This window comes from Marmota flaviventris, chromosome 8 (genome assembly GCF_047511675.1).
Source record: "Marmota flaviventris isolate mMarFla1 chromosome 8, mMarFla1.hap1, whole genome shotgun sequence".
NCBI classification, from domain to species: Eukaryota; Metazoa; Chordata; class Mammalia; order Rodentia; family Sciuridae; genus Marmota; species Marmota flaviventris.
In genome coordinates this window covers 73,215,719-73,504,076 of record NC_092505.1, presented here as the reverse complement: position 1 = coordinate 73,504,076, position 288,358 = coordinate 73,215,719, and the positions used below count along the sequence as shown (strand labels likewise).

At 34.0% G+C, this 288,358-nt stretch overlaps 1 protein-coding gene across 2 annotated transcripts; it reads left to right on the top strand.

Annotated features, from left to right (window-relative positions):
• Positions 1-91,300: 91,300 nt before the first annotated feature.
• Alcam (activated leukocyte cell adhesion molecule) lies at positions 91,301-284,241 on the top strand. 2 transcript variants are annotated; one of them, XM_027943259.3, is made up of 16 exons: positions 91,301-91,813; positions 231,656-231,756; positions 234,018-234,237; positions 245,407-245,471; positions 246,615-246,702; positions 247,167-247,349; positions 252,194-252,321; positions 253,878-254,010; positions 257,716-257,828; positions 260,649-260,784; positions 260,889-261,022; positions 263,528-263,660; positions 265,462-265,500; positions 265,783-265,900; positions 280,209-280,321; positions 281,795-284,241. In XM_027943259.3, the coding sequence occupies exons 1-15, from the start codon at positions 91,741-91,743 to the stop codon at positions 280,294-280,296; spliced, it is 1,752 nt and encodes a 583-aa protein (XP_027799060.1). In that variant the 5' UTR covers positions 91,301-91,740; the 3' UTR covers positions 280,297-280,321; positions 281,795-284,241. The 2 variants fall into 2 exon arrangements, with proteins under 2 accessions (XP_027799060.1, XP_027799061.1); XM_027943260.3 differs by lacking the exon at positions 265,462-265,500.
• The last annotated feature ends 4,117 nt before the right edge of the window (positions 284,242-288,358 follow it).

Below are 288,358 nucleotides of genomic sequence, written 5' to 3'. Positions count from 1 at the left end.
GAAACCTGCAGCTCATCCTGCTCATTATCTAAAGTGGAACAAAAACTGCCATTAGTGTTCCAAAGGGGGCTGGGGTGGGAGGGTAGAGAGAAGCTTTATAATGTGGAACATTTAGTTCAGGCTCGAAAACGTCTGAAGTGAAGTTTTTAAAAAGAATTGTAGCAAAAAATAGATTGCATATTTTCATAAAGTAAATTTTGCAGTTAAGATATAGATTCAAAAGAAAGCAGTTCTTGTTATCTTCAGAATGTGCCTTGTATTCTGAATATCCTGTCAGATTCTGCCTATACATGAACCCTTTAAATTCTATGGCCATAAGAAGATTTCTTTTTAAAACAATAGTGAAAGTCATCAATTAGCAATGAAAAAAAAAAAAAAATGAAAGCCATTTCTCATCCAGCAGGGATGCCTTTTAATGCTTTCTTGTCAGACCCCTATGGCTCATGTGCTCTGTCAGTTACTGTAGGTCTCTGACATGGAACGTTTCTTTCAAAAGGTCATCCCTACATGGCATTTTCCCCCATTTATTTTTAGATGTTCTAACCCTAGTAAATTTAACCACCTAGCCACCTGAGAGTCACACATATTTTATGTGCTGCTAAAGCTTGGGTTGAATTAAACCTACACCTTCATGAATGCTTTCCACAGGACATCTCTGCAGCTGCCACTGCCAACTCAAAATTCATCTGCATCCAAGGTGCTTGGTTTGCATGGCATCAGGATAATTAAAGAGTGCACCATTATTTGATTTTAAACTCTTGGTCAAAGCAGAACCTATTATGCATTTTCAACCAATAAAAGGTCAGCACTAACTCTTGATGCACGAGCACAGGAACAACCCCAGAGCACTTCACAGTACAATCTGCACAATTTCCTTCCTACTTTAGTATAACTGCAGTTTCTCTGGGACCTGCACGCCTACCCAAAGTCACCTTGCAAGTCAACTTTTGCCTTTCCCACTAGGGTGAAAGTAAAGCAGACTGTAGCTTTAAGCACATTCTAAGTTTTGGAGGCTTATAAGCACTCAGAACCTGTTTGAGGAGGATGAGGGTCCAGAGGCTTTAGCCTGTGAATCCACTTGGGATCACAGCTGAGGCAAACTGAAGACATCTGCAGTCATTGTGGCCCAACACACGGGAGGAGGGTGACTGGTTTCTGCAATAATTTGAAGCAATATAAATATTTTCTGCACATAGTGATTACATCATCTAGTCTGATTAGGGCCCAAGCTGCACCACCATTAATATGCCCTATTAGTATTTCAGTGTGTGCGTGTGATGTGTATGTCTGTGTGTGTGTGAGGCGGGTATCACTGTGTTTAAGTTAAGAGGTAGATTTGGTCAGGGACTGGGAATTGGTACTCCAACAATTACAAGTGATTAAATTTAATAAATGTTTATATAGCCACATGTACCCCTGTATATCCTATTCAAGATACCATGTTTTATAGTGGAGGCAGTGAGGTACAGTGACATTAATGAGACATTTTAAAGATCTTAAAATGTAAAGGAACAGAAAATAATATTTTTTTTAAATAAGAGAAACGTGAGTGAGGGTTGAAATTTAAATTCCATAGGCACAATAAATATTCAATTCTTGTTTTAGCTGTCTAGGTGTATGAAAGAAAATAAAAAACTAACAAAGAAAAGGAGTGTAGAGAGAAAGAGTGAGACGGTAGAGGGAGAAGAGAAACCTGAGGGATGTACATGGACTGAGGTTGACACAGAAGACAAAATAAGGGGGAAATAATACACAAGAAATTCAGAAGAGAGAAAAGGGCAATGGGAAAGACTAAATTAGAGGCAGACAGAAAGGAGAAAGTGAGACAGGGAAGGAGAGAGATGGAAACTGAGACTGACCAAGATAGAGGCAACAGAGAAAAGCATTTTTTATTCTGAAGCATTAGGCAGAAATAAATTGCCACTGCTCTTTTGCAGGGTGGGTTTAGAAAACATATACAGTCCTCTTTGAAGTCCTGAGTGAGCTCTGGTCATAGTCCAGAGGGTCCCCTGTGAGTTTGTAGCTACACTAGCCCTGTAAAAAGAAACATTTTCTCAGAGTTGCCCAGGTATGACTAGTGGGATTACTCCCTAGAGGGTACTCCATGAAAAGAAAAATAGGTAAGATCTGGATTTGACTGAGAGATTTCCTACAAATGAATCAAGCAAGGTTTTTATAAGACTCTTTGAATGTGCAGATCTCTACTTCATGTTTCTCAACAGCAGCACTGTTGACATTTCAAACAGGATAATTCTTTCTTGTGGCAGGGTTGTCTGTGTATTGTAGGATTTTAGTTAGCTGAATTCCTGGCCTCTGTAGACCAGATGCCAGTAGCACCTGCCTATAGTGCAATCCAAAACCACACCAGACATTGCCAAATGTCCCCAGGGGGTGAGAGGTGGTACAAAATCATTCTGTGGAGCACCACTGTTCCTGTGTATTGGCATCATTGAATTTCTATAGTCAGGCAGCAAAGGGTAGGAAATATTTTCCAGGTAAGGTGCCATACTGCACAGAAATAAAGCTTATTGAAATTATAATTCAGTCCCAATTTCCCCTCACCCACCATCATAATCCCATTATGTCCCACTTCTAGGCCAGCCTGGGACTTCTGGTCTACCTAGAGTTTGGGGCAAGTCACCAGAGCACCCATCTGCAGCCAAGACTGTTATTTGGGTCCTTCCTATCAACTGGGGATTTAGGATATTGGCCACTGCATCAAATAGGCCAACAGGTATACTGAATAACAAATGCTTAAGAGTTGGATTAACTATGGGACAGCAGGGGAGCATGATTTTCTGGCACAGAATCCTCCATTAGAGTACCATTTTCCTCTCAGGCCTTCTATTTGAAAGCCCTCAGGGAACATTAAAACCCTTGCATAGCAGGCGCCTAGCTTTGCCTGAGTTGAATTAGGTTGCACAATTTCTATATTACCCCCCTGGATATTAGCCACAGGCAATCGAGACACAAAGCAAAGCAGGATGCAAGCCAGGTTCTGAGGATATAAGCCGACTCCAAAAAAGGAACACCAACTCCCAAAACACCCCTTGAACTTTACCATAGACAGGTCCTTTAGTTTTGCTGTTTTATTTGAATAGCTCCATGGCGAGGCACAGCCAGCATGACACCATTACATTATCTTTCCATAAGTCACTACCTTGATTAGGACATCAGCTTTGTGTTAGCCTTTACACCGTGGTTTGTGTTCTTTACTTTGTTTCTGTTTTTGTTTTTCTGTTTATAGGTGTCTTTTAAGTACAGCACTTTTTAGTTTGGAGAAGACGAATTTAAGTACCCAGATAACCATATTTATATTTGTTGGGGGGAAAAATATGAGAAACACATACATGATTAGAAAGCTCAAACTTTACCCACACAGTACAAAATGAAAAGCGAACCTCTCTCTCTCCTCACTCTCCCTTCCTTCTCCTCAAAGGCAATGATTCCTTACAGTGTCTAGTGACTCTGTCCAAAAGGATCGCCATAATTGACTGCACTTATATAGTCAATTATGATTTTACATGTAAAGATTTTGTAGTAAACATCCTCTTCTATACTTCTCATAAAATCTGTTAAGAGATTATTCCGTCTGTTCATATTGTGACCTTATTTAGTCTTTTTTGGATCTGTAGGAAACTGTGAGGAGAGGTAACATTAATTTGTTCTTTAATGAAAGCAACTTTACTTTTGCTTTTTGTTGTCATGGTTTATTTTGATATCACACATAGAGTATCCTTAGATATAAACCTCTGTTAACTTTGGCAAGTATATCCACTTAAGCTTATTCTCTAATTATTTTGGAATTATATCATCTCTGGACTCTCTCATAGAATCATTCATTCTGAAAATAGTTCCAAAGAGATTCCTCATTTCTTAGTCAAAAAGTATATGTTGAATATGATTATTTGTATTAATTTGATCCAGTTGAGATCTGTTCTTTGGAAATGTAATATCATTGTGCAGAAATTATATCTTAAATCTTTACTACAATCTGAACATATAGGAGAAATTTTTTCAGACTAATTATAACAACTTTGTGATGTTTTTATTAAAAAAGTAATATACTAATAATTGTCATTCATATCAAAAATAAAAACAAGTTTATGATTTATTATATTTTAGTATAAATTAAATTTCATATTTTAATATATTTTAAAATACTATTAAAATATACTTGATTTCTCATATGTGGCTAATGGAATGTCACCATTGGAATTTAGCAGTTTCTCAGAAAATGTAAACACTGGGTTACATATGACCCAGCAACTCCACCCTTAAGAGTATATCAAATAAAATTAAAAACACATGTCATACTAAAAAATGTACACAAATGTTCATGATAGTATTATTTATAATAGTCAAAAGGTTCAAATAACCCAAATGTCCATCAATTGATAAATGGATAGATATACAAAATTCAATATATGAATATAATAAAATATGATTTAGACACTAAAAAGTAGTAAAATGTCGATACATGATACAACATGGAAGAACCTAAAAAACATCATGCAAATAAAAGAAGCCAGACATAAAAAATACATATTTGTACATTTCTATTTATATGTAAAGTTCTGAATAGATAAATCCAAAGACAAATTAAACAAGAGCATGGATTGAAAGGAGAGATTCATGATAAGTATAAGGCTGCTTTTGGGGGTGATAGAGTCATAAAGTTGTTCAGGAATTAGATAACAGTAATGGTCACATAACTGCAAATGTACTAAAAGCAACTTCATTATTAACGTTGAAAAGAAAAATTTACTATGTATGAATTATACCTCAATTTAGCTATAATTATAATCTGCATATGCTCACATGTAATTTCCACATAAACAAGCAAATATTTTTGCCTATAAATATGACTAAGAACAACTTGGAAATCTTGGCCCAGTTGGGCTTAGACTGACCCTGAGAGACAAGTAGTAATGGCTTTGGGAACAGAAGAAGTCAACCTACATTCCAGGATCCCAGACATTCCTTTAGTATTTGAAGGGCATTTTTAGCAATGTGTTTGTTGTTATTATGCCTTCTGAAGCATACTTGAAAACCTGAATAACTGGTACAAGTACATTTATCATCAGACTTATAGTCAGAATGCTTGAAAGCAGGTTTGTTCTGGGAAGCTGAGAAGTGAGGCTTCAACACATAGAGATATTTCTGAAAGCAAACCTTATGCTACAAGTTAGTAATAAGAAGTTTACTTCAGATCAGTCCTAAATTACTTATTATTTGAAATGTCCCATTGGAAATTATAATTATTTGTTTCATTTACATGTGTCAATTGAGATATAGAATGTTAAATAAAAGCTGTCCAAGCCACAGAATTTACCCAAAGAGGAATATATATGATACATAGATACATGTATGTGTGTGTATGGGTGTGTGTGTGTGTGTGTGTGTGTGTGTGTGTGTGTATACTGTTCTAGAAGGAAAATTAAGAAAGATTCTTTCACTATTACTATGAGAATCATTGTTTGACAATTACCTGATTTACATAAAATCAAATTTGGATACTGAAAGAAAGGGATAATTACATGCAATTACTTTGCAAAGGAATGTGGTTCCTATTACTAAATAGACTTACATTTCTTTTTTCTTCCCCAATTATCACCACCTGAAAAGAAAGGGAAAAAAGTCCTACACATTAAAATTCTTGTGTAGCTACATTTATCATTTGAGGATAAAGGAAGGATTTTCTAACATTCACTCTTAGCTGATGATGGGGATTTAGATATGCTATACATCATTAGGAAATAGACATCATTTCATTTACTATTCCAGGTATATATGCTGATCTGGATCAGCAAGCATCTTTGTTAGACCAAGTAGCTATTTCTACAAATTTTGTGCATTCTGTTTATAGAATGCTGTAAGCATCATGGGTTTTTGCTTTATATACCAACAGTTGTGTCTTATTCCAGACCAAAAAAAAAAATGAATTATCTGAATCAGAGAAAAAACAATATAACATGTACTTTGTAGAGGTTGAAGAACAAAGATGAAAACATCTTGAGAATTACAGCTTCATTCTTATTACAATTAAGAGAAATTTTACAATACATTAAAATTCAAGGTGTGTATTTATACTTATAATTTATAAGATGATCAATAAATATAATTTTAGATTTTTTCTTGCTCATTTGGAGCAGGATCAAAGAGCTTATGTTTGTTTTATTTTTATTCAAATTGATTGCAAATTATAAGAAAAAATATATTCTTCAGAACACTAGATTCACAAATAGAAAATGTATTTTCTATAAATACACACATACACACACACACACACACACACACTCAAACAGTGGTGGGAAGCATACATGAGAGTCAGAGTACTGAGGTAATATTATTCACTGAGGGAAAAAAAAAAGATGCTGAACATGCCCAAGATTCTAGATTAGGCTATTAAAATGTTATCTCACTACTTTTGAGCCACTATAAGTCTCATATCCTACCCTATAATTTCTATAAAAATTAAAATTGCACCTTTCATCTACATTTCAATGGACTGAGTCAATAACATACTCTTTTCTTTTTAAGAAATGAAAAATGATATTTACATGGACTTCTCTAAATTCAAAACACACTATCACCTCTTAGGTTTTGAGCTTTACCAAAATTGCAGTGTTTGAATCAGAAAGAGTGATTAGGAAGTCCATAATAAAGCTAGGAGATCAACAATCATTCAAAATACTTGGGGGAATGTGAAGGTCATCATTATAAAAAATATATGTAAGAAGATTTGAAAAAAATAAAATACTTAATCTATTCCCAGGAAATTTTAGTACTTAAAACTAAAAAAAAAAAAAAAACAGGTTGAACTACATGTTAATTTTCCCATTCATGAGAATGCCACAAGAAATGGTAGAGAAAGTAAGGTACCACAAAACAATGTTCCTCTCATAAAGCTGTTTCTCTTATAGTGTAAAGTCAAAGCATGGCTTCCCTAATTTTGGACATTGTTCACTTCTGTTCAGGAAAGTGGTTTCCAAGGATAACCTTTGCCATGCAGCTAGGTCCAGAGATGGAAGGGGAAGAGAAATGAATCATTCAGGTTTTCCTTTCCAGCCACCTCAACTGTGAAATGAACTTTCTTTTCTAAAAAAAAAAATCTGAAGAATTTCATTCTGCCAGCTATTCTCCAGCTAAAGCAGGATTTCCAATCTTGATGAATTACAGTCACTGCTAAAGTATTTAGAATAGGGAATGTTGCTCTTTTGCACTAACCTCACGTGTGTGTGTGTGTGTGTGTGTATGTATGTGTATATATATGCTCAATATATGTATATATGTATGTGAGCACAAGTGTGTGTGTGTGTGTGTTTGCATGTGTAATCAGTTAAATCAAAGCAGTTAAACTGGAAAATGTGCCAGGAATATCAGAGAGCATCTTTCTGTTTGTTATTACTATCAATATAATTATTAAATTATTTCACTTACATGAGATCTCAGTCCAAATAATGCAATATTGATCCTGACATCTAAGGACAAATCAGCATCCTTGAAATTTACACAAGTCTCTAATTCCAAGGGCTGCACCATTAGAAAATAACATAACAAGATTTTTGTAAATAAGAGAAATATACAAACATTATCTCCTTTCACACTTCTTTACTAGTATATCATTGCTAAGACTCTGGTAAGTAACAGAGCATCTGATGAACACAATTAAATTTCTACAGAAAAAAAAGTATGACTTGAAAGGACAATAATAATGACTAAAATCTGTAAAGTACCTCATTTTGTAAAGCACTTCATCAGTGTTTTTTTGATTATCATATGGGTTACGCTTTTATCCTGAAACCATAGATAAGGAAATGGTAAGATAATATAATTTTTCTGAGGTCACACAGCTATCTTGCTGGTTCTATTCATGATTCCATTCCAGTAATTTTCATTCCAAAGAACAGATTACTTTCATTTCCTTTAATGAAATCAGTATCTCAAGGAGATATCTCTTCATCCATGTTCACTGCAGCATTGTTCACATAATTGAGATGTGCAAACCACCTAATGTCTGTTGACAAATAAATGGGAAGGAAAATGTGAAACACACAGTAGAATATAATTTAGCCATAAAAGAAGAGGTAAACCTTGCCACTTGTGACAACATAGATGAACCTGGAGGACATTAAGCTAAGTGAAATAAACCAGACACAGAAAACAAATACAACACAATCTCAATTGTACGTTTTATCTGAAAGAACTGTAATCCTAGAAGCAGAGAGTAAAATTGAGGTTGCCAAAGGGTTCAGGGTGGTGGCAAAAGACTTGGGGAAATATAGGTCAAAGGGTCCAAACTTTCAGTTATCAGATGAATAATTTCTGAGGAACTGAACACAGTATAGTGACTATGGTATAGTATTTTCTTGAAATTTGATGAGAACAGTTATAAGTCTTCTCACCACACACACACACAGACACACACAAAATATGCAATGGTAACTATGGGTGGTGATGGATGTTTTAATTAATTTGATTTTGGTAATTATTACATGCATAATGTCTGTATGTACCAAATCATCAGGTTGTGCACTGCGAATATAAAATTTTATCAATTAAATATTTTTGTAGAAAAAAAAGTAGAATTCAGCTAACAGCATGAGAAAATTATATCTTGTTTTAAAATTTAGTTTTTATAAGAAATATTTATGAATATAACAATACATCAATCATTTTATACAAGAGACAGCCCAGTTATTTAGAAAAGGTCATCAAGTTCATTATTTGAACTGAGTTTTAAATTTTGTCCCAAATTGGAAATTTCTCTATATTTATGGCGACAGCCTGAATCACCACTCCCAGATTTCCAGTAAATGTAATGGGATTGTCATGTTGAACTTAAACAAAAGAAGTTGTTTTTTTCTTTTTATTTGGTTAAATTAGTTTTGTTAAAACTGCAGAAAATTCAAATCGCAAATAAACTTTAAGCTACACACTATACTTGCATGGATAGAAAAGATAGAAAATTTGGAGTTATCTAAGACCCAAGGATAAGTCTATATGGTCATGCCAACTGGTCTATTAAGTTCATTTGTTTGGAACTCTGGGTTTCATTTTACCATGGGACCATTTCCCCCAAGGTGAAAAACAAGCATCTCATATCCACTTAACAACTGGGAGCATTATGAATAATAAATGAGAAGTAAGGCACTTAACTGAGTGCTATGTAAGTAATATTTTTAAGAGGAAGAAAAACATTCTTAAGGGAAATGAATATGATTCCTTTTAACACCATGTGGTGGTTCTGTGTGAGTGAAAAGAACAGTCTGACTTTTTTTAATGGGATAGTTTTTGATTCAGGTCAAGACAGACTCATGCTACAGTGTTAACTGTAGTGTATGTTAGTCAAAAATAATTAAATCACAAAATAATTAAAATCACAAAGCTGCTATATCATTACTAGTATATATATATATATATATATATATAATATATATATATATATATATATATATATATATATATATATATATTCAAGTTCATAAGGTTAAAAAAAGGAAAATTGTAACAATATCAGGATTGAGATGTGGCAAGATATGTCTCCAAGGTAATGAAATTATTTTTATTAAAACACAAAAGGGAGAAATTGTGACTTTCAAAATATATACCAGGAAGTTCTTGGCTAGAAAGGAAAAAAATCATAATTATGATCAATACATAAAACATTGAAACAAAGAATGAGCTCAGGGAATTGATTCCTTAGTTCAAGGCACTTTCCAGTTAACAATGTATAATAAATTCAAAAGCATTAAATTTTAGAAATAAAGACTTTTTTAAGGAGTATCTAATCTTTTATGAGTCACAGACCAAATTAAGGATATATCGATGGAATGCTAATGTATATAATTATTAACTTGTATGTATTGTTTTGAGGTGTTCATGATACCTAGTGGAGTCTGTTGGAAGACCCCCCCAGAAATCCAGATCTTCATATGAATGCTTGAGTTTTTCAGTTCTTTTCTCCAACCTTTCTCTTAACACATAATTAGTGAAGAATATCTCAAAAAAGGCCTGGATGAGGGAGGCAATGTAAAGGCATAAAGATTAATAAAACATAAAATGTTACCAGCACATGGGAATTTAAAATATTAAATAATTAAATAGTAACATTACAAGATACTGTTGCCTGGGAGAGGTTTAATGGTGTGACACAATGCCCAGGTACTAGGCAAATGGAAAAATGCTTTCCTCTTATACTTATTACTACCAAAGTGAATCATAACCCTTTCTCTTTACAATATACACATATATACACAAATCAGTATTTAGCAGAAACTTTCCAATTCTGGAAAGTAAATGAAGTCCTCCCAAAGCATTTAAATAAAAAACACTCAGATTTAAGTGACAGAGCTCTAATGTCAATTAATGTTACTGAAGATAACAATTAAAGATTAAAAATACTGGTTTCAGCAATAATGTTTCTACAGCTGATAGAAAATTTTATAATAGGCAAGATATCATGAGAAAAGAATCAGCCTGAAGAAAATATAGACAAGACCAACACAGTTACTGTCCTATAACCACGCTTTTAAAAAAATAATCCTTTCTCTGAATAAGACACTGATATCCTTAAGAACACATTAGATATGATATTTCATGATATTTGTTATATACACATCGTACACTTTATATAGTTCCCATTAAAGAATAGTTTCACTAATTTCAGCAAATATTTTTGTCATCGTCATTTAAATCAAGTTAAAAATTCCTTCAGATTTTCTATAGTTAGATATGTCCCCTTACATCTAGCTTATATGCCATTGTCCTAAATAATTTAATTAAAGTCAGTTTATTTAGATAATTCTTTACATGCACACCTTTATTCTCAAATCACTTAAAATTAAATCCATGCTGTCATAGGTTGATAGCATTAACATAGACTATCTTTACAATAATTATCTAGAAAAATCAGAGGGAACATAAAAGGGTAATTTACAACTCACATATTGTTACCCTCTACTTTTAAAAGTGCAGCTTACATTTTCTACCAAATGATTCTTTCCAAATATAACAGGACAAATAATATTTACAGGAAGAAAAAAAGAGTGAGAAATAACAGAAATGGGAGATAAATTGAGGAATATAAAAGAGTCGGAAAAACGTAAAGCATCACTATATCATTACATTTTATCAAGTACACTAATGTTATATCTCTCTATTCATGAGTTTTTGAAAAGGTAACATTAGTATTTTGATCTGATCCCTTTGAAACTTAGGAACATCTGTATTATATTATTCAGAAATTTTTAAATTCTTTCCATAACCTATAAGTAAAATAAGATGTTAGTGATTTCTCAGAAAATTTATGATAGTTTAGGGTAAAAATTAAATGTTAAATTTAATTTGTAAAGTTCGTATTCTAGTGCTAGAAGCCTTATGGATTTTGTTGTTGCCTTCATTATTTTTCACAGCTCGATTGAGATGGAGAGTGGTTGCTTTCTTTTCATAAAAATTGCTTACTATAACTTAAATAATAAATGTCTCCCAACTTCTTTCTTAGGGAAATGCAGTTCATATATTTTTAAAGAAAGTTGATGTTTCAATCTTTTTTTTTCTGATGTGATTAAAAGACATGATACGAACAATTTTAGGAGTAAAGTTTACTTAGGGCTCATGGTTTCAGAGGTCTCAATCCAGAGACAGCTGGCTCCATTCCTCAGGGCTTGAGGTGAGGCAGAACATCATGGTGGAAGACTGTGGCGGAGGAAAGCAGGTCAAGACATGGTCACCAAGAAGCAAAGAGAGAGCCTAATCTCAGCTAACCAAATATATACCCCAAAGGCACACTCCCAATAAATACCTCCTCAAGCCATACCCTACCAGTTTTCAGTTACCACTGAGTTAATCCATGTCAGAAGATTAATTCACTGATTGGGTTAAGGCTCATAACCAAACATTTCATCTCTAAACTTCCTTGCATTGTCTCACACATGAGCTTTAGGGGGACACCTAATATCTAAACCATAACAGTTATCTTTGTCCACATACCCATCTCTGAAATATGATGGTGTCATGAGTTTATTTGGAACATTTCATCTCCCTTGATCAGATATTTCAAGGATTGGTGTATGCACTCAGCTAATCACCTCAGGATTGCTGAACCAAACCTATTGATGGAGATGCTCTTTTGCTTAAGCTATTTTGAGTTTAGTTTCTATTTCCTTTAATTCAAAGTCTTGATTAATACTTCAGTGCAGTATGCCCTTTACATAAAATGAATTCTTTGCATTGTGTAGGCTGAATTGAGAAGAAGAGATTATATATAAAACCTGGTGTAGTCCCTTTTATCTTCCAAGAGGTGGCACATATTTATAAGATAGATCATGAGGGATTAGAGCACAGTCTATGTTTATATATTTGTTGGTTTATTCTGTTAGATTCAGCACTGAGTCATCACAGACAAATAAAAGGAGTAGAAAAGCTTTACTTGCATGTCTGAGAAAATGAGACATACATGAGTAGTGATGGATGGTTGCAACATTGGTGTTTTAAAGTGAGAAAGTGAATCATCATAACTTTCTATCTTTGCTGCAAGCCCTATGAAAACCATAACACTGTTTATCTGTTTGCTTCATTAAAAAAAATAAAGCTTCAAAATTAGAATAGGCTAAAATTGTGACTGGAAATACCTATCATTTATAACAAAACAATAGAAACAAACAAAATATACTTCTCTAAATTCAACAAGTTAATATGTATAAAGAAATTCATGAACATTTGTGGTCAAGAATTCCAAAAGTAAAGGATTTTTCAATTTTCAGGTAATTAATAACAAGAACTATATATTGGCTTGAATTTCTATCCAAAATGCAGCTCATTCTTTATTGACAGATTCTAAAGCATTTTTCATTTTTCATTTTGGAAGAAGTAGTCAAATGCTGCCAACTCAGGCAACTGAATGGATGAGCTTCCTCAGAAAGGAATTATGGAAAGCTGCCACCTTCTCAGAATTGATGCTAGAGAAATCAGTGAGCAGAAGTCAACTTGATTAAAAATTCGTTCTGATCACAAAATATTCCTCTGTGACCTAATGGCATTTTTAAACATGTAGTAGAGATTTTCAGATTTAAAAGGAGAAAAAAGAAACATTGAGTCTTTAAAACCAAATGTAGAACTAGATTTTGGAATTTCTCCATTTTAATCACACAAGATAAATGGTTAATTGACAAAGCAGAAGAGGGTAAAATTGTCAAATTCAAAGTCTTCAAAAAGTTCAGAAAGCATAATATTTAAAATTTCGTTCAATCTATATACGTGAGGAAACTTCTGCACAAGTGTGAACACCATTTCACCCAAAGAGAGAACAAGTGCTGTCTGTGTTGACCCAAATTCCTCTAGTGTTCTGAAAGAGGTAAAGATTGGGCAAAAAGTGTGTATGTAACTAAAAGTAAGATTATTTCTTCCTCAGAATTCAGTGAACACCGCAATAGTTTCACCACATAACCTTCTTTACAGAATGTTACTCAGAAAAACATGGCTTCTAAAACAAAATAATTTATATAAAGAAATTTAAATGGAGCAGATACTTATTCTGTTCTACTAGTATTCAAAAAGTATCATCAGTCTTGGCTTCCCAATACCTTACTCCGTGATTCTCAACCCAGCTGTATATTAGAATCACCTAGAGAACTTTATGAGGTTAGATTCCCAAACTTTACCACCACTGCACTCGTCCTGAGATTCTCCCATAACAGATGTAGGTCCAAAGCATTTGTAAAGTTTTAAAGGAACCAAATAATTTTAATGAGTAGACAGGATTAGACAGACACACAATAAGAGGTACTCAAAAGTTTTGAGTGAATGAACAAGTAAACCAATCAATCAAAACAGAAATATTTAATCTTTGCTCAGAGCCATTCTCTTTCCAGCTCCTTTGCTCCTAAAGATAAGTATCAGCACACTACTCTATTTAGATTTTTCCTTATTGCTCCTGGTAGTCCACAATTCCACAGCATCATTTTAGGTCAAAAGACAGCATATATTTAAATGATTCTTCTACCTACCTTGATTGTGATCAGACAGTGTGTTCTAGTGTTGTACTCTTGAAATGATAAGAGCATGCATACAATCTCTGTTTCACACCAGGCACTGGAAAAAATATTGAAATTACTGCCCTCTAAATATTTGAGGGGAAAAATACCTTCATCTAAAGATATTGGATTTTTTGGTAACTTTAGGGAAAAAATCATATTTGGGGAAGGGAGAAAGAGTTGTTTCAAAGGAATGACAATTATTTTCCCTTTTAAATTATTAAACCCTTGAATATAATGACTATGTTTTATTTGCACATACTGGACAGACTTCAATAAATATTATTTAAAATTATGAAATAAAGGAATCACATTTTTCAAAGGAAAACTCCCAGATATAATACAAATTTGAAAAAAATGCATGTATTGTGATGAAAATATGCAAAATTTATCCCCGTTTAAAAGTATAGTGTGTATGTAAATGGAATATCTCATTTGCAAAAAAAAAATACGTAATATTTTAAAAGAAAAAAATAATGTTAAAAAGAAACAAGACCAGCAAGAAATTTAATCATTAAGGTACAATTTTGCTTTGGTGCTTTTAATTTTTTTAGCTCTTAGATATATGACAAGACATTTTACTTTATTTCTTGTTCACCAAACATGATCTCAGAGCTTATGTTGTCTTATACATTGCAAGTCACCAGAATGTGCCCTGATCATCAACTCCATCCATCTTACCTTTCCTCTAGAAACTTGGGATAATTTTTTGTCTTTCTTGTCAACTGAATGTACAATAGATGCCCAATATTATGAAACATGTTCACCCCCTCAGGACTGCAGCAGTTTCAAAAATGATAAAAGATCACACAATATATCTAGCTGCAAATCAAATGTCAAGCTACTGTGTTTCTATAGTTACTAAACTTTCATTAAAAAATGCATGCATGAAAAAAAAGAAATGCATGCATGTGCATAAATTATGAGTGTGTAGCTAGAACACACATCAGTTTCATTTAAGAATTCTGAGAGTCAAAAGAATTATACAATAAAACAATGATTATTAGTGATTAAACAATTACAGGAACTTGAGATGCAATTAAGTGACATATTTGGGGATTATTTCTTTACCTTCATTTGTAAACTCTCCATGGTTATCAAAGAAATCCTTCAGTTACAATGAGGGAGAAAAAAGTAAGATTTTGTGTTCCCAAAATAAAACTTGAAATCTTCTTATGATTCTCAAGGTATAAAAATATCTTCACTGATACCTGATGTGCAAATCCCTGTAGTATATCTTTTTTTGTATGAAAATAATGTCAGTTATATCACAAAGGGTTTGTTTAAACTCTTCACATAACACATGAAAACGAATTTGTCCTTCATTAGAATATGTTTGAAGATATATGTATACACGTGGGTGTGTATTCAAAGCATTGTTAAACTAATCTAGGAAATTTTAAATAGGACTCCTTGTTCTAATAAGATTGATGGAATCTTCACCATTTTTCTTCTCATTTGCTTTTATTTATCCCAAGAAATTTTTAATGAAAACCCCTCTTAAAGCTTCTTGTATTTTGCTTTTCCTAGGTTAAAGAATAAAAAAGCCAACCACCAACCTCCTTGGCTATCATATCTTTAATGACTTGTGAATTTTAAATAAAAGTAATGAAATTTTTTTCAATTGTTAAAGGAATAGCAGTTCTCAATAAGCTAATGAGAAATGTTATTAGAGAACAAAAATCTATAGACCACTATGAGATATGAATACTACAGGATCATGAGCCCAGACAGAATCCTGATTGATTTTATTGAGCAAGAATTCTAATCTATGGCCCATGGACCATCCAGTTGTATAAGAATCAATCTTAGGCCATCAGAGAACATCCCAAAGGTGGAACTTCCAGTATGTTTGTGTATAAGTATATCCAAAAATGTCAGATGCAGTCTAGACAAAGGATCCATAGACACCTTTCATATGTAAATCTTACTACCATATTTTCATACACACACACACACACACATAACATTTGTATCAGACTTTTTTTAACTTAATCATATATAATGCTATTTTAAAACTGATTTTGTTTTATTTGCATTTATTTCCTAATAGACATACAGCAAAATTTACTTTTTTAGTGTACAGTGAGATCTGAAAATGTATAACATTGTATAGCAACAATCATATTATAAAACAGACCCCTACCTCCCCACACACAAAAATGCTCTTATGTCATGCCTTTTAATCACACTTCTCCCATGCCTAATTCTTCATTAAAATTTATCCATGTCCCTAGCCTGTCATTTTTCACACTATCAAAAAATGGAATAAGCCTAGCATGTAACTTCTGACATCTTTTTTACTTAGCATAATGTATTTGAGATTCAATAGTTTTATTCCTTTTTAGTAGCATGTAGTATTCCATTGTGTGAAGGTACTCAGTTTGTTTACCCATTCACCCTCTGAAGGCCATTTCAATTTTCCAGGCTTAAGAAATAATGGGCATTACATTACTTCTATAAACATTCATATGCTGGATTTTGTTTGCATACATGGCACTTCTTTGGGTAAATATCCAAGAATGAGATTGTTAGGTCATAGGGTAAATGGAGGTCTTATTTTTTTCAAGAAATTGACAAATCATTTTTCATACCAACTGCTTTTCAATCCCATAGACAATGATGTAATGTCCCATTTCTCTCAACCTCCTCCTCAGGACTTAGTATGCTCAGGTTTTGTATCATCAAACTGGTTAGTTTGATGATTATGTAATGTTCCCATTGTGCTTTGAATTTACATATCTCTAATGATTAATGTTCTTGACTCTCTTTCATGAACTTATTTGTCCAGCCTTTGATGAAGTATCTCTTCATATCTTTTGCCCATTTAGTAGTATTTTTCCTATTGTGAGGTTTTTAGGTTCTCTTTAAACATTTTAGATAAAAGTATTTTTCATATCTGTTATTTATAAATATGTTCTCCAGTCTTCTTAACCTTCTCAATCCCTTAACAAAGAAAAAAGGTATCAGTTTTGATAAAGATGAATTTATCCCTTTCTCTCTTGTGTATCTCTTATCTTTGGAACATTCAAAGACACATTGGCTAACCAAATGTCAAATATGTTTTCTACATTTTATTGTTAAAGCTTTATAGTTCTACGTTTTACATTTATGCATAGCATTCATTTTTGTTAATTTTGCATAAGATAATAGATATTATTGCAATTTATTTTTAGTTTATGGATTTTCAAATGTATTGGCACCATCTTTCAAAATATCAAGTTTTCTTTTCTGAATTAACTTTGTAGATTTGTCAGAAAAAGTAGTAAATCTTATTTGTGTAAGTCTATTTTTTTCTGTTCTATCCCATTGATATGTGTCCATTCTTTTATCAATACCCTATTGTTTTGGGTGCTGTAGATATACATTAAGTCTTAAAATCATATAATCTAGACCACCAACTTTGTTATTTTTCAAAATAGTTTTGGTCCTTCTGATTTCTTTTCCTACAACTAAATGTTATATCAGATTTTCAAGATCTATAAAATACCCACTGGCATTTTGATTGGACTGCTTTCAACTTATAGGTCAATGTGGATAAAATTAAATCTAATTTGGGAATTGAATCTTTCAAACTACAATCATTGTGTTTCTATTTATTTATTTGATAGCATATGATAAGGAATGTGAATTGGTATGAAAGACCTGGTTTTCAGTCCACAGCTGAAAACCAGCAGGGAAGTGGTAACCTCAGACTAAAATTTATAGGAAATATAGTTTACTGACATCATGAATGAGCTTGAAACTAGATTCTTCTTCCAGATAAAGATTAACCCAGACTATGCCTTGATTTTGGCCTTCTAAGAATCTAAGCAGAGTAACAGAATGTCAGAATTCTGACCAATAATTTGGTGAGTGAATAAGTCTGTGTTGCTTCAAGGTAACGTGTGTTGCTTTTGCTAAGTTATGATGGAAAATCTGTAACCCACAGTTCTATTGTGTAAGTTGGACATACTGACTTGCTTCCAACAAGTAGAAAACAGTAAAAATGACAAGATATCCATGATTAGGTTGCAAAAATCTCTGACTTCCATCTTCTGGGGCTTGAATGGGGCTTGCCTGAGGTGGGTTCAGCAAGTTTGAAAAGGAAAATCTCTGACTTCCAATGACAGGCATTGTCTCAGTGTTGCATGTATTAAAGAATCAAGCTGCCATGATATTGAGGCCCATGGATTGAGGATCTGAGGGCAGCTTCTGGTTACCAGTCAGTGAATAATTAAGGCCTTCAGACTAATAGCCCATGAGTAAGAGTAACTAAATGCTGCCAATAACTGTGTGAGCTTCCCCAAATGAACATTTTCATGAGACCCCCAACTTGGTAAACACCTTGACTGTGAGATACTACATGTGTGTTGTCCTAAGTCACTGAATTCAAAGGTCATTTGTTATAAAGCAATAGACAGCTGATACATATTTCATTTTAATTCATCTATCAGGATTTAGTACATTTTTGTATGTATGTGTACAACAAAATAAGGTATTGCCCGTCTACAACTAATAAATAAATAAATAAATACATACATAAGCAAGCAAAGCTGTATTTAAAAAAAATCACATGTAAGAACTTAAATCCAAATGTAATGATACTAAAATATGGTGTTATTGGAAAGTGAATAGACCATGGTGCACCACTCTCATGAATGGAATCAATGCCATAATGAAAGTGGCTACTGAGAGCTGCCTGGCTGGGATGTGCATTTTTTTAACCACATAAAAACACAGCATTGTCCACTCTGGAGGATGCAGAAGTAAGGGGCCATATTGGAAGCAAAGAGCAAACCCTTACTAGATGCCAATATACCAGCAATATAATCTTGGACATTGAGCTTCCAAGAAATAAACTGAAAGAAATAAATTTTCACTATTTATAAAATACCCATTCAAAGATATTTAGTTATAGCAGCCCAAAAGAACTAAGACAAAGACCTTAATCTTCTCCTGGATTATCTGGATGTACTCAAGTCTAATTACATGAATCATTAAAAGTGGAGAACTTTTCCTCGCTGCTATTAGAACATGATGGAAGAAGAAATGGAGAGATTAGAAATATAAAATGGATATGACTCACTGTTTTTAGCTTTTAAGGTGAAAGAAAGTGGCTCTGGTTCAAAGAATGAGGGCATCAACATTTATATATCAACATTTATAGGCACACATGTGAATAAATACACACACACATACATACACATATTCTTATCTACACACACACACACACACACACACACAAAATATGGATGAAAAGAATAAAAGTAAATGGGGATTCCCTTCGTGTCTTCATGTTCTGTGGGTCACATATATCTGTTCTCCACATTCTTCTGGTGAGAGAGAAGGATTTTGTCGCAGGGTTTTATGCACTTGCACAGCTGCTACTCTGCTGCCACAATCACTGTCAACACAGGAGTGTAGCCTCAGGAATGGGGCTTGCCTGGGGTGGGTCCAGCAAGTTTGAAAAGGAAACCATATTGGAATTTCCCCTCACACGCCAATTTCCATTCCACAGATCCCCATTTCCTGGTCCTCCAGCTCTAAAGAAGAATTTTTCCTATAGCTTTTTCTGTGAACGTACATTGTGTAATTTCGTAATTTAGGCTGCTTGGAATCTAACAAGGAGATATGGAAAAGAAAGGAAAACCAAAACAAGAAAATTGACCACTGCTTTGGTCACTTTTTCTATTTCAATTTCTTAGATCTGCTGACTATTAATTGCTTTTCAGAGGTATCATATAGTTGCTCTGTGTATCCTATCCAAGAATTTCAGTTGTTATGAGCAGGATAAATATGGCAAAGTGGGTTTATTTTATTTTTTTTAGCTCAATCTAAAAATTGTTATTTTAAGAGGACATTCACATGACCTGCATTTTTTCTCTTCTTACATTTCACCAAGTTTTGAAATTATCAGTTACTTGCTTCGTGGCTCATTTAATTACTATTGAATGGTATTTTATCACCTGACTCCCTCACATACATCACACTATTATTTCTATCTTTAATGAAGAATATCTCTTAAAAAGAAGCAATCCATCAATTTCACAAACCATTTTGGGGAAAACTAGCAAAATAAAACAATTTATTTTCTATAGAATTTCTCAGGAACTTTAACATGTTAATCTTCATTTTTAATTTCCAGGTCAATACAGTACATTGAATTTCCAAAATATTGTTTATTTCTAAATTTTCCCCACAAAACTAAAATCATTCAAGATACAACTAACAAATTATTATAATCATTATCATTAACATTTCATATTTTTATTATTCATGTTATTCACCCCAACTTTTCTTTCTTCTATCTTATTAGATTCAATTCTGGGACCTCTGTAGGGTGTACCCTTTGTAGCTTTAAAGAGCTATTCCAGACCTTTACTAAAATAACTGCTTTTAACAACGTTAAACATATGCTGTCACCTAATGTTCCCAAGTATTCTGAAGAAAATTTCTGAAACAAATGTATAGAATGGCTTAATTAAAGATAATCTATGAATTCTGTAGCTAATTTAGATAGAAATATGCACATTTAATAAGCTTTACAAAAAATAGTTTTGAAATTAAAAGCGCAAAGATTGGAACACAATTGCATTGTTTTGGGGTTTTTGAATAATATTGTAATGAAAACATTAGGTGACTGGTGATTACCAGTGTAATACATGAAAAAGGAATTTAAAACCAAGGACAAGTAGGTAGTAAGGAGCTCTGTATATGGCATATTATGCAAAATGCTTATAAGTAAAACTCTGTGGTTTCTCCTTTACTATCCATTCTCCTTTGCCTGAGAATTCCTGATATAGGCTTTGGAATTTCTGTAATTCCAAGGATTGGATAAATATATCAAGGCAATCCAATGATTACATTCTCTATCACTGGACACTAATAGTATTTTAGAGGTGGCCATGGAGTTTAAGATAGTTCAATCATAATGAATGTCAAGATTCCTGGTGGGAATAGTTGACCTCTTTGCTTTTTTAAATATCTTTATTTTATTTTTATGTGGTGCTAAGGATCTAACCCAGAGCCTCGCACATGCTTGGTGAGCACTCTACTGCTGAGCTACAATCCCAGTCCACCTCTTTGCTTTTAACTATAAAATATGTATGTGAAACCATGGAACAAATGTAACTATTTTTCTTTTATGACTGTATAAATCCAATATGCAAAGAAAGCTGAAGTTGGTTTTCAAAATCACAGAAAATCACAACCAATCCTTGATCAAATCATTCTTAAACTTACAACATCTTCTCCTTTTTCTTTAGTGGACCAAATTGTATTCATTAGATATTGTTAACTACCCAACTGTCCTAAAATTTATTCACTTAAAATGGTGATAAGCATTTATTATCTCTTAGTTTTTGTTTTTTAAATATTTATTTTTTGGTTGTTGATGGACCTTTATTTTATTTGTTTGATTATATGAGATGTGAAAATCAAATCCAGTGTGTCGCACATGCTAGTCAAGTGCTCCACCACTAAGCCACAAACCCAGACTACATCTCCTAGGTTATCTAATAGGTCAAAAAGTCAGAGAGCATACTGTGTTGAATGCCTTACCTTTGCTTCATACTTGAAACTAAAATACTTTCTATGAGATGGAGTCACTTGAAGTTCATTCACACATGCATTTGGAGACTAATGCTGGTTGTCAGTGGGGAACAAATTGAGGCTTTTGGCTAAGACACCTACAAATGGCTTCTCCATGTAAGATAAGCTTTCTCCCAACATGATAACTAGGTTCCAAAACATGTCATGCAGAGAGAAAGAGCAATAGAAATAGATGAAAGATAGATAGGTAAATAGAGTGTCTTTTATGATCTAACCAAATTCACACAGATTGCCTCTGCTTCTTTTGATTGGTTGAGATTCTTAAAGAGGTTTGCCTACTTTGACTTCTTTAAGGAAAGGTAACATAAACTTTCACCTCTGTATAAAGTATATCACTATCACATCATAGTGGAATATTATATTAGTGATCTTTGATGGAACAAATCTACAACAGAAAGCATTAATATATATTTATTATCTAAGCAATTCACATTAGATTATTTGTTGCTTGCAATTAAAATGCACTTACATCACACACACACACACACACACACACACACACACACATATATATATATATATATATATATATATATATAAAATTTCATTTTAATATGTACACTAAAAGAATATACTTTTAGTACATGTATCAGGGTTCCCCCAAGAAATCAAATTATTTAAATAATAAGATGATAGATAGATAGATAGATAGATAGATAGATAGATAGATTTTAAGAAATTGGCTCATACAATTGTGGCAGTTGGCAAGTACAAAATCCATAGATTAGGAAAACAGACTGGAAACTCAGACAAGAGTGATATTTCAGTAAGCTGGATACTCAGAAAGAATTTCTATGTTACAGCAATAAGGCAGAATTCCTTCCTTTCTTGGAAACTTTAGTTTTTTTTAAGGATGAGATTCATTTACAATATCAACAGTAATCTGTTTTATTGTAAATATTAGTCATATCTGAAACTGTCTTCATGATATAATATAGACTAGTATTTTACCAAACAGCTAGGCACCACAGACTAATCAAGCCAACAAAAGCAAACCTAGTATCTGCTTGGCACCCATGTACATGACCAAAACCACACTTTATCTTAAAATAAAGACAACAACAAAATCATACTTCCAGCTAACATGAAGGAATTATTCTGCATACAACTAAAAACACCCACTCTATAAAGTGAATGCAAACTCTTTAGCTGTTATTTATTCTTCTCCTTGACACCTTATAATTTAAATACTATAATAAAATGTTTAAAAATATTTAAATACTATGATATAAAGTTGATACATACTATGTGATAAGGGGGTAAGTGAAGGAAGGAAACAAATACAGTTACTTCAAGCATACAAACATATCCATAACAAAATAAAATGCTCATAAAAATCAGTTTCCATTTTTACAGTCAGTCACATGGTCTTAAGCATTATTTATAACTACCTTCTTCTAATTCTTGTTTCATTTTTCCTTAATCCCCAAGCAAGCACATCAGCTGATCATAGTGCTTTACCTATTGGTATATCCCAAATCTTTATTCCTGGAGAGTGTGGGACTTTAGTAGCCATTTCTAAATTGGGTCATGTAGTTTCCCATTAACTTTAATCACAAAGCATGGTACTACTAAGAGAAACCCTGAGGGATTTCCTGTGTTCCACATGTACTCATACTTAACCACATGGAGTAGCAGCAGTCCAATTTTCCCTTGGTAATGAGGACCAATTACCCCAGCCAGGAGAGCAATTCTTCTTCACCCTTTGATTCAGAGGCATGAGGAGTCCAAACTTGCCAGATGGCAGCTTAACTGCCACTTTAAGGGATCATTTTGTGCATCCCAGTGGAAGCAGTATTCTCTTTAAAACTAAGACCTCTAGACATACAGAGCCAAGGTGGCAAGAAGAGAAAGCAAATATATTGCCAATGGGCCACTATAGCTGGGTGGTGCCACAGTTCCACCCTTGATTCCTGGACCAGTGAATCCCTGGGAGGAAAAACGTGAATACTTATTACTGAGTGCAGATAGTACGCATTTTAAGATTTGGAAAATGATGTTTAAGAACTTTGCCCAGGGTTACTCAATTAATAGGAGGGAGGAAAAAAAAAGAGATGAAGTCAAGTTCTCTGACATGAAGATTGTTCCAAAGGATCTCAGTGTAGTTTATTGAGCTTGAAAATTTTAAGACTGCTTTCAGCAATTGTGGCGGATTTTGGCGTTGACGTTTCTTATTCTGTGGAATACTTGGCAATTTGGGAACATTTTCAATTTGTATTTTCAGATCCACTCTCCACCCTTCTCTACCCAACTATATCCTGCATTCTGGAAACTGCCTTATAAACTACAGCAAAGAGGCTCCCTTGTCCTCTTCTTTCTGGTTGAAAATGGCCAGAAGAAGATGCAAAGGTAAGAGAAAAGGTGGCTGGAGTACTTATTCTTCAGCTTTTTCACTGATGTTCTGAAATGTATGAATAGTTATTGAATGATTATTTTTCCTTGAAAGCATCTGTGGACGTACAAAGCATCTTCTTCTTCACCATCAGATTCCACACAATATTGCTGCTGACAAACAAAGCTAATTAAAAAACTGTGACAATGGGCTCACATCCATGTTTCCATGTGCCTTGCTAGAAACATGTGGCTTTTAAGAACAGTGAACGATTGTCATAGTCTCACTGGCTGTTTGTTTGGAACACTATCCTGTGAGGCCTCTGAGGTTTATACTTCTTTAAGACATGGCATGAATATTTAATCTGTAGCCTGTTTAGGGAGTTCTCATAATCGTAGTCCAAATTAGTAGAACCTAAACTAAAAGATGGAGATGTAGTGATCATTTATCATAATTATATCAAGTAATTCCCTTAAGGAATGTATGCTTCTTGTCCCAGAAACACAGATCTTGATCAATTTGATGATTCTGTACTAAAGAGAGACATGGTTCCACTAGTAATTGAATTAAATAGATGCTGAGACTAAAAAATAGCCATCTTGTACTCATCCTTGAACCAATAGGAAGAGAAAGAGATCAGCATACCTAAGGAGTGATCAATCTTAATTACCAAGTGGAAATTAGTCTGTTGTCTTCTTGCTCTCATTGTGGGACAACAAATAAATTTGCATTTGGTAAGTGAGATCAATCATTCATTCAGTAGAACTATGTTTGAAAACTGGGAAATCACCAGAGCACCTCTTAATGTTCCTTTGCCAGAGTTCTGGTGAATAGAAAACAATCTAATGAAGATAGAACCACTAAAAAAATCATATTGTTGGCTGGGTTTATCACTAAGTAGTAAAGCACTTGTCTAGCATGTATGAGATACTGGTTCAATCTCAGCGCCGCCCCCCCGCCCCCACAGACACATACTCACATTGTAGAGCTTATGTCACACATTGTGGTAGAAACCTCAGGCAAGGTATTGCTAGATAGTAGAGGGATCATGTTACTTTCTCTGAATCACTAGCAATGGTTAATAGTTTATTCATATTTTTATTCTTCTGGGATGAATGTGACTGAACTGATAATCATTCCATAATGAGATAGTAGCTGATTAAAATTTCTCTGTATTCCCTACAGAAGGGGCACAGCTTTCCATTCAGAAGAAATAGCAAGAATGGGTGCTGTGGGAAAAAAAGGGGTCGGTTTTTGATGGTCATCTGCCTATTGGATCCACTGTATTATTTTTCACTTCTCTTTGCTCTGAGGAACTCTTTGTTCTTGGCTTCTGTTGGAGTTCGGTTGATAAGAGGATTTGCAGGGAGATCAGAAGGTGGAAGAAAGGCATCCACAGAGTTCCTGTATCACAAGTCACAGATGGTGTCACAGGGTCCCCTCTCAGTTCTGATAACCACTCCCTCCTTCATCCTTGGGCTCAAGAGTGGTAATTTCTTCCTGCTGTTGCTAGCCTAGAATTCTTCACTATCCTTCTTATTTTCCTTAACCCTGCCCAGGAATGTAAATAATGCTTTCATTAACCTCTCTTCAGTCACCATTTTGAGGATGCCATCTGTTTCTGAGGAGGTATCTCATTCCAAGAGGTGACCTACTGCATTCTAAGAAGGCTTAGCTTCTTAAACTACCACCTAATATTCCCTATGCCCACATTTGCAGTTGCTGTAGTTACATGAACATAGTTAATTCCTGACTTAATATTTTGAAGTCTGACTAGTTTTGCAAAGATGGAAAGTGAACACCGGTAGTATTATTACCATGTCAGGGCTTAAAGAGCTCTCTACCCCTCTCAAATTAGCTATGATTTAAAGACCAGAAAGAAAAGCCAAAAGTATGGCAATTAAAAATGAAAGATGTTCAAGTGAAAGGGGATCCTAGATTGATAGTAATAAATTAAAATGATGAAAAGTTTGAATATGTAATTTAGAAGCAGCCACATATTCAAAATGTACATATTATAATCTAAAATAAAACAAAAAAGTTATAAAATAAGTAGCAACTTAAGTTGATAGCATATGACCAGAGAAAGTTTTTAAATTGCTAAGAATTTAAGGCTAATTAAAAAATCCTTGCAGAGAAAATTAATTCCAGGACGGCAGTCTATTCTAAGAAAACTGCCAGGTGGACTATCCACGCTGTGATGCAGTGCACCAAGTGGGACCTCCCGTGCCACCACTTGCCCTGCAATGGCTGGCAGACAGCTGTCAGCACAAAGGACACCAGGAAACCAAATAAGGTGGTCTCTCTAGAAATGTGCTAAATATTTTAAATTATACATCTTCTTTCTAAATGCAGGACTGTCTTGATCTTAGTGAGTGCCCAACTTGCCCTTCCTACCATCCAAAACTAAAACAGCAGGAAGAACATGAGGATTTTCATTATCTGCTTGAAATCAGAGATTTTTGTGCATTCAAACCTACAGAAGCATGCACTAAGTATTGCCATGTCAAGGCATTTCTGACACAAATCAAGGAATAAACAGCAAGAATAAATATTCATCTTTCAGATAATCAGATGGAAAACAGAATTTATGATTAATTTAATCTTACTTTTCAAGGCTCAAACAGAGTCTAGCAGAAGCCAAAACTTACAGATAACATATCTCTTAAGATGTGGCAATATGGAAATCCCTCTATATGAGGTCTTTTTTAAAGTGTCAAGAGTAGATGAGGCATGGAACAAACTATGTGCACAACGGATGGAATAAATTTCAATTTAAATTGATTATTTTTAAAACAACCATGTTATCAATATGGAATTCTATTTGAAGAAAAAATATCCAGGAGAAAAATACACTTTACTTTCTCTAGTTTATGCCATATTGAATTCTTAAGTGTTATAAGAAACAGGTTACCAGAGTAAAAGTGTAAGAGTTCCACCTTACTAATTTCCACTGTTCCTGTTTACAGTAGACATGTATGCATGACATGGAGCATAATGTGTACCGAAACTTCTGGTCTCGGCCACTCTCCTCCCTATCTATCTGTCTATCTATCTATCTATTCTGTCCTCCATTTTTTATTGGCACATTATAATTATTTACACTAGTGGGATTCATTCTACCATATTCATACATGCATATCACATAATTGATCAATCTCATCCCCCAGTTTTTCCCTTTCCCTCCTCTCCTTCATTCCTTTTCTTTCTCCTCTCTCCTCCCATGGGCTTGCTTTGCTTTCATTTTATTCTTAGCAAAGTATATATAAGAGAGCCATCAACGACAGCCTAAAAAGAAGAAGAAGAAAAAAAACTTCACACAAAAATTCAAAGGTTGGAATTTCAGAATGAGAATTTAATAGTCCTACCCAACACACCTGAGGTAGAAATGAAAATGGGCTTTACTGATACATGCTGTAATTGTGGAAAGCATACATGAGTTTCAAGATCATGTCGAGTTATCTCTTGCTATTATATGCTAATTTTATCATAACTTTGTTCTCTATTCTGACTTTTTAATAAAAGGAAGGAAAAACTCATGAGATGTATAAGAGAATTTCTGTGACTGCATGCCTACTAGCAATATGTATATTTTACACAAATATTCTAGCAATTTCTGTTAGATTTGTTGCATGGAAATAAATTTTCTAGAATTAAGATGTAATTATTGATTCACTTTGGTAATTTTTATGGAATAGATTTTTTCCACTATTTTCTAGGTATTTTTTTTCATATCCAACCATGTACTAATATGATGAGATATAATTTTAATGTATTCGATTTTTTGTTGTTGTAAATACTGAAAATTAGTGACTAAGGTCCCTGAGATGAGTGATTCTCTAGTGAGAATGGATGATATATAGTGTATTTGGGGAGAAAATGTGTTAGTATTCCTTCTTAACTCTTTCTAAATAAACAGAAGAAATTCCAAGAAATGAATATAATGAGCAGAAAAATACTGAAACTATTTGAGAAGTTTAAGATATCTTGACTTCATGGCATACTCTCTTTAGTTTCTCAACTATTTCAGTACAGAAAATAAGAAGCATATGAAAGGGTTGAGAATAAGTCCAATGACTGATTTTAAATAAGCAATGACATTGGCTGAGACTCCCCAAAACAATCATCAATGATGTGATGCATACTATGCCCTTTCAGTTTCCAAGGAGATGGTGGAAAATAGAAAGTAATTGAGGAAATGTCTGCATAATGTCAAATACAATATAATCTTTTTAAAAAAAATTGGTCCTTAGATGCTTTGAAATAGCAAAAAAAAAAAAAAAAAAAAAAAAAAAATGACCAGTATAAAGATGGAAACAAAAATTCTAAAAATTTCCTTAATTTCACTAAATTATAAAATTTGAAAACAACATCATATTCCACTCTTGTATTGGAAAGAGCCTTATATGAACACAACACTGAACACCTTCAAAAAGAAATAGCATGACAGCAGTGCTATAAGATTGGTAACAGAGCTAGATTTGGCTTTACCTAGTCAAACTCCTTAGTTAATTGCTGTCTCTACCATGTCCATGGGATACAACAATGATTACTCAGAAAAGGATATTTTGAAGATATTCAGGACAGACAGTAGTATCTTCTAGGCATTCTTATCCATACCTAGAAATTTAAGAGGATAAGTAATTTGCATAAAGCCAGTTAAAATTTTACTTCCAGTCTTTATTGCTGCTGTTTAAGTGTAGACAGTTTCTTAATAATTTATCAAGATCCAAATATCACATAGTTGTCAGTGAATATAAAAATTACACAAGATTAATTGAAGATCACTACTTTTATAATCTCTGAAGATAACTACAGATAGATAGTTCCAATGTAGATATCTATCTACAAGATAGATAACAGCAAATACAGCCTGCATGTTTTGTATGGCCCAGTGGTTTAATTTTAAAAAGAGAAACTTTTAAGTATTTTGAAGACAAGTTTTATCTTAATGAGTTGAAGGGATGTGCACACAAAAGTATCAAGATATGAGGGGAAAAAAACTGGAGTGTAATTGAAATGTTTCCTCATTTTTCCCCATGTTACTTCACACCTGCATCACAATGGGGTAAGTGTTTTAACTGAATACTTTAAACTCAATAAATAGTTTGATTTTGGGATTAAATTGCATGAATGCATATCATAGAAATTCCACAGATTCTATGTAATTCCTTAAGTATACAATAGATACCTTCTATGTACCAGGTTTTCTGCTAGTTACTGGCGTATTGGACAATATTTAAGCTATGATGGCGCTGCTGTATATTTGATCTGCTCTGAACTACTTTAAATGAATTTATCAGAATTCTGTGGCAAGAAAATGAAAAAAACAAATCACAGCTGACAGTAGTAAACCATGCCTGAGCTTTGATTGATTGGACTCACAGTCATACACTGGAGAGGCTTTCCTTCAATGCTCACTATGAAGGCATTAATAAAAAACATAACACAGAAATGGTCAGCTCTAGGCTGCTGCCAAACTATAAAGAAAACATAGGTAATTCTTCTACAGGTTTTGCCAACAACCATTAGTCATCTTTTTTTCCAGGGCAAGAATTACATTTATGTCCTCTTCTTGATATTTGGTAATATTCTTTGTAGCTTATATATGTTTTTCAAAAGGCCAGAATTCATGTTTAGTGAAACAAATCTCACAGGTACTGCATAGGTCCAGTGGTTTAGATTTCCTATTTCCCTTTCTCCTATACTACATCCTTTCATGTTCTGTGTAAAAGCCTCTAGCACAGTACTTATGAATCCTTAGAAAACTTTTTAAAAACAAAATTAAAAAAAAAAAAAACTGTTGGGCTTATCCCAACAGTTACTAGGTGAAAGATGAGGATCAAGAATGTGCATTCACCACTGGTGATACTGACATTTTCAGTGCATCAACCACTCCTCAAGTAGCTTGTTCCAAAAGTGTGCTCTGCAGACTGCAACAAAACTATCAGTTCACGCTTTGTTATAAATGCAGAATCTTGGGTCCCACCTACATTTACAGAGTCCTTCATCAAGCAACATCAAGCAACAAAGTGAAATTATACACCCATGGAGTATAATCTGTCATTATTAGAGGGCACATAACACAGACCCAGGAAGCCTCCATGATCTATGCTTAGTTTAATAGCCTTTGTGTTAGGCCTTTGTCATCAAGTACAGCTAGTTCTTGGGTGCTTGTAATAGTTTGCGAAATTAGTTACTATACTTGTAGTACATACTATGAAGGGGTGTGATCTATCCTCACTTCTAGATTCTGAGCTAGGCAGGTGATACATTTTGAATCATAGGTTGCACTGGCATTAGCACTGGGATAATTACAAATCAAAGCCTCAAGAAGCCTAGCAACAACTTTTCTTGATGCTCTATGAACTTCTAGCACCATTTGAAGTTCAGACAAGGCTGCAGGAATGACAAGTGACATGTGGCCCACTGTTGCCCTGGTCAATAACCAGACAACTATCAGAAACAGAGTACTTAGTTAACTGACAACTGAGTAAATGGAGGTAAGAACATCACAACTGCCTGGCTAAGTTCTAACTGTAATAGTGAAACCATAAAATTATGGGCTCATAAAAAAATAAATAAATAAATGGCTGTGGGTTTTAAGATTTAAGGTGGTTTACACATGGAAATAAGCACTGATGCTTTTTTTTTCTTTTGTGAGATAGGGTTTTGCTAATGTTTCCCAGCTTTAGCCCAAACTTCAGATCCTTCTTCCTCAGACTTCTGAGTGTCTGGGATTTCAAGGACATGCCATCCTACCTGGATAAGTACTCATATGTGTTTCTTGTGGATAATTTTCTTTGAAATCTATTGTCTTACTCAGCTTTGTGTTACTATTACCAAAATAACTGATAAGAATAACTTTGAGGAAGAAAAGTTAACATGGACTCAACAGTTCTAAAGGTGCAGTCCATAGTCAGACCGCTTCAATGTTTTGGGTATGAGACAAAACATCATGGTGGAAGGAACTGGAGGAGGAGAGTTGCTCACCTCAAAGCATCCATGAAGCAGAAAGGGCAAGTGAGGCAAGGGGGACTAAATATAAACCCCAAAGGAATAGTCACAGTGATTTACAGCCTCCAGCCACACCTTACCTGCATATAGTTATCATCCAGTGTAGAAGTGTTTTCAAACTATTCATCCTTCAAGTGGATTTGTCTACTGGTTAAGTTACAGCTCTCATAATCTAAACATTTTACCTCTGATCATTACCACATTGGATTCTATGTTTTTGGGACACCCCTCACATTTAAGCCATAACACCAATGAAGACTAATAATAGTATTATGATAGAACAGTCTCAGATATCTTCTATTTTTAACTGCTTGGCTCTTTTTTTTTTCTCCTCATTAAGCCAGAAGTAATTGTTGACAACAGATTAAAGACAAAATTGTAAATATTCCATCACATAAAAGAAAGAACAACAACAAAAAAAATTAAAAAAAAACACTCCTTACTTTTATGAAGCACATAAAGGAAAAATATTGATTGTTGAATGTGTTCCTGGAGTCAATGATCAAGAAAAAGCTCCAGGGATGGCTGACATACAAGTATTCACAGTCCTCTGTTTCCTTGGGTCTTTACAGTACCAAGGGCCTGGAAGCTCTCTCTGATACATTCAGATTGATTTATGAAAGTTAAGCCTCAAGGAATACACATGCTCTTCTTATAAGATAGTGCTAGTATGAAAAGATACAAACTTTTCTCAAATAATTCCCTTGTATTAGCAAATTTTGTACTAATATTCTATGGCTTATTTTCATTGGAAAAGCTAATATTTGAGTGTATTTAGTAATATAAGCAGGATTAAAGAATAAAGAAAAACTTTTCTAAACAATAGTAACAGTTTTACAAAAACTCAAAACTACTAAAATTAAATCAGTGAAAATTGAATGATAAAGGATACATCATAAATCAGTAAGTCCCATCACATAGTAAAAAGTTATGAAGCTAAACAAGTCAATATAAAGATTGATGCTCATAGGCAGAGAGAACAACAGAAAATATAGTTCAAAACAAGACTAGTATTTATTAAATAAAGGTGGCACACCACATATGTAGAAAACCATGCATTTGTCATGTCCAAGCAATGTTTGTACAACTGGATAAATTGGTGAAAAAAAATATATATTAGCTATACTCCAGCATGCATTACATATAACACACTCGGATGATCAAAGTTAATTAGTAATAAAAAGCTATATGTATTAGGGAAATCTGAAAGAAATGTTTTATTATTTGATTGGAAAAAATAAAATAATATATGACAATAAAATCGGAAGTCATTAAAGAAAAAAATGAAATAAACTACATTATTGAACAAAAATTCTGCTTGACATACAGCATAAATAATGTTAAAAGAAAAAACAACTATATAGAAAATAAAATTCCCATGGGGGGGAATTGTTCTTAAATATATCTAATGTTGATAAAATCTCATTCATAAAATTTTAAAAACCACTCCTTACTTTTATGAAGCACATAAAGGAAAAATACTGATTGCTGAATGTGTTCCTGGAGTCAATGATCAAGAAAATCTCCAGGGATGACTGACATACAAGCATTCACAGGCCTCTGTTTCCTCTTTCCCTAAGAATCTCAAATTAAGGGAAAAGAAAAGAAGATATTAATTTTGTTCTGTCAGATAAAGCAATGAATATAAGAGAAAGTAGAAAAGTAAATGGTATAGGCTCACAACAGGGTATTTGAAAGTATCTATCAAAATTACCTTTTCCATATACCATTTCTTATACCTATCCATATATCTTTTCACTCAGCATTTCAACATCTGGGAATTATTTCTACAGCTATCACTGCACAAGAGTTAAGTAACACATTTAGAAAGTTACTCATGAAAGAATTATTTGTAATGATAAAAATATAAATAAAATACATGCTCATCAATAAAGGATGGGCCAGTATGAAGCAGGAATAATAAAACATGCAGATCAACTCATTCTGATATAGAATGATTGCAAAGATATAGATTTTTAAGTGAAAAATTTCACATCCATAACAGCTTTTATAGTAATATTAGCTTTTACTTAGCTCAGTGGTAGAACTCTTGTCTAGCATGCATAAGTTCCTGTATTTGATCCCTAGCATTGCAGAAAAAAAAAAATTGTAAAAGAATATATGCAATGCATAAATTCTATTTAATTCCATGAGAAGATGCAAATGAAAATGGTAATAATGCTTGCTTGTGCAAAGAAAGACTTGAAAATTGAAGAAAATGAAAAGTTAAATGACTTTTCAACATATATTCAATTAATTCTTTTAATTTTAAGATGTGTGTCAATATTACCTGTTTGTAAATATTATTATCATTACTACTAATAATATAAAAGAAATACATGAGAAGTTATTTAGCTATGGTCCTACAGCAATTTAGCTATTTGCAAAAATATCTTTTAGAGCCTTAATTCATACCTAATCAAAATGAGTGCCAAATGGACTGATTAATTAATGGGAAGACAACTAAATAATTTCAAATATTTGGAAGAAGAATATTTGTACAAATTTATGTAATCTATAAAACTTGCTAATATTAAAAATCATTGAAAATTATTTGAAATTATTGTTAGATTTGACAACAGTGAAAAGTAAATATTTTAAAAATAATAGTTAAGTGAAGAACAAATATAAAACTTGGCAGAAAATACATCAACTGTTTAATATCAGTAATTAAAATAAAGCTTATACAAGTTTCTGAGAAAAAAATCATTATACAAATTAATTAATAGAAAATGAATATGAATGGGCAGTTTTTTAAAAAAGAAAATCCAATTAGTAAATAATATATGAAAAATTACTAGAATAATATTTGCAAAATAAAAATTAGACATAGAATCATTAATACTACCACATCAGCAAAATCTATTTAAATATGAATAACCAATTCTAGTGGATTTGAAATCAAATAAACGCTACAAAACTGTTGATGTATATATATATGTATACATATGTGATCAGGAAATATATAATAAGTTTTGATAAAATTCTCTTTATCAATCTCTTTTTATGAAATAGTGGCTTTAAAAGGATTTATGCACACAGTTATTTGCAGTAATTTTATTTATATTATCAAACAACTGGAAACAACCTATTAAATATTAAATAAATTGCTGTGTATTTTCAGGTAATTAAAGAGTTGGGATTTGAGTTTGGTGAGGAAAGAATTAACTCAATCATTTTCAAATTTCTTTGTTGCCAAAAGCAGAGGATATAAAAACTGGAAAGAAAAATCCATGGTCCAAACTACTCTGAAACAGTTAAATATTTTGACATATATGAAGATCTTTTTACATATGCTTTGCTGCTTTCAGATATCATTGCTCTCATCTGTAAAGGACAACTAGAGAATATCAACTTTTTCTCAAAACTCACATTCTGATTTGTATTGTCTCAATAATGAATTACTAATTTATCAACAGCATTTTTTGCCAATAAGGACTGTTCATCAATTTTTAAAATGTTTTTATTAGTGCATTATAGTTATACACAATATTGGATTCCTTTTGATGCAATCACACATGAATGAAATATAATTTGCCCCATTTCACTCTCCAGTACTTCCTCTTTCCTTCCCCTCCTCCCTCGCACTGTTCCCCTTCCTCTATTCTACTGGTCTTCATTCTGTTTATTTATTATTGTGTTTTAAATGTGCTTTATAGTATAGTATTTAGTATTAAGATGAAGTTCATGTGCTATCTTCATATATGTACATTAACATAATTTGGTCAACTTCATTCTGTGGTTCCTCCCTTTTCCCATCCCTCCTCCTACCCTTCAATCCTCTTTTTTTTTTTTTTAAACTCCATTTATCTTCCTTGATCACTCTTCTATTTTCATGGGATATCCTTTCATTTTTTTCCCCCTGTTTTGGTCTAGTTTCCACACATGAGAGCAAATATTTGACCCTTGACTTTCGGAGTCTGTCTTATTTCACTTTTCCATCCATTTATAAGCAAATGCCATAATTTCATTCTTTATGGCTGAGTAAAACTCCATTGTGTATACAGACCACATTTTCATCATCTATTCGTCTGTTGATGGGCACTTGGGCTGGTTCCATAACTTAGTTATTGTGAATTGTGCTGCTATAAACATTAAGGTGCCTATATCATGATCGTATACTGATTTTAGTTCTGGATATGCACCAAGGAGTGGAATAACTGGGTCATATGGTGTTTTTATTCCTATTCTTTTGAGGAATCTCTATATTGCTTTAAAAAGTGTTTCTTCTAATTTTAAGTCCCAACAGTCTAGGAATCTTTTTTCTGCATATAAGCATTTATTGTTATTTGTAATCTTGATTATTGTTTTTCTAACAGGATTGAAATGAAACTTTAGTACAGTTTTGACTTGCATTTCCATGATTGCTGGGAATATTGAAAATTTTTTACATACATTTGTTGGCCATTTGTATTCCTCTTTTGAGAGATGGTTGTTGAGTTTTTTGCACATTTATTGATTGTTTTATTTGTTTCTTTGGTGTTAAGTTTTTTGTATATCCATGATATTAATCCCTTGTTTGTCAAAGATTTTGTCCCTTTCTATAGGTTGTTCATCACTTTCTTACCCAGCCAGGAGTTAAACAGTTAGGAATCAAATTCCCAATTATAAGATGAATATAAAATGAAATATTGTGCAGACATTATACATTATGTCAGCAAAAGCTTTTTAATAATATGAGAAAATGTAGTTGTGGGGGGAGGGAGTAGGACATGTGGCATCAATAAAGGCAATTTATAAAGAAAGAAAATCACCATAAACAGTTATCAGTGGCTATCTATTCATGGCAGGGATCATAATTTACTATATAAGTAACTTTAAGAAAGGTGCACCACATTTATACAAAATAATATATATTTTCTTTTCAAGTTTTACTGTGACATTTTTGAATAAGAACAAAGAATTGGCCAATTAGAAAAACTTTGGGAAGACTATGAAAGAAGTAATGAAAAATGATGCCCATAGTCCTATAGTATAATCCTAGCCCCTCCTCTTAATTTGCCATTTTTCCAGTGATTTAACCTTCCTATCTGCTTTATCTTCTCCCGCTCTTTGTCTTGCATATCTGTCATTTTATAAACCTCTGCCATTTCCAATTACTTTCCATTGTTGATAGGTTAATTCTGTGGTTTCAGTTTTCTTTGTTTTTTCCAAGTCATAACCAGCTGTCAGTTGTCTGATTCTGATGTCAGATTTAATATTACATTCATTTTTCATTTTTCTAGAATATTCTTTAGGCAATAATTTTATAGACAGAAATTTGATTATCAATGAGGAATATTCTTCTGCTTACAAAAAAAAATGTGTTCTGTTCTATATCATCTCTGCTCTCTGACTTTGGATTTCTTACAATAAAGTTATTGGCCCTATGGAGTCATCCTCAATACCATCTCATCCCACTCTCATTTTTTTTTTTTCCATCTCTGGCATTTTCACCTATGTGACAGGAAATTGCTTTAATTTTAACTTTCATATGACCTGTTTGGTCTTAAGACCTACCCAGACCATTATTGTATCTATCCATTAATTTCATTAATTTCAGATACCCATAATGACAGAGATGAAACTGGATTCTTTCAAAAACACAAATTTAGGGTCTGAAATTATAAAATTCATGAAGGAAATTTAAGGAGAAAGATTCTTGGTATTGGCTTTGTCAGTGACATTTTGTCTATCATTACAAAATGTCAGGCATGAAAAACAAAAATTAAGTGAGACTACATCAAACTGTACAGCTCCTTAGTGCATTGTAGTAATCCATAATAGTGGTGTTCACTTTGACATCATCATACACGCATGAAATGCAATTGGCTCCACTTCAGTCTCCAGCACTTCTCCCTCCCCTTTCCTCCTCCTTTGCTGTGTTCTATCCTCTATTCTACTGGTCTTCCTTCTATTTATAGTTTTACATTAGTGCTTTATAAATATCACATAAAGGTGAAATTTACTGGTATATTCATATATGTACATAGCATAATTGGGTCAATTTCATTCTGAAGTTCCTCCTTTTTACCATCCTTCCTCCTGCCCCTCTATCCTTTTCCTCTGCCCCACTGATCTTTCTTCTATTTTCATGGAAAACTTACACACATACTTTTATTTTCTTATTATTGTAGTCTAATTTCAGCATATAAAGGAAACATTCAACCCTTGACTTTGTGAGTCTGACTTATTTAATTTATCATGATGTTCCCCAGTTTCGTTCATTTACCAGAAAATGTCATCATTTGATTCTTCTTTATGGCTGAAAAAAAATTCCAGAGTGTATACATACTATATTTTTTTTATTAATTCATCTGTTTATAGGCATGTGGGCTGGTTCTATAGTTTTGTTATTGTGAATTACGCTGCTATAAACATTGATACATTGCTATAAATGTTGTAGGAATCGATATATCACTACAGTATGCTAGTTTCAGTTCTTTTGGATAAATACCAAGGAGTGGAAAAAAACATTTTTTTTTAATTTTTAAAAATAAAAGATAAAGTTTAACTTGGCGTTTTGATCTACAGGTCGCTATGACTGAAAGTATTTTAGCTTGAAAAGAAACTTAAATCACTAGACAATTTTTCTTCCTTGCATTCCTTTTCTGCCTTTTATTTTTTTAACTTCTTTTTCTTTAGGAAAACCAATGGAAAAAATGTTAATAGGTTTTAGATGTTGATGGTCCTTTATTTTATTTACTTACTTATATACAGTGCTAAAAATCAAACCCAGTGCTTCACACATAAGAGGCAAGCGCTCTACCACTGAGCTACAAATTCAGCCACAAACCAATGGAAATTTATCTCAGCAAATTGTAAAGCAAATTTTTTAGTTACTTACATCTCAAATTTGACTAATTGCATGGCCTTTATCCTTCACACATGTAATAAGTTTATCATGTTTCTTTTATTTAGATTAGGACTTTGGTACAATATGACATTTAGTAATAGGACGCTTTTGAATAACATCCTAGTTTTAAACAAATTGAAGTAAAGAAAATTTTATTCTTAAATACACTTAATAATTCGTGTCCAGATTTTAACTGTCATAAGTAAAGTGATATATTTTCTAAAAAGAAAAGAAAGAAAGAAAAAGAAAAGATCATATTGGTTTGGCACAGCAAACTAAGCCATCAACTAAATGGTAAGGCAGACTACACATAGATCATATTAATATATCTGATAAATGGTTACTATCCCAAATATATAAAGAAATCTTATAACTCCAAAGCAAAACAGAAAACAGATAATCTAAATAAAAATTGGACAAAAGACCTGAATAGATTTTTTCCAAAGAAACCATAAAAATTGCCAACATGTGTATGGAAAGAAGTTCAACATCACTAAGAATTAAGGAAATGCACATCCAAACCACAGTGAGATATCACCTCACACTGGTCAAAATAACTACATCAAAGAGAGAAGAGACAGCAAGTGTTAAGGATATAATAAAGCCAACATTTATAAATTGTTAGTGGGAATGTAACTTGATACAATCGTTAATGAAAATGGTATGGAGATTCTTCAGAGAACTTATTCAAAACAAAAAATATAGAACTACCAAATGATCCATTGATCCCACTTTGGGGCAATTATCCACAAGAATTGAAATATAATCCAGTATTGGCACTCTCATATTCTTTGCAGTATCATTCATGATAGTCAAGATGCAAAAACAAAGTAAGTGTCCATCAACAGATAAACAAATTCACACACACACACACACACACACAACACACATATGACATTTAGTAATAGTAAGCTTTTGAATAACATCCTAGTTAAACAAATTGAAGAAAAGAAAATTTTATTCTTAAATACACTTAATAATTTGTATCCAGATTTTAACTGACACAAATAAAATGGTATATTTTCTTAAAAAAAAAAAAAAAAACACAAAAACCATATAGGTTTAGCACAGCAAAGCAAACCATCAACACACACACACACACACACACACACATTAGAATATCATTCAATGTATAAAAGAAGAGACTGCTATTTTATCAACCTGGCAGAATCTGGAAGATATTATGTGAAATAAGCCAGATACAGAAAGAAAACAATACTATTAATATCACTTATAGGTAAAATCTTTTAAAAGTAAAATGTGGAGAGTAGAATGGTGGTTATCAGGATTAAGGAAAGGGATAAATAAAGAGAAAGAAATCAAAGAGTACAAACTTGCAGTTAAGTAGGCTGGATAAATATACAGAGCTAATATACAGCATCTGGACTGTAGTTAAATTGTACTCCAAAAATTTGCCAAGTGAATATGGTTTTTGTCCCTCCTCCCACACACACACACACACAGTAAATATGAAGAATAGGGTGATCTTCTTGACTTGTAATCATTTCACTAAGTATTTGTATATCAAAACATCATGTTGTACAAAAACTTTAATAATACAATAAAATAACTTTTGTTCAGAATTTATGAAAATCTTTCACTAGAAGAAAAATTATAGTTAAGAATGGATAGAGCGTTTGAACAAATTTTTTTCAAAGAATACATACAGAGATGGCAAATAAATGCATATAAAAATGTTCAAAATCCTTAGTTTTACAGAAATGAAAATTAAAACTAAGTGATGCTGTACTACCCATGTATTTTAAGATTGAGCAAATCTTAAAAAACTAAAAGAATAAGCCCTGGTGAAGACAGAAAGCAACTGGTCTCTCAGATATTGGTAGAAAATGCAAAACGGTCTAGTGTCTTTGGATAAGATTTCATCAGTTTCTTAAGAAATAACAAGTAGACTTACCACACAAACCAGCATTTCATTCCCAGGTTTTCATGAAAAGAAATACAAATATATGCCCACCGAAAGATCTATATTAGGATATTTGCATTGTCTATTCATAATATTGGACATGTAGAAACAACCCAACTACTGACTATATAAACAAATTGTGATATATATGAAAAATGACATGATACCCAACAACAAAAAGGAGTAAACTACTAACACATGCAAAAACATGAGTGAATAAAAAACTTCATTCTAAGTGAAATAAGACAAACTTAGAAGGCATTCCATTAATGCCTGGAGAAGGCAAAACTATAGAGAGACGTATCAGATCAGTGGTAACTAGGGACTAAGAACAAATACGCAGAAGAGATTTGGGGGAAGGATAACAAAATATCCTAGACCACAACTATTATGTTCATCTACTAGGATTTCCATAATACCCTCATTGTTATACAAAATTACATATAAGAGGTTGTGAGGGGAATAGGAAAATAAACAAGGAGAGATATGAATTACAGTGGATGGGGTAGAGAGAGAAGATGGGAGGGGAGGTAGGGGGGATGGTAGAGGATAGGAAAGGTAGCAGAATACAACAGTTACTAATAGGGCATTATGTAAAAATGTGGATGTGTAACCGATGTGATTCTGCAATCTGTATTTGGGGTAAAATTGGGAGTTCATAACCAACTTGAATCTAATGTATGAAATATGATATGTCAAGAGCTTTATAATGTTTTTAACAACCAATAAAAAAAAATTAAAAAAAAAATTGTGGTATATATGTGTAACAAGAATTGTAATGCCAAAAAAAACCCACAAAGTGCATGTATAAAGACATGAATTGGTGTGAACATACTTTATATACAAAGATATGAAAAATTGTGCTCTATATGTGTAATAAGAATTGCAATGCATTCCACTGTCATATATTTAAAAAAATAAAATCAATTAAAAAAAAAAAAAGAATGTAAAATCCAGACCAAGATGAGGTGCTGGCAGAGCTGGTTTTCTCTGAGGCAGCTCTCCTAGTACTGCAGATGGCTCTACCTTGCTGCCTCTTCCTGAGGTCTTCTGTGAAGGCTCATCCCTGGTATTCAGTCTTTGTACTCTTCACTTTTTTTTTTTTTTTTTTTTGACATTTAAGAATATTTATTAAAATATTTTCCATTATTTTTTTTCTGGAAGATTGTAGAAACAATTTTTTTTTCTAAAGAAAAGTCACATATTTCAGTAGGCATTTCCAGTCTTTTCCTTCTCATCTGAATGTAACCAAACCCCCACATTTTTAACTGTTAATATGTGACTGTGTATGTCCACCGTCTGGATCCAAATCAGGTTTTCTCAGGATCAACCCACAAAACCTCATTCAACTTCACCTCTTTGAAAACTTTTATCTCCAATCACAGTCATGTTCCCAAGAACCAAAGAACTGAGATTAGAACTTCCAACATGAACTTTGGAAGGACACAATTTACCATGTAACCACTGTAGTGGTAGTTACATAACTATATATTTTGTTACAACTCATCAAATTTTACTCCTACAAAGGTAGTTTTATTGTATACAAATATAATACAAATAACTAATAACTCAGTAATCCATATTTTAAAAATAAAAATTGATATTTATTATACTTCTTTTACTTTTGTAATAATATAAAATTTTTAACTTCACATTGATGCAAATTTCTAATGAAATCATAAAATATACTATCATCATTTAGAATTTTTCCATAGAAAATATTATTGAGGAGGAGTTTGGTAACTTTTGTAAAATTAATGACATTAGCCCAAGTTCATGGTGTTTTGTTAAAAGAAAATGGGAAATAAATTTTAACCTGCTGCCACGTATTTGCATTATCTTTAAGCTACTACATATATGTATCCATTGTAAAACCATTGTACTCCTCTACAACTACATTATATATCCTGAAGCCCACCCGTTCATCTGAATGATCATTGCTTAATTTGAAAGATGCCAAGGTCATTAACTGATATCATGCTGAAATTGTTCAAAGGTTTAATGGTTATGTCGTTGCAGAAGGGACTATATTGAAAGTATAAAAGAAGGCTTATACTAAAAGTCTAGGAAATATCTCAAAGCCTCTCTTATTCTTCCATTTTTATTTGGGCTAGTTTTGGCAAATAGCAGCTAGGGACATCTGGAAGGACACAAAAGATGATATAGGTTTCCAAAAACAAACTAGACCAGCTGGCTTGTCAAATACCAGCATATGGGTATAGGAATGACTGTTACTTTTGATTATGGATGTCAGAATATGTAGAATTAGCAGGGAATATCTCTATCATTGAACATCACTGCAATATTCACATACATACATATATACACATGTACATACATACATTAATAAAGAATACCACTGTATGATGAAATTTAAATTCATTCTCATAGTATACAAACAGCACAATACTGCAGATAAATCATGTAAATCCCCCATGTGGAAACTACTGCACCAAACTGGGATTGTCATTAAAATATAAAATAAAAAATACCAGGCCTAAATACCAGTCATAGTGATTATGCCAGTCTATTTTACTTTAGAATCTAGAAATCAAGTGATACTGCTGAAAACTTCTTTAGGATGTTTTTGATCACAGCAATTTATGAAGATAAAAACACTTTTATCCATTTGACAGGTTGTTGGTGTTGTTACCATCAGACAAGAGCTTTTACTAAGTAAATATACATGTCAAGATTGAACACTATGCTGACAGAGGATATTTCCAAGACTCCATAGTCTCACAGTACACTTCTTGGGGAAATACATTTAATTCTGATCTATAAAGGGAATAGAAAAAAAAAATCTCTAAGATACCCAGCTGTTTACCACTTTGTGGTGCATAGCTGGACAGCAGCCTATGTTCAGCAAACTAATTTGTGAGCCAGCTCAATACAAGCATACGACCTCATAATGATTAGACAAGAAATATGTTCTCAAAACATATTATATGTGTAGCAGAATCAGGAAAATACTCACCAAATACTTTAAAAGATAAAATAAAGACAACAGGTGCAAGGAAAACTTTTCCATTGTTGAAAATGCACATAAGAGGTTCTCATTCTTTTTGACTACTTCAGTAATAAATGCTTTTTCCCCATCAAGTATTGACACAAAAAGAGAAATGTCATTGCTTCCTGCAGGACCACCACATGTCCTGGCTGTTCCTAGAAAAGAGAAGTCATATGTCAAGCAAAATATACTGTCACCCTGATGACTGAAATATTGTAAAAATGATTCAAAAAAAAGTGTGCTGCATATGGTCTGGAAAATTCCCACACATTGCACATTATTTCAAGAAATTCCAAGCCTTGCCTATTTTCATAGATCATTTGAATTCAATAAAAGAAAATAAATCCCTAAGTATATTTTTAAAGGACTTCTTCTCAAACTTTACTGTACTTATGGATCACATGGAAATTTTTTTTTAATTTGGATGCTAATTCATTAAGTGTAGGGTGGACCCCAAGCTTTCATTTCTAACAAATTCTTGGGTGATGTTGATACTGCTGGTCTGCGAACACAGTTTGAATAACAAGGCTTTAGAATATTATACACTGACAGCTGAAAACTGTCAGGTCTATGATCTGTTGGAGCAGTTGTATTCTTTTTAGTGTTGGTGAGGTTTTTATTTACTAAAATTAAAAATGTCTCTGTACAGCAAAGGAAAACATCAAGAGAGAAGGAACAACCTTCACAATGGGAGAAAATATTTTCTAACTATACATATGGGTATTAATTCTCAGAATATATAAGGACTCAAAAAAGAAAAAGGAAAGAAAGAGAAGGAAAGAAAAAATTAAGACCACATAACCCAATTAAATATTGATCAATAAATCTAAATGGGCATTTCTCAAAAAGTATACGCCAGTAGATATGTGAAGAAATGCTCAACATCACTCATCACCAAGGAAATGCAAATCAAAAACATAATGAGAATATCATCTCACCCCAATAAGAATGGCTATTCTCAAAAAGAATAAAGGTAACTAGGGCTGACAAGAATATGGAGAAAGTAAGACCTTATTTACCATTGGTGAGAAAGCAAATTAGTACATCTGTTATGGAAAACAGTAATGGAGTCCCCTCAAAGTAAATAAAATACCTGCCATATGAGCCCACTACTCGGTAAATATTTGAAGGAAAGGAAATCAGTGTCTCAAAGAGAACTTCACTCCCAGGTTTATCCCAGCACTATTACAAATAACCGAGAAATGAAAACAACTAGAACAACTAGACTGTCCATCAACTAATGAAGAGATGAACAAAATATGGCATATATATATATATATGCATATATATATATATATATATATATATATAGTCATAAAAAGAATGAAATTCTGCCACTTGCAACAGTGTGGATGGAACTAGAGATTATTCTTAATTGAAATAAGCCAGGAACAGAAAGACTAGTACTGCATGATCTCACTGATATGTGCATTCTATGTTGATCTCATTGAAGTTAGTAGAATGGTGGTTCCCAGATTCGGGAGGTGGGGGGGTGGGGAAGGGGAAGGGAGGGATATACAAAAGTTGATCAATGGGTACTAAGTTAGAGTTAGATAGGGGAAGAATTTCTGGTTTTGCTATTGCTATCTACCAGTATTGTAAAGATAGATAATAATAATGTACTATATATTTCAAAGAACTAGAAGAAAGAATTTTGAATATTCTCACCAAAAGAAATTATAAATGTGGGTGTAAAAAAGTTTACTCTGATTTAAGTATATAAAGATTTAAGTATACATCCGTCACTGCTACACATTTGCAATAAAAATGTCAGTTTCACTTTAGAATGTCCTTAATGCTTCAGTAAAGATTATTAAATTAATTTGATCCCAATCTTCAGTGTGTGATTGTTTAAGACAAATAATTGTTGTTATAGTTAGCAAAACACAGCACATATGAAGGTTGTTATAAGAAAAACTTCTTGTGCAATTGTTTGAGTTGCAAGCTGAACTAGCTGCTTTGTTTATGGAGCATTAAGTTTACTTGAAAGAACTATGGACACATAAATGATTGTTATTTGGACTTGAGCATTTGGTAGACATTTTCTCAAAAATGAATATAGTGAACCTGACACTTTAAGGAAACAAGTGACAGTATTTGTTGGCAAGGATAAAATCTGAGCTGTCAACTGGAAGCCAGGAGTTTGGGAAACTTTTATCTGTCACAAGTTTGACAGCTCCTCAAGACAGACTTTTCTAATGAGATTAACAAATGTTACTACTTAATAATGTATAATAAAATATTTTAACATTTGAAAAAGCTGCCTAATTCAGTAAACCAACATTTTCCAAATGACAAATGTATGATAGCATGGTATAATATGCAAGTATGGAGTTGAAAAGTTCATTGATTATGGTTTCAGCTTTCTCATTGCAACTAACCTTTAAGAAATGGAAACTTATAGATTTTTGGTGTAGTGTGAAAAAGAATACCTAAAACTGCTTCAAAGAGCTATTAAAATACTTCTTTCTCCATCTACATATACTTGTAACATTGAAATTAATTTATTTACTTTGATCAAAACAACACATCACAACAGACTGCAGAAGTAGAGGTGTGAATTCACCTTTCTTCTATTACACTAGACATTATAGAAATTTCAAAACATGTAAAATAATGTCAATTGGCTCATTTTGGTTTTTTGCTTTGAAAAATATAGGTTTTTAAATAAAAATATTTATGTATTAAAAGGATTAACTGTTGCTGTTTCAAATGAGTTAATATTTAATTTTTCAGTGTTAATTTCTAACATGTCAAGGACTATATCCCATACAAAAAAACTCTTTGCTATCTTCAATAATTTTTAAGTAAATGGGTCATGAGACCAAAAAGTCTGAAACCCATTGTTCCAGGTAATACATACTCTTTTATTTTGTCTGGAGATTCTGCACAAATCCCTTTGTGATAATCCATCCTTATAATGCCAGGTAGACCAAGCATAAACTTCAGAGTCCCTTTTATCTTTCTTCCTCAAAAAGCAAAATAGAACTTGGCCTTTCCTTTCCCCCAGGATTAACTAAAACTTGTTTTTACATAGGTGGCAAGAGGCTAAAAGAAAAAACAAACTAATCTATTTGTCTTATTTCTAGAATTAGAAAATGAGAAGTTTTATCACTTTTTACACTTCTCCCTGAATACATAGTTCAGAATCATTGCCAGGCAAACATCATTCTTCCTACCTGGGCCTATTTAGGCTCTGAGGGCAGGTGTTTCTTCAGCAGAAAACTAAAGATGTAGCACCATGGTATCAGTCAAGAAGATTGTATAGTTGAGACAGTTGTCCTCATCTAGGATTAACAACTCTGATATCATCATCTTTGTTAACATAATCACTACCATCATCCCCATCATCATCATCACTTCCTACCACACTCATATATGCAATAGGATTAGCTACTGGGACTTAAGCCTTTCACACTAGGTACTGTGCTATTTTACAAGAATTATCTCACATAATCTTCACCACAATACTAGAATTCATGAATATTGTCATTTCCAACTAACAGATAGGAAACTGAAGTAATTTATCCCTAATAATTGGGGTGATTTGGGATTTACATAAACCTAGATAGTATTCTTCCAGAGTGTATTAGCTTTTGCACCATGATTAAAATACCTGACAAGAACAACTTGGAGAAGGAAAAGTCTCTTTTGGCCGGAAGTATCAGAGATTCAGTCCATAAATGGCTCACTCCATTTCTATGGGCCAGAGATGAGGCAGAATATCATGGCATATGGGTATGGTGGATGAACTCTGCTCCATTCGTAGGGCCAGGAAACAGAGGGAAAAGGACCACAAGGAAGATGAACCCAGGGCACACCACTAGTGACCCATCTCCTCTACCCCTGCCAATCTACATACAGTTATCACCCAGTCAGTCAGTTCAAACTAGGATAGACTGATCCAGTTATAGCTCTCATAGTCTGATCATTTCACCTTTAAACATTGCTGCATTAACATTGGAGCTTTTGGGGGACACGTCAAATCCAAACCATTACAAGAGTCTTAACACTCAACAGAAATCCTTCACTGTTTTCCATCAAGTTTGTGTAAAGTAGATTAATGAGCATAATTCTGAAAGGCCACACTTGACATTTTGTTTTGTTTTTGTTTTGTTTGGGGATATCGGAGATTGAACTCAAGGGCACTCAACCACTGAACCACATCCCCAGTCCTATTTTGTATTTTTTTCTTTTATTAGTTGCTCAAGACAATACAATGATCTTGACATATCATACATTTGATTCAAATAGCGTATGAATTCTCATTTTTCCACATTTACAGATTGCAGGATCACATTGGTTATACATCCATGTGTATACATACAGCAATCCTAGTGTCAGCTGTATTCTGCTGCCCTCCCTATGCCCCCCTCCTCTCCCCTCCCCTCCCATCACTATTCTCTATCCATTCTACTGTGACATCTCTCTCTCTCTCTCTCTCTCTCTCTCTCTCTCTCTCTCTCTCTCTCTCTCTCTTTTTCCCTTCCCTTCCCCCTCACACCATCGTATATATATTTTGTGAACCCATGAGGGTCTCCTTCCATCTTCCATGCATTTCCCCTTCTCCCACCCTTTCCCCACTCCTCTTTTCCTTGTTTCGTGGCAATCTTCTTCTCATGCTCTTCCTTCTTACTCTGTTTTGGATCACCTCCCTTATATCAGAGAAGACATTCAGCATTTGTTTTTTAGGGATTGGCTAACTTCGCTTTGCATAATTTGCTCTAGTGTTATCCATTTCCCTGCAAATGCCATGATTTTGTTATTTTTTAATGCTGAGTAATATTCCATTGTGTATAAATGCCACATTCAACAAATGGTGCTGGGAAAATTGAAAATCCATATGCAACAAAATGAAATTGAATCCCTTTCTCTCACCATGCACAAAAGTTAACTCAAAATGGATCAAGGAGCTAGGAATCAAACCAGAGACTCTGCATCTAATAGAAGAAAAAGTTGGCCCTAATCTCCATCTCGTGGGGTCAGGCTCCAAATTCCTTAATAGGACACCTATAGCACAAGAGTTAAAATCAAGAACCAACAAATGGGACATATTCAAACTAAAAAGTTTTTTCTCAGCAAGAGAAATAATAAGTGAGGTAAATAGGGAGCCTACATCCTGGGAACAAATTTTTACCCCTCACACTTCAGATAGAGTGCTAATCTCCAGAGTATACAAAGAACTCAAAAAGTTAAACAACAAAAAAACAAATAACCCAATCAACAAATGGGCCAAAGATCTAAGCAGACACTTCACAGCAGAGGATATACAACCAATCAACAAGTACACAAAAAAATGCTCACCATCTCTAGCTATCAGAGAAATGCAAATTAAAACCACTCTAAGATACCATCTCACTCCAGTAAGAAAGGCAGTAATTATGAAGTCAAACAATAACAAGTGCTGGTGAGGATGTGGGGGAAAAGGTACACTTGTACATTGCTGGTGGGACTGCAAACTGGGTGCAGCCAATTTGGAGGGCAGTATGGAGATTCCTTGGAAAGCTGGGAATGGAACCACCATTTGACCCAGCTATTCCCCTTCTGGGACTATACCCAAAAGACCTAAAAAGAGCATACTACAGGGACACAGCTACATCAATGTTCATAGCAGCACAATTCACAATAGCTAGACTGTGGAACCAACCCAGATGCCCTTCAACAGGTGAATGGATTAAAAAAATATGGCACCTATTTTGTATTTTATTTAGAGATAGGGTCTCACTGAGTTGCTTAGCACCACACCATTGACTGGTTTTGATCCTCCTGCCTCAGCTTCCAGAGTTGCTGGGATTACAGGTGTGGGTCATAGACTCCTACATCATTTTGTTTTCATCAGTGTTCTATTTTCCTTAAGAATGGGGTAGGAAAGGGCTTGAATTTTATATTTACAACTTTGCAAAGTTTTCTGGTAAATTTCTTGTTAAGCTATAACAGAGGAGTTTTATTTGAACTATTTCATAAGACTTTGTTTAATTTGTTATGTTTGCTTAATTGTATATTTTCATTATAAATTAAACCATTGATCTTATAAACAAAATCTTACAAGTTTGCATAGCAAAACACATATTTTCCCCAACATAAAATTTATTTATTTTTTTATCATGCCAGTTTTATATAAAAGATTCTAAGATACATAATGGACAATGTCTTCAACTACTATTTTTCAAGTAATAAAGAAATGTTTTCAGGTAGACATTTCTTTGTTGACCCTCGTAAATTAAAACTCAGAAGATAATATTAAACCATATAGCTGTGAAAGTATTTCTGAAAGAAACTAAACTATTATCCCTCAGTTATTTTGACTGACCTAACTTGATACAGAAGCTCAGCTTAGAGAACCTAGAGAAATAAAGAGTTAATATATTCTTAGCATCCATTACTGGTATATCAACAGAGCTGATGGAAAGTGTTGGCTTGCAGTCAACTCTTGATTAGACTTCCTGACATTGCCTGAAGAAGTGATATTATGCTTTGTTTATTAGAAAGAAATCCTAATGCTTTAGATGCCAAACATTCAGGCAGCTGGCAAATCTGTTTTAAGAATTTAGAAGACTGTCATATTCTTGGCAAAAGACACATTCTAAAGTATATCTAGGTGAGTCTCAGGCATGCCTGTGGTTTAATCTCACTTTTTTTTTTCAGTTCATGGGAACAGACTTGAATCTTTCTACAGGTCCCCATGGACAAGTGTGAGTCCTTAGGGACTAAGTTCTGGGGCCTAAGGCTTGGATTGGGTGAGAATGATCCTGAATGTGTAGATTGTAGAAATAAAGATGGCTTGATAGACAGAGCTGAGAAGTAAAATGCAACAAAAAACTATTGAAGTGTTCATCAGTATTCTAAGAAGCAAGTAAAACAAAACTAAAAATCATTACCAGAGTGAATAAGAGGTTTCCTTACACTATATAGGAGGTGGTAAAGCCAAGAGTTCATTTTCAAATGCTCCCAGGACTGTGTAGTTGAAGAAAGTAACTGACAAGCCTACTACAACTAAAGCTGATCAACCCAAAAAACTTCACCAGGAAATTTCTAGAATTCATAAGTGAATTGAGCAAAGTATCAGTATAAAAATTAACACCCATAAATTAATTGTGTTCTATATGCCAACGATGAATCAGTAAAAGATGAATTTAGGAAAGCCATCCCATTCACAATAGCTTTTAAAAAATACTTGGAAATCAATCTAACAAAAAAGGTGAAAGACCTCTACAATGAAAACTACAGGACACAAAAGAAAGAAATTAAAGAAGTCCTTAGAAGATGGAATGATCTTTCAAGTACTTGGATAGGCAGGATTAATATTGTCAAAATGGCCATACCACCAAAAACACTCTACTGACTTAATGGAATTTTTATTAAAATTCCACTGGTGTTCCTCGTAGAAATAAAAAAAAATAGTCAGGAAATTCATCTAGAAAAATGAGAGGTCCAGAATAGCCAAAGCAATCCTCAGAGAGAAAAGTAAAGCAGGAGGCATCACAATACCAGACCTTAAATTATACTACAGATCATAGTAACAAAAACAGCATAGTATTAGCACCAAAACAGGCATGAAAAACAATGGAATATAATAGAAGACACAGAGACAAGCACACATAAATATACTCTTTTCATACTAGACAAAGGTGGCAAAAATATACATTGAGAAAAGATGGCCTCTTCAACAAATGGTGCTGGGAAAATTGGAAATCCATATGTAGCAGAATGAAATTAAGCCAATATCTCTCACCCTGAAAAAGAAAAATCTGAATTTAAAGTGAATCAAGTATAAGACCAGAAACCCTGCACATACTAGAAAAAAAAATACAGGCCCAAAACTCCAGCATGTTTGCTTACCAACTTCCTCAACAAGATTCCTAAAGCACAAGAAATAAAATAAAAAATCAACAACTGGAATGGTATCAAATGAAAAAGTTTCATCACAACAAAGGATATAATCAAAAACATAAAGAGAGATTCTACAGAATTGGAGAAAATCTTTGCCACCCACACCTCAGATAAGGTGTTAATTCCCAGGATATACAAAAAATTCAAAAAGCATAACACCAAAAAAACAAATAACCCAATCAATAAATTGGCAAAGGAATTGAACAGACCCTTTTCAAAAGAAGAAATATGAATGGTCAACAAATATATGAAAAAAAATGTTCAACATCTCTAGCAATGAGATAAATGCAAATTAAAAGTACAAAGAGATTTCAGAGCCAAATGGCAACAATCAAGAATACAAGTAACAATAATGTTGCAAGGATGTGAGGAAAGTGTACATTCATACGTTTTTGGTGGAACTGCAAATTGGTACAACCACAATGGAAAGCAGTATGATAATTCCTTGAAAAACTAGGAATGGAACCACCAGTTGACCCAGTAATCCCACTTCTTGGTATCTATCCAAAGGAGTTAAAAATCAGCATATGACAGTGATGCAGCCACATCAATGTTTACAGCAGCACAAATCACAATAGCTAAGCTATGGAACCAAACTAGATGCCCATCAACATATGAATGAATAAAGGAAATGTGATATATTTACATAATTAAATATTACTCAATCATAAATAAGAATGATTTTATGACATTCACGTAAATGGATGGATGTGGAGACTATCATGCTAAGAAAAATAAGCCAATCCCAAAAAACAAAGGTCAAATGTTCTTTCTAATATGTGGATTCTAATCCAGAACAAGGGAGAGTCAGGGAAGAATAGAAATTCAATAGATTAGACAAAGGGAAATCAAGTGAAGGGAGGGGAATAGGACTAAGAAACTCAGTGGAATTAATCTGACATAACTTTCCTGTGATCATATATGAACACACCATAGTGAATCTCAACATCTTGTACATCCTCAAGACTGGAATTCTAATTAGAATAAGATATATTCCATGCTTGCATTAATATATCAAAATATATTCTACTCTCATATATAACTAAAAAGAACATTTTTTTTAAGTTGATCAAGTCCTGAAAGAAATATTCAGTTGAGACTACAACCACCACCATCACTATCACCTTTTTCATGTTTTTTTAGTTTTTGCAAGGAAATGTGAAAAAGAAAGTTCTGTAATATCTTATAGGAGTGGTTCAGTTAAGGATTTCAAGCTTCCAACACTTTTATTTGAACTCAGTTAAAATTAAAATGACACCATAAATAAAGCCAATAGAAATAAATGTGGAGAGATTCAAGAGTTTTTGACAATGCATTTGCTTTATTTATTTATTATTTATTTATTTATATATGACAGCTGAATGCATTAAATTTCTTATTACCCATATAGAGCACAAATTTTTCATATCTATGGTTGTATACAAAGTATATTCACACCAATTCATGTCTTCATACATGTACTTTGGATAATAATGATCATCACATTCCACATCATTTATAACCCCATGCCCCTTCCCTTCCCCTCCAACCCCTCTGCCCTTTCTAGAGAAAGATAAGATTTCTTCTTTATTATTTTAAAATAAAGTTTTCAATATAATAGGAAAGCTCTTTTCCTTTTAGCAAACAATTATGTTCAAATTTATTTTAAGAATATACAAACTATATATAGACTAAAGTTAAATGTTATACTTAACACCTATCAAGATTATAAACATTAATCAAAAGTATAGACTATTTTTTTTTGGAGGGGGTGGATCTGGGTTTGAACTTAGGGATACTCGACCATTGAGCCACATCCCCAGCCTTATTTTGTATTCTATTTAGAGACAAGGTCTCACTGAGATCCTCAGCACCATGCCATTGTTGAGGCTAACTTTGAACTCGAGATTCTCCTGTCTCAGCCTCCAGACACCCTGCGATTACAGGCGTGTTCCAATGTGCCCTGCTCCATACAAAATACTCTAAACTGCTTTTTCATTTCATCCAGAGAAATAGTTGTCTGAAATTTTAACTGCAATTATGTAGGTATGGTATAATCACTCAGTGTTGAGACTGAGATATTTTGTTGAAAAAAAAATACGGTCCTTTCTAGCTTTAAATTTTTTAGACAAAAAGGTTGCTTGACCAAGCTAGCAGAGGATCCTGGAAGTGAGAAAATGCGAATGAATATGTCATAAAACTATACAACATGGTAGATTCTATGCTTGGTCATCATGAGAAGATTTTAATAAATCATTCATATTAATAGGTAATTCCATGAGAAACAGTATTCCACACCCTAACTATATCATTGTTTATACCTTAAGGCTTAGCCAGTCCTCTCACTGGTTAAATTTAATTTTTTAAAGAATAAATTACTTTACTTACGTATAAGAGGATTTTAAACTAATACATTTATGTGTAACCTCATCTGAATTCCAATTGAAGTGTTGTCTCTCCAACTTTGCCAATTATCTTAATTATATTTTATTTTATTTGTTTTTTTTTTAACTTCCTGGAAGTTATGATCAAGAAATGGGTTTGGGAAGCATGGTTTATCACAGAGCAGTCAAAATTAATTTAAGCCTTCCTATCAACAGTTATTTCTAAAATAACTGAAAGGATCAGACATAATTCCTTGGACTCAGAACAGCACTTGTCAAACAAAAGCAACTGTTTCTCCATTTTAATCTTCTTCTGTTCTTTGGTCAGACTCAGGGACAATCAGAAAGATAAGATTGAGTATGGTATATGGGATTTTGGTTGTTTTCAACTTTGACCAAAATATCCACTTGTAGAATTGGTCCAAACAACAGCAAAGAATTATTATTATGGAAAGATAATGTAAGGCTTTTAGTTGGAGGTAACCCTTTATATGCATTCCATTGGCCCTGTGTACAGAAGACACAGTTTCCCTGTGCATGCCAACCCTTACTCTTCCCAGGGCAGGGCTCTGAAGTTTCTTTAGCAGAAAGATAAAAGATGTTGTTGAACTCAGTTGACAAACTGATTTCACAGCATAGTACAAAGGAAAAATAAACCCTTCTTAAATACAAAATAATGGCAAATTTTTGCTGAGGAAAATTTCTTGATGAACCACTGTTGATCATTCACATGAGGAACATGCATATATTTAGGCAGCTACAGTTGTACTTCTTCTGCACATAATAAGACAGGGACAATGCAAGGGAAGTACAAAGTGAGGAGAGAAAAGAGAGAGAGAGAATGGAGAAACTTGATATTCAATCTTAGTGGGGATGGCGGTACTAGGGATTGAAACCACTGATTGTTATACCACTGAGTTACATCCCCAGTCCTATTTTTCAATTTTGAGATGGTCTCTCTATTTTGCTGAACTGTCCTTGAACCTGTGAGCTTCTTCACTCACTCTCCCAAATTCCTGGGATTACAAGTGTGCACCACTATGCTCCATTGCAATCTTTTTCTTAATATCAAACCTCTCCAAACAACACTCACTGAGTCTAGAAGAAGCATTTGGAGGCTTAGAGTAGATATCACTTCTCTTTATATATAGTGATTTGAGTAAAAACAAAAGAAAAAGAAAGAACAACAACCAGAGTGTCTATTACTAAACCCAAAATAGAATATCAATGACTAAAATATAAACATTTGTAAATAGAGAACCTTTATCCCCAGGGTATCCACACAGGTTTCATCCAGCATTCAGGATCAAACCTGTGAGGATATCATGAAATTCAGCAATAACAACATGGGTTAAAGAAATAAAAGGAAGATAACCATAGAATATCTAAGAAATTCCAGAGCAGAACATAAACACTGCAAAATTCACTGTATGAATGAGAAGTAATTTTGTGCAGAAAAATCATATGACTTGAGCATGGGGCTTGCTGCAAAGGGGTCTGGGTTTAAAATGTGACTCAGATAAATCAGTGGCATGATCCTCAGCAAAGTGCTTCCCCCCCTTAAGTCTCAGTTCCTCTCTTTATAAAAAATAAAATTCATAAGGGCCTGAAGAATAATGGATTCATTTCATCATTAAATTTTGGGATTAATAGCCAGATACCTTCAGATACTGGTTTATAAAACATCTATCATTTGTACCATATATTTGTTTATACTAACTCCTATTTTATATGATTGTATTTATTGATTAATTCATTTGTTATCAATAAAAACCCTGGGATAGAGAACAACTTCAGCTCTTGCTTAATAACAACCCAAAAAAAGGCATTCAATTGTATTTGACAAAATTAGCAACTCTGTACCCAGTGCCCCAATTGAGCAGGCACATCCCTTACATTGTATTTCACCACAATTTTCTGAAATGGAAAGGTGAAGTTTTTGCACAAATGGAATCCTGAAGCATTTGTTTGTCCCTGACCTACAATAAAGCTTAATAAATTATGTCATCCTTATGCCACCAAAGACCCCTGAACAACATTTGCATTGAAATTGACCACAACATAAAGTCAAAATATCAGAACAGGTTTTCACCGTGTGCCTCTTTTGTAGCTTTCACTGGCAACAATTATCTGAAAACAAGCTTTGGCATACTCTTTACCATGTACACTTGTGCAATGAATGGGTAGAACATTAACTGCAGAGTTAGAATTGAAATAAACTTGTTCTATGCCAGAATATTTCAAATAAAATGCTTCCAGTTATGTGCATATTTCTCAATCTACCCTGCCTTCCCATATCCTCCACAAGGTCCCAACCCTGCCTGCCAATATTAAGTTTATTAGATTTGACTGAATGAAACCCTTTGATTTGCATTAAACAGTTTTTGTTTGTTTCTTTTGGCTTGAGATTCTGTGATCATTGAAAAATGCTAATGTCATGTAGACCAGCCAAATGCTTTTGCTCATAAATATTGGATGTGCTAGTATTTTGCATGTTTTATACTTCTTTTGAATTTTAACATTCAACTGAACACAATATTATTTACTTTCATTACTCACTGAACTAGAAATAGAAATGCAAAAGTGATGCTATAATGGCTGTGATCTTGTTAATGTTAAATAACCGTGTTATGTGATAGCATAAAAAGAAAAAATACACTTCTCATCATGACAGAATTAAGGAAAGAAATTTCTTGAAAACAAAACAAATTACCTGCTGACATTTAATTTGCCAATAATTCCAACAAGTTATTTTGCTAAGGATACTATCTCATACTTGATAAGTAGTCTATTGTTATCTTAAGTGGTTTTTGGTATTTTTTATTTTTGGTATTTGGAAAACCTCTACTTCTGATTAAACACTTGACCTCATTTGTTCCCTTCAATGTCCCTGACCCAATAATAGAGTAGCACACTTCATATTAGAGGCTTCGTGACGTTTTTAAGTAGTTGTTATGTGAAGCTCCGTATATTCCAAGTAATTTTCAATATTTTATGTTTTCTCTCAGCATCCCAATCTACTGCTCACACTTTAAAACAAAGGCCAACTGAAGATTATATTCTTTTCAACAGAATAATAAGTGGCAATAACTTAGGTCAGTAAAAACTCACAAATGCAGCTTGTGTTTACAGTTCAACTCAAATAAATATGATAAAAGTATATAAGTACGTAAAAGGCACTCATTTCATCCATTTATCCTATTTTCCCAAAGTGTTCTTACTCTGATTTTGGATGTTTATATTTCCTGTGACTTTCAACTCACACTGGAATCAAAGCTGTGCAGAACACAAATGACTTCAGCTTCTTCCCAGAAGCAAAAGGAGAAAGGTCTAAATATCCACTCGGAAGAACAGGCTTGGAATATGAGATCTTCAGCACCAACTGGAATCCATCACTAGGAGCAAGATGACCGTCCCAGCAAGAGTCAGCTGACTGGTGGAAAAGCATGCATCCAAACTCATTTTCACATGACTTTTGACATTCCGTTCTTTCCAGTCCCAGGAGGGCTTACAAGGGTATATGAATTTAATAACCATATATTTCTTGTGAAGCTTCATGGTGAAGTGAACAAGAAAAAGAAGTGAATGCAGCTGTGTCTGATCATTTGTTCTGACCCTTACTGTGTGCCCATTGGAAGCTTATTTTACTTTTCTGATCCTCTGTTTCTTCATCTATAATTTGAAAAACATTACTGTGTAAGAATAGCTTTCTGATTATTAAAGTTTAAAAAATAGATGTATATTTAATTGATAGTAAAAGTTCAAGAACTGCTAGCAATTACAGTGTTTACAATTATAATACCATTAGACATAGGTGCTTTAGTATAGGTCATGAAGGCTGAATTTCAAGTTGCTCATCATCCATTTGGGATCATTAGATTTAAAATCTTAAAACATTCAAACACTCGTTTATTGCATTCACATTTTGGTACTGTCAATTGAGCATTTTATTAAGTACATATATAATGTTACAAGGTGAAATACTTAAACACAGCATAGTAGAAATTTTTACTTTTAAAGTCGAAGTTTGAATTTTGATCTGTCCCTTATGCTATGATTGGGGAAATTATTTAAACATTCTAAGCTTTAATTTTCTATACTTTGGAATAACACTAATGGAGATATTTTGAGAATTAAATGTATTTGTTTAGTATATGGCAAATACTAAACTAATATAAAATAGAAGATAAAAAGGAAAGAGTGAGATTACTCTCCCACTGAAAACAATACAAACAAACTTCAATTTCATGGGGAAGTTGGAAGAAAAAATCCTCAGGAAAAATGCAAGAACAAAATAAGAGAGGAGGAAGATAGAGGGGGAAATGTTTAAGAAAATATGGAATTTAAGAAAATCAAAACACCATATAAGCTAGAATTAATGGAGTAATTATCTCCAGAAAGGTAATATCATAACTGGCCTTTAAAAGCAAGAATAGAATTTGATACAAGCAAATATGTGTCCAAGCTTTATAGCCAAAGGACAATCTGATTAGATGGTACACACTCTTGAATGGCCCAATGAGGAAAATGGATTCCAAGAGAAATGATTGAATTACACAGCAACTAGGAATAACATAATACATAGTTATTCAGTACACTTATTGGGTGCTCAGTTTTTCACATTAGGTGTTTTACAAATTATATGTGTGAAGGGATCCTATAATGTATGTAAATTGGTTGGAGAAAGTTAGGAAATAATATTGGGAAGAACAATTAGGAAGCTATAGCAATTGGTAGTGTACTAAGAAAAGAAGATTAGACAAAGGTGATAGCAGTGAGATTTGAGAAAATCTTTGAAGGATTAACCCAGTGTGCTAGTTTATTTTCTTGTTTTGCAAAATAATGAACATTGAAGTCCAATAGAAAAGTTTTCAAGATCTGAGTGAGAATCTATTTGGACACAGGTAACAATAACAAAAGAGTATTATAAATCCATAATGTTAATAATGTTAGTATTAAGTATGTTTATATGGATGTAATGCTGAGACCTGCAACTGGAACTGGCCAATAGGATAAGAAGATAGAGCTAGTGGTACAGGGCTGTGTTATGGTTTAGTTATTCGATGTCTCCCCCAAGCTCATGTGTAAGATGATGCAAGAAAGCTTAGAGGTGAAATGATTGGATTATGAAAGTCTTAACTTAATTAGTGTATTAATCCACCGATAGGGATTAACTTGATGGTAACTGTCAGCAGGTGAGGTGCAGCTGGAGGAGGAAAGCTTTGGGAGTTTATATTTTGTCCTTGTTTAGCACAGTTTTCTCTCTGCTTCTGGGTGCTATGCTCCCAGCTGCTTTCCTCCACACAGTCTTCTGCCATGATATTCTGCCTTACCTTATGGTCCCAAAGAATGGGGTCAGTAAAAAGAGCATACTACAGAGACACTGCTACATCGATGTTCATAGCAGCACAATTCACAATAGCTAGACTGTGGAACCAACCTAAATGTCCTTCAATAAATGAATGGATAAAAAAAAAAAATGTGGCATTTATGCCCAATGGAGTATTACTCTGCATTAAAAAATGACAAAATCATGGCATTTGCAGGGAAATGGATGGCATTAGAGCAGATTATGCTAAGTGAAGCTAGCCAATTCCTAAAAAACAAATGCCAAATGTCTTCTTTGATATAAGGAGAGCAACTAAGAACAGAGCAGGGAGGAAGAGCAGGAGAAGAAGATTAACATTAAACAGGGATGAGAGGTGGGAGGGAAAGGGAGAGAGAAGGATAATTGCATGGAAATGGAAGGAGACCCTCATTGTTATACAAAATTACATACAAGAGGAAGTGAGGGGAAAGGGAAAAAAAAACAAGGAGGAGAAATGAATTACAGTAGATGGGGTAGAGAGAGAAGATGGGAGGGGAGGAGAGGGGAGGGGGGATGGTAGAAGATAGGAAAGGCAGCAGAATACAACAGATGCTAGTATGGCAATATGTAAAACAGTGGATGTGTAGCTGATGTGATTCTGCAATCTGTATACGGGGTAAAAATGGGAGTTCATAACCCACTTGAATCAAATGTGTGAAATATGATATGTCAAGAACTATGTAATGTTTTGAACAACCAACAATAAAAATTTAAAAAAAAAGAATGGGGTCAGCCATCTGTGGTCTAAGACCTGTGGAACTGTGAGCCCCAAAATAAAATTTTCCTCCTCTAAAATTGTTCTTGTGAAGTCTTTGGTTACAGCAGTGAAAAAGCCGATTAAACAGATTGGAAATACATAAACATGTATGAGCTTCAGTCAGTCCTTTAAGGGCATTAACTTAAAGAAAACTACTCTCCCAGTGAAAACAATACAGACAAAAAACTTCACATTCACAGGGAGGTAGAAATGGAGAAAGTTTGAGGGAAAATGAAAGAGAAAAAAAAGGAAATGGAAAGGAAAATTGCAAACTTCTCAGAAATAGAAAAGAGGAAGAAAACTAGTGTCTAAAAATAGAACTTTGTTCTTACCTTTAACTAAAGGAGAAGGAAAAGGGACTATGAAAAGACTATAGAATTGATTCAAACACAGCTGTAGAAATAAATCAAGAAAACACAAGTGATATTAAAGAAAGTAGAGTTTCCATAAGAAAAAAAAAAGGTCTTTAAAGACTTCATAGAGGAAAACACAGGGAAATATTTTTAGATTTAAAGTAAGGGAACCCATAACACATTTGCAGTAGATTGGTTAAGACCAAACTCTAATTTAAGAAAGTTAAGATGAGAACAGATAATGAGGAGTTGTTTCTGAGAGAAGTGGCCTTCATAAATGAGCTCTTTCACAAATCTCTCATAAAAGTTCAAAATTAAAATTTAGACATACTACTCAGTCTATATTCTGTGCATGGATAATTAATATACTACCTTCTACCAAAAGCCCTATGCTTATTTTGTGCATCAGTGTTTAGAATATGTCAACAAATGAATGATACCAATTACTGCTTTCCCTAGGTTGCAAATGGTGGACAAGATATTAACTGAAGTTTATTTACTCAGATTGACCATTCACAGGTTACTAATCAGCTGCTTTCAAGCCTCTTGCTCTGAGCTCTTTTTAACCCCACTAAGTGATGCAGCCTCTAATCCCCCCAGGGTAAAGAGGCAGATGACAATATTTCTTTTCAGATGAAAACACTCTTCCAAATGTTCAGCATAGCAAAATTTGATGGGAAATAATATTTGAAAAAAATAAGGATGAAGAAGAAAAATTATTCTATCAACAATCACATCTTTAAATTTTAGTTGCTTTCAGAGATTTTGTTCATCTTTGGAATAACAACTTTTAATTTTTCACTTTTCCTCTATGCTTTCCTTTGGGGAATCACTTTTTCTCTACCTTTATGGTACAGATTAATTAAGTGGTAGCCCCAGACCAACCAATTAGAGTATCTATTCACCTTAATATAATGACTGGTGCATCAGGAAGAACATGAGACTAAGGCCACTAAAATAGACAGATTATATGGGAGACAGATGAGAATGTTGTGTTCAAGAGAGAAAGGATGGTCCTTTTTCTTTTTAATTTGAACAAACCATGAGAATCATATCAGTCTTCTCACCAAGAGAAAAGAGGAATTTTGGTATACATTCTGAGGGGAAAATTTTTTTAGATGAAGTGGTGGTAGGTTTTGTAACAATCATTTTGAATCTCTATATCAACAGCCATGTTCTAGTCTACCTTGAGACTGAGGGAATTTCACATACATGAAACTGGAGATATGGCATGTTTTTCCTGTTTCCTGTAATACTTAGTGCAATATTCTGCTTTTTAGAGGCAGCAGGTTCTTTAACTGCACTGGTCATTCCAAATTCCAACATGTGCTGCTTCAGTGAACTATGTGATATAGGTTTTCACTTCCAATCCCAATTCAAGCAGAATGATGTGATCTTATATCCTCAGTGTGTGATCTTTTTCCCCTTTTTTTGAACTTATAAACTAGAAAAAGGATTCCAAAACAATGTCCAAGATATTATTTCTCATGTTATGACTATTGAACAACCACAAAGCTGCTTCTGAGATTACTCCCCTGAGATAGCCCATTAATTTCTTCTTCTATAAATTGCTTAATGGTTTAGTGTTAATGGTTTCTCAAAAATTGATCTTTTAAAAAGGAGTCTTTTGAAGCAGGGGTAAGACAATTGGGATTTAAATGGAATAATTGTGAAGTATTTTCTTCATTCTAAAAGAGGTTTTCAGAATCCTGACCATCATTGCACTGATGCTGAGAAGCAAGGATGGCATTTCATACACAAGATGTCACTAATCTTCTTGGTGAGCAGTATTGTAGCATATACATCCGAGGAACAACTTTGTCAGTGGCGTGATGTGCTATCTTTAAAGTGTTTTACTGTAACTGATAATATGGGGAAGATGGAAATAAATCATAGCAATAAAAGAAAAAACGTTCTCCTTAAATTGTTGTTAAAATGAAAGTAAAGGAATAATCATATTTAATTAATGTTATTTTCTAAACATTTTAAGTCACAAAAAGTTATGACAATCATGGAATATTCAGTCACAATATAATACATTCCAAATATTTTCCTTAATGATGTTTGTACATTGTAACTGGTACAAATTTATTGCTAATGAAGTAATATATGCTTGTATTCATTATTTACTACATTATGAGTACCATCTCTGCCTCTGTTTTATAATACTGTAGTCATTAATGAATTGAAAAAATCAAAATTCTCAAGAAATATAGAACTTTACTAAATGGTACAGTCTTCAATAAAATATCTAAAATAGGACATAAAACAATATGTTTCTGTAGAAAACTTATAAATCTTCATCAAATAATTTGACTAGAGTCCTATTTAAAAAAAAACAAGCTAATTGAACCTTATTTAAAAGCTTAGCTTATATCCTGATTCCTTTAAATATGAATATGAAAACAGAGGATGTTATATGTGTACAAATTTAACTTCACTAATTTATGCTGATTAATCAGAGCTGATTATCACCAATGTACAAAGAATTTTAATCACACAAGAAAATATATGGGTGAAAAGCATGCATTGTTTTGTTAGAATAAATAGTAATTTATAACACAAAATAACTCATCAAAAGAAAATTAGGAAACATGAAACACAGCCAAGAGATATAGGTTGTAAACAACATTTCTTGCACATTTTTATTCTCAATTTCCTTGTGCTATGCTGTCTATAAGAGAGCAAACACTGTTACTGCTAACTTTTCTGTCGCAGATCATAATCTATTTTCTGATTTAGTTTGTCAGGTTCTAAAGCTTTAGACTCAATCTCTTATTTTAATATCTTAATTTTTTCTCCTTCATAATGCCAAAGAAGGCCAATTTGATGTGGATTTTTTTGCTGCCATCCACTCTAGGAACTCAACTTTTGGTTTATTGTCTTAAAAATATAGAGAAAGAGTTGTTTTCTGGATCTTGCTACATAATCAATTACTGCAACTTTGCAGGTTTATTCATTCACTGTTCTTCAGAAATATATGAGCCAGAGGCCTCAACTAGCATAAAGGGAACCAGCTTGCTGTTGTAGGTATCTTTATTTATATCATCACAATATTCTATTCATATCTTCTTTGTCATAAAAATCCAGTGATTTCTTTCAGTTCCATTCCACTCATTGAAGAAAATTCCCAGTGACATCTTGCTAATCTTACGGAATTTCTTCTTAACATATGTTCTTCTCATTCAAATCTGCATATGATCATTAGTTTACCACATCCTCAATACCAACTCAAAAGCAATTGTGATTTAGAGTTAAACAATTATATGTGGCAGTAATGAATCCACTTTTTCATCAACTAATTTTTTCCCTTAGAATTACATCACAGTACTTACTACATTTGGAAGTGAGATCTTAAGAGTGTTTTAACCTGGTTAGTTTATCAGGGAAATTGAAGGACAATTATGATTCTTTGGGCTTTATGCTATTGTATAATCTCTCTTTGAAATATATATATATATATATTTTCCCCTGTATGTATGTTGCTACAGCTTATGAAAAGTTAGTTCTTTGTCATGTAAAATGTGCAGTGACAAAGAATAACTGAAATATCCAAATTGTGACAGTCTGAATGTGTCCCCACAAATTTTTATTTTAAAATATATTTGTCACTGTGTTGAGTATCTAGAAGTGGAGCTTTAGGAGGTACTTAGGTCACAAAGGCTTACCATCATGAATAGGACAAAAACCTTTATAAAAGAAACTTCACTCAGGGTTCATCCCTCTTCATCCTCTCACCATGAGAGGACACAGTGTTCAGGTCAGGACTCCATCTTGAAGCAGAGACCACGCCCTCCTCAGACATTGAAACTGCTGTGCACTGATTATACTCCCCAGTCTCTATATGATGAGCAGTAAAGGTAGACTATTTATAAACTAACCAATCTAATGTATTTTTATAGATACCAGCAGAAATAGACAAAGACTCAAACAAAAACAATATAAATTTTCATAAATGCATGTATCGTATATAAAGAAAAAATTAGAAAAGTAGCACAAAAGATTGTATAACAGCACCTAAACTGAAATATGGGGTTGCTATGAACCGAAAAAAAAACAATTTTTAATTGAAAAACTTTTGAGTTAGGTTTAGAAGTATGACATTTATATAGATGTCACATTAGATTTCCTAATGTGACAAATGGCACATTAGATTTCCTTCAAGTTTTGCAGTTATTTTAGATAGATGATAGATAGATAGATAGATATGATAGATATTTTGGGTTATATAAGGCAAACAGACCAGTTATGAACCAATAAAAATTTTCAGAAGAAATAATTAAAAGATATTACAATTGAAATTACACTTTTTTGCATAATAGTTTTGTCCTATGATATTTGCAGATGTCTGCTAAAACATTTATTAGTACACAGAACCTTAAAGCATATTTGTTGAATAAATGAATGTGTGAATAATGAAAAATGCTTTGGAGTGACTCTGGCTTTCTCCAGATTCTGGTGATATTTGAGGTCATGCATTTGGTGGTATGCAAATTGTCTACTTTAAACTAATGTTGTGTTGAGCAAAAGAAATCTGAGGGAACATAGGCAGGTATAGGAGGATTGGAACTAAGGTAATGCAAGTGAGCTACTACTTTAGGTATGAAATTTCAAGGACAGCAAATACTCAGTAATTGATACAAAATATTTTAGAGAATTTTTTTTTAAATCCAAATTATATACCCCAAATTTGAATTAATGCAAAAAATTCCATATTGAACAGAAGAGATCAAAATGTTAGAATGAGGCCTTCTTTTACTACTTTGTGTATGTGTCAGGGTGGGGGAGGGGTGCCAGAGGATCCAGTAGAGGTAACACCCAAAGAATCGAACTTCAAACAGTAAAAGACAGGAGACTGGAAGAAAGAAAATATTGATCTTCCAAGGTATAGTGCTTTTATTTCACCTCTCTGGAAGATTTTCCATGTGGCAATCATGTGAAGCTGTAACCAGCTCAGAAAAATAACCTTATATATATATATTTTTTTCTTTCTTCTCTGCCCTACTTCCTTTTCATGCACTCCTTCTGCCGTGAAATTGCATCTTTTCATATTGTAGGAAACCCTAGCTAAGACCAAAGGTGAGTAAGACAAGCAGTCAACAGCCCAGTGAGAGCTGTGAGAACTGTGGTTTCAGTCTAGGGTACAAGTGCTCTCCCTGGGAGGACTCCATAAGGAGAACCAGGGCCCAGCGAGAACAAAGAGTTTTAAAGGATGAAAACAAGGTCACGAAGACCCAGCTGGTTAAGTATACTTTAAAGAGACGAATAATGAGAATAAACAAAAACATAGAGGCGTTTTCAGGAAACAACCCCTAGAACTTGATCACACTCTCACACAGGTAAGAGCTTGACTGAAAAATTTTTCCAGTGAATTCATTCTAATTAACTCTAAAATGGGGATTGTTATAATGTCTACCACATAACATCATCTGTTATATTAAATTAAGAAATCATGAAAAAGTACTTAGAAAAATGCCTGACAAATGATAAGACTTTCCTACTAACTTCCTATGTACCTGATACACTGTGAAAATCCTCTTTTCACAGAAGCACTCTGAGATTGCTATTCCACTCAGTCTTCATCATCTTTGGACAAATTGTATTGCATGTTAATAATCTGAACTATTTTAATATGCATTTCCATTTAAAACTGACTACTAAACATCTGTTGAACCACCTAGGAAATGGATTTTTGAAAATGAACTAGTGGCTTAATTTAATAACATGCAGAAATTCATATAGGTATCAAGCCTCAAACTTGACACAAATAATTTTTTTGACATTTGTGGTTTTCTACTTTTACTTTTTCATTAAAAGGATCTTTTTAAAAAAAAAATTAGTTGTAGATGGACACAATACTTTTGTTTTATTTATTTGTTTCCATGTGGATCGAACCCAGTGCCTCACATGTGCTAGGCAAGCACTCTGCCACTGAGCCACAACCCCTCCCCATAATTGTTCTTTATGGAATACTGACCAAAAATTACCAATGCAACAGTTCTTGGCTGTCTTCTTTTATTATAATTTTTCTGAAATTATTTTTGCCCTACATGCTTTTTGTTTGCTTTGTAATGTATGAGGCAAAAGTGCCAAAAAAAGTATTAGTTTTTACCCTAGAATTTTTACTTTTAGAAATATCTTTCTTAAATTAATGTATACACCTATTCTTTTCTAACACACTAAAATGCATATCATCAACAAGAGTGGTGAAGAGGCTTTATGTTGTCTGACCAATTTTGTGTGTTTTTTACTTCATTCAGCAAATATTTTGAAGCTTAGCAGGAAGTATTTTTTACAAGTATACATACCCCTTTCTCAATTTATTTCCCATGATTTGAAGGATGATAACCTTATTTAGGGAATTTAAATGAAAAGCAATTCTATACAAATTGGTGCCTCAAATTATCACACTTTAAGAATGTAGAGTAAGATACAATTATGAACCAAGTGAAAAGAGATGACATACAAAATATGAGCAGCAGAAATGCAGTTGAAAAGAAGTTCACCCTGTAAACTAGGAGTACATTTAACCTATCAAATGACTTTTATCTAAAGAGGAAAAGGGTCCTCTAGACCATTAATTAATACAATCTAATAGTGTATTTTTTATATGTCCATGGTTGAATGTAAAACACTCTGGGTATATGTGCTACAGATGAACTGGTACTAGCATTAAATTCATTCCTGTAGGGGCTGGAGTTTTGGCTCAGTGGTAGAGTGCTCACCTAGCATATGCGAGGTCCTGGGTTTGATCCTCAGCACCACATAATAATAAGTAAAAAAAATAGAAAAGGTATAAAAAAATCATTCCTGTAAGATAAATATTAGAATATTCTACATCTGTATATATTGTACTAGATTCCAAAATTATAGGAAACAACTAACAGGAACTTAAGAGTAGAGTTAGTTGCAAAGAAATTAATTTTATAAAATGTATCTTGTGGTTTTGAATTTATCTTTCTTCTCCTTCCCTCCTCCTGAATATTTTTTCATCATATTAACATGAGGAACACAAGAATAATAAATAACCTATGATAACATTAATTCATAGATCTTTAAGGCAAATTCTAAGTAATCTGTATTTAGTTCTCCATGCATAAAGAAACAGCAATAAATCTTACTGATGTTTTTTTTCTAATATTCCTATCTCTACCTGTAATTACAAGCAGTATCTCAAAAACCCAGTTGCTGTGTTTACTTCCATGTTATAATAGCAGGTTTCTGTAATCATAGCTTAGAAAGTTAGAAATGAATATAAATAGGATTTTAATTTCAATGAAAATTAAGTTCTGAATATTCCACCATTAACTGTACTTGACTGATCTTTATTTATATATTTAGTTGTTTCTTCTATTTTCCCTTTTTGTTGTTTTTTTGAAACATAAAATCAACATACCATTTGTAGATTATCTAGAGATGAACCATTTCTTCATTATACAAGGTTTTTAATTATCTCTCTTTCCAACCACCAAGTAGTTCAGGATTTTAAAAGGCTAACATAATTAATGAAATCATATGTAGAAATTCTGAATGAAGCTGGCCTACTATATTATCTTACTTGCTGTGTGATCCCAAAATCTTAAACCTCTCAGGTCTGATTCTTCATCAATAAAATGGGGAAACTTGGATCTTCTCAGAGTTACTATGCAGATTTGAGATTAAACACACAAAGTAGAGGAGTGCCTACCACAGAGCACATTTGATACATTTTGATCATTTTTCCCAAATATTACTTATGCCAAAAATCTCTTTTATTATAGTAGACATTTAAAATTCAGTACAGCTCAAACAGAAAAAGTAAATTGTCTTCTATAAAATGCTATTAAAAAACAGCAAAGTAGTATTAATTTAAATAATTTCTTAGTTCATTAGTACTTGATACATTTTTAAGATTACTGTTGTCATTTCTTTAACTATTACCCAAACCCCAGCTCCCTGGGAGCTGAGTAAAATAAGTTACATTAGAGAAAACACACGGGATATTATTGGAAGATGAGCATGAACATTCATGAATATGAACACATTAATTTTGGATGTACAGAAGATTCCCAACTTACAATAGTTCAACTTACAATTTTGAAAAAGGTGATACACATTCAGTAGAAGACATACTTTGAATTTTGAATTTTGATCTTTCCCCAGCCTAGCAATATAATGCACTCTGGAAATGCTAGGTGGCAGCAACAGCAAGACACAGCTCCAGTCAGCTATGCCACCATGGGTGTGAAGGACTGGTGCTCTACAGTGTACTGTGTTGATGAGTTATGATGTTCAGTAGATGCATCAAATGCATTTTCAACTTACAGTGTCTTCAAATTGCAATGGGTTTATTGGAACACACCCCATTGTAAATAGAGGAGCATTTGTATTTATAGATCAAATGCAAGTAAACAGGATAATTTGTCTTTCAAATAATGTTGAAGGTGTTGGCAATGCTTTAGGGTTTCAAAAAATAGTAGTCACTTAGGAATCCTCTTTATACTCCACTACCAATATATGTAATCAAAAGCTAAAACTCCAAGTTTAGATAAACATGCTCCTCTCCTCTTTGAACTCAACTAGATTCTAAAGATCATTTCAGACACTCACATAAGTATAAGCCCTCTAACTGTACCCCATTTTCTATAATATTTAATTAGTTGAAGGTCAGAAATACTCCCATCTCTGGTTTGACTGTGTTGCATTAAATGGAACTAATGATTGCCAGTAAATTGAACTCCTAATTCGATCACCTATGTATTGTACAACCCAATATAAGTTAATCACTATCAGTCTCCATTTTTTCACCTGAGAATGAGATCAATAATTTATCTCACAGTTTTGTGGTAGGAATTAAATGAGATCATTTTAATAGATAAATAATTAATCAAATATCTTGGGAACATAGACAACTGAAAGCAAAGTACAAACGTAGTCCAGCCCTCGAACACAGTGTATTCACTGAAAATTTTAGCACTGTGGCAGCCAACATTCAAGGTGATGTCCAAATTATAATCTCTTCCTGGTATGCCCACCCTCATGTAGTAATCTCCGCTGGTGATTAAGGCTGAATTGTTTAGCAATGGAATATTAAAGAAGTGTTTTTGTGATTTCTGAGGCTTTTATAAAAGATGTTGCTGCTAACCAAGTCATATCATTGGGATCACTCAATCTGAGGAAATCCAGCAGCCATGTCATGAGGTATTCAAGAAGCACAGAGGACTGGCCAACATAAGGAAAGAATGAGGCCACCTGCCAACAACCAGCAGCAATTTGCCAGCCAAGTGGGGGAGCCATCTTTGAAGCAAATCCTCCAGGCCCAGCCAAGCCTTCGATTTCCTGCAGCCACAGACAACAGCTTGACTGCCTCACTACAGACTATGAGCCAGAATTGCTCAACTGAACTACTTGCAAACTATGACCCACAAAAACAGGGATAACAAACACATGGTTTCGTTTTAAGGCATACTAAGCTATTAGGGTAAATTGTTATGCAGTGGTAGATAACTTATCTCATTCCACCTGGATTTTTTTCCAAGTAAAGAAATCATAACCAACTGTTAGAATAAGCATTAAATTTGTATCTTCAGAGAAGAGGTGGATGAAGTTATATAATGCTGCATAAGACATTGCCAACCTAACTTACAAATGGAGAGTGATTCACCAAAGAGTGAATTTATTCAGGAATGAAACTTGCAAAGAGAAAATCTGCAGGTGTACCCAGGGAGGCAAAGGAAGACAAGAGTTTTTAAAATAAAATCAAAAAGGCTACAAAAGTTCTAGGAAAGAAATTATCCACTATGATCAGTAACAACCATGGTATGAATGCAAGGTTGGGCAGGCAGTTGCAGGGCAGATGTCCCAGCATGAGTATTTTTTGTGTAAGGTTGTAGTGGCCTTTGTTCAAGTTTGTGCTTCTGGCAGAGTCTTTTGTGATAACTCTTGTTATCAGACATAGGTACATGAGATCCTGTCTTTCATAACCTCCCAGCTTTAATTCTTTGAGTGTGACATTGGTGATCCCATTGTAATTCTGAAAACTTTCATTGTAGTGATATTCAAAGTAATTAGTAATGCTCTAGTGTTAAGGCTATGTTCTCTCTATCACAGAGTAACAAAGAACATAAGTCATACAAGGTATCCGTTAGTGCCTTTTTGGTAATATATATAAAACCAACTTTTTGTTTCCATTTCCTTTTCTTTATTTTGTTTTGTTCTGTTGTTTTTTGTTTGGTTTGGTTTGGGTTTTTTGTCTACCCAGCCATGTCAACAGTAGCATTGGGGGAAAATGTATTAGTCTGGACTTGGGCATCTCTACCATGTTTTACTCTATACTTTTAAAAGAGGCTACTTTTCTCAAAATAAAGAAACTTTTAACAAAAGAGGCCAGAAACCTCCTGAGTATTATTTTACTATCCAGTCTAAGTTAAAAAGTAAATAGGGGAAGGCTGGAAACCTTGACTACTCCAAACTCCACTCTTGAAATGGCTGCCACAAGGCCTATGGTCACACTTCCCAAATTTTTAAAGAATATGTCTTCCTCATACACATGATTTCTGTTCCCCACCCACTAACTAACCACTGAAGCCTTTGATGCTCCGTGCTCTGTGTTAGGTTTTGGACACTCTGAAAATTTTAAAGTTCTTTGATTCTATTTTCCTTTCTTGAAAAATGCAAGATATATACTTCCAAATATATATAAAGGAACATATCAAGAAAAAAGTTATAACATTCTTGTTTATAACAGAGTGTTCACTATACAGCATCGTTGGGATTAGTGCTGGTAAAGTACTGTTGCAATCTGAATGCACGTTCACATGATGCCAATAGCAGGCAATCACAATTAATGCTAAATGAAACTCTAATAGAAAATCGTCAAGAAGGTAGGGGCTTTATGACAAAAGTGAAACAATCACCATTTTGTGACTAATAAAAATATCAATGAAGTGAGTACAATGGGGAAGAACTGAAAATTGTGAAAGTAAATGGACCAGAAATGCTTAAATGGACTTCCCAAGATATTTTTCCTACTACATCTCTATATTTGATTGACATTTCCTATCTGCCTTAAGAACATCTCAGAATTTATCCTTATTTTTTTCTACCTAGGAATCCCATGTAATTTTCATTGGCAGAATTAATATGCCAATAATTCATATATATAAGGGATTTAAAATTAGAAATCTTCAGGTTTCTTTCCTGTCAATCCTGCAAACAATGAGAAAGCATTTATTTATTAATAGAAAAAAATATCTAAAGTCTTAAATCTGTTGCATGTAAAACCTGATTAAACAAAGAAAATTTTAGAGTGATCAATTACCCCAAAGAAGAACTGCAAATAATATGCTCTAGTTATCTCAGAAAGATACTGCTGTTGATGTTGTACAAGCTACCCAAGTAGTTAGCATTCAAATGAGCATTTGTAGGATCATGAAATTGATAGTCAGACAGTATGACAGATTGTAGTGATATTCAAAGTAATTAGTAAACTGTATGGCATTGGCACCAACCAATCAGAATTAATACTAGCCAAAGTGCCAAAGCAAGTTTGGAGACTCCTGGCTTTACCCTGGACTAACCAAGCAAAGGGGCTGAGGTATTTGGGCAATTCAATAAACTGTATTTAACTTAGGGCAGAGGTTATTATTAATATATATCACATATTTAAATATTTTAGTAACATATGGCTATACCACACATGATCAATGTCAATATGACTTTATGGGATAAGAAGGCATCTTAAAATTATTTCAGAAATATTCTCACTGCCTAAGCCATGTATGGAATTCCTTTTTGGAATTGCTTTCAGAAGTATTTTATAAGCCATAACAAAAAAAAGTCTCATTAATTTCTCCACAATTCATTTTTTACCAAAAATGGTATAATACAACTTGGTCACTAACATTATTTAGCACTCTTGGCTCCAAGGGGCTTTTAGCTATTTCCAAAAATCAGACTCAAACTATAAAGACAAAGATAAATTAAGAATATATTTTACAATGTTTTGTGAACCATCTAAAGCAACTCCAAATGAGGAAAAGAAAACTGCCCTAATCCTTATAATATACCATTACAGTACTAGAAGCTTACGTATACTTATCCCACTTAATTTTAAATTATTTTATTTTATATCATTGACCACTTGGGAGTCTGAATTCCAGACATAGCAAAATTTCCAGGGCAAAATTCACAGCACTGAAAAGAGATTGATTTTCTCTGGTAGGATATTCTACCTCCTAATTATAACTTCTGACACTAATTACTAGACTCATGGAAAATAACATATTGAAGGAAATAGGACAATACCTTAAAATAAAAAGAAGCTAAGATTTATTGAGTGTCCATTACATGTCAGGGCTACCACATGTTAGAACTAGCTTCTGCACATATGTAGCAAGTTTTAGAAGACTATATTTAGCCAGGCAGTGTGTTACATTTCTACGTATCTTTGTATTAATCAACTGTTAAATGAAAGAAAAAGGTTTCTATTTATTGTTCTTTTAACTTAACATTTTAAGCCCCTACTGTGAAACAGGCCTGTATGAAATTTTTATGCATACTTTTATTTAATCCCCATACTAACCCTTTCAAGTAGGTGCTATTTAAATTCCCATTTTAAGGATGAAGACATGGAGCTATACTGACATTAAGAAGTTTGTCTATGATGACAGGGAAGAGTCAGCATGTTAATCTAGACACACTGATTCTACAATCATGTTCTTATCACTGTGCAACACTGAAGGAATTGACAAAGACATATGTCATAGTTCAAGTGGCTGTAACAAAGTACCATAGACCTGGTGGCTTAAAAAAGTCAGAAATTTTATTTGCTAAAGTCTGGTCCCAGAATGTCTGCAATTCTCTAAATCAATCCATCCTATAGGAAAAGCAATGATTTTGCTGATTTAATACTGTTATGTTTTGGATGTGAGGTGTCAACCAAAAGTGCCTTTGTTAATGCAGGAATATTCAGAGGTGAAATAATTAGTATGAATGCTACAACCTAATCAGTCCATCCTAGTTTATATGGACTGGCTGCCTTGTAACTGCAGGTATATAGGGCATGGCTGGAGAAAGTCAGTCACTAGAGGCATGCCCTGGAAGGATGCATCTTTCCTGTAGTCCCTTCCTCTTTCTCTCTGCTTCCTTTGTTCCAGGAGGGGAGTAACTTCCCTCCACACTCTTCTGCCATGATGTTCTGCTTCACTTTGGGCCTAGAGCAATTGAATCAGCTGTCTATGGACTGAGACCTCTGAAACTGTGAGTCCCAAATAAACTTTTCCTCCTTTAAGTCGCTCTTGTCAAATTTTGGTTGCAACAATGCAAAAATTGATTAAAGAGAAATATGTATTGCAAACTAGACGTCACAAAAAAATAGTTACCTTCATACTGAAAGTATAGAATTTTAAAAAATATTTAATTTTAATTTGCTTTTAGAAAAGGGTTTGTTGTCCAACACGTATACACAGAAAATTATAGCAAACATATAATTTTTATATGTAGCAAATATATAGATTTCTGTTTAAACAACAGAGGAATTCTCCTGCAATTGTGACTTAGTTAAGCTGGGGATATAGCTCAGTTGGTAGAGTGGTAGAGTGCTTGCCTTGCATGCACAAGGCCCTAGTTTCAATCCCCAGCACCACACACACTCACATACACACACACACACACTCACACACATACACACACACACCAAAAAAAAAAAAAAAATAGAAAAACTAGTGCTGTTGAATGCCTTTCCCTATCTCATTCCCTTCCTTCTACACAAGACTCTTTATAATGAATTTTGTGGTTTCATTTTAATGTTTTTCTTCAGTCTACTACTCAGTTAGTATTCCTAAACATTATGTTTTTAAATGTTGCCCTTTTTTACTTTATGCAAATGAAATTATTTTGAGTATATTCTGTAATTTGCTTTTTTTAAAAGAACATATGTGACATTCATTTATGCAATGTATAGCCTTAGTTTATTTTCTTGGCTTTATAGCATTCCATTATAAACTCCAATACATTTATTTAGTCAATTTTTGCTGAATAAATAACTGAATTATGTCCAGGTTTTTGGTTTTCTTTGTTAATGTTACTAAAACAATGCAACAAATATTATTATACTGAATCTCCTGGTTCACATTTAGTATCAAGTCCTAGGGTTGATGCTTAAGAGTAAAACTGCTGTGTTACAGGCTATGGTGGACATTGTTCATTATTATTCAATCTTCTCTTTTTCCGTAAAAATAGAGGGCTGGAGAAGACATTTCCCAGACTTGACAGCCATTTCTGGCCATGTGACTACATCTCACTAATGGTATATAAATGAAAAGGAAGTCAGACACTTCCTTGTCTAGGCCTTAAACAATTGGGTTGGTTCTCTCTCTGTACTTTTTTCTCTTTTCACACTCTGGAACACTGATGTGCCTGCCATTTGACTTGCAGATCGTGTAGAACTGGGAAATGGCCTAAAATTGGAGAATGGTCAAGAAATGAGATAGAAAATCACTGGGCTTCAAATGACTTTGTGGAAAAAGCTACAATCAAAACTGGATGATTCATTTGGGATTATAATATGAAAGCTAAATATCAAATACCACCAGGGTTTTCCTTTACAGCATCTTAGTCTCTGTTTTGTCATAGAATATACATGTGTTTAATTCGAGTAGATAATGCCAAAATGTACAGCAAAGTGATTACATTAATTGGAACTCTCACCAACAGAGTCGGAGAGTTCTCGTTACTGCAACTTCTCTCTTACATTTGATATTGCTATTCATTTTACTTTTTTAAAACTCTAGTGCCAAATGCTCTCCTTGATCTTTAAGCTACATTTTCCTGATTGCTTTTTTCATGTGCTTTTTCTTCAAAGTTCTTCTATGAAATACATGTTTAAATCTTTTGCCCATTTCTCTATTTGATTGTATTTCTTAATAATTTGTTAGTATATGTATAATTCAGGTAGATAGTCTTATCCATTATACATGTTGTAAATAATAATATTTTCATTATATTTTGGTGTCAAGGTGATGTTTTGTCTTAATTAAGACAAAAACAGGGGCTGGGGATGTGGCTCAAGAGGTAGCACGCTCGCCTGGCATGCGTGCGGCCCGGGTTCGATCCTCACCACCACATACAAACAAAGATGTTGTGTCTGCCGAAAACTAAAAAATAAAATAAATAAATAAATAAATTCTTAAAAAAAAAAAGACAAAAAACAGATTCTTTATTCTTTCTGTAGTTTTTCTTTTCTTTTTTTTTTTTTTTGCCATTGTGAAAAAAAAAAAATTCTTCCCTAATTGTCCTGAAGATACTCAGTGAGGCTCATCTAACAGCTTCTCTCTATTGTTGCTTGCATTATGTCTTTGATTGGATGACTCCATTTCAGATATGCTTTTTTCGCAGATGAGTAAAGGGTGGCGTTACATATGGTAGATGGATGTGAGAAATAATCATGGGTGTGCCACCCTGCATTTGTATTTCATATAAACCACCATTAATGCATATCGGGAGGAGGAAATAAAGGTCGGGAACAACAAGTTGAAGGCATTGCCTCCAGAAGTTGCCTTAGTAAATTTTAATAGAAATAAATGTTAAACACTGCTGTTAAACATGTTCTTATTTACTCATGCATGGAACAAGCTGGACCTGCTTTCTAAGTGTTTCATGTAAAAAAGACATGGAGTTCTGACTTGTGGTTGACAAGCTAGACATGCCCCCAACTGTGTAACAAGGTTGCGAAGAAATCTAATGAGGTCTTAGCTTACATTAAGAATAGAATGTGCAGATCATTGGAGATAATATCTCCCCTGTAGCTTGTACTCATTAGAGAACAATTAGGTCATTTCAACTTATTCTGGTGCTACCATGGAAGAGGCTCATGGGAGAGCAGTCAGGTTGATGACAAGGAGGAAAACCATAATAAACAACAATTGAAGGAACTGGGAAATCTTAGGTTGAAATGGAGCAGATATAGATGATTGATAATAGTAGTGTTTAAAATTTTAAATTTGGACCTGTAATGTTGTGTATGTATGATATATGCGTATATACATATATACACATTCTCTTTGACAGGACAAAAAATATATAAAATATATTTTATATATAATTTTATATATAATATATATTTCATATATAATATATATTTTATATATATATAATACATATACATTATGTATTATATATATATAAAATCTGTTTTATTCTAAGTAAACATCAGGGACCAATGGATGGAGGTTATAATAAAGTAGGCCCTAACCAATTATGAAAGACCTGATAGCTATTGGACAATGTGTCTTCAAAACAACCCCATTGACCAGAGAATGCTGTATTTCTTTCCCCAGTACTGATGGCATTGAAATGGAATCTGAAAGATCATTCATCAGGGATGTTACTAGTAATAGCTAATATCTATTAGTACTTACTACTGGCAAGGAATTATTCAGAGTGCTTTGTCTGCATTTTCCCACCTAATCCTCACAGTGGCCCTAGAAGATGGGATTGATGTTGTCATCATTCTCTAATGAAGGATCTGAGGCTTAGAGAGGTTTGCCCAGAGTCACGCAATTTGTAAAAAGCAGAATGTACATCTGTCTTGTGTCCAGAGACTGGATTCTCACCCACGCCGCTTCTCACTTGTCAATGCTGCAGAAAGGTTTGCTGCACTGGGAGGGGAGCTGTACAATATGGCTTTCCAATTCTAAAACTACTTGATTCTAACAAGTTAAAAATATATTTCCTTGGAAGCATAAAACAGTATGGAAAACAAACACCAGAGGGAATGGGAAAGGGGTAAGTAAAATTTAATGAGGAGGAAAAAATCTGGAAAGATCTTAAGTGCAAGGCATTGGTCCAGGAAAAATACATTCCTGACAGGTTGTAGGCAAAGGACATTTCCTGAAGGTTATGCACATATAAGAGAGTGATGAGGGAGAAGGAAGTACCAAAGACATAAGACATGCAAAAAATTTCCCTTCTTTAGCCAAGACATCACTTGATGACCCAAAAGGAGTTTCCAAACATTGTTTTGCTATTTGTCACAAAGAACTAAGGGAAACAAGGCAAGAATATCATCTCCCCATCAAGTTCAAGGACCCTGAAAAGAACATACTTTGATTATTTTTCTTGCAAATAATTAAACAACACTCCTCCTTTACAAAAAGCAGCAGCCAGAAAGATGGTAATGAGATTCAAATGGATAACTTTTAAGCATTCACTCATACATATATTCATTTAACTAGTATTTACTGTGAGCCTACTATTTGCTAGACACTTTTCTAAGGACTGGGAACAGAGTTAAAAAAAAAAAAAAAGTATTCCCTCACCCCTCTCCAAAAAAAATTAGTTTTTTACTTTCATTGACTATTCTCTGGGACAGAAAAGTACAAAGAAAACAAGATGAATATGTAAAATTTTTAAGGCATCTCAAATGGTAAAGAGATAGGAGAAACATAATAAAAGACAAAATAGAAGGTGAGTGTATATGGAGAATTGTGACTTTATATGATTTTAGCTAAATATTCACACTAAAAAGAAGAGAGGGAAATTGTCAAGAAATGAGGATGTGTTCAGGCCCATGTGGGTTTAGGTCATGCTTATGAATCACAAATACTGTGAGACGTCTTATGCTAATGTGAAAGGGCAGTGGGAAAGTCACTTCCCTTCTCCTGTCTTCATTTCCTCATCTTTAAAACGGAAATCCTAATATTAGGCTTATAATAAAAATATTCTGACAAGGAAGAAGCATGTCTTTAGTAGAAACTCAAGAGGGTCTATGGGCATTCCCAGGAACCTCTAAACAGATTTGGGTCAGCACACTCTTTAACCATTCAGCTGCAAGGGTTACCCAAGATGTTGCAAAGTTCTTTCAAACATCTCCCCAAATGCTGGTTTCCTTCCTCCATCCAAAAGACTGAACAAAATGGAACTTGTCAACTGTGCTTATGGTAATAAATCTCCTTTCCAGAAATTTTCCTGACATTCTAATGCCTTCCTGAACATAATAAAAAGGTCACTTTCCACCTGAATTCATCTTCTCCAAGCTGCCTTGTATTTCTGCAAATCCAAGTTTCAACAAGTTCGATTTCATTCCTTCTACAGTATTTTATTTGCTTTAACCAAGCTAAAAATCCCAACTGCCACCCAAAGCTCTACTCTAATAGCTTGAATGGGGATTATATTTTATTGGCTGACTGTGTAATGTGGATACATTCTGAAAGCTGAGCTGCTCCTTTTTTCTTGAGTGACAGAGAATTAAATGCTCTCTTTCAGATATTGCCCAAGGATTTCTTATGATTTTGTTTCCCACATCAACTCAATAATTTTCTATGTATCAATTATGCCAAGACCAACATTCTCACCTCAATATAAAACAATCCCCAAGAAGCCTTGAGATGAACAGGTGTTTCACTTTGCCAATCAACTCAGCAGCACTGTCATGTTTTTCACAATCCTGTGTCTGGTTTCCAGAAGAGCCACGCAAATAGTAACCTTCAAGGTTGCTGAGGAATTCCTTCCAATAAAAGTAGTAGCATTTGATTTTAATAGATTGAGGTGTTGATTTAAATGGAAACATCACTTCCTGAAAACATTACCCGGAATAAAATGTCATGAAAAGCTGGGGGCAGGAGTCGTGGGCGATACCAGGAGTGTTCCCAGGCACAAATCTGAGAAAACCTTGGACTTCTTTCAGTGATAATGGTCAGACACAGGCACATACTTGCTTATTTCAACATATCTGTGACAGTCCTCTATGTAGATCAGTTCTTCCACTTCCCCAAAATGATGAGTCAAGGGCTTATGATCAACAAAGCAATCTCCTGCCCTTCTCCTTGAGGAACAGAATCCCAGCACTAGTGACTGCACTGATTAAGGTCCTTTCTACAAAAGGCACGAGCCACCAGTGGCTCCCCAGCCTCTCAAAAAGTTTGAGAGAATCAGCTTACATGCCACCCACCAGGAGCCAAGCATAGCAAGCTCTGTGTGCTCTGCAGGTGGCAGTCAAACTCAGACAGAGATTCTTGAAGAGCAGGGCCAGGTAACCTTTGAGACTCTGCAGTTCCCCAGAAATATGGCCTGACCTCCTGTGGATTGGTAGGGTGTCCAAGAGCACAGGTGATTGGGGAAGAGAGGAGTAGGGACCTATGGGTAGTCCAGGGAAATAAACAGAGAGAAGTGGGTCAGCTTGCTAGCCTGGTTGTCACCGGACCAAAGGCAATGCTGACCTGGAGAATGCAAGTGATTGCAAGCAGCTTTGGACACTAAAGGACCTGAAGAATGCAAGCCTTTGGGCAGCAAGGGAAAAAAGAAATGTGCCTTTGCTCGCAGGCTGGGGGCAGAAGGGACACCTTGGAAAAGGGAAAAGGAAAAGCATAGGAGGGAAGCAATTCTCTTTCCCTGTTTTGCTTTTGCTTTGCTTTTCCTCTGCTAAGCTCAAAAGCGAATCAGCCAGGACTCTGGCCTGGCCTGGGGAGCATCAATTGTTTACTTTAAAACAATAGTTCTTCTTTTTCTTCTTCATCTTCTTCCCCCCCCCCCCCCCCCGTTTTTGAAAAAAAAATCAGCAGCACTTTCCTCCACTTGTTGTTCTTTTGAGTACACCATTCCCATCACATCCCTAGCTTAATTCTCCATTGGTCTTTGCTTCAACTGAAAGAATTTTTCTCAATTTTTACATCCTGTGTGTCAGATTTTCATCTGCCTAAATGCCTTTGGAGTACACTATTTCACCAATATGGAATTTTTCACCCTTTCTAATACTGGACTTTCCTTAATAGGTGAAGTCTGACCTCCCTCCCTGCTCCCTGCCCTCCTTAACAAGAACACACATTTTCACTCTGTGTCACTTGCATTCCGACCCCTTGCTGAGTTGCTGTTTTGCCTGCAGGCTTGCAGAGGACTTCAAAGAAGTTTTGCTTTGACTGCCCTTAGACCCTAAGCTAGTGCTACAGTGGGGCCACTCTCAAGGCCTGGAATCAGCACATCTTCACTCCTTTTTTAAGCTTGTTTCAATTCCTGGTAATAAAAACAACCAAAATGCTCCAAGTTGTGAAGGAGGATAATTTGACTTATGCTCTCAATTCACAGCACAGTTTTACCTCTCCTTCCCCCTCCCTCTTTTTTCTCATCTGCTTTCTCCTCCTCAGCAGTAATTTAATTTCTGGCATCCAAAAGTTAATCCAACAACATTGATTTAGATATAGAAAAGGGAGCTGTCATTAGTCATTTGGACTTTGTTGTTAGTTCACATGGATATCACTGACCATTCCTTCAACAACATGCACAGAGCACTTACTAGGTACCAGGCACTGAGAAGACATTCTGGGACTAAAAATATAAACAAAGTTTCGTCTTTCTCCTCCTTCTCCAACTATCTCCTTAGTCATTGTCTTCATTGTCATCACATCATCTTCATCATCATCATCATCATCTTTACTTAATTCCATGAGCCCTTAATATATGCAAAATATTGAGAGCTATGCATGCATTTTGCTATCTAATTATTAAAAGGATCCTATGAGATATAGTATGTTAGCTCAATTTTATAGGTGAGAAAACTGGAGATAAAAGAAGTTGTGAAGCTTCTTCAAACTCATACATTTAATGTGTGTTGGTACAGGTGTTTGTAAACCAGACAGTCTGACTCCAGACATCCTTTCTAAGGAGTCACTGTCTTACTGGAGTCAGACTTGTAAACAGATAAATATATCAAAGAGGTAAGAGCTAGAGCTATAGAAATACAGAGGCAGCAGTGACTAACACTGCCTCAGGGAATCAGGAAAGGCTTAAGAGACAAATTGACATATATATATAGTGGGTCTCCAAATATGAGTAGGAGTATCCCAAGAAAACACAAGGGATGAGAATGGGAGGTACATTTAGACTGAGGGAACCATATATGTGCTGGCACAGTAGAGAAAGGCTGCCATGATATGTTTAAGAAATAGTGAAGAAGCACAGAGTTCACAAGAGAATGTTGTAATGTGCCAAAGACGGCAAATGTAAAACTAATGCAAGAATGTGAAGGACTTCAGAGATCTTGCTAGTAAGTATAGCTTTCTTGTGAAAGTAAAATGACTTTAGCAGAGAATTTAAATGTGTGTGTGTATGTGTGTGTGTGTGTGTGTGTGTGTGTGTGTTTTAACATGACCAGAAGTCTAGGGAATGGAGAGAAGAGCCCAATGGTAGGGACACTGGTCATACATAAACTTGATTTACGTAGCAGGGAAATTAAGAGTGCCTGGGCTAGAACGAATGAGATGGGAAGTTGGGACTTTTTTTCTCTAAAAACTATTGGCATTAGGATGTCTAACCCTGTCTAGAATAAAAGGCTAAAGGCCCAAAGAATTCTATTGGAAATAAGAAGTCTTCTTAGGACAGTACAAACCAGCCCTCTTACTTTATAGGCATAGTTAAAATCTATGGAGCTTAGGAAGATTAAAGCCATGCAATTAATAGTGGAAGAATAATAGTAGTCACCTTTTATCCAGAAGCTCCTAACCACACACTAAGCATACTTTAATACATTTCACGCTCATAACTTTTCAGGGTAAATACAAAGCTGCTCTTAACTACATTCAACAGATGAGGAAGCTGAAGTCAGTAACTTGGTGAAGTATGCACAGGTAATTAGTGACAGAACTAGAATTCAAAACTATGGTTATCTGATCCCCAGAGCTCATGAGTTTTTACATGCTATGTGCAGAGACTGAAACCTTGATATTCTTACTTTCAATCCAGTGCTCTTTTCACTAGTCATTGATGCCTTTATCCTCTGTTAAATATATTTCAAGCCTCAGTGGGCAGACAATCCCATTTGATTATCTACTGTACTAAAATCCCTTAAAGTAGTATATATTGTGGATTCATTGTCTACCAAATAATCTAAGCAAGATATGATGGTCTTTTTTTCTTTTAAGCTGGCCATGTTATGGTAAAAGAAAGTACAAAAACACAAATGATATTCAGAACACAGATAATATATAACCAGAAACACAGAAAATCAAAACTTTGTATGATATACATATGGAGAAAGGGCCAATGTTATCCATCACTTTCCTATGCCAGAGACTTTAAATGTATTATTTCACTGGAGAAAACTGACTTTGCATAGGTGAAATTACTTGCTCAGTGTCACACAAATCCTAAATGGATGAGTCAGAAATTAAGCGCCACTTTCTCTGACACCAAACTCAGGCTGATAATAACTATGTATTACTGGTTAGTAAAGATTTAAGTCAGTTCCATGGAATCAGCTCTCAAACAAACAAACAAAACCCTGTGATTTGTAGTGTTTGCCAATTTCCAATTTCTATAGGGCATAAATAGTGGCACAATGGTGGATTTCAGGCTGCCAGCATGACATCACTAGAGGCAGGGTTGAGAAGAGATGTGTGCTCTGCTCTGGAGAGCCTCCAGCATACAACTGTATCTGGATGAAGATACATTCAAGCAATATTTCAGAGGCAAAGTGGCAGAGAATTGGGGTACTTTTGGGAGAAGTAAGGCAATGGATTGATAACTAGAGTATAGATTAGTTTAGTTATATTCAAAGAAGGCAGACAGATTGAGCTAAGTGGTTAGATCAAGTGGAAAGATTGATTTAGGATTTATTGGGAAGCTACTTCCTTAAAATAACCATTCTTGAGCACTGGCAATTTTCTTAAAAAGGACATAAGTACTGACTTATTTTATCTGAAACTTTTGTCAGGCACTTGTTTTAGCAACCACTAAAACTGAAAAAAAAAAATACTTAAATGACTGGAATCAAGCCTAATGAATCAAAAAGATGATCCCAATATAAATTTATAATTTTTTGTGTTTTTCTCATTCTTTATGGCAAGGATAACAGTGGACCTGTGATATATTGATGGAAAATGAGCCATAAGAAAAATGGAGCAATATTTACTTAGGGATTACCTTCAAAACCCACTTGTTCTTTCAGACTGTCTGAGTGTACTTATATTGACCTTATATCCAGAGGAAATAACATATTTGCAAACATCTTGAAATGTTTCTTTTGACAATTTAATTCACAAATTTTTATGTATGAAACAATAGCAAGGCTTCCTTTATTCCCCACATAGGAGAGGGAGGAGAAAAAAGTTAGCTGGGACCTGCAAAAAATGATTGCTTTTCCTCTGAGCCAAAATCTAGTCCTTTAAAAGATGAAAGGATGGAAATAAAATTAGAATCCCCAGTTGCAAAGTATTTCTGTTTCTTTTTCCCTATGCTAAACAAAAGGTTCTGTTTTGTGCACTCTGGATAGAAATGCATATGAATAAGATAATATGTAAAAATCAATAAAAATAATATAAGGAAAATGGATTTGATATCTGTTGATTTTATCTACTCCATGGTAAATGGCTCCCTGCCCCTGTGATTCTGAGATACTATTAAACAGAATGCTCACCTGGTTCCTTGCACCAGAGGTGGACATATGACTGCCTGGCCAGTCATGGGCTCTGGATCCTTTTGCTCATGGTAAATTGCTTGAGAAATGAGCAGAGTCAGTCAAATTATATTCATGAATGAGAGAATCTTTCTTTCTTAAGGATTTCAATTTCTGTGGATATCAGCTCAGGTTGGCTGGTAACAATCTTTTCAGTATGGAGGAAGTTGAGCTCTAGCAGAGGAAGGTGAAAACACAGTCAAAGATGAGCAGAGTCTTGTAGAGCTAAGATACAGAAAACACAACAAAACAAAAGATCTTTGACAACTTTGCTCAAATGTCTGGTCCTGTTAGGACTAAAATGTATTTTTGGAATTCCCTGTCTTTGAAACCAAGAAGTCAGTCATCTCTCTTCTTCTTCCCTTTTGGTTAAGATTGCTAGAATTGGGTATCTGTTACTTTCAGCTGAAAGCATTATGACCATTACCAAAACCATAGTGAAAACATCCTTACTTGATGGTAGATTGCTGCTGGCTGACTGAGATTATATAAACAATGTTTCCCTGTCTCCATAATTAAAGAAAACAAACAAACAAACAAAAAACCCTTAAGGCAGAGTTCAAGGGATGGCAAAATCCTGAGAACAGAACTCCTTTCTTGGCCTATGTTCTAACATATGCTAATTTATTCTATTTTGCTCTATTTTCTTTCTCTGTTCTATGATTGATCACTCTTTGGATGTCTCTTTTGTTCATCCGTGCACAGACCACAATACACTTATTCCTTGAGCCTTCATTCAAAAATTATCAGGGCCTATTTTTTAACAGAACAGGCTAAGTCTTTACCAACAGGAAAAGGCAAGGTATTAAGTTGGAAGAAAAAGAAAAGAGGAAAAAAAAAAAAAACGTTGATTATTTCATACTGGAAGGACAAAGCAGCCCAAGAAAATACTCTGTCTTAAATTTCATAGCAGGAATTGGTATGGATGGGAAGAGCCACCTCAAGATGGAGTAACTGGGGATTGTTTTTATAGTCTTTCTGGGAATATCCCAGAACTTGGAGGTAGTCAAAGGGAAGAAATGAGAATGATGACTTAACTTTGAGTGGGGAAAATATCTGAGTAAGGTCGACTTTCCCAGTCAGACTAAATGGTATGAGCCCACTCTGTACAGCCTGCCTCTTGGTATTACTTTGCCTTTACAGGCTAAATTTAGTATTTGTTTCATCCTAGTCTCAATATTTTTCTCAGCCCTGAAAAACCCAAGGAATAACCCTGGAACAGACCATTTCTTGAAATGTCCTTGAGTCTAGGAAAATTAATTGATAGTGATACTCTTTGGAGATTCTCTTCTAACTGATTATATTAACTACTCTTGGACAGAACGTTTTACTTTATTACTTGGATTCCATTCTATGTATCAGGACAAATCATTCTCCTTAACATGTATATCAATTAACTACTTTTAACAAAATTTTAAGACCAGAAGCACTGGTAAAAAAAATCATTTACTCTACCTCTCTGCCAGCTAGAACACATCATAGGTTTTGTTAATTTCAATAAAAGCACATACATGTTTATAAATCTTTGTGTTGGCTTATATGACTTTTTAAATATGTATTATATTTTCTCACAAGCTTTTCACCTTGAGGTGAAATTATTAAGTGAATTTCTTGCCCTTACAAAGAAAAGTAAACATATTAAACACGTCTACGTAATGTTAAAATGCTGGACATTAAATTAAATTCAATATTTGTCCTATAGCACTGTTAGCTGAATAGGTTATGAATCATCTATGTTTGTGGAATACATTGCTTTAGAATTATAATTTTGCCAAATTCACCCAGTAAAGAACAAAGTATAAAGAACATTGAGGCTTAAAATCTTTAATACTGAACTAAGTCTGTAGACTTTGCAATATTGGTACTGCATCAGTAATCTTGCCTTAGTGAAATGTTATACAGAACATTATTCAGAAATGTTTGCTCTGAAAAGAGTTTGGATAAATGCACTATATTTGAAGTTGATTAATGCTGTCTGATATGCATCCAGATATTTTATTATCCTTAGAATTTGACTTAAAAATTACAGGGTGTCTTGTATATTTGCTCTACTTGAAAGAGGTACATTTGCATTTAAACAAGAATGATACCCAAAGCTGTCTGAAGTTTGGTGAAGTCTTGGCTCCTGGGACCTTGTGACCTCATCTGTCCTATGAGGTGGTTAGTCTGCCTCGATGGTTCATCTAACCATGCTGGGAAGCCTTACAGTCTCCACAGAAGGAAGGGAAACTTTAGGCTGCTTACCAAAACTCAGCCCAAATGGTTCCACTTCTATTAGATTGTTAATTACTTTGCTCAATTTATATATTCATTCATGTATTTGTGAATTCATGAATCAAATAGCATTATGTGCCTACAATGTGTTGTCTATTCTAGACATATGATAGAAACTAAAACAGGCATAAATCTTGGCCTTCATTTAGCTTCCATCCTAATAAAGAGATATGCAATAATGAAAATATGTATATATATATATATATATCCATTCTATGGAGGAAAATAATCAAGAAAGGGAGATAAGAAATATTAGGACTAGGGGCTGGCTGAAATTTCAAATAGTGTTCCTGAAAGGCTTAAAACAGAAGGTAACCTTTGAGCAAATCTCTCAAAAGTAGTGATGGGGTGGTCTACACTAATAATGCAGGGGGAGAGTTCCAAAGAGTGGAAAAAAGCAAATGCAAAGGCCCCAAGGCAGGAGTTTGCCAGGTATATTTAGGAACTGTGAGGAGACTACAATGATTTAAATGGATGGAATAAGGGCAAAATAAGAAACTAAACATCAAAGCAAGCCTATATTAGAAGGTAAAGGGTTACTTTTAAATACTGAAAACTGTTCTTTAAATTACTTGCAAGGCTCTGAAAAGCTTACAATTCTGAGGTACTTGTTTACATTATGTGACCCACAAGTCTTGACTCAGTGTTACCAATCATTTCTCATAGTTAATGATGAGTCTATACTCTTTAGGAGCTACATGTTTATCTAAGAATTTGTTCTTAATACTTTCCTATAAACCTGACTATATTACTTATTTTAGAGGAAAACAGGGCCTAGTACTAAATATGACTTTTTAGAAGTCCATTATATCCATGGTGTTTTATTTACTTTAGAAAATCAAATATACATTGCTTTTATATTTTTACAGCCATTATTTTCCACCAAATATTCATTAATGTAACTATTGGAGCTACAAATGCTAGTATGACATGAAAAAGCAAATAAAGATAAGTTTAGGGAACTTCTTGAACTTAAATTAAAATTCCTTTAAGGCATCAAATTTTGAATAACCATACTCTGAGTCATTTTTCTCTACTTTCTCAAAACTACTAGATCTACTTATTTTAGTTGAAAGTACATACTGACCTTTGAAGAGAAATTTTCTCCTTGTTGGGGTAATCCCCGACTGTTATACTTTTTGATTAAATTTTATGCACTTACTGAAGGCACTAATGAATTATGAGTTTTTAACACACTAAGAGTTTTTGACATCCATTTATATGTAAGTTTCAAAGTCAAATATCTCAACTAGATTCTTTCTCCATTCCTCATGTCTGATACAGGAAGGAAAGTGACTAAGTGGATTTTTAGTTTGACTGAAATAGGCATGTTCTTTTGTACCCAGTCAGTGAACAGTCTGTAGTCTGAAATAAGAACCTGATATTTACCATAGACTTTGAAAGTTTATGTCCTTCTGAATGCCAGTGATATAACTTTATTGGCTAGCATTATTGAGGATGTTAGTTGACAATATTACCATTAAAAATTGAAACTAATCAGTAAAATTCAATGGACTGTTTCTTAGAAATAGAAAAATCCATGTGCCCCTCAGTCCATATCTGGAGTTGTTTTAGAAATAATTTACCTTAAAAAACCTTGAGATACAGAAAAAGAGTTTTACCTATGAAATCTTTGTGTCTCTTTAAAATAATTATATTTTCCTAGGCTTAATATTAATCCTACTTAGCCCTCCATCTTGATCTTTGTTATCAGTACATCTTTATCACAGGCCCTTGCCTGTCATTTAGAATCCTTACTAATTCAGCTTCTTTTCCCTTCATTGGCCTTTTGTTTTCATTTTTATTGATAGCAATAGTTTTTGCCACTCTTTTCTTCCTGCAAAGTGTTTCTTCTCCTTAAGCTGATTGCGTATCTCTTATCCAAAATGCTTGAGACCCAGAAATGCTTTGGATTTTGGATATTTTTAGAAAGATTTGCATATATATATGAGCTATCTTGAGGATGAGACCCAAGGATAAACATGAAATTCATTTATGCTTTATATATAAGTAATATATATAAAATACATATATTTCTGTGTGTATATATATGTGTGTATATATATATATTATATATATATTATATATATATTATATATATATTATATATATATATATATATATATTATATATATATACACACACACACACACACACATGTATATGTATAGAGAGAAATAGATAGATAGATTGAAAAATATCACACAGACTGAGGTAAGTTTATAAAATATTTCTACTACATCTCTGTTTTGACTTTGACTCATCTCCTAAGGTCAAATGTAGAATTTTCTACTTATGGTGTCCTGTCAGCAATCAAAAAGTTTCACATGTAGGGCATTTAGATTTAGGGATTTTCAGATTTAGTATACTCAACCTGAATTTCAAAATTCTCATTATGGTGTCAAGTACTTGATTCATTTATCTTTTTCTAAGCTTTAGTCTGTCCAGTTAAATCACTGAAGACTCAATGGAAACCCCTTTCATCTTCTTATATTACTACCCCGTAGGAATTTAAGTTTATTTGAGGCTGTACATTCTATTAAGAACACTTTCTCAATACTTACCATTTATTCACAGATATTTATGGAGTGTCCAATCCATTTACAAATGTGCTGAATGCTCTTAATTAATTTAATAAAGACCAAAGGGTCCTGGCTTGAGTCTTGGGAGCAGAATCCTGAATTCTGATCTTGACAGGCCCTATGAAAGAATCTTGTCTTTTTTACCACGTCACTGCTTTGAGCATACTGTGCAGACTGATGATGAATTATTTTATACTTAAAATGCAAAGCTCTTCTCATGTTCCAGGTAACATGAACCATTTTTTTCCTCTGGCTAAGCATTATTCATTTTACCTCCTGCAGTAAGAAGTACCCATCAGGATGCTCTGATGCATGACTAAACTGTCTGATAAATATCACTGGAATACTATGTATTCTCAATTGTAACAAAAGTGATAAAGATGCAGATGCATTTGGAAAGTCTTTTCCTCTTAAGAACTGGGTAAGGTGGATCCCACCCTCCTACACTAGATTTTGAAAGTGGAACTCTCTACTACATTACTTTGTGGAATTTACATTCTCCTTTTAAATTCTGACTCTGAGCTCTTACTGATTCTAGCTTTTTGTTATTGTTTTGTTTGTTTGTTTTCTGTCTAGAAATTCTCTCATCATCTCATATTTATTGTACCAGGCCTATGAAGATAGTGATGAATATAGTGGGTAGGAATTCAGTTCTACAGTCAGAGTGCCTGGGGTAGAATCCTGGCATTAACATTGCTATGAATCATGGTGTAACATTGAGATAGTAGTTTCAGGTCTCTAGGTTTCAGTTTAAATAAAATTAAGTTGATAATGGTACCTTTCTAATAGAATATTTTGAGTGTTAGTATTATATCCATATTCATAAAAGTTGCTTAGAATTATTTAACATATAGTATTTAGTGAAAGTTGCTCACTAACTCATTAAAATATATATAAAGACCTTTGACCATTTTCAAACTCATGCTTGCCTGCTTTGACTCTTGTCCCTTGTGCTGTGGTTAGCATCCTGCCACATTTCCCTGCCAAATTCCTATTTTAATTTTTATTATTTCACTTAATTTAGTTCCACCATTATTTCTGTATGACCAACAGACTTCGGAGTTATTGTTCCAACTGACTTATTGACGCATTTTCTTAAACTAGGACATATTCCTTTTTAAAAAGGAATTCTGGAAACAACTGTGTATAAACAATGGGGCATGTATAATACATATATGTACATATAGTCAGTTGCTTCTAGAATTCTGTGTTTATGTATCATATCAATAATTTATTTAACATTCTGATCCAATTTAAATGCACACCTTTGAAAGTGATATGCTAATATGCCATCACACTTTATGACTGACATTTATTCAAGGTCACTCACTGAATAAATGCTGATCAGGGATCCAGACAAGGCTCTGTTTATTCCCCATGCCCAAGCTCCTTCTACCATGTTTGGTTAGTTAAATGTGTGATCTCACTTAATACAAAAATACAGTGAGACAATTGTTCTCACTTTTTACAAGTGAGGAAACCCAGGCTTCAAGAAGTTAAATGAGTTCACCATGATCATACAGTTACTGTCAGAACCTAAATCAGACAGCTCTTCCCAAAAATCAGACAGACCTTTTTTAACATGTATGGAGTAATAAGTCCCACCCAAGATAAAAGAGGTTCACTAGAGAGTCAGAAGGATCCAGGTTAAAGATAACAATTGGGATGATCTGTTCTAATACACACAGTTAAAGAAATGCACTACAGTTAAAGAAAAACAATTCTATAAAGGAATCTATAGATCTCATGACCATGTTAAGCAGTTCAGCCAAGCTTAGCTCATGGAATACAGTTAAAGGGCTTTTGTCATGTCCTAGCCTTGCTGTTGATTCATAAGATGCAAATGAAATGTTAATGTTAAAACCAAGTGGGAGAAACTACTTATTTTGAGAGAGAAAAAAATGAGTTCTCCTTTAGAATACTGCTAATATAAGAGAACTAGGAAAAGACAAGCAAGCTTTTGAAAAAAAAATCACAGGTAAAAATAGACCTTTATCATCTACAAAGTGAAAAGATAAAGAATTTGTGTGTGTGTGTGTGTGTGTGTGTGTGTGCGCGCGCGCGCGCGCGCGCGTGCGCCCACATTCTTGTTTCCATAAGCTTCTTCTATTTGAACTCCCTCCCCCATAAGGCTGGTGACTAGCAGCCTTTTGAAAAAATAGCACGATATGATGATTACTAGTTAGCATTCTCTACTGGAGACTAGCCTCATACAGGGGTGACCCTGTGATGCACGAAGGCTATTTAATGCCCCCGTGAAGTGGTTCAGGGACCACAATTTTTTTATGCTTCGAGGATAAGAGTTGTGATCCCACATTCCTGATTTAGACCCACTTAGGGCTCCAACAGCTCCACCCCGGTGTTCTAGAGGAAAATATTCCTTCATGCTCTCTGCCTGATCTGAAAGCGACACAGCTTCCCTATGTTAAGACTGGGAGGTGGCTCAATCTTAAGAAATTGCCTGAGAACCCTGCCCATCTGCTGGGATGCCCTGTTTTCTGGAAAGGACCAGGAGGAGTTTGACTTTTAATCTGAATAACTTGAGGATTTTCTGTTTTATGCCTTAAAAAAAATCGCCGCTTAATTCAAAATAAAAGTGACACACACTCCGGTTATTGTAGACATTGGGAAAATCCTATGACGAAGTGTGGTCTAGAAATTCTTAATTTCCCTTGGAGAAAAAAAAAATATATCTTCTTTCCATTTGGTACTGGGCAGTCGACTCACGTGGTCAACCTAAAAGGTGAGCGCGAAACGGAGGGGAGGTAAGGGGGGATGAAAAAAGTAAGGGAGGAATCAGTACAATGCGTGAACTGTCCCCAAGCAAACAGTAGCGTTTCGTCTCAACTCCCAGAAGGAAAGTTTCCACCTTGTCCTCCTCCCCTGGCCCCTTGCTCCCCACTTGGTTCCCGCCCTTAGACCCCAGGTGCTCTCCCCACCCCCACTGCCCGTCCTATTTTATAGAACTGGGAGGCTGCTACACTTCAGCGGAGAAAAATCCCAGAGGAATGAGCCAGTGAGACGGGCGTCTGTGGGCAAGAAGAGAGCAATCTAGTTTTTTGAACTGGGGGCGAGGCTGGTGGACGGTAGAGAGCTAGAGGCCATCTCACCAGGGTGCCGGTAACGCACGGGAAGTGTCAGTCCGGTAGACCCTCCCGGCGGCGCGCAGCAACCGAATCTGCTCCTCATTGGCGGGCATGCCCTTGGGGGTGGAGTCCTGATGAAGCCCCGCCCATCCGGGAGCCCGGGATGAAGCCTGTGAAATTCCTTCCACCAGAGTCCCAGCGCTAAGCTCTATCTCCCACTCGGTCCTGCAGCGCCTCTAGGCTGCAGCTAGGCGCTCCAACCACCTGCTAGGCTTTGCGTCTAGGGAAGCGGGGAGGGGAGAGGAGGGAGAGAAGAGGCGGGAGGGAGGAGGAGAGAGGCAGTTACACACGCCTTCCAGTCTCTCCACTCAGAGCAGCTCAGAGACCGCTGCCACCGCCGCTGCTACTGCTGCCGCCGCTTTCGCTGCTGCCACTGCTGCCACCTGAGGAGACCCGCCGCCCCCCCCCCCCCGTCGCCGCCCCGGGCGATTCCTTCATAGCACCGAGCTTTTTATGCCTACTACAACTATCAACATTATTATTTCAAGAGAAGAAAACTAACAGAAGATACCAGCCTAAAAGAACCACGTACACCTTTCCGTGTCACTCAAGTGTCTCCGGGAAAGCCAGGTCGCTGGTCCTGGGAGGAGTAGCCGAAGGGACCGTGGGCGGGTGCTGACGGGGAGGGCGGAGGAGTTGCGGGTATTGCGTGGTGGAAAGTTGCGAGTGGCAGAGACCTGAAGGTGCAACGCCACCACAGCCCAGGGGACAGTGTGTTTGGGAAAAACCGCTGCGCTCTGCATCGGGACCCACCAGCGTGCGGGCACCGTGGGGCCCGGGACGTCGCCACCTCCTGCGGCGTGGACTCTGTCAGTGGCTCTCGAGAAGGAGGAGGAATATGGCATCCAAGTCGTCCCCTTCCAGCCGTCTGGTTTTCTGCCTCTTGATCTCCGCTGCGATCCTCAGGCCAGGTGAGTAAGGGCCTCGGAGAGGCCACGGACTGACCTGGGCCAGGGGCAGTTTTCTAGTTTTCCGGCCCTGGCTTCGCGTCCTGTGGCTGTGCGCGCGGGCGAGTGGTGGGGGAGGTCAGGGAAGGCCGTCTAGGCACAGACCTGGCCCTGGGCTCAGTCACCTGTGTCGCTCTTCTGGGCTTGACTGATTGGCTCAAGTTTGGGCAGAGAGCTGGGTGAAGCTCCAAGAACTTTGGGTGAGGCCAGGGTTGGAGCTGCAGGAACCCATGGTCAAGATTTTTAGACTCTCTCGCCTGATTCCGGCGGTTCCTGGCTAAGAGGCAGGCTCTTGCCCTCTGACAATCCCAGTCTTTGGGTATCAAAGTCCACGTCACTGCGCCTGGGGCAGTTTTTCTTTCGCTTAGCTTTCGACTAAAATAACTGTTCGCACTTGTTCGTGATAAATCCCCTAGAACTTCCCCTTGTTATGAAGTGAAGAAGGGATAAGGGGGGTGGTAGAGAAGAAAGGAAGGACTTTAATCATCCCCTTAAAAAATACACAAACACACACACACGAAAAACCTAACCCTTAAATCGTAGTTCCATTGTCTTGGTGGGTGGTGAGTGTAGGGGTGATGGCAGGCAAATAACGCTGGGTGAGCTGGAATTAACAGCCAGACTGGGGAGATTTTAGGCTCGTGGAGTGGATTTTCCGGACCTGTGACAGATCTCACTTCTATATGGAACCTTAAAGGAAAGCGGCGATGGGGGGGGGGGCGGGCTGCAAAATTCTCATTAACTAAAATATCTCTTGGGGAATTCCTTTCCTCACCCTCAGAGCGTCCCCTAGCCCTGGCATCCTGAGGCCCACCGGCTGACTGACATGTGTTAGTCCCAACCCGGCATTCTGAGCGCTCACAGTCACTTGACAGAGCATCAGGTTCATTTCCTCGCTGGACTTGAGGATTTTACCTTTGAAGTTTTGATTTACGTCCCTTCGCAGACAGTTGCCAGTTCAACCACGTCCTGCTTTTGACTTGTTTGTTCTTTCTCTTTTCTTTAGTTTTTGGCAAAGAAAAAAACTCTCTCTTCCTTTATTGCTGCACATCCTTTCAGTTGTTGGCAAGCTTAGACCTTAGGGAGCTTTCGAAAGCCTCTGACTTTCCCCCCAAGGAAAGAGAGAAAAGTAGGGTTGGGGACTAGAGCTAGAGGGAAAGATCACAAGTGTTTGTGAGGTGCTAATGCTGTGTGTGTTGGTGTTGGGGAGGGTGCCCTCTCCAGCTTTCTTTATTAAAGTTACATTCCTAGGTGAGGTAATGATCTCACCTGCTGTTTCTGAGGCTGAGAAAGGCCTCTGTGACAAATCTCAGGCTCTGGGGCGGGGACTGTGAAAGCAGAGTTAAACCGTTTTAAAGCAGGTGGGGCAGGGGAAAACATGGGGGAGATGGGAAGGGGAGACCCTCTAGGGTCTGACACGGTGTGGATTTCACTTTTTCCTGAACCCAGTGTCAGATGGGGGGAAGGAAAGACACTCTGAAGCCAAGAGGAGGAGATTCAAGAAGGGAGTACAAGAGTGATGTAGCTTGTAAAATGTAAAGATCCACACGCCCGTAGTTGGTGTTCATTTTAACCCTCTCCCGACTTTGAGAGTGCAGATCATCTACTTCCCCTCCCCCGACCACACGCACACGCCCAGTTTCCTTTCTCGTGCGGTCGCGCTGGAATTTATTTCAGTTGGCCGAGTCAAAGGACAGGTTTTTCCTCACCACTTAGCTGCCAAACGGGGGAGAGGTTCCTCTTTCAGACCTTTTTCGTAGCACTTCTTTCCGTGCCGCAGGCTCTCCTGTCCAGTGGGCACAGAGCAGCGCGCTTTGCGCGAGCAGGGAGCGCTCTCTCAGCGCTGCCAACCGCTGCGGATGTGGGCTTGGGATGCCACAGACCCTCAGACTCTCGGCTTTCACTAATAACCTGGCTGGCATTGGCGAACTTCTCGGTGCAGTGTCAATGTGTTTTAAAAGGAAGGATTGTGACACTAAGGCGCTGTGTCTGCACTCAGGTTCTGGACGTCAAGCGCGTCTCCTTCAGAGCTCTGCATAACAGAGCCAGTTGCGGGTGCAGTGCCCATGGCTGCCTTCATTCACCCCACTGACTTCCCTGGCTGTCTCCCTTCATTTCCGGAACAGTATTAATAATGTGTGTCCAGTATTGGAGGACAAACTCGAGTTTATGAAACTGCTCTTGTAGGTCTTTTGACATGTACTTGGTACAGTAGTCGTCAGTGTATTTTAGGCATTCCATGTTACTTGTTTTTAAGGACAGGGGAAGATATGTATCAAGCCACCCAAACTGAATTAAAGATGAAGGCAATGAAATGGTGTGTACCCAGCATCCGAGGTAGCAAAAAATCTCATTATTCTTGTAAAAGAGCGTCAGCCTGTGGTGACATTTTGTATTGCTGAGAGAGAGAGAGAGAGAGAGAGAGAGAGAGAGAGAGAGAGAGAGAGAGAGAGGCTTTCCTTGATTATTTACAAAGAGGTGGGGTTTTCCAGTTAACTGTTTCTTTGCTTGGGTCAACTGCATACACCCATCTCTGAGATTTTTCATAAGTATTCATTGATACAGGTTCATTTCAAGACAAGGCTGTTTTCAGTAGAATATTATGTTTGGAACATATCAGTTTATCTCAACAGGCCTTGGAAAAAGCATCAACTCAGATAATGTCTTTTCAGACTACTAATATGGGACTATTAAAATTTATTAATTTAAAAACTACAAACTACTAGCCAATATATATGTTGTTTTCTCCTGATTTATTTAATCCAATAGCAATTTAAAATTTAATGGAGTACTATTTGCAATAAATTGCTTTCTGAGGCTTGGCTCAGGACCATCTTCCTTCAGGCACTTGAGCAAGTCATTTAACAGTTTTGGGCTTCAACTTTCTCATGTGTAAAATAAAAGGGTGGACTTAAGAATATACACACTGAGATTTCTTCCAGCTCAAACACACTTTGTTCCTAATGTCATAAGATTAAAACAATAAAAATAAAACAAAACCTATTTGGGCATGCAGAGTCATTTTTCCAATAGTGTTTTTCTGTTTATCTCATTCTAGACAAAATTTATATAAATTGTATTAATTAGAAAAATGTCAATGGACCCCAACTGCTAATTTTATTTCTGTTTTTCTACTTTTTAAAATTATTGTGTTTTGTGCTTCCTCTCCCAGAACTTAATAGGGCTATTTAAAAAAATAAATAAAGTGATGGAGAGGAACTAGTACTCCAATCTTTTGGGAAAAGAGACTTCAAAAGTAGGAATTGCTTTTAGGTGTCAGAAAACCCTGTGAGCCTTCCCTGTGACCCATTTCTTCTGCAAGCCTACCTATGTTACAATTGCACATATAAATCCTGAAATCAGATATAAAAAATGATTGATGGCAAAATGTTCATGTGACAAAGCCTCCTATGAACAACCTGATGTTGCTTCCATAATATAGAAGAAAATAAAAATCTTTATTGTTGTTCTAAAACCTATAGAAATTAAAAATATTTGTATTACTAGATTTCAAACTTTTTCTAACTTTTTAGAAAATTCAAGCTACCTTATCCTGGTAATAGAACTTCAGATGAGAATGAATGCCTACTGGTAATTTACTAAGAAATACAAAATCAATAAAAGCCCACTTTAGAAATCTTAAATATTATTAGAATACTCTTTGTATTGGAGTTGGGATGCAAGTATTCAGTTTTTAGCTTTTCCATATAAGACTGTAGAAATTTTGGGAGAGTTATTTTTCTGATGCTTTTTAAATTTATCATCTATAAAATTTTCTGTCTGTGTAATGCATGGTTCTGATTTAGAAAGATTAGCAATCCCCTTGATCAGCATTTTGAAAATTTTAGCAGTAAAATATGCTATATTCTTTCATTATATTTTAATAGAATAACACCCTTTAATTTATTCCACTTAATTATCACTTTGACCATTTTATAAGCAAGCAAAAATGTTTCTTTTTTTATTTCTTTTTCTTTTTCTCCCTAAAATTTCCATGTCAGTAACACTGGCCTTTATAAAACTGGGTACTGTCTGAGTGTCAGCATGTGTTTGTATATAATGGCAGCATTTTTTTCAGATAGTATTTTTAATGCTTTATGTTCATCATGTCTTATATCCCTGACACACCTCTTTCTGTTCTGGCCATTTATTAAGCATAAAATCTATCAAAGAGTGCTACCTCCCTAAACTGTTAACTCAAGTCTACACATGCAATTTATATCCCAAATATGCAGTAGAGCCACATAGGTACAGCTATAATAGAAGATCCTCTGTGTATATATATAGAAACTTAAACTCAATTCCTCTCAGAGTGTTAATTTTATTCTTCATTGTTTTCACAAAGACCTATCTCATCTCTGACACACAAATGCATGTAATACACAAAGAATGAATTTACTTACTGAAATATTAAAGAATGTTTTCTTGGGAATAGTGGATGATAATATTTATTTAATTATTACTTTAGAATATCAGGTCCTTTTATTTTCAATAATAAATGGAAAAGATCATAAAATATCCATTTGTACTTTTTATTACTTTCGTAATAGAGCAGAATTTTCCTTCCTGTGAAGAATAAAGTCAAAATTTAAATATATTTTATATTTAAGACAATGATTTTTTTTTGCTATTTGATAAGGCCATATCCTACAGTTATTGTGCTATGTGTACAGTATACAAAGCATTATCATATTTTTGGAGCTACAGATATTTTTGTTCGGCTAAATTCTGTTTAAATAACAAAATTCACATTATGTTTTCCCTTTTATTATTGAGTGGAATGTCTTATAGATTTCAGATAGGACTTAGTTCCAAATGTGCTGTGGTATTCAAATTGTTTTATGGTAACCCATTATCATAGCCCATTTTTGTAGTGTATGTTCCAGGAATGAAATTAGCTGTTAATGCTTCCTCTTATTTATCTAGTCAGTTCTCAATTACCCATTCCATTGAAGGAGAAATCAGAGTTGTGCACAATCCAAAACAACTCCTAATCAAAGGATTACCTAATTTGACTTTGAGTTGAAGTACTTAACAAACATGTATGCCTGTATTTGGTCTACTAAGAATTCATAATATTTCAGTGTAATGATACTAAGCTTTGAGGTAACACATGCATTAGAGATTAGCTAACTTCTCTGACTTGCTTCTGTTTCTCTCATTCATTCTTTCATTCTCTCTCAGCTCTCTCCTATGTCACTCTATGAAGTGATGCAAAATCCTGGCCAAAATAAGCCTAACTGTATCTATGAGATGAAATTAAGTTTTTGCAATCCTTGAAAATGGTAGAAATATCATGGACTCCGATGTTCACAAGGAAAACATCCTATAATCATGGCAATTGGTACAGTTTTCTGACTTTGTCCAACCCCACTTAAATCAAGAATCATTTAAATGTTTATCTTTGTAAGGTCACAATTTCAATGTTTAATAAAAATTTATTCTCACTTTTTGACCATTTTCTTAAACAAATTTATGTCATATCTTTATGAGTGTCTATGAATTAACAGATAAGGAAGTGATACTTCTTTCTTCGTTCTTAATGAGTTGGCTTGGCAGCTAGGTGGATTGACTCTCCAGAGGCTATACCTACTTTTAGAAAAAGAAATTGCTACTTTCCATGGTTTATGAGGTCATTGTAAACAGTGGAAAACAGTAACATCAAATCCATAAATGTCAAGGAAGATCAAAGATTGAATTCAAAGGACTTCCTTTCTAATTGCCTTATTATGATGATGTCAACAGAGAAGTTAACTAAATTTATTGATTAGTTTATCAACCAGCTTTCCAATTCATCATTTTCTTGGGATAAATCCCCCAAACATTCCCTCAGGTTCAGTTTCTTTTCCCCTTGCATACAACAAGCACTCTACCACTGAACTACAACCTCAGCCTGATGTGAATAGATTTTTGTCCTTTTTATCTATAGTGTATGGTTTTAGAAATTCTAGGTTGTCTTATCTGAACTGTGAATGAAAACAAAATAACTTTCTTATTCTTTCTACCTTTAATGTAAAACCAGGATTGTAATTTTGATAATTACTAAAGTGTGTCCTGACTTTCCCCTGTACTTGTCTTTGCTGTAGTTTTGCCACATTGTATGCTATTGGCTACTTTCTTTCTCAGATGACCATGAACTTTTGCAATATCATTTTGTGTAGCAGGGGTAGTGGGGATTGAACCCAAAGTTTCATGCTTGCTCTTATCACTGAGTTGTATCTGCAGCCCATTTTATTTTTTTTATTTTGAGATAGGGTCTCAATAAGTTGCCTAGGCTGGCTTCAAAATTGTGATCTTCCTGCCTCAGCCTCCCATGTAGAAGGGATTACAGGTGTGTGCTACTGCATTCAGCTTGCAATGTCAAATCTCATCTACATCTGTGTATTCTTTAGTCTGATAAAAGGCTCAACACCATGAAGATGCTTCACTGTGTGTGTGTGTGTGTGTGTGTGTGTGTGTTTCTTTGCATATATAGAAAACTAAGCTTTTTTACATGGCAGCACCTGCCATTCATGGGCTAACCAATGTTTTTTGCTGTAGAACATGGGAATGAAGAATATTAATACTGCTTCCTGAGAATTAAACTGGAAAATAAATCCATCATGAAAAGAATATGTATATGCAAAATTGTCTGAGTAGAAAGAAGGATTCATAAGCCATCAAGACATGATGACATTTTGATAGTGTATTACTGGAAAAAAAAAAAAAAAAAGAAACGAAGTCATGCCTATTAGCAAGGGACTTTTGTTCAATGATAGAAAAGGCTTTGATCAGTAGAGCTAACAGGAAGAGTGATTGACCAAAGGTAGTTTTTGGAGATATTTATGCATCCAAACCATTTTCTTCTATGGTGAAAATGGCCCCTCCAGCTAGAAGACATAACTTTTCCCAGAGCAGCTTAGCAGGTGCAGCTTTTTTATAGAGATAGATAGAACCTATTATAAAGGTTTAATGCTCTAAATATTCAAATAATAAAATGAATTTTCCCATGCTGTGATTTCATGGTCACTAAGAAATCCTCTAATTATAACATGAATTCTTATATAGCTAATTTACAGGAGAAGATGCACTAGCTGGAGAATTGTGAGCATTGTATTCCCTTGGTAATAATTGCTCTAATGTAAACCAGTAAGCTGGTTTATGAATTTTGTTAGCCAGTTCATCCTTGAAAGATGGGAAAAGTTTTAGTAAGCATATAAAATCAGTTTCTAAGCTTTTAGGACTAAAGTCTGCATTTTGAACAATTGAAAATTCATCTGGTGAACCTTTTTGAGGTGCAATCAGCTAGCCATTTCCCAAGTAATACATGTTGTATCACCTGTTATCACCCTTTGTGTTACCTGTTGTAGACATTTATTTTTATTTATTCATTGTCTTTTGGTGCTATCTGGCTTAATAGTACATTATTAGTAGGATGATCACACATCTTGGTATATTCAGGAAAGACGGTCCCAATGTATGCTTGATATCCAGGTACAATTATTAACAGCACCCTTTTCTGTCTTCAAAATTCACTTTGGATGATAAATTAGATGGCAACAATATATTATAGTTTGGATGCTGAATATACTCAGAGAACTATGTGTTAAGATTTGGCTTTTAGGATGGCACTTTCGGAAGTTGCTGGAATGCTTAAGAGGTGCACCTTATTGAGAGAACCTTAGGTTGTTGAAAGCATGAACCCAAAAGAGTTGTGGCACCCCAACCCCTTCTGCTTGCTCATTGCTCCTTCTCACATGTGCTCACACCATGATATGCTGCCTCATCACAGGCCCCAAATAATGGCACCAATGAACCTGAAAATGAGCCAATGAGCCTGAAACCTCCAAAACTGTGAGACAAGATAAAACTTTTATTTTTATAAATTAATTACCTGATGTGTTTTATTATAGTGATGGACAACTGAATAGCACACCATAATTATTAGTAACTTACTGACTATATGTTGGTCTTGGATTACTTAGCCCTAGAAATGTATTCCTCATCCTGACAAAGTGTGCATTTCTAACTTTCTAAAATTTAAATGTCAGCTATAGTGAAATGTCACTAAGGTGTCATGTGCCTGTTTCATATCAAGACTAAGAGAGATAAGGTTATAATATGGAGCCTCAGAATGTTTTAGTGGGTTTTCCCTCATTTTCTAGATCCTTGACCAAAATCTGTGACCTACCAGAGAGGAAACCATGTGAGTCTCTCTGGTGGGTTATATTCCTACTATTAATAATCAATCTCCAATGGAAAGAAATTCTGGGAAGTTCTCTATGTTTGTGTGCATGTGTGTATGTGTGGGGGTAGGGAAAGAAAGGCCCCATAGTCTGGCATGAAAACTGAATTTGCCTGAGTTGCCAAGGGAATAGAAGTGTTTGAAATTCACCTTGGAGCTACACTTAGCTATGGAGTTATTTGTAGAAGTCGTATTTCAGTCTGAGCCTAAAATCCTTTCACAGCAAATTGTGCAAACCCATTGTGTTGTTCTGTAAGGTTTCTCAGTAGCACCACTATCAATCTGAATCTAAAAAGGAAAATAAATTATCATGGATGTCTTTAAAGTTGAGGGAAACTCCCAGTCTTTCTGTACATGTAAGCAACCATTAGTAGCTACTATCTGACAGTTGTATCAGTCAGAAATGGTGACATGACTTGGGACAGAAAACAGTATGGTGAAAACAGTTGATACTAAAATTTATGATTTCCACCAAATTAGGTGTCCACATGTAATATTAGGTATCCATGTGTAATATTAGGTTTAGTGTTTTGAATATTCAGAAAACCCCAAAATAGATGTAGCTAATGAAAGTTAAAAGAGCATTATCTAAGCACACATGGTAAAGGAAGCTATAGTTTTGTTCTCAATCACAGGACAGAATGAAGAAAGAGAATATTGGCCTCTGTGGCTAAAACTCTTGTTAGCATATACCCAGGAATTTCCAGAATAGTTAGGATGTTTCCTGGTATGGAATTCACCTTGCTGCACATCAGCCTCATACATAAGGAGTCTAGCTGCTGATCCTAAATTGTTGAACCAAAGGTTGCCAGTTAACTATTGGTGCGTAATTAAGCACCCTAAATATAGTGACTAAAAACAGCAGGTATTTATTTAATTCATTGTTCTTCTGGTTGGAATTTTCATCTGGACTTGGTTGGGTGCTTTTTCTGGTTTTAGCTCAATCAATGGCTTCATTCCACTGCAGTCTGTTGTGCATCAGCCTAGACAGCTCTGCTTCTGGGAGTAGGCTGGCTGCTGTTCAGAAGAAATGAACTCTTCTCCTCCACACCTTTCATTCTCTAAAATTTGTGCCTAGGTTTGTTCTCTTGATAGAAACAAAATTGCAAGAGAAAGCAGGAGTGTGCAAGTACTCCTAAGGCTAGCTTCAGAACTGGCAACCCATCTTCTGCCATGTTCTGTTGTGAAGACAAGTCACAAGCCCAGCCTTGTGGGGGAAATAATTTCTACTTACTGAATGCAGGGAGCTAAAAGGTCATTTTGTAAAATGGGTGTATAAAGACCAGGAAGGGAAAATGAGGATCGTATTTGCAATCAGTCTACTACTTACAATAATAATACTGAATGTGAGAATAGTTAAGACCCTTACTATAGATTCTTGTCCCATGTTAAAAATTTAAACCCTCTTCTTCTAGATCATTGGGCAAAACATATAACTTGCTGAAGAGGCTCAAGCAGTGTCTAATAAAAAATTTTCTAGGGTTAAATCTTAACTTCCCATGAAATGAAATTATGGAAAGATCAGTATTTCTGTATGGGAGAGAGGGAGGAAGGGAGGGAGGAAGGGAGGGAGGGAGGGAGGGAGAGAGAGAGAGAGAAAAGGAGAGGAGAGAGAGAGAGAGAGAGAGAGAGAGAGAGAGAGAGAGGGAGAGAGGGGAATGGGGGAGAGAGAGCAATTTTAAAAGATTTACAAACATATCATTTATTTATGGTCACAAGCTCAAATGTGGTAGACAGGCTGTTGGAAAAATAAGACTGTCCCTTAGATATTCAACTTGTTTAGCCCCCTATTTAAGTAGTGAAATAAAGGAAGCCACAGATTAATAGACTACCTGAAATGCAATAGCCAATTTATCACGTTCTTAGAGCCAACAATTATTTTAGTTTCACTTGTGTAAAGGCTTTGGAACTATAAAGAACCTTGAAATGACTAAGTTGCTTGCCTACAATCACACTGTTGATTACCTAAAATTAAAACTTATGTGAATTGACCACTCAACATATATAATAGCATTCAACAAATATTAACCAAGTTCTCAGTATGTGCAAAACACTGTACTTGCGGGTAAGGAAATATACTAGTTACTCAATAGTCAAATAACTATCACTCAAAGACATCAAGTTCTTTCCAGGAAGATGTGCATCAACTAATTATATAGCTGTTTTCTACAAGTTTGGCTAAGTACTACAAGAAGAACTAAAGAGTACTTTTCATCATAGTGGCCAAATCAGGTCCAGATTTTAGTAGGGACTTGGAAAAGTTTCAGGAAGTGATACTTGAGGCATCTGCTGAGTGATAAATAGCTTGAATGAAGACCCTAAAGTTGGAAGGAATTTAGCTTCTAACTCCTGGAGGTGAAATGTCATCTTTCAATTTTTAGGGAAACTAAAGAAGTTCTAAAGGTTGATGTAGAAACTAAGGATTCTTAAAGCTGTTCAAATCTCTTCCTGCAATCCTACTAATTAACTTACCAATTGTGGTTTTCAGAATATCTCTGTCTTATTCAAATACTCATATTCTAGCAAATATTTGCACATGCACCTCTCCTCTTTGAAAAATAGTGAAGTGGGAACATACTGTGTACAATGCACTTTCCCTTTTTCACTTAACACATTATGTTCTTATCAGCACATAATTCTCTACCTTACTTTTCAAAATGGTACATTGGATGTTATTATACTACCATAATTAACCATTTTGCCAGTTCTTGGAAGTGTAGATTGTTTCCCATCTTTTGTTTTTGCAAACAGTAAGAGCAATGAATTCCTAACAGATGTTATTGTCCAAAAAAAAAAATAAAATAAAATAAAAAAAAAGATGTTATTGTCCAAATGAACAGTTATGTTGGAAGGAAGTCATCTTAGAAGTGAAATTGCTGAGTCAAATAATATGTCCATTTTTCACTTAGAAAGAAATACTAAATCGACATTTCAAAGAGCACACAAGATTTTAAATCTCAACAAAAATACATGGAGATGCCTTATACTCCTCCATAACTCATACTACTAACCTGTATTTTTAATCAGAATAATAGGTTGGTTTTTATTTATTTAAAGCTTATGGAAAAATTAAAATTATGACATACACTCATATATAAAGCAAAAATGACAGTTTTATTTGTGCCTACCTTCATTATGCATGAGATAGGGGCAAAAATTAGGGAGAATGTGTTTAGAATAGATTTTTATCAGTTTTCTTTACACATAACTTTACATAAATAACTTTTAGAACTGCTAATTTTTAAAATAAAACTATGTAATGGTAAGCAATGTTTTCTTCCATTTTGTAAGAAAGACTCTGAAACTGAATTGGCTAACTTGGAAGTGGATTAAGAGGCAACCACATGTGAGCCTTTTAGAGTATCTGATACTGTTTCTCATTATATGAGTGGTTTCCAAATACTTGTGTCAGCTCTTTGTAGGTACCTTGTATGGGTGGTCTAACTAATGCCATTTTGTAAACCCTGTATAATTTATCTTGCCAAACAAATTTCAGTTATTGTTAAATAAATCATAATTTGAACAATTCTTCCAATAAATTTGTTTTAACAGCCTCATCATTTTTTCAAGCTGAAAAGTACCATCCTTTGCAAATACTTTTAAAAGTCAGTACCATTAAATACATTTTATTTTGTAATTTTTGACCTATTATGGAAAGCACAACCAAAAATCTGTTTTTATAGTTGCTTTTATGTAGAAAAATCATAGCAATATATATATGAAGAGGTTTCAACAGGTATATACTGAAGGTACATATTTTTTAAACAAGGCAACAAATATTCAAAATGCAATTGATATTAATATGTACAAACTGTAAATTCATGAACAAGCAGTTTCGTCCTGTCATTTAGTTTTAAATATTCAAATTTGTGGCAAACATACTTTATTCTGCAAGCATTTTCTCCACCTAGTGATAGGTATGACATTTTTCAAAAAGATGCTTATGGTGGTTATAAGAGGTAAGTTATATATTTTTGCTGAGTAGGCATGACTCTAAATATGAATAATAATTTTGATACCATATCTAGGAGTAAAATGTAATATATATTTGTACTTGCCCTATTAGATAAATCTCCTACTCTGCTCAACCTATATGGAAGCTAACCTAGTTCTCAAATAGAGTTTCTTGGAGAAAAGTCTGCTTAGTTCAAGATTAAATCATTTTTCTTATTATACTGGGATAGAAAATAAGTATCTGTTTACCAAAACAAACACTGATTTCAGTTGTATTCCTTTTTGGTTGATAAAAAATATCTCCTTTCTTTTAGAAAGTTTAAAAGAAAGAGTAGAGATTCAAAGTATGATTTGGAGGTTATTATTCTCTAGAATTGACCAAAATGTTTGATTATAAAGGATTTGAACTGTTGTTTCAGTAGTGATTTTTTTTGTAGATAGTATGGTTTAATATCAGATTATTTATTTATTTTAAAAATATATTGCTGGGACTGTAGCTTAGTGGTAGAGCATTTGCTTAGCATACGTGAGTGAGGCACTGGGTTAGATACTCACTCAGCACCACATAAAAATAAACAAATAAAATAAAGGGATTGTATCCATCTATAACTAAAAAAAAATACATTGCTTTTAATTTTTATAGACTGTCACTGCACAAAACTGAACACACTGCATAAGAGCTCAAGAGCTTGAGCTATAGAGCACAGCATAAGTTTACTCTCTTCTGTTTGTTCTCATTTGTACCTTAAGGATAACAATCATCAGGCTTATTTGATATGAATATTGAAGAAGGTAAATTGTACATATTACATTTCTCAGTGCCTGATACATACTGGACTTGCAACCAATAATAATTATTATAAATCACATTTTCAGTAAACATTATATTAATATCCATTTATTTACATCAGAAAAATTTATGAAATATTTTATTTTACTGATAAGAAGCTGTATTTCAGATCTATTTGAATAAATTTTATACTAAAATTGAAAAAAAACATATTTATTAGGATTTTTTTACTTCCAAAGATTGCCAGGGGAATTTTCAGCTTTAATAACTCTGGAAAAACCAAAGAAAAATTACAAATTGAAAGTTATAGCCTTAAAATGTAAATTCTCACAAACAAAACTCCATTAATTAAAAAAAATACATGCTCGAAAATTATAGGATAATATATCGTTTGCCATATTACTTTTAGAAATTGATATTGACTATATTACTGTAATTTTGAAAATATTAGACCTTGTAAAGACAAATATTCCATTTATTACAATATAAGTATTTAGGTGAAAGAATTATGATCTTTAATACAAGTCACATTTTCTCAAGCATAATTCAATAGAGGGAGCTCCACTACTTTCCTTTTGTGAACATCATAAGATGCTTTCATTTATTCAGGTTTTCTAGTGACCTCTAATTAAATAGTGAACATTATTAAAACCTGTAATTTTAATATTAAGAATGTTTTAGAAATTCAACAGTATCCTCCTCTAATTCAAGGGATTAAAAAACCGCTTCTATATTAATGTATGTTTTGAAATCCCAGTTCTTAGTTCTTTGTACCTTTTGGATAATAAATCACTAGACAAACTTAAAGTAGGCATAGATTTGAGAAGCATGCTTTAATGTGACACGGCATTGCAGGAGGACAGTTTATTTCTAATGTTAAAATAATGCATGTTTTATATTAATTTTATGTTAGCTATTAAACTGTTACACATTTGAATAGTGCAGAAAAAGTAGCTGATATTTTGCTCACTGTTTATATTTTTAAATGTATGTTTTAGATTTCTACATGGAAGTAGTCTATAATCACAGACTGCCCTTGTGTTTTATGTTCCCAAATAGCCTCTTGATTTAGATAACTCCAAATATATTTTCACCCTAAATTTATGTCTATAAATCTTATCTAATATTATTTTACCTTTTAATTTGGTTGTGATGGAAGAGATGCATAAAAATGGAATTTTTGTCACAAATTCACCAAAATGATTTAAAAACATAAATCCTTTCAAATTTATGAACTCTCCTAAGATGTGCCTCTGCTAAGGAGTTATTTATCCACTCTGTGTGATACTGACAATTTCTTTATCCTTTATGAGATTTACTGTTGTAATAGAAGTATTGTACTACATGATTTCTTTGAAGCTAAAAACTCTAAGATTCAAAATTCAACTTTGACTTAGAGAAAGAATATTGTACACATGGTCACATAGGTTTGAATTAAGGACAAATAATAATTTTACATGAAATTTAGTTAAGAAAAAAAAAACACCTTGGATTTATGAACCTCATTTTTTAATTCAATTGGAAATGATTTTATTGAATTCCATAGAAAATTGCATTATCTTATACATTAGCTTTCCTAATTTATTTATTTATTTTAAAAATATTTTGAGATAATTATGGAATTATTTGCAATTGTTAAAAGTAATACAGAGAGAGCCCATATGCCCTTTACTCAGTTTCCACCAGTAATGTTTTTCTTATCTACAGTACAGTATCATGACACTTTATCCAGTTTTTGCTTATCTGCAGTACAATATCATGACACTTTATCCAGTTTTTCACCAATGATAATATTTGGATTGATTACACACAGTACAGTGTCACAACAATTGACAGGCTTCATCAATGTTGTACGTATTTTACCAATTTTGCATGTACTTGTTGAATATGTATTGGTTCTATGAAATTGTATCATGTGAGAATTTTTGTGTATACTCACCATACCAAACATTCCTATTACAAGGATCATTCATGCTGTTTCTTTAAGGCTCATAATTAAAAAGTCTTTTTTTAAAGAACAATATTTTCCTTCTCACCCCCTTACCTAATTCCCAGCTACCACTAATCAGTTTTCCATCTATTCTATAATTGCCATTTAGAGAAAGCTATATAAATAGGATCATATAGTATATAACCTTTTAAGATGTGTGTGTGTGTGGTTTTTTTTTTCACTCAGTATCATTCTCTTTGCATCCCTCCAAGTTGTTACATGTTCCAATGGTTTGTTCCTTTTTATTGCTGAATGAGATTCCATGGTGTAGAGGTACTGGAGCTTGTAAAACCATTCATTGTTGAAGAACATTTGGGTAGTTTCCAGTTTTTAACAGTTACAGATGAAGCTGCTATGAATATTCACTTGTTGCTTTTGGTGGGAATATAATATTTTTATTTCTTTGAGATATTTTATTATAAATGCATGTTTAGTTATACAAGAAATTGCAGAATTGCTTTCCAGAATGGCTGTACCATTTTACATTCCCACCAGCAATTCAAGAGAGATCTAGGTTTTCTGAATTCTTTTCTTTAAATATTTTTCCACAATTTTGTGGGTGCATTATAGTTGTACATAATGGTGGGATTCACTGTTACACATTTCTACATACACACAATTATAACAATACAATTTGACCAATATCATTTCCCACTGTTTCCCTTTCCAGCCCCAGCCTTCCTAATTTTTTACTACAATGATATGAGTTAAAGAAATCACCCAGTTCTCTGGCATATTTAAGTGCCAACAGGGAAGCAATTTCAAAACGTTTCTTCCTGAAATTACATTCTCGGTCATTGTGACAATGCTAAGGAGCAGCCTGGGGATTGAAGCCTGTTGCCTGTTCATCACAGTTTTAATAAATTACAATTTTGAGTATTCTTTAAAGTAAATGCATATTTTAATGTGTTTATTTCCATTACAAGTTAGAGAGTTTGAAAATGTAACCACTATAGCCAAATTGGGTAGTGCTAAAACCTATGTCTCCTCAACTTTCCCAACATTGGGCAGGTTGCTTAACCCCTCTTCTGTACTAATCTACTCAAGGAAGATAGTAGTCCCTGTGTCAGAGAGTTGTTGGGGAAGTTAAAGAAACTGGTACACAAAAAGCTCATTCAGCAGTGTGGTTGTCAAATAGTAAGCTCTTAATAAATTTATTATTCAAGTATTCAATTTCACTTAATCTTCCCCCCCAAATATGATGATATACCCAATTTATTCCAACAGGTATAAAGAGAAGAGCGAGCAACAGGTTCAACATTATTAAATTACCAGCTGTAACTCCTCTCCATCCCACCTTCTTGTTTCACTCAATAAATGGAACATGAGTGAGAGTGATGTTATTTTGTTTATTGGTCATAATCTTGAATATACTCACTCTGTAAACCAAGTCATTTGGAAACTTCAAGATATTACCTACTAATTATTAGCATCATATTCATTAATCTGATAAGGAAACATAATTTCATTACAATCCTGAAATTGGAATCTAAAGTGAAAAGGAAATTTGAAGTTAAAAATGAGACACATTGCAGCTTGTATGTAGTTCACAGTGTCTGAGAACAATTGTTGTTTTATGTCATTAGTAAGTAGGCTAGAGGTAACTTAGTAGTACAAAACTGTGAATGTGTGTTTAAAGGCAGATTTGGGTAGATTCTGCAGATTAAAATAGAGCCAAGTGATTATAATAATTTAAGGAAGTGAAAAAAAGAAATGTAGTCCAACCTGTCTCTCTACCAACATAACCTCTCTTTAAGCTCTTCTCCCTTCTGCCATCAGAATGACACAGGATATAAATTGAAACTTCTCTGCTTAAAATACAGTCAGGGCAAAATACAAACATCTTATATAGTATTTAAGGTTCTCACATTTCTCTACACCATCTTTCTTGAAATCTCATGTGAGACCATCTGGAGTAATACAGAAATTATTTAAACAAATTTGTTGTTGAAACAAGATAATAAAACTATACATTTTTTAGGAGAATTATAGGCACACACTTTCCAAATAGGCAATAATGACTCGTAGTGTTATTTCTTCTGTTTTTAATTTATAGGTTAAATACATTGATCAGGGCTTTTACCCAGAAAATGGCAAAAATAGTGAGAAAAGATTTCATGAGCAAATTGATAAGTTACATAGACAGTATTTAATAGATTTGTATCACAGAAAACACACATATACTGTGGATCATGCCTTGAATGCTTATAAAATGTAGTAAATCATTAGAGATAATCTAGTGTTATTTTTTGTCATTATATTGTACTGTATGTTGAAGAAGAGTCAAAAACCCATGAAAAACACTTAAGAAATATTTCATTTTTATTTTTAAAAAAACTTTGAGTTTTTGAAACTCACATATCATTTTAGAAAATAGGACTTTACTAGTCAAAAGAGTAATCAATTGTATTTATCATGGTATCTTACGGATTGTTAGTACTTGATAACTGAAAAAAATAATTTTCATTGTGATATCTTTTTTCTAGACCAAATAACCTTAAGTTCATGTGATCTTTTTTCTTAAGCCTTTTTATATGCCTTTTTTTGCTTATTTATTTATTTGACTTTATGTTGGATTCTTCCTCCTTGTTCAGAGTTTTCACTTCAGTTTCTCATTTTACTATGTATTCCTCATAGGCAAACTTATTAGTTAAATTTTGCTTCTGTGATGTGAGACTGAAGCTGTCTCCTCAATTCTTGCCTAAAAATTCTTAATCTTTGTTATGCTATCAAAAGTATTCATCCAGAATAAGCAATATAAATCCAACATATTGCCACTGAGAGCTCCCCTTTATTTATTATCTGATGTTCTCCATGCAAAGTAGTACATACTTTACAAAAGAATAGCTAATATATTTGTATAATTGATTTCAAGTTTAAATATTGGGTGCTTCTTTTTGGTTTTTACTTTTTAAATTAAAAAAATCCAATCATTTTTAGCTTTTTCAGTATTGAATTTTAATGCAGTTTAATGTTTGTATCAAAAAGTAGTCTAAGCAAATATGTTATCAAATAAAATCAAATTAGTGAGACTCTTTTTTGGGTCCATATCACTGACCTATCAAGATTCTGGATTCATCAAAAATAGGCTACCTGACAATTTTTAAAATGTCTCCTATTACATCAAAAAAATGTTACCTTTTTCTATGACAGGTGTTTTCTGGACTCCTGGATCCTTGTTTTTCAGCAAGGCTTCACATTGACAATGCTGTGATTGAAAAAAATAATTTTCCCGCAAACAGAAAATTTATAAATCATAGAGTACTCAGTTTTCCAAGGAAATAGAATGTGGAGTTAATTTTCATCATTGAAAAGCCTAATTTAAGTCTGTGTATGTAGGATTAAAAAGTTAAATTTTATGATAAAAGATGTGATCTGGTAAAAGAGAGTGCTATGTTCCCTAAACGCCAGACAGTTGATGCTGAAGAGAACAGCTTGTACTAATAAGGAAGGGGAGCTCAGGGATGAGAGGACCTCTCCTCCTAAAGGGAAGAAAAACAAGACTTGAAGTGAGCCTGAAAGGGGACTTGCTACTTACAAAGAAATCACCACAGATTGTTTGGTGTATCAGTAGCATCAATTTTTCTCTTTTTGGTGTACTGTGACAAGTAGTTGATAATATATTCTAGTAATTCCAAATTTGAATATTTTCTTTGAACTGTTAACAGTTGATTTCTTATCTTGAAATGTGAAGATTAATGATTAGAGGCGGGGTGGGGGAGAAGCTTTCTATAGGACATTTTCATGCAAAGCTGTCTTGAATTCCAGAAAATTATTGATCAAATTTAGAAATGCTCATCAAATACCACAAATGCAGGTGTGAATTCATGGTTCTCAATCAAACTTCAGTATTTCTAAATGGTATTAGTTTGCTTAATTCTCCAGAGAAACTAAAGCTTAGTTAAGCAAAGCTATAGAATATCATTTATTAATGAAATTACGTAAATAGTTTAACTGTTGGTTTTCAACTGAGTATATCTGAATATATTCAGATCAGCATTGATTAAAGAAGGCTTGTATATATAGGTTAAGTTGTATTCCTGAACTGATGAAAATATAAGAAAGCAGTGTTTTTGAAACTACTTTCCCAGAGATGGATGGTACATATAATATGGAACTGATTTAAATACGGGCATCCATTGGCTTCAGATAAGACTTGTGCATTGAGTGTCTGCTTCTTTCCACACAATTAGTTTATCTCTCACATTTGCAAGGAAGGTTAAAATTAGAAAGGAATGTAGCAGAGAGACCAGTGGGTGACTACTCAAATTCTGAAAAGGAAAGTCTGATGGGTAAACAAATCTGAAGTAAAAAAGAAAGGATATTTTAATTAGAAAAGCAAAGTTAAGAAAACTGAAGTGAACCAATGAAATGCCTTTGGTTAGGACAGGTGCCTCTACATCTGTCTCAAATCATCTGCACATTGGTTCATGTATATGTCAACTGAATAAAATATCCACAGCCTGCATAAACTATCCATTTGGGCTTAGTTACAGTTTCCCTTTCTTTGTCTACTCACAAAGAGCACAGCTAAATCCATTCATGTTGGCTAGGAACACTACTCCTCTGCCTAGTTTTTGCCAGACTTTTTTCTACACCTTACCTTCCTATTTCTCAGGATCCCCATCTCTAGACATTAGACCTTGCTTCCTGGAAAGCCTAGATTTGAGCTTATCACCACATGTGAATAAATAAGTATTTTAAATTGTTTTCCTAGTGAGTGGTAGATTTTTTTTTTCTTTTAAAAATTAAAATTGTGTGGAAGGTTATGTAATATTCTTTCTTAACAAATTAGACACATTTATAAAAAGCAGGCCTGTTTGGACACAAAGTACTAATTTAGAGACTGGCAAATAACTACTATCATTATATTCCTTTTTCAAGCACAGTCTCCTGTGTTTGCAATGCTATCCTTTTGAACTTCATCTTTTATTGTGAAAGTAAACACTAAAGGTAGTATGAGCAAATAACCCAATAAACATTATTTTTCCAATTGTTTTACTCTCACTTGACTTAAAATCATATTAAAAGTTGATATTTCAAATTGGCAAATTTTTAGCTCACCTTTTTTTTGTATTCCAGATCATTTTCCAAATAGAAAGTTAGATATTTCTCCATACAAGAAGTATTTAGAATAACTATGGAATAATTATATTTTCCACAGCAATATGTAGTAGTCTCACAGCTGAGATTTCAAATGAGGGTGCTATCAGGAATGTAAGACGGAAGTAACCCACACAAAAGAAATAAATCATCAAACAAAGCTCAGAAACATTTCAAACATAAGATCATCTTTTACATTATGGTTTTCTTGGTTGTTTGCTTTCTAGAACTATTGCTTAATTTATTAGCTTTTTCTCTTTAAACATTAGCAGGATATGGAATGTACTGCTAAGTTAAAAACACGTTGATTCTTATAGCAAAACTGGTGTGTATTTATTAACCACATACCTACAGTATGAAATAAAGTCGTTGCACAAATAATAAAATAAAAAGAAATGTAGAACACAGGTCTTATGCAAACAGTCTGCAGACCTATTGTTTAGTGATTAAGTTGGAAAACATTTAACAGCGAGTGTTGGTTTATTATCGTTCATCAGTAGTGGTTACCAAGATCATTTTCAAGTTAATAACAATGATCAGGAACTTTCCTTGTTGATGAGGCCTGGCTACCAATGACTGATTGGCAGTGGTATAGAAGAAGATTTCGAGGGGGAACAAAAGACCCAGGTTTCAGTTCTGCCTAGGAGTTTGGTTAGCCACTTCATATTTCAGTTCTCTGTTTCTTTGCTTGTTCAAACTTAGACTCCATGTGATTCCTTCTGTGTGATTGTAAATGTTGTGTGATTTCATTACACTGTCTAAAAATAATCATTTTGTTGGTCCCTGTTTGCTATTATTTGCAATCTTTTCTCATCAGTAAACATAATTAAGAACTAACCATGTAACACTTTTTCAGATTCCCCAGTGACAGTGGACCATAAATAAAATAATTGAGACATAGAAATAGAAAAATACAATACAAGGGAGCATTAGCACAGTGTGAAATTGTAAGAGACAAGCAGGAATACAACCTTTTACTCGATACTGAATAAATTTCATGAGAATATGATGTTATATTTTTATTTTAATTTTCATATTTTAAATAAAGCTATAGAGAAATAAAGCTGGATTTGGTTCAGAGAAAAACAATACAATTCACTAAACCTATACAGTACAGGTCTCTAAGGAATGATGGATAAGATCCAGAGAAGGAAATGAAACTTGAATTATTAACTGTTAAAAGAACACTGATCCATAATTCCCCATCTCTGCAGACAACTATCCCACCCCAACAGCAAAATAGCATTTAACTGATGAAAGAAAAAGCTAGCTCCTTTACTTTGAACTTACTAGTTTTGAGAAAGGGTCAGGAACCCCTTCTAGTAGTGTTACAAAACCTTACAACTACTTTTCTAGCAGTGATGTTTTTATATGTATACTGTATACTCTGGGCAGAGACTTTTACAATGTCTCTTTCCACTCAGATTAATATGAAAGGATGGTAAACTTGATGATAAATTTAGTGAGAAAGGACTCATTTTTCTAACTTCAAGATTTCTCTAGTTCAAACTGTTCATGATTTTTAAAACATTTTTTTTTTTATGTTTGATATGTTGGATCTGAAGGTTTTCACTGAGCATTTGACTGCAGAAATATTTTCTTAGAAACTTATTTTGAGTTAAGCAGATACTTCTTTTAAATTATAAAGTGGGTATATTTTCAATTTAATAATTAAATTCCAGTTGTTCTATCCAGCCCCATGTGAATTTTTCACTTGTAAGGATTCAAAACCATGAGAACTTATGGTTGAGATTTATGTGGTATAAATTGAGTCTACTAAGGATTTTGTAAAATAAAAGAGAAAGAAAGAATAGCTAAAACTAGTTACTTAAGTTTGCAAATACTGTAATATTTAAAATTCAATATTTTATCTGTAAAATAATAATAGTATTGATATGAGAAGTTTGTTGAAAGAACTAAGATAATGTTTGAAAAGTGATTAGTAATGTTAAAGGCCAGAAGAACAGACTTCAGAAGTGTTAGCTGTTACTTTTTATGCTGCCATTATTATCATCATATTAAGCTGAATATTTTAGAAGAATGGACCTTCAAAGAAAAATTTCAAATATGATGCATGTTTAAGTATAATAGAAAGAAAGAAAAAAATTAAAAGTAATTTAGAAAATTATATTATTACAATTTTCTTTTTCTTATCAAAAGTACAAAGATGGATAGTAAGGAAAAGCAGGTGACAGGACAGTATGTCCTTTTAGATACGTTTTATTTGAGAACCACACAAGAACCCTTAATGATGGTTATCTCTGAAAGGGAGACCTGGGAATATGAAGATAGGATGGAAGAATTTTTACAAGATTGAGATATTTATAATGTGGAACAGTGCGTCTGCCAAACCTATACAAGAGATACACTTTCTCAGACATTGGTTTATTTGTTTTAAATTGAGAAATGAGGATATTTGAATAGATATGGATCTTATGAACTTTAGGATAACCATTGTACTAATATCTATATGTTTCTTCTTTCTCTTTTCCTTCCCTAGACACATGAAAGCTTTCTGATTTATTATAATCATCATACAAACATATCAGAATTAAAAATGATCCTTTATTTTTATTGGTATTTTAAGAATTAGTCAACATCTAAGTTAAATAACATTTAAGATGAATTTCACCAGGTGCAGTGGTAAATGCCTGTAATCCCAGCGGCTGGGGAGGCTGAGGTTGGAAGATCACAATTTTGAAGCCAGCTTCAGCAAAAGCGAGGCACTTAGCAACTCAGTCAGACCCTGTCTCTGAATAAAATACAAAATAGGACTGGAGATGTGGCTCAGTGGCTGAGTTTCTCTGAGTTCAATCCCCAGTACCAAAAAATAAATAAATAAATAAATAATGAGATTGTTTGCTTTTGGATTGATGTTTGAAGTAATTTGAGTTATGAAACGTAAGTGCAGATGACAGATACTAAAATATTGACTAATATGTAAACCACAGAATATGTGTTCTTTTTTTTTTTTTGTACTGGGGAGATTGAATCCAGGGATACTTTACTACTGAGCTACATCCCCAGCCCTTTTTATTTATTTTATTTTGAGACATGTGCTCATTAGGTTGCTTAGTGCCTTGCTAAATTGCTGAGGTTGCCTTGAACTTGTGATCCTCCTGCCTCAGTCTACAGAGTTTCTGAGATTACAGGTGTCTACTACTGTGCCCAGCTATACAACACGTGTTCTTTTTTTTTTTTTTTTTTTTTTTAAATGAGAGAGAGAGAAAGAGAGAGAGAGAATTTTTAATATTTATTTTTTAATTTTCGGCCTACACAACATCTTTGTTTGTATGTGGTGCTGAGGATCGAACCTGGGCCGCGTGCATGCCAGGCGAGCAAGCGTGCTACCGCCTGAGCCACATCCCCAGCCCACAACACGTGTTCTTTAATAAAAAGAAATTAATGTATGTGATCATGACAAGTAAACATATAATTAAGAGGACTTTAAATTTTCTAACAGTAAAGATTTTTGACATTAAATATTTTAAAATCATACTTAATGGAGAGAATTATTTTAGAAATCTATGAAATCATATTCTTGGTTATATTTTTCTTAGATTCTTATGATTCCAATTATTAGACTGAGATCAAATTACCATTGGGAATGGTATATACTTCCACTACCTCGTACAACTCTCAATATAAATAAGCTTTGCTAATTCCTGATGTGAAGAAATTTGCTTACCATTGCTTAAACTTTTGTCTAATTTAAGGCATTTTGAGAAGCAATGTCTAGGAAACAATGTTTATAAATTAAATATGTTACGCAAATAAAACACGGTACTCAGATTTAGGATTACTTAATTTATGGTAACTTCTAGAACTGTCTTTCTTCATTAAAATAAAAACAAAACAGAGTATAACAATAGAAAACAAACCTACTATTCATTTCCATGAGAATGCATTTAAGATTTTGACTTATATCAACCAAATTTTAATGTTAAGGTCATTCAAATATAGGTTATTCTAAATTGGGGGAAGCAACCTATAATAATATTATGATTTTTTTGGTCTGGCAAATGAAATACTTAGCACCTCATAAATGGAATTTAGAGGCCTATGGGATTTTCAAGATTATTTCCATACCACATCAAACAGAAAAACTGTATGGCCAAACTATTTTTATCAATTGTAGAAAATTTACAAGGATAGTTATCTATAAAATAAAACATTTTTTGTTATTTTAACTTGTGGACAGCTTACAGAAATAGAAGAATATTAAATCATCTCTTCACTGGAGGCCCATTAAAGCAATTTAGCAGGGCTAAATGCTGTGAAAGATAGCATTAACCCTGCTAGAAATCCTTGCAAAAACAAGGTTGTTTGTTTGTTATTATAGATCCATACAAAACATTTCTATTACTCACCTCTGATTCAGAGAGACACCACTGGGCCATATCCCTCTATACCTGTTATCTCTGGCACTTTTCAGAAATCAGCCATAAAATGACTCTTTTAGATACTGGTGTCTAGGTAATGGTGTCTTATTTTTAAATTGTGTTCTGGCAGTTAGAAATCCAAATTTATCTGATTTCTAAGTCCTCTTTTTTATCTGCATTTTGTTCATAGCTAGTGAAGAATTAATTTAAGTGATTTATATGTTAACATGTTTGAAAAGAACTGAAAAAAAAAGAAAGTAAACTTGCTAAAATTAGGGAATAAAGGTATATGTATGTTTTTATTTAAAATGCAATGAACACCTGCCTGGAGGTAGTCAGCCATTGCAGAGCATTTTAACTGACGTCACTTGTCAAGTTTTGAAATAGGACTAATTTAAGTAAAAAGTGTTTCCAGTTTATGAACCAGGATGTACCGTATACCAAGGGCATTATGAATCCCTTCAAATAGCAACACAATAGGAGCAAACAAGATACTGTATGTTTGTACAAAATAGTTTCACTCTACATTCTCAGTAGTGCCACCTCTGTAGGAAGTATGATAGCACTCTGACTAAATATAGTAACGGATTACACATAAAATACCTAAAGCTCAAAGAATTAAAATTTAATTCTTAGATAATTAAACCCACTGATAAAGTACAGAATGTGTTGGGAGGGAGGAATAAGTTGATTTTGTTTGTTTTCCATTTTACTTCTCCATACAGTGCCGGAACAGAGTCATTACCTAATACCCTAGATATTAGTAACTACAGTGGACATGTGAGAGATAAGGGATGCCTTAGCATCTTGAGACTTTTATCTGCTACAGAACACACACAGTAATGGTCTGGAAACTGCAACTCTCAGTCCAAAATGCATAGACATTTCTAAACCCCTTGGTCCATCTTCGCCAAGAGGAACGGACATCTTTGCTTTTTTCTGGCCATTTATATTTACTGAAGACTTCAGGGATTTCTTAAAACTCCTTTAGCCTAAGCTGATTAATAAAACTGACCTTTATCCCAGAGGAATTTTAAGAGGTTATCACAATTTTTGAGAGAAGACATTATATGAAGCACATTTTAAAAAGTATGACTGAAGATGATTTTCCTTATTTCAGTGTTACATTGTGTACTAGAACTATACAGCTCTATGATCTTCCATGACTTAAGAATTTATTAGCAAAAGGCAGGAATGTGATTTTGTTTTTCATTTTAAGAATAATAAAACCATACAAAAACTGTGACATGTTAATGACTGTATTTTGGAAAATTATTTAGTAATCCAGTAGCTTACAGTGATCGCTTTCATTGTTTTCTGAATTCATCAAAACGTGTAAGGTTTTATTCAATGAAGTTATCCTTTCATTAATGTGAAAAGTAATAGTAGTTTTATAATTGATGAAACAAATGTGGGTTAGGTAATAATGACCATGTTTCACAGAGTATTTTATAATATTATAAAAGTAAAACCAACAAATAACATATTCATCTCATGGTATAAAATTAAGCTCAGAGCTTATCACAAGTTAGCAATCTTTATGTGTGATTTAAATTTATATTAATGACCTTCCTGAAAACTTATTAATGCAGGATTTATGGCATTAGAATCTTTTAAAAGTTACTTTGGATCTTTTTATTTCTCTTCACTAAAAAATAGATTTAGTGGCCACAACAGAATATGCTTCTACATTTTAAGTTAAACAATCTTTAATAAATCTGTTTAAGGATAATGTTTCATATTTTGTAGCCCTTAATTCTATGAAGTATAATATTGATATTTGAGGTCCTCTTGTCCTTGGAGAATACACAAAAAGATAGAAATTTCTGGTACGGAATAGATTCCACTTCCCAAATGCAGATTTTATTCCTTACTAAGTTTTCTCTATTTTTAATCATGCAATATATTTGTTCTGTTCTATTTGATTTAAAGTGACTCTTCTACATCAGCTTTTTATTTAGATCACTACCCTGAAAATATGCTTTTCTCCTGCAATTAAGTTAAAAGCAATTAACTCAATGTGTTCTATTATTCTGGCAACTGTGTGTTATTTAACATTTTATTGCAGTGACAGGAGTCTATAAAATATAGCTTAAGCAAAAATCAGGGATACATAACAAAGGTGCAAGCAATATCCATAACCAAGAGAGCCAAAGAAACTAAGACCTGAGAACAAATTAGAATTTAGGGCAAGAATACTGTCAGTTTCAGGTTTCCATCACTAAGACTTTCTTTTTGTATATTTGCCTTCTTCTTTCCACATACTATCATGTTTTCATTCTAAGGCCATATGGTTCCCATTAGCTCAAAAACTAAGTTTCCTTTCCTTCAATAAACTTATCAGGATATTTTGCCTAGTTCAGATTCCAAATTCACAGGGAAAGGATTCTGATTGGCTCAGCTTAGATCAGGTGGCCACTTAGGCCCAATCAATGATGATTGGAGGGATTTCTGTGCAGTTTCAAGAAAATTAGGGAGAAGACTGGACAGGCAAATAAAACTTGCACACTTGAGCATTTTAAAGTTTAATTTAATATTTATTATAATTTGTGCTAGATAAAATGAATAAGATATACTGTCTACATTCAAAATGTTTAGGGAAATGTAGCAACTGAAAAAAACCATTGGAGTTCACAAACAAGGAAGTCTGGGGATGATCATAGGATAGAAATAAGAAGATAGGGGACTATGATACTTGATTGTGCCCTTGTGGGTTTTCATATATCCTAGAAATGTTTGAAGCAAAAGAGATCTGAACATTTTGTGTGGACCAAAAAGAAAGAAGGACCAAGCCAAGTGAAATTGATGCTTGCTCGGAAGTAAAGGGAGATCGTTTAACAAAATCTTACAATGAGAGAAAGAGGAGGATCTGAGAAATCAAACAAGATTGCTTAGCAATTTGTTGTGCTTCTTTCTCAAATGTGGAATCAAACGATGATGATGGTAGTAGTGGAAATGGAGTTTCTTGGTATAATTTATTTCAGAGTGGACATAATAAAGTTTTGGATATTCATCAGCATTATCTACTATCTAGGAGTTACAAAATGGTGGAACTAAAGCTTCACTACTGCCCAGTCCTCTATTTCTTTTCTTTTCTTTCTTTTTTTTTTCTTCTGTGCTTCACATGCATAATGTTAGTAATTATTGACAGGGCTAACTCCACATGTGGCATTCAGCAAAAAAGAGATTGTCCCTTTATGAGTTTTCATATCTTTCCCAGGGTTGTGACCTCTGGATTTATTTCTTAAAGTTTTATTCTTCCTTTATTATATACTAATGTGTGAACTAATGATTTCTAAAACATGTAATATATATATCTTTAGATAATGTTGAAATGTTTGCTAACTTTCTGTTTGTTGGCTAATTTTTAGCTAGTGGCAGGATTTCTACTGCAGATGAAATGATTTAATTTTTTTTAAATAACATTTTTGTGAGGTTATATCAAATGGTGGGCTGGAGTTGACATGTATTGCTTGATCCAACTTCCCATTTCCTAGTAAAGTTTATAATTCAAGCAAAGTAATACAATAAAGTGTGTTTCCTAATATTGTACTCTGTGAATGGGTGATGGCCATTACTCTACCCTTTAAGCTTCATAATTTTTTTCCTTGACCCTTGCTTCCATATTTAACTGGCAATATATATTGAGACTTTTCAGATACAAATCTCAAGATTTTTTTTGAAGTTTTGATTTTTGTTTATTCTTTATAAATAATGCTTCTGAAAAATAAATTCTATCTTTTGCAGGTTGTATACATGTACTATGAACTGAACCTATCCAAAGTGCTAAAATTATTTTGTACTACAAAATTATATTAATATGTTATGTTTAATAATAAGTGATAATGTTAAACTGAAATGAATTACAAACTTAAAAAAAAATTCCAGTTATTGAGAATAGGTAATAGATTCCATGTTTTAAGACCACTTCTTCCTTAAGTAATCCTCCCTCAATTTCAATAATAACAATAACAAAAAAACCTCTGAATACCCATCCAGAAATGCAAAAATTATTTATGTAAATATTATAACATTTTAAAGCAGATTTTGTTTTTTAAATAAAATGTGGCTCCAAGTACAATATAAAGCTTTTATAAAAGGTTGAATTTCTGTTCTATAAAGGAAATTATGCATTTGCCATTGCTAAAATTATTCAAAATGATGGTTTGGAATATCTTTGAAAATCTGCTTTTATTTTTATAAAAGATTTCTTTTTAATCATTCAAATATTTATTTAGTGATTGCTCTGTGTTACCTAATATGCAAGGTTGTGTGTTGTCTCTATGAAGCTTTCATTTTGGAAGAGTATTGAATCTCAAATTTGGACAGCATCACAATCACCCAGAGAACATGGTTCTAACATAGAGTGTTGGGTCCAACACCTAGAGTTTCAGATCCAGTATTCCTGATGTGGGGTGGATAATTTGCATTTCTAGCCTGTTCCCGTATGCTGTGGATAGTACTGGTCCTGGGATCACATTTTGAGAACAGCTGTGTTAGAGGGGACAATGTGGTCTAAATATCAGGGCTCTAAATAGCCCATCCTCTATTGACACAAGCCCATTGCAGGCTCCCCTTTTTAGTTATTTCCAGTCAGAAAGAACACTTTCTATAAATGCAATCTAGTTTCTGAATAGTGCACAAATTATGTAGTTGCTTATCTAATAATTAAGAAATTTACAATGTCAGGTAAATATAATTTTCAAAGACAAAGCTACCGTGTTTATCCCGGTAAAAATATATCATCAGCATTATGACCTGATTTCCAATTTAATCATCACTTTCTTTTAACATAAAGGTTTTCTTTCTGATCTTTTGGTATCCATCCAGTTTTCCATAGTCTTTTAAATGTGATGGCCAGTGGTTCATTTACTGCAATAATTAAGATGGAAAGCAGCATGCCAGCTGGAATGACTAAACTTGTGTTTATTGTATAAATTATTTTCCTGGTATGAAAGCCTCTTTTATGGCTTTTGCTTTAGTCATATCTTTTGTACCTTAAACCATTAACCACAGCATGTTTAGCAGGGCTATTTTTAAAGAAGAGGTAATATTTACCAATTTTTAATCTCTATTAATTTACATGTACATTTTCCTTAGCACTGCAGATTGCTGTTTACTTTGTTCCTCCTGCCAAGAGTTGGAACAAAAAACGCCTCCCAGGACTCATAAGACTTTTTTTACCCACTACCTTCACATTTCTTTTATTTTGTTCTGCTTCTCAACCCTTTTCCTTGTGCATCTTAAGTGACTTTGGGCAGCTCAATCAAAATACATTGAAGTGCGACCCCATGTATGAATTTTCTACAAGGCATATAGGAAACACTTTTATCCCTTTTTAAAATGCCTGTTAAGCTTGGTAGTCTTTTCTATTTAAAAAAATAAATGCACCTCAGGTTCAACAGAAATATTCAGATAGATTTGAATACTGGTTGTGTTATTTCTGTATCCATCACTGTACCCAACACATTTCAGTAAATATTTGCTGACCTGACTATTTTGTTCTTTAAAGTTTTGCTTCAAAGGAAATTGCATGCCTGTTATCTTCCTGAGGGTTAGGACAATCATTGTTCCTATATTTACAATACACATCTTGCTTTTGAATCTTTATAAGACTGAAAACATAAATAATAGTGCCATATTATGTCAGAATATTCAGTTATTACTCACTGTCAAATAACTAGTTAAAACAATTAAGAGTAGGTAACAAGGACTATTCAGTGGCAATAAATATGCATTGCTGTATATTTACATTTGTATTTGGCTTAATTGCATTTATGCTCTTTACATTTATCAGATTTCAATTTGCAAGGAAAAAGTGAGTAAGCAAAAGTCTGTACCGAGTTAGTCTATTTAGTGTTAATTTCACAATCTCTTAATGATTTAATGCTATATCTTGATTTTTTTTTTTCAGTTAGAATGGACATTTTAAACTTTCCTTTTCAGATGGCCCAAACCATGAAGACTTACCCTCCCTGGAAAATCAAAATGAGCTGGTCAGTTCACACAAAGACAACAAGAGTCACTCTGTTTGAAAAACTTTGGCTCTTTTTCAGCAGTCTCCATTGGCCTGAGAATACAGAGCATTCTCACCCACTAGCTAAAATTAGGTTGGTTAGCAGATAGCCTGCATCCCTTTGTATAAAAGCTGTTCTTAAAAAGTAGTAAATATTGTTCTAAATCTCTTTACACCTTTCTCAATACCCTCACTTAGTCACTTGGTCACTTACTTTCTGTGATGTCTTTCTTCTCTCTCTCTCTCTCTTTTTTTTTTTTTTTTGGCGGTGCTGGGGATAGAGCCCAGGGTCTGCCACAAACTAGGCAAGGGTTCAACCACTGAGCTAAATCCTCAGCTCTTTTTATCTTTATTCTTACCTATCAATTCTATATGTTGTTCTATATTCCTGTTTTTAAATAATTAAGGTTAAAAATCATAATAGCATTGTGGGGCAGAGGCTGATAAAATCATGGCAGGTATATTTATTTATTTAATTTATTCTTTTTTAATTATATATGATGTAAGTATTTTGACATATCATACATACATGGATTATAACATCCCATTCTTGTGGTTGTACATGGTGTGGAGTTACAATGGTTGTGTATGCATATATGAATATACAAAATTATGTCTGATTCATTTTACTCTTTTTCCCATTGCCATCCCCCGTTTCTACCCCCCCCCATTCCCTCCTGTCCAATCTGATGAACCTCCAGTCTACCTACCTATTGTGAGTCAGCATCCACATATCAGAGAGAACAACCGGCCTTTAGTTTTTTGGGATTGGCTTATTTCACTTAGCATGGTAGTCTCTAGATCCATCCATTTACTGGCAAATGCTATAATTTCATTCTTCTTTATGGCTATGTAACATTTCATTGTGTATATGTACAGCATTTTTTTTTTCATCTTTTCATCTGTTGAAGGTCATCTACATTGGTTCCATAGCTTAGCTATTGTGAATCAATCTGCTAGGAACACTGATGTGGCTGTGCCGCTATAGTATGATGATTTTAAGTCCTTTGGGTGTATGCAGAGGATTGGGAAAACTGGGTCAAATGATGGTTCCATTCCAAGTTTTCTGAGCAATCATCATGCTGCTTTCCAGAGAGGCTGCACTAATTTGCAGTCGCAATAGCAATGTATAACTGTTTCCCCACATCCTTGCCAACATTTATTGTTACTTGTCTTCTTAATGTTTGCTCTTCTGACTGGAGTGAGAAAAAAATCTCAGTGTAGTTTTAATTTGCACTTGTCTAATTGCTAGAGTTGCTGAGCATTTTTTCATATATTTGTTGACTATCATATTTTTTATTCTGTGAAGTGTCTGTTCAGTCCCTTTGCCCATTTATTGATTGGGTTATTTGGGATTTTTTAGTATTAAGTTTTATGAGTTCTTTATTTAACCTGGAGATTAATTCTGTATCTGAGGTGCAGGTGGCAAAGATTTTCTCCCATTCTGCAGGCTCTCTCTTCATGTTCTTAATTGTTTTCTTTGCTGTGAAGAAACTTTTTAGTTTGATACCATCCCATTTATTTATTCTTGATTTTGCTTCTTGCACTTTAGGAGTCTTGTTGAGAAATTCATTTCCAAAGCCAACATGATGGAGATTTGGGCTGACTTTTTTTCTAGTATGTGTAGGGTCTCTGTTCTAATGCCTATGTCCTTGATCCACTAAGAGTTTTATGCAGGGTGAGAGATTGGGATCTAATTTCATTTTATTACATGTGGATTTCTAGTTTTCCCAGCACCCTCTGTTGAAGAGGCGATCCTTTTTCCAATGAATGTTTATTGTGCCTTTTTCTAGTATGAGATAACTATATTTATGTGGGTTTGCCTCTGTGTCTTCTATTCTATACCATTGGTCTTCATGTCTGTTTTGGTGCTAATAACAAGTCATTTTTGTTACTAGATCTCTGTAGCAAATTTTAAGGTCTGATGTTATGATGCCTCCTGCTTCACTTTTCTTGCTAAGGATTGCCTTGGCTATTCTCGGCCTCTTGTACTTCATGACATGTCAGGTACATTTACATATTCAAAAGAAGAATGAGAAAAGTAAATCTCCTCCTTTATGATCGTAAATAATACGGTGAAGTATTTTTCTTATATCTTGTATGTAGGTACTTGAAACAGATATTTTTATCAGATTTCAAATGCTATTTTCTTTTGAAATCTAAATTTTCAAATGCTCTAAATGTCATTTAATTTATAAATAACAAATAGTAACAAAGCATTAGCACTTGTAGAGGTACAAAATATTTGAAAAGAATTTTAAAATAAAATTTTATTTGTATTTACAGATAGTGTAAAAGGAGAACTTTAATGGAGCTGGAAAATATATTATTTACATTTATATAATGTATTTTTGCCTTTCTGTAACATTATAAATTTGGAACTGTAGTACAGTAATCAGAAGAATGTTTCACCAATTTTAGCCCCATTTTCAGAAATGAATGAGAGGCCTTTATGATATACATAAAGAAAAATAACTCTTTTTAGCAAGAATTGAAGAAATACTCAAGTGAAATATTCCCTAAAGATGGTTGTGCTGGAGGTGTTACCTGGATTTCTTGGTTCTGTAGGAAGACTAGAGAGACTGTTAGATTGGAGTTAATTGGACCAGGGAATAAATTACTGTTTGTCTCCAGCTAGCCATGTGCTTTTGAGGAAGTTACTTCAGACTTATTTTCCTTAATTCCTATCTGCAAAATGGGAAATGTAATACCTGTTTATAATGTTATTGGGATAATTAAACATTTAAAATGTGTTAAAAGCATCTATACATAAAGAGCATACCCAAAAATTAGAGCTAAAACTCAAAACCCTGATTATGAAAAATTACTGTACTATTAAAGAGAGGGGTATAAACTCTGAAGTGTCAGAATTATACAACAGGTGTATTTCCCATAGAAGTTGAAGCCTTATGAGAGAATAATAAGAAAGATAATCTTCAGATATCTTTATCAAAAGAAATCTTTTTTAGCAATAAATAAATTCATTGTTGATATCAGTGTAGTTGTTGGTTCACTCAGTCATCCAATAAATTTTTTATGGAGCATTCCTTATGTTATCAGCATGGAACTATACCTGGAAATATAATAGTAATAAAGGCAGGCATAGTTCTTGCTTTCTTACTTACTGTATGTCTACAAATGTTAAAACAATTCCTCTTCTTTCAGAGGGCATTCTTTATAGTAATTAGGAAAGATTGAGTAAAGTTGCCACTCTCAAACAGTAATCCTTTCAATGACCCATGCTGTCTCCTCATCAATTACCACCAAGTGGCATAGATGCCCTGAAACAGAAATAAATACCTCTAAATAAGTGATTCTTAATCCCAGTTGCATCTTACAGTCCTCTTGGCAATTTTAAAGGACACTAATAATTGAATCTCATCACAGACAATTATGTAATAATCCAAGATTTTATATTCTAGTCATCAGTATTGTTTAAAAGCTCTGGAGTTGATTCTAATGTATAGCCATGATCAAAACTGCTTCTTAAAGAGAAAAATAGAGAAACCTCAAGGGCTCTATAACACCAAGAAAATAAGTGATAGAAATAATACTTGGGAAACTTTACCAAACATCACCATCATAGGTTTCAAAAAGGTAGCTTATACAGAAAGCAAGGAGAAGACTTATTTTTAGATCGTCTAGTGAGTTCATTTATAGAAATTTTCTGTCAAGAAATGTGCCAAATCTAGACACTTTGTCATTTTCCTCAGAATTTCCTGTCCTAACTAAGTAGATTGTTATATCATATGTTGCCAGTAAGAACTATCGGATAACAATGAATTTAGGCCAAATTGATCTTTTCTTAAAAATAAACTTTAATTTTAGAGAAGTTTTAGGTTCGCAGCAAAATTAAGCGGAAGGTACAGAGAATTCTTACATACCTCTGGTTTTCCTGTATGCGTGGCCTCTCCCATTGCCTACACCCCACCAGGGCACTGTATTTGTTATAATTGATGAACCTACATTGGCACATCATTACGACCCAGAATCCTTAGTTTACATTGGGGTTCACTCTTGATGGTATACATTCTATGGGTGTAGGACAATGTATAATGACACTGATCTGTATTGTTAAAATAGGAGTATCCACGTGAATTTGAATTTGGAATTTGCAACTTTAAAATGCTGGTTTTAATGTATCCTCCTAGTCATTCTGGACGTTATAAGAGGGCCATCTGAATATCCATTTCATTGGCAGATTCAATCTTCAAGATTGCCAAGCTGGGTCATTCAGAATCAGCACAGTAGAAAAGGCAGGTTGGACAGGCTGCATTAGAAACCACAAAGACAAGTTGTCTTTCATAGAAAAGGAAGCAGTGTCTGCTGTGAGATCCACCACAAAGTCCCTCAGAGAATTAGAGTTAGTTCAAAGTGAATTGGGGGAGAGAGAGAGAGAGAGAGAGAGAGAGAGAGAGAGAGAGAGAGAGAGAGAGAGAGATGCAGCTGTGTTTGTGTATGGCATTATTGTTTGTACCACCCTGAAAATAGGCTATGCTAACTTGGTTTATAACCCACTGTTGATTCATTAGTAAATCTAAATGCTAACTCTTTTATTCTGTTTACCTTTCTGAGGCAGGCAGGCTTCAATTGACTTAACAGCATGCTGGCAACTCAAAGACTGTGAAATCTAATCACATTTTGACTCATTCTTAAATTGCCTCATCTCCACATTTTAGATTCTTCATCTATGAAAAAATATTTGAATACACTACTCTCCCATGGTTGTTTGCAGGAGGAATAAATATTAAAAGTGATCAAGGGGCACTTCAGAAGTATGAATTGTTATAAAAAAGATAATTATTTTCAAAATGTCCTTTGATATTCACATATAGATAAATACTTAAATATTTCTTGTTGTAGACTTTTTAAAGGAATTTAATTGGGCTTCTCCCTGTGATTTTTCTATACTTGTGTACCATACTTCTTTCAACCCTTTAACAAAGTTGGTGAACATCACAAAATACTAAAAGATGTTTGTACTAGATAAGCTTTCAATTATTCATGATAATGTAAAAAACATTAATGCAGATCTGACAACATGACAAACTGTCAGAGAGATCTCAGAGAGGATGAAGGCCCCAGAAACCTAAGTCCTTGATCTGCATAAATTTGCTTTTGTATCTTTGTCAGGTGGATAATTGTTTTAGAGTCTATGTGATCAGGGAAAACCCAGCTCAACTATACAATTAAAAGGACCCAGGAGTTGGAAGAGGTGATTCTCAATTCCTCAAGGCATTCTAGTTCACTTCTGGATATCACACTTGGTAGAAGGAAGTGTATTTGTCAGAGTATAAATAGTAGCAACAGCAGCAGAAGTATATTATTAACAGTAGTAGTTGTAGTAGCAGCAGCAGCAATGGTTATAATCGTAGTAGTAAAAGAGTAGTAGTGGCAGTAACAGCAGAAGTCATAGAAGCATCAGCAGACACAGTAACAACAGCAGCAAAAGCAGTTGGAGTCCTGGAAACAGTAACAGAGGCAGCAGGAGCTAACATTTATTGACTGTTAATCATGTGGTAGGCACCATTTTAAGGTTTTTACATGTTATAGTTCTTTTAATTCTCACAATATCCCTTATAAAGTGTCAATTCCCAATTTAGGGAAGATTGTCAATGGGAACATTACTTATCAAAAATTAGCAGAAGACCAAAGGGGAAACTGGTATGCACTACTCAAAGTTTAGAGATGCTGATTAGTCATCTGGACCAAACTGAACACGGACTTCTTAATGGTGCTGCCTTAAAAGGCAACAGAAATCCTCAGGTGAGTCTCTCAGCACCTGCTGGCATGAAAAGCTGCTGATGAAAAAAAAAAAAATACAGAAAGCTCTATATCCCTGTGTTTGGATTCCCATAACTGCAGTGAAGACAGAAATATATCCTAAGATGAAAGAGGAGAATATTTTACCCTAAAGACAAAAAGTGTAAGAAGTGATTTAATCTTATGTAAAAATTATAAACAGAAACAAAGGGAAAAGCATCTCATAGCAGTAAGGGCATGTTTATGAACTGAAACAGGTTGCTGAAGGAGGAAAAGGAATATTTTCCTCAGGAGAAATTTAATGTCAGGCCTAATAGCATCGGTGTAGAATGAAACACATAGAACCATGAGAAAGAAGAGATAAACCTCTGGACTTCTTTCAGGATTGTGATTTTATAAAATAATTCTTAAATTTTTTAATATCTTTGAACTGTGCTCATAATGGGAGGAAAGGATCAGTGTGCTAAATTGTCAGGACCTCAGTTTCCTTCAGGATTTTGTCTTGACAACCTGGAAGTCTGTGGCAAACAGACAATAGAATGTGGTGGTCAAACAGCATTAGGAACAACTGTGCTTCATTCTCATTGTGAGCTTGTAAGATAGATAATGCTTGCATATAATATAATTAACTTGAGAGTCAGCAGTCAAAATTTAAGCAATGTATTTCTCTTGGTGTTAGAGGTAAAACAAAATGATCTTAATACTCAAAACCAGTAAAGTGAATGATCCACATACACTTGTTTTCATGCAAATAATATGTTATATTATGTATTTTTGTGTTTGGAAAGTACACAAATTGTAATTTAGAATCTGAATTTTGAAATTGCCCTACAATTTCTTTTATACTGAGATGATTTACAATAAGTGTTATTCTCTTCAGAGAAGCTATGATTTACCTATAGAAGTCCGTATGGTAAAAACCAAATGATGTTTGTATTTAGTTTAAGAAAAAGTTTTCTGGGTCCTCTAATTCTGGAAAATATTAGAAATTGTATTAAAAATGTGAAATATACATTAATGTTCATATGATATGTTTAAATTTTATATTAGATCTACAATAAGATCCAATGCTTGTGTTAACAGGGATATTAATTAGAAGAAAATATTTTAAATTAAATGGCCACAAATCTCTTGCATATGTATTCCTTATGCAATAAACAATAAAATGTATATCTATATCTAACACTTCTGATGCTTAAATTTTGCTTGAATTCTATGAATTTGTGCATGTTAAGACATATATCATGCTCTTCCAACAGATCTGATTTTAAATCAGAGTTCTACAACTAGCTAGCCAATGTAGTGATACTGTGATTTTGAACAGGTTTGTAATACTTCTGCTTTGTGTTTCTTCATTTACAAAATAGGTACAATGGTCGTATTTCCTTTTTTTGCTTTTCTTTTCCTTTTTTTTTTTTTAGTTGTAGATGAACACAATACCTTTATTTTTTTGGGGGGGGATGGGGAGTGTACCAGGGATTGTTTTTGTATTTTATTTAGAGACACGCTCTCACTGAGTTGCTTAGCGTCTCACCATTGCTGAGGCTGGCTTTGAACTCGTGATCCTCCTTGTCTCATCCTCCTGAGTCACTGGGATTACAGGAATGCACCACCGTGTCCGGCTACCTCAATGTTCTTGTGAAGATTAAAATAATTCATGAACTGTTTCATATATAAAATAATATTTAATTTGTCAGTGAAGATTATATTTTATAATTATTTTATGATTTAAAACATACCTGAAAATAATACCCAATAGATTAAGTTCGCAATAGTTAGAGAACAGTTCTTTTGTACTGTATTTATTTCTAGTATTAAATTTCTATATAAATTTATAGACTAAGTACAAGGATTTGAAATAGTTTATTCTTTTTTTTATATACATTTACATATCATTCCAATCTTGCAGACCTGGGGGATTGTGCTGTAGTCCAGTTTGTATGTAGAATCTATAGTTAAACATATTTAACTTCTATTTCCTATTCTAGTGCTTAATAGATGGATTTTGGAGTAGTCAATTATCCCATCTCCAAATGAAGGAAATGATGGTTAACTAACAGGTTGTTTGAAATTATAGATAAAATAATATCAAGAATCTCTATGGTTGCCAGACTCAGTTATACATGCTTGTAATCCCAGCAACTTGGGAAACTGAAGCAGGGGGATCACCAGTTTGAGGCCAGTCTCAGCAATGTATCGAGACCCTCTGTAATTTAGTGTGACACTGTGTCGAAATATAACATAAAAAGACTAGGCATATAACTCCCTGTTAAATCACCCCTGCATTCAATCCTCAGTTGAAAGAAGGAAAGAAAGGAAGAAAAAGAGAGAGGAGGGTGGAGGGATGGTGGAGGGAGGGTGGAAAGAAGGAAGGAATAAAGGAAAGAAGGGAGGGAGGGAGGAGAGGGAAGGAAGAAGCAAGAGAGGACAGTTAATACAGAGCAAGCTTGATATGAACTAAGTAAAGTATCCACAGTTCCTCCTTATTGTAATGTATTTTGATCATTGTAGGATTCCTCATAATTACAATCTGTTTTTATTGAAAAAAATGGAAAAGAAAAGTAATTAGAAAATAGCATGAAATTTTGGACTCACTGAAGAGAGAAAATATTATAGTAAATAATTAGTTTACTTAGGCATAAAATGGTCATGTGCTTTGATGTTATTTATCAAACATTATTTAGTTCCATTTAGCAAATTTAATGCCTAACATATGTAAAACATCATGCCCAAATGCTTGTGGGGGGGAGGATAAATGTAAATAAATTAGATACAGTTCTACTAGTTAGTGACTTAAAATTTAGTAATTAACAGAAACACAGCTTAAGATAAGCAGTCAAAGTATTTGAAGAGATGTCTATTCAAAGTGCTATTAGATCAGATGATTTGTTCCAACTGGGATGTATTGGATACATCCTTATATAGCTGATCTGTAAAGAATGAAAATCCTGCTATCTACTTTAAAGGCACTCTAGAAAATGAAGAAAAAGATTCAGATTTGAGAATGTTCTGTGAGTGGTCAGGGAACTGAAATATAGGATGTTAATCTTATATGTGCATATGTGTACGTGTGGTTCTGTTCATTTGCAAGAAACAGGGGTCTGAATATAGTGGAAGAGGTATATCAAAAGCTTAAGTTATAATTAAATTGAAGAAGGATCTGAATTCTAGGCCAAGGCATTTGATCTTATTTTGTGTACATTGGGAATACAATAAGGTTTTTGGCTGAAGGCATGAAAAGACCCAGTTTGTGTGTGAGAAAGATAACCATAATGCTAGTGTTTAATGTATTTACAGAGTGTAAGTTTGGAAGCAGAGACAGGGTTTAGGGAGCTATGGTGGGGTGAGAGCAGAAGGCAGATGTGGTCTAGCCTCGGCAGTGAGTAGAGCTAACTCAAGGAATACTATAGAGAGAGCGCCAACAAGAGGCATGGGAACTTAGATATTTTTGGGAGACCTGTAAGGTACTCTTTTGCATGACTTGTAAGGCCAAGAATGTAGAACAGTCCATTCTGGAGAGTGTGCCAGAATGGTTATGGATACTCATTTCACCATGCTTATTTGTGAGACTCCAGGCAAGGCACCAAAACTCACTCATTCTCAACAAACATAAATTACTTGCCTTTATCATTTTGGTCTTAGAGAGTTTTTAGGATTAATTATTTGAGATGAAATTCTTTCTAAGAGCAATGGAATAAACCTTTTCTTAAAATAAATAAATGATGTACATGCATGTTGGTCTGTGCTTTGGAAGTAAATAAAAGAAAGGCAGAACTTGTGTAAAGTTAAAGATGAGCAGACAACACTAAATAATAAATCTCCCATGACCAGCTTTTGCGCAGGAAATGAACACTTCTGTCCATTTATAATAGCTTTCTTTTATTAAAAAAATCAACCTGCTGAACAGCTCCAAAGCTACAATTATGTCAAACATGGAAATATTTATTGATTTTCTTCTGGAAACCATAAGCATGGACATGCTGAATCAAACAGACTATATATAAATTAGTTTCATTTGGATCCATACTGTCCTATTTATTATTGATAGAATCATATATTGTATTTTTCATTATTTTTCTTCTGAGCCTTCTTTTTTTTAACATCCTTACAAATTTAGGTCAGAAGATATGTGTTCATTATATTTTTAATGGCTAGTCTTTGATGCAATCATAAGTGAACATCAGACTTTGAAAAGAACATTCATCTTCTAAGATTTTCCATCATGTTGGAGGTTGTATAGTTAAACTGTAGTCAGAAGTCGTCAAATATTTTGGAGTCAGAATAACAAAAATGTATTATATTTTTCTATTGAATTTCTTTGATGTATCTTTAGGATTTAAGAAAACCAGGTATCTTATATACTACCTAGCTGCTAACAGACAAGGGAAATGTGCTACATAATTCTCCTTGGGACAATCTTTTAACTTTTTTGCTTATCCCCAAATTAAACTCATTTCTCTTAGTTTTAATCTTCTCATTCTTTGCTCTGTCATTCTTAATGTGACTTTACTCTTTCTTTCTCAGTGGTGTAGTGTATATTGTCCTTGGTACTATTTTCATTGAAGAATAATTTCTCTAAGATGTTTCTGCAGTAGATTAGACTACTAAGGAGAGACTTGAATGTGCTTTGAGCTCTTTTTTTCCCCCAAATACATCATTTAATTTCTTATTGAAGTATTTTTTGTATGCCTTATCCTGTTGACATTGTCACATACCAGCTATGTAATATTGATTATAAATTTTTTCAGTTCTTACTCTTTCCAGTTATAAAATTGTGATAATAAGAATAATTACTTTAGAGGTAGTGTTGTGAGAAAATTATATATATATATATATATATATATATATATATATATATATATACATATATATATATGTATATATATATATAAACACATATATACACATGTATATATAAATTCATAATTTATATTATATATAATTTTAATTATATCACGAATAATGAATGTGAAGTGCTTTGCTGTTTCTGGCACACAGTATATGTTCTACAATTACTTATTATTATTGATAGTAGTAAATTACCCCATATCACTGCTTTTTTTCTGTTTCTAATCTTTATAAATAGCACCACCATCAAACCAACTTTTAGACCAGTATCCTGAATTATTAACATGTCTCCACCATGCTACATATGATGCTACACATGATCATTCAATAAACTTTGTTGATTCTGTTTCTAAATATGTCTTGCATCTCAACACATTTTCTCCTTTTTTATGTATTGCCTTTACTCTTAGATTAAGCCACCATCCTTTAATTATTGCAACAGCCAACTCACTGTCCCACATTTCTCTTTAATGCTCTACAATTTATTCTCAAATTATAGTTGGGAGAGATTTTTAGAAGATTCAAATCTGATCATGTTACCTTTTGCCTTAAAATGTTTCAATAGCTTCTTATAAACTCTAACAAAAAATCTAAAATCCTTGAGATGAGCCATTTTAAAAGCCCAGCACAATGTGTTTCTGCTTAATTTCCTAGTGCTGTTCATCTTCTCTTTACTACCTTTGCCCCTAAACTTCAGCTTTACTGAATATCTACTATTTCCCAAAGTGTTTCCCACATCCATCCTGAACCAAGATCTTTCCCCACCCTTTCTTCAGCTGGAAGGCACCTCTGACATTTCCATTTGGTCATCTTTCAGGGCTTCCCACTCCAAGTTTTCTGACATCTCCCTCTTTCCCACTCATCCCCGACACCTGTTATTATGTCCTGTAGAACTGTACACTACTATACCAATTCACTGCACTGCATTTTCTTATTCAGAGTCTGGTCTTCTTTAATTAATTCTTAAGTTCCTTGAAGAGAGAGAAAATTCCATTGTTTTCCCCACTTTGCACCAAATATACTATAAAAATAAAAAATATTTAGCGAATAATTGTTGAAAGAAACAAATCAACTATAGTGAGAAGATGAAAGAATTTTGTTAACCATTCAATCCTGAGTTAAAATCCCAACTTGACTGACCTTACAATGAACAAGTTGTTTAGCCTTGCTTTTTTAAAAATCAATAAGTTTTGAGTTAATTATATTGTCCTCATATTTGTTATGAATGTTAAATAAGGAAACATGTAAAACACTTAACTTTTATTTAGAGTTTATTTGCTATAAATGCTACTTCCTCTTTTTTCTTATTTGTATTTGAAGTTGCTCTTTTTAAGTAGTAGCAGTAATTTTGATTAGAGTGAAACATTATTGCCACTCTATTGTATATTTTCTTAGGAAATACAGAATATAATCCATTCCCTCTTTTTGTCAGTATTCTTTGAGTGATTAATGAGTCTCTTTAGTGTCTCTGGGAATGGAAAAATAAATATTCCTCCCCTACCCTGCCAGAGATAAATATTCTTTTCTTTGCGATAACTTGGGGGAGATGGAGTGATCTAATGTTCAAAAGTACAAACACCAAGTGTCCTTGTGCTTATTGGCTGGAGGTTTTGATTATGTGCTCTTTCAATGCTGACTCACCTTGAATAAGAATATGTTTCAGTCTCATTTCTTGCTACTAATGAATGGTTGTGCTCATTCTTCCTTACAAAGGTCTTTACATTCATCCAGTGTGAGCTGTAATGCAAATCCTGTGTGTTTTTAAAATGTCTCTTCCTTGCTTTTTAAAAGTAAGATAGAGAATAAGAGGCTGGAAGAGGTGACTCTTTCAGTTTTAAGAATATTAAAATGCAATCTTCACCAGCTGTCCATTTTCAAATTAGATTTCATTTTCTCACATGGGGCACTGTATGTGTTGGCTAGCTTTAAAGGAAGAATTTAAATGCTCTAAAAGCTTTGAAGTTAATTCTCCATTAAGAAACAGCTGAGAGGTTGAGTATGACACCATTTTTTCCTTGAGTCTGCAGTCAAGCAGATGTGCTTCTTTCAATCTTCTGCCATACCAGGTGATTAGAAAGAAAAAAAAAAAGTTAATGACAGTTCAGATTCAGCTTCATAGAGTAAAATTTCCTAAAATGGTAGATCATGATGGTTGAAGAATTGGATTTTTTTCTTCTGATGTGTGTGTTTTTTATTGTTTTGTTTAAGTTTATTTGATGCATTAGGCTTATCTGCTTCAGTATTCAAGAGGTTTAGCATTAGAAGGCTATAACCAGAGTACAAATGAGGAACTGTTTTTTTTAAAAGAGTATTTTTTCAGAGAAAAGCAATGTTTGAAATTATAGATACTTAATTTTGCCTTCAGTTTCTTTACTTTCTTAGATATTCACTGTAGGAAAAAAAATGCTTTTGGTCACAAATGGAATTTTTCCTGGCTTTTATTTTATAAAATATCAAACCCTACAACACTTTCTTGCATTTCTCCTATAATACTTCTCTTAGAATTCTAGCATTTTATTTTCTTCTTACAAAACTTCCATACCAATTTCCATGTCTGTGTTTCTTGGACAGTTGATACATCCTACCTTCTTTTAGATAATTGTGATCATTTTTCCTCCCAAGTTCCGGTTCATCTACAGTGTCTCTGATTTTCATAGCCTTTGAAAAGAGGGTGCCACATTATTAAGAATAAACTTATTATGAAATAGTTTTATATACAAAATAATAAATTTCCCTCTACTTTCCTCAGAAAAGTGAAAAATAATGTGGTCCTCTAGGTCAAAGTTGGTGCTCCTCATTGGCTCCCTGAATGAGTGCCATGTGGCCAAGGATTTGAATTTAAGGACAATGCATAAGTTAAATAGGCAAGTCAGTTTCCGAGTCACATTCAGATTGGCGCCACTTCTTTTCTTGCTGTGTTTGAGAAAACATTGTAATAAGTTCACACTGCATGGGACATAACTAATGAGAATGAAAACTAAGGACAAGGATCAGAGAAGCACTAATGGTTGTAGAGCACTGATGGGAAAAAGAGGTAGTACATCAAGAGAGCTATGTGATATTCACCTTGGCAGCAGATAGAATGGCTGCCCCAACTGGGTTACAGAGAACATGATAATTCTGTGGTGATTGAAGAGTCATCTTGTCAGGGAAAGTCCAGAGGCAAAGGAGGAAATGAATATAAAGAGCCCAATTTTGTTAGGCCTTAAAATAGATGGTAATAAAATTTCCTATCTGGAATTTAAAAAAAAAAAATTAGCAGACTAGAAATTATAAGTAGTCCCAAAGGAGTCTTATTTTTCCAGTTGAAGTAGCTGCTACTAATATGAGCCTTGACAGTACGTTGTGATCAAAATACACAGGTAGTTATAAGAAATTAAATTTCCTTGGAGAATAAATAAAATGATACTGACAAATAATTATGTTATCACATAGTTAAATTCTGAACAAGGTCAAATAGTAAATAGAGGATTCAGTTTCATTCCCCAAAATGAACATTAGCTGATTGCTTATTGTGTACCTCGCACAGCTATAGGTTCACTGTTTTAACTCTCTAGGTATGCGTAGGGAAGATGGGTGGATAAAACCTTTTTATACATTCAAAAACTGAGAATTTTTGCAGAATCAAAAACACTACTTCATATTATAAAGTCAGAAAGATTAGCAAATACTAAACACTTAAATTATTTTTCTAAAGGTGTTTCAGTTTTATCACGGAAAGACAAATATATCAACTAGTATCTCCAAAAGGACCACACTTGGATATTCTCCTTCCTCTCTCTCTCTCTCTCTTGTTTCTCCTATTTGTCTCTTTCCCTAACTTTCATTTTTATTTTTTATTTCTGATTATTTTTCTCACTTCATAAAAGTGAGTTAAGTTGCTTCCAAATTTAAAATATATACTAAGAGGATATTTTAAATATGAGGTTAAAAAAAGATCAAAAATTATTTGAAAGGAAAGTGTGCATTATATTATTATACCAGGAATATGCACGTCTTTGTTCACAAAATAAAGCATGGGGACAGCAGGAGGTACTGGAAAGAGCCTTGATTGATGTTGGTGCCACAGAGGAAGCTGCTGTGCCATGTGCCAAATATATAACTTGGGTAAACTCTCTAACCTCCATGCATCTCAATAATCTCGTTGCTGAAGTGGGGCTAGTAAAACTTACCTTTAGTCTTATTGTAGTAATTAAATAATTTTTTTTTTGTTGCGCCTCCCACTCACAAAGTTTCTGTCCCTTTCTTTTCCATTGCCCTGAATGCAGTGGAAAGAAGAACAAGAAGATTATAGTGCCTGCCTTCACTCTCTCTTTCTCTTTGCTGTGGATCCAACTCAGAACCTCATGCACACTAAACAATCACTTTACGCCACTGTGCTATATCTCCCTCCCCTTCTTTCCCTCTTTTAAATATGAATAAGAAAGCATGTATGTAAAGAACATGAAGAAAGAAAATTTAGTTTCAAATTTCAGGAGATAAGTAAGAACTAGTTCCTTTTCTTCTTTAGAAAACTTTGATGATCGTCATGGACAGATTTTAACTGCAATTTAAAAATATGTGGACATGGATTCTTCAAGAACAAATTTTTGGTATTGGTTCTCAAAACTTTTCAGGACATTTCATTGATATGAAACCCAACTTAAGTCATACTTATGAACATCTGAACTGGTGCAGTTCATATCGTATTTCTGGTGATCTGTCATCAGCGCAGCATTACTTAATGTGGACTCCATAGACAGGCTAGAGAGCCTGTTAGTTCTTAAAATTATTTATGCACCCATTCATATGCAATTTTCTAAGGGGAATTTTTCTCTCTTTTCTTGGCCTCTTAAAAGGGGCTTTACATCTGAAAGGACTGAAGCCCATACAGTAAAGTTTAAAGAGCAAAGAGGAAGGGACAGTTCATAGATCTCTGTGGCTGCCTCTCTCAACCATCAGATATCTGAGTTGTTCTATGGGAGGAGTCTGACAGAAGTGAATTCACGGTTGTTCTTCCCAAGCATCTCTAAAATTCCTTTATTCTACAAATAGCACAAAGCTTAAGAAAATAAATGCAAGGAGTAAAGGTACTTATGAATCTTATGTGTAAAATCAGAAGAGTTCCTTCTATTTATGCTCCAGAAGGACAACTTTCTCCTTTCCTACTCAATCAATATACAGAACACTTGCAGCACTTTTGGCAACTCACATGCTCTACGTGAGAAAAATAAAATAAAGGTTTAGAGGTACTTCATGCCTAGATAAGTAATGTCCTTTATTTCATTCTCTAAGTTCTGTATGACAAATATTAAGAAGACCATTTTAAGTTAGAAAACTTCAATGACGGGTTCTGCACTCTGGTATCTACTCTAAAAGAACTCAGTTTGCCTCTGAGAATGAGCCAAGCACAGAGTGGAGCTGAATGAATTGATTTACTGGATGAACTGTTTGAAATTATATATTTAACTTTTGGAATTATGTGTTCTATCAAACAGTAATTTGTTACAATGTCATCTACTTATTAATGCCATGCCTGTGTCATTGAGTCCACCAACCATTCAGAGAGATTCTACCACGTTCCACACAGATACCAGCTTCTAGAAATCCAGAGACAAGTAAGAACAGCTCCTCCTCTGTGTGACTCACAGAGCAGCAGAGATGACAAGCATATTCGTAGCTAATATTCACATAAAGGGGTTGTGGTCTACACGGAGATATTGCTATGGGAACATAAACAAAGAAACAATATATTTTGGTGGCAATACAGGAAAGCGTATTTACTAAAGAGAGGAAGGAAAAAGCAGGAATTTATCATCTCTGAGGGAATATAGATGAAGAGGATTCTGTTTGCTTATATTTTAAGTCAGGAAACCAGTGATGTATTAACAGAAACTACCCTAGAGTGATTTTTTTCTCCTTTCTTCCTTCCTTCTTTTTCAGATTGGCAACCTGTGAGCAGTATACATCTATAGTACACATTTATTTTTAATTCCCAGACTCTGCTTAAAACAATGCATTTAAATGATAGATATTTTACTTATGTTATCTCCCTTAATGCCAACACTTCAAGGTAAAACTAATTATCTTTAGTCAGAGAAGAATAAATAGCTTCAGAGAGGATAAGCACATGGTTGGGTTATAGTTAATAACGACCATGAGCTATTTAGTTGAGCGATCTGTAAATAAGAAAGGAACACAGAAATAAACAGAATATACAGAAACATAGGGAAATGAGAAAACAAGTGATACCATTGATTTAAACATCTGTGTTGTTTCTTTGTGTTGAACATGACATTGAAAATACCGGGTTTCAATGACCACATACTCTATTCTTAACAACCTTTCATTGCAAGATATCAATAAAATTGGTAAATTGAAGAAATACTTCTATTTTTTTTAAAATAGGAGCACAAATAAAGTATTTTTAGCACAGTCTATTCTTTTCTTCAGAAAAAAAAAAATTTTGGTGAATTTTAAGATTGAAATGGTTTGTAATAGAAGAGCACCATCCTGACGAGTGGATTAAAATGTGTCACCCATAGAAATCCTGGGTTCCATAATCTGGGCCAATCCAATAGCATTCAAAATAGATCTCTGAAAAAATATTCTATTTAAGAAAATGCTTGGTAAATTATTATTGTTCATGCTTGAGTCAAAACCTTGATGGAGTTAAAACAGTTCTACCCTACTCTTAGTGCCCTTTGTTTTGACAATTTTGGTCTCTCTAAGGTAAAAACACTGTAAAACAAGTATTGATTTTAACATTATTTTCAGTGATAGTGGTAATGCACTCAGGCAGAAAATTTGACTCTCCTCATTTTACTTGAATCAATGCACTTTTGGACACTAATTAATAAATTAATGTTCCTGAATTTTTATTTTTCTGTGAGATATTTTATAGCCTTGGGGAAAAACTGTGCTCTTCCATACCACAAGTGATAGAGAAAACAGTACTTTTCCTCCATTTATGGGGGCTGAATTAATTATTTAATGTGTGCAACATGCTAGATTTTGTCACTAGGTGTGGTATTGGATTCTCTGTTGTATTATGAGTAGAATATTGAATAATAATAAGACAGAGCAGCTTTTTAAATAACCTGTATTCAAGCCACTGAAAATTGTGAGATGAACTTGTTTTGTTCTCTAACCACTTCATAATGACTCGGTGAGATACAAAATGTTTGAGTTGGGAGAAGCACTGTTGGGCAGAAGGAACAAGTGTGGATTACTCTAGGGAAAGATGTGGTTCATCAACTGAACACACTTTTCAGAAATGATTAAACTCATTAGTGACAGTTGTACTCTTTCTGCTTTAAATTTTCTGTAGCTATTCCATTTTACAAGATGGTATATGATTAAATTACATAATTTTTCTAGAATCTTCTAATGTAAATTTCTGCTGCTGGCAGTAAAAGAAACAATGGTCACTAGGGCTTTTATGAAAGACTAAGATGAAATAGAAATTTTGTATAATATCTACATTCCAATATTATAGATTATGAATCAAGAAGTCTTGAAAGTAAGAACTTTATTACAATTATTTATAAACACTATAATACCTTCAGTTCTTTACTGTAATATCCTTGGTTCTATATGAAGTCCTCTCCATCCCACATTCAGAGTCTTTGAAAAATTTATATTGTGACAATATTTGACTCATTTGTGTATAGATTTCTTCAGTGGAGGACAAAGAGAGCAATGATATGATAAAGAAATCAAGCCTAATCAGTCATTCTAGGATTTCAGTATGGAATGATTTTTAAACAGTGAATAATATTTACACATCTTACTAGTCATTTTAAAACATATGTTCTTTAAAAATCACATGGTCATTATTATTATTACAATTATTATTGTATATTATTATTATTCCCATTTTGCAAGGATTCAAGCTCTCCTAAATTATACATTTACTAGAGTATCAGGATTCAAACTAACTTTTATAATTGTCTGAACCCCAAATCATGTCTTTTCCACTACACTGATGACGGTACATTTCAGGCAAAATAAATATTGAAAACAAAACCTTGTTGGTATTAGAATATAAGTGTTTTATGAAAGTATACTGAGAAATTAACCTTGTTTGATTTTAGAGTTGAGAATATAATATTGAATAATTTTTAGTCCAGTTTATAGAATATCTTTAAAACTAGGTACTATAATTTTGAAATTTTGCAAGGTTGATACTGACATTTAGATATGTCTAAAGGAGATGAAGATATGCAAATTTGTTTGGAAGGGGACCAGATAGTGAGAGAAGTGAGGATAACTTGAGGGTCATTTATGTGAGGTCACACAACAGAAATGGCATTAGACTCTTGAAATCATGTCCAAAATAGCACAGACATGTGAAAGAAATATATGACTTGTAGGTCAGTAGATGATTATGATAGGTGAAGAGGGAGATGTAATTTGTTTTCTGACCTGGGACACTGACTGCCTTCATTAGTCTCTTAGTCTAAATGGAACACCTATTGTTTGTCTTCGTTGCATTGGACATCCTGGAGTAAGTGCTGGAACTAGAATTAGAACCTAGGGCATTTTGCATGAAGGTTGTTATTCCTAATTTCACCAGACAGCCTACAAACCATGGGTGACAGTGCATTCAGCTATTTGATTCTCATTTTAAAGATAAGAAGAATGAGTCTCAAGTTGTCCTAACCAATAGAAGAACCACTGCTAAAATTCAGAACCTTTGAAATTCATTCTATATTTCATAATTATTAAATACTCATGTGGTTCTTTCAGTATACTTTTAGTATTGTACGCTTATCTCTGAAAAAAAAAAAAAAAAAACATACGGCCTGTGCCATATGTTTGGTATAAATTATTTCTATTTGCTTTGCTTGTGTGTGTGTATGTGTGTGTGTGTGTGTGTGTGTGTGTGTGTGTGTGTGTATTGTCTTGCTAGACTTGGGCAGCGAAAGAAGGGAAGCCAAAATCCCCTCTCTTTCCAAGTGGAATTTCTCAATCTGTTAGAGCAGAAGTAGGCATTAGAGCAGTCCTGTACTTTTAGTGCCTCTGTTACACTTCTAGGGAACAAATAATTTTTGTTCTCCCGCAATGATTTGAAGAATAATTTATCACAAAATTAAATAGATTGCACTATAAAAATCATATAATTATTCCTGTAAAACCACAGATGAAAGCATGCACAGAATTATGGTGTAAATTTTTAATTAACTTCTGATTAGCTGTAAGCTTATGTTTTAAATGTACCATGCAGTACCTTATAATAAGTAGGCATAAATTAAATAGCACTAATGTACGTGGTAAAAAGATTAATACCACAGCTACTAAGCATTTCTGCTTGCACACTTTTGATATTTTTTACTCAATGTGGGTAGAGAGTTGGGTATCAATCATACAGTTATTGGAATAGAAAAATACTCTTTTAGAACTTGGGTAATAATCTTTTACCAAGATGGCTATATGAATAGTGATTTGTTTATATCTTTAAAAACAGAAGACTATCCTTCAAAACTAGAATCCTTTTATAATCTCATTTATACTCCTTTGATAAAAGGTCTTTTTTCTTGCTGAAGGAAGTGGTAACCTTAGGATCATAACAAAGCTAAGCTCCATTTTCCATTTTGTCATTCTATATTCTGAATATTATAGTTATGAACTAGAACTGTAATTTGAATGAAATAATATTTTTAAAACTATAAATGTAGTCAATAAAACTATAAATATAATCACTAATGTCATTGGTGTCATTAAATGATGACATTAATTTGTTGAGTGACCTTGAACAAGTAATTTGAGTTTTTCTAGATTTAATTTTCTAATTGGTAAAGTTAGGAGGTTAAATTAAATGATCTTTATATTTTGTGTCAAATAAAAAGAAATAGAATTTATATTCACTCTATTTTTGAAAGCTCTTGGCACCTACACTCATGTAATAATATGTTGGAAATCAAATATATGAGTTTTAAAGAAAGAAACCCCTCAATGTTCTGACATTAAAAAAAAAAAAACAACATTAAATTTACTTTTCATTTGTGCAATTGGATTGTCAACTTTTTAAGTAACTAGGGTCCTTATGAATTAGATTTTGGATCTCATTGAAATGAAAAAACATAAAATACTAGCTCCTAACCAGATTACAGTAACATTTAGATTCAATTGTTAGATATCTCAATTGGGCAGTGGTGATTATTATCATTATTGATGATTAAGAGAAAATGGGGGAAAGAATATAAGACCTGACAAACAAAGTTCAAGAATACATACCATTTTAAGTTTCTAAACAGGACTCTCCTCAGAGGCGTAGCTGACCTAGAATATATTGAAGGAGATTGGATCAATGTAAAAGTACCACTCACTCAAAATGCAAAAAGTTAATTAACATATGAATGTATTTTGTCCTGGATATTATCATTCGGGTTAGGATTCTTGTACCCCAATGCAAGAGTCATTAGAAAGAATTCTTAGGTTATTTTTAACGAATGTGGATTAAATAAAAGCATAATTTAACAAAACATGGGCAACCTTGTACTTTACATGCAGTGGTCCTTCAGGAAGAAACATGGCAATTCTCTCTCCAGAGATGGATGGGATTGTTGTAGAGAAGTGAAGGGTAAGAAGATAACAGGAATTCATTTTATCCTTGACACCATCACCCATCTTTCCAAAGTACCCTCTCCAGTTCTTAGTTCTTCCTTGCAACAGGGGGGCGGGCAGGGGGGAGATGGAGAGAAAGCAAACACAAGAGGAAGGTCATATGGTGAGAAGGAAGCCAGGGTAACTGGGGAGCAGAATGGAAGGCAAAGGTGATTTTTACTGTCCTTTCACAAAAACACTTTTATCTGCTGTGCTCCTCTTTTTCTTGACCAACCTGAGCTGCTCCTGCCCTAAAGTGTCTTTTTTTCATCTGTAATTAAGAAGTGGAGAAAGTAGGAGGAACAGTTGGGAGGCAGAGAAAATAAGCAAAGTGGGTGGGAGGAGGACAAACTCTAATTGAAAGTGACTGAAGCAACCTAAGTGTCCATCAGTAGATGAATAGATGAAAAAAAAAATATGTACACACACACACACACACACACGATAGAACACTATACACTTAAAAAAAGCAATTCTGTCATTTGAGAACAATACAGATTAATTGTAAGACATTATTTTAAGTGAAATAAATCGGGCACAGAAAAACAAATACTATCTCACTAGTATGTGGCATCTTAAAAAGCTGATCTCATGGGAACAAAGTGATATGATGATAAAAAAAAAAAGGCTGGAGTTGAGGAAGCAAATGGAAGGCATGGGGAGATGTTGATCAAAAGATAAAAACTTCAGTCGCTGGATGAAAAAGTATTGGGAATAAATTTCACTACCTGGTAACCACAGTTAATATTAATATAATGTATATTTCAAAATAACTGGAATAGATTTCAATATTAGCACCACCACCCTCCCAAAAAAGGTAAGTGGGAGACATGATAGAAGTGTTCATAAGCTTGATTGAACTGATCTATAGTATCTATAGAGAGAGAACAAAAACATCACATTGACCCACATAAATATGCGCAATTGCTATTTCTCAATTAAAAATAAATACATTCAAAATAAAACAAACCTTCTAGGGCTGAGGCTGTAGCTCAGTAGCAGAGAACTTGCCTAGCATGGGTGAGGCACTGGGTTGGATCCTTAGCACTGCATAAAAATAAAAACTTCCATTGTTACCAAAACTTATCCTCTGCCCCCACTGCTTCTTCACTATAAGCTGAAGGTTGGAAGACAGGAAAGTGCTAGTTTCCCCTCTGGTGCTTTACCTGTATCCCTGCCTTGTTTGACAACTCTAAACTTAGGGTCTTCCTTAAACATACTGCACATTGTTATTTTTCTCTGTGAAATGGTAGGGAAAGTTTGGGTGTCTTAGAAGGTTCCTAGAGTTTTCCAGATTTTCAGAGGTGCCCTCAACTTTGTTGTAGATCAGCATTCCCTAGTTCAGAGTGTTAACTCCCTTCCTGGGCTTTCCCTCAACCTTTACCTTGCTCAGCTCTGCCAAAAGTACCACTCACTCAAAATGCAAAAAGTTAATTAACATATGAATATATTTTGTCCTGGATATTATCATTCGGGTTTGAATGTGCACAGTCCTTTCAAATGGAAAATGCCTGCAAATGATATAAAAGGGAAGTTTCAAGAAAAATCATTTCAAGATTGGAGACAATACTCATTAAAATCAAATAGTGGAAAAATCACATGCTAGATTGAGATAATATATCTTTTGCCATACAAATATACACAAAGAATCTTGAAGAAGAAAGAAATACTTTTAACTTTGTCTTTGGTAATTCTGCAACATCTGAACTAAATATTTGAGTGCCTACAGAGGCCCATAGTTGCTATGTATTCTTGGGATAACATGGCTCTGATACTTTATTAAGCACCCCAGGACTGAGTACATATTATCAGACAATCTTAAAATTAGAAGATTAGTTTTTTAGAACAAATGTTTTTTATGTTTAAATGGCCCTGACAATAGAAAAAAAATTCATAACATTTAAGCAATTTGGAAACAATAGTTTGGAAAGAAAATCAACATATTTTTCTTTCTAAATTTTTTCACTGTTTCACTCCTGAACCACTGATTTGAAAAGAAAACATTTTTTTCAAAAATTCCTTATTCTAAGATATTGTGATTTTTAAAATTTTTTAGTACCTGGAGAGATTATTTGAGTAATATATAAATATTTTAAATATAATGTGTGATGCACATGTTATAAATAAATGCCCCATCATTTAATTTTCTACTAACCTTATTAGTGAGAAAATTAGATATTGAACAAAGTGCAAAGAGGAAACATTATAATCCTAATTTCTGATAAATGGTTCATAATTGAACCCAGAGACACTTTACCACTGAGCTACATTCCCATCCCTTTTTATTTTATTTTATTTTTTTAATTTTGAGGCAGAATTTTATTTATGTTGCTTAGGGCCTCACTAAGTTGCTGAGACAGGCCTTAAAATTGTGATCCTCTTGCCTCAGCCTTGTGAGTTGCTGGGATTACAGTCATGCACCACTGCTTCCAGACATAAATGGTGCTTTTAAAAGATAATTCAAGAAACACTGAATTTATATATCTCTTAATAAGTTTGTTATACGTGTATCCAATAGAGAGATAACAGATGATGTATGGACCATTATGCAAAGCAAAGGTAGTTTAATACTACTGGGATCTGAAATTGTTAATTAGCAAAATGTACTGCACTAGAGAGTAGTTGTGAGTACATAACAGAAAATAAGACAGAGCTTACATTGCACTGGCATTGGTCTCCAGTCTGGAACTGGCTTATAAAAGCACCTAAGAAATGAAGAAATAGATATTTAATTTTTGCAAGTTAGTATCTTACATTACTCCATTTGTTTTCCATATAAGCTTTCCATGGTCACAAAATAAACACTGTCAGTGAATCTATGTTGATATTTTTATGCATAGGACCAAAAAAAAAAAAAATCAAACAATATAATTCATCACAAACTGTGTTTAAAATCTTTAACCATAGCATTCCTAAGTTCATGTAACAAACATTAAGCTAACATTTTCATTGTTTATACCTGTAATTTTACCTACAAAAATCCTGTTTTGCTTTTTAGAATTTAATATTAGGCTTCAACCATACTCTGTGCCATCCATCTTCTGGTTGCCACATCAGTAGACTCAGAAGATAGAAGAATTTCCCTGAAGCAAATACACTGGAGTTCACTGTCAAACAGAGACTCCCAAGAAACCAAACAAAAAAAGGAGTAAAAATGAGGGTGATGCTTTATTAAATGTCTTCTACACCTGTTTCCATTATCATTAATATCTGCTTTCCAAAGCCCTTTGAATATTTTGAACTTTTAAAAAATCACAATGCATATGAGCTGATGGTTATTTTGTAGCAACCTTAAACATTTCTCTTATAATATTAAATTGTTAAAAATTATGACCTGTTTTTTTTAAAAATAATGTTTTATGTGTAAGGAATCTATATGAAAGATGTTTAGCTGAAAAAGGTTATAGTTGCTAAGCAGATTGGTTATTTATTAAACTAGCACTGTCAATAAAAAGAGTATTTAGACAGCTGGTATCCCTGTGATCCTACCATTAATCTTTTCCAAAGAGAAAGAGTGACAAGAAGTGATGTTTAACAGTAATTTCAGAAAATGTTAGTAAAAGTCAATTGATAATGCAATTTGCATTTTTATTTTCAAAACTGAATTTAGAATCCAATCTATTCATTTAAGTGAATTTTAGAATTAAAATCATTTCACCTACAAAATTAATTTCATGTTTCTGAGCAAGATATTATTTCATTATTTATCCACAGCAAATTAACAGTATGTTAAAATTCATTTCCATATAGTAGTACTATTTGGCGAATCACCAATTTGGGTATATTTTTAAAAACTACATTTAAAAGTCCAAGAGAATATAATTTGATAATGAAAGTGAAAAATTAACAAATCAATAATTTATACAGATAATAGTTGTGTACAACCAGTCCTTCACAATTTAAATCTTGAATATAATTTAAACAAATACATTTTTATCAATACATATTTTTCTTGTGTTAAGAAAATGTATTTTGTTTACATGCATTTGATCCTTAATAGGATATTGCCAGTTACATTTTAAAATAAAAACGTAGAATATTTTTAGAATAATGGAAAAGCTGCTAGATTCATACTGATGTATGAAACTCATACTGAGTTTCTTTATACTCCATGCCCAGTTTTCACTATTATTAACATCGTATGTTTGTGGGACATTTGTCACAGTTAGTATACCAATACTGATATATTATTATCAACTACAATTCATGCTTTATTCACATTTTCATACTTTTCCTGGAACACTTGAATACCACATTCATTCTAGTCACTCACTGTCCCTTTTTGAAACATCTTTGGAGTTTTGAGCAGTACCAGATTTGGTTATTTTGTAGAATATTCTCTGATTGGAACTTTGTCAGATGATGATATTGAGTTTGAGGTGTGGTATATAGGGAGGAAAACTATAGAGGTAAAATGGCCTTCTTAACATATCCTATCAGGGTAGGTACCACCAACATCCCTGATTACTAATGATGTTGACCTTGATCACCTAGCAAGTTTGATTTCTCCACCATAAAATTGCTTTTTTCTCTACTTCCATTCTATAGTCTTGAGAAGGAAGTCACTATTGAAAGCTCACATTTAAGGTCTCATTATGCACAGCCCTCACCTCAAATTTCAGAAGCTCTTCTTTTAAAAAGTAAGAATTTATACTCTACCTCCTTGAGGGTAGAGTGTCCACTTAAATGATGTGGAATTATTATGCATGGGAGATTTATCTATTCTCCCCCATTATAAAATTTATTTGAATCTTTTTTTGCCAGTTTGTACTTATGGACATTTATTCTATACTTTAGGTTACGGTCTGTTACTACTGTGTTTATTTTTATGCTCAAACATTTAAAGATATGATCACTTGAACTACTTGTTTTGGAAGTCCTTGAACAATCCAAGACACACAGTTGATGTTCAATAAATGATAATTTAAGAAACTAAGTGTATAAACAAACTCATGGACTATTTCCTAATTAAGAATAGAAAATGTAACTTTATTCATATGCCCTTGATCCTTAATTACAGGTCTCCTATTATATCCTTATGAGGAAAAAAATGAGAGGAGACAGTATCTAATTTAGATATTACTGCAGTAATGTGGCATTATAAACAACATCAAACTTAGGCATAAACAATAATAAATTTATTTAGCTCATGAATCTGTGAGATCAGCTGATCTAGGCTATGTCTGGCCAATTTTAACAGGATTCACTCACAAGTCTATGGTGGGGATGGGATGGTGGGCCAGGTAGAGTCAGCTTTTGCAAGTTATGCTTGGTGACCTGACTGGAGCAACTCAGTCTGATCCAGGCCTGCCTCTCATCATGAGGGACAGCTTGGGCATATATATTGCCATGGTGATGGTGAAGGACAAGGAAGAAGAGAAATGTGTGCCTTCCTCAAGCATCAGCTTTATCATTCTGGCTGTCATTCCCATTGCCATAGCTAGGTACAGTAGAGCCCAAATTCAAGAAGTGTGGATATAAACAGTGCCTCCTTAGTGACAAGAATTACAAAGTCCTATGTCAAATGAAGGGTGTAAAGAAAGGAGTAATCAGGGGTCACTAAAGCAATCAATCTACCATGCATGACTATGTAAGGGAAAACATCTAGCTCTTATGGGCATGTTTACTATTTTTAAAATAAGTGTTCCCTGTTTTTGTTATGAATTATGACAGTGAGTAGAAGCTCGGCATTGCCATTAACTCTGCCATATTTCAGAAGCTATTCTCAAACTGAAGACCAAATTATTTAAAAATATAAGACAGCAATTTACTTTTCAATTCTGCACACACCTTGGATTATAATGAAATCTTATTGAACGACTTCTTTCTAATAGGCCTAAGTTTCCAACACGAATGAGCTCATGCAGCAAAACTTGAAGTGTAACGACGAACGAGTCTGTAAAATGAAAGAATCAGCTAAGCCTATAAATCTCCTCCATGTACATTTATGCCAGAAGTAGACACAAGAATAATCTATTCTTAGTGAATATTCAGTAAAAAGTAAACTCTTACTTAAAAAGAGCTCTCCAAGGAAATGCTCTTTCAAGTAGAATTATTGACAATTGTAGAATACACAATTTGCAAATTTGTTGTTTTAGAGTTTGTTTGAATTAAGTCTTTAAGAATTCATGCATAGCAAATCCTATTTTTTTCCTGTGGAAAACTCAAGGTAAAATAAATCCCTTTATTTTCCAAACATTTGACAATAATATATAAGATGTAATTAAGTATAAACTTTACCGTTTACATCTCATGTTCTAAATGCAATCCTGAAAGAAGCAGTTCCTATCACACTTGCCTTAGCTGATGCTTATGTTTGAGGTAGTATTTTCTACTTAAAATGGCTTGAGTTTCAGATCCAGGAAGACTTGAAAAGAAATGCTGATTCTCTCCTTCATAAAGTTATTTTAGGGTTTTTTCTTTTTTTAATCTTCTTCAGTTCTCAGCTCCCCATAAGTCTCTCTTATATGATTTTTAATGAGAATTAAATGATGTCCAAAATGTTAACTTAGCATAGTGGTTCACACATAACAAGCTCTTTATTAGTATTTTGACCTCACTGCCTACCAAGTTACACACTTTTACGTTTTTTTTTTTTATTTTTTTATTTTTTTTTTTAATTTTTTATTGTTGGCTGTTCAAAACATTACATAGTTCTTGATATATCATATTTCACAATTTGATTCAAGTGGGTTATGAGCTCCCATTTTTACCCCATATACAGATTGCAGAATCACATCAGTTACACATCCATTGATTTACATATTGCCATACTAGTGTCTGTTGTATTCTGCTGTCTTTCCTATCCTCTACTATCCTCCCTCCCCTCCCCTCCCCTCCCCTCCCCTCCCCTCTTCTCTCTCTGCCCCCTTTACTGACATTCGTTTGTCCCCCTTGTATTATTTTTCCCCTTCCCCTCACTTCCTCTTGTATGTACTTTTGTATAACTCTGAGGGTCTCCTTCCATTTCCATGCATTTTCCCTTCTCTCTCCCTTTCCCTCCCACCTCTCTTCCCTGTTTAATGTTAATCTTCTTCTCATGCTCTTCGACCCTACTCTGTTCTTAGTTTTCTTTACTGCTGTACTTGCAATAGCTACTTTTCATATACTAGAAAGCAAAATAAATACTAGAAAAATGGTCCTGGAGAATATGAGCAAAACAAATGACTGCCACAAACTGTCATATCATTATGAGGGTTAATATACCTAGATATTACCAGGTTGATATAGCCAAAGTTCCCAACTAATATCAACATTTAAAAGTAATTTCAAGTATATAAAGCTAAAGAAGTTTGTTGAAAATGCTTCAAGAATTGTCCACACAAGAAAGCAAATAGGATTGGAAACATTAAACTTATTTAACATTCCATTCTTACTTCTTTCAGAGACAGTGGAAACTCTTGCCTATAGCTATTCTAATCAGGCTGCAGTTTGAAATAACTTTCTAAGTTTAATTTTTCTGCTAATGCCAGATATAGGTCACAAGAATATCCTCTATCATGCCATGTTCTTGATGCCAAAGTTAATAAAGGAAGAACAGGCTCAATTTATCAACAGATGTTCGGTATGCAATTTTTCAAACAGAACTTACCTGGGTTCAATGAAGCATTCTGGTAGTTCAGCCTGAATATCAATCATATTGCATAGGATCTGTGAATAAGGATCTGTGAATAGTTCTTATTTAGTAACATACTTGGGTGCCCAAGCCATCAAGTTCCTCCTTGAACTCTTTTGGATGGTGCTAAGGAGAAGGCTGTTTTCTAATTAGGGCTTCATGTTGCCTTCATCAACATAAGGAATATATGCACACTCCTGGACAAACTGACATATAGAAACTGGATTACAGACAATGTATTTAAGTTTTGTAATGAACATCTGAAAAGCTGGTCAGCATGAGACTACCAATTCATATCTTTATCCCGCTGTATAAAAGTGCACTAATGGAAGTGTTTTGTTTGCATTTCCATTTCTGACCCCAAAGCATCACTTATTTCATTGTTCCTCCAAGTAAGATCTATGCAATCTTAATTGTAAGTCTTAAAATATAAGACTAAGGTCCCCTTTATTATTAAGAATTCCTAATGATTCATTTCGACTTTAAAATCTTGTCTACTTTCCAAATGAATTGACTTTCTCTTAAATTCTTTTGTATTTATAGAATTAATATGTTGCATTAACACAAATTCTTTTACCAGAAAATGCCAAACATTTTTATTTGTCACATGCTATGGTTGTTTAGTATGATATAGGAGGGAAACATCAAGAAAATCAAAAGTATAACTTGGGGAAAACTTTTGAATACATAAAATTTCTTTTTAACTAATTGTCTTAGTGTTAAAATGCATTAGAGTGAAAGGTGCTTCCACTTAAGAGTTTTGCTAACATCTGGTTCTTTCAAATTAGATTTTAATTTAAAATGGCTATACTTATTTTTAAAGCATATTGCAGAGAATATTTTGCCTCAGATTCTGAGTTTCCCTAACTAAAAATTTCATATATTAATATATGTAAATATATTCTACATTGGCCTTTTTATCCTCTTGGGCAATTACTAAAGTAATTCATAGGCCTGTTCTTACTGGTAAGTAGGGATAAATTAAATTTGTCAGGACACTAAAGTAGTATTAGATAAATTATGTTCCATTGACCTAAAAGATAGCTAATTCTCCAAAAATTAAGCAGTTTATGTCTTCATTCTTGTCCAAGTTTATATTAGAATTTTGAGGTGCTAATGAAATCATTGTTTAGTGAGTTCTTATTTAGTAACACACTTTATGAAATTCCTTGCCATTCCTCCCAGGTATTACTGCATATTGGAATTCTGTTATTCAATTTAAAAATCCTTGTGTATGTGATTTTAAAACAAATCTTCAAAATAATATGAGAGTGTATAAACAAGCAAAAATCATGGTTGCTATGATAATCTTTGCCACTGCTATAGTCAGTGATATGACATTGCCAAGTCATATCACTTTAACTTTCCTCAACTGTAAAATGAGAGCAGGTATTAATGCATTTTAACTCTTTCTAATATACAGATTGCTTTTTCTCTGTTTCTAACATGACTATGGTTGTTTATTACAGGCAAAAAGAAATGATTACTAATAACTTATTGTGTCTCTCTAGTCAGCAGTGCTGAAACAACCAATGGCAAGTTAAACAAGGGGAAGCATACCATCTAGAGCAGCTGACAGTAAAACAAATGCTCCTCTTTCGCATTCAGGATCTGCATATGTGAAAAGAGGGACACAGTCCCTGCTGATAATTTTGGAAAGCAAACTATGACTATCAATAATCTCCTCCCATTGTTGTTATAGGATGCAACATCAGCATGGTGCTATTCATTTTTATTCATATAGAGCCATAAGTAAGTGATTCAATGTTATTAGAGGAAATGTTTCTTATGACTGTTTCAATATCATGTAACAGGAATTTATCTAAAACTAGATTTTAAAAAATTTAAATTTGTTGGTTCATATAACTTTAAAAAAAAATTGAGGACTGGCTGCATCCCCAAAGTATAGAACTTAAAAGATACCAAAATATACCTTCTTACCATTACCTGACTTGATTTTCCTTTGTCTTAATTCCATTTGGATACTTCTTGCCATGGTGTTTTAAGATGGAAGAGATTAAAATACATTCATGGGGGCACTTCAGTGTAAATAGCTTCTCTCTCTTTTTTTTAATAGCTCCAATAAAAGTTCTCCAACTGTCTCCTTGGTCACGTTAGGTCACATGTCCACATAGACCAACGATATAGCTCAGTGGGGTGGAATCTTCCTATCATCCAGAAAAATCATGTGTTCATCTCTGGATCTTGCCAGGGTTGGGGATGGGAATGAGGTCAACAACCTGCTGGAACTACATAGACTTGTTATTCAGTATATGCAATGACAATTCTGATGCTCTTCCCAGAAGTCAAATGTCTGCTGGTTGGCACAAGTAATAGACGTCCACTCCAATGAAAAGTCAAAGAAAAAGAATAGGAGAGTCAGAAAGGGAAGTGGTATTCTTTCATCAATTGTTATTTTGAGTATTATACTATGTGTCTCATATATTGAAGATACAGAAGTGAACAGAGCAGGCAAAATTCCCTATTCTTATGCAGCTTGCTCTGGTGGGAAAGATGAAGCATTTTTTTTTTTTAACTTCTGACAAAATATTGGTTGTAATGTACTAAATAAAGTGGGAATTATTTGGATTCAAATTTCGCAAGACAATATTTGCTTGACTATTTCATTTCTTTTAGCCACTACAGTTTTGAGAATGCACGAAATTGCCAAGGATTTTTGTTTTGTTTTCCCTGCAACTGTTACTCAGTTATTGTTATGGCTTTGATAGGATGTGTCCCCCTAAAACTACTAACTATAACCTAGTCAGTGCATCCTAGTTCTAATGGACTAACTGGGTGGAAACAGGTAGGTAATTGCTGGAGGACATGGGTCAGAAGGAGTATTATGCCCTGGAAGGGTACAACTTCCCTCTGCCCCCTTCCCCTCTGTCTCTGCTTCCTGGCCACCATGAATCGAGCAGCACTTCTTCACCATGTCTTTCTACCATGATGTTCTGCCTCACCTTGAACCCACAGCAATGGAGTAGGCCAACCATGGACTAAATGTCTGATATCAGGATACAAAATAAATTTTTCCTTCTATAACTTCTTCTTTTTGGGTATTTTGGTCATAGAGACATAAAAGCTAGCTAAAATAGTTAGAAATCTCTAAAAATGTAAATACAGAATTTTAAAACCACATAACATAGTGACTTTTTGCTTTTTTTATTAGGCAAAGCATTAATTAGTTTTCATATGCCTTTTGAAGAACGCTGTAACTGTTCTGTAAAAAGGCAGTCCCAATTTTTGGACTACTAAGTGTTTCTATGAAAAAAAAATGTGACTCACGACAAAGATAAATTAGTTTTTATTCTCCTAAACCTCTTGTTCTTCTCCCTTCCCAGTGTATGTCTTGAAGTAAGGAAATTCTGAAAGATTATTCCTTAGTATTCTTGATAATACCTGGAAGGATTCATGTTCCCCCTTTTTTGAGGGAATAAAAGCAAACTGAGTTTTTTTTTTTAAATTCTGGATTTATTGTAAGAAATGCTATCTAGATCTTAAATGTTAAAACATTAGAACACATCATCCACAGTAGTTAATAAGGAATAAAACTTTAACTCATAAAAATGTTCCAATTGATTCAACTATATTACATGAACCCTTTGGTATGTAGCTGGTGGGAACTCTAATTAGCTATAATGTTTAAAGCACTGCTATCCTAATAGGTATATCATCTCCTTGGAATAAGAAGTTCTTCCTGCATATGATCTTACTTTTATTTTTATTCCAAAAGAGAAAAAAAAAACATGAAAAGTCTTTCTTTTAATATTGATCCCCAAATTTACTACAATGTTATCAACTCATTTTCAAATTAGAGATGAATAAAAAACACCATACTTAAACTATTCTATAAAAATGACAAGCAACTTATTTTTACATCTACACATATGAAGAAATTCCTAAGCTCTTATATTTCTTGCTAGGAAAATGTATCTTTTTATCAATCTTAAATTTAGGTTATAGTTAAATTTTAAAGGAAAAAGTCTAGCCCCAAAATCACAACCTATTTTAAATAAATAAACATGTAAAATAACCCCTCATATATTGTAAAATCATCTTTGAGGCATGAGTTGTCTCTCTGCTAGCTATTCTTACTTTGTTTTCTAATATTTAGTCTTATCTATCATATCCTTTTAAAAGAATGTGATCCTCCTTAAGGTATTATCTTGATATTCCTGTTAATTTTCTTTTGCCCTTAGGCCTTGTTATGCTTTGGGTATGATGTGTCCCCCAAAGCTCCTCTGTTAATGCAGAAATAGTAAAAGGTGAAATGGTTAGATTGTGAGAGCTGTGACCTAACCAGCCCATCCTAGTTTGAATGGACTAGGTGTTGTGTGGCTGGAAGAGGTGGGTCACTGAGAATGGGGGAGGTCATTCCCTGGAAAGGTTCATCTTCCCTGAAACCTCCTTTCCTTCTGTCTCTGGTCTTCAGGAATGGGAAGTGCTCCTCCGCCATGTCTTTCTGATGTGATGTTCTGCCTCTCCTTAGGCCCAGAGCAATGGACTTGGCCAACTATTGGCTAAACCTCTGTAACTATGAACCAAAATAAACTTTCTCTCCTCTAAATTGTTCTTGTCAGGCATGTTTGGCACAGTGATGTAGAGCTGATTAACACAGATCTGATGGAAAATCTTTAATGTTCTATAGTCTATATATTGCTTTAGAATTAATTTAACATGCTTGAGTTTCATGTAACTCCCCCAATCTGTTGAAGTATTTACTCAACATTATGATTCCTTGTCATTTTATTTACTATCCTTTGTACATCATTGGGAGAAAGCATTTTGCATTTTAGTGTTAATCAAACCAAAAATTTCTTTAAAACCATAAATATATCAATTTTATAACATCTATTCAATATCTACTAAGGAGGAGCTAATCAGTACATGTTAAAAAGAAAATGTTTCCTTGTGGAATAGATGTCAAAATTATATAACAATGAATTAGGTTAATTTTTCTATAAACATTTCATTAGCTTATATAGGTTTTATCATTTTCTTGAAATTCTCATTAATTGAATGTCACATTAGGTGTTACTAGTAGGTGTTGATTAATGACAAAATTGTCAACCCCTGGTCCCTATGAACTGTTCATATAGGTAAAAACACTCTATAAATATGTATATAAAAATAATATTATATTATTATGGATTAAGGTATATGGAATCAGGATTTATATGACAATAAAATGCTGTCTGGATCTGAAAGAAATTGCAAAATAGGTGCAAGTGAAATAACTTGGGTAGCATTAGGTAAGCAAAGACTATGGCTCCTTAGTTTCTAGTTCCTAAGATAACAATCAAGGGAGGTAGGATTTTAACTCTCTGTCATCAGGAGCCAAAGAATTTAGAATCATTAATTCAGAGTATAAAGTATAAGCAGGTCTAAGAGTTTTATTTAATAACTTAAATTATAAATATATATTTAGAGCAAATTTCTGTAGTGATGATTCACTCAAGATTAGAAATTAGTCACTTAGATTCCTTGACTACCTTATGCAATTGACATAGACCTCAGTTTTGCTATCAATAAATAGAGGTAAAAAACATATACACTCAACAAATATCGTATATGTGCATTTTTTTCAGATATAGAAAATCATATGGAATGTTCCTGCTGTCTAATGAATACTCAACAAGTTGTAGTTACTGACATATGGGGGGAAATGTTCTAATTCTAAAATAAGCTTGTGATTCTGTTGGGAAGAAAGTTGTAATACAGTTAATACTAATGAATGAGAATTGGGAATGCAAAAAGTTGAACTTAGTATGAAATTTTGAGGTTCTCATATAGTCTGATGAAAAACAGAGCAAGTGTTGATCTAGAATATAAAAGGTCAAGTGCACTGAGATCAGCATACAAGAATTCATAACACAGAATCAATCTATTCCCAAGGCTATGTGAATAATTTCTGTGCCCTATTTTAGATTTCTGATGGAGTCTTTCAGGCTGAAGACCCAGAAAAAAAGGGTAGTTATTTCATGGAGAACAGAGTCCCTGTGGCTGCAGAACCTATTATATTTGTTGTTTTCATGGTCATTTTGTCATTATGGTTGATACAAAATGGGAGGGAAACTGTGGTTATGGAGATATTTTCTGTTCTAACATGTGAATGTCATAAAAAATAAGGTTTTTATTTATATTTATTATAAATAAATTTTCAATCTAATGTTTGCAATTGCATTATTTTTCTTAAATCATATGTATAGTTGGCCCTCAGTATTTCTAGGGTATTGGTTTCAGGATTGCCTCCCTCTGACACCAAAATCTATGAATGTTCAGGTTTCTTGTACAAATGGTATAATATTTACACATGACATACAACAGCTTCCTGTCTACTTTAAGTCATCTCTAGATTATGTATAATACTTAATATAATGTAAATGCTATGTAAATAGTTGTATATATTGTTGTATTTCCCATGTAAAAGTTGTTATTTTTAGAAAATAATGACAAGAAAAACAAGTCTCTCTAAATGGTCAGTGCAGATGCAATTTATTTGCAGTTGGTTGAATCTGCAGATGTAAAATTTGAATTCAGAGGGCCAACTGTACTATTTTATGACAATTCTTCTTGACTTTAAAATTCCAAGTATTAATTGTATAACATAGTCTACCTCTTCTGTTAATTTTTTCTCTACTTTTCCCTGCTCTGATACATCATCATTACAAAAATGCATATTGATAATTATTACATTATAAGTAAATAAAAATACAGGTTTCCATGTAAGTGCTGACAAAAGTCATAGAAATAATAAATAAAACTAAATTAGTTAATATAAGTAACATCAGGTTTTCTAATTTTTTTTAAAAAAAGTTAAGAAATAAATGAATAAAAATAAATCTGATGTTTCAACACTTTAAAATTTTGACATTAAAAAGCATTTGTTTTCAAGGTTCAATAATTTTTTAAATTATTTTACTTTTTTGGTTGGCCCACAAAATTGTGCATATTTATAGGGTACAATGTGATGTTTGATTCATGTGTACATTGTGTAATGATCAAATAGAAGTAGTTACATATTAAACTTTTATCATTTCTTTATGTAGAGTACATTTAAAATCCTCTCATTGCTATTTTGAGATGTACAATGTATTATAGTTACTTGTGTTCAATCTACTGTGTAAAAGACCAGAATCTATTCCACCTAATTATAACATTGTACACATTGACCAACCTCTCCTTCTCCCTCTTCCTGCCACTCTCTGCAACTGCTGGTAACCACAATTCTACCTCCAACTTCTATGAAATCAGCTTTGTTAGATTCCACATATAAGTGAAATCATGGTGTTTGTCTTCCTGTGCCTGACTTATTTCATTTAACACAATGTTTTTCACATTCATACATGTTGTTGCAAAGGACAAGATTTCACCTTTTTTTTTGAAAAAATAGATAATGATATTTACTTTGTCTTTTCCTGTGTTGATGGTATATTTAGGTTGATTTGATAACTCGGTTAGTGTGATTAGTGCTGCGGTAAACATGGGAGTGCACATCCCCTCAACACATTGATTTAATTTCCTTTGGATAAACACCCAGCATATGAATTGCTGGATCACATATTAGTTTGATTGTTAATTTTTTTGAGAAAGCTTCACTTTGTTTTCCTTAATCATCATACTCAAAATATTTTCTTGAAATTTTCTAAAAAAAAATAGGTTTTATATGATACAATTGAGTATCTGAAAAAAGAATTTATGTCAGAATCTTTTTATTTTATTTCCCAAACTTAACTTTATAATATAATAATCTCTAAATGTATAAGCTATTTCTCTTTTCTCAATAATTTGACTATAACTTTCAACTTTTAGCATTGATAATTATTATAATGATAGTTATTTTTCTGGTTTGGCTTTAGAGTTCACAATATCATGTGAGACAAACTATAGTGTTTAAAAAATTTGTAATTATAGATGCTGGGATTGTGGCTTAGTGGTAAAGTGCTCGCCTAGCACATGTGAGGCCCTGGGTTCGATCATCAGCACCACATAAAAAATAAATAAATAAAGATATGTGTCCACCTCTAAGTAAAAAATAAATATTTAAAAAAATTGTAATTATAAATCTATAATATTAAATTTATGTCATACAATAAAATATTTAAAAGTAATTTCCTAATATTTGGTTATCAACCCTTGTAAACTATTTTTAGTCATTCTAGTAATGTTTATTTCTAATGACACAAAACTTTTAATGAATTCTTTCAGAAAACATTGTCGTGAATGTTTTAAGTGTTGTCTGTTAGTCTCTGCAAATCATGTTTTTAAAAGATGAAAATGAGAACATTTAGACAATGTACATTTCCACTAGAGCTTTGTGAAGATAGACACTAGTGCCTTAGAGACAGTTTTCATTATTTGGCTGGGTCTAAGTTTCACTGGAACTTGTCAATTTCCTTTTTTTAAATAACTTTAAATTCCTTTTTCTTATTTCCATCTCACATGAATTCCAATTTACATGCAATACAAGTTTTAAAATTTCATCAGGTAACTATCTTGCATTCAAAATAACGTAAAGTATGGTTTTATGCTGAATAAATTTTTATTTATAAAGATTATTTAGATATACTCTTATCCTATAGGAAAAATGTCAATTATACATCATCCGTTCAACTATATGTGAAGGCCTACTAATCATTGGAGATTAAGGTGATCAGAGAAACCAGGAGGAAAAAAGTCCAGAGCCCCTTGGTATGTTTAGCTGTGGAAACAGAGAAAATAGCTAAGGAAAGTGGGGCAAAAGTGTCAAGAGCACAAGTGAATGCTCCTCCCAGGAGCTGGCACTCCAGACAGAAAAAAATACATAAACCATATGTTGAACAGTTCTAAACTTCAGGTGCAAAATATTTATCTGTTACCTATTCTAAAGTAGCACAGTGGATCTGTTCAGAGTTGCTTTACTTTACTTAAAATTTTTTTGAGATAAATGGAGTGGAAGAAGAGAAGATGAGTTAAGAGAAAAAAGTCCCCAAGTTATAACTTCTCAAATACAGGAACATCCCTACCCTAAGGATAAGGTTCAGGAGCCAGCAAATGGAAAACATTCAATTAAAAAGAAAAGAGTTAGCTTAGTGCTTGGCAATCTTTAAAAGGTTGTGGAGTTATTGACCTCTTATCTCCAACCTGCCCTAGGGAAGATGTTAGCAAAGAGCACTGGGCCTACCAACTCAGTCACTAATCAAGATCTATTTTTGTTAATAATCCCCTTCATAAAAGCAAGTCAGGCAGGAAATTTAAGTCAATTCACACATCTAGATAAATTACCTCCATCAGATAACCAACCAAATTGCTTTTCTTTTTATTCTATCTCAGATCTTCTGCTCCAGGATATTTTTTTCTTTTTTCTTTTTCTTTTTCTCAGGCAACAGAGGACAGGTGTGAGTTTCTTTGGACATCCTGGCCCTTTGGGTCTTAGTGAATCTGCTTGGAGGACAGAATCAGGCCATGGAAATAAGACAGAAAGGTCAAGGTAGAGAAGAAAGAAAGTAATGACAAGAAACTCCCTCTGGTTTTTATTTTTACCTAGGCCCTTTCTATGAGTTAGAAAACCCTTTCAAGAACATTTGATACAAGATGCTAATGTCTATGCTAAGGTAAAATAGTAAGACATGAATTTTGTGTATCAATCATAATCACTTGGTTATGAACAGGGGGCCATGCATCATTTAAGCATTTGCCAAAACCCATGACGCTGTGTTACCAAATAAAAATAAAAGGAAATATGTAAGTTCTCAATGTCTGACTTTTCTTGTGGGTTCATAATTGATTTTGTCGCCATTGTTAGCTCTGAACCAGGTCATTGATTTGTTTCTTTGTGCTTTTTTTGTGCTTTCATATTCAGGTATGATAACTAAGTGGTCTCAGTAGAGATGTTGCTACCATGGCTGAAGTACCTGGTTTAGCATCTGAGGCAGTGCAATGAATCAGGTTTCTGATCTCATTTCTATGAAAGGGAGGATTGACTGGATTAGAACATTACCATGTTATTTATTATGTATAGGTCATTAGTTTCCTTGTCAACTTTCCTTTGCTTTTAATCAATTGAAAGAAAAAGGCTTCACAGATTTTTAGTTGGAAACATATGGAGCTCCAGCTCATCAGTAATGTGTAAACCTATATTTAAAGATGCAGCTGACCTTGACTGTGCACCCTTCCCATTTGCCTCTTACAAATCCAGTGATCAATAAATTAAACAGTATTCCATCCCCTTCCCAACTCACCTTCAGGTGTCTGTTTTGTTCAAACATCTAAGCTTCTGTGAAACATTTTCACAAGGTAAACAGGCTCCACTCTTCTTCATAAATTTCATAAAACAGGGCTTAGCATTTTGCCTCATTATTTAGATGACTAACATAATGAGTTAACCAGGTTAATATGAAATCCAAATCATCTTAAATATTTGCATGAATATAGCATCCTTCCAAGGAATCACTCTTAGTGGCAATTTATTATTCTAAGAATGGTGCCTTACCACATTGGTTATTCGGTTGGTCCTTAAAGTGGATTTAGAGCCTATTTTGAAGACTTCAAAAACTAAACTATTATCAACTTTAAAATGTAACCAAGAGTATTTAACACAATGTACTTGTGAATTTATTGGGAATAGCAAAAGATTAGAAATGGATCAATGCTAAAAGGTGGTCAGAACTAGTCTATCTGGGGTCTTTTACCCTTATTTTGTTCTCAGGTTAAGGCATCAACACAGGTAGGCCTATCTGCCCTTTAGAGACATCTTGGGCTTAAATAGAACGCACTTGATTATTTTCAAAGTGTATTTATATATGCAGGATATTGTCAAATAAAGTTTTCCACTTGTTTTTAACTTTACATGAAAATTTTGTTTCACTTTGTTTCTTAGGATAACTGAGAAAAAGATCAAATATTTGAGAGAAAAAAGGAACTCAGATCTATTCTATTATGAATAATTTCTAAGTTTTCAGATTGGAAGAGGCATTTAATATTTCAAAAGTATTATTATATGAGGTAGAAATTAGAATTTAATAAAAAATGTTCTTTCAACTTCAAAGATGTTTTTCTTATTCATATTTTTAGTGCATCCTTTCTAAGATACAAGCATACTCTTAGATATTATATGTATTGTTTGGAAAATGAGATCAAACATTATCCATTTAGTGACTACTGCTCACCTTATGACAAGCATATATTCCAAGGAGTGATGATTCTTAGAGCATATATTCCAAGGAGTGATGATCCTTAGAGACATTTCCTTCATATTGCACTCCTACTCCCCTAGCTTCCTCTAGATCCTGGTAGACCTCCTCCCTGTTTCCCCAACTTCCCTTGTGTTGGAAACCTTATTTTGCAATGTACATTGTGATTGAGTGGAGTATGTTATGCAAATGAGGTTTCTAAAGACAGAAAAATTTTGAGAACCAATGAATTAAGCCATATATGCATGGAAAGCATTGAATAAAAACAAAGGGTATATAATAGGATTTAATTGTTCATTAATAAAAAGCTTACCAGGGTTTTTCTAAAATAATAGACTTTTTAAACCAGGAAAATTTGTCTAAAATGGGATCTTTTGAAATTATAATAAAACATAGATACATAGGCTTTTATTTTAAACATTGGACAAATGTAGAACATTTTTTTTTGCTATTTAAAAAAAGCATAGACAAGTTTCAAATGGTTCTGCATATAAACTTGCTGACATGCATAATTTCAAATCAGGCCAGTTATAGCTTTCATTCTTTGAACTCAAATAAAAACTCTTGTACTTTCACAGTGTTACAGAGATAAATCAAATATTTCTTTAATGCCTACTTTCATTTAATCCACACCCAGTATTTGAGGACTGCTGTCATAATGCCAGGAAAAACAGACCAAACTTTTAATATTTCTGATATGATAAAGGGAATCTGGGGTAATTTTATAGTGTAGTCTAAGTACTGAACTCGTGTAATACTTTTCAAATAAAGCTGAGCCACCTTTGTTTCTTGAAGGGACTTTTAAATAATTGACAGCTAGAATGGCATGATGTATTCATCATAGGGCAAGAAACAACACTTTTTATAGTGCATCTAAAATAGAAGTGATTACATTTTCTTTTACAACTCATTCAGTTATTTATTGCAATTTATTACATCTTACTTAGTTAGAATAATGACCACACATAGTATAATATTAATACCAAAAGGGCTTATAAAACATCCTAAAGTTTATTCCAAAGATGAAAAAATTATTTAAAATATCATAATTGTTTAGTTCCTTCCAATCTGCAAGATGATTTTCTTCAATTTTGTCCAAAATGCTCAATAGTGTTATTTTAGTTTGTATGTGTATATATCAATTAATTAGTTGAGAATCATTGATTTAGATTCATGTCATAATAAATCATAACACCAATCTGGATTATCTTATCAAATATGAAGAATAACTTTTCATTTCAGAATATTGAAGGCATCCCAAGAAAGAAATTTTATAGATAAAATGGCACATACACTCCATACCCATTCAGGATACAATCACAACAGTTTAATGTGTAATCTGTGAAACCAATTATTTAAGTGAGCTTTATTTAGTCTTTAAGACATTAAGTGAGCTCTATTTATTCTGTAAGACAATAATAGTATTTTTAATCACCTTAAAGATTAATAACTAAATAAATGGAGAAGTTTATATTGAAATCATCAAAAGAATCAAGTCATCCTACCATACAATTTGTAAATATTCAGGTATCATAAATGTTGGTTAACTGATATATGAGCAGGTCTTTTTATCTTTAAAAATTGGAAGGATTATCTAACAGGGCAAGATTTTTTAAAGTAATTCCTTTAATGAAGAAGTGGATTTCAGAATTTTAAGGATACTATATTTTAAGGACTAATCACCACCTGTTCTACTAAAAGGGAGCTAAATTCATGTTTATAGTTTTTACAATATAATTCTGAAAACTGTAGCACGGTTTTGCGAAGTGCTCTGCTTTTGTTAACATATAATTGTGATATTTGGCAGTGAAATGAGACTCAAACTTCTTTCATGGTATTGTTACCAATAAATGGAAGAAAAGAATGAAAGAGTTCATGTATTTTTCTCTTTTTAATGTTCTAAGGAATAAGCCTAAAATATGAGGAGGAAGATGTTAGGTGTTTGGTATTTCTGATTATTTATTTTATATAAATCTCTAGATTTTTGCAGTTTTTTTAAACCTGAACCCCTGATATATGAATTTCACCAATAATAAGGGAAAAGAAAGCAGTGATGATTATGAAATTCTAGGGCTGTAGAGACCTTGTATAATTTTTAGAAGACTTGTCCAAAGTTATTCTAAAGCTGAACGAATAATTTCATTAAAGTCATAAGATCTTTTAAGTCCTGAGTTAGAACTCTTCTTTGTCTGATCTATTTGATTTTATATGTAGATTTTTAATAGTTATTTTTAATAGAAAGAAGTAACTAAAATATTATGGCATATAATATCATTGGTCAGTTAGTGACTGATATGGAATTCATTTAAGTTAAAATTCCTTTAAGCTAAAAGAAAAATGAAATTCCCTTCAATCAAAAGAAAAATGTCCTTTGCAGTTTCTAAGTCTCCATTAAAAAAAAAAAAAAATCCACTAATCTTCTGAATTTCTTTTCAGCAACAGCCCTGTTGTAACATCTTGCCCCTACACACGATGCAGCCTTTTTAGTCAATTCCAACTCAGAGTGATCAGTAACCATGGCTCCATCCAGTTTTCCACATGACATCTGTGGCAGCAGAGGCATTAGCGGGCCCTCTCTGCTGGGGAGCTCTCCTATAGGTAGAGCTTACATTTCTGTAATAAAGCCACTGACACAGGCATCCAGTCAGGACTCTGCATTGGGACTAGAAGCTGCCAGGGCTCTGATGTTGACAAGGCAATGTTTCTTATCTCTGGGATTTCATGCCCTTCCCCCATGAAGCTGGGCTCCTCCAGTCTGGCAGGGAACTCATCTTTGGACAAGAGGGTGACAGACCCCCTTTGATGATGAGCATCTACAGGCACAGGGAGCAGACTCTTGCTATTCACTGAGCTGCACAGCTGTGGCAACTGGATCCTGCCTGGGTGTCAAAAATGAGGGGAGAGCTTCAGTTTAGGCAAAGACAGTGGCAGTGCAAATGAACTGTTTTCTGCTCTTTGAAATTTTCTTTTTCCAGATGCCTTGAGACTTAAGATCCACCCTTTGTTTTTATCGAAATTTCATAATTGTAAAGTGGCCATCTTCTGTAGACTCACATTAGAAACATGATAACCATGTTTTCACATCATAAAAGATATATTTGCAATTGTGAATATCTTGATGAATCTTTGACATTCATGGTTTTACAACTATATGTTCTCTCTTATTAAGCCATGAGTTCAGCATAAAACAGTTTCTTAATGATTCATCTTCAGTGGCCTTGTGTTTTCTGCCTGACTGCAGGTTGTATAGGGTGATAATTCACTGATTCGGTAGTCAACTTTTTTAGAACAGAAAGTTTGCATATGTAATGAACAATCTGTTCAAATCTTGAAAGAATACAGGCAGGTTCTCCAGACATTTTTAGAATGACATGAAAGAGAATCTATAGTAGGTGGTTATTTCCAGACAGGCAAAACCTTCAAAGTACATAAAGAGTTAACCCAACTGTATAAATGAATATGCAAATCAGTGCATAATTTATCTCTGAAGAAACATATTTGTTGTGTCCACTATTTGATTAGATGGTTTCAATGTTCAATTAATCAGTTGCCTTTCAATATCGTTCCTGAGAGCTGCTTAATTAATCTGTGGCACTGCAATCCTATTCATTCTATCAGGATCCCTCGCCCCATTTTAAATGACAAAACCCAGGAACTCTGCCATATAAAGACTTTATGTCGATGTCAGGTGAAGGTTGATAAGTAGCTTTTTTTTTCTTTATCAGGTTAATCAAACCAATCAGCCCTATAGGATTTACATTTGTCAGAAATTTTTAATGGGTTGAAACTAATGAGAAATAGAAGTGACAAACCACTGAGAGAATGGTGGCACTGTTTGAATACCTCAATGCAGCATACCACGTTTATTAAGCAGATTGCTTTCTCCTCCTTTACCAAAGGAGGGATTAGAATACACTGCTAATTGAACCCAGACTCCTTTATTATGCTGCACTACACATCCTTCATTAACAAATGAAATGTGATACATACCTGTGTCTTTGAAGCAAAAATGTGTTCTATATGTTTACTGTCTTCTGGGAACATTTTATTCCTTCCTTAAGGTCACTCATAGTTCCAATATCAGCTTTATGACTACTTACCAGTTTGAAGATGCTCTTCACATAAACATAAAGTAGCCACCCCAAGAAATGTTGACATTGCCTACTAATTAAATCACAGGTTCAGGTAGTCTCTCTCTCTCCTGTTTCCTAAGCTTGGAGTCTCTCCACTCTTCTTTTTCTCCCTTTTCTCAGACTATTGCCTGACCCTACATTTTATTCCCCAGTGTTCCTCCCCTCTGCTCTGCAGAAATAGAGGCATTTTAGTAGAAGTCATAGCCTAGTTCTCAGACCATCTACTTCAACTTCTCAAAGTCTTAGGCCAGCTTTATCTCCCTCACACAGACACCTCACATAGACACATTGAGCATTTCAAGAGGGATTGATAATGTTTTGAATAAAGCACTTATTATACCAAATCACTTTCAAAATAAAATATCCATGAAAGCATAGAGTAGTGCTTCTTTAATTGTGTGAGTACCACAGCCCTTTTGGAAAAAAATAAGCGGTAATCTTAATAATAACTGTCATATATTTAAGTACCTTTAATTTGCCAGGTGCAATTTCATTTAATCTTATCTTAATCTTATCAAGTCACTCCTATGTGCTATTATTTCACCCATTATACAGGTGAAAAGAACCAAGGAACTGGGAGATTAAGTAATTTGCCCAACAGTATTCACTCTGTTAAAAAGGAGATAAGATTATATCCATAAATTTAAAAAATATAATCCCTCAAACAGGCTTTTGACAAGAGGTTTGCTTTTGTTATCAACTAATACTTTATCAACTAATATTTTCCTTAACTTATTCATATACACAAAATGTTCCAAAAAACTATATATTAGTTTATATATTAGCTAGGTCTCATTTGTGGCAACTAACGGAAAACAAACTATTTCAAGCAAGAAAGAGGATTTATTGAGTTGGAGTGCAAGGAAGTAGGATATAAACTTCCTGAGAGGTGGCTCGATCCAAGTACTAAAATATGTCAGCAGGATGGCATCTCTCCCCATCTCTCAGCCATGTTTTCCTCTGTGTTAACTTTACTTCTAGACAGGGAAACTAAGTATTTAACATTTAGAAAGCCAACACTGAGTCTGTGGGCCTATATTCCAGACCTTCATCTTTCAAGTAGTAATTCCCAGTGATATTCAATCAGAAACAGAAGTTCTGAATTAGTTTTTTCTCAGTGTTTACTGATAAGTAGCGCTAGAACTGTATTGACACAAAGTAGATGCTCATTAAAATTTGTTTAATGAATAACCCACTTTGTAAAGACAACTTGTTGAATTGCTGGAAGAGATTAAGGAGAGCACCTGTCTTTTATGATATTTAAACTAGAATCTTATTCATCAGCTTGTTTCTATAGTGAGATTTTACCAAGGTCTGATTTTTATGAAGAAAAGTTTATTAGAGATAATAAGTTCAAAATACAAAAAGGCAATATTGGCACAAATGAACAACAAACATAGAAGTATATGGAATAGCTTAAAAGGTTACAAATAATCAAGGATAAAGGCTAATTGATATTAATAAGTTATTCACTATTGAGCCCTCAAAAATGATCTCAATGTTATATTAGGCACAAAGCTTCCTTTCCTAATGCTTTTTATGTGTTTTCAGCAAAAGCATATTCATAGATTTTATAATAATTGTTTATCCAAGCTTGAATAAGACATATGAGCAACTACAAGGGATTTCTTTTGATTCTATGTGTATTTTGCATACAAATATACATCCAACCAACTCATTAAAGTACATCAAGGTGGTACATTACTTTTAACTATAAATAGAGTAGCATCCATAAGCAACTATTTTTGCTGTATTATGTTAAAATAAAGCAATTTCTAATAGCATATGAAAGTTTTAGCTTTTATGGCTTTTAGGAAAAAAATTCAATGTAGGCAGGTTTTTATTTTTTAATCTAAAAAGACTTGTAAATTTGTTTGCAAATATGTACAAAATTAAACATTTAAAATAATCAGATTACTTGAAAGCAATTTATCATATAGAACATATAAGTTTTAGTTTTATTTTATGACAAGTCATCATGAATATTAATTACAGACTGATGCTCTGGGGGCTATTTCAGGCATCTAGGATGATTTTCCTTTGTTCTAAATGATGTTACCATTACTGTTACTTCTCTCCACTCTCCAGTAGATTTATTTATTCATATACTGCCTTGTGTTAATCAATGATATCTTTTTTAAAAAACACCATAGAAAAATGTTTTAAAATAATGATAAAGAAATAAGGACATAGGGACATAGATATATTAAGCATAAGTGATAACATGTGCTGTGATACTCGGTCCATTTGCTTGAGAAGCCAGCAGTCCAATAAACAGGGAGGAGGTGTCATATGTGCTACATATTTTCATATTTAAAGGTTAAAAGAATCAGAACTAGTTCTGGTACTGGGGTATTGGTTCAGTGTCTCCATGTCTTCTCACATGATTACCTAGAATGTCCTGCCATTCCTCACTTCTCTGAAATTCCTCATCCATCCCTGAATGGCACTGTTAGGAGCTTTTCTTCTGTCATACTGTCACTCAAGTCCTATCACTATAGTTGCACTTACCACATTGTACTTAAATTGTTTAGATGTCTTTGAAAGCTCCTTAGTGACAGTGACTATGTCTTATTCATCATTGTGTCTCCAAAAAACCTGAAAGAGTGTCTGGGAAATTATACGTGAGCAATAGATATAACTTGAGTCAATGGAAGGGTACTAGTGATGTGCTGAAGAACTTACTCATTGTAAATATAAAATACTAGTGTCTTCCAGCTTTTGACATACATATTATAAATATAAAAATCTAGTATCTTAGAGCAATTTTTATAACTTTTGTTATTGCACACTCAATTTAGTTTTTGAATTTTTTATATGACAGCAAAATACATTACAATTCATATTACACATATAGAGCACAATTTTCCATATCTCTGGTTGTATATAAAGTATGTTGACACCCAATTCAAGTCTTCATGCATGTACTTTGGATAATAATGTCCATCACATTCCACCATCATTTCTAACCCCTTGCTCCCTTCCTTCCCCTCCCACCCCTCTGCCCTATCTAGAGTTCGTCTATTCCTCCCATGCTCCCCACCCCTTATATCAGAGAAAACATTCGCCATTTTTTTGGGGGGGGGATTGGCTAACTTCACTTAATATTATCTTCTTCAATTCCATCCATTTACCTGCAAATGCCATGATTTTATTCTCTTTTATTGCTGAGTAATATTCTGTTGTGTATATGTGACACATTTTTTTTAAAATTTATTCATCTACTGAAGGGCATCTAGGCTGGTTCCACAGTTTAGCTATTGTGAATTGTGCTGCTATAAACATTGATGTGGCTGTGTCCCTGTAGTATGCTGTTTTTGTACACTCAATTTAGAAGGGAAAAAAAACAAAACAAACAAACAAACAAAAAACAGCTTTAGACTTGGACCAACACAGTGCAGCCTAATACGTGCCAATAGAGAACTCGATTTAGACATAAATTTTGAGTGGGTGGATGAATTTCAAATCATTACCTAACCATAGGAAGTTATTTCAACCCAATACTTGATATATGTTAGGCAGTAATAGTGATTCAATGTTGGTCCTTTAAGTGCAGAGTCATGCACTTTACTTCCAGTGAAACCGGGCACACTGTTGACAGCTGTAAGGAAGCCAGTCATATATATGTGGGTCATGGAAGGGTCTTGGAAGGGTCCCGCTCCACCATGGTGGGAAAGACTAAATGTCATTAAGAATTTCAGAACTGTTTTAGATGATCATTTTGTTTTGTTTTTGTTTATAGGTGTCTATTGTTGTCTTTCTTTGATTAAACTACTGGTGATTACTTACTACTCTCTGAATACCTTCCCACTCACAAATATCAGTTTCCAGTATAAGTTGGATTGACAAACTATATATCCAAGCTATTTTTAAATTATCTAGATGACAATAAGGAGTATCTGACATCACCACCTGAGGGCATTCTGATGAGTTTGCCCCAGTTCAAATGGGTCCTAAGCCTGCTTTCCTTCCTGCATTCCCTGTCTAGATGAAGGGACTAGCCACTCAGTTATTCCAGACACAATCCTGAAAAACACCTTTTGTTTTGAGCTCTACCCATCCCATATCCTGTTGTTCAACAAGCTGCATCATTTCACTTCTGAAATAGTTCTGATCTAGCTTTTCAACTATCCCTATATTTGGGGGTCATCTCATCTTACATGGGATATTGCAGGAATCGCCTTTCTGATTTCTTTACCATTTATCTCAACCCTTTTAATCCAAATAATCCTTTGCATTTACATCTTGAAGATTTTTTTTCCTAAATGCAAATCCTTCTACAAATACCTAACACCCTTAGGATAAAAGGCAATTCATTCACCCAATTGTTCCCACATGTTTTTAACAGCTGTTGGTATCAGGCACTGTGCTGAGCACTTAGCATACAGAAGATTTCCAGGATTGTATCTCTCCCCTGCTCTGTCTCCCGGCTCTGCCCTGTAATGTCTTGTGAGCACACTCTCCACACTTTGATGTTCCTTCTGCTCATCCTTGGGTGTAGATACTTGGTGCTCATATACCCATTTTTTTTATACTAGGGATTCAACCCAGGGGTGCTTAGCCACTGACCCACATTCCCAGCCCCCCCCCCCCTTTTTTTTAATTTGGAGAGCATCTTGCTAAGTTGCTTAGGGTATCACTATATTGCTAAGGATGGCCTTGAACTTGTGATCCTCCTGCCTTAGCCTCCTGCATCACTCGGATTACAGATTACAGGTGTGCACTGTTGCATTCAGTTCAGATAGCCATGTTTTCTACACTTACATGATAATTTTAACCATGGTATTTGTAATTGTTTGTGTTACAAAAAAGATGACATTCTGTTCATCTTCTGTTAGTGACAAATGGTGAATATTCGGTGAATGTGTACTGAAGAAATTACTGAGTGACAACCAGCTTGCTTTGCATGGGCAATGAATTGATGGTGCTATCATGATCCAAGCCCTACTATATTTCACAGTTATTTGTAAAATTTCCTGCTACTTTCACTTCCAATTAGATCACAAGCCCCTGAAGGACAGGGAGTTATCTCCCCTGCAGTACCCAGTTAAAGGCTTGGCACATAGGAAGGACTCATAATCGTTGAATTTCAAAAGCATGCCAGGAAATTTTCCTTTAGTTTATTTGAACTTCCAAATCAATGACTTCATTGCTGTATTATCATTAAAGAGTTATAAGGAAGGAATTGGAGAACTTCCTAGGGAAATTATTTTTCCTCTTTGTTCTTGCTCTCCTCCAGCTTCTTTCTCATTGTGATTGTCTAATCATTAGACTTGGACAGAGAAGGGACAGTCACTTGTGGGAGGGAAAGACACACCATGCAGAAGAGGCTCCAAAGAAATAAAAAATAAATAGGATTTTTTGATGGAAGGGAAGAATGGAAGGAAACTGAAATTGTTGGAAACATTAACTTGAGTAGCTTTTAAATCTTAAGTGAGAGGAGGAGGACTCAGAACAGTGTGGGGGAAGGGGCAGTCACATTGAGGTAGCGCCAGCAGTCTGTGGTGGATACTCTCTCGGACTAATTGAGGATTGATTGTACATGCAGAAAGGTTATGTTTTATTAAGGGAAACCTTTTTTCCCCTTTGTCGTTATAAAATCCGCTCTTCTGTAGATGTTATTCCCTTCCCATAGTAAACCCTCATTAATTTATAATTTACCGCACGACTTTAAAAGTGCTGCACAGATTTCCTGTTTCTCTCACATGCAGTGCTTCTAATAGAGAAAGTCAAGTAGTATATAAGTTGAAATGCTGCTCGTCTTGAGGGCTGCATGCCAGACTCGCTGGTGCCAACACTTTTCACCAGGCATCTCTTAGATCATTGTAAAAGATTCAAAGTGCCATTTTGCAGACTCCATAGAAGTGAATTTGCGCTCTATTACAACTCTTTCACTATTGATTGTAAATCGACTCTGGGTTTTGGAAACTACAGTCAAAGAGAAATGGCCTCCTCTAGGGCCATGTTATTTTTCAGGACAGGGACCCTCATAGAAACTGGGACACAATTTCAGCAGAGTCTGAGGTAGAAAAGGAAATGAATGCTCCCTGCCCACATCCTAACTTTTCTCTCTGCCAGTAAGTTTGATAGAACTTGGAAAATTGTTGGACACAGAAATGTAGAAAGAGAAGTCAGAGAGTGTTTTCAATGTCTAATTGCCTAACATGCCATTAGTCAGAATAGAAATTAAATGAGTAGTTTTAACCTCCATTTTCTTTGAATTCTACTTTGCTGATATGTGGGTAGGAGGATAAATTGATAATTCATATATTTTTAAAAAACAAACATTTTTAATGTAAAATGCTTAAGAGATATATCGATACAGGCATCAGGCTTTTTTAGAGATTTTAGATAAATTTGGAGTGTGTATATGTGTGCGTGTTCACGTGAATGTATAGTATGGTGTATCATGCAGGGGTTAAAATGTCACATACCCCATGGGTTCTGGAAAGAGAACAAAAATAAATAAAGCAAGCCCAGCATAGACAGACTAGAATAAGTTTCTAGACTAAAAGCACTGTGACTATTCATCTATAAGTAATTTCAGCAAAACAAGAATGAAGCCCACTGTGATCAAATCTTGAATTTTTCCAGGAGAAATTTGAACTATATCTTTGGTTTTTTTTCATCCAATGTTACATGTATATCTATAACTAAGTTTTGAAATTTTGTAATGGTTAATGAAACATACAATATGAAACAAATTTATTCTTACGGTCTTCTGATTTAAGATATCTGGGTTGGAGTCTTATTGAAGGAAAAAAACTTATAACACATTAGGCAATTCAGGAGTAGTAGAAGCCATTGCATAATTAGATGACAAATTAAATGAAATGTCAATGGACATTGGACAAACTTGTGAGTGTTCTAGAAGGGAAATGATTGATATTAGCTGAGGTTTCCAGAGTTGTGTGAAGTGAGATTTTACCTGAAATTTGAAGGATGGGTGGCTATCAGTGGGAATAAGCAAGGGAGAAATAATAAAACTGATGATGTAAGCAAACAGTGAATGGCTTACACTGAGTGGGGACAAAGAAAGGATTGGAACCATTTCCCTCCTAGACCACTGTTTTATCTTCCAATGTCTTCTTCCTCTTATTAGGCTGAGGATAAAGTATTGAGTACCTACTGTGGCTCAAACACAACCCCAGGCTCTGGGGTATAATGAAGGTTAGTTTTGTATATTGCTGTCACATGGACAGGGACATAGGTTAGAGCAAACTTCATTACAAGTCCATTGCTCAAACAGTTGCACAGGATATTTTTCTTATTCTACAAGGAAATGAAGGTGCATGAGAATTTCTATAATCCTACAGAAATACAGTCAAATACTAAAAATTTAAATCTACATTCTATACGGTATCAAATAACTGTGTTAAATATTTTAGAAGTGAATGACCATAAAACAATATCATATGATTCAAAAGTTTATAAAAAATTAGAAGTGAGCAGCCAAACTATAGTAATTTGGTCAGTTAATGAAAATATCTCATTCCATAGTCATTGAATGAATGGTGATTGTCAGGATATGTTAAATTTGGTAAAACAATATTTTAATGCTTTTCTCATTTGACTCTTATGTCCTTTGATAGAGTAGCACATGGATTTATAGAGAGGTGAAGAGAATGAAAGATAGAAAAAGAGCAATTATTTAGAGGAGCATAACATTGTTATGTCCCTCAAAAGGTCTTTGAATATACATTATGTATAACTTCATTTGGTGAAGGAATAGTATACCTTTATAAATATAAAAAATACCATCTAGCTTTAGCAAATGCCTGTGTACACTTTTTAAAATATGAAATTCTGAAAAAAAAATTTCAAGAATAGAACATGACATTCTGGTTTACAGTTGAAATATATTATGTATCAAATGACCCATGTTTCACAGGTAAAATTAAATTGTTTAAAAAATAATTATTCTGTTAATCAATGAATATAGGATAGTCCTGAGAGGAAAAACTTTACACAGAATTGGTCATTGCCTGTTATAAAATAATTTGCCAAATATGAAGTTAAAGTTAGAAAAATTTCTATATTGATGTTTCAAACTCAGTGTTAACTTTTAAACACAAACAGTTGAAAGCCACAGCAAAAGCAGTAAAGTCTAGATAGCTTAGTATAAAATATGTACTTACAAAGCTTGCATTGCATAGTGACATTCGGTTCAAAAAATACTTTGTTGCTTGCCTAACCTTTCCGTCTATTTCTCACAGTCTTCTTATCTAGGCAGGTTTCCAAGACACACAGAATATTAGCTGTGCACTCTCTAAATTTAACTTGAGAATTGAGAGAGATCAGATCCATATGTACAAGAAAAATAAAGTGTCTGCATGACCATCTTAAATCAGTATCTTGAATATTATTTTTAAAAGCTACTTCTTCATAACTGACAGACTACATAACAAATATATGCAATTTAACCTTATTTTGCTGTATTCCTTGTGCAAAATCTTGTTTTAATCATGAAAGGGGATAAAATCAATATTCACTTAATACTTTTGATTTAAAAAATATGTATCCAAAAGGAATATCCCAGCATGTGAACTTCAGCAATATTTCACCTCCCTCTGTCCTATTTCTGCTGTGTCAGCACTACATTATCTCAGGCAGCAGCCATTAGGGTGGTTTTCTCTCTAATGCTGGCTCTCTGCTATACATTTTACTGCCTGCTCTGATGGAATTTTTATCTTCACAAATGTGTTTCCTAATTTGTCTATTTCTTTGTCCAGTAAACTTTAGTCTATATGTTAAGAACTTAAAGTTATAGGCCACCCTTAGGTTATGTAATTTCACAAACAGAATTTTCCACCATGAACAACTTGACATACTTTCTTATGGCATTTTTTAATAAAAAATAAAACTTTCTTGTTAAGTGTTTTGGTTTGCAATTTATAACAGTTGGGTATTTGAAGGGTATTTGACAAAATAGAGGATTATTTAATGGGTACTTGTGTGACAAGGCCAAAATAATTTGCTTGAAATCTTAGAATTTGCAATTATTCTTTAAAAACTTAAAAATTATTCTTAAAACTTTTTTGTTGACTTTTGGAGATAACAGGGATGTGTGCTACAGTTTTCCACAGTAGATGCATTATGATATTTAACTGCGGAATAATTAGGTCATGGATTCAGAGATACAATAAAGCTAGTTGGCAATTTTGGAGATTTTGTTTAAGTACTGAAGTATTTTCCCTGAAGTTGTTTTTGCCAATGGAAAACAGTTTTTCAGGGACTTCAATTGCTTTATTTGGATGATTGACAATTTATACAATTTGCATCCTTCATGAGGAAGTTTTGTGTAAAGCACAGATTTTTTTCATCACAAACAAGATTAAATAAGCTAACAAAATATGAGAATTATTTTTCCCATTAGTGCCTGTGAAATATATGTTACTAAGAACCACCTCATCAACCTCTGTATCAGGGCTAAGTAGGGCATTAAGCAGGGGCCTGTCATGACTTACATAATCAAATACATTTCTTTTTCTTGTTCAATTATATTATTAGAAAATATTAGTAAAATTTCTATTTTTTATTGACATTTTTTACTGAAAGCTTCTATTTTTTGAGAGCTTCTACTATATGAAATGCAATATAATGGATCAATAATTAAAAACATGAATAAGATCCTATTTTCACATTTTATGAAATTCTGGTTTCCAAATGGTAAAAATTTCTCTATATACAACTTTTGATTAGGGGAAAAAAGATGAATATTTTGGAAAAAAATGCTTCTATTTAGTACAGATGTGTAGGTGGATTTTAGTTTTAAAGTAAGAAAAAATCTCAATCCACAAAGAGATTATAAATGTCTTTGTGTGAAGAACCTCATTTTTCCTTTATATTTTCTCTTTAATAACTGAAAGCACACTAGGACAAAAAATAACCTTTTATTGTGTTGGATGCCCTTGAAATAATGTGGCATATTTGCTCCTTTATAGGAAATTGTATTTTATCATCAAAAGAAAGAATCTTATTAAAGAGTAATCCTTCCCAGAAGAAGTGACTTTGTTTGCTGATTAGTAGGATTTTAGAATTAGGATTCTGGTTATCTTTGCAAATGTAGCTACAAATAATATTATGGTGGAAGTATTAATAGACAAGACATGAAAATATAAGACAGTAATTTGGTGGAGGAAAAATCAGAATGTATTACCCTTTTAGAATATTTTTGAGATGTAATTTACATTTAAATTTTAATTGTATAGTTTGATAAGTGTTAACAGATGCATTAAACAGTGTAACCACCAAACTAGTCAACAGACATAGCATCTTCATCTCCTGCCAAGTCTGCTCCTGTTCCTGTCCAGTCATCTTCCCAATGCTCTGCCTGTAGACATCCAGTACTTCAGTTTCTATCATCACAAATTGGTTTTGTATGTGCTTGAATTCTATTTAAGTAAAACAATATAGCATAAGCTTAAAAAAAAACTTGATAATGAGATAAAAATAGTCTCACCTAGTAGAAACAACAAGGAAGTTTTCCTCAAAATGAGAGACTTATTTATCCTTTTCATGAGCTCAGAGAAAGGAGGCTATGGACAGAAAGATCAAGATTCAGAGCAGGCAGTGGTGTGATTTTGAAAAGAACATATCATTTCTGAGTTGGAAGTAACAGACCTTATCAATAGAGTTTCATAGTGGTATCAGTCAACACTGTTCCCTGACTTTTTTCAGGCAATTCTGAGAAATTAAGGATTAGATGTAGGAGAATTGGAAGAACTGACATAGCCGAGAGTGGTCACTGGGTAAAATGGGTTCCGAACATGACCAAAGGGTAATGATGACTACAGTGTGGTGAAAATATGTAGAGAAAAAGTTTGGTGAAGATCAAAGGAATGGAGGAACTGTGAGAGGACACTTTGAACCACTGTTTACTTGTGAGTTGATGGATTGTCACCAATTTTAAAATAATCTTAGAAAATAGTGTTCTGTACTTCATACCTGTACTTTAAATCTCATCCCAACTTTAAAGAAGTAATGTGCTCAGATGAGCACAACCTGGTCAATAGTCCCCAGAATCTTTAGGAAATGTTTCATTTTTAGTTTCTACTCCTTCTATGAGAACAGGTAAGCATTTAAATGCACTTGTTAATGAGATTCTTCAAAATGCATGAAAACTTTTGCAGCTTTTAATTCTTCACAATATATGTCAATCTCAAATTAAATCAGACTGGAATCTAGGCTAATACATAGTACCAGAGATAGACAGGTTCTGAGTTTAAACACCAGGAAAAAAATTCAAGAAGGCAGTTGTCCTTAGAAACTCAGTTGTATAGTGACTTTGCTAACAACTGAAGCAATGCCAGTTTCTAAATTGTTATGTATTCCATAAAACACTGATTTTGCATTCTTCTTCTATTGAAAGAAGTCTTTACATAGTCCCTCATGTTTATTTTTTTAGCAATTCCTCCAATCATCTCTTTCTTTGCCCTGGTCTAGTTCAAGACCATGATGACAGCTGCCTTTCTATTACGTTAGGCTTTCCTAACTGCTCAATAGTTGGAGGACATCCTGCACCTGTAGGTCGAGATAACCCTAATTTTCAGGGCTCTCTCCTTCTAGTAAATGCCTTTTAGGTCATCTTGAATATTCTCCAACAAAGCATGGATGAATAGGCCAGAGTGACTATGCTCTTAAGTGCAAACAGCAGCTATTTCAGCAATCAGAGGCCAGAGATCAGGCAAAGCATTCTTTATCATTGTACAATCTTCAGGTTTTTTTTAAATGATTACCCATTGATTAAGGGTACATAAGTTCTGAACATCCTGATCCTTGTACAAAAAGTTTTTAAGTGCTTTTCTTTTATTCATTTCTTCTTTTTGGATTTAAAATAATTCCTTCTTTTCCCAGCTCCATTAGTTATCAAAGCCATTCTTTTTCATGTGCCAGGATGTAGCTCAAAGGTTAACTTGCCCATCCAACTTAATCAAGAGGTGACTGTTCTCTGGTATCCCTGAGACATGCAAAGTGAAAAGGTTATGAACCCTGAATGTTTAGAACATTGTTTCAGCACATATTAATTAGTGACAAATGACCTGAATTGATTCTGTCTAGATCCAGGTCAAATGAGCAAGCAGATATCTGACTTCTAGCCTCAGATTGTAAAACTCTAGCTATTGAAATTTCCCACCAGAAGACCCAGTGTCTAGTCTCAACAGTTTGAACAAGTTAAACTTTTAATTTTATCAGTCCCACATAAGGTGCATTATCTCCTCATAAGTTATTTACACTAAGCAAGCTCATCAGAAACTGATTTATAGAACAAAATGGCATTTATTAATTTGCGGATAAAAAGAACAGAGACTTTGGAACTATATAAAATGGGGCTTAATTCTCAACTTCACCATCTAATATATGGGTTTATTTGGAAATGAAATTTAATCTACCTGAATTTAATATTTTCATTTGTAAAATGAGTACTAATACTTAATCAGGACTCTGGTTAGAATACAATGTGCTATGCATGAAAAGTATGTAAGAACCCTCCCTGGAGCTGGGCATGCTGCTGCGCACCTGTAATTCCAGCAGCTTGGAAGGCTAAGGCAGGAAGATCACAAGTTCAAAGCCAACCTTGGCAACTTAGTGAGACCCTGTGTCTAAATACAAAATTTAAAAAAGGAATGGGGATGTGGATCAGTGCTAAAGTGTCCTTGGGTTCAATCCCTAATAACAAACAGACAAACAAAAATAAAAACAAAACCTTCCCTGGATCACACTGTGATAGGTAAATGTTAATTTCTTTTTCTTCATTGCTATTGACAACAGAGATGTTTGTCCAGTAAAAGTTTGTTGCATTTGAAAATAGGTTTCTTCAGAATGTCAGCCTAAGGATTAAATGCTTATTTTTTGTGCATGGAATTACATAAAATGTAATGTTTTCATTAGAACAAGTTTAATAAATGGACCTTCTTCAACCCAGGAATATTTCTGGATAGATAGCTAGTATTAAACATTAGCCTTAAAGATGTCTCCTACAGTGAAATTTTTACTTTTAAAAACATCTCCTTTTTACATATTCCTTATCGATTGTTAAATTCTCATATCATGATCTTATTTAGAAGATGACATTCTTAGTTAATTTGATGTCTGCTCTTTTTTGTCATATTTTGTATTAGAAAAATATTTTAAGATTTTCAAAGGAGTTTGGAGATACTTTAAATTTATCAGCAGTGGTTAAGGTGTAATTTTTACAGTTTTATGTTGTTTCTTACTAACTTTAATTTCAGATGATTTTTAAATTCTAATTATGAGGTGATGAGGCTTACTTGGTACCTATAGTGTAAATAGTTAAAATTGCAATTATAAATATTTGAAACAAGATGTCTCATTTTTCAAAGCAGCATTGCAGCTCTTATACACCTCTGACCACCACTACTTTCGATATCTTGTAAAAATTATTTCCTCATTATCCATCTTTCACTTTTACCATTTCAGTTTTGTAGAGATCTGGAAGTAGGAATCAAGTTTAAAGGATTTCTTCCACGTATGGTAATTTCTACCAGCTCTCAAGAAGTTTAACTACGACGTGGGATGCAGGCAATAAAATAATAATTACCATGGAATGTCCTCATTCTCTCACCAAGCTGTGGTGTAGTAGGAGAGCGAAGTTGGGGTTTAAGAAAAGAGGGGTATCTGATTAACACTGAACACATACGTGAAGGTTAGTTAGTCCACAAATAATGAAACAAACTTCAGGCAAACACTTGGCTTTTTTGCTCTGTTTCTCTGGTACTACTACAGACTAGTATAAATAATTATAAAACATATAATAAAACCCTCTTCTTAATTGGCACTTAATGAAGACAAATTAGTAAGAAGTTTGGTTAATCAATCACTGGTTCATTGGTTAGGTAGTAATGCTGAGATCCAATGATATAGCTCATACTGCTCATATGCTGCCCAAGTAATATACAGTAACTCTCCCCAGCCCCCAGGTCAGAGTATATCTGTAACCTGACCAAATTCATTCATTTACATTATTTGTCATAAAAGAAGAGATAATATGCACCATTTATGCAACCGATCAGCATTTCAGGAAAATCAACCCATGAATATTTACCTCATGAGTAATGCTATAGTTCCACACCCCTGGTGTCCAGTACACATGAAAGTTGGCTGGTATGATTTACTTTCTCATCTCTGTTTCTTTTATGAAAAATAATTCTTTATCGTTAGGGCAAAAAAGGACCATAAATAATTGCTAAGAAGGGGCTGGGGTTGTGGCTTAGCGGTAGAGTGCTTGCGTAGCGCATGAAAGTCCCTGGTTTCGATCTTAAGCACCATATAAAAATAAATAAATAAAAACAAAGGTATTGTGTCCAACCACAACTAAAAAAATTTTTTTAAATAACTTTTAAAAAAAATAATAATTGCCAAGAATACTATATATAAAAGTGATGTTCAGGTTAGTTTCATAGCATGCGTGTACTTAAAAGTAAAGTTGGCATGTCTAAATGCATTCATGTTCATTTGAACAAACGCCATGTGTCCACTGAAATTTTTAAAATTTTCATATATTGTATTTTTTAATTACTAGAATTTTCTTGGGATCCTTTTTATTTCTCTGATGCAATTTTCTGTTTGGTTATAAATCATGAACATAAATGTTTATGTCTTTAAATGCAATTTTGAAAGTTGCCTTAAAACTCTTGTCTGCTAATTTAAGCATCTGTTCTCAAAAAGGCCAGTTTCTTTTGTTAGTTTTTTCACCCACCTGTGAGTAGTAGTACTCTGTTTTTTTCATAAGTATCATAATTGGGAATTAAGTATTAGATATTTTGAATTATGGTGGAGACTGGATTTTCCTATATTTCCCCAAAGAGTTCTTTTTGTTTGTTTGTTCTGTGTGATATTAATTAAAAATGTTTCTCCACTGCCTTGGGCAACAACTAAATATTCTGTTCCAATCTTTTAGCTTTAGTTATTTTTCTGAGAGTCTGTACTACATAGTTCAGAGGTTAGCTAGATATTAGGCAAAAATTACACGTAACCTTTTTCCCACTTCTCCCCCAGTCCTCCCTTGTGAAGGATTTTATCCCTAACTCCACAGGGGTATGGTCTTCCTATACTGTTGTGTTTTTTTAAGCCAGTGATACCATGGACCTTACTCTCATTTACATAATTTGAAGGCACTATAGAGAAACCAAAACAAAGTAGATAGAGAGGAACTGACAGTCAAAATTTAGAAAAAGATAATTACACTGGGTGAGTGGGCAAGTTTCATGATTTTACAGGACTTTTCCAGAGTGAGAAAGGAAAGAAGGCAGGCAGGCAGGCAGGCAGACAATAGGGTTTGTATAATATAGACACTGAATACATATTCATTATGTAATCTATAGTGTACAATCTCTGTGTGTAGGAAAGTTGTTCTCTTCAGAATTGTAGAAGTGAAATTCCAGACTTTTAAACTGCTATTATATCTTTCTGGAATGCTTACTTTTAATATCCCTCAAGTTTATTTCATATTCTCCCAGTTTATCAAATGTTTAAAACCCAATTCTAGGCCTGAAGGAATCCATTTACTGTTCCAGCTAACAGCGTGATCTCCATCCCATATAGTGAAATAATCATTCTTACATCTGGGACATTATGAATACTAATAATACCATATATAAAATATCATACACGCATATGTAATACATATGTATTACGTATTATATTAATGTGTTTGACACATGGTAAATACTCAGCAAACTGTAGGTTTGATTTCTGTCTACAATTTTAGGTTAAATTGAAAGCCATGCATTTTCAATTGCTGTCTAAGGGTTCAAAGGCTGGAATCAAGTATCAAAATTCAAATAATTCATTCATAGTAGGATTATAAAATGATATATTAATGTCATTTAATAAATATATGAACTGAAAATCATTTTAAGAAGAACTTGGATCAGTCTTCAGCTTCCCTCTACTCTCCTTGGGATAAAAGTTCCATCTTCTGTACATTCTAGATTAAAAAAAAAATATGATCTCTCTTATCCTAAAATCATCCTAAAAGCTTTTGATACCTTCCTTCACCAGTGTATTAGTTCATTTTTTAAAATTTGTTTTAATTAGTTACACATGACAGTACAATGACCTTGACATATCATATATTTGAATCACATGGAATACAATATCTCATTTTTCTGAGTATACAGGTTGCAGAATCACATTGTTCATGCATTCACATATACACACACAGTAATAATAATTTATGTTTCATTTTACTATCCTTCCTATCTCCGCAACCCCTCCCCTCCCCTCCCATCACTTCTCTCTACCTAATCTAAGGTAGTGCTATTCTTTTTTTTTTCTCACATCTTCATACATGTATTTTATATAACAATGAGGGTCTCCTTCCACCATCCATGCAATTCCCTTTCTCCCTCCCTTTCCCTCCCACCCCGTTTCCCTATGTAGAGGTAATCTTCTTCCCATGCTTTTCCTCTCTTCCCCATTTTGAGTCACCCCCCTTATATCAGAGAAAACATTTGGCACTTGTTTTTTTGGGATTGGCTAACTTCACTTAGCTTAATCTACTCTAATGCCATCCATTTCCCTGCAAATGCTATGACCTTATTATTTTTTAGTGCTGAGTAATATTCCATTGTGTATATATGCCACATTTTTTTTTATCCATTCATCCATTGAAGGGCATCTAGGTTGGCTCCACAGTCTAGCTATTGTGAATTGTGCTGGTATAAACATTGATGTGGCTGTGTCCCTGTAGTGTGCTGTTTTTAGCTCTTTTGGGCATAGTCTAAGAAGAGGAATAAGTGGGTCAAATGCTGGTTCCATTCCAAGCTTTCCAAGGAATCTCCATACTGCTTTCCAAATTGGCTGCACCAATTTGCAGTCCCACCAGCAGTGTATGAGTGTACCTGTTTCCCCGCATCCTCGCCAGCACTTGTTGTTTGTCTTCGTCATGGCTACCATTCTTACTGGAGTGAGATGGTATCTTAGAGTACTTTTAATTTGCATTTCTCTGATTGCTAGAGATGATGAGAATTTTTTTCATATATTTGTTGATTGATTGTATATCCTCTTCTGAGAAGTGTCTGTTCAGGTCCTTGGCCCATTTGTTGATTGGGTTATTTGTTTTTTTGGTGTTTAGCTTTTTTGAGTTATTTGTATACTCTAGAGATTAGAGCTCTGTCTGATGTGTGAGGGGTAAAAATTGGTTCCCAGGATGTAGGCTCCCTATTCACCTCACATATTATTTCTCTTGCTGAGAAAAAAAACTTTTTAGTTTGAATTCATCCCATTTGTTGATTATTGGTTTTAATTCTTGTGCTATAAGTGTCTTATTAAGGAAATTGGGGCCTAGCCCCACGTGATGGAGATTTGGGCCCACTTTTTCTTCTATTAGATGCAAAGTCTGGTTTAATTCCTAGATCCTTGATCCATTTTGAGTTAACTTTTGTGCATGGTGAGAGATAGGGATTCAATTTCATTTTGTTACATATGGATTTCCAGTTTTCCCAACACCATTTGTTGAAGATGCTGTCCTTTCTCCAGTGCATGCTTTTAGCACCTTTGTCTAATATAAGGTAGTTGTAGTTTTGTGGGTTAGTCTCTGTGTCTTCTATCCTGTACCATTGATCCATGAGCCTGTTTTGGTGCCAATACCATGCTGTTTTTGTTACTATTGCTCTGTAGTATAGTTTAAGATCTGGTATAGCAACACCACTGGTTTCACTCTTCCTGCTTAGAATTGCTTTAGCTATTCTGGGTCTCTTATTTTTTCCAGATGAATTTCATAATTGCTTTTTCTATTTCTGTGAGGAATGCCATGGGATTTTGATTGGAATTGCATTGAATCTGTATAGTGATTTTGGTAATATGGTCATTTTAATAATATTAATTCTGCCTATCCATGAGCAAGGTAGATCTTTCCATCTTCTAAGGCCTTCTTCTATTTCTCTCTTTAGGATTCTATAGTTTTCATTGTATAGATCTTTCACCTCTTTTGTTAAGTTGATCCCCAAATATTTTTTTTTGAGGATATTGTGAATGGGGTAGTTTTCCTCATTTCCTTTTCAGAGGATTTGTCATTGATACACAGGAATGCCTTTGATTTATGGGTGTTGATTTTATATCCTGCCACTTTGCTGAATTAATTTACTAGTTCTAGAAGTTTTTTTGGTAGAGTTTTTTGGGTCTTCTATGTATAGAATCATATCATCAGCAAATAGTCTAGTTTAAGTTCTTCTTTTCCTATAGTTATTCCTTTAATTTCTTTTGTCTTTCTAATTTCTCTGGCCAGTGTTTCAAGAACTATGTATAATAGAAGTGCTGAGAGAGGGCATCCCTGTCTTGTTCCAGATTTTAGAGGGAATACCTTCAGTTTTTCTCCATTTTGAATGATGCTAGCCTGAGGCTTACCGTAGATAACTTTTACAACGTTGAGGTAAGTTCCTGTTATCCCTAGTTTTTCTAGTGTTTTGAACATAAAGAAGTGCTGTATTTTGTCAAAATGCTTTTTCTGCGTCTATTGAGATGATCATCATGTGGTTCTTATCTTTAAGTCTATTGATATAAAAAATTACATTTATTGATTTCTGTATGTTGAACCAACCTTGCATCCCGGGGATAAATCCCACTTGATCATGGTGAATGATCTTTTTGATGTTTTTGTATCCGATTTGCCAGGATTTTAGCATCTATATTCATTAAAGATATTGATCTGAAATTTTCTTTCTTTGAAGTGTCTTTGTCTCGTTTTGGAATCAGGGTGATATTAGCCTTATAGAATGAATTTGGAAGTACTCCCTCTTTTTCAATTTCCTGAAATAGATTGAAAAGTATTGGTATTAGTTCTTCTTTAAAGGTCTTATAAAACTCGGCTGTATATCTGTCTGGTCCTGGGCTTTTCTTGGTTGGTAATCTTTTGATGGCTTTTTCTATTTCCTCACTTGATATTGGTCTGTTTAAGTTGTGGGCAGGTCATATGACTTAAGGAATTCATTGATGCCTTCACTATCTTCTATTTTATTGGAGTATAAGGTTTCAAAATAATTTCTAATTATCTTCTGTATTTCTGTAGTGTCTGATGTGATATTGCCTTTTTCATCCCATATGCTAGTAATTTGGGTTCTCTCTCTTCTTCTCTTCGTTAGCATGGCTAAGAGTCTGTCAATATTATTTATTTTTTCAAAGAACCAACTTTTAGTTTTGTCAATTTTTTCAATTGTTCCTTTTGTTTCAGTTTCATTGATTTCAGCTCTGATTTTTTAAATTATTTCTTGCCTTCTACTGCATTGGTTATTGATTTGTTCTTCTTTTTCTCGGGCTTTAAGATGTAGGGTGAGGTCATTTATTGGTTGGCTTTTTCTTCTTTTAAGGAATGAACTCCATGCAATGAATTTTCCTCGTAGTACTGCTTTCATAGTGTCCCAGAGATTTCAATATGTTGTGTCTGTGTTTTAGTTCATTTTTCATCACTATAATAAAATACCTGAGGTAGACTAGTTTGATAAAAAAAAATGATTTTTATTTAGCTCATAGTTCTGGATTCAAGTGAATGGTCCCTCAGCTCTGATGAGGCCCTAACAACACTGGAGCCACAATGGTGGAAGCATGTGCCTGAATTAGGGATCACATTATTCCATTAAATAGGAAGCTAAAGAACAATTCAGGATCAGAATCAGGATTTCAGAACAGCTACCTCTCACATGAACTAACCCAGGGCTCCATGAAAATCCATAATCCATACTGAGGGCACATCCTCAATAACCTAAGGACCTCCCATTAAGCTCCACATCTTAGAAGTCCAACTACCTTCCCTCCACTACACTGAGAACCAAGCCTCCAACACATAAACCCTTGGGGACAAACCACATCCAAACCAGAGCAATAAGGGTCAGAAATAACTCTGGCAATAATTTGATAACTCAAAGAACACACATGGTAAATAGTTATTTTGTCTCACAGTAAACAATTAATGTATTTGTGTTAATTCATAGGACAAGCAACCTTGTTGGTGGAAGATAGGAAACAAGTGGTTAAGCATTAAAGTGTGATCAAAGTAATTCTTCTCTTAAAAATTGAAAATTATTTGTACCTATAAAATTGGTTTAAAGATATTATAAGCAGAATTAACTATAGTCCTTGGTTCATCAGAATTTTGTAACAGTTGGATTTGAAGCAAAAAGAAAAATGAGAAGATAGACAGCAAATGATAAATAGGATTTATTCAGAAGAGAACTTTTTTATGACATTACTTGAAGATTGGATATAATCAGTCTAAACTCCTACACGATCCCATAAATGTACAATAAGAATTGTTATTCATAATGATGATTCTGAGTCATACAATCTAACTCGTCAGCTATGTTCATTCTCCTCTGTAGATTATACTTAATAAGCCAAGAAGGGGATTAAGTTATATTGAAAAGACTTTTAAGAAAGATTGATATTAAAAGAATGTTTTTTTTCTCCTTAGTATACTTTAAGTTCATGAGAAAATCTAATTAGAATGTCCCATTCTACAAGCATTGTAGTATTTTATTATTGTATAGTTTTTTAAACCTTCTTGCTATTCTGTAAAAGGTTATATTTAATTTTATGCTAATTTCCTGTTCTGACACTCAACTTTTAACTGCCAAAAGCTAATGAGACTGGGGAAATGAGAAGAAAGAAACAAGGAGAGTTGATTATGCTTACACTTACAGACCAATTTATTGGTTTATCTTTATTTAATTAGAAAATTGCTTAAAATAATTTCTTAGTGTAGAACAGACAAACTTGATGTAGAGAATCAGAATCTTTATTATTCAATTATTAAGTAGTTCATTGTCGGAAGGCAGAATATTACTTTTATCTTGTCAAACTCTTGAGAAAAGAAAAAATAAGGAAAAGAAATTTATGAGAAGGAACAATATCATTTGGCTATAAAATCCCTTATTTTTGTACTATAAAAAGGTCAGCAAATGGAAAGAGGTCTTAATAAAAGAAGTCAACTTTAGAAACAAAAACTTGGTAGTATGAAGAACTTATACATACAATGCTTCTCGATTCTAGACAAGTGTCATCTGGGGAGAATCTGTTAGGGTAATATGCACTGGAATTGGCCAGCTGAAACTTAAAGCACTGTATTTCTGTTTGGTTAATTGAAAAAATATTCATTTTGTACTTAGCAATATTATTGGATTAATAAAAAAACAACTTCTATAAAGCCAATGAATTTTTTTTTTTAGTTCTTTTTTCCTATCTAGAGTTTATCTATTCCTCCCATGATCACCATCCCTACCCCACTATGAGTCAGTTACCTCATATCAGAGAAAACACTTGGCATTTGTTTCTTTGGGACTGGCTAACTTCACTTAGCATCATTTTCTCCAGCTCCATCCACTTAATGATTTCATTCTCTTTTATTGCTGAGTAATATTCCATTGTGTATATATGCCACATATTTTTTTATCCATTCATCTACTGAAGGGCATCTAGGTTGGTTACACAGTTTAGCTATTGTGAATTGTGCTGCTATAAACATTGATGTGGCTGTATCCCTATAGTATGCTGTTTTTAAGTCCTTTGGGTATAGACCGAGGGGTGGGATAGCTGGGTAAAATGGTAGTTCCATTCCCAGTTTTCCAAGTAATCTCCATACTGCTTTCCATATTGACTGCACCAATTTGCAGTCCCACCAGTAATGTATGAGTTTACATTTTTTCCCACATCCTCGCCAACACTTATTGTTGTTTGTCTACATAATAGCTGCCATTCTGACAGGAGTGAGATGAAATCTTGCAGTAGTTTTGATTTGCATTTCTCTAATTGCTAGAGATGATGAAAATTTTTTCATATATTTGTTGATTGATTGCAGATCATCTTCTGAGATGTGTCATTCAGTTCCTTTGCCCATTTATTGATTGGGCTATTTGCTTTTTCAGTGTTTAGCTTTCTGGGTTCTTTATATACTCTAGAGATTAGTGCTCTATCTCATGTGTGAGAGGTAAAAATTTGCTCCCAAATTTCCCTCACTAATTGTTTGTTTTGTCAAGAAGAAGCTTCTTTATTTGAACCCATTCCATTTATTGATTATTGATTTTAATTCTTGTGCTATAGGAGTCTTATTAAGAAAGTTGGAGCCTAATTCAAATGATGGAGATTTGGGCCTACTTTTTCTTCTAATAGACACAGTGTCTCTGGTTTAATTCCTAGGTCTTTGATCCATTTGAGTTGAGTTTTGTGCATGGGGAAAGAAGGGGATATGGGGGGTGAAAAAATGGTGGAATGAGATGGATATCATTATTTTATGTATGAAGACAGGAATGATGTGAATATATTTTATATACAACCAGAGATATGAAAAATTGTGTTCCATGTGTGTAATATGAATTGCAATGCCTTCTGCTGTCATATATAACAAATTAGAATAAAAATAATTTAAAAATAGATCATTTTAAATTTAAAAAAGTTATTTTTCCTTTCACAGGAAATTAAGTCAGAAACAGAATAGATTTATCTGCAAAGGTAAAAATAAAATTTTATAAGGTATTATGACTATTTCTTATTACATAATACATACAGAGTGAATATTATCTGAAATGTGCTGCAAATTCATGCTTTGGGGGATGAAATTTTTAATTTATTCATTTTTATTGTATTCTTTGGCTTCAATTCATTTTAATGACCTCACTCTTTAATAATTACATTATATGTTTTATGGTAAGTATATACAGCTATCTTTGCAGTTGCCTTCACTGTCCTCTAAGAAAGTTGATCTGTGTATAACTTATTATTTGACAAAGTTAAAACACCATATGCAGTATAACCTTTCCTAGATCTAGCAACAAATTATGAGAATGAGAGCCAGCAGACACATTTGGGTAGCAAATCTCACATGTACTTCATGTTATTGTCACTTACCAGCTCATCATCCTGATGTAGCCTTGGTTTCATTTCCAGGCAATGCTATGCAGTTCATTCTCTTAAGGATTATTTTCTTTAGTTTAACTCTTCTGGTAGGGAAGGGCAATGCACATATGCATTTCCAATACTTGAGCATAAACTAATTTCCAAAATTATTTTATTTTATGGAAGATGTTGGTAGACCAACATCTTCCATAAAATATCCTTTCAGTTAGTGTTAGCCAACCTTTGAACACTACAGTTAAATCCATCAGAACCTGACTTGACATCATGCACCCCTTTGTAATTAACAGGAAGATGAGTTGTCTTAATCAATCTAAAGGAGGTTATCATCTCTGCAGTGAAGAGGTACATCAACTAGCACCCTTCTAATTATAGTATTCTCTTAGTCATAAGTAAGTCATTTATTTTTAGTCTGCCTGGAACAAAGAACAATGTAATAATTATGCATGTTTTATGGATCTAGATACTGAGAAGCAAAAAGGATATTGAACAGTAAAATAGTATCTTAAGCCCACTGTTATAATCAAGGAACATCCCTTTTGTATGACCTGAGATAACTCAAAACTCAAAACTCTCAGTTAATGTCCAAAGGTTACTTTTCAAACATCAAGAACTAGAACACAGGATCTCAAGTACTATGCTATTTTATCGATGCCAACTACTTTCTGATCTTCCCAAGATTTCTCAAGTTTTTCATCTGTAACGAGGATGAAAATATTAACTCATAATGCATTTAGTGTGACTACATGGAATAATATGTGAAAAAAAAGTGATTAATAAAATCCACGTTACAATATAAATGTAAGATATTAATGCCAACAGGTAGCTACATTCTAAGTTTTTAATAGCTGTTTTATTTTTAATAACAAAATATATTGAAAAGGTAGAGTCAAACATCATTCCAATTTCAATTTGGGGTTCAATGTTGGCTCACACATCCCACTTTCTGACCACAACCACATATTCTTCTAGCTTACTTTCTTCAGTTGCTTATTCCAAAATATCTTGACATAACAAGAAAGTACATTCTCTTTAATATGCATGAACCTTCTCCCATATTGTTCTTCCTTCCTCCTCCATAAATGCATCCCAACCACTACTCTTTTATCCCTTTCATCTTCCATTTTTCTTATATAAAAGCCCTAAACCTCTACAAATTCTGCTATCTACTACTATAGACTTACATACAAACTGGTAAGTATAGCTGGAGAAAAATAACCCAACCCTCATGATTGTTTTCACACAAACTGCATGTACACAGAGGAGCACTTGACACTGTTCAGAAATCCTACAGTTGGTTCCCATGAAATTCTTTCCATATATGCTTGTTTTCTCCCCTAAGCACATCATGACTAAGCAATGTGAGTTTAAGACCCCCATTTTCAGGGATTCATAAGCAAAGTCTACCTCCTACACCTTTTCCTCAAACTGAAGTGCTGGACTGGCATTTAGGTTAAGTAACCCACTAGCCAATGAGGGCTGTTGGTAATAATGAGGGACAAGATCGATTTTCTTTGAAAAGTTAAGATGACTACATTAAAGTCTTTGCTGCATTCAGTTATTCAAAATTTTATTGTCAAGGTCGAAACCAGTGCTTTTAAGGGTCCCTGACTGCTTAATTATCAACCCCATCATTACGAACATGTACCTGTGGTTCTGTTTCTGTGGGTTTATCAGAATCACAGGTAGTGGTGAGGTTTTGGAAAATTTGGTTTCACTTTCAGTAATTGGGAAGCATCCTTTGGGGTTTTAGCAATTACCAACAGCATATGCTGTTTTTCCAACAACATCAAATAGATTATGTAGACATTGTCACAAGAATCTTGATATTCTTCTGTTACTTGCCCTCCCATAATTTGGTATTAAAGATGTATTTAGGCACTGAATAGAACTGTTGGCATGCACTCTGCATGCCAACTTCTTTCTGTGGCATGCATGAAGCAACTTCACGTGTTTATTTATGTGCTCTGGCTTGTTCCATAAAGCATTCCTTACAGCAGATTGAGGTAGCATATGGAAAATTTTAGGAGAACGTATTTTCTCTGGTTACATGAGAGGATGTTCAGTCTGATTAAATTGTTCCCAGAACATGAGGCTAATGCCTACAAGATTTATAGCAATTGTATGTAACTTCATTTATAATTGATCTAATTTTCTAAGAAGCTCTGTTTTCAGTGACAAATGAAATTATTCAGATTTCAGTCTTTTCTTGTAAAAATCAACAAACAAAGCTTTATTATCATTTTACATTTAAAAGCAGTCTCATATTTGGGAACAAGTGATAGTCATCTACTACTTTGATAATGAAGAAATTTGAGACCATTGACAGTAGACATACTATACATTTAAATGTAAGAATTTTATATATTTCACTTGTTATAATTTATTTATAAAGATTGCTGTTTTAAAGCCACTTTTAGATTCATTGTTCTTTTTATTTCTGTAACATATAAAATGTTTTATAGGTTCTACCTGGTCCTCTTGTTCTACTGGCCAGTTTGAGAACTGTAGTGCTCATTAGAGAAAAAGAAAAAAAAAAAAACCTGACTGTGTAGCAGAGAGTGGTGGAGAAGAGATGTGGTTGGTGGGTTCAGCTCACTGTGCAGACAGACCACTGCTTTATTCTTCTTTATAGTCACAGTCAACTACCTAGTCCTAAGCTGTCTAAGACCTGTTCTAACCTACTTTTCTCTTCAAGGATGTTTGCTTACTTTGTCAGAAGGTGAGCAGGTACTGTTTTGAAACCTGGATTTTAATTTAAACCATCAAGCAAAGTATATTAATGTAGAAGGTTTTAAGTTTGTAGTTTCCTCCATGAATATGTTTTAAAATGGTACAGATAACTCTATATAATATCCTTCATGTGAATTTAGTTTACGTGCTAGCAAAATTTAAAATGAGACTTACAAAAACACTCTGGTTGCTCAGAGGAGAAATCACTCAGGTAAATCTACAGAAATAAAACAGTAAATTGCAATATGTGTTCTGTTCATCTGTTTCACTTGTATACTTGCTTGAAACTAATTTGCTGGCTAAGTTGGCATTTCCCTTTAAAACGGTCTTTGCTGAGTAGATAAAATATATCCATAACTTTTCATTAACTAAGGCATAAGTCTTAAATACAGAAGACTTAATCACATGCACACACACTTTGGTAGTAAAGTTTTTTAGCAACAAATACAACCACTTTATAAATTTCATGCTCAGCAAAATGTTTGATAATTTGAGTAAGTTTAAGGGAAAAAAAATTAAATGTTGTTTCTGATTATTGGACTAAATCTTAACACTTAACACACTTGTATCTATCATAGTCTCCTAATTTCTGAGAAACTTTACCCTCTATGTCTAGAACCCCTCTCTTTGAACTGGATCCTTAGCTGCCTTTACTGTGCTTAAAATTCTCTCTCTCTCTCTCTCTCTCTCTCTCTCTCTCTCTCTCTCTCTCTCTCTCCCCCTCCCTCTCTCTCTCTCTGTCTCTCTCTCCCTATCTATCTATCTTTTAATTTTTAAATGGATTTCCAGTTCCATAACTCAACTTTACTGCACTCTTTATCTTCCACTCCATTACTCTTCTAGTTACCACCTTCTTCCTCCTTTACAAATTCCTTGTTAATAGCAAGCTACAAGAACTGTTTCCATATGCCCATTTTCCACACATATCTTTCTTTTGAGGATCTGGTGTTTTGTTTGTTTGTTTGGTTGGTTGGTTGTTTTGGTGCTGGAGGTTGAAACCAGGGCCTACCACATGCTAGTACATGCTCTCTCAGTAAGCTCCATCCCCAACCCAAACGTCTAATTTTATTTTAGACATTTAGCCCTATATACAAATATTAACAGTTGCCTTTATACTTGTCCAGTGGGATCACATGACTTCTCTGGTGGATTATAAATTATTGGTTATCCCTCCTTGAAACTCAATCTTGCCCTTTACCACACTGCACAACAACACGGATTTCTTTCCTACCCATACCTTTCTTTTGCTGCTCATTGTAGTTTACCTAACCTTCAAATGTTGGAATCCCTTTTAGTTGCAGTTGGCATGTTTCTGTACCAGTCTTCCTCTTTCTCTGTATATTTTCATTCCCAGCCATGTCTCTGTTGTAACGATACTCAAATTGATACCTCTGCATCAAAATATTTCTCTGATATCCAGACCTTTATATATTCAAATTCCTTCTCTGAAAGTCTCACAGATTCTACACTAATATTCAATACATCCTGATATTCTTCTTCTTTCCATCTTCCCCATCTCAGTAAGTATCATCACCATCCACTTTATTGCCCAACATAGAAATCTGGTGTTTTTGTCAGCTTTTTTTAGTGCTGTGACCAAACTACTTGACAAGAACAATTAGAGAAGTTTATTTGGGAGGCCTACAGTTTCAGTCCATAGGTAGCCAAGTTCATTGCTCTGGGTCCATAATGAGGCAGAGCATCATAGTGCAAGAGTGTGATAGAGGAAAGCAGCTCAGGACATGACCAAAAAGCAGAAAAAGAGTTTCCCCCTACCACAGACAAAATATATACCCCAAAGGCATGTTCCAATGACCCACCTCCTCTAACCACACCCTCCCTGCCTATAGCTATGCCCCAGTTAATCCATCTCATGGCATTAATGCACTGATTATGTTAAGACTGTCATAATCCAATCATTGCACCTCTAAACTTTCTTGCATTGTTTCACACATGAGCTTTTGGGGGCCATCTCATAACACCTGAGTACCATTTGTTCACTCTGTCCTCTCTGTTTCTAAATCTAGAATATCTACTATTTCTTTTAATTTTATGTCTTCTTTTTAAAATGCTTCAAGTGTGTACACACATGCACATACATACACATACACACACTTATTAGAAATATTGAAAAGTTTCCTTTATATGTTTGCACATATTTATGGTTTCTAATGCTTTACATTGCATTCCTATCAATTCCCTCAGATGAAGAACAAATTATAGCATTTCATTCTATAGAATATTTTTTGTTGAATACATAATTTTGCCTGAAATGATTTTTCTTTCAATATTTTAAAGATGTTGATTTGCTGTATTCTTGGCTTTAGTTGTTCCTAATTAGGAAACAGAAGAAATTTCAATCATTATGGTTCTCCATGTAATTGATCCATTTTCTTTTGCTGATTTCAAGATTTTTTTTTTAGCTTCCCATAGTTTGACTATGATGTTTCTAGGTCTGGCATTGTTGTATTAAGACTGCTTGATTTTACTAAATTTCTTAAATCTATAAATTTATGTCCTTCCCCAATTCTATAAAATTTGGTCACTATTTCTTCTGCTCTCTTTTTTCCCTACTGTTACTTCTGGAGTCCCAGACATCTGTGCTAGCACTTTTTGTATGTATGACCAGGTACTTAAAGCCCTGTTAATATGTTTTTTCAATCTTTTTTCTCTTTCTAAGATATAATAATTTGAGATATGATAATGTGTATGTGTTTGTGTGTGTGTGTGCACAATGAAGTCTGGAATAGATCCTAAGATATGATTTGAGAAAGGAGAAGAATTCTGAGCCTTTGACCTAACAGAAAATCACAGAGCTCAGATCCAAATCCCTCGAAAGCCTGGTTTCAGAAGGCAGTCATCTGGGAGTGCTGAGGGCCATGGCAGGCTAACATGCAGCACAAAAGATCTTGCCAGGGTGACAACATTTCTTTTCCCTGCACATAGTGACAAGTTTCACTTTAGTTTTTTCTTTTCTTTTTTTTAACTTTTATGTGCTGTTACTTTAAACCCCTTGTGTTTATGAAATAAAATTTCACATAAGATGTATTTTCTGGGAACAATGTATTCATGTTGAAAAGTGCTTACTAGAGAGACAAGCGCTGTCATTTGTTTGGTCTTACAAAGTAATTCAACAGTATTGCTTTTTGGGGGATTCTTTCCTTTGTTTCCACTCTAGTGGAAAGAAGGCATCAGAGAACAAAATCCTATTGTCTGATTGATGAGATTTTGTTCAGCCTGTGACAGTGCATAGCTCCTCTCATTGCCCTCTGTGTTGACCCTCCAGAGAGGCTGAAAGTAGCACAACCTTAGGACATAAGAGGTTTTTATTTTTATTTTTATTTTTTTTAACTTACTCTTCATAGGAATAGGAACCATCAGCAGCCATGAAGGTGAAAAATGGAATTTATCTTTTAACCAAAAAGTTAAAACGAAATTGGTTAATTCAAGTTGCTGAATTAAACTAGAACAGCAAATATCATTAGTCTTGACATTTACATAAGACACATAAAGATTTCTATATTCCCCAAACAAAAATGAGGTCCATAGCTATAGACCAAAGTCCACTTTAAATGTTACTAACATCAGGGGGAGCCAGGCAAAATTACATTATTTTAGCTTAATTCTATTCATCATACCATATTGAGGAACAACTACAGTTGCATTATTCACTCATGGAAATAGTGGCCTTACCTTCTTTCTCAAGCATGGACTATTGATAACACTGGTTATAGATCCCCCAGTGAAAGATGTGATAAAGTTAGACAACAGAAGAACTTAGCAATAAGTGAACTGAACATAAAGATGGTGTTTGTTTCTGAATTAGTAAGTTGTTCTTGTTTTATTTTTTTTAATGAAGAATAATTCTATAAGACATCCAGACTACATATAGATTATAAATAGTACCTTTGCAAAAAAGGGCCCAAATAGAGGTATGGTTTTGTTTATTAAATTTATGTACATACTTCATGATGTGAAGTAAGACATAGAGTGGCATACTGTTAAGTATTCTCTCTCTCTCTCTCTCTCTCTCTCTCTCTCTCTCTCTCTCTCCACTTGGGATCAAAGCAAGGGTCATATGCTGTACCCCTGAGCTACATTGCCATACAAAGAGATTTACTGTAGAAAGAATTAATTGAATTGAAAAACCAAAGCTATATTCTCTGTTGTTTAGGTACTTTTAAGTCTTTGTTTAATAAAATCATAAAGCTGTTATTTGAGCTATTTGACCAATGTATTAAAGATAAATGCTTTGTGCATTTAACTTCAAAATCAGAATTGATTCTGTTGGCTTCTTCACTATTTACCGAGTTATCCCTGATAATCTGAGAGTAAGCAAGGTTACTATTATAAACTAATTTACTCTGAAAAGAAATTTTAATGAAAAGAGAGCCTAGATACCTTGCTTACAACTTGATTATTTTCTACTAATATTAATTAAAATTATAAAGGAAAAAAAGTTTCTAAATTCTCAAGTAAGAGCTTTTTTTAATGGAAAATATATTAGGAAAAAAATGGAATCATTATTATTGCTATTATTGTTAGTATATTATGTGCTTATTTCAAAACAAATATACCACATAAAAACCACTTTAAAGACCTGTTCATTTTGAATGTCGTTATATGGCTGAGAGCAGACCAAAATTGGAGCACGTCACAAGAACGTTGAGACTGGAGCTGAGCCTATGGCTTTATCTGTGTATATGCTTTATATTAAAACGCAAGATCCACTTAAATACACTATGGTATTAACATTTTCATATACAAATTTATCATTATTTATGACTAAATTTGGAGTCAGGTCTTTCTCTGTGAGTCATAAATTTTGGAGGACGGAGTACTGAGTACTGAGGTCTTTAGGAAAAAATGTACCCAGACCATCTTAGCAGTCATAGCTATCTGGGGAGAAGAGAAAACAGATTGATCTCTTCAGGAATCACTAAATTTTCCATTGTCCTCATCCAGTCTCCTTGCTGTCATCTAATCTAAAAAGATTAATTGATTAAATAAATTTGTTGGTTATCTGGGCTTTCCATTCTTTGAGTTCCATCTTGAGTAAAACACGTCTCCTCCATGACCTCTGTTGGAAGATAGCATGCCTCCTTGCCCTTTTTTGTTTGTTTGTTTTGTTTCTCTCCCTTTGTTATGATGAGCTAAAGGAAGTCAGAAACTATATCTTAGTCATCACTCATTTATTCATTTCTGTTCTAATTATTCATCAATAAAATATTTGTGGAGCACCCTCTATGTGTTAGGCATTATGATGAATGGTTAGAAAATGAGAAGGAAAGGATAGGTCAGATAACAGATACCAATAACAAACATTAGGAAGATTTTTATAACTGATTATATGTTGGGTGCTACAAGTGGTGGAGAAATCCAGGATGACTTCCAAGTCCCTTATTTGGTTGAATTAGTAAGTAACTAGAAAAGGTAACAGGTGAAGAAATATATAGATGATAGATGAGAAAAATAAGAAAATAAGTGGTTCATTTCATGTCATGTTGAGTTAATGGTGTCTGTGCAACACTCAGTTGAAGAGGACTAGAAAACAATTGCAGAAGGAAGTGTGGAGCGTAGCAGTGTGGTCAGGGATGGATGTACAGACTTGGATCTCCAAAGCAGGGAGGAAATTGATGTGATTTCAATAGCCAGGCAGGCAGGAAAAGAGGACAGTCACTCAAAGAGCAAGGTACCAGGGAGTTCAAACTCTGAGTGTGTAGGGAATGAAATGATATAAATTATTTTTATCAGAATTATAATTTTCCATAAATTGATTGCCACAGTTTTTAGCCTGTCTGGGGTTTTACAAAACCCAATTAAGTTATGCACAAATACTTCTTAACAAGCTGTGAGTTCACATGCAAGTCTCTTAATACCTCTTTATCCTCTTTTTCCTTGTTTGTAAAAATTAAGAAATTTGATAAAATGAGCAGAAAGCTCCCCTCAAGCTCTAATGTTTTAGATACAATATTGCAAATAGGAAGGAAAGCACTCTTAGTCAGAAGCAATTTCCTAGGGAATAAAAGTAAACAAATATAGCCATCATATGTCAAATTCATATTTTTATAAGAAAAATCAAACATAAGAAAATGCTAAAATAGCATCAATACAAAAAATTAGAGTTACTATTGCTGTTTTTCTCTACTTTATAAATAACTTTCATTCTATTAACAACTGGAAAACCAAGAATCAGAATATTGGTGAAATTTTCATTCATTAGTTTAATCTAAGTGGCATACTATATAGTTGCCATACCCAGGTCGTAAAAATTTGTTAAATTTGGATGATTGCAGATAAATAAAAGGTCAGTGAGTCCCTATTATTAATCATTGTTAATATGTAAACCCATGAGACAAAAGGGTCTTTTTAAAAATTTGTATATAGTTAATTGAAAAATATGTATCCAAACTCAGCTTACTTAACCAAAGTGAAGGTGGATAACTTTCAGAGTGTCATCGGTACCAGGAAGATCCCAAAGGTATTAGTCCATGGTAATACCAGGGTCAGGACAATCAAGAGAGAGGGCAGATGAGGACTCATTAGCATCTGAAGGCATTTGTACATGAGCATAATTATCCCCGGGTGTTCAGGTTAATATGTTTTTCGATGGAAACATGTGGAATAACAGCTGTCACGGATATGTTTCCCCAGAAAGAAATCTTTATTCAGCCAGGGAAACAATTGGGAAGTCAGTGAACCAGTGCAAGCTCACACCTTAGGAAAGCAACATTTTTCACGGAGCCCACAGACAAAATTAAAATCAGAAAGGAAATGTGTAAGTAATAGAAATCTTGAAAGCATCTGAAAATTTCAAAGAGGGTTCCCCTAATTATTTATTCTAAATTAAAATATAATAATCATTTTTATTCATGGTCCAATTTTCACTGATCAAATCTGAGTATTTCAAATAAACTACACTTTGCTTTACATATGGAGACGGATGTAAAAGAAGACATATTCTGGCAATTCCACATCCTGCATCTCTAATGCGGAGTGAAAATCAGCCTGTGGATGGTGCGTTCAAATTGCTGGCATCAACACTCAGATGCAGACTGCCCCTGGTCGAAAATTACCCTTCTGTTCTGTCTCAAGTGCAGCATTGATATGTTTGAAAGAAACCTCATGCTTACATTCCTGAAACAAATTCTAGTAGATGATCTAGCTTATTTTTTAGAGTACAGACAGGCCTACAGTATGTTTGCCTCTGTGTGTGTGTGTGTGTGTGTGTGTGTGTGTGTGTGTATAAGAAAAACAAAGAGAGTAAGACCCCTTCATATATCAACAACAAGTGTGGACTTGCTTCCTGTAATGCACAGTGCACACATACCAAACCACACCAAACCAATAGTTTAACATAAAAGTGTTAGACTTAAGCAAGGAATGTTAAGTGATATATTTATATTACTTACCCACCAGTTATTCATTCATCCCACAAACATACAGTGCAAGCCAGTCATCAATACTGTTAAATGATAATCACAATATTAATGAATTTATGTGTTTACTTATCTTGGTTTTAGATTAAGAAATATAAAATTACCGACAAGTAGTCACTTTTTGCATCAAAAAGGGATACTTTAAAATTTTAAACATAATATTTAATTCATCACTGAGTACACAAATGAAAAATGTTAATTCAACAGCTTGTAATGTCAATTTCAGAAAAGCACAAATTTATAATGAATCAAATAATGTCATGCAAAGTTAACCTTACACTCCATCATACAGATCAGCACAAATTATATCAGTTTACCAAAAGGTCTAAACGACCAGAATCACAATGGGGTCGATTGCTTACTAAAAAAATTACTGCCTACAAGATTGTGGGATTAAACAGTTATTTCAATGACTTTTAACTAAAAGGGTTAATCTATTTTTAGTAACTTTGAACCTGTCTAAATTTAATGTTTTTAAATGAAAGCATTGATCCTTCCAAGCTTTATAAAACAACATCCTGCTGGGCTATCATTATAGTGATAGTCCTACTGGGAGAGACACCAGTTCAATTTATTGAATGAAGATCTTAACATAATGATAGATACTTCTAAAGCTCAGCTTGATTTTTTTTAAAATGCTTTCATGCACAATGAATGCTTACTGTACTCAGCTATTTGAGGTACCATAGCATTTACTGAATTTTCACATAAATTGCTGGTCTCTGAATAACACTATTGTACCAGTTTATAAAGCCTGATATATTTTCTACCTTCCAAATGGGCATCAACAAGTTTCAATTATATCTTCATATTATTCTTAACTGTAATTCAATAATTCCTTTTAAAGGACAGGGTAAATGACAGGCAAATTGCATGACAAAGTCCATATGAGAGGGAATTAGCATTTGTTTTTAATAAAGGAAGAATGTGTTCCACATTACTTTAAGTTCTCATCTTATGCATCTTAGAAAGCATGCATCTGTTATAATTGCATTGCTTTCTTACTGTGTAATTTACCATAGAACAAGATGCATATACAGACAGTTATTTTAATTTACTAGATAGGGGGCATTTTAGGAAGGTCAGCTTCTGAGACTTAACCGATCCAAAGGCATTCCTAAAAATATAAAGGCCATGCTTGCTGAAGGAAATAGCTTCCATTTATCTTCTAATATTAATTTTCAAGTTGGCTAATGTCAGTTCTAACTTTAAAATATAGGAATTATATTTTGAAAATAAACACTTACATTAAAATTAGGTTGTTCTTAACAGTGAATTATTCTTCTACTATCTCTCCAAACAGAGCATAAAACATATTTGTTTGTTCAGTTGTTCTGTTAGGCCAAGATTCAAAATAGGTTACCAGTAAAGAAAGAGGATTTTTGCCTAGTTTTGCAAGAGTTTTATCCATAAACTTTAAGGAAAAAAAAAAGGCAAGCTCTCATTTAAGAAATAGTGAATGTTTAGGAGTCATGAATTTTATAAATGAAAAAAATAATTTTTAAAAAAATCTAACCATGCAAAATTTTCTAGGGCCCATTGCCATTTTCTATTAGAACTCCTCCCATTCTAGAGAGTTATGCCCACACAAGATTCCAGGTTAATTAATATTTTTTTATTACAAATTAGTGTTTAACCTTGAATCCTTGGGTAGTGTCTGTCCTTGGCTAGCTCCACTGAACTTCTACTAGAGTAAACATCTAATATCCATTAGAGTATACATAATATAAGACCTAGACAAAATTCAAATTTATGGAGCCTACTTTATGATTCCTTCTTCCTAGTTTATGTCATAGGTCTATAAGAAGAAAATGAAGTTTTCCTACTACCATGTTCCTCTCTCAGCTATACACATGGAATTGAGAAAAACAATGCAAAGAGGAACAGTAATCCAAGAGCTGTAAGAGATCCCAAGAAAAGGGAACTGGAAACAGAAAAGTTCCCAAATATTTGTTTCTTTCAGTGGAAGTTATAACCTCCCAGTGATCATGATATTTCCATGATTAGCATCAGTGTTTCTTCTTAAGAGTAAGTATGGGGACAGAGAGGGTAGAAGGTAGAGTTGAGTTTTTATCTTAATACAGAGACTTAACTTGAGCTGCAAGGTTAGGAAGAGTCCCTGGATTAAGCCAACAGTGAACAAAGGGCTTGAGTAGGGTGCCACCAATCTAAAAGTGAAGGTCAGTCCAAGCCGAAGTGGAGACCAGAAGAGCTTCAGGGGAAAACAAATAAATAAATCTAAGCACAAGGCCAGTAGCAAAGATGAAAGGAAATGTGAGGCATAAATATCTGGGAACCTTTCAAAGACAAGTTGAGAGGAATCTAAGGGACAATAAATCCATTAAAGTGTTTATACTTACTTGTGGGGAAAGAGTGTGTACATGAATTTTGACATGTATCAATGGGAAAAAAACACTTGCATAACTGTAAATGGATACCTATATGAGGGCCTGTGCTTAAGATAGGATACAGTGTGGTAATGCATGACCGATGCGGTAAATAAACAAGTCAGCTTCACCTCTCTGGACTTCAATTTTCTCTTCTGCAAAATGAGGGTATTAGACTGAAACTGAGTGATATATAATGTTCCTTAATGATTAAAAAAAAAAAAAAACCTATGATTCAAGACTCTAAATCTGGTTGAATAATGGCTCTATCTATCTACAACAACCACCATGACATTTTATCACAAAGATAACAAATTTCTTGCTAAGGATATATTATACAACAAAGACATTCCATGAAAGTGGACTGAAAATATTAAAGGAAAAAAATGAGATCTGATTTCTCAAGTAATGAAAGGCTATCACAGGAAAGCTTGCAGTTGGGGAGTATTATGTTCTAAATCAGTGCTTCTCAAACTTCATGTGCATACAAATCATTTGTGGATATTGTCAAAACTCTGATTCAGGTCTTGAAGCAGGAAGTGCTGAGCTTTTTATTTCTTATCAGCTCCCATGTGATGTCAATAAGTAGCACTTTGTTTTCATATCCGAGTATATATTTTATTTTGATGGCTTAAAGTAAAAAAAAAAAAAACCTATTTATACTGTGTTTATTCATAAGTCAGCCTGTGGCAATGTTGACAATGGTATTTATACAGAACTAGGTTTATATCAGTGGATTCATTCTCTTAATACAGGACAATGGTTATGACCCCACATCATCCAAACCAGAATAGATTATACACAACACATTATCAAGTTTGATGGATAAATCAGTGGAGTGTTCAATGCTTTTCAGAAAAATCGCTACCCAAATGTCAAAGCATGTTTTTAATATACAATTCTATAATTAAATGGGTATATTTCAGGTATTTTGAAAATGTTCTCATCCAAAACACTTCATTGCCCAAGGATAAATATATAAAGGAGGTGTCGGTGTAAATGCACAGATTTATTTTGCCTTTAGGCATAATTCAATCTATTTTATTGTACTGAATGTGAACTACATCCTCCAAACACTATGCTAGCACAGAGGAAAAAAGCTCAATACGGTTAAAAATTAAAACATTTGTGGGCATTTTTTCCCATGTATTGCTTGCACCACTCAACTAGGTCAACATTTAATGATTTTCACCTGTGTTGTTTTTCACATTCCACTCGTGCCAATAACACTTTAGAAAGTAGATTTAGTGTTACTGTTATCAGTTTCTACCACTCAGATCTGACTCCAATGTACATTTTAAGGTATTTTGTTTACCTAGAAAAGTAACTGAGGAGTTTGGAGAAGTGAGGCTTAAAAATATATTATGTCTTAGCCTGCAAATGGCCTCTCTTTCAAGTTTTCTTTATTGTGTTTCTAGGTTGCAAGTGCCTTCCTTATTTAGGCATTATAGACAAGGTTTTATTATCTCACATTTTCTAAATGCCAATGGCTTGAACCTCCCCTGTCCCTTTCCTTTCAAGAACATTTGGTTGTTTTCTGGTAAGACAAGACTGATGCCAAGTGACTATGCCAGATCAAATTGTCTTAACTAAAGAAACCATGAAGATGTCTGTTCAGACCATGTATGGTGGTGCATGCCTGTGATCCCAGTAGCTCAGGAGGCCGAGACAGGAAGATTGCAAGTTTAAAACTAGTCTCAGCAATTTAGTGAAGCCCTGAGCATCTTAGTGAGACCCTCTGACAAAATAAAACATAAAAAGGGCTGAACATGTGGCTTGGTGGCTAATGCCTCCTGGGTTCAATCCTCAGTGACCCTCCTCCCCACACACACAACAAAAGGTATCTGTTCAGGTTTGTTTTGATAATACATGCTCTTAGCCTGAGCAACTTTGAAAAGAGAAGCATTGTTCTTTCTCAAGCACACAGTTGTGTCCTGTCAGTCTTCATTTCCTGCATATTTTTTGTTGATATTTGAGATGTAACTATTATGGGGGTCAGAGTTGAGAGGGATGATTGGAAGAAAGTACAATATAGATTAGGGTTTAGCATTGTGGTTCCTAAATTTTCTCTCTATGCAAAATTAATTTTAAAATATGCTACCATGGGACTGCTTCATACTTCATAATTTACTGAATAGTACTGAATAAATCTTGCGTGTTCTAGGCACTAACCTTACTTCTGAAGGTCTCAGCCAAGTAGCCAATATCTTTGACTCTGTTTGGAATCCCACAAATGAAAAATGAATTTCCAATATCACTAGTATCTACCTAATAATAACTGGCAAGTAGAGAAAAAAATCTTTAACAAAAAAGCAACTTAGAATAATTAATATTTAAAGCATAACACCTATTTATGCTCAGGTTATTGTTAATATCATGGAATATAACACTATCCTGAGAAGATATTGTGAACTTAGCTGAAATGTTGTAAGACAATGTACTTGCCATTCATTAGTTACATCTAAATCAGAAACGCCATCCCTATGCAAATTCCAAATAGCTATATTCATTGCTGAACAGGCTTTAGTCAGTTATAGTTCATCTTTTAATGAAGCAATCTCTTCCCATGGGGCCAACAGAGTGGGGAAAATGCAGAATTTACAAAAAGGGGTCAAGATTAGGAGTGTTTTGTTTGACTATTGATAGAATCTTCCTATCAATGTATCTCACTATTTGAGTTTGAGATTGCTGTGCATCAGGTGTAATAATTAAAGAATTAGAGATATCCATAAGTTTGCTTTGGGAATAAGATATAATTGTCATCAAAATTCTTATTGTAATTTTTATTTTAATATGTTAGAAAATATGGTAGTTTTGCCTAGATTTGTTCAAAGTGTTTTTCTAAACATAATAGAACTATTGACTTGTGTTAAATTAGAATTGTAAGATGACATCCATCTGTGCTTATTTCTGTCAGGGTTTATGGGTATATATTTATAAACTGTGACCTAGCCTATTCCAAACAAATTTGGTAGGTAGCTCATTTGAACCAATATGGAAACTCTCAGAAGAAAAAGGTAGTAACATGTTAACAATGCAATGTTATCATATATTTGAAACAAAATAAGCGTTATTTGATCTTGGAGTGTTAATTTTTCCTACTAAGCAAGCATATTCATTCAAGGCTATGAAGACCAAAAAAATTAAAAAAAAAGAAAAAGGAAAGAAAAAAATAAGCAAGGAAGCAGACAGGCATAACAATATAATATGTATGCTCTAAAAACTCACTTTTTTTCAAACTTAAATTTTAACCTGATTTCAATGTAGCTTAATAATTACAAACATTCTAAAGATTAATTCTGTGTAAAGTTTTAAAATGTGTTATTTTATGTTTTATATTTTGGGGATTTTTTTTTTACAAATTAAATTCCAAGTTAGGTATATATACATTTTATATCACTATTCTTGGTGACCCTGTAACACAGGAAAAGCCCTGTGTTGTATCATGAACTATGAATTGTACAAAATTAGCATTAATTAGGTGAATGGACTTGTACAAACTATTTCACATCACTTTGTCTCTGATTCATCCTCTGAGAAATGTTTACGGGCAGGATAATTAAATAATGCCTAAAGTATCAAATTCTGTAAGTGTATGGACATTCTAATATTGATAATATAAAGTAATAATAAAGTAGTCAGCCTTATGAAGCACATCCCAATGTACCATTTTCTGGTAAGCAGAATAATGATCCCAGAAACATGTCTACATTTTATTCCCAGAAACTGGGAAACATTACTTTATACCTGTGATTAAAGCTAAGGACATTGAGATGGTGAGATTATGATGAATTGGATTATCTAGGTGGCCTGGACATAATCACATAGATTCTTAAAAGCAGAGAAATATTCTGGCAACAAAAAGGAAGAGGTAGATGTGATGTAACTGCCATTGAAGAGAGAAGAAGGGGATTATAAAACAAGAAGTTGAAAGAGGGAAGGACATGGATTCTTCCATGGAGCATCCAGAAAGGAGTGTAACTCTGCTGAGACATTGATTTTCACCCAATGAGACTTTTGATTCCCATGAACTCTATGACAATAAATTGACATTGCATCAGCCCCTGTGTGTGCGATAATTTGTAACAGGAGCAATAAAAATTCTGATGTGCAAAACCTTCTGCTAAATACTTTAAAGTAACTTATTTTGACCTCAGAGCAATGCTAAGAAATATAAGTATCATTATGATCCCCAGTTTACACATATGGAAATAAAAGTTTATTTTTTTTAATGTTTAAGTAACTTCTCAAGCTCAGAGCTTATAAATAATGAAGCCAACATTTGATCCCAGGACTTTTGTCTGACTGCAGATGATGTGCTTAACATCTCTCTATATTTCAAAAACATTTAAAAGTTTCTAGTTTCATTTCTTTTTTGTAGAATGAAACCATATTTTCTTTACTAACTGCACACTGGAAAGGTCAATGATGAAGTCTTTGAAAGGACTGTAGGCCCTATAGAAGAAAGTTATCATATATTTTGTGTCAAGTAAGTCTTATTTCCATTGTTGAAGTAATCAACTTTCAGTTTTCTTATAATCAGAGTGGTTTCTGAGTATTTTACCAGGGAGTAATAAAATTACTATCACTAATTCAACATGTTTTACAATACAGCAAAATTTTTTGTTTAATAATTGTTCTTCCTTCTTTTCCTCCTTCATTATTTCCTTCCTTTTTTTCTTTTTCCTGCTAAGCAGCAATTCATTTATCTAAGAAGGAAAACAAAATTTCTCCTAAATTTTTTTTTTGTTTCTTTCAGTGCTGGGGATGGGATATTGACCTTAGCCAAGTGCTCTTCCAATGGGTTGCATCCCCAGCCTTTGTTTGCTCTCTCTTTAGAAAGATAGGTTTTGTCCTGATTTGTTCCAACAACAATGCTTTTTCTCTACTCTTATAAGGCTCCACCTATTTATCTTCTTATCTTATGCAGCTCCCTAATGTCTCCCTTCTCCTTGGTGCCTTCATGCTTAACTCCCTTTTACTCATTCAGGATGAGAGTGATAATTTTGCCTAGGAGCTTTGAATATTTTATAACCTCCACACCAAAATAACACTACTCCTTCTGTATCATCTGAGGTGATCAGAAAGCTGGAGTAACCAGAAAGTGTCTTAGCCCTTTGTTTTCTTTTTCTTTGATGCCTCAAGCCCTTGAAGCCACTTAGGGGCATCCAGTATCCCTGCTTCTCTGTAAGCAGGAAAACTTTTTATGAGAACTGTAGTTTAAGAAGGACACTTCAGTATAAAAAATAGTAGAATACAGAGAGTGAAAGTTGTTTTGTTCTACAAAAGAAATAAAATAGGAAGATGCATATCGAAGAAAAAGAGTCCATGAATGACAGAGTCCTCGTTCCAAAAATATGAGTCAAACTCAGACAATAGAGGAGTGAGACACCAAATTAAAAAAAAAAAAAATACATCCTGGGTGCTGTGGTGCACTCCCATACTCCCATTGACTTGGGAAACTGAGGCAAATTGGAGACCAACCTCAGTAACTTAGGAAGACCCTAAGAAAATCAGTGAGACTCTGTCTCAAAATAAAAAGGGCCAAGGATGTAACTCAGTGGTAAATTGCCCCTGGGTTATATCCCCAGTACCCAGGAAAACACACACACACACACAAACACATATACCTAGGAATTATTTTTGCCTGAAGAAACTGAGGTTGTTCTTAATATATGAAATATAGAGTGAAATACATTTGACCCAGAAAATACTCAGAACTGGTTTTTATCTAAAATTGGCAAGCTAAAGCAAAATACCATTCACTACCTGTGGCTGCAAATAAATGATTAGCTGAGAATTGTTGTGGTGATACTTAAAAGAATCAATAAAGACACAGAATTTGTCTTAAGTTAAACTTGTATATAAACATTTTACAAAGGGAAACTTGAATTCATTCTGCTTTGTCTTTCTCATTTTTTTCATAACTTTTAACAACTGGTTGTTCTCAAAGCCCAAACACCTCCATTCATTGTCAGCATCAAATTCTTAGTGGAAGTGCTGACAGCTTCTCTTTAAGTGTCTTTGGAAATATGTGGATTTTTAAAATGCTCACTGTTTTTTGTTTTGTTTGTTTGTTTGTTTTCTGTTACCAGAAAAGCTTGAGGACATATGAGAAGGACAAATGTGATCAGAAAATGTTTTCTACACTTTTGCAATATTGATATGTCAGTATTAAATTTCCACAATACCTAATATTTCTTAACATTAAGTAACATTTATAAAAGAGAAAATATCTTAAATTTGCAAATTAGAACAATGTTATAGCCAATGCTTTCAATCTACGTAGAGCTACAACTCTATTAGCGTATCCTCATTATATAAGAGTATTCTGTGTCATTGTCTCAATGCCATTCAAATTAGATTCATAGCTATTCCAAAAAATGCCTATTCTATTCCAAGAATTTACAGAAAGCTTTGCTTCTTATTTTGTGTGTGCAAAGAAAGAGAGGAAGATGGGGAAAAGGAGGAAGAGGAAAAGGAAAAGGAAAAGGAAAGTTAATAATTTAAACTCTGGCACTAAGGAGCCTTATAAAAAAGCCTTCTACCCTCCTCAGTCACTGGAGAATGGAATTCTACCTTACAGCACCCCTCTTCATGTCCTTGGGTTCCCTGGACTTGGAGTGGCAGTCACCACAGAAATTGCTTGGCATGCCCCTCTCATTCACCATGTTCTGAAAGGTCTTTTGACATTCTTGGTGTTAAGCACATTAACAGAGCAGAGTGACTGAAGAAGATAAGATTATCTTTAAGTAAAATTGTGAGGTAATTTATTATTAATAGAAGAGTTCCATCCTGATAAGATTATTTCTCACTTGTTCAGTACAGTTAGATATTCTGGTTGTCCAGTTAAAATGTGTGTGTGTGTGTGTGCGCCCACTTGCACGTGCATGGCAGGAAGTATAGGAATGAGAAAAGAAGGGGTAAGGAAAAAAGTATAGTCAAGGTTAGCCCTCAAACATGGAAAGCACTGAATAGAATTTTTCCATCTCTTCCTTCACTACATTCCTGCTTTCTAACTGTTCTTAGTAGATTAAACTTTAAAATCCGTGTAAAGTGTACTTCTCATCTATACCCAGAAAACCATGAGGGTGTTTTCTTGATTTTTTTAAACAACAGTAAAAGATTCTTATTATAAAAGACAACTTTAAAAAGAACACAAATATATTGAAGATAAGAAATTACTTCTCTCTAGACAGAGGACTCATTGTCTTAGAGGAATAGAAGCATTCCACAGATATTAAGATGATAAGAATTCTTTTAAGCTCTTTGTTTTTGAATCTGTTATATATTTCTGTATGGGCCACCACTACAATTTACAATAACTTGACATATATAATACATGTAATTTTTATCAGAGAAAATACCTTCCTTGAAAATGTGTTGTGTTGTAGTTATCCTCATTTTTGTACTTTGGTGAAAACAGCAAAGATTGTTAGCAAATAAAATTGCTTTAAAAACATATGTGCTTGAATGCTCCCCTATTTTCTACTTTCTTCATAGCATAAAAATTACCTATCAAGACTTTGCAGTGACATTTGTAGTTTCAAATATCCTGTACTGCTGTCACCACAAGAGCATTCATCCTTGGCAGGCTATGGACTAGTTTTTCATTGGGAGGATATAGTCACTGAACCATTATGTTGTCCAACAAAATTTGTTGGGTCTTATTGTTTGAAAGCGGAGATTGGATTATCCTTTGTGAAGCACTTATCCTGTGTCAACGAAACTAATAACCCTACATTCATTATCTACTTAAATATGAGAGTTAGGTCCAATTATTCCCATTTTGTAGTTTGTAAAGTAGAGAGATACAGAGGTTAAAAATATATTCAAGGTAACATAGCTAGGAAGTCATTGTGCCAGGGTTCAAAGCCGGAACAAACGTGAATTTTCTTTCCCACCACAGATAATATTTTGCCTCCCTGTCATATACTTTTTGACAAACTAAAATGGGAAATATTAATATACTGAGAATTTTTCTGAAGACTAAATATTTGACTACTGTGTTAAGAAATTCCAGACTCGAGTCTCAATAATAAATAGAGAAGAATAATCAAAGTGCAGTTTTTCTTACACTGGATAATCTGTTACCATCATGTTATATTTTTCAGCTTGCTGGATGTTTGTGTCTTTTAATTGTTCATTAGTATAATTTTTTACCTGTCTCACTCTAATGTGACCAATGTGATGTAAGGTATTATTTACATTCCATCAGTGAAGATTCTAGTAGTATTCTGGTTTTTCTAGTTCAGTTTTTTGTGCTTGGAGCTCCACTCTGTACCAAAGAATAGCAAGTGAATGTTTAGGAAAGCAGTAAATGAACCCAACATCAAAACCTGCAGAGAGGCACAGAATGATCTAGTAATGAAACAAAAGTTCAAATACAGAATTCAGCTTGACAGTGAAGATGACCCTTGATTAAATCTTCATTGTATTCTTCGATGCAAGAACACACCGTAGGATATCATATGATACCTGAGGTATTTGTCCAGATAGATTTATTTCCCTCACAAACTACTGAAATAGAATGAAACAGTTTCTCCAATATTTTGGAGAAATATCCATGTTTTTCAGGATTTTATTTATTTAATTGATATATGTTCAAAATGATGTATATATTCAGGAATAGGAAGGATGCAATTTACCTCATTTTTCTTTAGGTAATGAATGGCAATAATTATAATACTACAAATACTACTAGATCCAAGTTCATAAAAGTGATTAAAATGTACCAACCAAATAGAAATAATGTTTAAATAACTATTTAAGCCAGAAAATTAGAATTCTTCAAACCCATTTAGAAAAGAGACCCCATTTCTAAGAACTAGAAAATTATTTTAAATGTACAGTATTTCATACACTCTACAAGCAATTTAGGTAACTTTAGGTAAGAAGAAACCAAAATTTTACAGGTGGTTTGCCATCAAGTCAAAAGATCAGACTATAATATCAAATTATATATAAAAAGAGAATATAGAAAGTATGTGGACCCAGAGATTTGTTTGTTTTATTATTTCTTTCCAAACTCTAGGCCAAAAATCTCATATAACTTTAACATGGCTTTTTATTTCTAATCACGTATAGAGGATTCCTTTAATCCTATTTTGTCAGAGAAAAGAAACTTGTTTTTTTGCCTTAAAAATGTGTTCTATAAATCAGTTCATGTCTATCCTTTACCTACCAATTTAATTTCTGTTTATTGATTAAAATCTTCTGGGGGTGGAGAGATAGTTGTTTGATGTTATTGGTCTATTGAGCTTAAAGGCAAATCATTAAGTAAGGTAAACATTAGCAGGGACGGCAAATAAAACCAAGCACTTTTCTCATGGTCTTTGGGGAGAAAGTTGAAGTGACTTCTAGAAAAAAAACTGACAGCTTGCCTAGTACTATTTAAATTCAAATATGAATACCTCTTTATTCTACATTCTCCCTCATTGTACATCCAATTAATTCTAGGAATCCTCAGGGAGAACTGCAATTGGATTTCTGGAATTGCTATACCCTTAATGAACACTGGTCCCTTTAAACTCCTATAACACCTGCCCTCTTCTCTTATTTAAATTACTTTACCTAACAGCCTCTTTGTTTTCAGAACTTATTTGTAGAAGGTCAGTGTGCTCTGCATTACCTCCTCTTGGCAGTCTCCTCAGGGTCCTTCTACAGGTTTTGTTCAGGGTTCATATCGATTAAAATCTCCTAGTTTATTTCTTAAATGTTCTACATGGTTTGTCGCCATAGTTCCCATGTTATTTGAGAATAGAATTTCTTCTCCAGAAGCCTACTCCTCTGTTAAATAGATGAATCATCACGAATATGTCAGGAGAGTCAATCTGCAAATATTAAAGCAATTTCTCCTAATCAAGGGAAAAAGTCCCCTTCACTTTTTGTTTGTTAAGGGACAACATGGAGCAAAGTTGTTAGGCAATAAAGAGCTAAAATTCTGACTTTAATAAAGTGAGATACATAGATTTGTTTTATTTCAATACATGTTCTTTGTTAAAATTAAATATAAGTTGAGACATCTGCTCCATTTTCCTTTTGTTCCTGTGTGGGCTTTTGACAAATAAGACAATGCAAAAAGGAGTATAATGGGAAACCATTTTCTTCCTACTCTGGGCTCCCAAGAATTAGATAGCAAGTCAAAGCTGACCCTTATTTGAATGCCAAATAGGTTGGTTAGTTGAAAATAGCATATTTGACAAAATTACAGGCCTTTTCAGTCACACCACCATTTAAAATAAAATTGGCCAGTTGCTTGTGTTGCTGCAAGAAAACTGTAATTGTTGGCTAAACCTTACACTAATTATAGGTTGTATCAGGATAGTTGAAAATTATTGAAACACACGCACACAGAAAAAAGTGTCAAATTCCTTAATATTAATACGTGAAGGATGACTAACTTTTCTTCCAATCTTCCTTCCTGCCTTCTGCCCTCCTTCCTCTCTTTTTCCCTTTTTTAGAGTTCTGTATTCTCTAGATGCAAGTTTTGTGTGTTGTGGGTGGTTAGATGACATTTTAAAAATCAATTTCTGTCTTAAAACATTTCCTCTCCAACTTTAGAAGCTAGCAAATACTGATAGAATGTTTACAACTTAATGATGGGAAAGATAATCTTTCTATTATGTGCTTCATAGCATGTTACAGTACACGCACTTGAAATGTAGTCTCTTCATCTTATCATCTGTGCCAAACTTCCAAAATTCAGTACAATACTTCCCACTTATTTATTGTTTATTTTTTCACAGTTTGTGTTATTTGTGGTGAACAAGTGTTTCAAAAATATTAAATAGAAATTTTTAGAAATAAATAATAACTTTTAAATTGTATATTATTCTAACAGGGTAATGAAATCTCAGGTCACCCTACTCTATCTCAACTCACAACATGAATCATCCCATTTTCTAGCATGTCCACACTGTATGTATCACTTGCCCATTTATTAAGTGGCACCTGTCTGGGTTATCAGATCTGCTCTTGTTGCATGGGTATCATGGTATTTGTGTTCAACTAACAGTCTACTTAAAAATGGACTCTTTTCACAACAGTAATGAAGATAACAATGTTATTACAGTACATTAGTGTAACAGTTCAATTTTATTATGTTATTGCTAATCTATTAGTATGTCTGATCTATAAATTAAACTTTATCATAGATGTGTATGTATAGGAAGAAACATTACATACAGGATTTGGTACTTATCTACAGTTCCAGGTATCCATTTGCGGTTTGGGGTATATATCCTCCAGGTAAAGTGGTACTTAAAAATACCAAGACTATTTAGAAAAAAAGTGTATGCTTGGAGAAATGAGAAATCTTTTCTTTATCTCAGTTTTGATGTGAACATTTAAGATTCTCTGGTCTTCAGTCTCCTTCATTAAATGATGAGTGACCTGCATTAAATAATCTCTAAAGTCATTTCTCATTTGAATGCACAATGTCTCTAAGTTACTAGACATTTTCTTACAAAAGCATTATAACAAAAATATTTCATAAAGTCAGAGTCCTGTTATCTGTCAATCTCAATCACTGAGAGCCCAGCTAAGAGGACTTGGTAAATACAAAGTTTCTGAGCAGCCAAAATAAATGCTAAGGTCCACAAACTAAACCTTATTCTAAGAAAACTCCTTGGGCCCCTCACTCAAAACTGTTTACTCTTTAAATAGAATCTCTTTTTAAGTTTGATTATCTCGTTTTCAAAGGCCTGGCACTTTAGAGGCAAATTGGGAAGGGACTATGAGGTGTTCATAAAATGGAGCCATGTATGGGAAAGTGCCTTGTAGGCCCTACAGTACTGTGCAACTGGGAGCTGTTATCATTAGCGAGAATGACTGACAATTGACAGGAACAGCGACAGAAAAGATAATCAAATTGGTTCAGACAAAACACAGGGATTCCAAAATCCTGTTAGGGCAGGGCTCTTTGGTACACTGGCAAAAAGGATCCCTTGCTTCAATAGTTCCTGAGATCTTCATGGGACTACAGCATAGTGTGTGTGTGTGTGTGTGTGTGTGTGTATGTATGTATATATATATAAAAGCTTATAAAAAATGACTGAGTTATCAAGGAAAGGCTCATTTACATTCCAAATAATATTTGCTTTAAGTGGTGATGTACATTGAAAGTGCAGTTTTAAGCCCTATAAAAATGTTAGATGTTATCGTATAACTTGATTTGATGTCACAGGAGCATGCAGCATGCTCCAAATTTTTTCATCTAAAAGAACTAAAACATGAAAATCAAAAAGGCATATAAGAGGCTAGATTTCCAATACTGGGAACATTATATCTGTATGATCTTGAATATAGGAAATATTACTCTAGTTTTGAAATGCCGTTAATATTTTATTATACAGAATAGAAGTAATTGAGAGAAAATTGTATTCATCTTGTTCTATATTTAAACAAAATGATAGTAAGAATTTCCTGCAGATAATTGCTAGACTCATGAGCTTATTATGATGGTGCTATTGAATGATATACAGCATGGTACATGCCGATACTTAAAACATATTACATGTTGAGGAAATATAATAAAAATGTTGAGTGATTCTTTAGAGCGGTAACCATTCTAAAGAAAGCCTAAATTACACCTAAAAACATTTATCACAAGTTAAATAGTTAGAAACCAAAGTTTGTTCAATATCAAATTACTAAAATATTCATTGGAAACTCTAACAGCAACTTATAAAATGAATATAAGGAATCTGACATATTATCTCTTTTTTTAAAGCTTTTGCCATGCACAACATAAAAATAATAGCGTTTTAGATCCTGACTGAAAATTAACTGTCTGTGATTGTCATACTGGGGAAATGTGAATCCAAGGATATTTGAGCTTTTTGATATATAAAATTATACATAAATAAACAGAGGCACAGAAAAGCAGGGTCACAGGATTTAGAGGTAAAAATGGAGTAAGAACTTGTGCATCTACTCTCCTATACCAGTTTTCTTTCAGCTGTGAATTATACAACTGATCGTCTATGCTGCATATTTAATAAAGATGTCTTGTTGTCCACCTTTCAAACTCAGTGGCAGGCAACATTTCAAGAATGCCAACCTGGGTTGTGCTCGGTCCTGGGGTTTGAGCCCATGCTTTTGGAAATTGTTTCCCAGAGTCAGGGCATTTAAGGAGAGTACACAAAATCAACTGAACAGGAGAAAGGCTGTCAGCCAAGCAGCTGCAGGTTGGTTGGATAGATTGACTTCCCAGCAGACTAAAGCACAGTTTACTCAATTACCCTTTGTACAGTAGGGGAAAAAGATAAAAACACCAAAGACTGCTAACTTCCAGCTACCAGTAACTTTCAAGAGAGATATTTTGAAGATAAGTAAATTTTCTACCCTCAACCTATATGCGATGCAGTGAGTGTCAAGTCAACACTGAAAATTCACTAACAACCAGAGGTAGCAATTGTCTTTGGCAACTATCTTCAGTCACACAGTCACTTTGAGTTAGAATGTTAAAACAGTAGTAGCACAATGACTTTGCACTTGGCATCAGAGCTTTGCTTGGGATCCTTGATTCATTCATCATTGTTTTCAGAACACTTCTGGAGTCCCAAATGTATTTAAAAGAGGAAAAATTATAGTGACTCTAAAGCACAACATTCTAGGCATTTTTTTTTTTTTACATTTTACTTTTGTGCTTTGTCAAAGCTCTATTTGTTAAGCACAAAGCTTTAAAAAATCATATTTCTTTAGGACCATTTATGTTCTAGCTATGAGTTTTTCTCTTCCTATAATTTGTAGTAAATAGCAAAAAGGGCTTACACGTGTTAAAGCCAAAAATGCATTTTGCATTAACAATTTGCATTTAGAAATCCAGCACCTAACACCACCAGAGTTAATATTTGCTTTGGACTGTTCTGCTTATTTAGTCTCAAGCATTTCCAAAGAGCTAACACAAAAAGACAGCCTTCCTATTTGCCTAGTGAGTGTGTGATTTCACACGTAGTATATGTTATGCTTCCACAGAGACTGAGCATTAGCTGTTCTTCATGTGAGCAGTATACTTAGCTACATGGGGAAATGTGAACTTTATAGTTGCAGAAAGCAGCAAACTGACTGAAATCCAAATCGATTCCACCTTGGAAATGGCTCCTGTCTCTTTTTCACTGGTCCTCCTCTTACTCATTCCCAATGCCCTAGTTCACTATGATGATATAACCTTCTCAACATTTTCATTTTCTAACAAGGTTACCTGCCCCTCATCCCTTCTTCAACTGGTTGTTCTCCAGGCTTCTGCCAAAGATAATTTCAAGAGCAAACATTTGACCACTTCACTGCCATCCTAAAAATTAACCAAAATCCGTTTTATTACATCCACATTTTTTGTGAGACGAAGTCCAAATTTATTTATCTTCTGTTTAAGTGTTTTCCAAGTATCACCCCCAAAACTTCCTTTTTGCTGCATTTCCATCTGTTGCCAATCACGGATCCTCAGCCACCATGGCCAAACAATGATATGATTTTAACTTGGGTTTTCTTCTGCATCGATTTTCCTTCATTCTCCTCTCCACTTGAAAACAAAAGTTATTATCCATGAAGATTCAATATAAATGTCTTTTTGTGGGCAAAGCCTTCTGCACCCCATTCCCCAATCCCTCCTCTGCTCTTGCAACATTTGATACATAATTTCTTTTATTCTGATAAATAAAAGCCAGAAAGATATAATAACTAACATTTATTGAGAACTTATAATAGGAAAAATAGTTTTAAAGTAACTTGTGTGTATCTGATTATTATATTCATTATTATTATTTCCACTGGTATTATAGAACATCATCTGTTCTATACACACAGAGATAATACCACTGTGGGTTACTATTATGATCATCAATTTTGTAAGTAGAAAACAAGAGTGTATATCAGTGAAGTGACTTTGTGGAGCCAGCTAGCTTTGTAGTAACAGAGCTTGATTCAGTTTGAGTTCAGAGATGGCTTCACTGCAGTGCTGTGCACTGAGTGGAGTTTCATTTCTGTCTTCTTGGTTTTAATCTCCTTGGAAGAGATAGTTCATTTAATATCTGACATGCTGTAGCCAAGCAAGAACTTTATATCCAACCAGTTGTATTTGAATAAACATGAATTAACATCCTTTAGATTGAGAAAATTTAATTTCTAAAGCTTTATAGAAAAGAATTCTCATGAAAAATATTGAGTCCAAATATGTTTGGCACAGATCAGTAATAAAAATGGGATGTACTCTGTGGCTCTTGATATTTAGCATATGTTTATAGTTTTTAGTATATCAATAATATTACATAAATATCTAACTTGTATTTGCTGTCTGTTCTTCAGGCACATCTATTTTCTTTTCCATTTTCAATAGATTGCAATGGCTTCTCACATATATTATTGGACATTGTCTAATAACTACCAAGTTTAAGAGTGATAGTAAAATTCCAATGTTATTTTCATTGACTATATACATATTTACTTTGGTGACTATTAGGGTAAGAAATTTTATTGGAAATTTTCTTTGTAGAATATTTTTTTAAGTCTTTGAAATTAATGTCCAAATTTATGGATCACTGAATGACCAACTCTCTGAAGGAATACAAATTACCCAGAAGGTATTCAGTATATATTTATATATTTATTGATTGAACATGTACCAATAATCATTTTTATATGTTCAGAATTCCTACAATTCAGAAACCATAAAGAAGAAAACATTTTTTAAAAATTTATTTGAGAAGTATTCTCATCATCTGTTCTATACACACTGAGAAGTAGAATTGTTACTGGAAACATTCTCTTGGAGCATATTTTTATAGGACTCTTAACAGGGAACTAACCTGAAAATTACCATTGGGTTTCAGACAGTAACACAGTCTGAAATTCAGAAATTCAGTCTTTTCTACTTGGTTTGTTTGGTTTTCCAATTAATCACTTCCTGGGGGAAGCTTTAGGAGTTCTTTCTATTATAGACTGCAGATGAGATTCATCAACACAATATATGACACCAACTGAGGCCCTGCTGGGGTTCTTAACAGCTCATGTCTATAAACTGGTATTCTTTGAATGTGTAGGAACAGTGAACTTTTTTTAACCTAAATGACACCATTGCCTTTTAAAAGTTGTTAAAAAAAGCAGAGCCAAGGAGGTAATATTATAACATTCAGTTAGGGGAATATTGAGTGCCATTATCTGCCTAAGCAGTAACCATGAACGAATTATCAAAGACATTGTCTCTTCTAAATGGAAAGATGAAGCAAATGTATTAGCACCTCAGTGGGACTGGGAATATGTGGAATACATAATCATAAAACAGCAGTTGCCAACCTGCAGCACAGTCACACATGACCCTCAGTTCCTCAGAGGTCTTGATGTGTTGAAAAAGTCAGCACTTGCAGAGTCAGCCTACAGACTGGGAACACCTTGCTGATGAAGGCCAAAATCTTCCCTTGAAGATGTTTTTGTCCTTCCCTGCAGCTAAACCAAGAGAATTTAGATGAGACTATCTAAATATAAAACATAGTTCATAGACTGAAGAAATTGTACATGTTAGTTTTAAAATTTGATCAATTATTGTGTTATCTGTTTTGTTCTAAGCTTATAGAAAAACTGAATGGAAAATAGAGAGTTCTTACATACTTATTCTACCTACCCACCCATGCCTGGTTTTCCCTATTATTAATAGCTTTCTATAGACTAGTGCATTTATTACAACTGATAATCCAACATAGATTCACTATTATTGAATAAAATCCATAGTTCATAGTAGTTTTCCTCTTTGGTTTTAACATCTCTTATGTTTTGGGACATATATCTAATAATATATATTCACATTATTGCATGAGAATAATTTCACTGTCCTAATAAAGAAATTCCGAGTTCCATCTAATGCCTCCTTCCTTCCTTGAGCCTCTGACAACCTCTGACCCTTTTACTTTCTGCATGGTTTTGCCTTTTCCAGAATGTTTTATATCTAGGATTGTACCAAATATAGCCTTTTCAGATTGACTTCTTTCACTTAGCAATAGTCATTTAAGATTCTTCTGTGTCTTTTTATGACTTGTTAGTCAATTTCCTTTTATTTCTGAATGATATTACATTTCTGGATGAACTAGTTTGTTACCCATTCACTTATCAAAGGACAAATTGGTTGCTTCCCAGTCTGGGCAATTATGAACAAAGTTTAGATAAATAAATATTCTTGTGCATGTTTTTGTATGGACATAAATTTTCAATTTATTTAAAATTCATAATTGTGAGAAATATTTTTGATGACAGGGAAAGATAGCAGGCTTTGAAGGTAGAAGCACCTGAGTTGAACACCAATCTTGTCATTTAAGTTGTTCAGTACACTTTCCTGGAGGACAAGCTACTGTGCTACCTCTATATTTCTAGGTATTAGAAATGCATAAAGGGCTACTCTGCCTGATGTCTGGGTGCGTTTTTCACTTTAAAGAGCCTTTCTTAGCCATCGGCCTCCTGATCTCAAAGATACCTGCACTCTTGGTTTTCTATTTTATGTTGCTAACTAGATGAACTTTCTTGGGCAGGACTTGTGTTTCCTGGCAATAAGTGCTCAATTGCTACATAGCATCCCATTCAAAGAAAGGTGATTAAATGCAATAGTTTATTTTCTTTCTAAGTTCTTGCATCTATAAGTTTTTTAAAATATTTAAATCTAAACATGGAAAGCTTTTTAATACTTTTCAAGTAGTATTCTTAAAACATCACAATATAAAATTAATTGAGAATGTGAAATAATTTTCTGTATATTTAATAGTGGTAAGAATTAGATTCAAAAATTAATTTTGAGCCATGGCTCTATCATGTACTAGCTTGATGATGTTGGCTTATTCTCTTGGCTTTGTAGAGTGAACACTTTGTTACGAGTAAAATGAAGTGTCATAATATTTGCTCATCTTGCAGGTTTCTTTGCTCATCATACAGGACTTTTGTGAAGCCCAAATGCAAAATAAATGTACAATGTGTGTATAAGAATATTACAAACTATGAAACACTGTAATACCTCCATTATTATTAGTTATTGTTCTAATGTATTTTTAGTTTTATTCAATTTCGTTTTTATTGTGAATATTTAAGATGTGCAACATGAGGTCTTGATAATATGTACTTAGTGAAATGATTACTATTGTAGTCAAGCAAGCAAACATACTCATCTCTTTACACTACTATTTTTGTGTCTGATGAGAGTACATGAGATCTACTTTCTGCAAATCTCCAATATACAATATAGTATTCCATTATTTTAAATATAGAATTATTATCTATAATTATCATGCTATACTTTAGGTATCTAGACATATTCACACTACATGACTATAGTGAGTGAGTATTTGTCTTTCTTTGTTTGGCTTATTTCACTTAGATTCATGTACACCAGGTTACTTGTGTTGTCAAGGAAAGATCCCCTTTTAAAGGCCGAATAATAACAGCATGTATATACATATATCTACCACAATTTCTTTATACATTTACCCATCAATTCTCTTAGGTTGGTTCCATATTTCAAATATTATGAATAATGCTGCAATGAACATGGGATTATAAATAGTGATTTCATGTCTTTTTCTGGCTGGGGGTTCCAGGCATTTAAATCAGGGGCCCTGGACCACTAAGCCATATCCTCAGCTTCTTTTTGTATTTTATTTAGAGACAGGGTCTCACTGAGTTTCTTAATACCTTGCTTTTACTGAGGCTGGCTTTGAACTCACGATCCTCCTGTCTCAGCCTCCCAAGCCACTGGGATTACAGGCGTGCACTACCATGCCCACCTTGATTTCATGTCTTTTGAATGTACTCCTAGAGGTGAGATTGATGGATTATGTGGTAGCTCTATTTTACATTTTTTGTGGAACCTCCATGCTATTTTCTATGATGACTATTCCAGTTCAGATTACTAACAGGGTACAAGGGCTCCTTCGACCTTTCTCCACACTGACCTGCTGAGAAGTAGATGTCAAATGGATCAATATGCAAAAATTGAGTAAGAGAAACACCTATGTGAGAAAAAAGTGAGGAGGTACTAGGGATGCTGGGAAATCATCAGACTACAAAGTAAATGTAACCCTGAGTGGAATATTGAGCAAAAGCCTCCCAGACTGTCATGCAGTCTCAGGAAGGTTCATCAAGGCATCAAAGAATTGGTAAGCCATGGTCAGCACTCACAGGGGTAACTGATCTCCCGCAAACTTGCCATCTTTAGTGTACCTGATGCACTGTCATTAGCTGGGAACCACTGAGGGGAAATGTGACTCTAACACAGTCCTGTTGATAGAAAGAATGCAGAAGTCATGCTTTCTGCAGTTAGGGGTCTAAAAGATGCATTTTTTTTAGTTGTAGATGGACCTTTATTTTATTTATGTGAATGTGGTCCTGAGAATCGAACCCAGTGCCTCACACATACGAGGCAAGCGCTGTGCCACTGAGCCACAACCCCAGCCCAAGAGGTATATTTTTGCATTTTCTACAACTCACGGAATTTTGTTTCCTAAATAATAAACAAAGAAGATGGAGCATTTATTTACCGGATATCCTTATCGGGTATTTTTGTTCAATGATAGCAAGGTTTCCAAGAATTCTTCAGGGGAGGGGCATTAAACCAATTCCTAAATTGCAGTATAAATAAATATACTACATTTAAAACTTATATAGTTGACCTCTGATGCTGTAAGATGACATTTTGAGAGATTTTAAACCTTTGGGAATAAGAAAAAGTTTCAAAGCTGAAGGGAACTTCACTTGCAGATATCACAGATCTTTGTAATATTTCTCCATTCTGACACCTTTAGAAATGATAAAGCTACCTTTCAATACAGCTTCCTATATTTCTCATCTCTAGTGCCTTCCTAAATTATCTTGTTCTCTTTCCCACCTTTCCTCCCACTCATCAATTAAGAATAATGACTGTCGGGGAAAATGGAATATATGAAAAGTTATTGTTGAAATATTAATAGGTGTCAGTATTGTCTAAGTTCATGCATCCCAGAGTTACCCCACTGAGCTTCCATTGTGGACAGGCTATAATGGGTTTGGTTCTCCATGCCTATTCAGTCCATGAAGCTATACAAGATCTTCTAAGACAGGGAAATGATGTCAGCTTCATAAAACAGAGTAGACTGATTTCCTAAGTGTACACAACTGTTTAATATTTAAGTTTTCTCTTTCCTGTGGTTTTAAACTGTTTTGAGAATTTATATTGGAGAAATGTTCGTATTTCTCTTTCTTCCTCAAATTCAGTTTTCTAGTAAGTTGAGGTTGGTTTTTAAAGAAGGAGAAAAATGCCATAGGAACATAATTTTCTTCCTATGACCTTAACTTATATTGCAACCCCTCTGGGAGCTGTCAATTAAAAGCATGGAATTTACACAAATCTACATCTTGAAAATAAGCCAGTAAGCTGCACCAAATATGTGGAAAAACTTATTAAATAGCTTTTAACCTTTATTTACTATGTTTGATTGTACAAATCTACATCCTCAGGAGACCTAGACAGTGCTAATTGGGATGCTTATGAAGAAAACAGGAACAAGCTATTTCAACCTATAAAAACATTTTTCACTAACAAGTTAGTGAAAATGTGGAAAATGTTAATGTGGAAAATACCAGAAACTAGCATTCAGGACATGATCAGTCAACCAATCCAGGAGCAGAAATCTCTGATCATTCAGTAGCCCTAACAATTAACTCATTATCCATGGATATTTGCTACTTCAAGTATAAAGTAAATTTCTCTGTCATTCTAATACTGTTGATTATTACTTTAAATGCTAAAGCAATACAATTAACACAAGCTATTATTGGAAGATATTATCTGTTCAGACAATAATGATCTTATTGGCTAAAAATTTTATGATTTTTTTTCCTAAGTCATTTTGAGGAATATTAATGCTATTAGGAATTTGTTGTTTAGGGGTTTGGGAGTGCTATCAAGGACAGCTTTGATTTTCTCATATCAAAAGGTCTTTTTGTTGTCATGGCATTAAATTATTCACAAAAAAACAAATTTAATAATCTCACAATAATGATGAACTCTTTCTGCAGACTCTTGTTTAATTTCTAAAAGTTTCCATTACTTCGGATGATGCAATTAAAGTCTTTTGTGAAACACTGTGCTTTCCTTCCTGTTGATAGTGTTTTCATGAATACTGTAATGCTATTATTCTTCTTGCTCAAATAATTGAATTGTCTTCACAATTTCAATGCAACTTATGTGGCAAAATGCACATAAAAGTGTAACTTCTGTCCATTTAAATAGAATTAATATTCTATAAGTAGTTAAACCTGGACTTTCATGCTAGAAAATGTTCAGAGTAATGCAGATTAAATATATTCATGTTTCCTTTACATTATTTTAACCTTGGGAGAGTATTCATATTTTGGTTTCTTCCAAATAATATCTTCAAGGTTTAGTTACAAACAATGCAAGAACTAATCCAAGAAATTAAATTGGGGGGATGTGAGAATAAGGGAAATATTATTTTGCTGATTATTTTCATTGTATTGGCTAATTGAATGGAAAACTATCCCTCTATGAACATCTTAAACACACAGTATCAAGTCCTTGATATTTGGAGATATGATAGCAGAAATGGTCACATTTATGAACTTCAATCAATGAAAGTTATCAATTACATATATTTTTCAATTTTATTACGAGCAAAATGTGTACTATAAAGAAAAATTCACTCATGTCTCCTTCTCCCTTCTACTGTGAAAGTCCACTTTGAAACAAAATATAAATTACTGTTCTTTATGCATATAAAATTTAAAATGTTTAGTTGAATGCATTATTTTCCCTGACCCAAACACAAAGCATGAAGTATATTTATGTGTTGTTATTTAAATTTGTCACCACTTAAGGACCTGTGTGTTGGCATGCTAGCATAGACCTCAGAGTGTAGCTAAAAACTCATCTCTTAGGAATGATGATTTTGAGGACTTGGTAACACAGGGATCCCATTGTGGGAGGAATGTGTGGGAATCTCAGCTCCTCAGGACAAAAGAATGTGAGGATAGTTATTTGCTAAAGAAAACCTAAAGTCTAATGCTTCTAGTGACATTTCAGATATAAGTCTAGATCTGTTTGCTTTCTTACATGTGTATTATATTCCATTAAATAATTGTTAAAGCAAAAGTCACTTTTTGAGGGGACAAATTTAAGATATTCACTTTAAACCACTGTTGTGCACCTCTTTCTACACCCTGTAGCTGGAGTCCCTAGAATTTAAAAGAATAGTATATGGTTTTCTGAAATGTAAAATGCAGCGGAAAAGGTAGTGAATCTTATAGAGTTCCTTTCAATGTCCTCAGGACAGGCTGTAGTTTATATTATTGAGCTACTGCAGTCTTAACGATGCAAAAAATTTCAAAATGAGTCAAATGTAAGGGCTTTCACTCGTATAGTTTTGTGAATGGAGAAGGAACTAAACTGATAATTTTCACGTTTTATAAAATCATTCAACTTTTAGATATATGAATAAACAAATATATCTAGAGTTTTAACCCCATAAGAGCAATTTTTAGAATCACTGTTGACATTTCCCATCCTGCAACATGATTTGGGGCAGGCACTTTGTTCTCAATAAGTGAATAAAGAATGATATAAAATTTGAAATATCAAACATACAGAAAAAAGAAAAAAGTATATTTAGCTCTCACTCTTTTTCAGTGAGTTTACATAGAGAATATTCTATTCCTGTATCAATTAACATTTAGTTTCCTCTAGTTTTTCAGTATTTGAATGATGCTGTGCATATAATATGCATACATGCAAAAACTGATATAGAATAGATTCTCAGTTGTGGAATTGCTAGATGGTATTGTGTTACTATATTTATATATGATATCAACAAATTGTGCTTCCATAAGTTCTATTCAAATTAGGGTGAATCTTGAACGCTGTTGTCGTACATTTTAAGGTCATCTTTGACAATATGATGAAATCTTGGCATACTTTCTACAAAAACAAAGTTTTAAGTGCACCATGATCTAAGATGTGTTTTAAGTATAATTTTAAAAGACTTACAGATGTCTTGAATTTCATTTTTTGTATCCCAAGTTACAAAATTCTAACTAGTAGAATCTTCACATTCTCTGATTTAAATTTCATGAAACACCTCTCAAAAAATAAAAATAAGGGTTCACAACTTTGAAACAATTTTGTTGTACTTGATCATTCTGGATAAAATTTTTATTATAATCTTAAATAGCCCCAAAAGGAATCTAAATTCTGATGTTGATGATGAAAATAAAGAGAAAGCAAAGAGATGTAACCACTTATTTCATTTTATTAAAGAAAATTTTATGTGCATTTATGAATTTGGGAAAGCTGCCAGTTTCAGGACATGTTCCTTATGAAGATCAAAGATCTACTCTACAGAAATTACTGTAATAAAAATTAAGTTTGCCCTATGAGAGAAAATCAAGTGTCACTCAAGTGTGTCTCCTTGGCTTTGCCTGTGATGCTCCTTACCTTCCCATCTGTAGAAACTTTAATTCAGTGTTCAGGCCTTAAAGAATTTTTTTAATGTTTATTTTTCAGTTCTTTACCAGTATTGTCAGGTTAATTGCTAGAATTCCTTTTTATGCATTCCTATAATACTTACTCATTAAGTTCCTTATACCAATTCCTATAGGTTCCTTGAAAAGGCCTTAGTATTTATGTATTTCTTCCACAAAGTACACTTTACACTTTTTCTGTAATAGGTGTTCAGTAGATATTTGGTGCATGATTAAATGTATGAATAGATAATATATCAGATAGGCTTTAAGGGGTCTATAGGAATTCAGCCAGAGTAGAAGAGCCCAAGGACAGAGGAAGAGATGTGGGAGGTCTAAACTAAGTGGGAAGAATTGTGGCTTATCCCACCCCATACCATGTTCATAGTATCATGAACAGCCAACGGTAAATCAAGAAGGTAATTTTCTGTACCGTAAGCAAATACTGATAAAGTATTTTTTTAACTTTGTTTATATAGAGACTATTACATTCATTCAAAGACTAATAAAAAGATAAATCAAGCATTATACAACCCTACTGTATAAGTAAAATAAAGAACATGTATCTTAAAACATAATCTTGGGTACTACTATTAATTTCTAGTTTGCTAAGATTGTCCTTTCCCTCTAGATATTATTCCACAGTGGCCCAACCATTCATCTCAAATGTCCAATGTCATGCATTTTTAAAACTGTAAAGAAATTGTAGGGAAGGGGAAAGAAAGAATTGCTATTGTAAGCATCACCCATTTTTACCTGCCTTATAATATATGGCACTTGAGAAAGGCAGTGCAGAAGTGAACTTCAAAACAGTGTTACCTTACTTCAGATGTAGCAAAGGACCAAGTTAGCTTCCAAGAACTCAAGTTTGTTGAAAGAAAATTGTTAAAGAAAAAGAAGGAAGGAAGATATTCTTCTATTTTTAAAAATGGTGTTAGAGTTTACCAAAATACCTTCTCTTTTCTACTGTTCATTCCAAATTACATGGGGAATTATAGTCTCTTATATCTCACACACATGGATCAACACACATATATACCTTAAAATATATGTTGATGAAAATCTTAAACTCTAATGCAATGAAGTGCAAGAGGAATTAAAAAATAGGATGTTCCATGCACAGGTTTGACTGACACTTTCAAGACATCTATTTCACTTTATACAAAGAAACATGACATTTTATCCTATTAAATAAAATATATATTATAAGTATAGCTAAGAAAGTTCATATAGAGTGTAAAATTATGTTCAATTATGGCACATTAATAGATTTGCTAAAATATTTTTCATTTCTGTAAAGAGATTGGGAATCAAATCCCACAGTCATCAATCATTCTCCCATTATAGTTTAATATAATACGTTTCTGTAAGGTAAACAAATTTTATAGTATCCAGTTATTGTTATATACCATGTCTGCCCCTGTTCCTCCATTTGTAATTATTTAGTCCTGCACAAAGATTTGGAAACCACAGTTTTATGGAATGTAAGATGGCAATAGTTGAAGGTTTAAACTAGTGACTCTCTGCAGATGGGGTCTGAGTGCCAATCTTGCTTCCTATGTTTGAAGATTTTGATTGTCATAATGGTGAAGGGCAGTACTGTCATCTAACGGGTAGCAGGGATGTTGCTAACCATCCTAATCCACAGTGCAGCCCCCTCACAGGACAGAGAAATTCAGCTTAAAATATCAGTAGTGACCAAGTCAAGAAACACTGCTGTACACTGATGTTACAAGATGTTCGCATTTTTTATTCCAGTTGTATTCAATTAGAATTGTACATATCCTTATTCATTAATAAAGCAAGTAGGAATATTAGAATATTTGCCTATCAAAATTAGTCAAATAAATATGAAAGTAATATCTAATAATAAACTTCTCATTTATATCTACTCCTTCCCTAGCAATTAATTTGTGCAAATAAGTCTCTGAAATTTCTGAGAAACTAGAATTTAATTCTAATGTCATGAGCTCTAAACAGATCGTAATGGCATTTAACCCTCTTACAGCACCCAGCAGAGCTATAGAGCTCCAATAATGCTTTTAAGGATGGTGGCAGTATGAAAGTATCAATGCAATAAATAATAATTAACTATGCTAAATTACAGCATGTAAAAGTAGACTTATCTAATTCTCATCCTATTTTCTGTACTGTTTACTCTTCTGCTTGATATGTGGGAGCAGCTTGTGAATTTTAAACTATCCCATTTCACCTGTGCATATGTCAGCAATGCAAATATAATGATTTCTCTGAACTTGACAACTGGTTTCTATTGAAAAAAATCATTTGTCATGAATGGTCAGAAATATTACATTTTTTGTTATTTCAACTATGAATAGAATATGTTCTCTTAACTCCCAAATTTTGCCAGTCTGTTTTTGGTGCTTTAAAAAACTTTTTTTTTTTTTCTGGGCTGGGGTTGTAGCTCAGCAGTAGAACACTTGCTTAGCAAGTGTGAGGTGCTGAGTTCAATCCTCAGCACACATAAAAATAAATAAATAAAATAAAGGTATTATGTCCAACTACAACTAAAAAATATATATATTAAAATAAATAAATAAATAGTTTCTGTTACACAGTGCATGACTATAAGTAGCTTGCATTTTATGGTCACTTGCCTGAGATCCCATATGTCATAATTATTTGGTGAAAATATTTTTTTAATCCTTTGATTACTTCATTATATTTCCACACAATTCTTCTATGTATCCTAAGCATATGGCTCTTTATCTTTGGTTAATAGGCCTTTATTTTAAAACCACTTAAATAATTACATACTGCTTCTCAAATTTGAACATATTATGTATTATTTTATGTCTAGACATATTGATAGCAATGGTAATACTACTTTGTAAAAATGCCTTAATATACAGAATACATTTAATACAGAAGGTTCTAAACCAATTAAAATGTCCTGTGACACACATGCACAGTCGTAGCTTGTATTGCACAGACACACATTTGGTTTACATTCTACATTCAGCCTCTTCAAGAAAGGACATCATAGGCCTTCTGTTTCTGCAACAGTACCCAATAATCTATAGACTTCAAAGCCATGAATAATTTAACCAACTAATATTACTGGGAGAAAATTGCAGGGGAATTCTAGTAAGCTACACTTAATTTTCAGATTTGGTAATTCAAAGATAAAAAGCTCTTTCTTCTGTGAAAAGCGTAAACAGAATCATTTGGGTTGACAGGTACTTTGGGTCTTCCTGGCACTGCATCTCAAAGATTAAGACATCTCTAGAAATTAGAGCGCTAATTCATCTCCAAATCACCATGGTCTTTGTAACCATTTTATCCCTTAGGGGTTAGAGATGTCAGCTCTCCAACAGATGCAAGCCTTTAATCTTTCTATCAGATAAACCTGAGAGTAAGTTTGCTCCTACCAGAAAAGTTGATGACTACAGAAAGTTGAAAATTGATTCTAATATAAGCATGATTGTAGCTCCAAATTCCACCCAACTTATCATTTATTCTGCCCCCGGTCTGTGAGCAGGACTTCTGTCTGTAACTTTAGGCTTATTTTCCTGCTGTCCATAGTTCTATCCATGTTTTTCCTCTAGTCAGAGAGCGCCATCCCAGAACTAATTCCACTAATCCCCTACAGATCTGGGAGAACATTTGACAGCCTTTAGTGTATGTGGAAAGGAAAAGAATTCTCAAAGTTCCAGTTAGCAATGTCTCCATGATTTTCAAAGATGTCATTTGATAACCAAAATGCAAAAGACTCCACAATATTCAAATGAGAAAACATTTCGTTAGGAGCCCATTAAATACCACGCATTTTTCCTGGAGATGCAAAGATTAAAAACATACAGTCCCTTCCCAGTTGGAATTGTGCTTTCATCATGCTAAAAATGCATTATGTATTTGAAATTCAAGCAGCTTTAAAACCTGTTTTAAAAGGTAGTGTATATAGAGCACATTAAAGTTCTATAAGAAAGGGAAAAGGAAAAATTGTCTGAGAATGAACAAAGCATTAAAATTTGGGTATGGAACTTTATAAAATGTCGCTTTTCCTTGCAAAGGATTCACCTAATTGGTATCTAAGCTTTGTAAAACACTCCTTGGACACTCATTGAAACACCATCCGTTGTCAAAGGAAGGCATCCTTTTATGAAGGGAGATGATTAGAGAAGCACATGCTTCTACAAGGTACATAGACAATTAATCTTAAAGTGATTACATATCCAAGTACCTTACTACAAACAGATGAAAGAAGCAAAATATGAAATCACACAGTGGTTCCCTCAGTTTGGCAGACCTGCCTGTGTAGTGCATGACCAACCTGAAAACACATGCTGGAAATTCCAAAATAGGAGGCCAATATCATAGAAAACAAGTCCTGTAATGTGAAATACAGCCATTTCCTAAATGTTCTTAATTTGCCTGTCTGTGACCACATTTCTAAACCTGAATTATTAGGACTGGGGATGGCAGAGTGCTTGCCTAGAATGTGGAAGCCCTGGGTATGAGCCTCAGCATCTAAGTGAATAAATAATTTAATAAAATTTAATAAATAAACTGTCATTATTTTTATTTTAACAAGGCCAAAGTGACCAATTTTTGTTTACAGTCTTCTGCTTTTTTTGGTGGTTTAAAGTTAAAAGGAATTACAGTGTTGAGAACACAAAACAATTAGAAATTATGGAGGCACTTTTTTTTATTATGATACAGAACATACGATAAACAAGAATACACCTTGTCTCAAATCAACTGAAGACATATCCCTGTTTTCTGTATTATGTATTCTATATCTTAACAATGGCAAAAAAAATTCATGAAAATCAGTTGTTATGCTGCATATTTGCGTGAAATATGTTCCTATAGCTTGCGTTTTTGTTCACTGGGACAAATTAGTTAAAGAAGTATAAACCTCAATTGATATAATTATAAAATAGTTTTTTAAACTAATGTTAATGTTATGAAATTTTGTGTCCACTGTGATTGATGGATAATAGTGGAAGATTGCATCTATCCAGTCCTGTTTCTTTAGAAAGTTCTCAGATGGTTTTATTTATGTGCTGCAGATTGCCTTAGCTTTGCCCTTTAGCACCACCTGGTGGAAAAAATATTATTTCTTTCTCTAGTTTAAAACAGCCCCTTCATACTTCATACTTAATTAAGACATATGTTAATAGATAATTAATGGTAAAAGTTACATCTTAAAGTCAATTTTAAACAAAATAAACTTAAAATTATATGAGGTTTTTGCTAACTATGATGGTCAACATAATGACATCTGAGGGCTTTGCTTTTTAATTAACACATAAGATTTATACAAATTTATGGTGTGGTATTTTTTGTGGTATTTTATAGTGTGGTATTTCAATACATGTACATAGTATGCACTGATCAAATCGGGGTAATTTGTATTTCTGTTTCACTATTTCTTTATGTTTGGAGTCTTTAACCTCCTTTCTTCTAGGTTTCCATAAAACACATAACAGGATAACATAAACTGCACCCTCCTATACCATAGAACACTAGAACCTACTTCTCTGACCCATGTTTTGATGCCCATTATCCAGTTTCCTGCAACTCCCTCCCCCTTCCAGTCTTGAGTAAATACTTTTCCACTTTCAGTTTGACCTTTCTAGCTTCTACACATGAGAGAGATCCTGTGGTACTTGTCTATGTTTATAAGTAGTTGAAGTTTTTTAAAACTTCATGAATATATACAGATGTGAATAGTATTTTACACTTCAATGAAAAAAATTGCTTTTCCACATTTTAATTATTTATCATTTTTAATAAAATATTAAATAAAACTAGGAAGTTTCCTATACCAAACCAGCAAATTGTGTTTTAAATTGGATTGTCTACCCAAAATGCAGCTAATTAATTTATTTATAATGCTATCTATGAAAAATTTTCATACTATGAATTTTTACCATATTATTATTTTATGGAAAAATAAAATTAAAGATGGCATTTCAATCTATATTACTACCAAATAAGTCATTTTTATGTTCATTTGCCCACACAGAAACAAAATTGAGTTGTGTTATATGTGTTACTTCTCAGTGTTTTGTTTTTTTTTTAATTCTAAGTAGTTATATATGACAGTAGAATGCATTTTGACACATTATACATAAGTGGAGTATAACTACTTTTGAGCAGTTAATAGGTTTTTTTTTAATTTCCCAGAAGATAATATTTTTAACTGAGAAATACAAATATATTTAAAGCTAGTTTTGAGAATTTTGAACATGTTAATTATTGTACAGTCCCATAGCAATTCTACTATGTTCCTATGTTATAACTTCAAGAAAACACTTGAAATCTCTTTCTCTTTTTTCCTTTTATCTAAAGGCCTTGGATGGTATACTGTAAACTCAGCCTATGGAGATACCATTATCATGCCTTGCCGACTCGATGTACCTCAGAACCTCATGTTTGGCAAATGGAAATATGTAAGTGTGACCTATCTGGGAACTGCTTAATTGCTTCCTGTTTTATGGTTTCATGGAGTATACAGGTCTACCATATACTCCCCATGGAATTTTGGGCAAGTGAAATAAACTCTATTTTTTCATTATGAAGTGAAATAATATCTTCCTTGTTATGTTATGGTGAGGACTACATGAAGTAATTCACATCAGAATACTTACTAGTGCTTGGCGTGTGGTGATTTCTTGTGAAAGTAAGCTCTCAAGACTGTAGGGATGCAAAGTCCCACCCAATTTTGCTTGTGTAAAGGCCATGAGAAAGGAAAGGAAGGCAAGGCAGCACACCACTTCCCTAGATCTTCCTCTATTGTGCAGTTCACTATAGGTGACTTTCAGATATTTGCAGTTTCCTATAAATATGGAAATGTGAAGTCCAGGCTTATAAAGACAATATTTATTAGCATCCCCAATAATCTAACAGCATGGGTGTCTACCATATAATTCACCTGCTGAATCAAATTCACTGTCAAAATAAATGGAATCAAGTGAAAAATATTTTCTCTTATCATGGAAAAATCTAACTGTAATCCAGGGAGTATTTTTCACCTAAACTGAGCTGGCACAGCAGAATTAGAAACCAATCAAGAATGGCAAATTTGAAATTGTTAGTGAAGTGGAAAGCTCTGGCAAACCCATCAGTTGCATTTAAGGTACTGTGTGCTCCGAAGTCAGACTTGATCAGTACCTGTAGTACACATGCTCTAATTTAACATGAGCACCTGAAAGACAAGTGGACGGTGTGGAAAAAGTGAAAGAAAACATGATAGGATAGGCCAGTTTCTCGCCATCACAGCTCCCAGTGAATGGAGATCACAGGCCCTGTTCACTCCTCCCAACTCCACTCTCTCCACCTCTTCATTAGCATCTGCCACAGGGCCTGCCATAGGAGAGTTATCTCACCATTATCAAGTATTATCATAAAGAAACCAGGCTGCTGAGCTCAGCTCTCAGCTTTATCAGTAGAGACCTTGAAAGTTATCTAACCAAACCCTACTTTCATTATCTAATCTGTAAATGAGACTAATACTGCACTTTAACTTACAGGGTTGTTATGAACATTAAGTCAATTAATTACTGTGTAGAAAGCCCAAATAAAGTACCAGCTATGTAATTAAGTACTAAAATATTAATAATTATTATTTATTACATAAAGGAATGAATATAGAAACTAACATATATCCCATAATGAAGGAATGATTGAAGGCAAAGATTTGCACTATAACCCTGTGATAAAACTAAAAGATTTAGGAGGAATATTATTAATGTATTCAGATATTTAAGAAGTTAAAACTTTTGGACTCCAAGATAAGCTTAGTAGCTTAGTAACTCATTTTTATAATATAAGTCTCCATGAATTTGCCATGATTTTAACATGTTTTATCAAACTTTACTTTTTTTCAAAAGCCTTATGAGGTAAGTAAAGGAGAGCTTGGTCCCTGTTTTCAACTAAATTACTTACTAGGTAAGAGAATTTTTGTTGAACAGGGAAAGAATTATGTCATGTGTCTCTGTTCCAGGCATCATTTTATATGCCAGATTATATCATATTTTGATAATGTTTTCATAGGGAAGCCTTTTGAGTTGAGTTTTTATAATGCAAATAGCAGAATTATGGATGGTAGTGGTTAATCTGAGTCTTGCTTAATGGACGTGATTGTTTTACAAGAGTAAATACTGTTCCTCTGTGAAGACTATTAAAGGACATGCTGTGTAAAGATCAGCCACATCAGCTCTGGTTGAAAGATGTGCACATTTGAAGAATGGAGATTAAAGTAAGGAATATGCCAGAGATAACTGCCCAGGATATCTAAACCACTATTTTCAATTCAAGCATATGACTGCTGTGATGGTTTTCTAAACATCATTTTATATACTCATGTGTTTGCTTTTTTCTATTTTACACTAAACATAAGACTGGCCGTCATCAGTTTCAAAGAAGTCACCAATTCTGTCCTCCAGATGTGAGAAAAGCTCAGATTCCAAGAGCTCACTTTTTCATTTTCACACATTTCAACCAATACCTATAAAGGAACCTATGGCTCTAATTCTTATGAAGTGATTTTCTGTAAACAAAGGTCTATGTGAAGCTTGTATAAAAAATTATTCTTGGTCAAAAAGTATACATATTAGTGAACTAATGTGATGAAGGAAATTTGTTGCTTTATATACTTCTAAAATGTTGGAATACACTAGTCTTTTAAATTTATTATTATTTTAATTTTTAGGAAAAGCCTGATGGCTCTCCAGTATTTATTGCCTTCAGGTCCTCTACAAAGAAAAGTGTGCAGTATGATGATGTACCAGAATACAAAGACAGACTGAGCCTCTCGGAAAACTACACCTTGTCTATCAGCAATGCAAAGATCAGTGACGAAAAGAGATTTGTGTGCATGCTGGTGACTGAGGACAACGTATTTGAGGCACCTACAGTAGTCAAGGTGTTCAGTAAGTAGTCTGTAGAGTAACTGCTAAGTGGGATTAAAGGCTGGTACTTGAACATTTTTCTTTTAGTAAAAAGACTGATCTCTGTAATGTCTCTACAGCAGGCATCTATGTAAGAGGATTTCTAGAGATCTTCCTTCTGCTCATCCACGCTGTCAGGAAGGAAAACAAAGTCTAAAATTCAAATAGGAAATTTGCAGTGAGGAACTAAAAGCTCTGTTGTTTTGTCATGAAAAATTTTATGAGACACAGAGTAGTACAAGTGATAACTGGCATATAGTCTCTAACTTTCACTGATGTGTACAAATAAGTGTTCTGTGAAATATACAGATATATTAACACACATATGGTTATGAATATCATGCATACATATACATGGATTGGGTTGAAAGATAAAATTTTACCATTTTAATACATAAAAACAAGAAAACACAAATTCAAACTATCTTATGACTTAGAGATCTAAGCTTTCAATTTGCATATATACATATATATATTACATATACTAATATATCAGGGGAGATATATATATATCTCCCCTGATCCTGGTTTCTAATGCTTATTTAAACTTCAAAATAGTCACTTTGTTTAGAAAATTATTCTAAAATAAAAAGCTTAGCACATCACAAATGACTGTGGGGGTGCGGCACCTCATGGAGAGAAAATAGAGTAGGGTTGGAAGTAAAGAAAATTATGGAAGAAACTTAGCTAATTACTATAGTCACTATGGCAAAGTTATTTTGCTTAATAATAATGTATAGTTAATGTTACTGTGCAAATAACTATGCAAATAAATGACTTGAGAAGTTATAATTAGAGCATTTCATCTTTTAAAATTCAAATAAAAAAAAAATAAAAAGTCCCACCTCAGTTACATCATGTTCTAGCAATTACAGGAGGAAATATAAGTATGAAAAATTTCAGAATGCCAATTCTTTTTAATTAGGGAATAAGGTCTCACTTTCCAACTTTTTTTCCTTTGCTTTCTGATAACTTGGCAGCACCTAAAAATTATTAAAATAAATAGTGAAGAAACTCAGAGGGCCTCCAACCACAGCTAGTAACCATGGATTTCCCAGTTATCTTCTAATAACCTGTGCAACTAAGTAGGTCTGTCCCGTAAGTATTTATGTAAACTTCAAAGAGCCTATGGGTTCATGGTGTGGACTCAAAGAGTGCTTATACTATCAAAGGGAGCCTTTGTTCTCAAGAAGAACCTTGTAAAGGCATATTACATGTTTCAGTTGATTAGCTTTTGCCTTAGAGGGCACTTTCGGGAAACCATCCACATCTCGATCATTATATGCATCAAACCAAGTACAGGTGTTTGCCAGTCAGGCCGACTTCCATGAAACACAAGAAATAATTAATTTCCATTTGATTTGTCATGGCCCATGCCCTTTCTTTCATTTATTCTATTTCATATTCATATTATTTAGAAAAATGGATAATTGCAATGCTCAGGACACATTTTCCGAAGAGAAAAACCAAAATATATTTATTATAGCCCATGATATCATAAATATTAACAAGATATCCAGAATGTACCATAGTGGCCACCCAAATAATTATTTATATTAATTTTTCATTTTCAGGCTTTTTAAAAATAATGTGTTAAGCTTACTCAATAACAAGAGAATAGAGAATGAAGTTGAAAATGTCTGGGTTGTTACATTTAGAAGCATCATTTGTGACATTTTCCAAAATTGCCCTTAAAAAAAATGCCATACAGAAATCTTTAAAAAAAAAAAAATTCATTTGGTCTATTCAATAAAATCTGTAAGCTGTTCTAGAACACAGAGGATTCCTATGATTGTGAAAACACACTCACACCCCAGAAACTTCGAGCACCCCAGCCCCCTTCTCTTTTGAATGTTGTTGAAAACAAAGCCATTCTCAGAAACAAAATTTGCATTCCAGGCTGTGGGCCAGGGAGAATTTACACAGACAAGTTACACACTCTTGAAATGGTGTTTTATACTAGAAATCATGAGATCTTCCAAATTCAATAAAATGAACAACATAGGTCATGATAAAGACAGTGTTTGCAAGATCATATAGGGGCCTTTCCTTCCTTCCTTCTTTCCTTTCTTTCTTTCATTCTTTCTTTCTTCTAATAATGAATTTACTTTGGGTCACTTTGTGTGAAGCAAACAGCAGCTGTGACAGGCTGACTTTCATTCTGTGCATGTATATATTGCAGTCACTTAAGAGTTACTAGGCTCATCAATCAGTCCTCTGTTTCCCTCTGTTGAATCACCTAGCAACGTGCACCATGTACCACAAAATTGACTGTGGCTTATGTGAGCCAATTCCAGATCAGCCTGCTATGGACTGCCATCCTCATGGGCAAAGTCAAATTGATTTTATTCGAACGAGAAGCCCTAACTAATGACTTTACCTGCAAGTAGGTTTCTTTGTTTAATTTTAAGTTGTACTTCAGATGCAAGAAATCATACTTATAAACCAGCCCAAGAACAAATAAGTGATAGGCTTTATCACCACTCATCAGCTTTGGTTTTTGTTTTTGCTTTGGCTGAATAGCATCAAAATCATACTGTGTTTGTATTTACTGCACATTTGAGGTTGATAAAACCATTCGGAACCAAAAGGAGACCTTTAAAACTTTCCAAAGAGTCATTCCAATGATTGTGCAAAAGACGTAGAGGTCAAATAGGTGTCCAGAGAGCCAAACAGCTGTCAGTGGTGAAATGGAAAAATCACTGAGCTGGTCACAGACGACCTTGCTTTGTCAGAGCTGCTATTAATTTCTGACCTTGGATAAGTCTCTTCTCCAGTCTGGGGTTGATAGCCTCATCAGTAAAATGAGTGCTTTAGATTAGATGGAAGGTTTTTCCTTCTGTTTACTATGATCCTTTTCAAACACACACACAAAAAAGAGGGTTTGGGAAGGTAAGGAGCAGCTGTTATTCAGTTTGCTAGAATTCTTTTTTTTTTTTTTTTTTTTTTTTAATTTTTTATTGTTGGCTGTTCAAAACATTACATAGTTCTTGATATATCATATTTCACAATTTGATTCAAGTGGGTTATGAGCTCCCATTTTTACCCCATATACAGATTGCAGAATCACGTCAGTTACACATCCATTGATTTACATATTGCCATACTAGTGTCTGTTGTATTCTGCTGTCTTTCCTATCCTCTACTATCCCCCCTCCCCTCCCCTCCCCTCCCCTCCCCTCTTCTCTCTCTGCCCCCTTTACTGACATTCGTTTGTCCCCCTTGTATTATTTTTCCCCTTCCCCTCACTTCCTCTTGTATGTACTTTTGTATACCTCTGAGGGTCTCCTTCCATTTCCATGCATTTTCCCTTCTCTCTCCCTTTCCCTCCCACCTCTCATCCCTGTTTAATGTTAATCTTCTTCTCATGCTCTTCGACCCTACTCTGTTCTTAGCTACTCTCCTTATATCAAAGAAGACATTAGACATTTATTTTTTAGGGATTGGCTAGCTTCACTTAGCATAATCTGCTCTAATGCCATCCATTTCCCTGTAAATTCTATGATTTTGTCATTTTTTAATGCAGAGTAATACTCCATTGTGTATAAATGCCACATTTTTTTTATCCATTCATCCATTGAAGGGCATCTAGGTTGGTTCCACAGTCTAGCTATTGTGAATTGTGCTGCTATGAACATCGATGTAGCAGTGTCCCTGTAGCATGCTCTTTTTAGGTCTTTAGGGAATAGACCGAGAAGGGGAATAGCTGGGTCAAATGGTGGCTCCATTCCCAGCTTTCCAAGAAATCTCCATACTGCTTTCCAAATTGGCTGCACCAATTTGCAGTCCCACCAGCAATGTACAAGTGTACCCTTTTCCCCACATCCTCGCCAGCACTTGTTGTTGTTTGACTTCATAATGGCTGCCAATCTAACTGGAGTGAGATGGTATCTTAGGGTGGTTTTGATTTGCATTTCTCTGACTGCTAGAGATGGTGAGCATTTTTTCATGTACTTGTTGATTGACTGTATGTCCTCCTCTGAGAAGTGTCTGTTCAGGTCCTTGGCCCATTTGTTGATTGGGTTGTTTGTTCTCTTATTGTCTAATTTTTTGAGCTCTTTGTATACTCTGGATATTAGGGCTCTATCTGAGGTGTGAGGAGTAAAGATTTGTTCCCAGGATGTAGGCTCTCTATTTACCTCTCTTATTGTATCTTTTGCTGAGAAAAAACTTTTTAGTTTGAGTAAGTCCCATTTGTTGATTCTAGTTATTAACTTTTGTGCTATGGGTGTCCTATTGAGGAATTTGGAGCCCGACCCCACCGACTGTAGATCGTAGCCAACTTTCTCTTCTATCAGACGGCGCGTCTCTGATTTGATATCAAGCTCCTTGATCCATTTTGAATTAACTTTTGTGCATGGCGAGAGAAAGGGATTCAGTTTCATTTTGTTGCATATGGATTTCCAGTTTTCCCAGCACCATTTGTTGAAGATGCTATCCTTCCTCCATTGCATGCTTTTAGACCCTTTATCAAATATAAGATAGTTGTAGTTTTGTGGATTGGTTTCTGTGTCCTCTATTCTGTACCATTGGTCCACCCGCCTGTTTTGGTACCAGTACCATGCTGTTTTTGTTACTATTGCTCTGTAATATAGTTTGAAGTCTGGTATCGCTATACCGCCTGATTCACACTTCCTGCTTAGCATTGTTTTTGCTATTCTGGGTCTTTTATTTTTCCATATGAATTTCATGATTGCTTTCTCTATTTCTACAAGAAATGCCGTTGGGATTTTGATTGGCATTGCATTAAACCTATAGAGAACTTTTGGTAATATCGCCATTTTGATGATGTTAGTTCTGCCTATCCATGAACAGGGTATATTTTTCCATCTTCTAAGATCTTCTTCTATTTCTCTCTTTAGGGTTCTGTAGTTTTCATTGTATAAGTCTTTCACCTCTTTTGTTAGGTTGATTCCCAAGTATTTTTTTTTTTTTGAAGATATTGTGAATGGAGTGGTTGTCCTCATTTCCATTTCAGAGGATTTGTCGCTGATATACAGGAATGCCTTTGATTTATGCGTGTTGATTTTATATCCTGCCACTTTGCTGAATTCATTTATTAGCTCTAATAGTTTCTTTGTAGACCCTTTTGGGTCTGCTAGGTATAGAATCATGTCATCTGCAAATAGTGATAATTTAAGTTCTTCTTTTCCTATTTTTATGCCTTTAATTTCTTTCGTCTGTCTAATTGCTCTGGCCAGTGTTTCGAGAACTATGTTGAACAGAAGTGGTGAGAGAGGGCATCCCTGTCTTGTTCCAGATTTTAGAGGGAATGCCTTCAATTTTTCTCCATTCAGAATGATGCTAGCCTGAGGCTTAGCATAGATTGCTTTTACAATATTGAGGTATGTTCCTGTTATCCCTAGTTTTTCTAGAGTTTTGAACATAAAGGGATGCTGTACTTTGTCGAATGCTTTTTCCGCATCTATCGAGATGATCATATGGTTCTTATTTTTAAGTCTATTGATGTGGTGAATAACATTTATTGATTTCCTTATATTGAACCAGCCTTGCATCCCAGGGATGAATCCTACTTGATCATGGTGCACAATTTTTTTGATGTGCCTTTGTATCCGAGTGGCCAGAATTTTATTGAGGATTTTTGCATCTAGGTTCATTAGAGATATTGGTCTGTAGTTTTCTTTCTTTGAAGTGTCTTTGTCTGGTTTAGGTATCAGGGTGATGTTGGCCTCGTAGAATGAATTTGGAAGTTCTCCCTCTTTTTCTATTTCCCGAAGTAGCTTGAAAAGTATTGGTATTAGTTCCTCTTTAAAGGTTTTGTAAAACTCTGCTGTATACCCATCTGGTCCTGGGCTTTTCTTAGTTGGTAGTCTTTTGATGGTTTCTTCTATTTCCTCAATTGATATTGGTCTGTTTAGGTTGTCTATATCCTCCTGACTCAATCTGGGCAGATCATATGACTTAAGAAATTTATCTATGCCTTCACTATCTTCTAATTTATTGGAGTATAAGGATTCAAAATAATTTTTGATTATCTTCTGTATTTCTGAAGTGTCTGTTGTGATATTGCCTCTTTCATCCCGTATGTTAGTGATTTGAGTTCTCTCTCTTCTTCTCTTCGCTAGCATGGCTAAGGGTCTGTCGATTTTGTTTATTTTTTCAAAGAACCAACTTTTAGTTTTGTCAATTTTTTCAATTGTTTCTTTTGTTTCGATTTCATTGATTTCAGCTCTGATTTTAATTATTTCTTGCCTTCTACTTCTTTTGCTGTTGTTTTGCTCTTCTTTTTCTAGGATTTTGAGATGAAGTATGAGATCATTTATTTGTTGGTTTTTTCTTTTTTTAAGGAATGAACTCCAAGCAATGCATTTTCCTCTTAGAACTGCTTTCAATGTGTCCCATAGATTCCGATATGTTGTGTCTGTGTTTTCATTAATCTCTAAGAATTTTTTAATTTCCTCCTTGATGTCTTCTATAACCCATTGATCATTCAGTAACCTATTGTTCATTCTCCAAGTGATATATTCTTTTTCCTTCCTTCTTTTATCGTTGATTTTCAGTTCCATTCCATTATGATCAGATAGGATGCATGGTATTATCTCTACTCCTTTGTATTGTCTAAGAGTTTCCCTGTGACATAATATATGATCTATTTTTTCAGTTTGCTAGAATTCTAATAAATTTTTCATAACTTGTTCATGCAAAAGGTAGCTCCAACTACTCAGGAGGTAGAGGCAGGAGAGTCCTTCTGAGTTTGGGGCCAACCTTTCTAAGTTCTGGGCAGCAGAGTGAGACCTCATCTCAAAGGCACCAAAAAACCAAACCAGACAACAACAAAAATGAAGCAAGGTTCACCTCTACAAAAAGCATTTAGACCCCGAGACCTGTACTAATTTGTAAGTGTCCTCTACTCTGGTGGTGGTCTATGATATTGCAAGGAAGACTCTACAGTGACAGAGTCTGGTGTTCAAGTGGCCCAGTTCTTCTCATAGTGCTATGCAGTATTTGTTGGCTTTATACAAAGTTATCTCAGAGCTTTCATTTGGATACTGCTGTCAGTGCTCCCTCCTTCCACCCTCTCCAGGCAAATGATCAACCTGAAGGTAATATTTTTAAAGGACAGAGAAGCAGAAAATGACTCATGTAGCAAATGGAACCTAAATTGCATATTTCAGTTTGATTCTCTAAATATATAGACATATATAAAATCTTTTTCTATCTAGTGAGAAAAACAACATGATTTCATGGACACCATAGTTTACTTAAAGAACCTCATGATTTGTGAAGGTTGATGGTTGGTAAGGACTGAGAGAAGTATTTTCTGTCAACTTATCCAATGAACCTGTTCTTTCTTGCCCTCCTCCCATGTCAAATTGAGCTGTCCTGTGTGGGTTTTTTGTTAGTGTTGCTGGTACACTGTGGGTGATACACAGCAGTTTTTCCCTCACTACATCTTCATCTGCTGTAAGATGGCTAAACATCAAAAATGACAGAATTTACTAAATTGTTGATTTCTAGTTTTTCTGAAAGCTAATGTTCATAGCATACACTAACAGTAGCCTGAGTTTTAGAGAAAAAAAAAAAATAGATACCTATTTTAGCATGTTTCCTCCTGAAATCAATCTCCATCTTTGTACCACACTTGCCTTCTTTATTTAGCAAAAGAATCTCCTGTATATTCTCTCCAGCTATTGATAAAACAAGGAAGCCAGAAGGAAAAGAAAGGCTTCTAATTACAAAATATTTCAAATTGCTCTAAATAGTAAATGGAGCTTAGATTTTAATTATGTATGGTAAGACCTGGAAGGATATTAGTGAAAATCCTACAGTCTATATAGTTTAAAAAGAAATCATTTGAGTCTTAGTGTTATATCCCATTTCTAAAGATGATACGTGCTTCTAAAAACATCAGCTGCCCCCTTCTCCATGCACCCCCATACATAAAGTACTGTACTATCAGATTTACAATGAACATTAAAAGATTTGGTTTTCAGTTTTCTCATCTACAATTTTAAGCTATCATATGTAGTCCTTTGATAATATAGTGCCTAGCTACATCAATTGAAAGAGCCAGGTCAGAAAGGAAAAAGAAAATTAACCAAGGCATGGTTCCACCATTTGATAAATATTCAGTTGAGAAATTTTAGAGAACCTAGTCATGAATGTTCAGAAGTAATATTTGGCTCAATTTTAAATCAGTGCCCTTGACTAAATTATTTTAATAATACAAGTAAATTTGTGGCGTTGTTTTTTCCTCTCAATTTTATACTTGGTTATGAATCCTTGAATCATATTAAGACATAATTCACATAGGTTTAAAAAAATACTTTGGAATCAATATGCAATTTTGCTAAAATAGTACGTGTCCTCTTTTATAGTTCTCCAACTAATATCCATTGATTGTTACAACCTAATTTAAGAGAAAATTGTATACCAAATATGTAGATAATATAAAGGGTTTGAGACAAAAGTTTAAGGAGAAAATAACTCAAGAAAATGCAATAGATATTACTCTTATTTTCACGGTATTCACTGTGACGCTCTACCAAATAGAAAGATGCATAAAATGCAAAGAGGACTAACTGTAAGCATCCTTTCATGGGAATTTTTAGGTTTCCTACAGCTTCATTTTATTGAAGTAAGAGGGAATTTTTTCAAGTATTTATGGAAACAAAGTATACATTTCCATGTGCAAAGGATCAAGGATTGTAACACTAGAAGCCTAGTGTTTATGGATATGTGTGTATTGACAAAACATCACAGTGTTTACAAAGCAAAACAGAGGTATCTGATATACTAAGAAGTGAGTATGTACCCCAACTATTTTAATATTTTCCTTTGTTAAATGGAAAAATAAGAAAACTTGGCAAAACTGCCAACTTCATCTTCTTGTTTAGAGCATACATTCATAGGAGGATTTTCAAGTTTCTTCATATATTCCAGGCACACTGCTGCTGAAGAGAAACTAAAAATCATTTATTCTTTTCTTCCTGTTAATGTTGTCTCTTTTTGACCACATACATTAATTTAATATCTTCTGTCTCTTGATCTCTTGGAAAGGGTGTCAATAAATTAATTTATTTCAGTGGCCAGAGAACTTGGACTTAGTTAAGCCCCAAGAATTTTCATTCTGCTTAAATATTCTGAATGCATTTCTCTCTTAAATGTGTTAGATATTTGCCTTTAAAACATACATTCCACACAGAATTTAATGTTTTATTGATAACTCAGCTTAAATTTTTATAGCATTCCATCAAAATAGTGATGACATAAAGGTGTGCTGATGAAGGCAAGGCTTTGATACCATGTGTTTCCCAGAAACTGATGTCTATCTTGAGGGGAGTTTCTGGTCAATGTTTAGAATGTTGTCGTCGCCTTTCTAATAACCATTTGTTTGTATTAATCTTAGTTGTCTTTGTTACACCTTTGTATTCCTCCAGATTTCTTTTCCTGTCTTTCTGTCTTTCTTATGTTTTGTTTCCAGCTAGTATATTTGAAAAACTACATAATCATCATTGTTAAAATTGTGGAATTGTATTTCTAGAATTCAGAGTATGTGGGCTCTGGTGTAATTAAAGTGCTTGAGTTCAATATGTAAGCAGATTTATAATATTCATTGTTCTAATTTATAGTATAAAAATACTTGCAAAGAACTGGGCATGTTGGTGCACACCTGTAATCCCAGCAGCTCCGGAGACTGAGGAAGGAAGATCACAAGTTCAAAGCTAGCCTCAGCAAAAGTGAGGTGCTAAGCGACTTAGAGAGACCCTGTCTCTAAAGAAAATACAAAATAGGGCTGAGGATGTGGTTCCGTGGTCAAGTGCCCCTGCTTTCAATCCCTGGTACCCTCCCTGCTGCAAAAAAAAAAAAAAAAAAAAAATAATAATAATAATAATAATAATAATAATAATAAATAAAATAAAAATACTTGGAAAAAGAAATCAGCTTTAATAGTAACCTTGAGAAGGTTATATATTTTCAGTACACTCTGGTGATGTCCACTTTGTTATTTCAAAGATTTTTTTTTTTTGTCTTTTTCCTTATTTTCTGTAATGGACTTAAGGTAACATCTCATAATGGAATTTGAAGTTGAGTAATAAGTATACTGCAACCAATTTAGTTAGGTTTGTTATGAAAATTAAAACAATAAAAGAAAATATCTGGTTATTTTCATTTGTTTGTTTACATGAGATAGAATAATTCTGTTCCCTGAGACATGAAAATTAGTGACAATGAGGCAATTTATATTCTCTGTAAACTAATTGTTGGAGCTATTTTAAAAGTACAGAATCCATCAATGGTAGGAAACTAGCAGACAAGAACAAAATAACTTAAAATACTTTAAGTAAGAATTTGTTCATGCAATTTTTAATCAATTGCTCCTAAAGCCTCTATTAGAATTTATGTTTATAAAACTTTCTATATTCAAAATACTTCTGTTCATTATCTCAGGTTCCAAGTTTGAAATATCTCCCTACACTTACAGTTTCACAGTATGAATGGACTTAAAAGATATTTAGGAAATTTTGGTTTCTGCATTCCTAACTAGCTTTCCCATGATTTTAGAGCAGTGTTTCATAAACTTCATTGTGCCTAAGAATCCTTAAGGAACCTGTTAAAAATATATATTGATGGGATTTTTCTCTAGAGAGTCTGTTTCAGTAGGCTTCTTAGGACTTAGAAATGTGCATTTTAAGCAAGTACCATTGTACCAAAAAATAAATAAATAAATAAACAAGTGCTCCATGTGAACTAACATCTTTACCTAATGGGTTTAAAGTTATTGATAAGTAAATGTGCTCATGGTAATCAATTATTATTTAGTACACTAGCCTCTATTCCACTATCAAATCCATATCCACTGCTTATAAAGGATCCAGAAATCATTGCACATATTTTATTCAAAGAAGTTATAAGAAGTTATAAGTACAATATTTAAGATAATGAAGCAAATATTTGGAGGAGTTGACTTCCAGGAAAAAGATAAAGCTTTCCAATGATATGAAATAATGGGATGTGCAAGACCTATCAGATATCTTAAATCCAGATTATATATAAAAACCTATTCTTTATACTGTTGCTTGTTCTTCTGCTTTGAGTATATGAATTATCTTTTTTGGTCATAAACTAAATCATGGATGTCCCTTTTTTCCCCCTTCCATTTATATTCAAATCCTTTCTCAACCACAGAGCAACCATCTAAACCTGAAATTATAAGCAAAGCACCATTTCTGGAAACAGAGCAGCTTAAAAAGGTAAGAACTTGTTTTTGATTAACTGCTTTTTACTTAGTCTAATGTTGAGTGCATTTTCCTGGCCTCAGATGCCACAACAAACAAGATGGCATTCGCTCACATGGAGTAAACAGTGTTGCAGGTGCCATTCAGAAAGTACGCAGAAGGTGCAGTGGGAACCCTATGATCACTGTGCCTATGGCCATGATGATATGAAGGATGGTGTGGTCATTTCTGAAGGGAGAAGTTCTTGTTATTTGAATGAACTGAATGTTTAATACAGCCAATGAAAGATGAGTAGATTTTCTCCAGGGTAAAGATAGCAAGTGCTTTCCAACAATATGGAGTAATGTGATATGAAAGAGAATGACATGTAATGACATTTTGAGAAACATCAACTTTTGGTATTTCTGAAACCTTGGTTTCTAAGAAGTCAAGAGAGTATGGAAAGAGATAAAGAGAAGCTGAATCATGAGAAGTCTTATACACTACATAGGGAGTTGGACTATTATATTGACAAATTAAGCCATTGAAAGTTTGAAATAAAAATGTGAGAAGATCAGATTTTAACAATCACATTAGCAAACAAAGAGTAGCAGTACTGAAGTGGGGGAAAGCATAAACTGAGTAATGCTCTCATTTTGACCAGCTAAAGTACCTAAACTTTCTTTTGTGTGTGTATGTATGTGTGTGAAAACATGTTCTTTGGATCATATTAAATTTTAATACACAATGTTATTTGATAAACACTTAACATTAGTCCAAAATATAAGTAGAATGAAACTGGAGAAGCAGCCAAGTCTTGATACCAACTGTTTCTTTCATGTGAAGATCCAGAAGTCTGATAATAGTCAATGTTACTGGAGTTATATCATGCTACTCAGTTACGGTTTGAGCTGAATATGTCAAAATAAATTTGCCAATGCCTTTAAGTGATTGTGATTTTATCATTAGTGGCAGGATCTATTGCACATTTAAAAATGGGTAAGGCTATATTTTTAATATAACAAAACATTGTTTTTATAAAAGAGAGCATGTATTCAGTCAGTCAATGTCAGAAGATAAATGAGTCAAGACACTCTGCGTTTCCTAAATATTCTAGGGCTTCCAAATTGACAGGCCCTCATTGAAACAAAGAAATGTTATTTCCCTTTTATTTTTCAGTTGGGTGACTGCATTTCAAAAGACAGCTACCCAGATGGCAACATCACATGGTACAGAAATGGAAAAGTGCTATCACCCCTTGAAGGAGGTGAGTATGAGGTGGGCAATACATTCAAAAGACCTGTTTTGATTTTCTCTTGCCTAGGCATTTTCTAGACTGTCTAGGATCTAAATATGCTGTCCTCTTATTATATAGAACTCTATGCTTTGTTAGTTTAAGTATCCAGTAAATCATTACATGATTTTTAAAATATCATCTTAGCCCTTATGCAGTAGAATTAAGAGCAGAGAAAATTATTTCTGTACATGGCATGTTCTAGAAGTTAATTAAAGCAAGTGGGAGATAGGATTCCAGGATACTATTTTTATCTATGTCTTTTGAGTCATGGTTCTGAAAAGGTATCCTACCTTATGGTATGTCAATTTTATCTCCTGTTAAATACAATTAAAAGAACAATTAAAACACTCAAAGGTATTATGATATTTAATTAAGGATTGTTTTTTTTACAATAAAGGTTGTATCATTACTTCTTCATTCTTTATTTTCTCCAGCGGTGGTCATAATTTTTAAAAAGGAGATGGATCCAGTTACTCAGTTATATACCATGACTTCATCTTTGGAATATAAGACAAGCAAGGCTGATGTACAAATGCCATTCACCTGCTCTGTGACATATTATGGACCAAATGGCCAGAAAACAATCCATTCTGAACAGGCAGTCTTTGATATTTATTGTAAGTAACTCAATGAATAATTTTATAACTGTAATATATTAGAAATAATATTCAAATACTAATAATCTCTTTGAAATTCCAATCTAATTTGTCTTTGGATTCTGCTTCCAACCTCCATTCTGAAGCCATGGCATCCAAGTAATCTCTTTCTCTTTGATAGAGAGAATAAATGCTTACCCATCTTAAAATATAGTTCACTTTACACTGTTCTTATGAGCATCTCCTGTATTCTTCCTGGTATTAAGTTCCTTAATGATAAGATCTCTAGCTTGGGTAAGTCCTTCTGGTAGGCCACATATCTAGTACAGCCATGTATTTTGTAGGAACTCAAAAAATCTTATTACCATTTACTGAATGAATGACAGACAAATATTGACTTATGACCAACTAGCTTTCTGAGTGGGGGATTGCTATTTTAATAAAGATTTATTTTAATAATTAGGTCTGTCTATTACCTAATTTAGATAGGATGCTATATTCCAAGATATTTTGGATAACTAAGTCATAAATTTGAAACATAGAATATTAAAATAAAAAGAAATTTTCATGTTCTACTGTTCCAATTCCATTATTTTATTTAACAGTAATATGAAGTACAGAAATGTCCTGTAAATTAGCTATAGAGACTGGAATAGAATCTTTTTCTCCCCTACTGGGCTCTCTTTTGAATGACAGATGCAAAGATAATCTAATGATTTAGAGCAAAGATGTTGGTGTTCCAGTCCCCGTGTTATCAATTACTGTACATTTCTAGAACAGTAGCTTAATTACCATAAATTTCAGTTTTCATAGCGTGAAATGGGAAAAATATAACATCTACTCATAATGTTGTTATGGAGATTAAGAGATATCACAAGTCTAAAATAGCATAATGCATCACACATGAAATGCTCTGTAAGCATTATTGTGATGATTACTATGTAGTATCACTACATAAACAATGTAGACCTGGAGATTTTGAGGGGAAATGCAATAAAGAGTTTCATTATTATCTAAAGTGAACAAAAAATAGTTGTACCCTTATGTATTCTAGAATAACCTAGCACTTCCACATATATTCTGAAGGATAGGTAGAAATACGGGCTGAAACTTTTGAACAGTTTTACTTCACTTACATTTCTGTTGGGTTCTCTGAGGCACAGAATCTTAACATAGAAACAAAACTGAATTTCAAGACTTGTCCTAATGTTAAAAGGTTGTTTTGCCTTAAACTTGGTAGATGATTTCCAACTTGATTTAAAAACAGGAAATTTGAATATTCTATTATTTATAGCATATTTAAAATCAATCTGTTTTTTCTATAAATAAAGGCTATTCATAAATAAACCCTCTTGATATAAATGCAGAGGTACAAGATAGGAGAGAATGTCAAGATGAGTAATAAGAATAGGGAAATTGGCTTAAGAAGAGGAATGAATGTGAGTCCCAGGCAGGCAGTTAGGTGCCCAGTGAAATCCTTGGATGCTTAAGAAGGAAATGATTTTACCCTGCTGGCTGTGAACAGTGCAAGTGGCATGGCTTTTGAGAAAACCCTGTATGAAATGGTGGGCTTCATAGTGAAGACACAAAGGGGCTTCAAATATAGTCCTGACATTTGAGGAGTTTACTATTCCAGTAGAGAATTAAGACACCTACATTAGAAGGAAATTGTTAGTGTAAGGTTGCAGGTGGTGAATGTCACAGGAAGTCACAGAAGAGTCCTAAAAGCTCAGGTATCCAAGGACAGATGATCTCAAACTCTCACATGCATCAGAAGAATCCTATGGACTTGTTAGAACACAGATCGCTGGATCTCATTCTCAAGTTTCTGACCCAGTAAAGAAGGGAAATGCTTCATACTTTGAATTTACAACAAATTTCTTAATGACTAATGCTGCTGATCTGAGGACCACACTTGGAGAACCACTGCTCCAGGAAGGCTACAGAGAATAGAAAGCTAAATGAGAAATTATACTCAAGAAAAAGAATTCTAATGAATTTAACTTGAGAATTCTTGAAAAAAAATGCACCAGTCCACTTATCCCATACTCTAGACAATCGCTAATAAAATTGCAGAGCATCTAACTCTTTAATCTCCATGTTTACCTGATTTCTGCTATGGGTACTGCCTAAGTTTATGCCACCATTCTTCATTGCCTATGTTTCTGCAATGATTTCCAAAATAGTATTCTTCTTGTCTGCCTATTTTTCTATGCTCAGCCTAAACAAACTACTCCAAGCTGATGCCAGAAACATCTTTCTGAAACATAAAATGGAATAGAGTTACTGCCATGATTAAAAATCTTCCATGACTCCCCAGAGCTCCCAGATTAATCTTTACACTCCGAATTTCAATATGTCTTGAGTCCCCAATATATCTCAGCCTTCATTGCTGCACTGTATACTGTACCCCACTGTGGACCATTCTGTTTTCTAGATTCCTCCAGTAGAGTACTGTTTACATGCCTATCTATGTGCCGCTCTTGTCTTGCTTTTGTCTTTTAGCACCGACTTATTTTTCAAAACCTGGTTCCAGGGTGAATTGCTCCTGTAAACTTCCCAATACTACTTGTCTAGCACCAACAGTGATCCAGTGCTCACATCATATGCAGTTTTAATGTTGTCATAATATTAATTGTTAAGTTTGGTGTTCTCATAGAGTGAATGATTATTAAGCGAGGGAAGATCTCATTTCAGTTTTATAATTCTACCACTTAGTGCTTATTTGAAATAGATACTAAGCAAATGAATTAATGATTGGACAGAGGGATGCATGCATAAAAAAAGCTGAGTAGACTCTTTCAGTTATATTGTAGGAGTTTACTTAAAGTAGTGAGATATGAGAATCTCTCATATCTCAGTTATATTGTAGGAGTTTACTTAAAGTAGTGAGATATGAGAATCTCACTTAAGCTACATACAAGCTAAATTGTGGATATCAAGATAAAATAATTTTTATTTCAGATCACTGTTATTCAAAATGTTACTTCTGGAAGCTGCTTCAGAGGAAATAGTTATGGAAGGACAGAGGAGAAAGGCTCAAGGTGACAGACCAAATGAAATTTGATGGCAGTATTTCAGGGCAGGTTAATTAGGGCGTAAACTAGGGAAGTGTTGGTGGGAATAGAAGAGGAGAATCAAATGCAAAATATGCTGTGAAGTATTAATCACTGAGACTTGGTGATTGAGTGGGTAAGAGAGGGCAAAGGAGGAAGTCAGAGTAACAGCAAGAATGATGACTTACTAATGGGCAGAGTAAAATTCAAAGTCAGGGGCAAAGGGAGAACAAGAGATCATTAATTTTGTTGTAGGCATGTGAGTGGCCATCCAGAAAGTGACTGTTAAAATCCAAATGTGTTGTGACAGACTTCTGATCAGAGTTCAGTTTTCAACTCTTTAAATGCAGAACAGAACCTACTGAAAAGGGAAGGCAGAAGAGCAAGTTAGACTGATTGTGATCCCTAGCTGTTCTAGAGTCAGTGTTGATCTGAGATGCACCACAGTGATGTGCTGCCAGCCAAACCTGAGTGCTAGTCAGTTAAGCGCCATGTCTAAGAGTGAGTGGGACCCAGAAATGCAGTTCAGTGGGAAGCAAAAAGCAAACTTTACTCACTTTGCAGCTTCACTGGGAAATGCTGATTGGAGAACTACGTTAAGCAAATCCAGAAAAAAAAATAGATAAAAATAAAAACAAAAAGCATCCATCATTGTGCAGCCTCAGAATATTCTGGCTAAATATTCAGAGATGCCTGAACATAGAGAAATGACAAAGAAGCAGTGCATAATCATGCTTCTAAGAATTCCTCTGCAAGTTAATTGTAGACGGGCGAATAAATGACTGCAAAAAATAGAACAAAAAGCCCACCAAACTATCATTTGCTCATTTCACTTTACTAGCTAATAACAAAATAGATCTTTGTAGAGATGTTATTTTTAATGGCACCAATTTGAAAATATAAGCATATGTCTCAATAAGTATTACTTCTTGTATGAAAGATTCTGTAAAATAAACCTTTGGATTATATGATTTCTAAATTAATTGTTCATTGCATATCCAATAGTATAACAAATGGATATGTAAGAAAGCAAGTCATTTATTATAGCCACCACTACCTTCTCTTATTTCATGTTTTCTAAATATGGTTCCATTGTATCCAGCCTTTAGTTTATTTAGCATTACACTGTTGAGCAGTAGTCTGTACTAAAGAATACTCTTTAGCCCTATTTTCTCCACAAAATGACCAGAATGGAATGAAAGTTACATCTTGGCTTCAATGAACAAGACAGAATTACAATGCACTTATAGTCCTGTTGATTGTGTTAAGTGTCTCTCTCAGTTCATAGGATTCATTGTTCTGAAAGCAGATCTGCTCTCCTGCATGCCAGAAATCTTGCTAGTGTTTAGCTCATGTCTCCTTTTATTTAGTACAAGGTATTATTATGTAATATGAATGCAGTGGGACCTGATAGCTTCAGTGACTTTGCTAGCTGATTTAGTCTTTCCAAACTATAAGATTCATATAACATAGTTAAATTTCCTTATAATGAAGTCATACCGTGAGGTTGTTCCTACTGGTCTTTTACACATAAAATAATTACAATCATTCCTACCTCAGTTAAGGACATTTTGCTAAGAAGAAATTGATTTTTATGTAATAGGGTCTCTTTGTAGTTTGCTCTAACTATGATTAGTGCTTGGTATAGCAAGTGACTATTAACTTCAATCCTTCTATAAAAAGATACATTTAAGTAATTACCATTACTAGCTTCTTGAGAAAATTGTGTATAATTTAGTCATTTACATTGTATGCACAGTAATTTGGTACTTGACAAAAATGGTTAACTTGTGCCTGTGGCTCTTGCAGATCCTACAGAGCAGGTGACAATACAAGTGTTGCCACCAAAAACTGCCATCAAAGAAGGGGACAACATCACTCTTAAGTGCATGGGAAATGGCAACCCTCCTCCTGAGGAGTTTTTATTTTACTTACCAGTAAGTGCCTAAGTATTACTTGAGCTTGACTGCTATCATTTTGTCCTGTTGTTTGGCCTCTAGCTAACATCCAGAATTGTATGCACTTAGATGGCTTAAGTGAGAAAGAATGCTATTTGGGGGCAGAAAAAAACACCACCTGTAGAATATCCTTTGAAAGCTTTTGTGGCACCTGACAGTGTTCTTGCCTTTGCTCAACTTTGAGAGATTTCAGAGACAAAGAGGTAAAAAAACAAAGCTGACCACAGGAAACCATAATTGCGGAAACTCAAGGTTTAATTGTTCGCATAAGTTATAAGAATATGTTCATTATAAGTAGATAACTATAAACAGAGATGATGACAGCAAATGGTCAGAAGTGGATTCTCTCTCTACCCATAGTGTGGCCCTGAGCATACCTCTGATCTCCTGAAGTAAGAATAGTTTTGTTGCATATTATATTCAGCTTGATAGAATTATGCTCTGAACTGTCTCTTCTTGTCATATATAATCTTAATTTTTCAGTTCCTAAATTCTTATCCATATCATAGCTGACAGAAATAATATGCATTGAGGATATTTTGGACAATTCCTCCAGAAGAAATAATTTGCTTGTGTTCTGGATGTTGCAGTGATAAAGAACCTAACTATGAAAGAGCTTTCTAGGGATTCTTTCCTCCTGTAGCTTCATGTTTGACATCACCTTTGCACAGGGACAAGCCATGTATAACTCAATACTACATTTCCTGCAAGGATGTCCTTATGAATCTATCCACTATATTATTAGGAGTATGCAAAAATATCATTCACCACATTACTGAAAAGACTAGCCTAAGTAATTCTTTATAAACTTAAATGTTGACAGAAAGCTTTGTTTTGCCTATTAAATTGACATGCTGCTTTTGTTTCATTTGCAAATTGAAATTTTAAACTAATTAGGTTTTCATTTTGGCTATCAGGAATGACAAAGCCATATTTATGTCTCAATTTTAGCAACAATATCTGCTGCTTATCTTTTTTGACATTGTTGTTAACATATACTCCTACTTCATCCGTATTTTTCCAATTCTTAATTTGTTATTATTTTCTTTTCTAGTTCTATTTTATTTTTCTCTGCCCCTTTTCTCTTTTTTTCCCTATTCCAATTCTTCTCGGTCCTTCCTTTCTTCCTATCTTTCCTTTTAATTTGAATATATGGAATATTTTCTTTTAAACTGTCCCAAATCTTTTTGTCTAATTAGGTAACACATAAATATAAAAATAAAATATTGGACATCTTTAAAAATTTGCTTTAAATCTCAAACATAAACCACACTGTCATAAAACAGATATCCTCAGTATAATACAAGTTAGCCTTCAAAATTCCTTGAAACATAAATATTATTTCTCTAGAAATTAGATGTTGGTAGCACAAGCTTTACTTTTTTTTTTTTTTTTTTTTTTTTTGGCCATTCAAAGAAACACATTCCCATTTTCTTCCCTTTCTGATAAAATGCCATCTTCATCAAGAAATACAACTGTTCTCATTGTAGCCACCACATGTATGTAATCATCTGACATTTTGCTTCTATCTACAGGGACAACTGGAAGGAATAAGAAGCTCAAATACTTACACATTGACAGACGTGAGGCGCAATGCAACAGGAGACTACAGATGCTCCCTGATGGACAAAAAAAGCATGACGGCTTCCACAGCCATCACAGTCCACTGTAAGTCGCCTTCTCCGGTACAGCGTTATTTCAGAGGCACCTGGTAGTTTAACATGGCTGTCTTTTCTAATAAATTGACTCTATCTTTTTCATAAATACCGTGTTTGGACAGAATGGTAAAGATCATCAGAATAAACTTGACTGTGGTCAGGTTGGCACTATAGCTTTGAAACCTTGCCTGGATTTGCTACAACTTTTGCCCATGGTAAAACTAAATGTCTTCAGTTCGTTGTATCAATAAAAAATATTCATATGGATCTTAAGGAAATAACTCATTATAATATATATATATATTTAGGTCTTCATTTTCTTTTATAGTGCTGAGGGTCTATCCCAGGGACTCATGAGTGCTAGGCAAGCACTCTACCACAGACTTACCCTCCCAAACTCTATTTAGACATTCTTCAGGTTCACAAGGTTTGCAGTTGTCTCACGAAAATGTAGATTAAGTATCTTCTTTTCTTATTACAGAATAATATTAACACCCAAATCCAGGAAAAACAAAGTTACTATAGACTGAGCAATTGGAATAGGAAGTGGAGATGACTAAAAGCCATTTGTTGGTTGAATAAGTAAATTTCTGGAATCAGAACCTCTTCAAAATCACCTTGAACATAAATTTATTATTAGCTTTTAATCCACTTTTGCCCTACAGATATTACAAAAGTTATTTTTGGCCCCCATGGCAGTGATGGGGGGAAAAAAGATACATAAAAACCAGACTTGTAATTGAGTTCTTTATTTTGTAATTCCTAAGAGTCCCTATTATTGATGTACATGATGTATCATGGAATTAGTAAACTTATTCATTCATACTACCCACTACTAAGACTAGAGTTCAGAGTATTTTGAGCAAGCTTCAGTCTTCTTGTTCATATAGGCCAAACTTTCCAATAAGTTGTTTGCACCCAACAGTGCCAAGGTTTCCTCTAGACATGGTGATCCACTGAATCCCTTTCATCATGAGGCATTTCTGTGTTTCAAAATTAGAAGAGACTTTACAAATTGTCCTGAACACTTGGTTCTAAACCTCTTACTCTACCAATAATAATGCTTGGAAAACATGTAGTAGAGGAGCTAAATCTTTGGGGGGAGGTAAGAGGGGTACTTTGGGGAATAAAGCCAGCAGATGCTTGCTTTTGATTGTCTGATGTTAGAAGCGCACTCCAGGGAGCCCTGTGCAAACAGTGCACTGCTAAGAAATGTTCACAGCTGAGCCACTCCTGTTTATTCCACACTCCCAGTTGCACAGGATTAAGTTGTTTGCCATCAGGGGATAGTTTGGGAAAAAGCAGTGACCTCTTAGTAGAACAATAGAGCTACTTTTTCTCTGAGGGCCAGTCAGTCATGGGACCATTTATCTAGGCCTGTTTCAAGAAAAAGAAAAAAAAAAAAAAGTAAAGCAAGAGAATGTCCCCAACAAATTGAACTGCCTGTGAAATAGCTCTCTGACATTCTTGTTCATGTTTTGAGCATACCAGTGCCTTCAAGATGGCACATTGTGCTTTTGTTTAAGAGATGCTAGGTATATATGACCCTAAAAGGAGAGGGCTCATATTTATATCACTTGTAGGTCAGGCAGGGAGGAATGGAAAACTGACTGACAAGGCAGAAGACTCAGTGGCAGCAACAAGGTGCCTTGATGATTGGCTGATAGCAAGGAAAAAAAAAAAAAAGCTAACAGATTTCAATGCATTTAACTGGATTTAAATGTATTTCCGTTTTGACAGGCAGACTATAGTGTTGGAGTTTAAGGCCTGTAATTCACTCTAAAAACTAGAAAAAGGTATTATAAGTCAATCAAAATTTTACTCTGTTATCTGAATGCTACCTAAAACTATATTTGCCCATTTATCTTTGTTTGTTTGTTTTACAAAAACAGGATTTGTTTCCCTTTCATAGATGACTAAAGGGAATGCCGGTAGAGAAGCACAATCTCTACATGCACAGGTTTGCAGAACAGACCTCTCATTAAGACTCTCAGTGTACAGATTCCTGACTGCTGCTGAAACAGCTGCTGCTACTCTGCCAATTCATGCACACAGAGATTCCTCATCAGAACTTTCAAAATCCATCTTTATCCTCTAAAATCTTTTATCTTCTCATTGGCAAGTTAACTATCCAACTAACAAAAGCTCTTAAGTCACAGAGAGTAAAAATTTCACTTTATAATTCACTCAAATATTCTGAAAAAACGCCACTTTTTATGTGATGGTTCTTTTTTTTACTATGAACCATCATTTTTTAATATGTATTAGACTGAGAAACTCTGTTTCTGCCCTTCATTCATTCAACACTAGTGTTTGAGAGCCTACTATGTGGCAGACACTGTGGATGTATCTGAGAAAAAACAAATCCTGGCCAATCTCCTCATGATGCTTGCAGTCTAACTGGAGAGGTGAACATTTAAGATGCAGACAGTCAACAAAACATGTAAAACCATGAAGCAACATAAAGTGCAACAGCAAACCCCTATACCACAGAATAAAGCCCCCAATTCAGTAAGGCAAGCACAGTACTCAGTCTGGCCTCAACTAATTGTCCGTATTTACCTTCTGTGAGTTCTCATAGTCCAGCAGTCATACGGGATCATTCACTATTGTGGAATCTGCCAAGTTCTCTCGCCTCTTTGCTTTTGTTTATGTGGCAAAAGTTGTTCCTACATTTCCACCTATCAGCCACCCACCTTTACAACCACAGGAGCAAGATACAAAAATGAAGGCCTCCTACGAAGGCTCTCTTACTTCTTTGAAACCTAGTTTGGCTTTATTCTTTATACTCCCATAAGTCTTTGTTTTTACCTCTCTTTGTAGCCCTGCCTTTAATCTTTCAACAAATATTTACTGAGCTTCTAATGGTAATAGGTTTGCAACTAGGCACTGACTTCACAGGCTATGTATCTCAGTTGGTTGAGTGCATATCGCCTAATCAATGAGTGCATAACCTAATTAATTTGTACTCAGTACTCATCTCTGTATCCCCCATTAGTGCTTGGAGCACAGTAGCTCTACAATAAGTGTTTGTTCAATTGAATTGGATTTTCCTCATATGGATCATACTGTGACAGTGAGATTTTTGTAAAAATTATTTCCTATGAAAACTTATATCCTTAGATGTAATTCTTCTCTGTTTCTAAAAAATTCTGTTGGCAGTGTACCTAACAATAGATCTTATTTAAAAGTTCACTACATGAGAAATGGAGTAGCATTTTAAAAAAATATCTAACTATTTGTCAATTCTCTCTGCAGAAATGCATAAACTATCTCATGGTTTTTCAATTTATCACCTGCTGTCTAAACATACTTGATTTTCCAACGTTATGCTTTGCCAACTTTTTTTTTAACAATACTTATCAAGTCATCATCTTTCTTTATTTTCTTCCAGAAGCAATTAAATAATTTTTTTTCTTAAGGTGATAGAGCCTAGGGGTATATTTATATGCACTCAAAACATCAATTATGTTAACTGCAAATAAATGCATAGTCAATTAGATTAACCATTCATTTGTCCAAACTGGTCTCAAAGCTGGCTTGAAAATCTAGGATGAAAAAATAGTTATTTTAGTCACATATGTCAGTCACATATGTCTGAGTTTTCAAGTCAATTAGGGTTTTTTTTTTTTGTCTTTTGTCTTTTCTTCTCTGAAATATTTCAACTACTTGCTCTTTTGGAGTTTGCATTTCAAGCAGATTCTCTGCTTCACAGATTTGGATTTATCCTTAAACCCAAGTGGGGAAGTGACCAAGCAGCTTGGTGATGCCCTGCCGGTGTCCTGCACAATATCTGCTAGTAGGAATGCAACTGTGGTTTGGATGAAAGTAAGTCATAGTATTTTTGTTCTATCCTGCTCTTTTGAACTGATTTGCTTTTAGGTTATTTATTTTTTATTCAATGTTATATCCAAAAATGCATATTTATGATTAATATCTTTATACACTCACATATTCGCTCACTTTATCTCATACAAATTGAAACACTATACAATTTTAGAGGTACTTAACAATAGTGTGGCTCTGAAACTTAGTTTGGGCATTACTTGATGTGAGTATTTAGATGAGGATGTGCGTGCATGCTTGTCTACACACAAACATATACAGTTAAGAACAATTTACAGAATGTTTGAATCCACATTATACTTACATGATGCTTATAAAATCCCTGTGGAGTATATAGTTCACTTGTTATTTTCCCCAAGTTACCTGTAGAGAAATTGGCATGAAAGAAATCAGAAAGCCCATGAGCAAGTAGACTCAAGTTCAGTCCTTCTTCAGAGTATTACTGTGCTCTGGTCACACACTTTCTGCCTCCCTGATGATTGGAACTGCCCTTATGTTTCTGAAAGTAGGGTCTGCTGGATTAGGAGCTCCTCAAAGTTAGGGGTCCTTTTCATCCCTGGGCTGTCAGAGAACACCCAGAACATTCTAGGAGCTTAGTATTTCCTGAGTGATTGCTTATATTCATGCAATTGTCATGGAGGACCATGACTTCAGGGACCCAGTCATCGGTATGTTTTTAGAAACAGAAAATAGGATTCATAATTAGTCATTTGACACAAGGAAATGGTTGTAATAATGATCCCTCCACTTAAATCCTTGGCTAGAATATCCAAACCCCCAGCACAATGTGTTACCACAGCACGGCATATAACAAGAGCACCCCACCCACTGATGTCCTGAGGAAATGCACACTCCATTTGACACAGGCATTGAAAAGAATTGACTTTATCAAAACCTGTAGACAAATTTATTGGTGAAGTTTCTTCTTGGTGAAAATATCAGTTATTTTGTATTGCTTTACTATTTGTGTTTTGATTGTTTTTAATGCTAGATTCTCCGTTTCCTGTTTCGCTCTCCTTTAGTCACAGCCTCATCACTCAGGTCATTAGTCTGTCACTCTATAGTATGGACGTCAACATGAGATATTTGTAGTAGTCAATGGTCATAAAGCTTGACAGGTTTTAAACAATAATCAATGATGTCATGAACACCCACCGCATGTTTCACTTCAGTACTAGAGAAATGAAAAGTTTGCTATATCAAAAGTAGCTTCTTGGAGCTGTGGCTGTAGCTCAATGGTAGAGCGCTTGCCTTGCATGTATGAGGCACTGGGTTCGATCCTCAGCACCACATATAAATAAATAAATAATTTTTTTTTTTTTTAAAGTAGCTTCTACTTCACCTGCACTCACTGTTGTCAACTAATACTAATGTTAGGAATAGCACTAACACTAATATCAGTATTGCTGATAAATATTCCCGGGGCCATAGTTAGTGATAGCAAGTAGAAAAAAAAATCCACATGTACAAAGGACTGTGTTTAATTCTACACTTAGGAGTATTTCAATTCCTGGCAAAAATAGGATTACTTTTGTATGTCAGGTGATTTTTTAAACTGAATGTTATATTTTCTTTTTCATAAAGTTTGAGTGGTAATTCTTTTTTGAGGGTTTCCTTTTATTTTTTAAATCTTTTATTAGTGCATTATAGTTATACATACTAGTTAGATTTATTTTGACATAATCATTCATGCATGCAATTTAACTTACTCCATTACATCCCTGGTGCCTGCTATGTCCTGCCCCTGTTCCCTTCCCCTAGTCTGCTAGTCCCCTCTACTGGTCTTTTTTCTGTTTGTTTGTTTCTAATGGTGTTTTAGAGATACACAGAAGGGTAGAATCCACTGTGATTTATTTATACGTATACATAGATTAATTTCATCAAATTCTTTCTGCATCTCTTTCCCTTTCCCCTCCCTCATCCCTCTGTCCAGTATCCTTCTACTCCACTGATGTTCCCTCTGTCCTTAAAATTTCCTTCTTCCCCTTTTTCTTTTACTTTGTTCTAGTTTCCTCATATTAGAAAAAACACTTGACCCTTAATCTCCTGAGTCTGACTTATTTCACTTGTCATGTTCTCCAGCTCCATCCATTTACCAGCCAATGCCATAATTTCATTCTTCTTTATGGCAGAGTAAAACTGCATTGTGTATGTATACCACATTTTCTTAATCCATTCATCTATTGACAGGCACCTGGGCTGGTTCTATAACTTGGCTGTTGTGAGGTGCACTGTTACAAACATTGATTTGTCCGTATCACTAATTATTAAAGCTTTCTTGTAAAAAGCATTCTTATTCTAATTGCTGTGGCTCTATAATGGATCCACTATGTTGATAACTATATCAGATAAGGTAATTTTCAGGCCTGTATACTCATCATTGTTTAGGTATCACAAATCTGAATGTCTGGCAGTTCTACTACGATGAGTAGGGACTGTCAATTGGGGACTTTCTTTAATGTGAACATATTGCATTATTTCTATACTTAAGTCCTCAAAACAATTTAATATAGTAAGAATATAACCTCACTTCACAAATAAAGGAAACTGAGTCTCATCAGCTTATAAACTTGTTCCAAATTATCAATTCCATAAAAGAGAAGTCTGAAATATAACTCAGGCATGTCTGACTCCAAAACTACAATGAAAAAAAGAAAACTCTTTAAAGGCATCCGAGAAAATTTTTTAAATGCTTATGTTTTCATTAGACCCAGAAAAATGTTTTAGGTTTAAGTAGTATATGATAAATACATTTAAGCTTATAATTGTGCCTGTGAAGTAATTTACTTTTCATTTAATCAGGATAACATCAGGCTTCGTTCAAGCCCATCATTTTCTAGTCTTCATTATCAGGATGCTGGAAACTATGTCTGTGAAACTGCTCTGCAAGAGGTTGAAGGCCTGAAGAAACGAGAGTCACTGACACTCATTGTAGAAGGTAGTGAAATAACTGGGCACCAAATTGTTCTTTGAGAATCTTGTTGCCTGGTCTTCTGTATGATCTTAGTTCATTGTCATATTTTAATTGTAATGATATTTTAGGAAAACCTCAAATCAAAATGACAAAGAAAACAGATCCCAGTGGACTATCTAAAACAATAATCTGCCACGTGGAAGGTTTTCCAAAGCCAGCTATACAGTGGACAATTACGGGCAGCGGAAGCGTCATAAACCAAGCAAGTATTTGTCTTCTTGTTATATTCTGCACTTGGTCCAAAGTGGGGTTTTATTTAGGCAACTAAAATGCAAGCTAGTTTGTTACTGCATGCAATTTGCAGTGTCCTCTCAGAGAAGACTCTTGCTAAATTCTTAATCTTCCCAAAGGAAGAACATGGCTGAAAGAGAAATTTTAAATCCCAAGGCCATGGAGAATGGAGAAACCATTATTTTGAGATCAGTGTCTGTTTTTAAACAGACTCCATGGTCTTTAATTCCCAAACGGGGTTGATTAAAACATTAAGGTACACACTTTTATGCCTAATAAACTTATACACTTGAGTATAAGCAGCAGCTATTACTTTGCTTAGTTATGCATGTTAAAAGATAATTTTTCTTAAAACTGGGCCCAGTGTGGGAGTGGGGTGTGGTGAACACCGTAAATGGTTATGAACACATAGTCTGATTTGCCTGTTACAGGTTAAGGCCAGAATGAAGCAAGCAGCAAAGAGTGTCTCAGCAGTGTTCTTCTAGCCAAAAGAGGACATAAGCCAAACAATGTCTATACTCCATGTAGGACATTTTAGTAATTTTAAAGGGCTAAGAACTTATAAACACTACCATTTTCTGAGAGAGAAGAAGAGAGAGAGATAGAAAGAGAAATGAATATCTGGCCTGTAACTCTATACTCAGAACTGTAATCCCACTAACTTGCCAGTGTCCGTGGGTTATGTCCGTGACATACTTGTTAATTCCATGTTTTGTGACGGTTTTCATGCCTCTTCATCTCAGTAGAAGCAGTTAAAGACTCTTCAGGAATACCCCAGAGTACCATTTTATTATTTCAATCTTCTTTCCTGCCTTCTTCCTAGCTTTGGACCCAGTTGAAATTGGGAAAGACATATAAATCAAAAAGCTTCAAATTAAATTTCAGTTAGAATCTCTGTTTCCTTTGTCCTGGGAAGTTGGGTCTTTGGTTTACTCCATGTAATATAATTTTGCAGAGCAAAGTGGATCTTGACTTTCACCCATGGGTGATGCATGTATATTTGCATGAGTTTGGATATAGAAAACCCCCAAAGAAGTGGTGGCACTTGAAGAAAGTGATTTCTGATTTGATTAGGTATAACAGACACACACAAGTAAGAGACCCTGCCAGAGGAAAGCAAAGAGGCAAAGCCAAAGGAAATGCAGTTTTCTTCATTCAGAATAAAGACCTGACTCACCAGAATTGCTGACGATGTACAGATTAAATCCAAAAAATGAAATGCTAAAAAAAAAAGAAAAGAAATTTCTCTTTTCTACTTTCTTCTTTTTGCTCTCTAGTTCAATTAAGTGATAAGTGCAGCAGAAAAGAACCTTTAGGTACTGGTTATGCAGGCATAGAAAATAGAAAAACAAGCACACAATAAATATCTGACAAACAAAAGAATATAAAGATTGAAAAGGCCATCCTGGAAATGAACAAATATATTTTGAAGACATTAAAGTAGGAAAAACAGTGAGAAAGTCCTATGAAAAATCCTAGAGGAAAGTGGAAAAATAGCAGGTAAACTTACTATGAGAATAAAAATAATAATGCCATTCTTCATTGCCAGGGAGAAAGATTGATCCTGGCCCACTAGGTGATGTGTTATTTTTCTTGTTCCAGATTATCCATCAATAATCTTTTATCTTTTTTCCTCCTCAAACACATGATGAATCTACCTCCTTTCACCTAGGAGATATCTCTGCCTCTCCTCTGCCCCCCAGGATATAGAAGGTAGCCCACTCTTGTTCTCAAGACACTTACCTTGTAGTTAAGAAAAAAAGCAAAGAGAGAGCCAAGTACCACATGATACAAATAAAATAACTATGGAAAAAGACCAAGTGTGTATGTATTTGCTTCAGTCATGTTGTACTGAGGAGTCCAATCCCGAGATGAGCTTGAAGGGATCTTTCCTTACATTTGAGGAAGTTAAATACCATGTTCACCATCATTTACACCTCATGACAATCAGAAGTCCTGAAAAAGAATTCACCCTCTGTATTTATCACAGGAAAATTGGGGGAAAACAAATGCTTTTATTCACCTATGAGCAAATAATATATCTATATGCATTTAATATAATGGTTCAAGATAAGGGAATTAACATCTATTGTGAAGAAGAGTATCAAATTCATGAACAGTTCAATTAGAATATTTATCGAAGAAAACTTGTGATTAGATAATAACCATGTTAATTATTTTGAAGCACATACCATCATGCCAAAATGCTGACTAAAATTGAGCCTCTTTGGAAAGAGTTAGATTGATTTAATCATTTGAATTCATAATAGAAACAGAACTCTCTCACTATCGTTTTACTAATTGGTTTTCTACCTGCTGCCACTACAGGCCTGACTGGTCTTACCTGTGATCTTACACCTTGAACACCAGACTACACTACAGTGTACCACACCTGTCCCCTATCATTGACTAGTACTATGTCCCAGGCTTTTAAACTATATTTTCATGTAACCCATCTTCCTTCTTCTTTTTCCAGACAGAGGAGTCTCCTTATATCAATGGCAGGTATTATAGTAAAATTATCATTTCCCCTGAAGAGAATGTTACATTAACTTGCACAGCAGAAAACCAGCTGGAGAGAACAGTAAACTCCTTGAATGTCTCTGCTAGTGAGTATTTCATTTCTGGCATTAAAAAAGTAAGAAAATTTGAAGTTATTCTCCATTAGTTTAAATCCTCCAGTTCCATCTTCCTGTACTGCATCATGGTAAGTTTTATTTATTTATTTTGCATTTGGTGTCATCACCATGAGGTTATTTTTTCTTTTTTTTTCTGGTTTTCATTCTTGTTTTAACAGTTAAATCATTTCATGTTTTATGGATCAGAGGTCTTATCCTACACAGGAAGAATCCCCAAGAGAAACAGACAATAAAAAATAAATTACTCTTCTTAATGTACATTTTATATTCAGAGTATAGACAATTTAATGATTACCTTAAAATATTTTTATAATAGTTTAAATTTGGTAAATTTCAAATTTATTTTATTCTTTATTAATTGACATTCCAAATCTTTGTAGAATTTATCCCAACTTTATTTAAACCAAAATGTCACAAACTTAAAGTCAAGCTAATTGGTAGCAAAACCAATATTCTAATTCATAAAATCTAGTTTCAAAAATTGCTCCTTTTTCATATCATTGCCAAAATCAGATAAAGACAATTTTCTCTGAGAAAAAAAAATTTCTCTGTCAATGCTGAAATCAGGGTAACACATAAATACCAATAGCAGCTTCTTTTGAAAATAAATGTAATTTAATGTGAAGTTAGTTACCATCCTCAGTTCTGTTATTATTCTCATTGTTATGTCAGCCTTAAATCAGGATCAGCCTAGAGTGAGGCTTGGTTTTGAACAGGACATTAACTGTTCTGCCAAACTCTTACACTTTCGCAGATGAATCTTGCCTGTGGCATAAGTAGGTGATAGATACAAGAGCTGGGAATTTGCAGGAACTAAGAGAAATAATTGTTTAAAGATAATGGTCCCTAATAAATTATGACTCAAATACAAAGGGCTGATGGACTAATGGAAGAACTAAACAAGCTGAACTTTAGTATAGCAGCATGGACTTCTCTGAATACAATTCAGTTGAGTATTGATTTGTCCTACCAAGAAAGAGAACCTATCCTTTCTTCCTGAGCACAAGTCTCTTTACTCTAACTCTTTGAATGAGGTGCTTCAGTTTTCTAGACCAGACAGTGGCTTGATCAATATAACCCAGTCATTTTCAAACTCAGTGAGCACCCCATGAGATTCCAATTGAGTGTATGTGAAACAAAGCCTGCAAATCTGCATCTTATCAACCATCATGGGAAGTTCTGGTGCAGGCGTGTGCACTCTGAAGGTTGTTCATATGGTTTATTATTAAATGATAATACACAACAGCCAGCAGTAATTCTGAAAACAGCCCAAGAGCATGGTGCTATCAGAACCATTTGGAGCACTTTGGCAAACATGATGGCATCACGAGATTTCACTTCCACCTTCATCTCTGCCCCCTTGAGAACAACTCTAATGGGAATTCATTAATCCTAGAGGATGAAAATGAATTCTCTTACATGGGGGGCAGAAAAGTTGAGGAAAATGGCAAGTTAGGTATTAACTTGTTTCTCCTAAAAGGGAAGTTGTAGTAATAGGTGGCAGCTAGTGAAAAAATTAAAGTGGATTCCAAATTAGTACTATAGCCTCTTGGTCATGAAAATTTCTGTGATGGACTTTGCATTTTCCTTAAACGACATTAATTGCTTTGCAGAGAAGTTTGTGTTCTATAAAGTATGGATTCTTTTTTACCCTGAGCTGTAGAATAGATATTTTATCTGAGTGTTATTACATCATACTATAATGGTAAAGGTGACTTTCATATATCAACAAATTTTGTTTTTAATTTCATATTAACATTTTTCATTTCAGTAAGTATTCCAGAACACGATGAGGCAGACGAGATAAGTGGTAGGTACTATGCTGCCAACTCCTCTTCCTTGACTATCAGCTCAAGATTTACGAAGTGTCATTGTATAAGTAATTTATTAGTCGTCCACAGTGTGGATGTGAATTAAAATACCAAATGGGACAAGATAGCAAAAATGCTAAAAATTACCTTTTAAGATCACAAGTTTGCATGTTAATCATAGTAGTGAAACTTAGTCATTTTTAGTAATAACTAGATTGGCTTCTTTTAAGAAGTTCTTGGCATTGTCTGTAATTGCATGGGCTTCTCTTTTTTTGTTGTAGATGAAAACAGAGAAAAGGTGAATGACCAGGCAAAGCTAATCGTGGGAATTGTTGTTGGTCTCCTGCTCGCTGCTCTCGTTGCTGGTGTTGTCTACTGGCTGTACATGAAAAAATCAAAGTAAGTTATGTGAAAAGATGTTTATTGTTCATTGACTTTTACTGAGAGAAAATATGATGTGTTAATTATGCTCACATCAGCTACGCATGTAACTTCTTTAATAAGACAGACATATCCCCCAATCAGGCTGACCATATTTTATTTTTGTTCATAGTGAATACATAGCCACTTGTTACTTGTTATTGCAGTAACAAGTCTAGCCATCTAGTATAAGCCTTAAAAAAATCATGTAAGAGTGTCTTATAATGAAAATCCTAAAGCAGTGAAAATTCTTGGCATACACATGTCTAGCCCCGCTTACCACCCTAGATTCAGATGCAAAGGGGCAGGAGTAGGGTTCTAGCTTTGCCTTTTTTAGAAGTTCCACTGGTGTTCCTATGGCATACTCCTGGTTTCAACCATTCCTCATTTATGGGATATTTATAGCTAGTAGTAACTTTTGACATGATTTTGTATTTTATTTATCTCTGACACACTCCTTTAAAAAATTCAGAATATCTTACTTAAAAGAAAATGAAAAGAAAGACAGACTCATCGGGATCCATGCTCTTACTCTACAAAGATGTCATTCCAATGAAGCAATATTTGAATAGAGCTGCCATGCAAGGGAAGAAGTAGCTTGATAATTTTATAATCACATAACATGAGAATGCATTGAGCTTGTTTGTTCTCACAGTATATCTATAAAGTAAATAGCATTATTATTCATATTTTACATTTGAAAAACTTGAGGCAGAAAATGGTTAAATAAATTTCTCAAAGTAACATATTATAAGGGACAGAATTATTATTTGACTTAGGGGAATGATGTTTTAGAATCTTGTACTTAATCCCTAGGCCTAGTTTTATCTCTGATAACTTACCTTCCCTGCTTTGCTAGAAGTCCATGCAATTACAGGCAAAAACGTGTTTTCTGTTGTATGTTGTGACCACTATACATGATATCTATCCCCACATTGGGGAACAGTTTCCTCCTGATCCTGGAACTTCATTCCTCATTCTTGAGCCTTCCTCACCAATACCTTGTGGATTGTTAGTATGTATTCTACAGAGAATCACACTAGAGAGAACAAAAGAGAGAAGATTTATTATAAAGAATTGTCTCACATCATTATGGAGGCTGAAAATCTGGAGATCTACGGTCAGCTAGCTGGAGACCCAGGAGACCTGATATGTTGTTCTAGTCTGCGTCCAAAAGCCTGAGAACCCAGAGAGCTGATGCTGTTTCTACTCTGAAATCAGGCATGATGGAAACTTAGGAAGACCCAGTGTTTTAGTCCAAGTCTGAAGGCAGGAACAAAACAATGTCCAGATCAGGGTTGAGGCCAGAGGAGTTTCCTCTTTCTCTCTAAGCCTTCTCAATCCTGTTCAGATCTTCAGTTGATTGAATGATGTTCACATCCATCATCCATAAGGGAAGGCATTCTGCTTTACTCAGTCTACCAATTCAAATATTTATCTCATCAGAAAACACCCCACAGCATGAGCAGAATAATGTTTTACCAAATGTCTGAGCACCACATGGCCCATTCAAGCTGACACAAAAATTAACTATCACTCTTGGTAACAAGTGCATTTTTTTTTTCTCAATGAACATATAACCTACAAATATGTCACATGAGTTTGTATCCATGGTATTTCATGGTATCCATGAAAGTGAAAAGAAATACAATTAGTTGCCCAGCAGAAGTACCTATCTTATAGAAGTTCTTAAATGTGTAAGTTTCCTGCTTATCAAAATCTTGTCTTCCCTTTATAGTCCATGATAAAGCACAAATCTAGGAAATTTAATTTTTATATTAGGACTTTTGGTGCACTCCATACCAATTTTTTTTCTTAAAAAAATAAAAATAAAATTTCCCCTTTTCCTGAAAATTAGCTGAAAAATGGACTGTGGTTCTCTAAATTATGGACAAAGGAATGTTAAACTAGGGAAGCAATCCATTGTCTTAATCATCTTATTGTAATGGCCAGTATCTCATTCTACACAATTTGTCATACGAATAAAAGAAATTTTGTATGTTTGCGTGTTATGTCATTAGTTATTGGCATATGGTGACCCCAAATTAAAATGACATAAATAAATATTGGACACTTAGCTCCACAGTGTCTTTAGGTTAAGGCCTTAAGCATATCCTTTAAAATGTGTCATGAAATTAAGTATAACTTTTACCATCTGACTTGAATATTCATCTAAATAACTGTTATTTAATTGAAAAGTGCACCCAATTTGGTAGAGTTAATATTATTGGTAATCAAAGTAATGAATTGCAGTTCTCATCCCAAGAATCAAAGGGTTTTTATTAAGAATTCCACAAATTCATGCTTCAGATTTGCTAAGTGCTTTGCACTCCTGGTTAGTTGTTCCTTTTCTGTGCCCTCTAAAATAAACAGGCAATTTTGTGAAATGAGTTGGTGTCCTTAACCCCTTCATTTGTTCAGAGTAAGTGCAGATTCACAATAAGAGCTTTCAAGTTAAGAATTTCTAAGCTAGCAAAACAGTGAAGTTTTAGCAACATTTAAGGGAAGTTCTTTGTATTTTCAGTATTTCTAAAAATCAATGGAGAGATAAGATAAAATAGTACTTTATTCCTAAGTAGAATTAAGAATGCATTTGTTATAGGTCTAGTGCCTCCTCAGCCTGTGTGTACTCCCCATTCCACTAATAGGAGCCACTTCTATTTCCAATATGGAGAACTGCAGCAAGAAGTATTTAGTCAGTTGTATTCTTTTCTCACTATGCTAGGTTATATTCATCAAAGAATGAGGACTCATGACTTGCTCTTTAATTCCTATAACTTCTTATGGAAAGATTTTTAAAGCTAGAGATAGGTTTTGGTAATGACAATATACAACTGATTATTTCCATATATTTACAGTATTAAGTGACAGCATCATCCAAAAGACATTAATTAACTCAGTCCACTCCTTGACAAGTGTTTAATAGATAAAGGAGCATTATAAAACAAGAGATTATTTCATGAATATTATTTACATTCCTCTCTACCTGTCCTTCAAACTGAATTCTTAATTCTGCAGGAAGTTAAATGTTATTATTCGAGATCCAAACCCTCTCCTGCATACCTTGTAGTAAATACAAGAACTAATGAAAACTTAAGAGATATGAATATAAAGGAAAAGTGCAGAGGCTGCATGATATAGCCATGAACTTCTTCAGAAATTTATTAAACTATAATTTCCAGGTTGATTTCATTGAAGAGACCCCAAACCCATACTTTTTATTACTAAGATGGGAGCACGCATTAACCAGACATTTGTGATCTTAAAATACTCATTGTATAAACCTTGAAACTTACCAAAAGATTTACTTTCACAACTGTGGAATTCAACAATATTGTCAAAAAAGATGGTATAATGTATAGACAGTCCAGAAATCTAAAAATCACAAATGGCATATGTGAATTCTGCCTCATATAATGCTATATTATTCCAGGAATCTTTCATAAGAAACAGAGACAGTTCCAACATTAGCTCAAGAGCTAACAGTGATGTGCCTGTAACACTGAACTCCAAAGAAACAGGCTAGATTTAGGTGTGCCAAAACCCTCCCTGTGAGTATGCCTTGAAACGTGGAATGGGATATTACAAGAAAGCTGACTTTAACTGAATTCTATTTTTGAATCAATACTCTAAAATCAAATACACGTGCCCATGAGGGAGGAGGGATCCCCACTGAGAAAATTAAAAAGATAGTGCTGGAGGACCAGGGAGAGTACATTTTTAATGAATTTCCTCATTTACCACTTCACGAGCTCCTACTATTATTTTTTCCTTTCTTTTTTACTTTCTTGGTATTTTAACAAAATCTCAGCAATTTAATGAAGTATATATATAATTAACCTAATTTCATAACATCTAAGTGTCAGTGGGATTAACCTGCCCAAGTTATTATAAGTAGTATTTTTTCTCCCAAACCTTATATACATTCAAATATATTTTGCTGCCTTGCCAGGACCTCTTTGCAATTTAAATTCTGCCCTGACTTCAGTTGCCTGCTGGCATTTAATGCAAGGTTGTGGAGAAAGGCATGGGCTTGTGAGCACAGGGCTGCTGCAGTCTCTCCAGTGGTATTAGAAGTTGGAATAATCCATGACTTGACTTCTCTTTTCTCTACCCATAGTCTGGCAGGCAGCCAGAAAAAGGAAGAAAAGAAAATGATGCATTATTCCATCAAACCATAAATAATAGACTAGAGGGGAAATTGGATAATGTGGAAGTGCCAGAGTTTCCTTCTAGTTAAGTATAGGGCCATTGGACACAAAGGACAGAACCATCACTGGCCCTCCCCTCTTCTATCAAGGTGACCTGAAAGTTTTCAGGGAAATGTCAAATATAGTGTTTATATCAAAAATAATGTTTTCATTTTTTAAAAATCATGTTGGTTTATATTATCTTTTCCAAGGTATTAGGGAATAAAGTCCTGTTCCCTGCCATGAGACAGGCTGTGCTGGCTCAGTATTGTGCACCTCAGGGCACACTGAACCAGGATATAGAGTGCATGCGGGCAGCACCCTGTTTTCATACATATTCAATATTGTTGCACTTACTTTGATCCTTCAATCTTTTGCCTAATGAATCCTTCCATATTCACTCTTGGCTAAGATGGAAAGGTCATTTTCTGTTTTTTATTGAGGATATAAGCCTTCTTTCTTTTAGTGAGGAATATCTTTGTAGAGTCTTAGAAATTCTAAGGATATAAAATTGAAAGTTGTAGGAATAAGGCTATTTATTCTTATCCACTTCTTTCTTCAAATCAAGAAACTGCTGGCAATTCACTCAACAATGATTAGGGCCCTCCTCTCTACCTCTAGCTTTCATTAAGTTTGGCCCAAGAGGAGACTCATTCTGCTGACAGCTATGATCAGGGAAAAGGGAAAAAATAACTATTCTCTTGGACAGGACTCTAATTACCTGTACAAGTGTCAATGGCCAGTTTGCTGAAAGTGGTAACTCTTCACTGCCAAGGTCGCCATCCTGAATACCTGCTGTTATGGTACCCTTTTGTGGTGGTAAGTCAGGCATGCTCTAAATTAGAAATCACAGAAAGCACCCATATAACTAGGAAGAGTTAAGGATTCCTCATACTCTGAGAGTTTAAAATTTGTTGTACACATGCTTGCTTTTGAAAAACCTAAAATCTCATGAAGGATATACGTGAATGATTTTAAATGGGTATTGTTTTTCTTTTCTAACTGTAAAATTTTACTGTAATATTTGTCTTATCTTTCCAAATGACACCTCCCAAGATGGTAATGTATTGGTTGTGCCTGGCATTCTCACCCATTTCCCTTTCCTACCTCCTCCATACCTCCAGTGAGTTAAGGGATCCTTAGGGGATACCACCAGAGGAGTCCCTTTCTTTCTTTGCAAGGAAATTCAAAACAAGTGTATATTATTTGTAAAATTACAAGAAAAAAGTTTTAAATCTTCTTAAAAGTTGTTTAAAAGCAACTTTAGTCCTTCAAAGGCACTGAGCTTATGGAAATAACACAGAATGCGGAGTTGAGACAGATTTGAACTTCCTTCTATGGCTCTCTAGCTAAGTGGTCTTGGGCAGCGGTTCTATGACTTCAGTTTTTGAGTCCTTGTCACCTGCCTGTGTCTTTCATATTACTATCACATTCATTGTTTTAGGCAGATTTTTTTACTGCTGTGACTAAATGGACCCAATCAGAATTATAGAGAAGGAAAAGTCTATAGGGGGAACCCATGATTTCAGGGGTCTAATCCACAGACGGCAGACTCCATTCGTCAGGGCTCAAGGAGATGACGAACATCATGGTAGAAGAATGTGGCAGAGGGAAGCAGCTCACATGATGATCAGCAAGCAGAGAGAGAGAGATCTCCACTTGCCAGATACAAATATATACCCCTAAAGCCAGCACCCCAATGTCCCACCTCCTCCAGCCACATCCCATCTGCCTTCAATTACCACTCAATTAATCCCATGAGATGATTAATTCACTGATTGGGTTAAGGCGCTCACAACCCAATCATTTCACCTCTGAACTCTCTCACATTGTCTCATATGTAAGCTTTTGGGGGACACCTCACATCCAAACCATAACATTCATTTTCAACGACAGTCCTGTAAGAAAACCCTGTTATTTCCCCTATTTATAGATGAACAGGCATGCTTAAAACAGGGATGTGTCCAAAGTTTTGCAGGGCAAACTTGACACGTGAGGATGGAAATCCAGGCCCATTAATCTCAGGCCAAAACTCTTTCTGCCTCATACACTACTAGAGGTCACCTCCCAGGCTTCTCCCCACGTTAACAAAGGATAATTCTATAATTTTAAATTTCTCTCATAAAGTTACTTAGAAGAGGCATTGATGAAGAAATTTTGAGAAAACTAATTACTACAAAGTATAATTTGACTCATTTATAAAAATGGGTACTTTAAAATGCGTCTCTCCTTCAAATCAATAGACTGAAAAACATTTTACTAAAGGGAATAATTTAAGTAAAACTTGTCTCTGTCAGCTGTAAGTGGAGTTCTAACCTGTATAATTTCTTCAGATCTCTGAAATTTTCCAAAATTAAAAATAACATTTAGTCCTCAAGATTATTTTTACCACATTGGTATCAAAATGAAGACAAAAGCATCCATAATGGCTCTTCCCTGCTAGGGATCGAGTATCCAAAATGGAGTGGCTCAAGCGGTGGAGCGCTTGCCTGGTATGCGTGCACCCCGGGTTCGATCCTCAGCACCACATACAAACAAATGTTGTGTCTGATGAAAAACTAAAAAAAAAATAAAAAATAAATAAATATTAAAAAAAATTCTCTCTCTCTCTATCTATAAAAAAATTTTTTTAAATGGAGAAATTTATAATAAAATATATGCAAATCTTGTATACACAGGCTAAGTGAGCATTTACTCCTCCCCATCCCATCCCCATCTCTCACTACCTATTCGGCCCAGCGAGTAGGTAGTGAGAGATGGTACCTCACACAGTATCTGGTACCTCTCACAGTAGTTAACAGCATAGCACATATGTACAGCTTTGTAACATGGTACATGAGACTGGAGACACAGGGTGAGGACTGGAATCCTGGTTGTGATATTTCCTCGCTTTGTGACTATGGACAAGTTTATTAGTGTATGTAAAATGGAGACATTGAGAAGAAAAAATAATTTCATATCTAGGAAGCACTGAAAACAATATGTGGCACATGAAGGTACTATATGAGTGTCATGGTGACTGGGAGAGTGGGATAAAGAAAGGCACAAGGGAAGTTTTCACTTTTCCCCTGTTAACCATCTCTTATTGTTTGGGTTCCTATCATTTTATAAACTTTAAAATAAGAAAAATAAACAATTTAAAGTTACCCAATACTTATTTTGTAAATGTATTTCAGGTTTTATTTTACCCTTAACAACCCCTCTTTTCCTATCCCAGATTGCAAGCAGTGTTTAGCCTGATATTATTTTGTGTGAATATGCTGAAATATATCCAAGAGCACACAAGATATTGAAAGATACTGTGATTTGTCCTGAGAAGCACAACTCCCCCAGGAAGATTTGTAGAGTTCCTTCTCAGTGCCTCCTTCTTCTATTTTGTATGACTATGTGGAATCACAAAGGTTACTCTCAATTTCTGGTCAACTATATCCACCTAGAAAGTTAAAAAAAAAAAAATGGGAAATTAATAAGTATCCCATTTCTCAATGCACCTTTTCTATGATTCTTTTAATTCAGTTATTTTCAAAAGTGTTTTGTACTTACCATTCTTTTTTGTTATTTAGATTTAATTTACTATTTTTCCTTTGATTTCTTGAAGTAAAAATTTAGGTCATTAATATTAGCCTTTCTTCTTTGTTAATACAAGCATTTAAACTATGAACTTCACTCTTGGTACCAACTTACATTCCACAAATGTCAATATGTTGAATTTTCCTCTTTATTCAGCTTAAAATACTTTTTAAATTCTTCTGCGGTTTCTTCCATAGAACCTGTGATTGCAACTCTATTAAATTCCATATGTTTCTCATTTAATTGTTTTATTAGTATTAACTACTCAAATAAGATTTTAGTCCATTGTATAGCACTGATATTTATTATTTTCTAATGATTCCTTGAAGGGTACTTGAAAAAAAAAAAGCAACAAAAATCAGAAAAAACATTTTGACCTTTGACTTTCTTGGTCTGACTTATTTCACTTAGCATTATGTTCTCCATGTCCCATTCACTTAGCAGCAAATGTCATAATTTCATTGTTCTTTATGGCTAATACTCCATTGTGTATACATAGTACATTTTCTTTATTCATTCATCTATTGATGGGAACCTCTGTTGGCTCCATAGCTTGACTATTGTGAATTGTAGTATGGGGATGGATCAGTAACGGGAAGGGAACAAGATGGGAAGGAGGGGAGAGAAAGCAGAAGTACTGGGAACTGAATTAGAGCAGATTATATTCCATAATTCCATATATATAATTATATAATAATGAATCCTGCCAGGCGTGGTGGCTCAAGCCTGTACTCCTAGCAGCAGCATTGGAGGCTGAGACAGGAGGATTGAGAGTTCAAAGCCAACCTCAGCAAAAGAGAGGCACTAAGCAATTCAATGAGACTCTGTCTCTAAATAAAATACAAAAAGGATTGGGGCTGTGGCTTAGGGGTCGAGTGCCCCTGTGTTCAATCCATGGTACCAAAAAAAAAAAAAAAAAAAGAAGAATCCCAGTGTTACAAATAACTAAAATCACCAAGCCTTCATTAATTTTTTTAAAATCTTGAGGTTTATACCTTTGTCAGTTGATACCTAAAAAAGACTTGGGGTTTACATCTATGTTGAAATTTTAAAATAAAAATTTTAAAAACCAACTTATTGGGTGCTTTAGGGTAAAGTAGAAAGTTCATATAAACCTTCCTACCCCTGAGTATTTTTTTCAAATATATACAATCACTTCACATACCGTATAAGAAAGTAATGAGCATGACTTGCATTTCCCCTGTACATCTTTTGTGCTGTTGCTTTTATATGTTTGACTTTTGCATACTTATAAACCTCATAATACAGTAATATTTTATGCTTAAAGTCTATATATTTTTAAAAAATTAAATATGATTAAAATATTTTCTTTTATAATGTCATAGATATTTATTTTTTTCAAACAAATACCCTACAAAACTTTAATGCATCTGAGCTTTTGTATGGAATCACTTATTTTAGTCTAAAAAATCTCTTTAAGTGCCTATCTACTGGAAAATACTGGAGATTTTGTTTTATTATAATGTTTTTATTTCATTTTCAATTTTGCTGAATATTTTCACTGGCATAGATTTTTAAATTTAATTTTAAATTTAAATACTAGGTTGACATTTTTTAAATATTGAGCACTCTAGAGATGTCCCACTGTCTCCTACTTTGACTATTTTTAATGAGAAATCATTAGATGATCTCTTAAACTACTTTTTTAAAAACTTGGGAAATTTTAAGCAATTATTTCTTCAAATATTTTACCGACTTTTTTAGATGAGACTCCTAATATATGAAGAGTAGACCACTTTAAATGGTTCTGCAGGTCACCAAGCCTTCATTAATTTTTAAAATCTTGAGGTTTATACCTTTTTCAATTGATACCTAAGAAAGACTTGGGGTTTACATCTATGTTGATAACTTCTATGGTTATATCTTCATTTTCACCTACAATGTCTGATCTGCTAAGCAAGTCCATACATTTAGTTTATAATTTCTGATCCCTGTTTCTCAGTGATAGAGATTCGACTTTATTTTCATTTTTTCCTTTCTCTTATTGTTATATCCATGTTTTCCTTTAATTTCTTATAAACTTTATAATATCTATATTATAATTTTTCTATTAATTTAATCACTTGTAGATGTGTTTATATTTGCTGATTTTTTTTACCTAACTATGGTTCATATTGTCCTAATATGTTTAGCATAAAGTTCTCCTTTTTTATTTGGATGCTGGAAATTGGAATTTTTCATTGTTGTGCATTGATTTTGGTTTTGACTGATATCTAACTTATGGATCAACTTAATGTTTTCAAAACTTTGTTTTAAAATTGACTAGGATGGCATATCTAATTTAGTATTCAGAGAAAGAATCAAGTGAACTCATAAATTTCTCATGTTCTTTTTTTACGTAGTTCCTCTTATCTTCTTCAATTCCTGTCACCTCATTCTGGTCAAGTACTGATTGCTTCCTCTCCAACATAATGAAAACCCTGCACTATGCTTGGGTTCCCCTTTTGGTACTGAAATCCAGACAGCACCTCCAGGCAAAAAGCCTGTGTGATCATGGGGTACAGTGCATTTGTTTCTCTTCTCTTGGAAATTATGTGGCTTTGCTACCTGTCCTAAGACAGAAAATGTTCATTTTAGTTTTTCCATTATTTTATTATTTTATTTTATTTTGACATGTTCCTGGCTAGAGAACTAGCCAAGAACTTATTATTTCATCACATTCACACTTACTAAATTTTGGCCTAACTCTTCTATCAATTAATGAGTAAAGGATACTAAATTGTTTATTTACCTATTCTCTTTATTCTTATGTCAGTTTTTTCCTATGCTTTTGTTAAGTGCAAATACTTTCAATTGATATGACTTTCTTAGGTATCAAAAGTCTTATCATTTTGAAGCACCTCTAGTTATCATTCCTAATGTGCCTTGTAATAAATTTTACACTCTCTGATACTAAAACAGCCACATGAATTTCATCCTTAATGTTTACATGTATATCTTTTTTCATAGTTTTATTTTCAATTATTTGTTTCTTTACATTTAAAGTGCATCTCTTACATAGAATACGGGTGAGCAAACTGTGATCCCCAAGCTGCTATCTAGTTTTACAAGTAAAGTTTTATTGTAACACACTTATGCTCATTTCTTTATGGAAAATCTATGTTGTTTTCATGCTACAATGGCAGAGTTAACTAGTTAGAACAAAAATCATATGGCCTGCAAGCCCAGAATAGTTACAGTCCAGACCTTTGAGAAAAACTCATCTACCTCTGATATAATTTACTTGAGTTTTGCTTGCTCAGTACATTTTTATAATCTCTTCCTGTTTATATAAATAAAGAAGGGAGGCATCCTTTTCTTTCTAATAGTCACCATTCCTAAGCAGTTTTAATAGATACCTTTTCATGTTTTTTATAAAGAAAGATGGAGAAAAAAAATCTAAATCTTATTTTTCCTTGACTGGCATATATTTTATTGACTTGTAAGCTTGTATTATTTTAATATACAGCTAGTAGCTATTAGTATTATAATATTGATTAAAGTCTGTTTATGCATATAATTTTGTATAGTGCTATATTAAAGGTTGGAGTAAGACAGTACAAAAGATCTGTTATTTCAATTTAGTGTTCCTTCTACCTATCTATAGAAAAGCATCTAGTTCTATATTCATATCATACTAATGAATGCTAACTTATAAAGAACGGAGACAAGAAATAGATAATTATCTTATTAAATAGATAATAATAAGAGAGTTTAGTTAATGTAGAAAAATAGATATATATTTTAGTTCCTACCATATTCCAATCATTGTACTATATGCCGTGGGTAAAATATAAATAAAATATGGCCCGTGTTCTCAAGCAGTTTATGGTCAAGTCAAGGAACCTACATTTTGACTCTGGAGAATGGAGCTGAGGTATTGAAAGGAAAAACTGAATTTTTCTGTGTTTTAGCACAAAATAAAGGAATATATGCAAGATCTCAAATAAAGTTCCAAAGACTTGTGCTGTAAGAATAGAGGCAAAGCAAAGGTGGACTGAATCTTATTTCAACTGCAATTGACTAGTTAAATCCCTGATTGAATTGGGATGATTAGTCCCTCACCTTGTCTGTTTAACAAAGGAAGTGGGAGGACCTTACCCAATGCAAAATAACATTGTGTAGAGCCTCTACAACATTTAAATATGTCATTTCAGATTTAAGAAAGGTTTGGCTATGCAAAGAGAAAGAAAAGCCAACCTATAATCAAAAGTAAAAGTAGACAAGAGAAGCAGACAAATGGATGATGTGGATATTATAGTCAATAGGCAATAAAGTATAAGTAAAATAGAAGAAAAGGTGATTAAGAGATGAGGAAATAGAGAATTGAAATCATATTTAAAAGATTGTAAAATCATGTTGATATTTTTGAACTGAAAAATATGTTAAAAACTAAGATTTTTTATTGGGTAAATTGAACAACATTGTTCACAAACATAAGACAAGTAAACTGTAATAAAGATTAATGGGGAAAAACTCAGATTTAAATACAGAGGAAAAAGAATAGTTAAATACAAGCATGAGAGACATCTGGGGCACCTGTAAAATAGCTAGGTTATGTACCATTGAAATCCCAGAAAGAACAAACAGCAAGATGCCCAGCACCAGTGAAATCACTAAAAAAAACCCTATGGTTTAACCCTACAACTACATGTATGCACCATTATATAAGAGTGGCACAAATTTAAGGTTGAGCTTTTTTAAAAAAAAAGGAAACATCAATGAAGCTGCGTAGTAGGATTCTATTTTATATATAAAATAAATGAAGGGACAAAACTATTCTATGAAAATTAAGGCTTTGTTAACCATTGGGAGCTGGTAGTTCGGAGCTATTCTGTTTCTTAAGCTGAGTTCTGTTTACATACATGCATCTAGTTTTTGAAAATTCATTGAATTCTACTTATATGATAAACACATTACCTTATATAAATATTATTTTTCAAAAGAATGTTTACAAGGATTTATAGATTTATAGAAAATCTTAGAGTTCATCCTAGTCTACCTCCCCACCTTTTGTGGTTATAATTACTAAGATTTATTAAATAATTTATTAGCAGAAGAAATTATATCTTAAATATATGTGTATATATACATATATAAATATATATTCTACGTTGTTCTTCATTATATTTTCATTTACCTGAAAAATACACAAATGAGAACAGAGTTGTCAGTCATTGTAATTTACCATTTTAGTACAAAATGGAAAATTTCTAGGTGATAATGTCGTAACTCAAGGCATAGACTTGAACTTACATTGTCTCTTTTAGATTTTTAACTTTTATCTTGTCAAATGTCATCATATATTATAGGCTTTGGTCATGTTGGCAGAGTTTGAGGTTGCTTTTCTGCCTTAGGATAGATTTAGAATGTGCAGTTTAAGCTAAATTAAGCACTTTAAAATCACAAATTAAATTCAACTTGTGCTACCTATAATGAATGTTCCAGTTAGAATGAACCATGTTTCCATCTTGTGTGGACATATATCATAATATCTATTACAACTCTTTCCCAAATTAAGTAGTAATTCTGAGAAAATGAATTAAGTAATTCAATTTAAAGCACAGAAATACTTTTAGAGCACAAATGGCATTTTCTACCCTCTATGACTTAAATTCTTAAAAGTAGAAGTATTACTAGGAATTATATTGTGGTATTATTTTGAAATGCAGAGAAGGAAGGGAAGGAGAAGGAAAGGATGCATTCTTGGTAATATAGTTATCACCTGATTTCTCCTGGTTGGATGCCAAATCAAGGAATTCACCTGTAAAATTGAAAAACTGGTTTTGATTCTGAAGGGATGGAATCTTGGCATGTGTAGCAATAAAGGCCACTAGAATACTGGTTTCCAAACTTCAGCAGAAGCATCAGGTCTTTCAGAGCCTTTTTCCAGAGTTTCTGTTTCTGTATTTCTGGCCTGGGGCTAAGATTTTACATTTCTATCAAATTCCCTTTAGATGCTGATACAGCAGGTCTGGAAACCAGAACTTGAGAACCATCCAATCAAGGCTATCTAAGCTGCTTCCTGCCCATGCTATGCTGTAAAACTGAGTCTCTATAATCTTGCTTTTGATTTCTTTGGTAAAACAGAATTTATAAACACAGACAGGGCATTGGCTCAACTGGGATGTATGATAGGGAATATCAAATGGAAAAAGGCCTTAATGAAACTTTCTCAGACTATTTTTACAGAAAATATTTGCCCAAAATGAAAATATTGACTATCAAATGATAATAATTACTTCCGTGAAAGCAGAGAGAAAAATAACCCAGTTACAACTATGATCCAATACAATATGCACAATCTGTCTTCAAAACAATTGATTTTTTTCTCTTATCATATATTTATGAAACCCAAATTAGCATTTTCTGGAATATGTTCTATTATCAGTCAAGGAGTCACAAAAGTGGAATTGTTTTCCTTAGTCGCTAGTGTATAACTCATTTACTTTTCAGAGATACATTAATTTGAACCATAAAAATTTTTAATTAGTCAGTGTAATGATGTTTACTTAATTTTCTTATAGGACTGCATCAAAACATGTAAACAAGGACCTTGGTAATATGGAGGAAAACAAAAAGTTAGAAGAAAACAATCATAAAACAGAAGCCTAAGAGAGAAATGGTTCTAGTTGTCCAGGTGAGTAGGCTGGATGAGGTTTATAAACATAGTTCCTAGGAAAGTGCAGAACTTCTTTGGCGATGAAAGAAAAAGTTTGGACTTTCAGATGCTTCATAATTACAACTTCAAAAGCAGGAAGAGCATTTTTCCAAAGGGAATCTTGATTACTCACACAACACGCAGAAGAATGGAATCTCATCTGTCTCTTCAGCCTCCCCCAAATAATTATTATCTTTTGAATAATAAAAATTATTTTGAAATTTTTATATCCAATTTGAATTTTTTCTAATATCCCCAATTTTTCTTAGTACAAAGAAGTTTTATTCAATAAGTTGATATTTGTGTTCAATAAGAGTAGACTTGTAGTACTTGAAATTTGCTTTCAAAAACAATTAGAACAATATAAAATATAAATATTTTAATATAAGTATATAAGTGGGAGTACATTTGTACAGCCATCTTCCAAACAATTTTAATAAAAAAGCTGACAACCTATGTGTGCATGTATGCAAGTATCCTTGTATCACATACATGTATGTGCTTATACTTATAATGTATACATTAATGTTGCATATATTGCACATATTTATATATAATCACTATATTTGTGTAATTTTTAAGGCAGACTCAAAAAGAAGCATGATTCCATGGTATTGCCACTTGCCACTTAAACGTTTTCTTTTCATATTCTTTTGAGTTAACCAAAGGAGTCATTTAGCCTACTTATCTCATGTGTCCTTAATAACAACATCATGTAGCTTACTAATGTAATATTAAAAGCCCTGTCAACTACTATATGTCTTGGGTACCTTATAAATAAAACATCACAAATTGAATGGTTCACTTGAATTAATCTCATAGAAACAGTGGGCATGGGAAATAATTGTATTTGGAAGAATGTACAGAATAAAGAAAAATAGAATATTTGAAATGAGATTGATTTTTAAAATCTAAAAACCAGAATCTCAAACTTATTGGCTAAAATAAGTCAGAACTGTATTCTTCCTCCTGCCCTGCCTTCCATTGGCCTAATGGACACCATCCTCACAGTTTCCCTTACTACCTAAGGTTCTTTCCAAAATCTTGGTTAGTGTAGATTTTATGTTCTGTTTTCTTCAAGATGAATTAAGCAATTTTTCAACAGAAAATTAAAATTGAAGACAAATCCCACAAATTAGAGTATGATTTGAAGGGATGAGTATATTTCTTAACCTGAAGAGAAATGGAATGAAATATTTTTCCTGAAACACCTTCTAATCTTCATATGAATTAAGCAATTAAAAAAAACACACATACTTTCAACAATTCCAAAAGATAATTTATTAAAGGCCTATAGCAATGGCTGGGTTTACAGATGGGCTCAGGCACAATGGAGCTTTAAAGATTCCCCTCGTGGAGCAATGCCTATCACTTTTAGTACAAAGCATCTGTTGATGGTAGAAAATGATTGCTATGGTAACTTATTTAAATTATGTTTTTTCCTCGTTTCAGAGAAAAAAAATCATATAGACCAATTGAAGCATGAACGTGGATTGTATTTAAGACATAAACAAAGACATTGACAGCGATTCATGGTTCAAGTATTAAGCAGTTCATTCTACCAAGCTGTCACAGGATTATAGAGAATTATCTCAAGTAAAACAATGAAATGAAATTACAAAAAATAACAAGTTTTGGCAGCCATGATAATAGGTCATATGTTGTGTTTGGTTTGAATTTTTTTTCTGTAAATGTCTGCACTGAGGATTTCTTTTTGGTTTGCCTTTTATGTAAATTTTTTACGTAGCTATTTTTATACACTGTAAGCTTTGTTCTGGGAGTTGCTGTTAATCTGATGTATAATGTAATGTTTTTATTTCAATTGTTTATATGGATAATCTGAGCAGGTACATTTCTGATTCTGATTGCTATCAGTTATGCCCCAAACTTTCTCACAAGTACCTAAAACCCAAAGGTGGCAGCTTGTAAAGATTGGGGACACACACATTGCTCTATTCAAAGACTGATTTTTTTCACAAGGGAGGGGAGGTAGAGAGTCAGATTAACAAACACCATGGGAGCTAATTCTGGGTGTGCCACCCACTGACACCCAGAAGCCACCACAGACACATTCAGACACATATGCATGATAAAAGTACTCCCAAACTGTCAATTTTGCCTTTTTTGAAAAAGACATAATGCAGAATTTGGGTAACACTTACCTTTAGAGACACCTGCTAGTAAATTATTTTCTGTCAAAGGAATCAACAAACCAACGTGTGAGAGACTGTTTGGAAACATCATGGACAACATTCCCATTTTCATGTATCACAATGTAAATCACTGTAATTAAATATTGGTGTTAAATCCTTTGGGTTATCCACTGCCTTAAAATTATACCTATTTCCTTTTAAAAGAAAAGATATCAGTCAGAATTGGAGATTTTTAACAGTGGTCATTATCAAAGCTGTGTTATTTTCCACAGAATATAGAATATATATTTTTTTCGTGTGTGTTTTTGTTAACTACGCTACAGATATTGAATGCACCTTGAGATAATTTAGTGTTTTTAACTGGTACATAATTTATCAATCAGTACATGAAAGTGTAATAATAAAATATCTATGTATCTTTAGTTACATTCAAATTTGTAACTTTATAAACATGTTTTATGCTTGAGGAACTTTTTAAGGTCTTAGCATAAATGGAAACTTTTTGAAGTAGACTGGATATGGGCTAATAGCTTCTTGTGACTAGACTTTTAAACTTTGCTCTTTCAGGCAGAAGCCTGGCTTCTGGGAGAACACTGCACAGCCATTTTTGTCCAATAATTTACATAAGTTTGACTGAAAAAAAAATGAGCATTAGATTTCCAGTTACAGAACTCTGTTCCTTAAGGGGAAAAGCAAAACTGGTGTTTATTTTTTAGAGACATAGAATAAAAAATTATGAAGGCAATGAAAAAATAATTGAAGATGGAGATTTGGAATATTTTGTGACTTCTGCATTATTTAGAAACATGTTATTGTACATTTGTAAGCCGTTTATTGTCTGAGCAATAGTAACTCAGTTTAATAAAAGCTTCCTGTAGTGCATTGGTATGGATTAAATACATAAAATATTCTATTAGACTCAATGCTGTATAAAATATTATGGGAAAAAATGTTATTTTGCCTCTAAACTTTGATTTATTGAAGTTTTATTTGGCAGGAAAAAAAATTGAATCTTGGTCAATATTTAAACCAAAGTGAAAGGGGAAAAACCAAAGTTATTTGTTTTGCATGGCTAAGCCATTCTGTTATCTCTGTAAATACTGTGATTTCTTTCTCTTTTTTCTCTTTAGAATTTTGTTAAAGAAATTCTAAAATTTTTAAACACCTGCTTTCCACAGCAAACCATGAACACTAAAATGAAATCATTTCCATATTAATATTTTTTTTTCCTTTTTATTTTGGTGTGGGAGATCAAAGGTTTTAAGTCTTACTTCTAAGATATGTTTGCAGACAAAAAGCAACATGACAATAGAATGAGAAAATTTAGAAATAGAAAAATTGTTATGCTACAATTATGGCTTGGCTTCCACTTGCAATGGTTAACTAAGTCCAAACACAGCTGTAGAACCTAGAGAGAAGAACAGGAGAAACTCATAGCACTGGACCAAGAGCGGAAAGTCTCCCAGGAAAAAGAGGACAACATTATTACACTGAATCGTGCCTGGAGAAAGGGGAGAGCTCGTGTGTGTGTGATGGCAGCCATATACACAGCGATAGGAGAAGAGGATTCACAGTCCTCAACTGCCCAAGTCTGGCCTCTCCGATTTATCTCTTTCAGAAGAGGAGACAGGTTTTACCAGTTTGAGATTCACTCCCTATACGTGATTATAGGAATTGTATGTGGAAATGGATTAACATACCCTTCTATACCTAAAAGATAATAAAAATGGAATATGTCTTCACATATCTCTCACCGCTGTCTGCCTCTTGTCTGCATCAGTGATTGTATATAAAGTGATTGTCCTTCATAAAAAGTGAAAAAAATAATTGTGACTGTCCATCCCTCTGGAGAGGGAGTGCAGAAAAGTAAAATTACCAGTTCCCTCTTACAACATCAGATAGGCTCCCACAATGAGCACCCAGATTACAGCAGGGTGGACCATTCTTCAATGATTGTGTTTATTGTGGGTGTGCCCTGTGACTGTGGGTGTGCCCTGTGACTGACACTTATATATTTCTTGATTTTTGTCAATAACACATCATTCAAATTACAATTTGGAATTACATAGACATGAACTTGCACAGAAATGTTTTCCCTTCAAAACAAGGTAAAGCTAGTTGTGCATATCAGAGGTAGAAATAAATATTTATTGATCCCATACTATATGTCAATTTAATCATATCTAATTTAATCATTAATGACTATAAGTAGTACTGAGCACTCTCCACTTAACAACTGAAAACCTGAGGTTTAGAAAATCTTCATAACTTCAAAGCAGCTATGTTGATATCAAACCAGATCTTATTCCTTGTGCCAGTCTGCTATGTTTGCCAAAGTTTCTCTAAAAAAAATGTTCCTTTTCCTAACTTATAAAATTAGAAAGTATTACTAGACATGTGAATTGGTTATACTGCGGATAAAGGATTATCCCAAGATGTTTAAATCATTTCTAGGCCAATATTGCAAAATTTTCCAACTGTATGTTGACTAAATGCATTAGCCATTTTATTACTATATGTATATTACATATATAATATATACATATTCTATATTGCATTTTAAACACAAATATATTGCTATCACATGTTAAAATGCCCATAGTGAGACAGAAACCGCACTGATTTATAATTTGCACTGCTTCACTGAATTTCTCTCTATATCCTGAGAAGATGTTTCCCCATTTCATAGAAGAAGATAATCCAAATAACTTTGTCTATAATCACAGATGTGTGGGGCAGGTAAGCCATGACTCAAAATTGCTTTGAAAAACATAAAGAATCAAGTACAAACTATCAATCCCATTTTAAAAATTAGTACAGGAGCTGGGCACAGTGGTGCATGCCTGTAATCCCAACAATTGTGAGGGAGGCTGAAACAGAAGGATCACGAGTTGAGACCAGTCTCAGAAATTTAGTGAGACCCTGTCTCAAAATAAAAAGGGGCTGCGGATGTGGCTCAATGGTTAAGTGCCCCTGGGTTAAATTCCCACTACCAAAAACAAACAAACAAAAATAATAATAATGCAGTGTTTTTGACCTTACAAACATCACATTTTCCCAACAAAAAATACTTCAGTAAAACATAGGAAGTATATTTCTTATCTAAGCTTCTTAATAAAAAATATTTTTAAAATATATTGTATTGGGGAAATATGAAGCCAAAAAGAACTAGAGCTCATTATTCCCCAGCACTCTGTATTCACCTACTTATCATCATTACAATTCAATTTATTTTTCCAAAATTCTGTCTCCCATTTTTTCTTATGAATTTCTCATGCAAAAATATTCATTGAAAAAGATGAACATATGGTCATATGACCCTAAAAGCAGATTCCATTTTCATGCTATTCGTCCTATCTCTTTTAATTATATATCTCTGGAGAAGGTTTTATTTTCAATGGCTAAGCAGCCAAATGAGAGAAAAGACCTTCAGTCATCTATAATATGCATACACATGCACACAGGCACACACACAGGGGCATGTTTTATCCCATTTTCTTGAATGGGGGCCCAAGATTTGTTTATCAGAAAAGGAATTGTTTGAAAGACTACAAAATATTTGTCAAATAGGAAGAAGCTAAGGGGTAACAAATATTCCTAACACTTTGACAGGATGAATCCCTAAGTCTCATAGGTGCAAGAATAGTTGCAATAAAATAATAAAATTTCATTTTGCAGAAGATAGCTGCAATAAAATAATAAAATTTCTTGATACTATAAACTCTATAGTATCAAGAAACAAATGAGGGCTCAATATCATAAAGGCTCAAACCAAGTTATTAGATGCTTGAGAAAGCTTGTATGATCAGAGAGCAGAGGCTATGGTCTCCAGAAAGTAAAGTTTTTGATAAAAATTGTATTTGAAAACTCTTACAACTTTATTTGTACTATTTGGGAGCTAAATAATCAGAATGAAATCTCACATCTTTTCATAAATATTTTCCTTCTGATTCTACTTTCTCAGGTAGGCCAGGATAATTTGAGCTTCAAATGGAAGTTTAAATTGACAGCTTGATTCACATAACATATGAGAAGTTCACTTCCACAGAAACAGCAGTTGGAGGTTGGACAGCCCCCTGTAATTCTGAGAATTCTCACCAGTAAGGAAACCGCATTAATAGTTAAATAGGATATAGTTACTGCTGGAAAATCAATTCACAGCACTTTCCTTGGAATGGTTTATTAAGGAAATGGAATATTTCTGTTAAAAAAAAGATTTATATCTATGCTGTAGAGTCATTCCTTGGATGCTACACCATTACCAAAACATTTTACTCTGAAATTTGAGGCTTCTAGAGATTTTTAATGACAGCTCGTTTCTTTTCTTAGGTTGATTACAATTTCCTAACACCAAGTTTAAACTAGTTTTTTATGGACAGACAAGTAGTCATAACCTACCATTGGATATGATTTCAAGGGGGAAAGACTATTATTTTAAACATTTGTAGGCTCATTTACAGTAATAAATTTTTTATAATTTCTCTTAATGTAGAACTTTGTTTTTAACAATTGCATAGAAGTTGTTTAAGGGATGATGAATTTTGGGTCACACTGGCAAAAGCATCATGTAAACAACAGATCCATCTTTCCTCGTATTCCTAACTGATGAATCTGTTTCCAGAGAAATGTGATTACATGGTTGCCTGCAGTCGCTTTGTTATTCTCCCTTGTATTTGGTTTTTCTTTTATGTTATAAAATCGAGTTATCAAAATATCAAATATTCACAGTCATCACTACAGTTCTCACTATATTTTCCTGATGGTAACAGTAATATATGTTATCAGAGTTCAATTTTAAAAACGTATAGGTTTAGATGTATAATTTTTATGAGGTTTCTGTAACATACAAGAAGTGAAATTTACATCTTTGCCCAGTGACTTCTGGCATTGCATGGAATGGAACCCTGTGGAGAGGAAGTTTTCGTTGTTTCAGCCTCATGGTTGTTCTCCCTTCCTACTGGAAGTAGGAAATGGATGTGTCTATAGGTAGGGGGCGTGAAATCTCATCTCAATTTTTCATTTAGAATGATTTCTCCAAGCTTTTGATACAGTGGGGAAATCGTGTAGTTGTAGGCAAAGTCAAATGGGCTTTACCAAAATAGTTTGATTCCAATTTAGAAAATAAACATCAAAATGGAGCAGCTGAGGTTTAGAAATTAGAGGTGAGGACAGGGAGCTGTTAAGTTATGATTTCAGTCTAACATTCAGCTTGAATTTTCAACTATAAAGCATGTGTATTTACAATGTCACTTACCTGAGCTTTTGGTATGAGATGGCTTTGTGTGATGAGAATGCAATTACATGTCAATACCGGTCCACACTAACTTTAGTTTTGTGCCTGGCTTATATTTTCTTCTTAGAAGAAGGTACTACAGGATAAGTCTTTCCCCTCTGTGCATTGATCAGAAAACACCTTCCCAAATTAAAACCTTTTGCAAAAGCACCCTATCTTGTTTCTTTAATGGTCCATTTTTTTCATTAATTGCCCTAATCCTTTACCTTTCCTGGTATCTATGCCCTTTGCCTTATAATTTTACAGGTTCTTCTGCAAAATGATAAGAGCATATTTTTCCAACCATTGGCACAAGATTGGAATATGTGATTTGCTTTAGTCAAAATAATCATGTGGAAGTGACAATTTTGACTCTAAACTTCAAGTGGTCAATCATGTTTCTCCTCACCCTTTTGCTCTTTGGTCATCACTATGAGAAGGACAAACTACGGCAAGTCACCTAATGCCAGGAGGTTGAGAGAGACAGAACACAGTTCTGTACTAGGTTGGGTGCTTCCTGCAAGCCCAACCTACAGCAGAGTCCCTAGGTAACCCACAGCCACATGAGAAAGCCAGGCAACATCACCTGCA

Excerpts from the sequence above, each read along its gene's own strand:
- Alcam (XM_027943259.3), top strand. The coding sequence starts at position 91,741 with ATGGCATCCAAGTCGTCCCCTTCCAGCCGTCTGGTTTTCTGCCTCTTG. Across the intron at positions 91,814-231,655 it reads CGCTGCGATCCTCAGGCCAG|GCCTTGGATGGTATACTGTA; the intron begins GTGAGTAAGGGC and ends TTTTATCTAAAG. Across the intron at positions 247,350-252,193 it reads GGCAGTCTTTGATATTTATT|ATCCTACAGAGCAGGTGACA; the intron begins GTAAGTAACTCA and ends TGGCTCTTGCAG.